Source organism: Sphaerodactylus townsendi, linkage group LG03, assembly GCF_021028975.2.
Source record: "Sphaerodactylus townsendi isolate TG3544 linkage group LG03, MPM_Stown_v2.3, whole genome shotgun sequence".
Classification (NCBI taxonomy): domain Eukaryota; kingdom Metazoa; phylum Chordata; class Lepidosauria; order Squamata; family Sphaerodactylidae; genus Sphaerodactylus; species Sphaerodactylus townsendi.
In genome coordinates, this window is record NC_059427.1 from 141,179,855 (window position 1) to 141,406,933 (window position 227,079).

General features: G+C 46.0%; 7 protein-coding genes and 1 long non-coding RNA gene across 16 annotated transcripts; 6 read left to right on the forward strand and 2 right to left on the reverse strand.

Moving 5' to 3' along the window:
* Window positions 1-15,173: 15,173 nt before the first annotated feature.
* WNT10B (Wnt family member 10B) lies at window positions 15,174-35,233 on the forward strand. Of its 3 annotated transcripts, none has more exons than XM_048490883.1 (5): window positions 15,174-15,373; window positions 16,463-16,626; window positions 18,339-18,595; window positions 29,713-30,065; window positions 34,163-35,233. In XM_048490883.1, the coding sequence occupies exons 2-5, from the start codon at window positions 16,562-16,564 to the stop codon at window positions 34,619-34,621; spliced, it is 1,134 nt and encodes a 377-aa protein (XP_048346840.1). In that variant the 5' UTR covers window positions 15,174-15,373; window positions 16,463-16,561; the 3' UTR covers window positions 34,622-35,233. The 3 variants fall into 3 exon arrangements, with proteins under 3 accessions (XP_048346840.1, XP_048346839.1, XP_048346838.1); XM_048490882.1 differs by lacking the exon at window positions 15,174-15,373 and adding an exon at window positions 15,582-15,646; XM_048490881.1 differs by lacking the exon at window positions 15,174-15,373 and adding an exon at window positions 15,762-15,942.
* Window positions 35,234-56,431: 21,198 nt separating this feature from the next.
* On the forward strand, window positions 56,432-71,666 carry ARF3 (ADP ribosylation factor 3). Of its 2 annotated transcripts, none has more exons than XM_048488473.1 (5): window positions 56,432-56,596; window positions 60,190-60,402; window positions 61,906-62,016; window positions 66,788-66,912; window positions 69,830-71,666. In XM_048488473.1, exons 2-5 carry the CDS (start codon window positions 60,255-60,257, stop codon window positions 69,989-69,991), a joined length of 546 nt encoding a protein of 181 aa, XP_048344430.1. In that variant the 5' UTR covers window positions 56,432-56,596; window positions 60,190-60,254; the 3' UTR covers window positions 69,992-71,666. The 2 variants fall into 2 exon arrangements, with proteins under 2 accessions (XP_048344430.1, XP_048344431.1); XM_048488474.1 differs by lacking the exon at window positions 56,432-56,596 and adding an exon at window positions 57,048-57,189.
* An 18,010-nt stretch (window positions 71,667-89,676) lies between these two features.
* On the forward strand, window positions 89,677-95,127 carry FKBP11 (FKBP prolyl isomerase 11). Of its 2 annotated transcripts, none has more exons than XM_048487738.1 (6): window positions 89,677-89,917; window positions 90,199-90,286; window positions 90,977-91,064; window positions 91,979-92,012; window positions 93,512-93,582; window positions 94,882-95,127. In XM_048487738.1, exons 1-6 carry the CDS (start codon window positions 89,763-89,765, stop codon window positions 95,097-95,099), a joined length of 654 nt encoding a protein of 217 aa, XP_048343695.1. In that variant the 5' UTR covers window positions 89,677-89,762; the 3' UTR covers window positions 95,100-95,127. The 2 variants fall into 2 exon arrangements, with proteins under 2 accessions (XP_048343695.1, XP_048343694.1); XM_048487737.1 differs by having other exon boundaries at window positions 89,677-89,909; window positions 90,222-90,286.
* A 2,121-nt stretch (window positions 95,128-97,248) lies between these two features.
* CCDC65 (coiled-coil domain containing 65) lies at window positions 97,249-128,202 on the reverse strand. 5 transcript variants are annotated; one of them, XM_048491486.1, is made up of 10 exons: window positions 128,184-128,202; window positions 115,746-115,834; window positions 112,237-112,373; window positions 110,926-111,093; window positions 109,142-109,311; window positions 105,848-105,986; window positions 102,128-102,325; window positions 100,370-100,588; window positions 99,292-99,444; window positions 97,249-97,699 (listed from the first exon to the last, which is right to left on the reverse strand). In XM_048491486.1, the coding sequence occupies exons 3-10, from the start codon at window positions 112,363-112,365 to the stop codon at window positions 97,385-97,387; spliced, it is 1,491 nt and encodes a 496-aa protein (XP_048347443.1). In that variant the 5' UTR covers window positions 112,366-112,373; window positions 115,746-115,834; window positions 128,184-128,202; the 3' UTR covers window positions 97,249-97,384. The 5 variants fall into 5 exon arrangements, with proteins under 5 accessions (XP_048347443.1, XP_048347444.1, XP_048347442.1 ...); XM_048491487.1 differs by lacking the exon at window positions 128,184-128,202 and adding an exon at window positions 125,616-125,634; XM_048491485.1 differs by lacking the exon at window positions 128,184-128,202 and adding an exon at window positions 116,077-116,320.
* LOC125429903 lies at window positions 116,952-117,826 on the forward strand. Its single transcript, XR_007244063.1, has 2 exons — window positions 116,952-116,998; window positions 117,577-117,826. It is a non-coding gene; the product is annotated as an uncharacterized LOC125429903 (long non-coding RNA).
* A 16,891-nt stretch (window positions 128,203-145,093) lies between the features above and the next one.
* On the forward strand, window positions 145,094-153,669 carry RND1 (Rho family GTPase 1). Its single transcript, XM_048491124.1, has 5 exons — window positions 145,094-145,342; window positions 146,021-146,108; window positions 147,956-148,065; window positions 151,543-151,677; window positions 152,660-153,669. The coding sequence occupies exons 1-5, from the start codon at window positions 145,223-145,225 to the stop codon at window positions 152,903-152,905; spliced, it is 699 nt and encodes a 232-aa protein (XP_048347081.1). The 5' UTR covers window positions 145,094-145,222; the 3' UTR covers window positions 152,906-153,669.
* An 8,456-nt stretch (window positions 153,670-162,125) lies between these two features.
* On the forward strand, window positions 162,126-181,788 carry DDX23 (DEAD-box helicase 23). Its single transcript, XM_048490183.1, has 18 exons — window positions 162,126-162,269; window positions 163,125-163,294; window positions 163,327-163,365; window positions 166,910-167,020; window positions 168,625-168,721; window positions 169,746-169,811; window positions 170,153-170,291; window positions 170,418-170,551; window positions 172,318-172,430; window positions 173,317-173,460; window positions 174,392-174,617; window positions 174,860-175,005; window positions 176,058-176,235; window positions 176,482-176,724; window positions 177,796-177,947; window positions 179,324-179,432; window positions 179,944-180,118; window positions 180,666-181,788. Exons 2-18 carry the CDS (start codon window positions 163,125-163,127, stop codon window positions 180,887-180,889), a joined length of 2,466 nt encoding a protein of 821 aa, XP_048346140.1. The 5' UTR covers window positions 162,126-162,269; the 3' UTR covers window positions 180,890-181,788.
* Window positions 181,789-184,788: 3,000 nt separating this feature from the next.
* On the reverse strand, window positions 184,789-217,197 carry CACNB3 (calcium voltage-gated channel auxiliary subunit beta 3). The gene is made up of 13 exons (XM_048487440.1): window positions 216,977-217,197; window positions 206,405-206,527; window positions 204,233-204,355; window positions 199,588-199,703; window positions 198,340-198,395; window positions 196,923-196,950; window positions 196,101-196,158; window positions 195,930-195,988; window positions 195,739-195,848; window positions 192,794-192,945; window positions 190,459-190,554; window positions 189,215-189,373; window positions 184,789-187,583 (listed from the first exon to the last, which is right to left on the reverse strand). The coding sequence occupies exons 1-13, from the start codon at window positions 217,019-217,021 to the stop codon at window positions 187,269-187,271; spliced, it is 1,440 nt and encodes a 479-aa protein (XP_048343397.1). The 5' UTR covers window positions 217,022-217,197; the 3' UTR covers window positions 184,789-187,268.
* Window positions 217,198-227,079: the final 9,882 nt, after the last annotated feature.

A 227,079-nucleotide genomic window follows, 5' to 3' on the forward strand; every position in this document is an offset into this window, starting at 1 on the left:
AATCTGATGGAAAAGAAAGGTAGAACTGGGTATCTTCCACATATTGGTGACACTGCAGCTCAAACCTGCTGATGATCTATTCCAGTGGCTTTACTATTTAATAATATTTAATAGTACGCTTAAACCCTGCTGAACCCCACAGGCCAAAGTTCACGGGGAAGACCTCCAGATAGTAGATGCAGGCTTCCCAGAATTTTAATTAATCTCCAGATAACACTGATCAGTTCTGTGGAGAAAATATGGCTTTATAGACTTTATAGCATTATACTATGCTGAGGTCCATAAATCCTGCCTTCCTCAAACCCTACCTTTCTCGGATCTCCAGAAATTTCTTAACTAAGAGTTGCACCATAATGGACAGTACCAATGGCTGCTGAGAAACCTAGGAAAACAATCAGGGTCACATATCTTCTGTCTAGTTCTCGGGAGAGGTCATTAACCAAGGCAACCAACAGAGTCTGTGTTCCAAATTCTTACCTAAAGCTAAATTAAACTGGGTCCTGAAAATCAGTCTTTTCCAAGAGCCCCGGGAGCTGAGAAGCAACCACCCAACCCACTCTGGCACCTTGTCCAAGAATAGAAGATTGGAGACTGGCTGGACGTTTTCCAAAATAGTAGGGTTCGGGGGGGGGGGGAGGGGTTAGAGGAGGTCTAATCAAGGCCCCTTGAGCATGAGTGGTACAACCTCCACTCTCAAGGAGTCATTTACCACTCCCCTTAACCACTTGGTCAGCCCCCACATTACAAAAGAGGGGGCACAAAACTCTTATATCTGGCGCTGTGCAGGATAGATGGCATGAACCTGCCCAGTACAATCATTGTTACACTGCCTATATCTTTCCAATGACAGTACCCACCTAATGAAGTAAAGAGTAGGTAGACAAGCTAGACAGGGACTCTGCAATCACCTTCTACAGGACTATCATTATTGCGAAGCTACTCCCTCTCCTTCCACCATCCTGACAATGAGTGGTTTCATTTTCAGTGGTTTTAAAGAAGGCACTAAAATAATCAATATATCAAAATATAATTATGACAGGTTCAACTAAATTCCCAGGTTCAACTAAAAATAAAAAGTAAATCTATATTCTTTTCCTTATACATACAGGAGAGAAGAGGCTAGAGATTTCTTTGTAATGGAACCTGGGAATTCAAAAAACATGCTCAACCTATCATTACAATGCTATATTGACACAAACATGTGCAAAAAAATTTTTTAAGTGCGTTTGTGTATGTTGTGATGCCACCAATGTTGATAGCACTCTCCTTTAAAAATCCTCATGATTTACGGCACTTGTGGCAAAAAACAAACTAACTCTACAATTGTGAAAAAACAGAGGGAGGGTAGACATGCAAAAAAACCATGCCCAATTCAATTCCAATGCTAGTGGATTGATTGTCAAGAAAACGAGGAGTAAATTCAGTGTTAAAAATGGTAGTACTTTAGCAGGAGAGCATCAAAAAGAGACTTCAGCAAGAAATTGCTCAGTGAGAATTTATCACTATCAGATTTGGTCTCAACGGGAATATTTGGTGGTTAGCTCACTACAGAAGGTAATTTCTCCTCCTTACAAGTTTATGTGCATTATTCATCCTGTACTGCTAATTTATCAACAGTCGTGGTCCACTCTGCATGAATCTAGATTTAGTTATAATCTCTGAAGTAATATATCACTTTTCATTCTGCAAAAATGGGCCTTCCGATCTTTTTTTTTTTAAAAAAAACCCTTTTTCTGTGTTGCCTCATTATTTATAGTTTCAGTATATTTATCTCTACTAACAAAGTACAATTCTTCACAGGCTCTACCGCAGGAAATCTGCCACAATAACTTTATATTGGTGGATATATCTCAGGAACAATGATCCTGATTTCTCCACTAATCTGAGTTCTCTGGGCCATACTCTCACTCATGAATGCCTCTTTCCCTCAACTCAAAGTCAGCCTTCGACTTTTTCAGCTTTCTGTCTTTGTCGATTATAGATGGTAAAGCTGCAGTTTGGTTCACAGTTAAGCTGCTTAATTCCTATTGATTTCAAAGGACTTAATCCCAGAGATGTAGCCATGCTGAACTGCTGCAGCCAAAACAACCAAACACTTGTGGTACAATAAAGATTAACAGATTTATTACGGCAGAAGATTTCCTGAGAATTCACCCCACTTCTGGGGCTCAGTGTAGATTTCTCAAGAATTTATATGAGGCCTGTTTATAGGCATATGGTTTTTTTCTAGGATTCTTTCTTTCTCTAACATCCCAGGGACATCTCTCTCCCCCCCCCCCCGCCCCCTCTAGTGAACTGTGGCCCAGAGAAAGGTTGGTTGACTTACATAGGCCTCTTTCGCACATGCAGAATAATGCACTATCAATCCACTTTGCAGATGGATATTACTGTGTGGAACAGCAAAATCCACTTGCAAACAACTGTGACAGTGGATTGAAATTGCATTATTCTGCATGTGCAGAAGGGAACATAGAGATCTACTGCAGAAGCAAAACATGAGCTACATGAATGGAAAACTCACCTGGGAATTAATGCATCACCCACTCTGACCTACTCATAGAAAGAATGAGGCCTTGGTGAAATGGTTTGGTTAAAAAAATTCAAGGAAATTAGATTTCCTCAGGAATACATGGGGATGCCACACATCTGGAGGCCTTAAGACAATGCCCCCCATCAAATTGTGCATCATTTTAATGAATATGCAGTTCTTCCTTTATCACAACTTTTCATAAATTATCTTGCCCTCTTTGATGCATATGTTACAGACAGCCGCAAGTACGGGATAATGGATTCGTCTTCTTCCCAAAGTCCACATTTATAACAATGTCCAGAAAATATTTTAAATTACAACAAGGGTCATCAAGGTTGTGTGACTGCAATATACTCAGCTGTCAGGATGAGGGCAGGCTATAGATTTCAGAGGGCCCCAAGCCTGAACAGAAGACTCTGGTGCCATGGACTGAACTAACTGGTTTATTTATTTATTCATTCAGATTATATGCCACTCTTCTAAATCAGCTCCACCAAGTCTCCTTTCATATGGATCACCCTCAGTACTTGTACCAAATAGCATCACTCTCTCTTCCTTCAGGTCCTTTATCAAAAGCCCTTTTTCCTACTTAAATTCTTTACTAGTACCATGCTTCTCAGAGTGGCTTAAAACTGAAGATGGGAATACCACTCTAGTCACTTTCTTCCTGGTGCTCTACACTGAAGAAGAATAAGAGTTGGATTTATATCCCCCCTTTCTCTCCTGTAGGAGACTCAAAGGGGCTGACAATCTCCTTGCCCTTCCCCCTCACAACAAACACCCTGTGAGATAGATAGGGCTGAAAGAGCTCAGAAGAACTGTGACTTGACCAAGGTCACCCAGCTGGCATGTGTTGGGAGTGCACAGGCTAATCTGAATTCCCCAGATAAGCCTCCACAGCTCAAGCGGCAAGGGGAATCAAACCCGATTCCTCCAGATTAGAGTACACCTGCTCTTAACCACTACGTCACTGCTGCTCCTACTGGCCAGCACTGTTTTACTTTCACGCCATTGAGTTCCCTGCCTCTGCCCGTGAGTACATTTAACAGCATTTTCTCACTCCTTGCTACTACAGTTAGCTGTGAATTCTTGAGAGTGATATACAAATGCTGAGTATTATTCATAAATACCCCACTCTTGAAGGAACACATTTCTCCCATTTCCTAACGATCCAATTATGGTCCTTTGGTTTCCTTCTGATCATCCCCCTGTATAAGGTTAATTAAGAGGACACCATGGCTCAGTGTTAGAGCACCTGCTTGGCATGTCGGTCCAAAGTTCAACCTCTTATGGCTTCTAGTGTGAGTACAGACTTTGATGGACCAACAGTCTGATTCAGATTCATGTGTTCATTTGGAATTAACTAGAGAACATTCCCCCTCAACTGTGGTTCCCATGTTATGGAATAGGCTTCGTTTCTGGAGGTTCTGAGGGTGCATTTCAACGCCATTTTGTTTGCTAGGATGTTTCATAAATTCCTAACTGCAGGCATTTCTTGGATTTTATTTTAGGGATTTTTTCATGGAATTATTGCATTGTTTTGATTATGAATTATGACCCACCTTCAACCACAAAGGCTGTCTGAATATTTAAATAACTACATTGCATAAATAGGATGCAGCAATAGTTCTATCTAGTGAGGATAATTCCCATTCAAAGCTAGAGACCGAGATCTATGACAGATGGCTACTGAACAATATTTGGGGGCTGAACCTGACATCTGGATCTGTAATAAGGAAGTGGCATTTGAAGCAGGGAGTGTAGTAGGGGGAAAAAAGGCTGGTGGACTTGACTGGATAAATGGTGGGCTGTTTCCACTTTCCCAAGTCAGTATAACTTGGAGTTCAGTGCCAGCTCCAGCCACCAGGGGCTGTTGCAGGATTGGTTATTACATTAGTTTCTGCTACGGCTGGGAAGGGAACTGAGCAGAGTCCACTGGCCCGGCAGATGTTCTAACTGCATGCCTGTAACAGTAGCCCAATTGCCCTGTTAAATGAGGAAAAGCTGCTCCCCCTGAGACCTTCTGGGAACAGCATTTTAAAGCATTTAGAAGCTGAAAATGAATTCTGCCACTTGCTCCACATACTTTGGTGTGCTGTGGTTTCTACCTTCCAACTGCAGTGCAGAGAGGCAACCGGAATCTCCTTTTGATGCTCCTTGAAGTGGTGCACTGAAAAATAGCTTAAGAAGTTGCTTTCACTTGGCTGGCTCATCAGGGGGCAGCTGTAGTCCACAAGGGACACCATTCACCTTTGGTTGACATGTTTTTCACACAACACAACCTAGGGTGCCATCCTAAACAGTACTATACCTTTCTGATCCATTCACTTCAATGGACTCTGCCCAGAAATGCACTGATATGCCGCCTTTCTACCCATTCATTCACTAATACTTAAAAAGTCTTCTATAAGATATTTCTATTAGAAGCTTTACAGACAAAAGAAAGACAAAAAATGGACTAATTAAAATATTTCACAAAAAGCTATGCATACAAAGTGTTAAAATACTGCTAAATCAAACAAAACACAACACTCAGCGTACAACCATAATCTATAGTGGGAAAAAAATTAAAATTAAAGACTGTTTTTTTCATGCTGAACTTTCCTAACAAACTAGATCCTTCTATAGCTATCCAATCAGCCCTTCAGTGTTCAAATCAACCCTTCCTTCTATCATAAACTGAAGAACAGAGGAACTACAGTAGTTGTGAGGGTGAAGCTTTTCAACCTGCAGATGCAGGGAAAGGATTATGAGGGGTGCTCATTTGATCAGTAAAAAAAATTACCCAGGAAAGTGTTAAACACCACTCCCTAGCAGCACTGATAAATATGTGCAGTGCACCCCGTCTTCTCCAAGAATGTATTTTCAAAACAAAAAGCCTGGGATGGTTGGGTCCCAAGATGTTCACTTATTCCTTACCCTATTTCATGCAGCACAAACAGAACAGTGAGATTTGAGTTGTTCAGGTTCCCTGAGAGAATGATATGAAGATGGAATGGGATGGACACAGCAATTCAAGAAGGATACTGACAAGCTGGAACGGGCCCAGAGGAGGGCAATCAAAATAGTAAAAGGTCTGGAATCCATGCCCTATGAGGAGAGACTTAGGGATCTAGGTATGTTTAGTTTGGTGAAGAGAAGGTTAAGAGGTGACATGATAGCCATGTGTAGATATCTGAAGGGGTGTCATGTTGGTGAGGGAGCAAGCTTGTTTTTTGTGGCTCTAGAGACAAAGACCAGGAGTAATGGCTTCAAAGTGAAGGAAAAGATATTCCATCTAAACATCAGGAAAAACTTCCTGACAGTAAGGGCTGCTTGACAGCGGAATGCACTACCTCAGAGTGTGGTAGAGTCTCCTTCTTTTGGAGGTTTTAAAGAGAGGCTGGATGGCTATCTGTCAGGAGTGTTTTGATTGTCTGTTCCTGCATTGCAGGGGGTTGGACTTGATGGCCCTTGGGGTCTCTTTCCAACTCTATGATTCTATGGGCAGGAATCCTGATGTGATGGCAGGATGATCTAAGCAATGGGGCAGAAAGTGAAATGTGCCTACAGAAATGCACTGAAGCCCCAATTAAACAGGAAGTGATTGCTTAAAAGGAGGCAGATGGGAAAGGAACAGCCAACATTTTAAAAGTTTGCCTTTGTAAATTACAAAAATGATTGCACTAACAGTTCATAAAACAGGATACTGATTCAGTAAGGAGAATGCAGGGTTGGGTGTGAAAAAGGAGCCAGGATTCCTGGAAAACCGAGTCCCTACGGCTACCATGGGAGCCATGATTGAACCAGTTTGTCAATTGCTTCATCTGTGGAGTGTAATCACTTCTGCTTGCAAATGCTCTGGAGGGAGAAAAAACTGGCAATCAAGTGTTCAATGGGATGCTGGTCCTCCTGCCTGTTTCCCAAAGCACTTAAACAGAGCAGGTCGTGCTCTGATCACCTCATCATGGTGAAGAGAGCAGGAGGCTGCTGAACGTGAACCATGCATGTCTGAGATGGATCTGATTCAAGTACATATGGCAGGGGCGATCCCCAAATTTTCAAATGTATCTCTGCACACAAAAAGGGAACAAACTTTAAAATAAAACAGACGCTGGGATTTTCAGAATTCTAGCACATTTTGTGCTGATTCCTATTTGGCATACTAGGAATGCTCGGGTAGCACAGGGATTTCCCACGCAGGAATAGGTCTAGTTTCATCACGGTCACAGATACACAGCAGTGGCAATGAAGCTTACAGTTTAAAATTTTATTCATACCTACCTAGAAACACTTTGACAACAAAAGAAAAATTACAAATATAGATAGATACATTTATCTTAGGGACCTCCAAACCTACCAGGAAAATACGGCAGATGCTACGTTCAGCAAAGGACAAGAGAGACACCCCCCCACACTTCTGCAGGAGTCTATCGCATACCATGCAGCTGTGGAAAGGTCTACATAGAAACCACAAAACGCAGCATTCAGACTCGTATTAAGGAGCACGAAAGACACTGTTGGCTTAACCATCCTGAAAAATCTGCAGTAGAACATGTTCTAAACAAAACTGGACATAACATTTTATTTGAAACACACTGACATTCTGGATAATTCGGAAGGTTATTATGTCAGACTGCACAGGGAGGCCATGGAAATTCTCAAACACCAAGACAACTTCAACAAGAAAGAAGGGATTCTGAGAATTCTTGGCTACCAATACTTAGAAACACGATCTGAAGAGAAACCAGAGTCATTTGCCCTCATTAAGGAGCGACTACTAGCAAAGGACTTCCAAAAATTACAGAGATTGGCAAACAAATCCTGCTCACCAATGAATGTGGAAATTCAATTTGTACAGGGAAAACCGGCCTACTACTTGGCAGCACTTACCAATCCCATTCATAGGCAAGCCTATATGCTGGCTAGATTCAATATTATGTCATCCCCGCTTCATAGAGGAAGACTCAAGGGCTTACCGAGAGATAAGAGGCTATGTTCCTGCAATCCGGGGCAGCTAGATTCTATTTTGCATATCCTTCTACACTGCCCATTATACCAGAAATTAAGATCCAGTTTGTTAACCCAGGTCATCGATCCTATCGAGGCCCTCCCAGAGTCAGATAAAGTAATTCTTCTTTTAAACTGTAGTGATTTTAATGGATGTCTCACAGTGGCAAAGTTCCTGTCCGAGGCCTGTAAATTGAACTCTTGATCGATGTGAAGTTACCTTTACTAATTTAACTGTATTTTAAATTAGTCTGTTTTGTATGCCAATAAAGGCTTTCAAATCAAATCGTACTTAAAAACACCAGAATCAAAGGCCAAGGGCATGCTAAATTCATGAACAATGGACTCCACCCAGACACAGGATTTGCATTCACCAATACTGCTGCTGCTGCAGGGAATGCAAATGCGACTACAAATGTAAATGGACTGATAACCCCATCCGCAATACAATGCACTCAACCACACCTTTGCATAGCAAGTTCCACCCAAACACTTACTGATTGGTGTGTCCCCCCGCCTCCGGGATATGGACAATATATATCCCACTAAATATTCCCTTCTCACTAGACACAGCGTGTAACAGACTTCTCTCTGTGATACACCTCTGAAGGTGTCAGCCACAGATGCAGGCAAAATGTTAGGAACAAGATCCACCAGATCACACAGCCCGAAAAACCCACAACAACCATTTGAGTCCGGCCGTGAAAGCCTTCGTCAGTACACTTCCAACTTCACCTGTATGAGTATTAGTTATAAATAAGTATATCTCTTGGGTCTTAGCAACATAAATGAGTTATATCTTTATAAACATTATTTATAAGTTGACAAATACCATACTTTTCTCTACTAGTTAGCAATGAAGCTTCCACATGGAAAACATGGGCGGAGTGTGTGTGCACTGAAGCACTACAATGCTACAGGGAAGTGAGAGGGGAACACCTGTTTTCCAATAGCATCTAAGATGAGGAAAATAACCTGTGTATAACTGCCCATAGTGTGAAAGGGAAAACACATCTGTGAAACAAGCAGTAAGCACATGACAAGCACCGTCTGTCAACTTCAGGTCCCTGGAGCAAGGCTGTCAAGTGTCATCAGAAGACAGAAAGTCTACACGCTGCAACAATATTCGCTGTGTAATGTGTAGAATGGGTGAAGCCTATGAATAGGAGGGGCACACGGTTTAGCAACCCCAGATTCTTGAAATTATCAACTGGTTTAGCTAGGTTCAGACTGTACAGATTTATGATAGCCCTTTGTGGGCTAGAACATACTTCTTCCAATGCACAAAGTGTGGTATCCCATTTGTACACCCACACACTGACTTGCATACATGAGCACATTTGAAAAAACCCAGCAAGTAATGGGGTGAAAGGGTCCCAGAATGCAAGAGATACAATCTGTTAACATTTCCATGCAGCTCTAATTGTGTATCAAGCTCAGTGCTTATTCATGACACCTGATAACACAGACTTCACAGCCCGCATCCAGGCAGTGTTGGATATTCCACGATCATTTGCACCTAGACTGTCTTTTATGTAACACAATCCTGTTACTAATCAGAGTGCAGTGACAGCAGAAGATCCAACAATATATGGATGAAGACCAAGACTTGCCAAACTTATGTAACACCTGTAACTTGAGAGGAAACCATTATTGCAATCGAGGCCATGTTAACTCTGTGTGTATGGCAGGAGCGGCATTTTCACATTGCTGTAATAAACTACCCAACTGAAGAGAGCCACGGTGCCTAATTACACCTTACAGTGTTCACAGGTCTGCAATGTCCTATTACATTGATGTGAGCCACGGGTTCTCTGATGAAACTTAAAATTATCCGGAATGTTGTGACTCAGTTCAAACGGAGACTTTAGCAAGTGTGGGGAGAAGGGTTGAAGCCACCACCTCTACCCCACACTGGTGTCCAGACTTGCAACGGCCCAGAGAAGCTATTTTCTCCCTTGGGTGAACTGACACGTAGCCCTGAAGTACACAGAAGTTTTTCCAAGAGGGCCAACAGGGGGTCTATTTTAGTTTAGGAAAGCGCTATGGAAAGGCTTAAGCTCCCAACTGCTCGGGGTCTCCATTTGAACCTCACACCTCCCTCTTTCGAGAATGTGAACTTCAACAAGGCAGAGGCGTAGCAAGGTGGGGTAGCGCCCGATGCACCGGTGAGTCCTTCGTCCCTGTCCCGCCCCCCGATGCATTGCGCCTCCCAAAGCTACGCCTCTGCAATAAGGGATTCCCAGCACGTTCATTCTTAACAGGACAGATCAATAAACCATACAATGTGTATCAGCTTCCACAAGCAACTTTTCCTGGTGATGAGAGGGTTCGGCATAATTCCTCCTGGTACCCTTTCTAGCCAGCAAAGAAGAACTGGCCTGGAGTGATGGTTATGTTGAGGAGCAGATCAAGCAAGGGGGGGGGGGGGGGAAAGCATATTTTAGATTGGGCCTGCAACCATAACTGGGGTCCTTTTGCGTGGGAAAGAAGTCAAGGAGTTTAGTCAACAGTTTCCTTTCGCTCAGAGGGATTCTCACAGGTGATCAACGCACAGCTTTAGCGATTCCCTGTATCAAAGCAGTTCCAATGCTTTAATCATTTTAATGGTAGCAACGGGCTTACCTGCAACATCCAAGAATTCTAATCCCATCTCAGACTGCACAGCACACCCTGAGGTGGTAAATATTCAGATTCAGTACCCGGGGGGGGGGGGGGGGGCAATCCGTTTGCCACTCCCCACCTTCCTCCATCTTCCCAACCAAGCCGACAGCTACTCTCTTTCCAAGGCGGTTAAAGATGGGAGTTCTACACTGCTATAGCATGTTGAGGCATATCTGTTCCAGCTGCTGAGCCACACAGAATTTGGGAGAACAGGGGCAGGATATTTTATCATCCAGGAGGGGGTCTGAACATAAAAAAAAACTTGCCTAGTGATTGTGGAGTTGTTATGGGCGCAGCTTGTTTATGAGGTATGGTGAGACAGTCACCTCAGGCAATGCCTTCTAGATGCTACAAAGGACTGAGCTCTGTAAAATGAACAGGTCGGAATCATGAGGCCAAAAGCACTCAGATTTTTCAGCATGAATTCCCACTGAAATGAAGGAGAGTTGCATAAATGTATTGAAGAGGAGGATGTTGCAGCTGACTGTGCACTGTAAACTTTTGAATATTATTTTTGATGTATTTATAGTCTGCTTTTCCTCCCCAATGAAGACCCATTACAAAGCTGCTTGTAAGAACATTCGCCTTCCTCCATTTCAACCTCAAAACAACCCAGTCAGAGAGGTTAAGCTGAGGCAAAGGGACTGACCGAAGGTCAACTGTTGGACTTCTAGAGTACTGGTTTCAAGTCAGGTCTCCTAGACCCTGGCCCAGAATACAGTGACGTAGGTATAATTTTTTTATGGGGTGGGTTCGGTGACTGAGGGCTTTCCAGCTGTTCCATTCCATGCATTGTTTCAAACAAGCCGGACATGTAATGGGAGGGGTTTGAACCCGAGAACCCCCCCTTACCCACGTCCCCGTACAGAAACAAAGCTATCCACTAAGCAGTACAGAGAAAATCCTTTAAAAGAACAAGATTTTCAAAAGAGGTCACTTAGAGTAGATCGTTTGCTAATTTTTTCTGGCTCTTTTAGGGGATTCACAAGCAGTTGGAGGGCCACTGATAGCTTAAAAGGTACCTGTTGGAGATATTGCTTGCCTTTTTATGTTTTGCTTTTGGCAACCCTATTTATTTATCTATTTTGGAATAGGCTTCCTAACCAAGCTATTGCAACAGCTGGGCTACTCACTCTCTTTCAGCCTAACCCTACCTCACATTAAATTATAAGATGGAAGAAAAGGAGAAGAATGTTGTTGGTACCTTTGGGTCCTCGTAGGGAAGAAAAAGTAGTGTATCTTATATGCAAATAGCAAAGTTGGTCAAAAACACTTAAATCCAGTGACTAGAGTTGTCAACATGCAAGAAGGGTCTTTCTACAAACTAGGCCTTAGGTGGTTTTTTAAAAATCTGAAATCTAAAAAAAATACATTTTAGGCGCTTTAAATACTTAAAAATGATAAAAGAAGTACCTGTAGCTTTAATCAACAGATCTCCTCAGTGGCTGTTGTTACACAAACACAATATCTCAAGCTTCAATTACTGTGAGCAAAAGACAGGGAATGGGGTCAGGGCCCTTTACAGGCCTATTTTGGCCTTTGAGGGAGGACTCACTGGGCCATGCCTATGGTTGCCAGCTCTAGGTTGGAAATTCCAGGAGATTTTGTGTGAAGACTGAGGAGGACAGAGTTTAAGGAGGCAAGAGGCCTCAGCTGGGTGTGATACCATAGAGTTCACCCTCCAAAGCAGCCATTTTCTCCAGGAAGACGGAACTCTGTTGTCTATAGTTCAGTTTTAATTCCAGATCTCCAGGTCCCACCGCCAGGAGTCTGAAACCTGCGGCTCTCCAGAGGTTCATGGACTACAATTCCCATCAGCCCCTGCCAGCACCAGGCAGACCCTGCACCAGGCAGTTGGTAACCCTAGCCTGGCAGCAGCCTCTGAGTAACACAGCCACCTGACTTGCATGACTCAGTTAGAGAGACGTGAGACCCCAATTCAAATCCCCATCTTGCTGTGGAAGGTCATTGGGTGGCTTTGGATTAGTCATATATTTTCAGACTAATCTACCTCATAGGGTTATTGTGTGGGTAAAAAGAAGACTAATATAAGCTGCTTGGCTCCTGCAGTGGAGAATGATTGTACTGTTCAAAGGCAGAGGGTATGGGGACAGAAAAAATAAGACAAAGGGGTATTATAAAAGTAGGTTGGCTGTTGGGTGTGAAGGAGATAAGGTTGCCAATTCCAGGCTGAGAAATTCCTGGAGATTTGACAGATGAAGTCTGGTGAGGGTGGGGTGTGAGGATGGGAGGGACCTCAGAGGGGTACAATGCCATAGACGTCACCCTCCAAAGCAGCCATTTCCTCCACTGGAACTAGGGTTGTCAACTCTCAGGATGGTCTGGAGATCACCCTGAATTACAGCTGATCCCAGGTTGACAGACATGAACTCCCCTGGAGAAAATGGTTCCTTTGGAGAGTGTAGTCTATGGCAGGGGTGTCCAACTCTGGCACTTCAGATGTTCATCATCTGATGGGAATTGTAGTCCATGAACATCTGAAGCGCCAGAGTTGGACACCACTGGTCTATGGCATTATGCCCTGCCGAAACTGCTTTGCTCCCCAAACCTCATCCTCCACCCCTCACAAATCACCAGGAATTTCCCAACCTGGAGTTGGCAACTCTAAGGAGGACTGAGCTCTGTAGTTGGGAGTTCAGCTCTAATTCTGGAAAAGCCACTACCACCACTGTTAATGGGGAGCAGCATGGGGGTGGGGGGGAGGTGCGCAGCAAGTAGGGTGTTGGGACAGAGATAGCGCCAGAGGTGGAGGGAAGAGAGAGTAAGAAAAAGGGTGACTTGGGGGGGGGGCGAGATGGTGGGAGGCACAGGGTGAAGTAGGGGGAAAGGGGAGGAACAAAGTTTGGAAGCAAAGTTCTTCCCCCAAGTTCCTTGCAGATCTCCACTAAATAAACAGATCTGAACGTTTCATTGTATGGCCCCTTCCGCACATGCAGAATAATGCACTTTCAATCCACTTTGCAACTGGATTTTTCCCTGTGGAATAGCAAAATCCACTTGGCAGTGGTATGGCGCCAACACCCCCTGGCAGGGCTGTGGCATGGGGGGGGGGGAGAGAGCGGGCGGTGCTGCAGCAGCAGGGCGCACAGTTCCCTCACTCCGCCCCTGCACTTGCAAACAATTGTGAAAGTGGATTCAAAGTGGATTATTCTGCATGTGCAGAAGGGGCCTAAGTCTTGCAATGGAGAAACGATTCCTATCTTTCCAGACCTGATACTGATTTCCTAACCCTCCTTTCCCTCCCTGAGATGGAAATAGAGCGGTGACGACGACGAGGCCTGGCCGGGGGACACCCACCCACGGTGCGAGGGGATAGCCCGTCCGTCACACCCTCGGCCTCACCTTCCCCTCTCTGACTCATCCGTAATCGTCCCCTACGGCCAAGATAAACGGGCGGGGAAAGCGGGGCTGTGAGGGAAGGCACCGCGGCGAGCTGCGCGCCGGAGTCGAGCTGTCTCGTGCGCCGCTGCAGCTTCCCACCCCTCCCTTGCAAAGCCTTGATGTGGGAAGGCCCCGCTCCCGGGGAATGGGCACAGGCAAAGCCCACCAAGCGCGCGGAGCAGCCGAGCCCGCCCTGGAAAGTCCCTCCCTCTCGTACCTCTCGAGACGGGCCGGGCAGCTTCCCCGCTGCATTGCCTAGCTTGAGTCGAGCCTCATCCGAGGGCCCGACCGTTGGAACAAGCATGCACATCAGCTTTGCCCTCGAGGAACACAAACCAGCTTGAGGAGCGATTTTCTCCCGCGCAACGCTGTGCAGAATCCTCACAGTCTTATTTAAGGTTGACTTGGCTCACTAGCCTAAGTCATCTCTTAGCTAAATTTGCAGCGCCCCCTCCCCTTTGAAGGTTTGGGAAGTCGTTATGTGAGAGTTGCTGGGTTTACGCTCGTACATTACCGGGGGGGGGGGGGGTAGTCGCTTTCAGATTCCAGTTTCTGATTGCAAACAACTACCAAGTATGCTTAAGAAGTGCCAAACTGGCTTCTGCCGTCCATGTAATTGCATTCTTTGTGCCGTTTATGCGCGCTTAGTGCAACCATCCCTGAGTCTTAAATGCAAACTTTCTTTGCTCCAAAATGCCCCAAAGCAGTGCTGACTGTTTTACAACGTTGCAACTTCTTGCCATTCGTGCAAGATGAACATGTTTGCTCTCCAAAAAACAACAAGGCAGCCCGATCCTGGGCAAATTTCAGCGTGTTTACTTTGAAGTCAGCGCAGTTCCGAACTCTGGAGAGAAATGAGCCGCTCATGTTCTAACTCCCAAGCAAGGCCTAGTTTGCCTTCTGCAAACTGGCTTCCAACAGCAGCATTCAATCCAATAGAAGCGGGTGCAGTGGAGCAATTTTTATCTTTAGAAAGTAATTCCAGTGCAAGTGAGTTAACCAGGAAAGTATACCTGATGTACTCCTGTAGCTGGAATACCATGGTAGAATGCTGAGGCTGTCAACTGGCCTGGGTTACACAGCTTCAGACGTCAGATGAAGGATCACATTTTGAAATGCACGCAAACTCGCAAACAGACAACCAACGGGGGGGGGGGGAGAGTAGAAACTTTATGCTTGCAAGGCTAGTTATCTGTTTGCATGGAGGGTTGTTTTTCTTAATGTGCTTAATGTGAAGCTAGGTTCCAAGTTGGAACCCATCACGTAAAATAATGCAGCGCTTTCTACCAGTCGTACGTTCTGCCACCTCATTCTCTGATATGTCTCAACCCGGAAAGGTGCAGAATTCGAATCCTATTTCCCAAACCTCCGCTACATTTGGGGGAATGTACCTGCTCCGTTCTTGGGGCCCCAGGTGGCCACGCACAGACGGGGTGGATGCGTCGCGTGGGACTTCTTTGGTGGGCGCGCCAGGTTGAACTCGACGCCCTCCCCTTCCCACTCCGGAGTTCTCCGCTATTCCTCCACCCCCAGCCCGCAGCAAAGAAAGGAGGGGAAGCCCGGATAGCCGAGGCGAGCGCGGGACTGGGACGCCCCGGGCTGGAGGAACCGAGCAAAGGCGGAGAGGAGACCTGGAGCCCGGCTGGACTGAGAAACAGAGCAGATCGTCTGGACGGAGAGAGAAAAAAGGCAGCGGATAAGCGGGGTGAGGCGCCCTTGGAGAGGAGGGGACGAAACATTAGAAAAGGCGGCTGAAGGGGAACAAGAGCCAGGCAGAGAGAGAAAGAGGTATGTCAAGCGGAGCCGCTGAAGCCAGCAGGTGTAATGGCCAGAGCCCTGCGAGAGGGCGGAGGCCCTGTTAGGAGGGGAACGGAGGAGCTGAATGCTGCCCGTGGGACCTACGGCGGGATAGTGTTCCCACCCGTGGGTGTGGGCACTGGAACCGCACCCGAGCTGCACAGCTGCTTCCCGGCTCCAGCTGCCCCCGGACGGGGAGGGAGGGGAACCTCTCGGCCCAGCGAGGCGCACAGAGAGCGAGGGATCCCGCGCCAGAAGGGGCAGGTAGACTGAGGAGGGGGCGAAGAGAGGGGGGAGGAGTGAGACCGACGACGGGGGTCTCTCGCGGCGCGCCGGTCCCCGGGCTGCAAGGAGAGCGTTTGCTTCTTGCAAACCCAGGAACAGGAAAGGGAACAAGGGAGCTGTCCCGCTGGGGCAGAAAATTGGGGAGCTGCGTTTGGGGAAGGGAAACCTAAGGGTCTGGACCGGTTTAAGCTGTGGAAAGAGACGGAGATCTCGCGTGTCTGGAGGAGGGTGAACCCGGAGGATGTTGAAGGACAGAGCTGGGACTGCTGGCTTGGGTATAGTGTTGCTGTCTCTCCCCCCCCTTCCCGCCCCCATGTCCCTCGGTTCTTTCCTTGTGCCTGAAGAGGCAGAAGTTCAACAGGCAGGTCCATAACCAGTTGCTGTCCCTATCTGGTTTCGTGGGCAGCACTTCCTAAGTTTCTGCTCAATCACCACAACGTGAAAGTGGGCCAGGAACACAGTTGACCCCTAGGTTGATGACTTGCGGTGTGTGTGTGTGTGTGTGTGTGTGTGTGTCTTCCAGCTGTGGAAAGAGTTCACATGGCTAGTGGGAAGAAAAGGTTGGTGGACTTGCTGAGGGGGGAGAACTTCGTAGTTCTCACGGACTTCTGTTTTTCTGGCTTCTCCTGTGTATGTACTGTATCAAAGACTGCAAACCCTGATGAGGAATTGCATGGTGCTGTTTGAGTGAACTGTTGGAGGAGAACTTCTGTCAGGGGGAAGAGACTTCTGCCGGGGAAGGGTTATTAACTCTTCTCCCAGCTTCCTACAGGTGCATCTTTTCTATTTTACCAGAGCCTCTGTCCCTGTGCCTTCCTGGCCGGGACATGAGGAAGTGGGTGCCACCCAACCAAACCCAGAGCAGCCTGCTACGCACCCCAGCCAGAGCTCATCATGGCTCCGAGAAGCCCCCGTGCGAACACGTGCCTCTTTGCTGCCTGCCTGTGCCTTTGGAGAGGGTAAGTGTGTGTGTGCGTGGTGGGGGGGGGTGGGTGGAATGGAAAAAGGAGAATATTACTTGCACAGGGAGCTCAAGAGGGCACAGACATTTGGAGTGACCCCTTTTGAAGGGGATGAGGAGGGACAATTCACAAAGGGTGGCTTTGTTGTCATTGTGTTGGGATATCACTGATGTTTGCTTTGATGTGGAAGGCTATCACTCAACTGATTTGGCAAGTGTACATGCCTCTCCATGACTGCATCACCACCCCCACATCACCAGCAATGCGCTCAGAACAGCTTGTACAGCTGTAGCTACAGCGAGCTCCCTCCCGTCTTTGCTTTCTCGCTGGCTGGAACATGTTTATGGGCATGAGGAAAAGTCCCGAATTCCCAGGAAGGCGTTGGGTTTCAAGGGCTACCGCTGGGGATACCAGGAAACAGGACTCAGAGGGACTCCCATGGATGAGTGGATTACCCACTTGCACACTTTGAAATTCTCTTTTCAGCCTTGCAGTCGGGGTGGCTAAAGAGTGGTCTCAATGCATATTTGTGGGTGGAGCAGGGATTGCAAATGATTATGTATCAGACCCAGGATGGCAGTTACTCCAGCCTAATTCAGAGCTAAAAGGGTGTGGGTCTTGTGTTTTGATACGCAAGAAGATGCTCGCTGTTGCTAGGGATGATACTCGTGCTGGCAAAAATGTATGTTCTAGCAGCCTTGCATTTAATAATTTAGGAGGTGGTCATGCACCCTTTTGTGCCTCTTGCCTGCCTTCTGGGCCTCTCCTTGTCCTCTCGCATCATGCCCGGCTTCTGTGTTTCTGTTCTAAGGGTGATAAAACTATCAGTGCCCCCTGTTTCGTTATGAGAAAGGGCCTGGAAACAGTTCTTGACTCCTGAAAGTCCTTGTAGGAGTTTGTTGAGAAAAAAATGTTCACATGGGATAGTGCACAAATTGTTAGCAGGAGGGGAGTGGTAACTGATAAGATGAATTGAACCCTGTGTCATTTTGGAGCCGTTGCTAATACTGAGGATATCCCATCTCCATCAGGGTGGTTGCTATGGTATCCCCTGTTCCTCAGGAAACTTGGCTGTATTTCCTTTTTCCCTCGTCAACATGCCTGTGTCTGCCACTGCCCAGGTTATTCCTGCTCCTCCTTCTGCTGTTGCAGAGACACCCTGCTTTCAATCTGGGAGGGGCCCTTCTTTTGTTAAATGAACACCCCCACCTCTCCAACCCACCCCAACGCCTCCCTCTTTGGGTGCCGAGCCGCAGGGCGTTGCTTTTGATCTTCCACCTTGCTTTCATCTGGTGCCAGTGAGGGTTGGGGGGAGGCAGGGAATTTCCCCCTAGAAACGCACCCACCCAGGTGCAGAGAACTCCCTGGAGGGAGGAGCCAGGATGAGTGGCCACAAGGCCTTTGCACAACCCTGCCACACACACCATGCAATAAATGTGCAAGCCCCAGCTCCGTGGAGCAAGTAAGGCTTTAAATGACACAGGACTCCTTTTTCCTGGGCATGCACGTGCGCATGTGCAGACACACACCCATCCAGGAGCCTCAGTGCAGGTGTCATGGGGCAGGGACTGGGTTTTCTGTGCAGGTGTCATGGGGCAGCTTTTTCTCTCTCTAGCACTGGTAAATCACTTCCTAGCTCTGCTGTTTCCCCTTTCTGTCTGTTTGTTCCCTGTACAGTCAACCTGCCGCTTTCCTCTCTCCTCGAACAGGACTTTGAGCCATAATTTCCTAGGGCCGAAGGTACTGCCGGAACCTGCTCCCAACACGGTGTGCATGGCCCTTCCTTGGCTGAGCCAGCGCCAGCTTGGACTGTGTGCCCGCAACCCTGAAGCGATGGCCTCCGCTCTGCAGGGCATCCACCTTGCCGTCCATGAGTGCCACCACCAGCTGCAAGAGAGGCGTTGGGATTGCTCCGATTTGAAAAGCGGTGACACCATGCTTCTCAACAGTGCCATTCTTAAGAGAGGTGAGGAGGTTTTTGGAGAAGATGCTGGCTCTGAGATTGTGTGTAAAGTGCCATCAAGACACAGCTGGTTTATGTCAACCCAGTAGGATTTTCAAGGCAAGAAACTACCAGAGGTGGTTTCTCATTGCCTGCCTCTGCTCAGCAACCCTGGACCCCTTCCGCACATGCAGAACAATGCACTGGATTTTACTGTGCGGAATAGCTAAACCCACTTTCAAACAATTGTGAAAGTGGATTGAATGTGCATTATTCTGCATGTGCAGAAGCGGCCCTGGAATTCCTTGAACATCTCCCATCCAGATACTAACAAGGGCCAACCCTGATTCTGAGATCTGTGGGGATCAGGGGCCACCAGGGGCTTTGAGGTCTGCACTCACCTTATTCTCCAGCAGGGGTTGTGGGCAACAAGATCAGAACTTGCGTGCATCCCCTTCTACCCTTCCATCTTTTCTTTCTTTCTTCCCTCCTCACCCTTATCAAGATAGAAAGCAGGCTCCTTAGGGCAGGAACTCTTGTTATATAAGAGTGCCAGTGTAGTGTGGTGGTTAGAGATCTGGACTAGGGTCTAGGAGAGCTAAATCCCCACTCTGACATGAAAGCTCATTGGATACCTGGGGCCTGTCACTCTCTTCCAGCCTTCCCTGTGGTTGCTGTGAGGATGAAATGGAGGAAGGGAAGAAGGGTTAAAACCAACTTTGTGTCTCCAGTGGGGGGAAAATCAGGGTAGAGATACGTAAATAACATTTGAAAGGGCATGTGAGCTCATGGCTTTGCATAAATATCTCGCAATATCCAGACAGCATCACTCAATACGTGTTAGTTGCAGACAAGCATGAATGTAGAAGAGGTTGAAACAGAGTTGAGCCTTGTTGTAAGGGGTGACTCCTCTGCTGAAGCTCACCGAGGGAAGGAGTACCATATATACTCGTGTATAAGTTGACTTTTTCGGCACATTTTTTGTGCCGAAAAAGCCCTCCTCGACTTATATGCTTAAGCAATCTTTGGAGCATTGCCCTTTTAAGAAACACCAGACAGAGCATTCGCCTGCTTTTGGGGTTTCCTTGCGAAACGCCAGAACAGCCAAGGGCTGGGGCTGCTGTGGGGATCTGGGAGGCGGCGGCAGGGGGAGCGATTTGGTGGGGAGCAGGCACCCCGGCTCTTCACTGACCCCGCCTGCTTTGGAGTTTGCTTGCTTGCTTGCTTGCTTGCTTGCTTGCTAGCTTGCTAGCTTGCTAGCTTGCTTGCTTGCTTGCTTGCTTGCTTGCTTGCTTGCTTGCTTGCTTGCTTGCTTGCTTGCTTGCTTGCTTGCTTGCTTGCTTGCTTGCTTGCTTGCTTGCTTGCTTGCTTGCTTGCTTGCTTGCTTGCTTGCTTGCTTGCTTGCTTGCTTGCTTGCTTGTTTGTTTGTAAGCAGGTGAATGCTCTGTCTGGCGTTTCCTTGCTTGCAAGCAAGGAAACGCCAGAGCAGCCAAAGGCTGGGGCTGCTGTGGGGATCTTATAAGATGCCTCAATTAATGTGATTTTATTGGTATCTATTTTTATTTTTGAAATTTACCACCCTAGACTTATACACAAGTCAATAAGTTTTCCCAGTTTTTGGTGGTAAAATTAGGTGCCTCGACTTATGTTCAGGTCGACTGATACACGAGTATATATGGGTATTTCTTTTCTAGTGCTGTTCATGTTCTTTTTTCCAAAGAGGAGGTAAAGCTGAAAGGAGTTGGCAGAAAGATCCTGAAGTCAATTCTCCTGATTCACATTTGGCTTTTTAAAAACTGACAGGATATTGTTCTAATTCAATCTTTTCCCCCCTGCAAAATTCTCAGTTACAGATGCCATCCCATGTAAAGACTGTAGGAAAACCATGATGCAAAGCATTGCAGTGGGCTGCACTTTCCAACACCATTGACAACTGTGTGTTGTGGGTTTTCCAGGCCGTGTGGCCATGGTCTGGTAGTTTTTTTCTCCTAAGACATCTTATTGTGACATTCCTCTGAAGATGCCTATAGATGCAAGTGAAACATTAGGAGCGAAAACTACCAGACCGCGGCCACACAGCCTGGAAAACCCACAACATCCAGTTGATTCCAGCCACAAAAACCTTTGACAATACCAGTGACAACATTTAAAATTTCAGAGGCTTTGTTTTCAACCTGTTAAACAAAATCAAATCCCCAAAGAAAAAAATGGAAGACAAGATATAGGAGGTCTTTTCCTCTTATATCTTTAAGACTAGATGAGATGGTTGCCTAAAGATCCAGGGAGCTACTACAGTAATTGCCCAACTCTTTGCCAGGACACATGAAGTGCCATCCCAAGCAGAATTATACCCTTCTAAGTCCACTGAAATCAGTGGGTTTAGAAGGGTGTAACTCTGTTTAGGATGGGAGAGTTAATATGCCATGAAATAACTGCTAGTGAGATGTACAGAAAACAATGATAAGATCCTTGTGAATTAAAAAATGCTGACCCACAGAGGAGGTTGCCTGCTAGATCTCTGTATGGTATACTGCCCTGGACCTCCCTCAATCATTAAGTTTCTACTGTTGGCGAGCAAGTCTGTTGGGTTTCTGTGTTTGATGCTGTTGGATTATTCCATCGCTCCTGATGCACAGATGCAGAAGAATTACCCATCCTCAGAGGAGGATCTCTCCACAAGTCACTGTTCTAGGTTACTCTCTTTAGGAGTCTCAGCAGATCAGCGACTTATGCAAAAAGCACACCTGGTGAGCCCCTCTGAGAGTGGGTGCTTTCAACCTTCAGAAGACTGTCATGGCTGAACTCATTTGTTCCTTCTGGCATTCTGTCTGCTCTTTCAGATTATGCTAATATGCTCAGGCTGAAGTGATCTTGCTGTTTTAATTTGGACAAAAAAGGGTGCCTCTGCATCCCCAAGTCTGATTCATTTTAGGAGGACTAAGTGAAACCATAATTGCTAACAAGTGACACTCACAAGTTTAAAGCCAGTACTTTTGGCTACTGTTTCCAGCGTTGGGAAGGCAATGAGGATTCTGCTAGTTTAATCCAGCTTTGTTTGACATTGGCCCCTTCCGCATGTGTAGAATAATGCACTTTCAATGCACTTTGCATCTGGATTTTACTGTGCGGAATAGCAAAATCCACTTGCAAACTATTGTAAAAGTGAATTGAAAGCACATTATTCTGCATGTGTGGAAGGGGCTGTTGTTTTTCCTTGTTTAAAAAACCCACCCTTTTCCTCAGATTTGGCATCAGGGATCCATACAAAGTTGTGCACCTGTTGAGTCTATAGTCCCCCAACTGGAGTGTCAAGACCCAGTGGGACAGATACCTGAATGCCATGTATGAAGCAGAGCACAAGAGACTCCTCTGCTGCGACCTCCAGGCTTCCTTCCCCATCAGGCCAGAGATCTCAGTGACTCTTGCTCCTTTTAGACATGCCAAAGAGTGCAAAGATGCCATACTCTGTACATTCCAGAGTAGGTGCAATTAGGAGGGGAAAAGGCAGCTGAAGTATTGAGGTGCGGGAAATACAGCCACATTTGGGAAGTGGAATGGTTGATGTAATGGAGGGGAGATGAGAGAGTAGTCATGGATAGCCCGCTGGATATTCTATGCCCAAGAGTACAGCTGGCCTTACTTTTCTCTAACCCAATTTTCAGTTAAGCCGTCTGCTGTAAATTCTTCCTTCCATGGAGATTTTGGTCCAGCCAGGTTAGGATTAACAAGAAATTAACCCTGAGATGAAAAAGAAGAGTTTGGATTTATATCCCACCTTCCTTTCTGTAAGGAGACTCAAGATGACTTACAAGCTCCTTTCCCTTCCTCTCCCCACAACAGGCTCCCTGTGAGGTAGGTGGGGCTGAGAGAGTGCCAAAGAACTGAGACTAGCCGAAGGTCACCCAGCAGGAAGGTTGGAGTGGGGAAACACATCTGGTTCACCATATAAGCCTCTGCCACTCAGGTGGAGGAGTGGAGAATCAAACGCAATTCTTCAGATTAGAATCCACCTGCTCTTAACCACTGCACCACCCTGGCTCTGAGGTTAAGAAAAGGCTGGAATGGAGGGGATGGGTCCCACGAGAGCTGTGCTGATTTACTAGACCCACTCATCCTTCTTTGCACGTGCCACCCCTTCAGCCTAGACTTTTCAGTTTCCTGAGGGAGGGGGTGTGAAACAGGAGTGAAGCCGGTCCAAGCATACACTTAGTATATTAAATTATTTCAGTATGTAATTATTTATATTTCCAAAAATTATATGCTGTCAACTATTAATCGTGGTTTTAAAAATATTTTTTAACTCATAATAGTTTGAATCTCAGTCAAAGAAAGAGGACTCTGTAAAAGGGAAGCAAAGATCTTGGGAACTCCTTTACTGAGACAACTGGAACAAATACGGTATCTCATTTATCTGTGGTGATATCCTCACTGGTTGGGGTAGTCACCCGAAATATCCAGGTTCCCTAGAGATTTCCTCACAGCCGAACCATGGAACACAGATCAGTCCCGTTTCTGGTGCTCCCCCCCCCCCTCCCCTTATCACGGGATTTTTCTGGACCTGCTTGTATATGCACCTTTTTGAAAAAAACACTCCAATGGGAGCTAATAGGAGATGGGGGCTACACATTTGAGGGTCCATAACTTTGGCCCCCATGAACCAAACTTCACCAAATCTGGGTGGTATCATCAGGAGAGTCTCTTACTAACACCACAAAGGCTTTGTGAAGTTTGGTCCAGGGGGTCCAAAGCTATGGACTCCCAAAGGCGGTGCCCCATCCCCCATTGTTTCCAATGGGAACTAATAGGAAATGGAGGCTACATATATGAGGGTCCATAACCTTGGCCCCCATGAACCAAACTTCACCAAACCTGGATGCTATCATCAGGAGGGTCTCCTGAAGATACTGTGAAATTTTGGTGCTGCTAGCTTAACAATTGCACCCCTGACAGCAGGCACACACATACATCCCCCAAGGGGCAGGCCTAGATGTCTTCACTTGAAACATGCTGCAGTGAGGATGTTGGAACCTAGATGAAAAGGTGCCGATTCTTTTGAAACTTGGTTGTATCTAGATTAAATCTTCAATGGGAATTCAGCCTATGAAAGGAAATATTTCTTCCCCCTCTCTTTTTCTCATGACCTAGGCTGAGCATATGACTGTCCCAAGGTCACACAGTGTACTTCGTGGCTAAGGGATGGTTGAACTCTGGTCTTCCTAATCTTAGACCAACACTTTTAACAACTGTACCACTCACATACCAATAATTAGTATGAATCTCCAAACGCCTCTCAAAATCCACATTCAATACTAGCATCTTAGATATCCTGACCTGAAAATATGGGAGCTATTCTTTGGTTGAAGTAGGACCAAGACCAGCAGAATCACCCCACTTTCCTTATTTGGAGAACTAGTTTTATCTCCACTCCATGCACAGATGCAGAGACAAAAAAAGAAATGGCTAGAGAGAGAAATATTCCCATCTCATCTATTTATTTTTTGCTAAAGCTTCAAGTCCCAGGATACCAAAATTACCTTAACCTTAGAGAGTAAGAAGATTTTGAGGGTATAAGATTCTGAGACTTGATGCTCCCTTCGCCAATGAAGGGAGCTTTGACTCTTGAAAATTTATATCCCCAAATCTTCTGGGTTTATAATGTGCTACTGGACTCCAATCTAGTTGTAGGTGCATCAGAGTTTATTTTGCAGTCTATGGAAATACATTCTTCAGTCCAACCACTGAGGCCTCCTGACTGCTAGATGGAGCGATCTTTCCTTCCTTCTTCCATGCTGTTTCTCTCAGTTGTTTCTTCACAGACATTATTATCCACTGAAGGTCCACTTCCACTCGTTATTTTTACAAACGAACAAAACCAGCAAACAAACATGTACCCTGTGTCTCCCAGGAAATTGCTGATACAAAGAAAAACAGGACTAAACTGAAGAGCCTGTCAGCCTGAGCAGTTTCATGATGCTGCAGGGAAAGTGTTTCCCAGCATTGTCCCTGCTGGGAAATCCCAAAGGGTCTGACAGAAAATCCCTGATGGTGGGGCTTGAGTTCAGCTGTCTCTCTCTACCCCCCCCCCCCTAGTTTATATCTCTATCCCCCCATACTTTACATCCTTGCTTCAGCTTAATGCAAGCTTCTCTGTCTAGGTATATGCAGAGTGGCCCACACCTGACCCTAGAGGCAACTTGGCAAGGTGCTCTTCTCTTTGCAGTTTGGATCTCCTTTATTGAATACAGCTTTGAAGGAGCTGGTTCGAAATGTAAACCCCACATCAAAGCAAGGCCCTTGGGCGGGCAGGCGCTGCAGCAAGCTGAAATCCCAGCACCTGGGCTGAGTTGTTGCTTGATGCATAATGGTTTTGGTGGGGCTTGTCCTAAGCTGGCATTAGATGGAATGACATGGGGGATACACTTTGATAGACAGGCTTTGGTAGACCAAGGAAGAAAGGAAACTGAAGATACATCCTAAATCTATTGGGTTTACAAGGGTCTGACTTTTCTCAGGATTGCACTTGTTGATGTGCAAGTTATAGATGGGATTATTTTTTTTTCTCAACATAAAGAAACAACAATAAACATAAACACTTTCACACCTCATCACACCAGTACAAAGCATAATAATAAAATACCGAAAAAGCAAAGCAAAAGACAAAGTAAAGAAAAGCAAGAAAATATCCAAATAACAACTTCCCACTGTCTCAGTATTGAATTCTAATTCATTCTAGGTTCGTGCATCTAATTAAAATAGAACATCTGATCAGTTACAGTCTATATCATTTCTAAAAGACTTTTTCAGTCTGCTGTTTTCTTTTAAGTCTCAAATCCTGCAATTATTTCTCTCCTAATATTTTCTCAATCGGTAGTCTGTGAAAGGTCTCCAGTTTTCTACAAATTTCTCTATGCCTGCACAGATGCATGCAAACGTGAAAACAGGAAAGTGAGTTACTTTATGGGTCTGCAACCTGCGGCTCTCCCGATGTTCATAGACTGCAATTCCCATCAGCCCCTGCCAGCATGGCCAATTGGCTGATGGGATTTATAGTCCATGAACATCTGGAGAGCCGCAGGTTGCAGACCCCTGCATGACCCGCTATACATTTGTTGTGCGGAAAGGGCCTTAGTCATCCATACTGACCATGATAGGCCTATTGCCTGATGCAGTATGTGTGAATTTGTAGCTTGTTGTGTGAGTTTGCCACTTAGATTTCAAAAAAAAAGAAAAAAAGACTTCTGCCAGTTCGAGACAGGACAATAGAACCCAGCAACAGTTCAGTCTCTTTGATGTGTTTAAATAACCAGATTCCCAGCCTAATCTCACCACTGCATGACTCACAGCTTCTTTAAACATTTTTAGGTATGCATTTTAAAATGCAAAGTGCGACTACAACAAGCACATTTTACGAACTTGTGGGTCAAAGCGATACATTTTTCAGAGTGCTGGGACCAATCATGGTTCCCTCCCAGATGTATGTTCTGACTAATTCCATGTTCGCTGCTGCGTAATGATTGAGAAGACTGGGATGGTTTGGTTCTAGGAATGTTAGCTTTTGTTTCGAGCGATTTTAAGTTTCTATCCCTTGTGATAGTAGAAATAAATCTGAAAATGACAATCGGAAACAAATATTAAACAGGGAGACAAGGTAAGTTAAGAATTTGTTGAAAGCATTGCTTTTAAAAATAATAAACTGAACCCATACATCCAGATCCCCTCTGTCCCTTTTCCCTACAAAGACTGATAGAAAAGGCGTGACTTCTAAAAAAGAATACCGTAGTAGAAAATATCACATTAAAAGTACAGGAATCCTGTACATTAGATGCTAGGTTAAACCAGCATAGCAAGGCAAAAAGAAGGGATGATCTCTTCCCCCTGTTAATAATTCCAGAATTGTAGTTCTGTTGTAGTAAAGATATACAGGAGGACTACCTCATCTTAGTGACATTTGTCTGATAAAGTAGGCTGTAGCCCACTAAAGCCTCTGCTAGAATAAAGAGCTGTTATTACTTAAGGTAAAGTACTATGTACAGTTCTGAGGGCCCCATTTCAAAAAGGATGTGCGCAGAATGGAGCAGAGAAGAGTAGTGAGGATGATCAGGGGCTTGAAGCCCTGTGAGGGAAGGCTGAGGGACTTCAGAATGTTCAGTCTAGTCATGATTGTTCTCTTTAAGTGTTTGAAAGGTTATCACTAGAGAAGGGCAGAGAGCTGTTCCTGTTGGCAGCGGAGGATAGGACTCACAATAATGGGTTTAAATTACAGGCAAAAAGATACCAGCTGAATATTAGGAAACAATTTTTTACAGTCAAGGATATTGAGCAGTGGAATCGGCTACCTAGGGCAGAGGTGTAGCAAGGGGGAAAACTTCCGGTGCACTGGTGCGTCCTCCACCTCCGTCCTGCCCTGGAACGCCCCCAGAACACCCTCGCCACATCCCCACAGGGAGGTGCACCCAGTGGGTTGCGCACCCCCACCCCCTTGGAGCTATGCCTCTGGCCTAGGGAGGTGATGAACTCCCCCTTGCTGGCAGTCTTCAACCAGCGGATGGATGAATACTTGTCAGGAATGCTTTAGGCTGTTCCTGCATTGAGCAAAGGATTGGACTAGACGGCCTTTAAGAAGACCCTTTCGAACTCTATGATTCTATGAACTTACCTTTTGTCCCGTGTGTGCTGCTTTACTGTCTTCGTGAACAATTTCAAGTGAAGAAGCATTCCAATCAGGGCTATACCACCTATGATCTAATATGGAGCAACCTACTTTCCCGTCTCATTCTCCTGGCCATGGTAACCAGACCTAAAACTGCAACTCAGCTTAATACTCTGTGGCTCACTAGGTTCTCTGCAAAGCTGTGGTAGTTTAATGTGAATTTTTCAGCCTAAAATCCACACCAGGCCTGCACGTGAGGCTCGACATCTTATGTGGCTCTTAATGGTCCACTCATAGCTCTTTCATTTTAAATTATTATGTATTTTCAACATGTGTTTCAAAGAATAGTCCTGATAATTGGTGAACGTTTATTATTAAATATGGGTGTAAATGTGACAGTTTCTAAAGAAAAATCCATGTCTCAGCCACCATAGACCCCAGCCTAATTAAAAATTCCTTATGATGTGCTAAAAATACACATAAGCTTGACTTTGGCAGCATGTCAAGGAAAGGATATTCTTCACTTGCTGGACAGATTCTCAGAAAGCTGCTCCCTATGCAGGTGGCACTCTGACTTGGCATGGAGAAGAAAAGACTAAGATGATACCAGCTGAGCTCAACCAGGCTGCATGGACTCCTGATTCACTGCACAAGCATAGGGTGGCCAAGAAGACTGGAGAAAAACAATCCTGTCCCTTTAAAAGAGGCTTAATGTGTGGAAATTATCAGTTGAAGCTTTTGGTGACACTAGGGTACATGTTATCACCGGGTAAATAACAGCCTATGAAGCCATGTTTCTCCAGGCCTCTTGGAGATCCAATACAAACACCAAATTCAGGAGTGGGTTGAGTGTTATACTTACAGGAAAATTTCCTATTAAAGAAGAAGAGTTTGATTTATATCCCCCCTTTCTCTCCTGTAAGGAGACTCAAAGGGGTTACAATCTTCTTTCCCTCCCTTTCCCCACAACACCACCCAGTGAGGTGGGTGAGGCTGCAAGAGCTCCAAAGAAACTGTGACTAGCCCAAGGCCACCCAGTTGGCATATGTTGGAGAGCCCAAACTAATATGGTTCGCCAGATAAGCCTCTGCAACTCAAGAGGCAGAGCAGGGAATCAAACCCAGTTCTCCAGATTAGAGTGCACCTGTTCTTAACCATGCTGCCTATTGGACCATAGCCCTAGGGCTGCTGGTGGCCCAGTCCCAGCAACTCTGTTGAGCTACTTGGGTGGCCTTCGCATTGGTAATCCATGTCAACTCGCTAGTTGTCTCTTCTGGCACTGGTGCCATTTTGTGGATTGAGCCCATGGGATGAATTCAGGATTGTAGGGCTTCTCAGACAGGCTTCTTCCAGGGCCGTTGTTTACTTTCCAGTCCATTATCTTACAAAACTGGATCCTGAAGATTTCAGCTTTCTGTTCTGCTTTTTGCTTTGTTTTGTTCCGAAAAGACAAGGTTCTGTCTAGCCCTTAGGAGTGTAAAAATAGCATCAGGATTGTGTAGGAAATCCCTGGTGAAAGAAGGCAGAAGAGATGTTGAACATGAATGCCCCTGGCTAAGGGAGAAGCTTCAGGTTGCAAGCCTAAGAACACTTTCCTGGGGCACTTTCCCCACTGAAAAATATAGGAATTTTGAGTAGAGCTGCCTAGGATTTTTCCAATGTTGCCAGTTGCCCAGAGAAAAAAAATGTCCTGTCCCTTTAACAAAGATTTACTATTTTGTTCGCCAGGTGATGTTATTGTCCTCCATGCCATGAAGACCCTCAGCTGTGCATTTCCACAAATGAAGCCTCTGTTAAAAGGATAGGACATTTTCCTCTTGTTGGCAGTCCTACATTGTTCTCTGTGACTTGCCCTCCTCCTTTCCATGAATCATACAAAGAGAATGAGAAATAGATACATACAAATACGTTTCATTTGCACAGTTTAGAATTTTTCTTGGCACAAAAATTGAACACTCTCAGTATAGTCGTTTAGGGTGCCGTAATGGTTATGGCATCTGAGATCCAAGATGTCTCTTATTCAAATATTTCACTTCTCCTGTGATCTTAGGCAGCTTAGTGCAGCCACCCCCACCCCCCATCTGCAATACTGGGATAATAATACTGACCTACCTTGTATTGGTCCTAACCTGAATGCCCATGGCTAGCCTGATCTCATCAGATCTTGGAAGCGTAAGCAGGATCTGTCCTGGTTAGTACTTGGATTGGAAGACCACCAAGGAAGTCCAGGGTCCTTGTAGAGGCAGGCAATGGCAAACAACTTCTGTTTGTTTCTTTGATTGGAAACCCTACAGGGTCACCATAAGTTGCTGCATTTTGATGCCACTGTCCACAGGTCACCCATCTTAAGATATAAGCTCCCCTGGATTCCTGTTGGGGAGAAAAGCTGGGGCTAAATAAATACATCGGCATTGGAACTCACACATATGCCTTTTTTATTTTTTGCATTTCCAATATTTCCAACCCTCCTTCTCTCCTGTGTCCCCCACAGGCTTCCGGGAAAGTGCCTTTGCTTTCTCCCTGCTGGCGGCTGGTGTGACACACGCGGTGGCCACAGCTTGTAGCCTTGGTGAGCTGCAGAGCTGTGGTTGCGCCAGTCCGGGTGCTGAGGACCAGAAGCTGAAGCTTAGTCAACTTCAGACACTAAGCCAGAGCAAGGGCCTCCTCCCTGCAGCAACTTCCTCATGGGGAGAACCTGGTCTCCAGGACACCTGGGAATGGGGCGGCTGCAGCGCCGACTTCGGCTATGCCCAGAGATTTGCCCGGCACTTCTTGTATCCTCTAGGGAAGCCACGAGATGCTCATGCCCGGATGCAGCTTCACAGCCACCGTGTGGGCAGGAAGGTAGGCGGTATATCTAGGACAGGGGTATATGGAATGCTAGGGACAGTCGCTGAGGTAATAAAGGACTGGATGTTGTTGAAGTGACAAGCTGACCTGCACATATATAATCTTGTGCAATGTATGTGAGGATATACTGGTAATATTAATTTGCTAAAATAAATACATTACTCTGGTATTTCCAGGCTGACCTCCAGGGTCATTAAGGTGTTTTCCTAGAATTGCTTATGTGCTGTGAGAAATCAATTCATTACATAACTGAAGACTCCTGTGAGCCCAAATTATCCACTCATAAAGGAGGCGGCCCATTCATATAATTCACTGCTGTAGCGATATCATCTTACAGCCAGCTTTTAGGGGTAGATGATTGTGTTGTGTTCTGACCTGGATAGCCTAAGAGGTATTCTGATCTCATCAGATCTCAGAAAATAAGGGCAATTCCCCACTGGCAGAGTCGACCTAGGTTCGTCCCAGCAACTCCCAGCAACTCCCCTCTGCCGCTGAGTTCGACCTGGGTTCGTTTCAGTTCTTCCCCCCTCAGAAGTGGAATTTCTGATTCCAGTTCTGAGGTACAGGTCGAACTCAGTTGGAAGCTATACAGTGGGGAATCGTCTGTGGCGACTCTCCCATTCAGCCAATCAAGAGCTATGTTTTGGGCATGTGTAGAGTCACGGTGGGAAAAGCGCGTCTTTGTAACATTTTAACTGCTATTTTCGAAGCTATGATGATGCGACGTTTTGCCGCCAATTCTACATAGCTGCAACGTATAAAAACTAAAAAAAAGACTCACGCTCATGTTTCCCGCCGTAAAACAAGAGCCAATTGGGAATGAGGAGCAAAAGAGGTACCAAAGATGATCCCGCCCTCTGAGCTCGGTTCCAGTTTAACTCAGTTGCTGTGGGGAGTGACGAGAGTCAACCCTAGGTCAGTACCAGTTAAAGGAACTGTGTTGAACCTAGGTCGACTCTGCAGTGGGGAATCGCCCTAAGAAGGATCAGTCCTGGTTAGTACTTGGATGGGAGACCACTAGAGAAATCCAGGGTTGCTATGCAGAGGCAGGTAATGGCAACCCCCCTCTATTCATCTCTTGCATAGAAAGCCCCATGAGAGGTTGCCATGAGTTGGCTATGGCTTGACAGCATTTTATGCACATACTTCTGTTCTGTCTCTGCATTGGTTGTGATTAGGTTGTTCAGCCTATTCTAGCGCAGAGATATAACGGAATGACAAAGCCCTCAGAGAAGACTGCTGTTGAATCTCTGTGTGAGTCACGGCACCCCATATTATTGTTACAGTTTTATTTATGTTTCTGTTGGTGTGTTTTATTATAGCAGTTTCATTGTAAACCACCTAGAGTCCTCTGTATAAGGGGTAAAATTTTTCATAAATAAATAAAATTGTGACAGGCAGAAATTCTTAGATTCCTCCGCGTATGGGTATTTCTGTTGTTTTTTTAAAGAGCAAATGTCTTTTTGTGTGTGAGTTTCAAACTTTAATCCAGAAAAAATATGCCTTGGCTGTTAGAAAAATGGAGAACATGACTGAACGCTTCCTAAGTCCAAAAGCATTCCATGCAGCAAATGTTACAGTAATTCAGATTTGGAAACTAGAAATTCAACTTTAACAATCAAATTTGTGATATGAGAACTTGCTTGCTGGGTTCTCCCCAAACTCCTTCCTGCTCTTGTTTTAGATGCTCTGTGGGCACAAGGGGGCAGTCATGCATGAGATCGTAACAGAGATAAACAACATTATAAAGTGGCATGCAGTCTGGATTTCTACTAAAACCCACCATTGGCCTTGATTCTATATGGATAAAGTTAGGAGTGTTCCTGTATTCCTGCATCTCTATGGTAACAGTCGTATTTTTCTGGCTTTCACAATTACAATGCAATCGTAAACAGAGTTACACCCTTCTAAGCCCATTGTCTTCAGTGAAAAGTTCAGGTAACAAATGGGATCCTTTGATATTAGTAACGTATTATTGGTGGCCTGATCAAATCATTTATTCAGTTATTTAAACATTGTACCCTGTAGGGTGCTAGCTGGAGAAAAAAAAATATCCTGTCCCCTTGAGATGTTATTCTACCAGGTGATGTTGTTTACCTCCATGTCATGAAAAACTTAAATTGCTCATTTCCACCCATTAAGCCTCTATGAAAAGAGACAGACATCTTTTTTTTTTTTGCCAGGTCAGTGGTCAAGCTTAGTGCCCTGTCTTCCCACCATCAAACAATGGCTCAGACTTACAGATACAAACATAACCGCACTATACAAATATATTAAAATATTATGTAATCAAAACCCAAAAGGACAGGAAAAATGTCCTCAAAACCATTTCTGTCACATACACTCAATAGTATGAACTTTAGTTGAATAGCTCTAGCCTCCATGACTGTGCCAAATTGGGAATCCTCCTCACTTCTCTGGGAGGCTATTCCAAAGAAACAAATGCCACAGGTGAGATAAAAAGTGCTTGAGGTATGGCAGAACTTCAGGAATGGGATACTTTTAAAGAAAATCTTGGTAGAGCTGAATTGGCACATATTATATACATACTATGTTCATTCCTTTGGAACATTTATATGTTTCCTGTCCAGAAATCTGCTAGGGATACAGACTGCCTGGATTTTTTTAAAAAAAATCCTATTCCTTTAATTGATGCAGTAGGATGTTATTTGCCTGATCATGTTATTCACTTCCATGCCATTAAAACTGTAGCTGCCACTTTCTTCACATTGAGAAGGTCATAAAGACACAGGACATATTTCTCCATATCTGTTGGAAACCCTAGACCTGCTCAAGGTAGCTTGCAAATTTTAAAAAACAATACTGTAAAATAAAAACAGCAACATAAAAATCAGTAATTAAACAAGTTGTAAAAACAAGTATAAAATAACATGAAACAGTCTTAAAGCTGACAGTCATAAAACAATCCTCATGCTAGAAGCAGATCATTAAAAACATCCAAAAAGCTAAACAAAATATTCAGTTTGTAATGCTTGTCTACAGGTAAAAAGAAATAAGATAAAATCTTTGGACAGAGACATCCCAGCTTTTTGCTTTCCTTGCTCAGAGTTGCTAGTAACATTTGGTATAAGAAACAGATGTCAAATTTGTATATAAGCCTTTGGAAAAAAATATTAAAAAATATTAAGTTACGATGAAGCTTCAAATTGTGTCTGATAACCAAGTTAGAAAAAACACAAGAATGTACAGAATAATCATGTATAGGAATTGCTGGATTTTATCTTGAAATGCAAACCCCGATCTCCCCCCACCCCCCCACTAAACTTTCCAAGTCATAATTCCAAATTCAAATTAGATATTTTTGTAGTGACCAGAGCTCTTTTTTGCAGTTTACTGTCTCCCCACTTAGCAGGTTAAGAGAGTCCTCTGTTGGTTTCTTGCCGGGAGAGGGGGGGGGGTGTAGATTCTTAATGCCAGATCTGGAACTCCCCCCCCACCCCAAGATTTTTTTCTTCGCACAGAAAGGGGAGGTATTTAAAAAGAATTTCATCTTCTCTCTCAAAAAAAGTTCACAAAACAGCACGAAACTGCTGGCAGGGATCTTGCTCTCCTCCATCCCTTTCTTTACTGGGGTTGCATGCAGGCAATATACATTTTTAACCAAAATGAAATAAATCAAGCTAAAACCTCAAGGAATTTTACTCTGCAGTGCAGGCAAGGATTCTGTACTTGAAGGAAATAATATATATTTCCCATGTAGAAGATACAAGTGCCTGGAATAATCAATAATTCAACAATAGAAGAGCAACTGAGAAAAATGTAATGTTGTCATTATGCATGCAACCACTGAATAGCATTTATTGTGATGGCTTTTTAGGTTTTTAGTGTACATCTGACTTAAGAACTGACTGATGACTTTTGTAGGTTGCTAAGAGCCTCCCTTGAAAAAGGTGAATCTGATAGAGGACCCATTTCCAAAAGATGCTTGCTTAGGTCTTTATTGTGGCTTGCTCTTTTGTCTCTCATCACAACATAAGAAGGGTGATGCAACTGTACAAAATGAATTCCCTGAAGCTGGAAGTTCCACTGTTTCCTGCAACTCATATTTCTCTCATATTTCCTGTTGATAGGTTGTGTCCGAGCTGGGTCAGCGGAGATGTAAATGTCACGGCCCCTCAGGAAGCTGTCAGTTCCGGACATGTTGGTTGGCTGCACCTGAGTTTCGGAGCGTGGCCTTTAACCTGAGGGAGCGAATGGACCATGCTATACTCCTGAGGCCACACAACAGCAACTCGGGAGCCTTCCGCCCCCATCTTCACAGGTCCCGTCTGGCCAAGCACCTCATCTTCTATGAGCCCTCACCGGATTTTTGCGAGCCCGACCCAAGCCTGGGATCTCCAGGCACCCACGGACGCCCTTGCATCAAGGGTAGCCCTCGGCCCAATGGCTGCAGCAGCTTGTGCTGTGGGCGTGGCCACAACATGCTACAGGAGATGCAACCACAGCATTGCCATTGCCGTTTCCACTGGTGCTGTCATGTGCAATGTGATGAGTGCCCTGCCATGCAGTCAATCAGCATCTGCAAATGAATTTGGCAGGGCGGACACTCTAGAGACACAGACCATATCTGCCGGACCACATCCAGCTGGACCACAAATTGTAGCCTGTTGCAAAGTCAGGTGGCATCAGAAAGCAAGGAAATTTTGGACAGCATCATACTCATAGGGACAGTACCTGCCAGAGATGATTCCTGTCAGCGATCTACACTTTCCCTGGCTCTGCCACATGGCATGCAGTGTGCACAATGACTTGGACTCTTGATGCTATAACAAGGTATCGGCTACAAAGCAGAACAGCACCTGCAAATTAGTGGCAATTGGATGATGGTGTGGAACTGTCTGTGAGGCGCTGTCACCTTATGTGGACCGCATTTTTCAAAAGGAATGACTTCCCAGCAAACTACCATTTTAAAAATGGGGGGGGGGGTGAGGAGGCAGTAAATTCTTTAGGCTGTGTAGCCTGTTGTCCTGCTCCTCAAACTCCTGCTGCAGAACAGAATCTGCAAAAATGTATTAGTGGTAAAAAGTTGTGGCTTTGGGCTGGTACCTCCAGGTCTTGTACAAGAGAGTGTGCAGACCCCAAGTTGGGCCGCTACAGGTTCCAGAACTCCAGTCCATCTAGCATAGAGGAACTTCAGACATTAAATCTTTGCCGGGGGGGTGGGGGTGGGCACAGACATATTTTGATTTCATTTGAGCAGGGGAAATATGGAGATCGGTTAGTAAATTCTGCAATGGTTTGAAATAACTGTTTTGCAGTAACTGCACCAGCAAAACAGCACTGGGGGACTTATTTAAGGGTTAATTTATTCTGCTGACCTTTTGTTTGACTTACGTGGGCAATAGGAGAGGTGTCACCTCTGCTCCCTAAGCACTATTCAGTGTAAGTAGATGGATTCGTTGGGTGGTGCCCATTTGTTTAATAGACCTACACATGCGTGTATATGACAGAGAAGATTTATACCCCACCTTTATTTCCTGTAAGGAGACTCAAGGCGGCTTACAAACTCCTTTCCCTTCCTCTCCTTCCTACCTCCTTGAGAGGTAGCTGGGACTGAGAGAGTTCTGAACAAACTGTGACTAGGCCAAGGTCACCCAGCAGGAATGTGGGAGTGCGGAAACACATCTAGTTCACCAGTGAAGAGTCTGATGCTCATGTGGAGGGTTGGGGGAATCATATCATGCTGGCTCATGTCACTCTCCATCTTGTTGTGTGTAATGAAATGAGGCATGTGGGTGATTAGGGACCACAAGGAGACTTCACCATTCCCAGCATCTTCTTCAACATTGAATTGAATTTCAAAAACCCTCAGATAAGCTCTAACTATTAGTTCTGAGGGAACTTCACTTTTCCCCATAAAAACTGAAATGTTTACATAACAGTGTTTAATGCAGTTAATAAAATAGGTTTATTCATAGGATATCAGTTCACTTGGAATTCAAAACATAGAAGAAAGTAGGACGTTTATTAAAATCTGTGTATCCTATAAGGGCAAAGGCTTTGTTAATTGCAAGACAAAGTCAAGTCAAAAGTTCCTTTTTCGAAAAGATGGGTTCTGAGGTTCAGCAAGCAAAGATTTTCCTTGAATCTAACACACATATTATCCAAAACAGGAACAGAGAAGTTTAAGTCATCATCGGTTCCAAAAAGAAAACTCAAATTGAATCTGAAATCTAGATCTAGCAAGTGCTGACATCTTATCCTTTAATAATTAAAGCCTTCAAGACTGGGGAAAAGGGTCTTCACACAATACATACAATGTGTGCGACCTAGTGAAGTGAACTAGTCAACATTGTACAAGAAGCTGCCTAAGAGACTGCATGAGGCAGAGTGTAGGAAAAGTCAGAACCCAACCACTGATGAATAAGAACATGGCCCAGAAGCAGAGATGGACACTTCTGCCTGATAATAAGGGTGATTAGCATTCCATAGCATTCCATAGGGCAGGTAGACACAAAATACTTATTGAAACACTATGGTCAAGAAAAAAGATGTGACTGGCTTTTTGCTTCATGTGACAGGCAAGAGTATTCAAAGGAAATTAAGCTTTCACATAGTCCAGGCAGGGCTGCCTGATTTGCTGGCATTCTCTGAAAACGTAGTTTTACTAGGCGAGTGTTTCCCATAGCACCCCCCCAACCTATTCCAGCAGTGGCGAACCTATGTCACGGGTGCCAGAGGTGGCACTCAGAGCCCTTTCTATGGGCACATGGGCACAGAGTTCATCATGTGGGGGGGGGATGGAAAATCACCCCCCCCCCCACACACACACACACATCTAGGCTGGCCTGGGCATAATCCTTTACCTGGAAGTAAGCTTGGTTGCCAGAAATGGGGCTTGCTTCTGAGTAAACCCTCCTAGGGTCATGATTCACCCGTTGGAAGCATTGCATGGTTGCTTCGCCATGGTTACTTCCGAGTAACACGTGCCTCGGAGCCAACTGTTTTTTCTAAACTAAAATCTCAGTATTCAGGTTAAATTGCCATGTTGGCACTTTGCGATAAATAAGTGGGTTTTGGGTTGCAATTTGGGCACTCTGTCTCGAAACGTTTCGCCGTCCCTATTCCTTAAAGTAAAATGCAACTAAGGAAGTAGAGCTACCAAATGCCTCCTATACCAAACCCTTGACCAACAGGACCTGGGATCTGGCATGAATGAACCTCACATGTTTTCCCAATTGCTCCCCCTTTCATGTGCTTCATACAAGTGAAGAAACTCTTTGGTTTCATCCAGTTATATGAGAACAAGAGAAAAGAGGCATAAATCAGAAGTTAGAGTGCTGGTCTAGGATCTGGGAGAGCTAGGTTAAATATCTATTCTGCTATGAATGCCAATGGTGAAATTGGGCCAATAGCTCCCTCTCCTCTTCATGAGGTGCTTGTTAGGATAAAATGGAGGGAGGGAGAACCATGCATACAACTCTTGACTTCCTTGAAAGATGGGCAGGATAAAAATGTACTAGATAGATATGTGTGTGTAAGGTGTCCTCAAGTCACAGCTGACTTATGGTGACCTCGTAGGGTTTTCAAGGCAAGAGTTGTTCAGCAATGGTTTGTCATTTCCTGCCTCTGCATGGACTGATAGTGTTCAGTTCAGTTTAACCTTTAATGGCATAAAAGATTGCAGATTATTTACATTTAAACATTTAAATATTGGTATTTAAAATGTTTTCCAAAAACTTAGCCACTCCCAAGGTAATCGATGGACTACAGCCACTCCGCAAAAAACTAGTGGTTTGGAATTTAGAATAATGAAGCCTTGGAAGCAGCAAAGGATAAATTAAAATCATACGCAGGCTGCTATGAAGATGACATTCCAGGAGAATATGGGATATGGTTTCAGGAGATCCACAACCACAACGGCATAGTCTCTGTTGTTTGGGGATCTGAAGGTATCTCCCAGAGGTTACCGCTGATAGGAAGCTGTTAAGATGTGCTAACATAAATGAACGACGTTGCTTAATGGATGGACTGATAGAGTTCTGAAAGAACTGTGATTGGCCCAAGGTCACCCAGGAGACTTCATGTGCGGGAGTGGGGAATTGAATCTGGATCTCCACATTGGAGTTCCACCACTATATCACATTGGTTCTCTAGATAGATAGCATGGGCAAATTTGGGGAGAACTGACCCTCCTCCAGTCCAGATCCTGTTATTCCATGGGTGGAGAGGGGATTTTCATCTTTCTTTTTAAAGATTTTCCCGGAGCCTCTGTAATACTGACACTTGACAAGATGCCTGCATTGTCTATTTGGTTGGGCCAGAAGAATCTTCATACTGGTACTACTTCTGAACACACCCAGAGCCTTGTGAACCTGAGCTCATTCCTGTTCAAGCACAGTGTGGTAACTTCCAGATTACATTTAGGGGCATTATCAGGCTCACCTGCTGTCCTTTGAATGACAGGAGCAGGACTTTCTGTTGATTATGATGAGCCTCCAAGATGAAGGTGTGTTCATCCAGGCCCAGGAGTGTGTGACTTTGTCCATTCAGGGATACAGGAAAGAGATACATGTGTGCACACAATCAAAATGGGAACATGTAGTATAAATGGAGAGTGTGAGTCACTGTGTGAAATAAGCATGTGGTAAAATATGTACACAATATGAACAAGACATGTTTTGTGTAGGGCTGAAGTGCTTGCAGTATATGCAGCATTAAGTGTGTGTATATATCAGTTAACTGTGTATGTTTTGGTGTGCTAAAGCAGGGTAGGGCAAGCTGTTACAAGTAGTACATGAAATGTGCACATCTGGGTTACGAGCTATGTGGGTAAGGCTTAATGTCAGTGTTCTAGAAGAGGATGATTCATGCCACTGTCTGTGAAATAAACATTTGGGGTCAGAATAGGTCAGTCTTGACATACCATGCCTACCCTGAACTCTGATTTACATCATTTGTTTCTCCATGTGTCCTTACCTCAAAGAAAGGATTGGATGATAAACACTCTTGCAAACACTCTCGTCCTCTTGATTTCTTCTAGTGTCTGAGATCAAAGATCTGGTGGACTCTTATTGAAACTGGTGATTATAAAACTGGGGTTCCTTGGCAGCTTGTCAGGAATTTGACAGTGATATTTCCCAGACCTGTAACTGCATCCCAATCTGAGGAAGGGGTTCCTTTCCATGCTATTTCCTTCACCAGAAGTGGCCCCTGAGACTCTTAGAGTCTCTGGGATGGGAAAAGGCACATTATGGGCATGTAAGGGGGTTCTAGTAGTGGAATAGCGGGAGGTGTGAGATAATACCCGTTTCCCCAGTGTGGTGTGGGAGAGGGTGAACAACATAACCTCTCCTGCTGATATAAGGACTAATTTGAGGTAAATGCAATCACAAATGTGGACGTTCAACAAGCAGAGCATATTTTGGTGCTACAGAGCAGCCAGTTAGCCTTAGGAATTTCAGGCATGCTCCAGTAAGCCTGGGAAATAGATGTGATTGTCTGAATAGTGTGGCAGTTGTGTGTGTGAAAGCAGTTTCTGGAGCGATTCAGTCTGTCAGTGCTAGAACATCTCTTTCCAGCCCAAACCGCATCCTCTGGAAATTCCTGTTGACTTCTGTCAGGCCCTGGCTCTGGTCTCAAGGAAAGGCGCTTGCCGCAGCCAGTTCCATAGGGTGATTTACTATGTGGCTGCTGCAGGCTTGCTGCAGCTTAGATTGGCCCAGTGATGAGGCCTCTCCAGTTGGAACTGATGCACAGAGAAGATTCTAAAAAACCTAACTTGAAAGAAGCACTCCCACCACCCCCCGCACCCGCATGCAAGATGTTTGTGGGGATGGCAGGGACTTTGTCACAACTGAAGCTACAAGTTGAAAAGGAAAAACAGTTGACAAAGGGGAATATTTAAACTCACCCCAGTTGCATCGATGCATATCTTCCCTATTGAGTCTAAGGTACTTTTCATGCATCCAATGGGTGCAATGCTGGAAAAAAAGAAGGATGGAGGCATGGGGCTGATCCAAGATGCTCGGTGCCTGTTGTGGGAAAGCCAAATGGCTCTCCTCCCACACCACAGCTGGGATGTGTGCACCAGGAAGTTCTCCTAACAGGAGTTGATGAAATTAATAGCTGGGCTCCGTCCTATTTATTTAAGGGGGCTGTGCAGGAGAACTTCCCAGTGCTCTCTGAGTCGCAGCCAAAAAGCTCCCAGGTGGTCTCCTTTTCTGGCACCCCCCCCCCAATCTGCCAATCAACTGAGGCACTTGCCTCCTGTGCTTCAAACAGTCCTCCCTGTGAGTAAGCTTGAGAATGCTTCTGAGTCATGCCTGCTTTCTGCAGTGGCGGACTTACAAAAACAATTAGTTTTTGCCCCGTGAGCTTGCAGTGCTCCCCTTGAGGAGGATTTTTGAATTACTAAGCAGAGACTTCAAACCTCAAAGGAATGATGATGCACTCTAGTGTTCTGCGCTCTCTTCCTCTTTCTGTCAGGTGAATGGTTCATGGCTGAGTTTACTTAGTGCTGAGGGAAAAGTACTTTTCCCAAGCTCAGAGGCATTTATACATTTTGTGGTGTTAACTTAAACTATAGCAATAAAAAAAGTTTCTGTGGCTGAATCCAGTTTATGCTAAACATAGCTGCCCCCCCCCCTTTCCTTTGCAATACTAGTGAGTTTCTTTGTAACCGTGTGCAATCCACTAGACTGCTGTTCTGAAAATAACTAACAAGATGAACAGGGTACCCAGATGGTAATAAAAATACAATGGAGCAAATGTGTCTTTTATAAAACTAGATAATGGAGGAGAGCTAACAATGGCATAACACTCCTGCCCTAATCAGGTCCAAACTGTGCTGCTTCTGTTCACTGTGGCTTTTTGCGTGGGGAAACAAAACAAAAAACAGGAAGCAGGAAGCAAAGAGTGATAGAATATAGCCTGCGGTGTGGACTGGACTGCCTTATGCAATTCGTCTGCAGCAACAACCAAACCAACACTGTGTTGAACACATTCTTAGACCCAGTCAGGGATATGCCTGCTCAATATAAAGTCCAGCATCTACAGTTTGACACTGCAAACATTAAAAAAAAAAGTGTTGGGATAACACAGGTTTCCAGATTCCCCACTGTGCTGGCTGAAGGCACAGAAGCAAAGAGAAAGTAGTGTAGGACAGAGGAGCCCCCCCCCCCCTTAACATACCAGTCACGTTGACCTGGAGGACTATGGGCACCCAGGAGCAAAGTGAGCCGGGTGGTCCCTGCCTCCTGTAGACTGTGCCACAGTGGCTACCAAGGTCTGGCCTAAGCAGGCCAGGGCGGCAGGACTGGCACTATCACATGGGCTCAGGCTGTTTTAACATCCTAATCTGTATGGCAACAGAATGTGCCTGCAGACACTGTTTAGGTGGAGGTTGAACCCATGACCTGTTAGTCCTCACTGATTTAATGCTGATCAGGACTTTAAATTAAAGGGCATCATGTAATGCTCCTTGCCCTGGTGCATCACATCCTGAAAAGGCCGTAGTGGCTGAGTGCCGTAAGAAACCTCTTGAGAGCTGCATACGTGATCCAAAAGCCACAATCCCCATCTCTTCATACTAGTCCCAGCCCAAGAGGGACCTCGAGCTCTGAGTCAAGCTGGACAAGGTCTCCTTGCTGAACTCAGCCTGGCCTCCACCCGCAGTGATGACTTCACCAAGCATCCCCCTCTCTGCACTTCAGCAGGGAGTGGTTCTGCCTGAACACAGCAAAAGCCCAGCCAAGTATGTGAATGAGGGTGCAGAGGGGCAGGGCCAGTTTGTTACCCTGCAGGATGGTTCTCACAACCTTCTCAATTTGTTGAGAGGAGGGGTGTCTTTCTGTGTCTGCCTGTGGCAAGGTGGCTATGAGCACCTGACATTACCCCTGCAGCAACCAGAAGGTTTTGATTTGGCATGCCAGCCACCCCAAATCACCGTATATATTTGTTAGTGGCATAGCAAAGACTATACCTCAGTGGGATCTTGATTGTACTAGTAACTAGGAGCATCTCATGACTACCTTGCTACAAAATGATACTACTGGAATTCACCTCTGGCTGGCTTGGTCCTGCAGTTACCATGGCCTCCACTGGTGGTGAAATCAAAACTTGGGCAACAGCAGCTGCTTCCGCATGGCTGTTATGCTTTGCCTTGGTTTTCTTAAAACAGCTGTTTTACAGGGCACACATATCATCTCATCCTTTTTTTTGTCCTCTTCCTTCCATGTTTTCTCATGCATTGCTGCAGTCTTTCCTAACCCTGAGTTGGAACTGGGTTTTTTCCCCAAGAAAAATCATATCCCAAGTGTCTTTGGATGTTGTGTTCATTTTTGCAGGCCCAGACTACACTGGTGACATTTTGCTTATGTCAGCTTCCACAGCTATCATTTCTTCTGCTCCCACTAGAGGGTTTTTGCAAGTTCCTCCTCTCCCCCAATTGACAATTAATAGTCAATCAGTTAACCTTTATTAGGCATACCTGTTGAGGAGAATATAAGAACAATCACTTCTCTAAAACTAACATCAAAAATTTCACAATACTTTGTAAAAGTCGAAAATCATTACAATTAAGTATTTGTACCATTCTTGACTTCATATTATAAATAGGTTCAGCTAATACCAAGCAGTTCTCCCTAAAAACATAATATTTCGAATAGTCAAATAAAATATGTTCCAAAGTTTCAACAGCTGTTTTACATACATTACAGATTCTATTAGATGTGCGTGCTGCATGTTTTCCCTTATAACCTCAGAATGAAAAAGGGGAGCTGCTTTTAAAAAAAATTAAAGCTGGAAACTGGTTTGTTACTGTAGTATTATTGTAGCTATTGTAATTATTGTATTATTGTAGTTATTGTATTGTTATTATTCTATTCTTACAATCAAGACATTCCTGTGTATGTTTTAACACCTCCAGAGCGGTAAATGAAATATAACCTGTAAGGACCGAAGATATAGAAAATGCAAATAAAACTGCTCTGTTCCCACTGCAGATTGCTATGTCTTTGCAGTGACAGCTACACAGAAAATTGTCTCTATGTAGAAGCAGCCAGTGAGGACTGCTCTAACTACTCTTCTTTTCTACCCAGGGGGGCCCCAAGACATTGTTATCTCCTCCATTTTACCTTCACAACCTCCCTGTGCAGCAGGTTGTCTGAAAATGAGTAACTAACCCAAGACCACCCAGTTTTATTTGTAGAAAGGACAACTCAGACTATTAATTAAAAGTGACTTTGATATCACCTCCCATAGCGTAAACACACATTTATTTTATGCCACTGTTGCTTCTAGTCAGTCATGTTTTGTAGGTTTCTGTGTGTGTGTGTGTATGTGTGTGCTATCAAGTCACAGCCAACATACGGTGACACCGTATGGAGTTTTCAAGGCAAGAAACTACCAGAGGCAGGTTTCTGTATTGTCTCAAAATCTGTTTTGTCGGTGGCAAACATGAAATTAGTATACACACAAATGGCAATCCATCTTTTAAATCATTTGCGAAATATCTTTCTTCAATACAACAACCTGGGAGCAGAGATTTCGTCTTTTCTTCTTTTAGAAGGCTGTGGCTTAGGAAGAGAGAGAATACTCGAAATAAACAACTAGGTAGGCACATAGTGTCATTGGGAAAAGTTTGGTTCCTTGGACCATGGCCTACACTTTTGAGATGAAGCATTTCTGTTGGGAGATAGTTTGCAACTCACGATAGTAGGAAGAGCATGTTTGGCAAGAGCCTTGAAAATCTGATAAGGAGGGCTTTAAGCTAAGTCCTGTGGGGAAGGGAGACAAAAACCCAAAAGCTAGTATCATGCCAATTACTAAAGATAAGAACACTAAAGATGTGTGGGGAGGGGCACAAGTGCAGCAAGCCATTAATATACTGTTAAGGACAGACATTAAGCACTCAGGGCACATAAATCTTGCGTTCTGATATCTGTAGGCTAATCTGTGGAGTATAGGAAACAAAGGCGAGGAACTTGAAGTCTTAATACAGGAAAAGGACCATGGCCTAATAGGCTTTACTGAAACTTGGGATGACGTGGGATGACGTAAACTGAATATTAGGATTTAGGAGTACAGCTTGTTTAGAAGGAATCGACCAGTAAGGAACAGAGAAGTAACATTGTATGTCAAATAATTTTATAATTGTGAGGAAATACACAGATCTGAGCATGGAGGGCTGGTTAAGAGTCTCTAGAAATACAAGGAACACTAAATAATAGTGATATAATGGTAGCAGTCTGTTATCGATCACTAAGCCAAGCAGAGGACTCGGATAAACCAGACTGCATAATTTTCAAAGAGATTGGACATAGCAGTCATGGGAGATTTCAATTCCCCTAATATCTGTTGGAAGTCAAATGCTACAAATGAAAGATCTAATAAGCAGACGTTATGCTGGGTAGAATTCCATGGTCAGAAAAACTCAAGGAGAAGGGAGTTGAAGAGGGACGGACGTTTCTTAAAAGCAAGATACTGAAGGCACAATCACAGTTCTAATCAGAAGGAAAAATGGGAGGTATGTAAAAAAGCTAAAGTGGCTCCATAAACAGCTTTCTAAAGATCTGAAAAATTTTAAATAACCACACATTTAGGAAATGGAAGGAGGACCATATAATCAAGGATGAATAACCGCTGCTTCTATGGAGAGTGTCAGAAAAGCTAAAGCTCAGCAAGAGCTTCGGCTAGCAAGAGATGCTAAACACAGTTTTAAAAGAGGTTATTCAGTTGTGTTTGGAGCAAGAAAAAGAACAAGGAAGTGGTAGGCCCACTGCGGGGAGAGAAAAGTAGAATTTTAATAAGTGATAGAGAGAGGGTAGAACTGCTCAATTCCTAATCTGCCTTGGTCCTCTCTTGCAAGGGAAATGGTGCTCAATCTGGAAAAAAGAGAACACATGATAAAGGAAGGGTGTTGCAGCCTAGGATAGACAAAGCAGTGATATGTTAACTTATAGCTTCCTTAAATGAAGCCAGGTGCTCAGGGCCAGGTGAACTGCACCCAAGAGTACCAAAGGAAGTTGCTAGTGTAATTCTGCAGCCTCTGTGCATCATTTTTGAGAATTCCTAGAGAATTCTGAAGGTAGGCAAATGCTGTTCCCATCTTCAAAGGGAAAAAGAAGTATTCAGGTAACTATTGTTCCTGTCAGCTTGACATCCATACCGGGTAAGACTTTAAAACAAATCATCAAACAGTCCTTGAGTGTTTAGAAAAGATGGCTGTGATCAATGATCACTAACTGTCAACACAGGTACCTCAAGAACAAATCATGTTCTTGATTTTACAGCCACAGACTAATTTACAGCCACATCCAATGGGTCGGGCACTGCACTGGCCTACCACTTCCAAGGAGGCTTCCTGTCAGCACGGGGAGCTTAAAATACAAAAAAAGCCTCCCCACTGCCAGGAAGCCCCCATTGGGCTTAATGGGCTTGCACAACCTTTTTGATGGTGGAAGTCTGAAGCCTCAGCTGCAGGCACAAGGGGGGGGGGAGGCTGGGAGGCTCCTCCCCTTGGCCACACCTCCAGACCACTCTGCTATGGCAGAGGGGATGCAGTGCTGAGGCATCCAGCACTGCATCCCACCACCAGGGAGGGCCATGGTGGTTGCCTGGTGGTGGATTCATTCCTCCGCAGGAACAAGTGTCCCAGAAGGGCAAATCTGCTGGTGCAACCTCATGCCACTCTCACCAGTGTATTCGCTCCTCCCCCTTTGGATGGGGCTGTTAATCTGCTTTTTGGAGAATTACTACTTTGCTGGATCACAGGAATGCTGTGGACATAGTTTATTTTTATTTTAGTAATGCTTTTGATAAGGTTCCACAAGATATTCTTCTTGACAAGTTGGTAAAATGTAGTTTGGATCCTACTACTGTTAGGTGGATTTGCAACTGGTTGACAGATCATACCTCAAGTGTGCTTGTTAATAGTTCTGCATCCTCTTGGAGTGGAGTGACAAGTGGAGTGCCTCAGGGATCCGTTCTGGGCCCTGTTTTGTTCAACATCATAAATGATTTGGATAAAGGAATAGAAGGGATGCTCATTAAAATTGCAAATGATACTACCGTAATTAAAGAGAGGTAGCAAATAAAGTAGAAGACAGAATCAAGATTCAGAATTGTTTTGACAGGCTGGAAAACTGGGCTCAAACTAGCAAAAATGAATTTCAACAAAGATAAATGTAAAATTCTGCATTTAGGTAGGAAAAATAAAATGCATAATTATAGTTCAGGGGAGAGTTGTATTGGCAGTATCACAACTTGTAGTGATGCACTGCTGACCCAGCAGCACCGTGGTAGAACGTTGGAACACCAACGGACCTACGGCCTTCTGGTCGCACCTCTGCACTCTTACACTCCTCAACCCTGCATTGTAGTCACGGGTCATGAACTATCTGGCTCTCAGTCACCGGGCGCCCCAGACAAAGGGACAATGATCTCTGCCCCAGGTGAGGGATTAGCTCCAGACGCTTTTACGCTTCTTCTCAAGCATCGTGAGCAGCTTGCCAGGTGGGGAGATCATGCCATCACATGATGATCTCCCCGCCTCCCCGCCTCCTCGGGCTCTCCCCGACTCTCGATCGGCCCCGCCTCTACACGCTTCCATTAGAATCATTATATAATAAAAGGTGCCAGGAACCAGCACGCTGGAGATTCAAGCTAGGAACCATCGGACTCTCCGCTAGCCGCTGCTGCTGGGCGATCTCCACTCCAGATAAAGTTATTCTCCGCTGGTTCGCCTCTCATTCTTGCGCTTGACTCGTGGACGCGGGTCCCACTACAAGTTGGTGCCGAAACCTGGAATCCTCGAACCTCCACCCTGCTCACCGTTAAACGCCTGGAAAGGGTCATGATACTGAAGTCCGCTTGATCGGCGCATCCAGGGGACCACCGCTTCGACATCGCTTCATCCTCTGGATGCGGCGATCCAGAGAATGCCACGCTGGCCCTAGGGACACTCTCTCGTCCGGAATGGAACACCGGTGAGTATGGGAGCTTGTAAAAGCAGGGCTTAAGTGACAAGCACGTTGACGTAACTGGAAAGCTGGCGTTAGCTTAAATGCGGCAGGGTCCCCTGTGAAGAGAAGGGGAGCTTTCGCGCCAAATTGGTTGAGAGGAGATTTCGAAGCTTCAGTGTCCACTTAAGTGCACCCAGAGGGGGGACATTGGAATCTTAGGGACTGGGAAAACATCGGGCGACTTCTTCGCTGGGGACAGAGCCTCAGCTGACCGATGTCACTCGCTACTGGACGTGCAGACAATGTTATGTCAGCCATCAGCCTGCAGACCTATGGCTCCTTGCTGTTGCTGTAGGTCAGCCTCGCTTTCTCGATCTTTCACCTTCAATTTCAACCCCGGAATTTTCTCTATCCGCTAAATTGGACATGCAATCTGTCCCTCTTCTGCCCTTATCCCTGCTCCCTCGCCCATTCCAAATTCTCCCGCCGCTCAGCGCTTTATCCCCTTGTTCGGGCTTCTCTATTTTCACCGAAGCTACGCAAGTACCTCCGTCGAATGGCTGGGGCCAACTCAGAATGGCGCTGGGCTCGCTTCTCTAAGCATTATTTGGCCGATCTGCAAAGAAAGAAACGAAGTGTTCCCATGACGGAACACGATGCTGATATTCCCCGCATTACAGCCCTTCGCCCATGCTTCACAGATACCGTACCGGGGAGGATGGCATAGTTCATGGCTGTCGATTAAATCGCCTCTTGAGCTATAATATCCTCACCGAGCTCCTTAAGCGCAGCGTGCAAGGGACGTAGGGAGTCACCAGCCCCTATGTGAGAAGCATGCTAGAGGCAGTCAGCGAGGAGTCACTTAATAAGTTCCGGACTGACTGGAAGACCACGCTTCGCAAGCATGCTCCTGAGCCCTGCACCAATTCTAGATCTTGGGAGAGCGAAGTTCCGGCCCAGCAATGCTTTAGCAGGGCAGTCCGCCTCCAGCGGCCGGGCTGCTTCTACACCGGGCCGCGACAGCTTTACTGCTTCGACAATTGCCTTCGAAAGTAACCCTAACGCATCAGATTTCATTGAAACCTGCTCTGAGGCCACCTCTTACGGTGCAGCCTCTGAGTAGCGCTTACAAGGCGCTTGTCAGGGTCCCCAATTTCTGGGCCAGCCCACAGAGCTTCTCCGCCATCCGGGCCAAAACCCCAAGAACCCTATGTCGAAGCCTAGGAGCAGGCTCCAGGAAGCTCTCAAAAGGCAGGTTGACAAGCACTAAGGAGGCTCAAGGGCTTAACTCCCAAGCTGCCTTTGCCAAGGAGAACGCCTCGGCTTGAGTGCCTTCAAAGCAATCACAGGTCTAGGTAGTAGGAACCCTGAACCTGGCCGAAGACATGCTTAAGGCTTCACTAGGAATATCGGTCCCTCGGCTCACTACTGCTGGACCTCCTGGTCACGCTGACCCTCTCCATTGGCATAGGGAAACAGCCCCGAGGGCAGATGTTTCCAATACCTGCCACCAGTCCAGACACACTGTCGTAGAGATTGCAGGCTGCCCAGTAGGGGGGGCCTGCAACCTCACGATCCAGGGGGGGTCTCCCCCAAGGGGAGAGGACTCCTCAGGGGGAGGCCCTCCCGTCTCCGGCCTCCTCCACCTTTAAACAAGAACTATCCCTTATTGCAGGGGCCACTGACCTCGCTGGCCCGAGTCCTCCGCCAGACACCCTGCAATGTGGGCGGGTATCCTGCAGGGAACTGCCTCCCACGAGGGCAGCCACATCAGCTCAGGCGGGGCTCCCACGCCTCCCAAGAGCATCCCGCCGCCCACTTCACACAGTTCAGGAGGCTCCAGGTAAAACCCCAGGGTGCGTGAGAGCTTCGACACGCCATCGGCGAAGTGACTGGGGCTGACCTGATCAGTGCGGCCGGGCTGGGGCACATTTGGCGCACCTGGGAAGAGAGGGAAGGGGAGCAGGCCACACCGAAGCCCCCCCCCAGAACTCGGGCGGCAACTCATATCGCCTCCCCCCATTGCCATGCTGGAGAGCCTCGCCGAGGCTTGTGCAAGCCCAGCCCCCCACTGCACCTCCCTCACATGGACCAATGGCCACGAAGACCCGAGTATGTAGGTAGAACAGTAGCCACCGCCCAGAGAAAATTGGACCGCCATGCACCAACTCGCGGAAGGAACAGCTGGCTGCAGCGGGCCACATTGAGAACCTCAACATCACCATGGAACAGCCTGTCTCTTGTAATAAAAGAAGAGTGGGTCGATGGCGATTAAGCTACAGAGATCTCAGAGCAGTAAATGCCTGCATCCAACCCATGGGCCCTCTTCAATGCGGTTTACCCAACCCTAACCTTATCCCTCGGACAGCTACCAGAGTCCTGGTTGTTGACCCATGAATTGTTTCTTTGTATTTCCCCCCTCTCCGAAGACCGAGTACATTTCCCGCTTTCACGGGTGTCGCTTAATCATCATCAGCCCACGGCCAGATACCAATGGAAAGTATTGCCCCAGGGGATGCTCAACAGCCCCACCCAGTCAGATTTTTCGTTCATCACGCTTTAGCTCCCCGCTACGCCACAGTACCGGCTTGGCCATAATCATCCTTACATGGATGATGATATCCCAGTAGCCGCATTCCACCATCCCCCCCCCGCGAGTGGATAACGCTGCTGGCCGGCACGCTAAAAGTCAGGTCAGGCCTATACATCATTCCTAAAAGGTGCAAAAGAAGCCAGCCATGCTTGTATCTGGGGCATAAACTCCTCCCCTCCTCCGCAACCCGTGTCATACCGGTGATGCAAATCTCAGACACGTCCACACTTGTCCAGCTGCAGCATCTGCTCGTAACCCTCAACTGGGTCCGGCCCCTTCTTTTGCCCCTCACCACCTCCCTTGCTCCAGCCCCTGCTCCCCGCCACTCGCCCGCCGCCAAAACCCAGGGATACGGCAGATCCAACTCACCCAAAAGCACAAGGACGCTTTTCGGGCAGTGCAGGAGGTCTCCAGCCTCACATGGGTGGGATGGCGGGTCCCCTACAAGCGATCAACCTCTCTCCCTCTTCCTCTTGAACACCCCCCCTCTCCCAACTGAGTCCTAGGGTACACACGACCGCCATGCAAACCTTTCTGGTCGAATTGAATGGCTCTACTCTACCTCACGCGTGCCGCAAAAAAATTGGCACCCCAGCCATCTCTGCGCGAAAATCTGGCATCAACCAAAATCCCGGCACTATGGTAATGGTGGGGTGGGACCCGAAAATCGTCATGCCTCTAAACAGAGCAGAGATTCCAGCATCTCTTCTTCACTCTCCAGTTGGCCTCTGGAGGGTTTCTGTGGGGAGATGCCTCTTCCCACCTCCCCCGGTGATCCTCGCCTCTACTCTCCTCCACTCTACCCCTGTCCCGCTCGCCTTTTAGCGGCCTCAGTTCCACTCCTCAGCTTCCCCACCATCTTCGCCGACGGGGCAAACGTCGGCGTATGGCCATTGCATTTCAACAAAGATGGTCAATGGCAGACCGCCTTACACGCCCCAAGCCTCCGCTCAACGGAGCGAACTTCACGCAGCCATTTCTGGCTCTTTCAAACCTTCCCCAACCTTTTTTTCAACCTTTTGGTCGTATTCCCACACGCGTAGGCGCACGCATTGACGCCACCTACCGAGCCTAATAGCGCCTAATCGACTTAAACTCTCATCGAGTCTCTTTCCTGACATACGGAGACGCACTAGCATCCAGAACCTCTCTAATACTTTCTCAGGTAGGCTATATGGGCAAGAGCCACATCGCCGCCTCCCAGGCCCCTCAGCGGGGAACCAGCGCAGACAACGCATTACCCACATCATCACCCTCTTCTCCCACCCCTTCCAGTCACATGCGCATTTCTTCCACCAGGGTAAAAGTAATCCTCACCATCCTGTAGTATATCCCCCCAACCAGGCACAACCCATCGCTAAATCTTGTGCTTCACGCTCTCACGCCTATGCCCTCACAGACCCCGGGTAAACCCGGTGGGGCCCTGGCAAATGACTTCAATGGCAAATGGACGTGAACCCTGGCCCCCTGCCCCAGCCCCCCCTGGAAGCAACTGCTTTACAACTGGATAGACCTACCTACTGATACGCCTGGGCCACCCCAATTCGTAGGCGTAAACAATCAATCCGCCATCCAGCACCTCTTTGCATGCATAACCGCCATAGACGGCCTCCGCTTCAAAACGTTACATAACGCCAAGCATATTCTTTCCGCAGCCGTATGCTCCAGTTCTGCACTAGCTGGGGAATCGCGGTTAACACACGGAATTCCCCTCTACAACAGCACCGGAGACGAAGCAATCGCTGAGAGGAGCAAATCGCGAACTTCGCAAAGAAATTCTAATGCCAAACAAATTCAAAGAGAAGGAGGTAGCCTCCATTTAGGCCACATACAAATGACGAAGTATTAAAAGTACTCTTCTACTATCAATCATTTTAAATCTGCTAAGCCCTACCATCAGGGCAACAGATCACCCCTCAGAAAGACACTTCAGGTGTTGCACTTCCCCCACGCCAAGGTTCATTACCTTGCCAGCTCTAGGATGCAACCTGGCGGGGGACTGCCCCTCATAACCTGGGGAAGGGGCATGGCTTCAGTCCTTTCTTCCCACAGGTCCTCTATGGGATTCCAGCCCGACATGTCCACCAGGGGCTCGAGGAACGATGCCAACTAAGTTGTGGCTATTATTCACGCAGATGGAGCTATCCCCCGGAGTACCCCCGCCCATTATAGCTTCAGCAGACTTACAATCAACATCGGAACGCACTAAGATCCAGAGGATCTCAAGAAGGCGCCAGAGCTACCATCAGCTCTAACCCTCAAGACTCCTGCAGTAGCCGGCCCGCCTCAAGACACCTAAGAATCCCAGAGCTGTAACCTCTGCGGTGCTATCGGCTATGGGATTTTCACAGCCATTAGCAGCTACTCAATGAACTACCCCCACCGTGACAATCGGTCACCCTCTGCAGGATCTTTCTATCTACAACCGCCATCCTCTCTTCCTTCTCCTCACCGTGACTGGAATTTGAATTTACAGCCGGGAACATCTCTGATAGGTTAACCCTTGGAACTCTCCGGCTGTTTTCAGTCAGCTTGAATATCGCTGGAACAACGCCTTCTCTCAACCTTGCTCAAGGTGGAGAATCAATTTGAACCTGCAATGCGAAGACTATCAGTAGCTCTCCCTAATGATCTGAGAAACCCATGGACTCCTAACCAATCAGCTCTGTAGTTTTAAAGTAGTCAAACAGCAAGAGCTTATGCATTGGACAATTATGCAACCACGGGTTGCCTTCTATTTCTGTATATATCATCCAGCCTAAGTATCATTTAACCGTTTTATTGTTTAAATTTGTTGCATGCCTTAATGTTGGGAAGTTATGTTAGCTGTTATTGCGCTGCTTTCTCCGCCTGTCTGTCTGCCGGGACTCTCTTGCTACCGGCCTCACCATCGCTCCTGCCTCAGGCTTCACCTCGGAAGCCCAAGACAGCCGCCGCCTCCGCCTTCCACCGACTTTCCCCTTGCCGGAGAGCGACGCCCCAGGCCAAGGGCGGAGGTCGTTTCCCGCAACTTCCCTCGCGGCGAGCCCATCTGAGCCAGGAACACCGCCATTCATTGGCCAGCTGCCCTGTAACGCCCGCTATGGCTCCATCAACTCCACCTCCATTGCCTGGGATGCCTTGCCTCCGAAAGGCAAGAACTTCAAGCTTTAATTTTTAGATAATCGTGTGTCAGCCATTGACTATTTGTTGTTATTGCATCACCGGAGGTTGCTTAAAATGTACATAATATGTGTTCGCTGTTTTAACCTCTGACAATTCCCCACTGATTCATATGAAAGTATCATGAGCGTGCTAGAAGTTGTATCTAATCTGAAAATGATGTTTTTGTTCTGATTGGTGGTCAGCCCTCTGGAGCTGGCTGCCGAGGAGGATGGTTGAGTGCTATTGTACAGCTCTTGCATTGGTTTAATTGTATGCCTTGCGTTATCGGATGCTTGTTTCCGTTTCCAGTGTGTGTCTACTATTGCCCTGTAGTATTGGCGGTGTAGAAGCCCTCAATTTCCTTACCCTAAACAGAAGTTCTAATGTTACACAAGCAGCTTTCGGCCAGCGGCTTATTGGACAGACGGCGGAGGAGACGAAGGCCCTTTAAATCACCCCTAGCATTTCTCGTCCCCTTTCTAAAATGTAAAAAAAAGGAGGAGATGTAGTGATGCACTGCTGACCCAGCAGCACTGCGGTAGAAACGTTGAACACCAAGCGGACCTACGACCTTCTTGGTCAGCATCTAATTTCGCACCTACTCCTCAACTCGCAGGAGTCACTGGGTCATGAACTATCTGGCTCAGTCACCGGGCGTCCCAGACAGTGGGACAATGATTCACCTGCCCCTAGGCAGTGATTAGGCCCAGACAGCTTACGCCTTTCTCTCCGCAGACGTGAGTAGCCAGGGTGAGATCATGTATCACATGATGATCTCTCAGCCTCCGCCTCCCCCCGCTTCTCCCGACTCCTCCTCAACTCCAGCCCTCTACACGCTCATTAGAATCATAATAAAAGGTGCCAGGAACCAGCACGCGGGAGATTCGCTAGGAACACGGACCTCCGCGCTCCCGCTGCTGGCGATCTCCACCAGATGTTATCTCCGCGTCTCGTCTCGTTCTTGCGCTGACCACGTGGGTCGACTACACAACTGAAAAGGATCTAGGGGGATTAGTAGATCATACATGGAACATGAGTCAGCAGTGTGATGCGGTAGCTAAGAAGGCTAATGAGATTTTGGGCTGTATTAAAAGAAGTATAGTGTCCAGATCACTTTACTCTCTTCTGGTCAGACCTCTCTTGGAGTACTGTGTTCAATTTTGGGTACTGCAGCTTAAGAAAAAATTGTTGTTTTCTTTTTATTAAAATTATATTAACAGAAAATATAATATAATATATAATATATATAATATTAACAGAAAAAGAAAAAAGAATCAAAGCAATTATTACAGTTATTACAATTACATCAGAACACTAAGAAAAATTGCTAATATAATATTAAACATAATAATCTGATAAATAGTAGACAATGAAAATAGCTGTTGTTGATACTAGAAAATAATATAATGGGCATGAAATAAAAATTGTCATAATCCATCAAACATCATGAAATATCTGATAAACCGTATAGAGACTGCTATAACACTTCTAATAAATGAAAATAGATACAAATATTAAGTGATTATTACTATAGGTTTTAAGAGTATTTCTCACATATTCAGCCATGAAGCTACATATTCATTGTCATCTATTCATAATATGTATTGTCAAAGATTTTCATGGCCGGATTTAACTGGTTCTGGTGGGTTTTCCGGGCTGTGTGGCTGTGGTCTGGTGGATCTTGTTCCTAACGTTTCGCCTACATCTGTGGCTGGCATCTTCAGAAGTGTATCATAGAGGGAAGTCTGTTACACACTGTGTCCAGAGAGAAGGAAATGTTTGGGGTATATATTGTCCATGTCCCAGGGTGGGGAACCAATCAGTAAGTGTTTGGGTGGAACTTGTTATGCAAAGATGTGGTTTTGCCTTCCTCTAGCCCAGGGGTCAGCAACCTTTACCACCCAAAGAGTTATTTAGACCCGTTTTTCATGGCCCCGCAGATCTACCGAGCCGGAGAGGCAGCTCCGCATGGTGCCACCTCCAGTTTGGCCCCTCCACTCACCTTTCCTGGAGGGACACGCCCATGCTACCCTCCAACCTCCAGGCCACGCGGAGCTGCAGTATAAAACTGAAAGAGCTGCATGCGGCTCCGTTGCCGTGGGTTGCAGACCCCTGCTCTAGCCATAGAGCTGGGATCACTGGGGGAGTTGGGAGGGGGGAGAGATAGCTGTGAATGTCCTGCCTTGTACAGGGTACTGGACCAGATGACCTTTGGGAATATCTTCCTGCTCTAGGTTTCTATGTTTCCAACTTCAAAATAAAATCTGTACCAAACAGATCCTCTGAATCCATAGAAGTTCCTGTCTGCTCCTATCTCCTGATTCAGTAAGAGGAAGAACTGAGATATGTACCATAATCCCTGATGAAGGAAGAAGAGGATTGTATTAAGGTCCCTCTCTAAAAGTAGATCATGTCAATTGTCCACTCAACTGTTTGATGCCTCACAAACATGTTTCTGGATTGGAGCCATCCTCTAAAAATCTGGCGGCGGCTGCTGCTTCTCCTTCTCCTTCTTCACCTCCTCTTCTTCTTCTTCTCATTAATGGGCTGATGATAAGTAATATGCCTCTCTGATAATTAATATGCTCCACTGCACCAGAGTCTCTGTATCTGCCTTACCTCACTAAGACAGGAAGCCAAATGCTGTGATTGTGCACTTCCATCTAGAGCTAATTAGTAGAGCTTGTTGTTTTAATGTCTGTAAAAAAAAAACTTAGGCAATTTTATTATACTGTTTTACTGTTATTATACTGTTTTTATTCCATTGCCTTCCGCTTTGTAATCCGCCTTGAGTTTTAGCAAGAAAAGCAGAGTATAAACGAAGTAAAAATAAATACATTGATTAAAAGTTCAAATGATATACCATGACCCATAAGCTGCCTCTGTCCTACTAGACAGAGATCTGCAAGGGAAGATTTCCTGAGGAATATCAGTTTTCCCCTTCTTATTACAAACGATATATGTGAAAATAGTTTTGGTAGTGGGATTTGTTGACTTTGGCTGGTGTCGGGATTGGAGGACAGATCTGACCTACCACCTCATATCTTCTAGTAAAATGAGGACTTTGAATATGCTATAGTGTTACCAGCTTTTTAATTGATGGTGATCCTTTGTACAAGCAGAGAGAGAGTGTGTGCGTATGAAGCTTCCCCGTTCTACTATTAGTTGCTAAATATCTTGCTTGGCACGTACAGGAGCAATGATGGTATATGGGGAGGGGAAGTTAGCAATGCACATCGTCCTCCTTCACTATCACTTTCCACCATAAGTAAATGACAACGCCAGTCCCGCTTCAATCTCCTCAATATAGCAATCTCCTAAGGACAATACATTCAATATAAAAAAACATCCACGAGAGATGACTTCTAGGAAAATTAAACAGGAATCTAGTAAAACTTTCAGAACTAATACATTTTATTCCAGCGGTCCAGTTTTGTAAGTCGGAGCTCTTTCACATCGGAATGTCTTAAGATGTATGCCAGTATCACAAAAGCTGATTCTGAAATGCAACGTATTAGTCTTGAAGGTGCTACTGAACTCTTAGTTTATGTTCTCTTAATGCAAAGTCCCCTGCAAGACTACCGGGGTACCCTTCCCCCCGCCCCCCGTTGCTGCAGTTGCTGCCATGGAGATGACAGCTGGGGTGATCTCGCGAGATTCTCGCCCCCGCCGCGGAGTTGTGAGGGGGCGACCAGTTCTCGCGAGAGCGTCGTGTCCGCGGGCCTGCCGGATTCCTGCTCGCTCTCCCTGTTTCAACTGCTGCTGCCGCTGCTGCTTCCGGCTCGAGGGGGACTCGCGGTGTAGAGTCAGCTGGGCAGGTGGCACGAGAGGGAGGCGGAGGCGGCGCGCGCGCAGGAGAGCAGGTGGGTGCCCAGGCCCGGTTCGACCCGCGGGGGTGGCGGCGGCAGCAGCAGCAGCAAATGGTCCAAAGGGGGTGGGGGAGGGCAGAGCCGCGCTGTGTTAAGTGGGGGAGGCACTGCAGCTGCAGAAGAGCAGAGCTTGGGGCGCAGCAGGGAGCGGAGCAGGTTCAGGCAGGAGGGGGAGGGCCGTCGAGGTCAATTTGAAACTAAAGAGGAGGGCTTTGCAATAATAAATATACATGTGTGCGTGTGTGTCTTTCAATAAAGACAGAGTTTGGAAACGCTTTGGATGCAGGTTCGACTGTGAGGGAGGTTGGGAGCGGCCGCGTTGGGGCGGTGCTTTTGCATGAATGTGGATTTTGGGGGTGCAGCCTCTAAGAGATCACCTCGCACTCACGGGGCGGTAGAGACTTTGTGATCCAGTCTGGCAGCTCGAGCGCGCACGCGTTGTAATGTGGGGGTGGGAGCTGGTGGTGGTGGTGATTGCACCCGTGGTGTGTCAGGGAGCAGCCAGCGCCGTAGCAAAGGGACCCGGTAGCCATTCGAGAGTTGGGGCGAAGGGTGCCGCCGAAGACGAAGCTTCGTTGCTCACCGGGGTGCGTGCACTGCAGCGGGCGTGTGGGTGGATTGCTTTCGGGTGGGAGGCGTTCGATGCGGGAGCTGGAGGAAAGGCGCAGGGAAGGAACAAGGATAATCGACGCTTTCTCGGCTTTTCTCGATTTAAAGGGTTGCCAAGGGCCTGCAGACTGAGCCGGGCCTTGGAAAGGCTGGAGGGAGTAGAGTGCAGAAAACGCATTGAGTCCTTTGGGCTGAAGGGGGCGCCAGGAGCACCCAACACAAAAGAGGATCCCTGGATTCTGGGATGTGTCAGTGGCTTCCCACACTTCCGGCATTGGGACTGGCTCAGGGGGAGGTGTGTGAGACCCAAGAAATCAGAATTTTTTTGGAAGGAGAGATCAGTTTAGCTGGTTGGGCCAAGATCCGTCGCTTTAGTTTTCTGTTCTGTCATCCAGTAAACCATAATTTATGCTCCAAAAAGCTGAGAGGCGGAATCTAGCAAGACTTCCTGGGGTTTTGTGTCAGTTTGTCGACCCTTTAGGGTTGGCTCCTGACTGAGCTCTGTGGCAGTCATAAATGCTGCCTGAGGGGCTTGCCTGGCAGAGTGAGTGTGACTGGCAGTGCCTGGCACTGCCCCCCTCGCCTCCCTCTGTTTTGCCTTTTTGTTATCATGACGCAGGAGAAAGGATCTATTATAGATCGTAGCTTGACTACGTGATGTCTGTCCCTGGCGCGCTCTCTGGATTGGTATATTGTTTCTCGTGCAGATGCAGACTGTATTTGCATTCCTTCCTTCACACGATGTTATTTACTTTCTTGGAGTTCCAATCAGTGTTTTCAAGACAAATCCTGAGCCTAGATCGAGGGACACCGCACAGCTCAAGCTGGGCTGTGTCTCTCCTGGAAATACAGTCACATCATATGATACCTGGGGTTCAGGTACTTCATTTCCCATTCTCCTGGACTTCATACCTTTGTATGCAGAAGGCATGCTGGGAACTGTAGTGTCCCCCACTAAAAGTCGCTCAGTCATAGCTATGCTGAATAAAACCAGCTACCTATTCAGCCCTGAATTCTCTTGGACCACTGATAAACTGGGATTGTGGCTTGATCTAGCCATTTTATGTCATTTAGAAGCTTTGGGACACCATGAGATGATATCTTGCTTTCCCTCATTCACAACCTTCAATTTGTGCTGGAAGCTGCATGGAGCAGGATAGCCAGTGTGTTTCTAATGGACTGTCATCCTTGACTAATTGTGAGAACTACAGAAGGGCATGACAAATGTACAACTTAGACAAAGGCAGCCTTCCTCCTTCCACAGTATTCAAATGAAAAGTGGCCTTTGAATAAGGCGTCCTTTTGCTCTCTGCCGCCACGAGACCCACTTCACTGCCTGCGAGGCAGATTTTTGGGAAGCGTGTATGCTTCCTGCAAGTGATGTCTAATGAGGTTCCTGTTGTGAATAGATTGTTGGATTCTCTTGGAACCAAACTACTAGCTGGCATTCTATGAACTAGTCCAGGGTTAGGGAACCTTTAACACTCAAAGAGCCATTTGGACCCGTTTTCCACGGGAAAAGAAAACACTTGGAGCCGCAAATAATTTTTGACATTTAAAATAAAGATAACACTACATATATTGGGGTTTTTTAACCTTTTACTCCGCTCATTCTGAGAAGCGCATGGATGCGCCCGCCCTGCTGCCTGCAGGGCGGGCAAGGATGGGGCCGGCAGCTCGGCTCGTGGAGCCACAGTGCAAGGGTAGAAGAGCCGCATGCGGCTCTCGAGCCGCAGGTTCCCTACCCCGGAACTAGTCATAATATTGGATGGAGGGGAATCCGGGGCCCTACATGCATTATTTCCTATAAATGAGGTACAGATTACAGCTTTCTGAATGTTTTGTTGTCACTTCAGTGACCTTGTCAGAAACCAGTGTTGTCCAGGGATTCTTGACATATCCTTCTTAAAGTCTCATTGCTGGGAGTACCCCAAAAATTGCCTTGAGGTGGTTTGCCAGCAATACCTTTTTTCTGCCTTCTACATTGTAAGGCTAATTAAAAGTTTCATGGACAGAAAATTCAAATAATGACAAAACTGGGGGAAAGCTAGATAAAATCACTAAACTAATATCGCTATGTCTATTTACCTGAAGTTCTAATTGAGTTGTATGATATTGGAACAATGAGATGCTGGAGAACTGAGATGTGATATAAGTGAATTTTGTTCTGCCTAACTGGTAAATCTTCAGGCTAGAATGACCAGTTGCCTGGTTGCCAATGGCAAGTAAACATTGAGTCCAAGTGACCAGGGAAGACTTGGTCAACTGGGGGAAAAAAGTAGCACATATTTTAGGTTGCTGAAACATCAAATACGAATTTAAAATGTTTGGTTGGTCGAGAAATGATACATGCTAGTAGCTTTTGTAAGTCTACTTGCAAGTTTGCCTTAAATAACAGAAAGCTGGCTTTCCCCTTTAGCAGAACCTTGCGTGTGAAGGAAACCGTCCCTTTGAAAAGACATTTCCTTGCGTGTCTTTGGGTCGACTAACACATGTATAAACATCACTTGTTAACTGCACGCTCAGTTGAAAACCTGGCAAGGGGAAACGGGACTTTATAGATAAAAGAATGCATACCGGATAGATATAAACGTTGTGTATCTGGTTGCATCACCTTGAGCACAACACCTTTTTCAATGGAATCGGTTTTTTATGCACTTGATGGCTGGCGGCTGAATGTGTAACCAAATGCTGTGCATATGTGTGGGTGAAGCAGGACTTAGTCATTAAACCATCATCCTGATGATCTTGTGCTCTTACGCTGCTAATCAAAACTGAAATGTGTTACATTGCAAGTATAGGTTGAGAATGCTTTCCTTTGGGTGTGTGGGGGGGGGGGACCTCTTAGCTCTGCAAGTACCTGACTGGCTATTCTCGAAACTGTTCAGATCCTGTTTTCTCCTGTTGCACTTAACTTCCTTGCAAGACATGCCGGGAGCTGGCATTCCTCCTGTCCATTGCCCTTTCCACATTTGTAGGACTTGCCCTTTGACGCCCACTGAACGGAGAGAAAGCAAAGTCCTGCGCTGCTGAACCTGCCGCCATGGGGAACATTTTTGGCAACCTGCTGAAGAGTCTGATTGGCAAGAAGGAGATGCGCATTCTTATGGTGGGACTGGATGCTGCTGGGAAGACCACGATTCTCTACAAGCTCAAACTGGGAGAGATTGTCACCACCATCCCAACTATTGGTACGGTCTCTGTTCTTATAAGTGCCAGACGTGCATTCTTCTTCTTTCTGGGGTAAAATTAGTCATATGATGGCTGCATGATGCGAACTATCATATGGTTATTCCACTTCAGGGGCAGCAGTTTAAGCAAACACCTCACTTCCACCAGTGAACCTTGTCTATTCAATCTTCTTCACCTGAGGTTCATCCCTATCTCTGGAGGGGGAGGAGGTTCTAGGGAGCTACAGCAATTTTCTTGTCATTAATTCTAGTCTGGTTTTCCCTCCCTGATGGGGTATGCGGTGGGCTTAATTAGGGTGACTCAGAACTGCGAGCAGCTGGATCAGAAGTGGAACAGTAAAATCACTTGGAACTCCCCCCAAAAGCCCATATCCAGTACCTTGTGTACATCTGACTTATTATTGGGGTTCTAAGACTGGCTTTGGAAGGTGGGTTCACCAAGGCAGAGGCTGTCTGTTACCTGGGATGTCCGGCTTCTGCTCACTGTTAGGAGCGGAGTAGGTTGTCAGACTGTAAACTGAGAAGGCTGTCACTCTAACTCTGTGAGCACACCTTTGCCCTGTGCAGTGCTGTGAGCACCAACTTCATCACGACCATTTAAAGAGTAAACATAAGAAGGCCTGTCACCTTGTTTCCTACAGTGGCCAGGCATATGCAGGGCATGAAGGCCCTCTGCTATTAGCAGTGTCTAGGATGAAAAGGTGTACTTCGTCTAGACATGGAGGTTTCATTTTAGCCATCACATCTAAAACTGATGGTAGCTTTGTTTTCCAGAACACAAGGTGCTTATTAGAATTCTGAAATTACCTGCTTTCAATTTTTTTTAAAAAAGCAAGCTCCTTTTTTGGTGACAGCTTTCTAGCCTGTCCTAAAGATTTAGAGGCCAGAAGAACAGAATGTTTTAAGAGCAAGTCATGTTACACCGTTGCTGTGCAACCTCTGTTCATTTTAAGGGTGGGGGTGCTTGCACCAGAATCCTCTGGAAAGGAACAGGTTGCGTTGTACCTTATGATTTTCCATTCATATGATCTTTGTCCAATTATGTTGAAGGGATGACTCATTGTTGTGAGTATTTGGTGTTAGTAATACCAGAGCTCATAGTTTCTTGAATCCACAGCTGAGGTTCTGCTTGGTTTGGAAAGGGGTGAAGTATGACAGTTCAGTCCAATACGTGCTTAAATTCAGTTTTTCCATGACAACGTGTTCACCAGTGAACACTTTTTCCTGGTGACCCTATCATGTAAATTAAGCCCCACCTGTAAATGGTGGTTGTTGACAAGAGAATTGCCACTTTAAGGCAAAGTATATCTCCCGACTGGTGTTCTGGGGCGTAGTAATGCTCATACTCTTTTTATGCAACTGTGACCCCTTGGACTTGTGGACTGGCTATCCATGGTTATGCCCCTTGAATGTACTTTGTGATACTCGGCTCTTTGGCTCGTAGGAAGGGCTAAGCTTCCTTAGGTGTAAAACTGGATTCTCACCCTTCTTCTCTTCTCTTAGGCTTCAACGTGGAAACGGTTGAGTACAAGAACATCAGCTTCACTGTGTGGGATGTGGGTGGCCAGGACAAGATACGACCCCTGTGGCGGCACTACTTCCAGAACACCCAGGGTACGGGAAAGGGGGAAATGTGGGCAGGTGGGGGGCTACAAAGCTTCTTTTATTTCTCTCTGATCTCTCTTTTTATTCCCCTGGTTTCAGACAGCAGGTGTTTTGGCCAGTAATGATTTTGAAGTTTTGCTTTGTTTTTCAAGGTTAAGTGAACTGTCTGTCTGCCAGGGGCTCTTGACTCTTGCTTATTTTTTTACTTCTGATTTTACAGTATTATTCTCCCTCCTCCATTTTAGCCTGACAACACAAACCTGTAAAGTAGGTTGGGCTGAGAGAGTATGATTGGGCTAAAGTCACCAAGCAAGCTTCCTCCACAGAATGAGGGTTTCAGGTGGCTTTCCCTGATCCAAGTCATTCAGCCATTACACTGTGCTTCCTTGGAGAAGCTTGTAGGTCAAGAGTAGCAGATAGCCATCTCTGGTGGATGGATCTCACTGTTCCACAGAGAAATGCTGTGACCTTTGAGTGACCCAAGGAAGTCAGTGAAAACATATGACTGAAATACCCTAGAAAGGCTTTTGGAGTTGTCTACCTTTGAAACCTCTGAAGAAAAGAAAATGAATTATCTTAATTTATTAATTATCTTACTTTATTAAGAAATATTCAGTAATATTTAATTATGTGGTACTTTGCCAGTAGATTATGCTAAAGGTGTTAAAGAAATTTGCAGAAGCATCTGGCTGGTCTTGTTTTTAAAGGCAGAAATGGTTTGTGTCTGGACAAGTAAGAATGGCCTTAGGAGACCAGACAGGAGGGCAATTTTGTAAAGGTTTCCCTGCTTCCTTCCACAAATGACTGACTTAGATATATGTGAGCTAGCAGGCTAACAAAAATCTTTGTCTTTTTACATTGACTTGCTTTGCAAGACTGACATACTATCTATCATTTAGTTCTAGCTGGGCCTTATACGACCCATTGAACCAAATCTTAAGATTCTTGGAATTACACAATCAATATTTCAGTTGGGGTGTTGTGTGGTTTCCGGGCTGTATGGCCGTGTTCTGGTAGCATTTTCTTCTGACGTTTTGCCTGCATCTGTGGCTAACATCTTCAAAGGATCTGATGGTAGTAAACCAAGTGGAGTATATATACCTGTGGAATGTCCCACCCAAAAGTTCCCACACAACACATGCAAATCAAGGTTGTTAATTGCACCCTTTACACTTGCTAACAGGCAAATGATTCTTTCTCCCACCCTGGACCACAGTTATATATACTCCACTTGCTTTACTGCCATCAGATCCTCTGAAGAGGCCAGCCACAGATGCAGGCGAAACGTCAGGAGAAAATGCTACTAGAACACAGCCATACAGCCCGAAAACCTCACAACACCACCAGTGATTCCAGCCGTGAAAGCCTTCGACAATATTTCAGTTTCTCCATCCTGCCTGGAAATTCTTGGTGCTTCTTAGCAAACAAACTGATCCCTGATCTTAAGTGACAAATTTTAGGTCAGGCATTGCTCTAAAATGTTCAAAAGAGGTCAGTTTAAATCTTGAAAACAAGCCAGTCCACCCATGTGCCTTCTGGGATAAGGGATGGTAGTGAAGAAAGAAGAAAAAAAATCATTGTGATCTCCCCAAAACTCTTTTTGCAAAGATTGGACAAGAGTGTTAATGAGGTTGCACAGTTGGCAAGACCTTTAGTTTGGAACAATGTGGTTTGCTCCTATCCTTTCCTGTTCTTGAAGAGAAAAGTCTGTTAATTTCCTGAGCAGAGCTTTGCCTCCCATTTCTTCGTGAAGACATGGGATTGGAATCTACTTATCCACACTCTTTTTCTTTTCAGATTGCTAAATTTTTTGAATGCCTGGTTCAGCCAGAAAGCCAGTGTTGTCTAGTGATTATACTGTCAGACTATGATCTAGGTTCAGATTCCTACTCTACCACAGAAACTCACTCTGGCCCATTATGCATGGAACACTTACCTCAAGGCTCCTCACTGCACAGTGGGTTTATAGCAGGGTCTTTTTGTGTTTTTCTGCTTACCTGCAGCACAGTTTGTCTGCTGGCTCTCAGTTCCTGGTTCTCTTAACTCCACCCATCAAATCAGCCTTAAAGGCACAGATCTCATCACACCTGGTAGCCTCAAAACTGCTGACTTTGTAAAAGCCTTTAAGTTACTATTGTGTTGATATTACTGTTTTTGCAGTTGTATCAATATTCTAGCCCATCAATATTCTTGCCCCCCATGAAAGAGGCAAAGCAATTTCTTGGATGACAAGCTGCTGAAGAAGGGGACCATGTGCTAGAGCTGTCCCCTTCCCCTCCACCTACACACATAACTCTCTCCCTGCCGCAGGAGAAGTTTTTTTAAAAATAGAGGCTTGTTTGAAATGAAGTTCTTAAAAGCCCTTCAGATCATTGGGGAGGGCAGAAGTAGAGTATGGGAGGTAGTGTGCAAAAGTCAACTCTCTGTTGTTGTTATTATATTGATATATCAATGTGAGCATTTAGAATAGAAGAAAGGAGTGGCAACATGGAAAAGGGGGCGAGGGGAATGGCGACCTGGAAAAGGGGGCGAGGGGAATGGCGTGGATGGCAGTGCAAGGGATTGGGAAGAGCGCAGCTAGATAGGCTGGCTGTAGGCAAAGGAAAGATGTCCGGGGCAAAGCTGTGCTCACTGGCAAATCTGCCTGCTCTGGCTATGAAGCAAATTAAAAGTTGCTCTACAGGTAGCATCGCTTGTTGCGGAGAGAATGGAAAGTGAAAGTGGGGCTTGAAGAAATACTTCCTCTAGGCCAGGGGTAGGGAACCTGCGGCTCTCCAGATGTTCAGGAACTACAATTCCCATCAGCCTCTGTCAGCATGGCCAATTGGCCATGCTGGTAGGGGCTGATGGGAATTGTAGTTCCTGAACATCTGGAGAGCCGCAGGTTCCCTACCCCTGCTCTAGGCGTTTCTACAGCCTCACTGGGGATCAGCTGGAAGTGTGAGATAAAGCTGAGTGTCATCTGCATATTGGTGATAGCCCAATCCATAAGTCAACCAGGGCATAGACAGGAGGACCAACCATATCCACGAAAATCACTAGAGCCACCCAAAATAGTTTAATATTACGTTTTTATATCTAAAACTCTGAACCAGTGCCTTGAGGAAGTTTTGTAGTGGATGTGGGATAATAAACTGAAGCTTCATCATGACAGGATGGAAGAACTACTGCTGGATGGAAGGTCTGAACCGGAATTTAAGGTGTGACCAATTTAGTTTGGGGTTGCACTGCCTTTGAAGGAATAACTCTAAATTGAAAATAATTATAATAGTAATACTAATAAGAATAATAGTCATTTGGATTCATCTGGCTCTAGAGTGGATTACCTTAATAGATCCCCCATTTCAGTAAAGCCTTGGTTTCCCTGTAAATATAAACTCAAACAGGTAGCAATCTGTCCATTACAAAGTAACCATCATCAGCTCCTCCATCCTCAGATCACATCCCTTCCGCCCAGAACAAAATCCCAGATCAAGAGTGTAACCTGCAAAATGTGTAGGACCAGTTAATCACCTGAAACAGGCTCATGGTTTTCATGGAGACCATGAAATCCTGAGCTGCACCTGACAAGACTGCCTTGGTGTGAATGTTCAAGTCATCCAGAACAACCAGCCTAGGTATCCTTAACACCACCCCCAGCTCAAGTTAGGAGACTGTTAGGCAGCTGTCTCTCAATCCAGGTATTAGGAACACAGCCTCAAAATCAGATAGGACATTGTGCTAGAAAGACAGAGTCCTAGAATACAGCTACATAGTCTCGCTTCCTCTGCTGATATATCAGCAAGGACCCGGGGGGCACAATTGGGAGAGATTAACCCCCTCCCCACTGCCCTAGTTAAGTCTCTGATACATGCTAGTTCAGCCCATCCTGAATGGCTGCTGATTTTTTCTGACTCACCTGGCCTTAGTAGCAGGATTTTGTTGTCTGGTGGGCTGTTTATATGGTTGTCAAGAAAAGCCAGAAGATAAAACAGCAAATGGTTTTCTTCTGTCCCTTCCCTTTTCTCCCACCACTATATTTTCCCCTGCCCCACACTCTATGATTTGTAGCACCATCTCTTACCCCATTCTATCTCCTCTAGTGCATCTCTCCACTAGCAGGCAAAGCAACAAAAAACAAAGACACACCCACCTAAGTTTTGGAAATCATCTGGCAAAAACAAATCCAGACCCAACAACAACAGCAAGCCTTTATTGGCATACAAAACAGGACAAAATTTCAAAGTAAAACAAGATTAAAAAACACAGTTAAAATTACTAATTTCCAGTATAAAATTTGCAACAGTCTCGCAGAAGAGCACATCAGAGCAGTTCAGGAGGTTGGGTATCTTGTAACACTCTTGCCACTGAGAACATTGCAAGAAAATAGAATTCATATATTTCATGCGTATCTTATATTTAGGGCATACAAACAGAATGGTCGAGTGTTTCACAAGAACAAACTCTTTTAGAACGTTCTATATTCTTAAATCTTCCCTCCAGGAGAGCTGATGGCAGCACATTACATCTTGCAGTAGCCAAAGCTCTCCTCTGGGTGGGATTAATCAGCAGACCCACTTTTCATCTGTATCTGAGTGACATACGCACACAAAATCTAGCTCTCACCTGGTTAAAAAGCCAAACGAAAACTGGCACCCAATCACCTTCTTTCCTTCCTGTCCAAGAGGCCAGAGATCCCAGTCTTCTTTTTGGGCAGCTCTCCCTGTCTTGCTACCCCTGGAAGGCATCTTTGTTTTGATCATGCAGCCTTGTATGAATAGCAACTGTCTTTCTCTGGCAGGTCTGATCTTTGTGGTGGACAGCAATGACCGGGAGCGAGTGAACGAGGCACGTGAGGAACTGATGCGGATGCTGGCGGAGGATGAGCTGCGGGATGCTGTTCTCCTTGTCTTTGCTAACAAGCAGGTGGGTCCAGGATGGTAGAAAGGGATGCTTCTGGATGCCAGCCAGGCTCTCCCTAAGGAATGTGTGGTAGGAAAAGGGGTGAGTCTAGAGGTAGTTCATCGTCCCTAGTTGCCTTCTTGTCTTTTTTGTTAGGAGCAAGAAAGGTTTCTGACTTCGAAACTTGTAGAAAACTAGTGTAACAACTTTTTAGTTTGGTGGCATCCTGGAGCTGACTCCTGGAAGCCACAAGTATAGCTGACTTGACCATCATGGGTAACTTCCTAGTCTGTTGTGTAACTGTTGGCTCTGCCTCAACACTCTGTACTCATAATTGCTGGTGAACATTTATGGACCTGAACCACAGCAGTTCTCTGGGTTCAGTTGCTTTGCTCGGTGTCGCTTGCAAGACAGTGTGCTGTACTCTGTTGCACAGTGTTCGACAGTCAAAACAATGAGTCTGCAAGGTGAAGGGGGGAAATTGTTGTATTCATGCATGCCCTGTGGCTGAAAGGTTTGTACATAAAGAGTGGCTCTGAATTCAAGTTTTGTTTTTTCAAAACATTACCATGTGGGAGGCCATTTTGAAAGAGCTGCCTCCTGAGAAGCAGAAGTAGGTTCTGCTACTGAAGGCGCAAGCTGCTCTTTGCTTTCCTCTTGAAAGGTCCTGCTTGACTCTTCCAACACAGCTAGTGCAAGAAGCATCAAGGAAACTTCCGGCTTCTCAATGTTTTTGAAGGCTGCTTTTTTTTTTGTTTGCTGTGGTCTTTCTAGGTGGTCTCAAAACTACAGTTTTTTTTTTTAATCATTGGGCCGTAAGATAGTTACAAATGTGATTTGAAGTATCAGAAGACTCTGGTTTGTTTCAAGGTCAAAAGTCACTGCTTAATACCCTGCTTTAAAACTATTTCCATGGGACATGCTGTGCCCATGAATTGTTGCTCGTTCCTTTCCCTCAGGCAAAATGAGGGTTGCAGCTAATGGATGTGAGAGAAACTGTAGCCTTCAAATGGAGCAGCATGGTGATGTTGAAAGTCCCCTTCTGTAGTAAGGGAAGAGCACTGGTTTTCTGAGTTGTTCCTTGGAATGCTTGTGGGCAGGTGCAGTTTCTAGCTGTCCCTGTGAAGCTGCAGTTTTGTGGGAATGCAGTGAAGCCATGAAATATTGGGTCCAAAACTGAACTTCCAACAAACCTCTGCTGGTTCTCTAAAGCACACTTCTAGTCTTTACGGTTATGAAGAGATACTTGAAGGTATCCAGTAGCCTGGGCATAGGTGTCAAACTCGCAGCCCTTCAGATATTGTGGACTACAGTTCCCATCATCATGATGGCAGGGGATGATGGGAACTGTAGTCCATAACATTTGGAGGGCCGCGAGTTTGACACTTGTGCAGTAGGGTGACTGAATAAGCTCCCCAATGTTTGGGGTTTGAGCATAGCTCCTTTTGTCTCCTCCTCTAAACAATAACATAGTAAGTTATGCAAAATAGCAAAAATTGCTGAAAGTTTCACAAAAATTAAGTTTAAGTAGGATGCCAATTAGGGTTCATATAGAACGTTTTTTAGTGCAAAGAATAAGCAGCCCTATGGTCAAAGGGAGAAAAATCTCGGTGTAAACAGGGGCAGTTTTTGTGGTTTTGTTGCCCTGGGCAAAAGTGCAGGGTGGGCCCCCAGAATCATTGCATTCCTTCCCACACACCCCGGGGCCAAGTATGGTGGGCAGGAGCCACTATTGCTGCTGGATGACTGCAGCCTTAGCCCCAAACAGGGCAGGGTCAGGTGATATCAGGAGCCTGCTCTTCTTTCCCCCCTTCCTTCTAGGGGGGCAGGGGTGAACTGTGGGCTTCTGCCCTCTTCAAACGTGCAGCCTGGGACAGCTGCCCCTGTTGCACTTGGCGAAGACCCTGTTGGGAGGTGAGGAGCCAGTGGGACATTTGTGTCTTGCTCTTGCCCATTAGTAGCAACATAAATTATGCAAAATAAAGATGGGCAAATTGCCTTTATGTACAGTCTGGGTTCTTACCGCACAGCACTAAACCATGTGGCAGCAGTGACCAGAGCTGGGATCTGCACGGCCAGGACATTGAAAAACTGAGGCAGGAAGGGATGGGCTAGTTTGAAGGAGTCTGGCAACTGGGGGGATCAATGATAGCCTAGGCCCGGGGTCCCCAGTGTGTAGCCTGCAGATCCTGAGGTACCTGTGGACATCTTTTTTTGCGCCTGCTGGGAAATGGGCAGGGCTGAATCAGGCTTGTTTGGATTACCCTGGCAGCCACAGCACAAGGATCTTCTGGGCTGAAGGTGAGCTGCCCTGGCCCTTACCCTTATTCCTCGCTTTTGTGAGGGGAGTTGAGGTTTACAGAGAAAAGCCCTTTTTCCGTTCTCACGCCCACTGAGGTGCTGGAGGGTGGGGTGGAGGAGAACAAAATGGCCAGCCTGTATGGGGACAGACATTCCTACTCAGATCTGCTGGCCTACTCCTGTCTCTGCACTTCTTTAGAGGGCAGGGAGTAAAAGAAGCCCGGCTGGCTTGGGGCAGGCAGTAAAGCTGTTCTCCTACCCCACCCTGCATCTACTGTTCCCGGAAGGAAGGAGACGACTTGTAGGAGGGGGTCAACAATCCTTTATTTTCCCTCTTGGCACCTTTTCTCAGGAGGCAAGGAGTTAAATAAAAGTAAGAATGTGGTTTCATGATTGGCTCCACCTCTTCTGTCAGCCATTTGTGGTTGACTCCGCCTCTGCTGGCAGCCATTTTGTGCTTGCGCCCACCTACCCCATGTCACAATCCCAAAAGTGCTCATGGGCTCAAAAAGATTGGGGGCTCATTCTAGGCTTTTGCTGGAAGCTGTTGGCACTGATAGGGATGTCTGCTTCACAGAAAGAGTTGTGGGGGTGCACACAACTTCATACTTTTTGTTTGTCTCTCTGTATTCCCTCTCAGGACCTCCCCAATGCTATGAATGCAGCAGAAATCACAGACAAGCTGGGCCTTCATTCACTGCGCCACCGCAACTGGTACATCCAGGCCACCTGCGCCACAAGTGGAGACGGCCTCTACGAGGGCTTGGATTGGCTGGCCAACCAGTTGAAGAACAAGAAATGAGTGTGTGTGGGGGGGAATGGTGGTGGGCTAAGCCCCTCCTCTCTGTTCCATTTTGGGTTGATCCCCCCCTTCCCCCAGCCCCCCTTTCTTTCTTTCCCTGTCGGGTTTGCTTTTCCCTTGCCGGCACCGGTTGCTGTGGGGTTGGGATTGGGTGGGTTGGGGTTAACTTTTGGTTTTCTCTCTCTTTCTCTTTTTTGGGTTCTGGCTCTGCCGGGATTTTTTTGCACGGTCTCTGTGTGTGCGCGTGCGTGTGTGATAAATATATATATAGAGATAATAAAATATATGGGCGTGACGGGAGGGATTGGGGTAAGTGGGGATTGGGCGCCGATTCTGTGGCCTTTTTTTTCCCCTTATTTTTTTTTTTTTACTTTCCTTTGGTCAATTTTGTATTTTCTTGGTGGTCTGTGAAATTTGGCTCTCTGGCCAGAGGTGACCAGTACTCAGTGGCAGCTGCTTTCTTACTTTCCTGTGCTGTTAGTGTGGGTGGGGTAGGGACGCAAGCTGATAAAGCCAGGAGGTGGAGGAAATGCATGTATAGCCACAATGTGTGCTGGTAAGCAGGGACTAATGGATTTTAGCATGCTGCAAGATTGGAGCCCCTCCAGAATACAGGGCTGCAGATTAGCAACTGGCTTCTTTTTTCCCTCCTGGGTTTCAGGTTTGTGAAGGGGGGGTGAACAATACCATTTCATTCCATCTCTCCCCCCCCCACACGTAAACTTTCCGTCCTCTTTATTGGGCAGCACCCCCTGCTGGCAACACTTGAGATTGCAATACTGGAAGTTCTTGCTCTACTGTGAACTTCTTTAATGATGCATGCTGTTAGCTAGTCTTTGCTGCTAAGAAACTGCAACCTTTACGTACTAGCCCTTAGACCAAATGGCACTGGAGCTGTCTATACCTCATTTCTCCCGAGCCTCATGCATTCCTGTGTCTGTTCCCCGCCCCCCTTCCCACAGACCAACATTAATGGGCATTGGTATGGGCTGGTGCAGTAGATTTGGGACCACTGCTCTCCAAAGCTGCCCATTGCACACATAGCAAAACATTTCCCTTGCCAGCATGCACCATCTATTGAATGTGTGTGCGTGTATACTCATGCACAGTGGTATCCTAGTAGCTAAATACTTCCATCATAAGCTATGTGCTGCTTCCTGTCCTGGGAAGCTTCATGAGGGTTTATTTTTTTCGGACCTACTAACTGCATAGGTATTTCATCACTTCAGATGTCACCCCATTCTCTCATTCCCCTGCCCCTTCAGCATTCTCTGACTCTAGTAAGGTTATTTTTTCCATGTTTGCGGGAGTGGAGGGGTCTTCTTGCCCCCCTTAATTATTTTGGGGGAAGGAAATGATTGTATTAGGTTCAAACCCAGGTCACTGCATGTAACTCTCTGATCTGCCTCTGGATAGTGTTGATGCTGTGTGCTCCCCTCCCCATCTTGGCAAATGTATTTACTCCTTTCTTTCTCTCCCCCTCCCCCCACCCCAGGAACAAAAAAACTCCAGCTCCCTTTGCTTGGTGTAAAGTGATTCCCCCGCCCCTTTCTGATTTTGTCCATTCTCTGGGCTTAACCCCCAGTATGTGTGTTTCTTGGCCCCCTGAACAGTTGGAGGCACCACGACCTCTGTGCACCCCCCCCCCCATTGGATATTAAACTTGTTTTATGTAGCTGCTGGCTCCAGTCTGGTGTTTGAGTTTTTTTTAATGTGCCTATCTCATGATTGGTTTATATATCCCTCCACTGGTGACACTAAGCTATTATTGCATGGACAAAGGCAAACAGGATTAGGTGCACTGGCAGGGTGGGGACAGCTACTAAGGGTCTCATCATGTCTTCTCTGCTTCCCATGAGCATGCAGTGAAGGTGTAAGAGGCTATCCCGGAGTGAAACCAAACAGGGAAGTTCTAGGCATCACCCTTTGTGATTGGTGCTAGCATGGTCAGATAAAAGCCCCCCTTTGAGCCCAGAGTAGTAGCTGTCCTCTTGGGGATGCCATTCAAAAATTACTGCATTAATATGAATAAAGGGAGCTGTTTGTAAGCTGCAGTACTGCAGTCAAAGCTCTGCTCATGACCCGAGTTCAATCCCACCGGAAGTTGATTTCAGTGGCCATCTCAAGGTTAAGTCAGCCTTCCATCCTTCTGAGGTCAGTAAAATGAGGACCCAGCTTGCTGGGAGTAAAGTATACACGACTGAGGAAGGCAATAGCTAACCACCGCATAAACAGGCTGCTAAGTAAATGTTATGATGTGATGTCACTCCATGGGTCAGTAATGACCTGGTGTTTGCACAAGGCACTGCCTTGCCTTTACCTTTGTCTAATGTGAACAAATGGTTCAGTAGTGCAAAATAATGTGTGCTGTGTATAGATCCCCACTTGTATAGATCTGCTCAGATCAGGAGTAAAAGGACTTCAAAAGATGTAAAAAAATAAAACTGCTGTTTGTGTGAGCGTGGCCTGTGAATGAACAGTAAACCTTCAGTGCAGTTGATTTAATTGGTCATAGACTAGCATAAGTCTGCATTGCACTGGGCTGCAGGTGTGTTACGTGAAGGTTTCCATGCTTCGTGAAAAGAAACAAGCCTAAGCAGACTCCGTGTTGATGGGATTCCTTAAGCCTTGCCAACGTATGCCTGATGGGCTTTTTCCTGTAGCGTCCCAATGTCTGTCCTTTTCAGTTGGGGTTGCTGTAGCCAGCTCCAGAGCAGAAATGGGTATGTCGCTACTGACTTTAATTAGAAACAGCTTAACTGAGCAGCACTTAGCTATGGCAGCTGAAGGGTGTGTGTCTTTGATCCAGAGTGACATTTAGCCCCCTCTCCTCCTGTATTGAAGGGAGATATTGGATGAGCTGCTAAATCCCATTAGCTGCTAATCCAAGGGGGAGGCCCGCCCGCCCTCAGGACATCAGATCGGGCTCTGTTCCACCTGCTGCTCCAGAAAGAGAATTGGGAATGTCACAGTTGTAACGGCGTTTCCCACAACCAAGCTTCCTTGATCCAGTTTTTAATGGGCGCAGGAGAAGCTTATTGACCATGGGGCTGGAAGGTGGAGACAGTTGGGTTTTAATCCGATGTCTGCAGATGCCTCTGTGCTTGATTGTTTTCAAACTGACGTGGCGATGTCCCAAGCGAAACGTAGCACCGGTGTTCTTGTTCCCAGCTTTTGTGGCTGCTTCATGCATCGCTGTGACATTCAAGCTTCCTATCGCTAACAAGCCCTTCCCACCTTGAGTGGAATCCTAGTATGGTGCAGGGCATATTCTAGAATGTACATGAAGTTTATAAGACCTTCTGGCTAGCTGGTCAGGCCTCACTGTTTATGTGTGTGCACCTTGGGATATGCAAAGCGCCCCGTTGAGGCTATGTGTTGCAGGTGAAGGTCAATAGTGCTAAACATGCCTTTTCTCGGGAAAGTTTTTAAAACAATTTTGTACCATTACTCATCCGCTCACTGAGAGACAGGAGAACTCAACACACAAGGTGACAGTGAGTTCACGTTACAGATTCTGTGGTTCCCTTCTTTTCATTGGATACTTATTTTTTTGGCAGCCAGGGAGAGGGCATCAGGAAAACTCAGAAACAAGATAAAAATCCCCCCATCCAATCAATCTTACCAGAGTTTTCTGAAATACTTGTTACTCTTAGTTCCACCAGCAAACACTCTGATTTTAAGTTTTAGTAATCGTGAGGGCTTTACAAGTGGCTTGGTGATTAGAGTCATTGAACTCTAATTCTGGTTCATGCGGGATTGTGTGGAAAAGAAGACGCTGGTAATAAAGATGAGCATGCCAGCCAGTGTTGTTCTTAAAGAAACATGACTGAAGAGCTGGGCTGAAGGTTTCTGATCTGCAGTACTTGAGCATTTCACGTCGAGAAGCTCCGTGCCAGAATCTAAAAGCCCACAATAATTTTTTCATTACTTTGTTGACTTCCCTGCCCTCCATTGGAGCTTGCCAGCCCTAAAAGTCTGCCGCTAGAGAAGGTTCTCTAGAGCACCTTCCTTATGAGGAGAGGCTGCAGCGTTTGGGGCTCTTTAGTTTGGAGAGGAGACGTCTGAGGGGGGATATGATTGAAGTCTATACAATTATGCATGGGGTAGAAAATGTTGACAGAGAGAAATTTTTCTCTCTTTCTCACAATACTAGAACCAGGGGGCATTCATTGAAAATGCTGCGGGGAAGAATTAGGACTAATAAAAGGAAACACTTCTTCACGCAATGTGTGATTGGTGTTTGGAATATGCTGCCACAGGAGGTGGTGATGGCCACTAACCTGGATAGCTTTAAAAGGGGCTTGGACAGATTTTTGGAGGAGAAGTCGATCTGTGGTTACCAATCTTGATCCTCCTTGATCTCAGATTGCAAATGCCTTAGCAGACCAGGTGCTCAGGAGCAGCAGCAGCAGCAGCAGCAGGCCATTGCTTTCACATCCTGCATGTGAGCTCCCAAAGGCACCTGGTGGGCCACTGCGAGTAGCAGAGTGCTGGACTAGATGGACTCTGGTCTGATCCAGCAGGTTAGTTCTTGTGTTCTTATGTTCTTATGTCCTTGAGTGTGCTATTATATAGAAAGGAGACGTGTAATTTCAAATTATTCACCTGCCAGAAAGCCCCTTTGCAAGTCCCCATAGTTATGTGGGGAGGAATATTCCACTGTTGGCATGCCTGAGAGTTAGGGCAAAACTGCACATTACAAGCAACTTGGATCTGATGCTACGAACAGCAGCCATCTGTTTTCCTTTCCATCCACTTTAGAAAACAAAAATGTGGGCTGCATTGCTGTTCCCCCACCTCACTTTATTGGCCCCGCTTGCAGTGATGGGAAGCCAAGTTCAGGGACACACAATACTGTCCTGGAGTGGCATTCTTAGTAGGGATCTCTGTTTGGCAGTGAAAAATGAGAAACATCTATTATGTTTTGATTCCCACCCTTTCTCCAAGGAGTTAGGGCAGCATACACAATTCTCCCTTTTTCCATGTTATCATCCAAACAACCCTGTAAGAGATTCTCTCAGCCTAGCTGATCCATCACCTTTTAAAAAATATTGTGGCCTCTTTAATGCTGAGAATGATACATTGGCAGACATGCAGGCTGTGTTCTATTAACCTTTCTTTCCTACAAAACCCCAGGTTTTAAAGAACGGAAACCAAGTCCCTTACTGTATTGGATTTAGGTCCCACCTTTCTTGCATCATGGTATGTATGGCAATGTGCGCATGATTCTTGAGAGGTTATTATCTGGGCACTGACCAGATCCAGGTGTGCCTAGTTTCAGAAAGACTTTCCAGCCCTTCCACTTGGGAACTACTAGTCAACAGCTAGCATATTGTACCACTTTGGCTAAAATGTGGTCTAAAATACAGAAATAAAACATGTAAAACATATAAAATATAGGGCTGTGATCTATAAGGATCTGTAAGGAGTAGATTAATGAATTCTCATTTGTCCCTGCCTGTCAACTAATAATCAGTAGGGCTGAAGGAAACATCAGGGGGTTTTTTTTGTCTAACGTGAACTGTGCAACAAATTAGGTAAGTCTTGTTCTAACCATGGCTTGGATCCACTGGAGCATTTCTGCAAATAGAAGGGATTTCCGCCTGCAGAATATGACTTCTTTGTCTCCATTCTCCGGCTGCAGCCTGCAATGATGCTGTTTGGAGGGAGAGGAGGAAGGGAGAAATTCACTTCTCATGGGCCGAAATCCTCTCATTTGCAGAAGTGTTCTGATGGATTCAGGTGCTTGAGTGGTAGTTTTTTTTTTTTTTTTAGTAAACTGAAGTTATCCCATGCTTTCTTTAATATTTCAGCCAGGTCCATTTTAGGTAGATGTTGGTAATCTGAACTATATTTAAGTTTAATTGAAGGGCGGATCATGTAAAAATTCTTTAGTTGACCTTGCTACAAGAAACTTTTTGGGGTGATTTTTGGTTGAGGGGAGGTGTGGCATGATGAAGCACTCTGTGACCCAGAGGATGAGAATGGTGTGTGGTGTTCTTTGGTACATTGCAGGTGTGAATTAAAGGGTGGTTATACTCGTGGGTAAATTTTTTCCTGTTTGTCTGAAAGTCTCCTCCCTTAAAGGATGAAAGTGGGTGAGATCACACATACCAAGCATTCACAGAATGTGTCCACAGAGCACTTTTCTCAAGACATCTCTGTGATCAAGAGATGCTGGGTGTACCATGAAGGTCTGAATGGGAGCTTAGAAATGAAACTAATCAGTACAGCAAAGATGGAACATCAACCTGTTTTGCTGTCAATCAATGCTAGTGCTCAAATCAGACTGCTTTCTTCCTGCTAGGCCCCAAGTCCATTTTTTTTGTACTAGAAGTGGGAAATTTATTTATTTATTTATTTTATAGTGACCAAAGACTGTTGCAAACTTGACAGAAAAGATACACTTTTTTTAAAAAAACAGGAATAAAAGGACAAATCTGAAAGCCACATAAATCTCACATGAGATTTTTTTTTAGCGTTTAGATTTCCTTCCCAGATAGATCTCATACATAAGGCAAAGCTCTGTCCCTTGTTCTGTGATATTCTACTTTGTTCAGAGAAGGACATTTAAAAAAATGTTTTGGGGGAGAAAGGCAATGGAGTCAGGATGAGGTGATGATATTAGGTGTCACTTAAATATGTCTATATATTTTTTTATATTGTACTCTTCTCAATTAAGATTTAAGATGGCTTACAACATTCTCCCCTCCTCCAATTTATCCTCACAATAACCCTGTGAAATTGGTTAAATTAAGAATATATGCCTGGCCCAAAGTCACCCAGCAAAGTCTGGCAGAGTCTGGCAGAGTAAGGATTTAAGAGAAAGATTAAGGCTAGGTGCAGATTTAAACCTGGATCTTCCAGAACCTAATCTAACTCCCCAATTATGTCACACCAGTGCTCTAAAAGTTAGCCATCACTGGGATTCAAATCAGCATGTTACAGTGATTTAGGGCTTAGATTAAGAGCCCTCCCCTCTACACTGAGTCACTGGTTGTCCAATATGATAAACAGAATGTAGAACAAGATTAGTCTTTGGTCTGATCTAGCGTGAATCTTCATATGACAATGTAATTGACAAAAGTTTTCATGACCGGAATCAACTGAATGTTCTGGGTTTTCCAGGCTGTGGTCTGGTGGTTCTAACTCCTAACGTTTCACTTGCATCTGTGGCTGGTATCTTCACAGGCATGTCACAGGAAGATGTGTTTCTCTCTGTGGCACATTGTTGAGAGATTTGTGTGGTGTGTTTCTGTTTTGTCTTCCTCTCAGCTGGGATGGAGTGAGATGCATTTGCAAGTGTCCAAGTGGAGTTTCATTGGCAGTTGCATTTTTATGTGTCCTTGTGATTTGAGTGGGTCTGGCTCATCTCAAAAACTGGAGTGAGGTGGTGTGCAGGAGGGAGGTATCTGGTGGATTGTTAAATGGCGTTTGGTGGATTATTCCAGGGGACTTTTCAAACATGATTGAACAATCTATCAGATACTACAAACTCCTCCTTCCCCCACTTCATGCCAGTCTCTGTGATGAGTTGCACACATTCAAATCACCACATACAACTGCAACTCCAAATGAACTCCATCTGGACACTTGCAAATGTGCCTCACCCTCTCAATCATTCCCACCTGAGAGGTGGACAACACAAATACCCACCACACTAATCACTCCACACTTATACGGAAAGAAACACATCTTACTGTGACACGCCTCTGAAGATGCCAACCATGGATGCAGGTGAAACATTAGGAACTAAGACCACCATGGCTTTAAAAACTGGAAACCCACAACCACCAGTTCTTATGATGACTTTATTATTAAAAATATTTCTGGATTCACCTGAAGAGCATTCTACCTTCCTATCACTATTATTTGGCTCTTAGAGCCAACATGCCAGTTCTGGGCACTTCTCCTTGTCTCTCTGACTTACCTTAGGTCACATGTAATTGATCACTTTTAACCCAAAGTAAGTCACCTGGCAGGTTGGAAGCAGTTTTCTCTGACCCTTGATGGCCATACCTAATTGTAATCAATTTGTGAAAAAAAACTGCTTGTAATGTCAAGTGATCAGAAAATAATGTGGAACGCAGTGTGAAAGATTCCATAGCTGCATCCCTGGTTCAGTGGGTTGGGCTAGTTTGGGAGGCAGAACTGGGTGCAGATCTCTGCCTGACATGAAACTCCCTAGCTGACCATGGGCCAGCCACATTCTCTCAGTCTAAGTTGTGCTATTATGAGGCTCAAAATGGAGGAGGGGAGAGCCATCTAATATCATGAGCACCATGAAAGAAGGGTGGGATTAAAATGTACTAAATAAATTATCTCTTTCTGTGAGATATGTTGTATAGTACTCCCAGGTGAAAGCTTTTCAGGTTTCATTATTGTTTGACTGACTCTTGGAGAAAATGACTTTCACAGAAGAGCCGTGCTGGATCAGACCAGTGGCCCATCTAGTCCTGAATTCCATCTCACACAATGCTCCAACTCCCTAATCATCATGGTTGCCCTCTTCTGTACATCTTCCAGCTCTGCAATGTCCTTTTTGAGCTACAGTGACTGACAGCCATTGTGGTGTAGTGGTTAGAAGCAGTGGACTCTAATCTGGAGAACTGAGTTTGATTCTCCACATCTCCACATGAGTGATGGAACTCTTAACTGGTGAATTGGATTTGTTTCGCCGATCCTACACATGAAGCCTGCTGCTAGGGCTAGTCACAATTCTATCAGAACTCTCTCGGCCCTACCTCACAAGGTGTCTGCTGTGGGGAGAGGACGGGAAGGAATTTGTAAGATGCTTTGAGACTCCTTACAGGAGAGAAAAGCAGGTTATAAATCCAAATTCTTTTCTTATTCTAGAACAGTATGGAGTATTTTAAATGAGATTGCACCATAAATGTATACAGGGACCTTATAACATTGGCTGTTGTATTTTCAATCCCTTTTCTACTAATCCCTGACATAACATTTGCATTTTCACTGCTTCAGCACACTGGGTTAACAGTTTAATTGTCTTATCTACTACCCCCACCCCCGATCTTCTTCCCTCTCAGTCAGCAAATTCAGATTCCATCAGCCTATATCTGAAGTTCAGATTTTCTGTCCCAGTATGCATCACTTTACACTTACCAGCCTTGAACTTTATTTATTTATTTGTTTGTTTGATTGATTTTAAACCACTCACCCCGGAGGGCTCTGGTTGGTGTACACCAGGCCAAAAACAATATTACACACACTAGGCCAATGTTACACAGAGTAGGCCAAAATTTACCAGATTGTTGCCCACTCATCCAGTTGCGGAGATTCTCCTGAAACTCTTCACAGCCAATCTTGGTTTTCATCATCCTGAATAATTTTGTGTCATCTGCCAATTTGGCCATTATGGTATTCTTCACCCTTTGTTCGAGATCATTTGCGCATGTGCAAAGTGCTATTTTTATTTTTATTTTTTTATTTTATTATCATATTTATATACCACCCCATCTCCTGAGGGCTCTGGGCAGTGAACAACTAATTAATATCACATAAGCAATAAATAATTAATATAAATAACATCATTAAAACATAAAATTACAGCGTTCTACAAAAACCACTTGTGTGGACAGTAGATCTAGATGTCACAGCTCCCAGTGTGTTAAAAAGGGAGAGGCAAAGAGTTGTATCCGACTTCTAGCGACCCCTTATGGGGGTTTTCAAGGCAACTGATTAAACAGAGGTGATTTGCTATTGCCTTCCTCTGCAGTGTCTTCTTTAGAGGTCTCTCTTCCAAATATCGCCCCCACCTCGCTTCCAAGGCCTGACTAGATCAGGCTGCACTCCCTCCAGATTATTGATGGACAAATTAAATAGTACCAGGCTTTGTTCCTCTATGTGCCGAAACATTCAACTAATTTGCCTGGGACAGATGTTGGGCTGACTGGTCTATAATTTCCCAGTTCCCTGCTGACACCTTTTTTTACAATTTGGTGTAATATTTGCTTTCTTTCAGTCTTCTGGTATAACAGCTGAATTTAGTGATAGGTTGTATATACAAGTTATTAGATCAATGATCTCACATTTGAGTTTCCTAAGAACTCTTGGGTGTATGCCATCAGGACCTGAATACTTATTTCCCAGTAGGTCTAGAACCGTGGTGGCGAACCTTTGACACTCCAGATGTTATGGACTACAATTCCCATCAGCCTCTGTCAGCATGGCCAACTGGCCATGCTGGTAGGGGCTGATGGGAATTGTAGTTCCTGAACATCTGGAGAGCCGCAGGTTCCCTACCCCTGGTCTAGAACTTCATCTCTTGTCACCTCAATGTGATCCGCTTCTTCAGACTTCCTTCCTGAAAATAGTGGGTGTGATATGAGTACTTGTCCCATACTTTTGACAGTGAACACAGAAGCAAAAAATTCATCGAGCTTCTCTGCCATCTCACCATCTTCCTTTGCAATCCCTTTATTGCTTGATAATCCAAAGGCCCAACTATTCCTTTCACTGTTTTCCTGCTCTGGACATATTTAAACAAATGTTTATTATTTGTCTTGATGTTTTAGCAACCTGCTCCCCAAATTCTTTTTGCATGCCTAATTATTGTTATTTCTCTTTTCCCAGAGCCTGTGGTCCCTTCTGTTCAACTCACTAGGGCAGACCTTCCATGTTTTAAAAGAAACCTCTTTACTTTTTATGTCTTTCTTGACTTGTGTTGTTAACCATGCAGGCATTCCTTTAGACTTGGCAGTGCCTTTCCTGTCATGGGGAATCCATTATATCTGGGCTTCAATTAGTGTGGTTTTAAATAGTTTCCAAGCATCCTCTAGAGATCTGACTCTCTTGTGTTTCCCTTTCATCTTCCTTTGAACTATTCCCCTAATTTTTGTTATGTTCCTTCTTTTGAAATTAAATGTTACCATTTCGGATTTTAGGGGCAACTTTCCACTGGTGAATGCATTGTGGTCACTATTTCCAATTGGTACAACAACCTCTGTATCTCTCTTCAGGTCTTGAGCCCAACTCTCTCTCTTTTTTTTAAATAAATTTTTAATTGATATTTTGGATTATTACAGATTTATGCTATACATCTTTATGTTTCATCCTCCATATCCTTTTACCCCCTTTCCCCCCTCCCCCTTCTTCTTTCCTTCTTTAAATGTGCAGCAGCGGGTCCACTCTTTCTAATCTTCTTTCCCAGTTTTCTTCTGTGATTCCAATTTCGTTTAACCAGTCTTTGAATTCAGTCCAGATCCACTTCATATCTTTTTGTTTTTCTTGCCATATTTGGTTTCTTGACATTATGTCAAAAATTTCTAATTGTATTTGTTCCCATATATTCCCATTTCTGTATTGTCCAGATTCTTTTGTCCTTCCACCCTAATGCTATTACTGCATGGGCCGCTCTGATCATAAATTTAAATAGCATTCTCTTTCTTTGTTCTATTATTGTATAATCCAGTATGCCTATAAATAATAGATCTATGTTTATCTTTATTTTTACATTCACATATTTTTTCCATATACATTGTAACATTTTCCCACAGGTGTTTTACCTCTGGACATTCTAACCACATATGTGTGTAAATTGCATTTTTATTCCCACAATGCCAACATTTCGGGCTGGGTCCATTTATCATATATGCCAACTGTTTCGGTGTTCTATACCATTTTAATATTAGTTTCTTCTCCAATTCTGCATATTTCTCTATTTTTGTCTTATTTATATTGTTGAGCCCAACTCTCAATTACAGCTGACTATCCCTGTCATATACAGCATCTAGCATGCTGTTAGCACTACAAAGAACTCGTATGAACTCAAGCCTGAAAGCCAGCGATTCTGTGGTTGCTCATTGAACGCATGAAGATGTCTTATACCGAATCAGAACATTTGTCTATTGAGGTCAGGATTGTCTGTTCTCACTGGCAGCAACTCTCCAGGGACCCAGAAAGAGGCTTTTTATACCACCTACTGCCTGATTCTTTGAATTGGAGTTTGTTGGGACAGCCTTCTGCATGCAGAACAGATGTACTACTGAGCCATGGCCCCTGATTGTTGGAATGTATCGGTCAAATTTTTATTTGACCCTTACTCCAAGAAACTTGCAGTGGTGTCCAAGACTCTCCTCTGCTCCATTTTGTCCTCAGCCCAGAGTTACCCAGTACCAGTTCATGATACAGCAGTGCTACTGTGGGCATTTCCATATGGCAATACCTGCTTCACTCTGCTGTATTTCCCAAAGTGCTTTTCCTCTTCAGCAGAGCAGAGGTGAAGAAGAGGAGACTGACAGCATCAGCTGAGGAGACGGCGTCCTTTCCACCGCCCCAGGCCTGGGCTGGAGCCTGCCTCTTGTTTCTCACCAGCACTGGGCTCATCCATCTTGCATTGTCTCTGGTCAGGGGAGGGGGAAGCACCCGTAATCCCATTAAAAGCCGCCAGTCTGTCTTCGTCTCATCACAGCAACCAAGGCTGGTATGTCAGGGTGAAGGGGGGCAGCCAAAGCCTTGGAACGACAACGGGGGCAGCATCCCAGCGGGGGAAATAGCTGGCATGCCTATTCTGTCACCAGGGGCACCCAGCCTGCCCTTGCAGAAACCATTTCACAGTTCTTTTACCTGTTCCTCCAAGCACAGTTGCAGCCAGACTTGCTAAGTTTAACATTATAGGGTGATACAGTGCTGGTGGGATGCAGAAAAAACAACAATAAATCTTTAGGGCACTCAGTTAGGCAGTAGGGGCTCAGATCCAACAGCTAAAGGTGAGTTGGGACTGGATTCACCACTTCTAGATTTTCCACTGTTACTGTTCTTTTGACAGGAGCTTGATGTGTAGATCCTTGTGGGTAGTCATGCTTTCCTCTGGGTTCTCAAAAGCTTTCCCACTGATTTCTACATATAAAGCAATTCAAAGCGCAACGGCCACTCTGGGGATGTCAGACTAGGATTCAGATCTCCAGTCTGCCATGGATGCTTGATTGGTGACCTTGGGCCAGTCACACACTCTCAGCCTAACCTACCTCTCAGGAATGTTGTGATGATAAAGCGGAAGAAACGGGAAAGATGCAAGCTGCTGTAGGTCCCCACTGGGGAGAAAGGCAGGATAAGGGCAGGCCAGGGACTTCAAAGTATCGATCACAACCACTTTTCTGAAGCTGAGAAAATCTAGATCTTATTTTGCCATTACCCGAGAACCCTGGTTACATGCCTTTGAGTTCTGCAGGAGGCTGGACAGAAATGTAAATTTAAAAAAATGTTATTTAAGTATGTATGAGGAAGGGCAGCCTATATATACATAAGTGTGTGTGTGTGTGTGTGTTTGTATGGATATGTATGTATTATTTCGTTCTCCATTTCATCTACACCACGACAACCCTGTAAAGTAAACTAGGCTGAGAGAGACTGGCCCAGGGTCAGCCCACAACCTCTTGTGGTAGAATTTGGATTTGAAGCTGAGTCACTCGCCCTCCCCCCCCCCTTCAGCTGGCAGCCTCAGAGGTGATTGGAAGTGGAAGAGAAGGGATCCTGAACTGGCAAGTCTAGCAGACTGAGCACATGAACACGAGGAGCTGCCTTATTCTGAATCAAACCATTGGTCCACAATGTCTCCTCAGCCTGGCAGGGGTCCTCTAAGGTCTCAGGCAGAGAGGTCTTTCACATCACCAGCAGCTGGTTCATTAGCTGAAGACTGAAGCAGGGACTTTGAGCTTGGTGAGAAGATACTTGCCACTGAGCCCTTTTGACAGAAATATCATTATAGACTCTTAACTATCCAGGAGCCCCCATCTGTAGAATAGGGAAATAATTTTGACCTGAAGCTTGGCAATCACGAGGCATAGAAGGCATCTTGATTCTGTGTTGCAATCAGGTTAATTCTTCTAACATATCCCTTTCCTATTTGTGTGTATGTGGGGTGTGTGACCAATGCTTGCACAGCATCTAGTAGAATGCAAGTTGGGTTAGTGATCCCTCCACAAGGACATTCACAAGGCCAGAAATGCTAAGGCACTGAACAATCTGCTAATGTCATGGATGGGAGCTCATAAGAGCTCTTTGGAGCTTATGTTGGATACAATCCAGTTGGAAGGCAGATGTGAATTCTAACAGAGTGTGATGGTCTGGAGAAAGGGTGGACATGTAACTTTCAGACTGCCCCGCCAAGAAACTTGGATATATTGCCCAGAAATAAAGAGTGGAAAAGAAATTAACAATGTTCTGCTGCCACACAGCGGTGAAATCACCACATTGCACTTTTTAAAAAAATCCTCACTGTTTTGGGATCATAATGAATCAGAGATCCGTTTGTACTTTACCCATGTTTGATTAAGGGAGCTTTGAATCTTACAGGCTGATATCTCAGAAACTGGTGCTCTCTAAGGTGCTACTGAATAAGTCTAGCAGAGAGTCAGCGTGATGTAGCGTACAGGTGGATTCTAATCTGGAGAGCCAGGCTTGATTCCCCACTTCTCCACCTGAGTGGCAGAGGCTTGTCTGCTGAACCAGATGTGTTTCCCCACTCCTACATTCCTGCTGGGTGACCTTGGGCTAGTCTAGCAGCAGCAGCAAGCCTTTATTGGCATAGACAACAGTACAACAATAGTAAAAAACTGATTAAAAAACATATACAGTACAGGAAATAAATGTTAAGTGAAAGGAAAACTACTGGTATTTAGTAATTTCCAGGAGAAAGTCTGCCACTATCATACAAAGAGAAGGATCAAGATTGTCCAGTAAGTAGTGTAAATAAATTGGGGAGATCGGGTAAATGTAAAGGAGTAAGATTCACATACTTGGATCTGATTTCCTTGAATCTGAAACAGTGTAGTAATTGGTGGGCCAGAGATTCAACTGAGCCATCATTACACGGGCACAATCTTTTAGCCTTTTCTTGCTTGTTAAATCTGCCATGTAACAAGGCAGAAGGCATAACATTAAACCTGGCGAGCATTATGGCTCTCCTTTGAGCAGGGTTTATTAAGCAATACAGGTAGTGTGCCAAGTGGCTCTATTCAAATGGGAGGAAAAAATACAGGAGGGAGCACGTTTTTTTGGCTGCAGTGATTAGGGTAGAGAACTCTCTATCCAATAGTTGAACTTTTAATTTTCTATAAGCTTCTGAATATGATAAAGGGCAAAGTGAATCCACTGACAGTCCAATAGAAGCCTTTTTTTCTTCAATTATGGAAAACCAGGGGTTGGAATGGGTGTCAGACAGCAGACGGTGGACCAGGGAATTACAGTCCGAGAGAAAATGAATTCACAGCCAGAATCTAAAAGCCCTCAGCCAAGCGGCTGATTCCAAGGAATTTTGACCTAACTCCAGACAAAGGGCTGCATAGGGCACGCAATTTGGGAATCCAGTTATCTTATGAAAAAAATTGGATTGAAGGGAATTCAAGGAGTGGTTAATAGCTTGAATCCAAATTGGGACTCCGTAAAGCAAAAATTTGAGGGCAGGAGAGATAAAGGAATGGCCACAGCTGTAGAAGAAACGTAGTAATGCTGGCATACTGTTAGATGTAGCTAGGGAGCGGCCTTCCTATTGGTTGCCCATGAAAGGTTATAGGAAAATGAAAGGCCGAGGTACTTATAGCACTTAACCCGTTCAATTAGGGAACTATTCATTGCCCATGTGAGCTTCTTAAAGCTCCTAGAGAAGACCAAAACCTTGGTTTTTTCATAATTAATTGTCAGTCTGTTGGATTCACAGTAATCCACACAGTGCTTCATTAAGCGTCTGAGGCTAACTCTGGATCGAGAGAGAAGGACAGCATCATCTGCATAGATCAGAATTGATACATGGGATGTACCCAGTTTTGGGGCATGGCTGTTCACTGCTGAGAGAGCAGAGGGGAGGTCACTTAAAAAAAGATTGAAAACAGTGGGGGCCAGGACGCAGCCCTGTTTGACCCCTTTGGAAATTGAAATACTGTCTGTCAAAAGGCCTTAGTGGGAACACTTGATCTGGCAGCTGGTATTTGTGTGCAGTTGCCTAATTAAAAACAGGAGTCTGGCATCAATGTTGAGGGCAGCCAGTTTTGCCCAGAGAAGTACTCTTGGCACAGAGTCAAAGGCAGCCTTTAAATCAATAAAGGCACCGTAGAGTTTGTTATCTGCATTGATTATTTACTGGCTAGGTGTAATAGCACCAAGGCGTGGTCCAGAGGAGATTTCCCCTTACAAAAGCCTATTTCTTCAGCTCCCACTGCACCAGAGTGGGAAAGCCACAGCTGAAGTTTCTTCAGTAACAATTTAGCATAAATCTTCCCTATCACTGAGAGGAGGCTGATGGGGCGGAAGTTGGCAGGCTCTGAATGACTTCCTTTTTTATGAATGGGAAACACAGTTGCAGACACCCAAGTCTTGGGGAGCATGCCTGAGCTGTTTACTCAGGTAAAAAGAGTGGCCAGGATAGGGGCCCACCAATCAGTATGAAACTTCAGAATCTCTAGGATTATAGAATCAGGGCCAGGGGCTTTCCTTCCTTTGAAGTCCTCTAACAGCTCAACTACTTCTTGAGATGAGACAGGCCAACTAGGCAAATCTAAAGGGATAGGTGAAGGAGATCCATTGCTTAAAATATCATCATTAAAAAGTTTGCTAAAATAGTCATGCCAAATATCAGGGGTAATACAGGTAGGGGGTAGGAGGCTTGCTTCGGTTAAAATTATTTAGGACACCCCAGAGTAGCTTGGAATTGCTAGAAGTTACTGCAGAGTGGAGATGTTCCCATTGAGTGATGACACATGTTCCATTTGGTTCTGCCTAATTAACTAGCAAAAGTTGTTCCTACAATTTATTAGTAGGACAAGGAGATCCTGGTCTCCTGAAGCCTTGGGCTAGTCTCAGTTCTTCTGAACTTTCTCAGCCACCAGTGGGTGAAGACTTTTTATCTCATCTGGCAAGCTCTCAGCAATCCTTCCTTCCTATCCAATGTTATTTTTATGGTCTTCGATGTGTACTTTGGATGTGATATGGTGTAGCTCAGTCTTGTCAGATCTCAGAAGTTAAGCAGGGCTGGTACTTGGATGGGGGAACACCAAAGAAGGCTCTGCCCAAGAAGGTAAAGGCAAACCACTTTGGCTTCTCACTCTCTTGCTGGGGTTGCCAGCTTGACAGCACAGATGTACATGTGTGTACTTTAGTAAAGACATGAAGTAAAGACATAAACCATCAGTAAACAAGTGAAACATTAGATAAAGTAGAAGAACAGTGTATTGTATTGTCGAGCGCTTTCACAAGCCGATGAATCATTTAAAAGTGGATTGCTGTGTGGTTTCCGGGCTGTAATGGCTCTGTTCTAGCAGCACTTGCGCAGAATGCTGCTAGAACATCGCCATACAGCCCGAAAACCACACAGCACCTAAGAACAGTGTATTGTCAAGGCTTTCACGGGCCAGATTCAACTGGTTGTGGTGGGTTTTCCGGTTGTAGGGTTGCAGTCTGGTGCAGATCTTGTTCTGATCGCAAAGCATCACCTTGATTTGTGGTCATAATCTTCAGAGGTATATCACAGTGTGTAACAGACTTTTCTCTCTGTGATTCATCTCTGAAGATGCCAGCCACAGATCCAGGCAAAACGTTAGGAACAAGATCTACCAGACCACATCCACACAGCCCAGAAAACCCAACACAACAAGTATAAGAACAGCGATAATATTAGCCAGCCAGCCAAAGGTCTTTGGGATGGGAAGATTTTAACCAGTTTCCTGATCAAACAAAGCAAGTGGGCACAAGAGGTCAGAGTGCCACAGAAAAGGCAGCCTGATTACTGGGTAGAGGTAAAAAGGTTTTCACCAATTCTGATAGACTGGAGGTTGCTTCTGCAACACTTGCACATCTGGTAAAAACGTGCATCCCTGAAAATGGAAAAAGACCATCTAGGAAATATTTCTGGCACTTGCTGAATGAAAGCAGCCCTGCCAGGCTTAAAAACAAAGGAATTAGTTCAGACTTCAGCATGTGTGAACAAGATTTTTGAATTTCTGTTTATTTACTTTATTTCGACTCCATTTTTGTCTCCAGTAGAGATCCAAAATGGCTTACAACATTCTCCGCTTATTCTCACAACAACCCGGTAGGTTGCAAACGTGTGACTGGCTTAGAGTCACCCAGCAACTTTCCATGACAAAGTGAGGATTTGAACCTAGGTGTCCCAGATCCTAAGCCAACACTCTAACCAACGGTAACATAACAAGTTAGGTCATATTTTTTTAAATATGAAAGTCCTCATGCTGAGGTCGACTGATGTTTTCTTCTTCGGTCTGTAGGGCCAGAATTCTAGCAGCTTGGTCACCTAGGTGCCTAACATGTAGTCCTTTTCTGGCATTGCATCTAACCACATGTACAAGGAGAACACACTATAGGTCAGTGGTGGCGAACCTATGGCATTCCAGATGTTCATGGACTACAAATCCCATCAGCCCCTGCCAGCATGGCCAATTGGTTCAGGCTTCAGAACCCTGACTTCCCAGCATTCTAGTACATATGTATGAACGGAAAAATGGCCCTTTCAGACAAATGGCAGTCACTCATACTGAGAGACTCTCCTGTAGTGCATTTTCTCTGTACACCCAGCCAAATGTAACACCTGAAAAGGATACCAACAAATACGCAATATATACAGAGCTGGTGATGAAGAATTTTCTCACCTTCTGCTGCCGTCAGGGGCGTAGGGGGAGAAAATGGCACGTAGGGCAAAATGGCACCTGTGCACCGCCAGCCCCTATCACTCTTTTCTGCTTGATGGAAACAGACCAGGCTGGTGGGGCCGGGGAAGGGGGTGATTTTCCGTCTCTACTGGCACCTCCCAGTGCATAGTGCACCCCCCCCCTTATAGCTATGCCTCTGGCTGCAGTCCAACATGTTCTGCAAAATACCCCAAGAAGAGCAATTGAGGGTGGACCCAAGCCACAGAGCTATTTCAGTTGTAGAAGCCAATTAAGGAATGACCCCCCATGGAAGGACACCTGTATAACTCTGGTGGCGGAAGTCTGCCAAACGCCTGGGTGGACTAACCCGTTGGTTGTTATGCCAAAGCCCCGTGATGATAATCACTGTAGAAGGCCCTCTGCTGCACATACCCTCACCTTGAAGGGGTATGGAGTTTAAACTTTCTCACATTCACATTATCCATTTTTGTTTAAGCTTTCTCATATTCCTGTTTTCCATTTGTTGTCCTTCTATGGTTGGTTTGGTCATCTCTTTATCTTTCTTCCCTTCCGTCAAGCTTGCTTGTACATGGAACTCCCATACATGGTACTGTGTATTAAGGCCCAGAGGTGATGCCCCCAAAATACCAGAGATAGGGCATTTCTGTCTGAAGGATCCAGGTTCAAATTACCACTACTGTGGGATCTCACAGTCACCTTGGGTCAGCCTCTCTCTCAGCCTAACCTACCTCAAAGGGTTGTTGTGAGGACAAACCCTTCTCCATTTGGTCCCCACTGGTGGAAAAAGCGGGATACAGAAAGTTAAATAAATCAACCAGGTTGCTTTCCTCCCTTCCCACTTGCCCAGCATCTAACTTTGTCAAATGGAAGTCATATCTAATGGTTGGAGTGCCACTTTGTGAGTGCTACACAGAGCAGAGTCGACGACAAACACATGGATTCCAACTCCACAGTTCTCCAAAGGAAAATCCTTTCCCTGGGAAAGGCCAGTTCGCCAAGACAGAGGCTCTGTCCTCTGGGGCGGGGAAGCGGGCAGGAGGAGGCGGCGCCAGGAGGCACCCCTGGGCTTAGGTACAAGCCTAGCAGCTGCCGCTGTCTCCGTGCCGCAGGGCCGCCGTTCTCTCAGGATGCTCCCTCGCCATTGCAGCAGCCTCCTCTTCAGCTTCCTCCTCCTCCTGGGCTGGGGGGCCACGAGTCGGGACCAGGAGGAGGGGGAAGAAGCGGAAGAAAGCAAAAACGAAACTGAGCTCCGAACTGTGCAGCTGGAGATCTTGGTGAGCCCGCGTGGTGGGGCTACGTGCACCACCCTCTCGCTTGATTCCCGGGCGTGGGGGAGACCTTTCTGCTGCGAAAGGCGGCAGCTGGGGGAAGGAAGCATGCCCCTCTCCGTGCATGCTCGCGACTGGAAGCGGGGCAGAATGCAAACTAGCCTGACACGCGTGTGGCCTCTAGGATGCGCTCATTCCTGTTCTGACCCCCCCCCCCCCCGCGGCGGGGCAAAGACCCTCTTGGCACGCTTATCCACAGTGTGCTTCAGGCGCAACCTGATGCAATCTCTCTAAGCCCCTTTGCTTTCTGCTTGCATGGTGGCGCCCTCGAGGACTGCACGGAGTACTCGGCGATGGGCGACACGATTCAAATCCACTACACGGTAGGTGAAGGAGGAGCCCGGCGGGGCGAGGGAAGCCGCACGAACACGTCAGCACTGGCGGCAGCAAAGGGTTCCCTCGCGAGGGGGGGGGGGGGACTCCATTGGACTCCGCCCTCCCCGTGATTGACTGGGGCGGATCTGAGAAGGGGGGGGGGGGCTCTGGGAGCCCAAGCAGAAAATCGAGCTGGGCGGGATTCCGCACTTCTGCGCATTTTCTGCAGTTAGGGATGGATGCCAGCCCACTTGGAGGGGGGGGGATGTCCCCTTTAGAGGCCAATTTACTAGGTGTGGTTATTTACCTCCATGTTTTGAAAAGCTTTAACTGTCCTTTTGAACACACTAACACTTATAATATAAGGCAGAGCATTTCTCAGGCCTCTTGGCAATCCTGCTTGTTTTGTGCAGAGCTGGGTGTGTTTTGGAGTATCTGCTTTGATATCAAGTAGACTGGTGTTTAAACATGGATTTATTTATACCACTCTTTCCTCCCCAATAAAGACCCAAAGCAGTTTACAACATCGTTCTTTTCTCCTTGCCCCTTTTATTTTCAGAACAACCTTGTGAAGTAGGTTCAGCATAATGGGGGTATTAGAGAGCTGTGATCGCACTTGCTCAAGTTGAATATCCCGGGTGTGCGTGTTGTTCCTTTGCAAGTTGAATCTCTTGGGTGTGCATGTTGTTCCTTTGCAGGGTACCCTCCAAAATGGCCGTATTGTTGATAGTTCTGTTTCCCGTGATCCTTTGCAAGTAGAGCTGGGCAAAAGACAAGTCATCCCTGGTATGTTTTGCTTTGCCTCTGGCTTTTATATTTTCATACTAGATATTGCAAGCAAAGTCTTTCTAAGTTGGCAGTTTTGTGTTTGGGCTGCACCACTTCAGATGGCAGGTAGGGTATCAGAGGACTGAATGTTTATAATATAAGCAGGACTGAAGTGTGTATCACACACACACACACTAGCAGTAAAGCCCATTGTTCATTTCTCTAGAACAGGGGTCTGCAACCTGTGGCTCTCCAGATGTTCATGGACTAAAATTCCCATCAGCCCCTGCCAGCACCAATGCTGGTGGGGACTGATGGAAATTGTAGTCCATTAACATCTGGAGAGCCGCAGGTTGCAGACCCCTGCTCTAGAAGACTGTTGGTGAGTTAATGGCACCCACTGAGGAGGCCAACTCCTCTTGCCTTTCCTCCCACCTTGCAGTGTTGTAGCGCCCACAGGGCGGGGTGGGGCGTGCCACCCCTGTAGCGCATCAAGAAAGGGAGCCGCCCACGCGGGTGGGGGCAGGTGCCAGGGGCCAGCGCACGCGCTCCCCGGACACCGTTCCACCTTGCTCTGCCCCTGCCCCCTCCACCTCGCTTTGCCCCTGCCCCCTTGGCCCCACATCACCAACTCTTTTTTCATTCTCCTCCTGTTCCTGGATGTCTGCTCCTCTTCCTGTATGTCTGTATCACTGTGCAATATTTAACAGTGCAGTTGTGGCCACCAGCAGCCATGACGCTCCCACAAGATGTTCTTCTACGTGTGTTAATTGTGCTGAGAAACATTGTCCTCTGAGCCTTTACCCAAAGATAGGTTTATCATGTCAATGAAAACTAGGCCACAGGATCTCATGCAAAGGAGCTGAGAGGGTGGAAAGCCACAGAAAAACATCTTCGTAACTTGTCTCCTATTTATTTTTTCTCCCACTTAGGCTTGGAACAGGGTCTGCTGGACATGTGTGTTGGGTAAGTAGCCTCTGGTAAGCTTGGCTTGGAACTCGGTTTCATTCTGCCACGGTAACACCCTGGCCTTGAGGCCATTATAAAGATGACCGTGTACCTCTCTGGCTACATAAACATTAAAAACTTAACACTGGTTTCATAGTCATTTCCTTTTTTCTAGGAAACTGTAGTTTTGTGAGACTGAATTCTCTTAACAAGAGAATCTTCAGCACTTTCATCAAACTATAGCTCCTAGAATGCTTATGGGTGAGCAGTGACTAATCCAGGGGTCTGCAACCTGTGGTTCTCCAGATGTTCATGGACTACAATTCCCATCAGTCTCTGCCAGCATGGCCAATTGGGATTTGTAATCCACTAGATGGACTCTGGTCTGATCCAGCAGGCTTTTGCTTGTGTTCTTATGAACATATCACTCATGTGTATAAGGTGCTGGTTTTAAAGCCCTGGGCCTAGGATCCATACACACAAAAGATCGCCTCTTTATATATGAACTCATATGACCACTTTGTTCCTCTGATCAGTTCTTGCAGATTTCATCATACCTTATGGCTGTGAGATATTTCTGGACCATTTCTGCACTTTTTCCCTGGTAGTCCGTGCCCTTGAAGAGCATTTCAGGAGAGGTCAGGATCAAGGAATATTCTTCCCTGGTTTCCTTCAGGAAACTGTGTTGGGCAGTACTGTATAGGAGTAGCATTAGGGATTGCCATGTTGGTTGTAACTTGACAGCACTTATTATCATATCGTTAACTGTGAGCCTTCCAGATGTTGACCATAGTTCATCATCCCCGCCAGCATCATCATGCCGGCAGGGGACATGGGAACCGTATCCATAACATCTGAGGGCTATTAATGAAGCTTGACACCTGTGCATTAGGAGAACAGGTTGGAAAGTTGAGTCTTTTATGATTTTACGTTATTTTCACATGGTTAGGTTTGTTCTAAGGTGTAAGATTATATTGTTCACATGCAGGCTTGAATGTATGTTTATGCAAGTCGTTATAAACCCCTCAATCTGGGGAAAAGGCAAGAAATAAATGGAAAAGGAAATAAATGGTTAAATACGCCAATTGCCTACATGGTCAAGGACAATGGAGGAATTCACTGCATTTATTTTATTTCTTTTTGGAATAAAATTCCTTTTTTAGCATACCCAAGACCCCTTCTCCAAAACTCCATGCATGTCTACAGCAGTGATGATTTATCCCCTTTCTATTAACACTCCAGTTTCTTAACTTTGGAATGTTTCAGTAGCCTTCCATTCAGTCATACAAACAAAAGCCCCTGCGCAAAAATAGAAAAAAAATCTAATACTCAGAGCAAGTCTGACATATCTGACTAGCTTTTCTATTACCACCCTCAGCTTACCTGCCCCACAAAATCAGTTGAAAAGACTTTGTGCTCAGTAATTCATGCTTTCTAGGATTCTTAACGAAACTGACAGTATTGTGTGCAAACATGTAGTCCTCACTTGCTGACAGTGCCTTTCCTCTTTGTGGCAGGGAGAAACGGAAAGTTATTATCCCCCCTCACTTGGCATATGGCAAACGAGGCTCCCCGCCTGCTGTCCCAGGTAGTATCCTGTCAATAGTATCTACTCAGTGGCCACTCAGTTCAATTCACTGATATTTCATTGACAAGATATCTTGGTACGGGATCTCAGAGGACTGTGTCCTCTGCTTTATCTGTGTCATCTGCTTTTGCTGTCTGAGATGTTCAGATGGTTCACTGTTTCTTGGCGGGGCACTGGAGGGTGGGGAAGGACAGGCAGATGAAATAGGATGGGGATTTTGAAGCGGCAAATCCACTCTGATGCTGTAGGATAGCCACATGTGAATTGTTTCTGGCTGCATGGCTTTTTGTCTGTACGGGAAAAAAGCTGGTGAAAGAAATGTCGAGCTGGCCCAATGTATTCTAGTATCATTCTGATTTGCTTAAAGACAAAAGTCCCTTTCACTGCTCTTTTGCCATTCCTGAATGAATCAAGCAGCAGAAATGTGGGCAATAGTTTAACTGTTAAAAAGAGAGGAATTGGCTCTAAAGTTTATGTGGAACCTGCAGTCTTCTAGGCCTAAATATTTTTCTGGTAACAAGAAAGCTATTCGTTATGTGCTTGGAAATATTCCAAGGCTCAACTGGGGCACTGCTCTCCTGTGAGATTTAACAATGGTGAAGATGCAGGAATTCATGAACTGTGGAGCTGGATGGGACAAATGTAGGAGACATGGGCTTGTGGGAGAAGCAGTAGTCAAAGTGTTAGTGTTGCTGAGTGCACAAGATTGTTTAGGGGAGGAAAGTTTGGCTGCTGACATAAATAGCTCCAAATGACGTTTCTTGCCATTTGGGTTAGGAAATGTAGATGCCCTGGTTGGTAGCTGGAGTGGGGCAGAGTGAGAAGACATTCAGTCTCCGAAGTGAAAGCCACCTCACAATTGCCACTGGCTATGGACCCACTTGGTGACCTCTTTGCTAGTGTGTACCAATTCATATGTGGTTGCAATATTTATCAGCTTAGTGGGTGAGGTGAGCATATGAGTTTGCTTTCTGGGAATCAGCCAGGAGGGTTGAGTATCACTGCAAGTAGACAAGCACCTGTTTGCCAACTGTGGTATCCCTCAACTATAATGACCATCAGTCAGTTGCCTGGTTGCTCACACAGCCAATCCAGTCCTCACACAGAAAAGCAGGACTAGGTTTTCTGTCTCCCTTGCCAGGAATAGGTTCTGCTCTAGCTGCTGCAGGGCTTCTCCCGATGAATTAGGTTGGTGTGCCACGCTTCCTTCAGGCAGGTGGTCTGCACCTATAATCTTGTCTTGCCTCTAGTGGTGCTATGTCGCTAGCCCTGACTCATAGTGCCTCTTCCTCTCTCCAGCTAACGCAGTCCTGCAGTTTGAGGTGGAACTGGTAGGGCTCTCCAGAGCGAGTTACTGGCAGAAGCTGCTGAATGATGTGCTGCCCCTGCTCTGCATAGGGCTTGTCCCGGCACTTCTGGGGCTTATCGGCTACCACCTCTATCAGAAGGCCAGTTCGCCCCGGCCCTCCAAGAAGAAACTGAAGGAGGAAAAGAAGAACAAGGCCAAGAAGAAATAAAAGCTTCCCTTCTCTTTTTTCAGCATTACTTTATGGCTTCTTCTGTTGCTGGGTGAGAAGAGATCTGCTCACATTTTCACAAGAGAGTGGTGAGAGCAGGAGGTGTGGCTTGGGCATGTCCCAGCAAGGTCCTAGGACAGGGGTAGGGAACCTGTGGCTCAAGAGCCGCATGCGGCTCTTCTGCCCTTGCACTGTGGCTCCAATGGCCGCAGCTGCTGGGTTTCATCCTGCCTCTGCAGCAGGGCGGTGCACCAACCGCCCGCGGGTCGGGTTAGCCGCGCTGGCTTCTCTCGGCCCACCCCGCTGGAGTGGGCAGGCGCTTCAGCCGGGCTGGCGAGGCCGAGCCAGTTGATTCTACCTTGCAGGCAGCAGGGCGGGCGATCCATGCACTTTCAGAATGAGCGGAGTAAAGGTAAAAACCCCAATATATATAGTGTTATTTTACAAATGTCGTACCATTATGTCCAAGTGTTTTCTTTTCCCGTGGAAAACAGGTCCAAATGGCTCTTTGAGTGTTAAAGGTTCCCTACCCCTGTCCTAGGAAGATTCAAAAGGGTATGACCATCTGCTAGGATCCAGTGGTTGGAACAGTCTGTAAGCAGGGAAGGGTGTCTAGGTGACATTATCATGATGGCCTGTTACATAAACACTTCAGTAAAACATGCTATATCAAAAAGAAATAAGAAGACCCTTGCTGGATCAGGCTAATCCATCCAATCCAGCATCTAGCTCAGGGGCCTGCAACCTGCGGCTCTCCAGATGTTCATGGACTACAATTCCAATTGGCCATGCTGGCAGGGGCTGATGGGAATTGTAGTCCATGAACATCTGGAGAGCCGCAGGTTGCAGGCCCCTGGAGCTGCTCTGTGAAGCTCTCAAAGAGGGCATGAAGCTGGTTTTCAGAGGAAAAGAACCTCTGAACCTCAGCTCATTAGATGGCATGGGTAACAGATATTGATAGAACTCATCTCTATTCTGAATCTGTTGCCAGTCAGCGTCATTGGATGCTCCTGAAATCTAGCATGATTCTCTCCATGCCATGCCTAATTTTATAGACGCCGTCATGCCTCTTCTTTGTCACCTTCATTCTGAACTCAGGAGCCAATTATCATTTTGACCCTCTGATAGTTTTGGTTATTATTTTATGTACCTTTTCCAGCTCTATGATACACTTTTTGGGATGGGGTGACCAGATCTGTTTTCCAAAGGTGGCTGTGCCAGAGAGGAATACAAAGTAATTCAGATACTGATCATTTAAAAACAAAAACTGCTGCCGTACACTGAGTTGGCATTTCCATAGAAGAGTCTAAGACAAGCTGAACATCCTTTTTTCTGGTCAGATCACCACCAGTTCACATCCTGGTAATGCATATGTACACATCACATTTGCTTACACTAAACCTCATATGCTCACTATTCATACTGGCAGATGGGATGACCAAGGGTTCCCCAGGAAGAGAAAATGATTTTTAAAATATTTCAAGTCTGGAGTGCAAGGATGCCCTGAGGATTGTGAAACTGTTCACACGTCCCCTGTGTTAGTATAATCCCCATACTATACGTTTTGTGATTACAATTTTAACAATCATTTCATCTTCCCAGGAAATTTTGGGAGCAGTCCAGGAATCACTTAAAAAATTCTCAGCATCCTTACAAACTACACCTCGCTCTGCGTAAGTGTGTGTGTGAGAGACAGCTATGATAGCTAAACTGGTATTAAAATTGATACAATTAACAGTCAAGTCCCACTGCTATGCATAGTAGCTCATAGGGTCATTGTGGTAGATAGGACTGCCAACAACATTTTTTTGGGTCCAGTATCACTGGTCTTTGATGCCTTGGCATAAATTATCTTATAGGATTCTTTCGAGGACAAGTGACATATAAATGAAGGATGGAGGGAAAATAACAGCTTGCATATATAGAAATAAGTCAATGCCTGAATAAGTTTCTAGCCCCCCGCCCCCCTTACTGAGAAGCAGCCACTTCACAGGATAGTAAAAACAAATGTTTACATTCATAGAGGCTGTTGCAGGATTGTTTTAGGCCCATCATAAATGGTGAGATTCTCCCATAGATTCCCTTGTATGCCCTTTGCTCTGTGGGCCTGCCAGCCAGGAAGCGAAAACTCAAGGATGCATCACTCAGCTGTGTTTGACTCTTTAATAGCCACTTGCTGTGGGAATAGCTCTCTGCAAGAGACCTCAAAACATGGCAGCTTGGCTTTTCCCCTTTCTTAGGGGCTAGTTTATTGGGGCAGGGAATGAAAGTCCCACGTGATTGGCTCAAAGGATATGCTTGACCTCAAGCGCTGCTTCCACTATGTTATAGATGGGTTTCTTGACCCGGGCATCACTAACAGGCACCATCGGAGGCACAGCAGGACCAGTGTTGTGCTGGTTAACGATCATCAGTGGGTTGATCTGGCTCAGAACCTCATCATTCACAGAGATGCCGTCCAGATATTGCTTGAGCAACTGCCGCAGTTTTTCGTTGTCTTGAGCCAATGCTGCTTTTGTCCGTTCCAGTGAGAGCTGCTCCAGCCTCACCTTATTGTACCTTTGCCAGAAGCGTTCCAGGCCCACATAATCATCCATCATCTATAAAAGACATAGAGAATGCAATAGTCTGGAGTGAATGAATTATAGAACTGATTTGTTTTGGGGACAACTAGGCAGGAATTTGCCAGGGTAGCAATAACACCTGCTTAGTGTTATTCCTAAGTTGGTGATTGCTGTGTGTGGCACCTGCTGCACCTGCCCAGATTCTACATCAGAAGATGATTATTCTGAGATGGTGGCTAAGCTTCAAACAGGATCGCTAAGGCATATTTCTGTCATGCAAATCCACGACAGAGATCACAAAGAAGAACAGCACTTTATGATGGAAGAGTTAGAGGAGGAACCAGTGGTGGGATTCAGCCACTTCGGTAGAACTGGTAGCTAATCCCCCCATTGCCCCCACCCCCCGCCCCCCATTTCAGCCGGGCAGACTGCAACAGCTGGGGGGGGGGGGCACAGCAGCCACTGGGCCCGCAGCTTGCCACTGGTGGCTGCCATCCCTGGCTCAAAATCCATTGGTGGTGGCCCTGCTCCTTGTCTTTGGAGGCAGCAGGGCCACCACTGATGGAGTTTGAGGAGGCAGCGGAAGCAGCCAGTGGCAAGCTGTGGCCCTGCCTCCCCCCTCAATCTCCATCGGTGGCGGCCAGGGCCACTGCTGATAAAGAGTTTGAGGAGGAGGCGGAAGCAGCTGTCAGCAAGCCACTGCCCCACCTCCCCCCTCAACCTCTGGGGACTTGTTTGGCTGGCAAGGGAAGGAAGGTGGCGCCAAACTTGCCAGCCAAACAAGTCCCCAGGTTGAGCGTGGGGTGTGGGTTGTGGGGAGAGTCGGCTCCGGTTGTTAAATTATTTCAATCCCACCTCTGGGAGGAAACATGGCTTGGTACACATCTGCTTTGCATGAAGAAGGTCCTCGGTTCAACCGGCAGCATCTCCAGTTAAAACTGCTGTGCAGCAGGACCTTCACCTGAGACCCTGTAGAGTCACTGTCAGCCAGAGCAGACAATACTGACCTCAACAGATCACTGGTTTATCCTCTGTTTCACATAAAGATGTTAGTTCGGTCCATTGAGGTGCAGCGGTGCAGAAGATTCTACACTTCTGCATTAGAATAGTCTCGAACAAATATGAGAATTATCATTCATATTTACAGACTGTCTTTGTCAAAACCATTATTTTCTGCATTATTGAACATGGTATTTTGATACAAGAGCATTTATACAAAATGTATTTTTGCTTTCAAATAGATGGGAGGAGTACAGTTGGATAGGCACTAGGACCCAGGTGGAGCACTCTGCAATGAAGTTGCAGAATACTTTGTTCTGTGGTGGAGGAATATACAATCTACTAACATCTTTATGTGAAACAGAGTATAAGTCAGTATAAATCAGTGTGTGTGTGTGTGTGTGTCTGTCTAGCCAGAGGAACAAGTAAAATACATTCTGTGGAAGAATTAGAAGCAAATTTCAGCCACACTAATTTTATTTGTTCCTACTGTTTCTTCTGCAAGAAGCTCCATTTGTCTTCTAGCAAAGCCCTGGAGTCACAATATAACACACATTCCAGAACGATTTATCTGGACAATAAACCAAACTAGCAATATTTGCCCACAGATGTACACCCCCGACTCTCACCTGCGCTAGTGGCTCAACTGGTTTCTCAAGGGCCACCTTGTCCACAGTCTTCTGTTCCTCCCAGTCCAGGGAACAGGCATAAAATGGCAGCACCTTCTCCTCTTCAGACTCCAATTTGCGGCACATCTCAGCCAGGCGTAGGATCAGCTCACCCTGTCATGACATGAAACAGCAATCAGATACTCCTTTCCCTATAGTTCTGGCATAGGAGCATGCTTTCCAGGACTGCGCTGGTGCAAATTCTTAATAATTTCACCTCTTTGTTGAATTCTGGGAATACTTCAGAGAGACCAGGGAGCTCTTAGAGCCTTTTCGGACTCCTTACAAAAGTTCAGTTCCCAGAAACTATAACAATAAAATTACAAAGGTTTGTAATTTAGGTAACTTCTTAGTCTCCAACAGCCATGTAAGAACCAGGCTCTGAACCACACACTTAGCCAGTTTGGATTTTTTTTAAAAAATAGCAATATTCCACGGCATCTGTATATTTGTTTGGGATTTTGAGTTTCCAACATATGGGTAGAAGAGGCTGCTCACCTTCCAAAGCCATATAATGTATAATTTGCCTATCCTAAGATATTACCACATGGAAAAAGGAGATCTACATTTGTCACATAGGAAAATGGTGCAAGCTGTCTCTTTTACCACAATTATGCAGCTGTTCTACACCGTTACTTCCACATGTATTATAACAGGCCTGTGGAATCATAAAATAGTAAACACTTGCACTGTTTTCACTTGATGATATAAATAATACATATAGGTACAGTCTTCAGAAAGGAAGATCTGGCTGGAGTTCCTCGTCTCAGGCAAAACCTTTGGTTCCTGGTGCTTCCCTGCCTTGAAAATCAGGAGCCTAAAGCCAGTTTGATTTTTAAACACAGATTTCTCCACTGGAATTCAAATTCCGTTTAGAGGTATACCTAGGACTCTTGGAGATTTGATGACATCTAGAGGTTAGATTTACACACGACTTCTTTATCCATCATCAGTTTTCCTCTTTTTGTTCCCTTTCTGAATCTGTGAGGGGAAAGGGTTTTGAACTATGACCACCTGGAAAGGGCCTACCAAACCTCACCTTTTTTACCACGTGCTGCAGCGTTTTGAGAGTAGCACCACTCTCCCTGGTGAGCTTTGCCAGATTGCTGCGGGCCTTGGCTCTTGCCCGGTTCATTTCACTCTTGAGCTTCTGCAGCTGCTTCAACACCACCTCCTTCTTATCGTGGACCAGCCGGTTTTGCTCCTCGCTCTCCCGTGCATGAGCTGCAATCTTGTTCTTCAGTGAGAGGATGAGGTCCTAATAATAATAGAGAGGGCACATTCCGGCTACAGGAAAAAGCACTGTCCTTGCCACTGAAAACTGGTATTTTGAAAGAAGCTATCCAGATCTTGTGCAAGAAGGAAGCACAGATTTAATGGTTTAAAAAAAATAATTTGTGCAGAACAGGCCCATCCATAGTGATTTGCTACTTAATGAATTCCTGCATAGCCATCCTATCTACCCAGACTCAACAGTTGGTAGCTCTGATAGTTTTTTGCACCTTTCTAACTCTCCGATTCTGTATATTGGATGACACCAAACTAAATGATATATTTGATAGCTCCCACACAATCAGTTCTGTGGCTACTGCTGGAATTAAGGCCAGGCTGGGATTTCCACTATTCATAAGGGGGGCTAGGTAAAGGTAGTCCCCTGTGCAAGCACTAGGTCATTATTGACTTCTGGGGTGATGTCATGACATTTACTAGGCAGACTATATTTATGGTTTCATAGTCAGCTACATTTTATGCCCAGCTACATAGTCAGCTACATTTTATCCCCAGCAAACTGGGTACTAATTTTACCAGCCTCAGAAAGATGGAAGGCTGAGTCAACCTTCAGCTGGCTACCTGAAACCAACTTCCCTCAGAATTGAACTCCGGTTGTGAGCAGAGCTTTGGTTGCAGTACCCTAGCTTACCACTCTTTGCCACGAGGAGGGACAACCTCATATTACTTGAAACAACTCTAACTCTCATACTGGCAGCAACCAATATGCGGATGATGTCTAGATCTGTTCACATCTGAATCAGGTGAAATAGTCAACAATTTTAACAGGTTTTGCGTGGGATGGGCTACCACTTGCTGAAATCAATGGTTGAATTTTATTATTGGTTTTTATATTGGATATTAGTATTTATTGACTGGGAGCCAGAGTGGTGGAGCAGCAGACTCTAATCTGGAGAACCAGGTTCAATTCTCCACTCCTCCACATGAAGCCTGCTGGGTGGCCATGGGTCAGTCATAGTTCTTACAGAACTCTCTCAGCCCACACAGAAGCAGACAAAGGTAAACCACCTCTAAGCCTGTCTTGCCTTGAAAACCCAAGGGGGGGGGGTCTCCATTAGCTGTGATTTGACAGCATTTTCCAACATCACCATTTATTAACTGCTTGGAGTACTTTAAAAGAATGAAAGAGGAACAGGAGGTTTTAAAATACATGGATGAAATAATAATACAGGTTTTTGAAAAATTCTACTATCACAGGACTTCGGGAGGCTGGGTACACACAGAGGCACAGGTTCATGTGATCCCAACCAAGCAGTAAACATAACAACTGCCTCAAGGGGAGACCTGTATGAACCTGATAATTGATGGGGTAGCTAAATGATGGACTGGGAGAAAATATGCTTGAGCTGGAAGACGAGAGAGGACTTGTTATGGTTTTAGAAGAACAACTTTGCTGAAGGAACCACTCAGGAAGACTATAATCTGTAGAAAGGCATACACCTGTGACTGGATTGCCCATAAATCTAATATCTTCCCTGACTCAATAAGCCTCAGAAGAACCACTCACCTGTATCTTCTGTAATTTCTTCATCTGCATCTCGATTTCCTTTGTGCTCTTCTCATCTTTTAATTTGAGGGCTTCAAAAGCAATTTTACGGTCCTCTGTTGCCTCGGTGTAGTTACGCAAGGCCTGTTGGAAGCGTTTCCACAGCTCTTCCACTTTCCCCTCTAACTGCATGCGCAGATAATGCTTCTCTTCCAAGTTCTGGGGGAAAATAAACAAGTGTCAATACTTCACCCCTCTTCTTCCCTGCCTGGTCTGGGGTTGTCTAGTCAACTGGTTCCTTTTGGCTCCAATGAGCATGGTTAGGAGTGTCCTTCTAAAGCAAACTTCAGTTTACTTATGGGGAGAATAGTTTCAGAGGGTAGCTGTGTTGGTCTTCAGTAGAACAGTCTAAGTTTTATTTATTTATTTATTTATTTATATTTTAGATTTATAGGCCGCCTCTTCCCCGAAGGGCTCGAGGCGGCTCAACAACATGGCTGTTATTAACAGCAACTCAACAACATAACGTAAACATTAAAACTCCGCAGCAATTACATATAATTAAAACAATCCAAGCCATTCAACCCGTGAGGTAAACAGTTCAAACAGGCTCGCTCCTAAGGCTAAAAACAAAGGGGAAAAGAGGAAAGAAGAAAGGAGGGAACAGGGTGGGCCCAGATGGAGTCACAGCAGGCCTAACCGAGATGAATGGCAAAGATGGAAATTCGCAGAGTTTCAGTGGGGGGCTTGAGTAGAACAGCGTGGCCAGCCTCTCAAAGAGCCCGGTGGAATAATTCTATCTTTACAGGCCCCGCAGGAACTCTCACCTGAATCCCGCAGGGAGACCCAGGACTGATGGGGGGTGGCAGACTTCCACCAGGCTGGAATTGGCCAGAGCCCGTAGCAAGAGCCCTGGCCCGGTCGTGAAGGCCAGCCGCGATCGTCATGTGTGGGCTAGAGGGTGCGCCAGCAATTCTGCCACTGCACCGGAGCGGCCTAATGGAGGACGCCAGGTTTATGGGCGGGTGATCACGGTCCGTCAGATAAGGCAGAGGGCCCCATGCCGCCAGTAAGGCCTTAAAGGTTATTACCAGCACTCTTGAGAAGACGCGATCCGGAACTCCACTGGGAGCTGTGCAGTGCAGGCGGGCGAGCACAGGGGTGATATGGTCTGGAGTAATCACCCTGCACCTGTCGGTAACTTAGCCGCCGCTGCATTCTGGACCAGCACAACTTCCGGATCAATCGCAGGGAAGGCCCGTGAAAAGCGGAAAGTTACAGTAATCTAACCCCGCTGCAGGTGGACCGTGCCGTGGATCAACGGTGGCCAGGTCAGTCTGGGAGAGATAGGGGAGCTGACACATCGCCCGTTGGCGTAGAGATGAAAACGCAACCCTGGGTAACATGGGCCCACCTGGCTGCTCCATTGACAAAGGCGGGAGAGTCCAGAAGCGGGGACTGAACCCCCAGGCCTACTGAGTTGTGGGATGCCCGAGGGCCAAAGCGACCCCCCCCCCCCTCCAATATAGGCGGCTGGAATTCCCTTGGTCTCTCCCCCCGGCCCAGCCAGAGGACCTCCGTCTTTGTTGGATTAAGTTTTAACCTACTCTGCTTCAACCAACCAGTTCAGTCTGTTATCACATTTTAGTGATCCAGTCTTGTAAATCTCTGGAATCCAAAATCCAATTAGACTCCAGAGACATGAGAAGTATGGATACATATTTGAATTAAGCTAAAACGAACAGGCACCTTCCTCCAATGCAAGAATAAGTACTGAGCGGAGACTTCTGCCTTTTATACAATTACATCTGATACATCTGTCAATCATCACTGCATCATCATTGCATCATTATCACAATAGCTGACATCATCTTTATCCAACCTTTTACAGGATAAGCTCCTTTCATACTTCTACACCTGATGTATGATCTTAAAATGGTAAGACAGCTCCTTCCCAGTGGAGATTTTAACATTTAAATTAGCCTAAGGGCATCTTCGGGACAGTCTGTCAGTCACTTGGAGAATAACAGTCTCTGGCCAAGGCCACTCTAAGGCTAGATATTCCATAAAGTGTCAAAAACAATATGGCACCTGGCAAGATTCCTCCCATTAGCTTCAGAGACACTCGGGGTCATGTGGTTTATTTACAACACCATTATAAAGGTTCAGGACAGGTTCACATTCAATGCTGTTAGTGCAAGAAAATACTGACTTTCTCATACAAATACATATTTCTAAACATGCATTCTTACTCTCAACAGCAAATTCCAGACCTTACATTCTATCATCCCCAAAATCTTCATAAATATATCTTACACAATACCATTTAAACAGTAAATATTTCTACTTCTACTTATATAAAACATATAAAGCATAAGGCATTTAATACTTTTATTTATTTTTTTATTTATTCACAGTGTGCTATCAAATCCAATAACACCTTAGAGACCAACAAGATCTTCAGGATAGAAGCTTTCAAGAGTCAAAGTTCTGACAAAGGGAGCTTTGAGTCTTGAAGGCTCACACCCTGAAAATCTGCTTGGTCTCTAAGGTGCTACATGACTTGAGTCTTGTAGGGAGCACTGACTCCTTAAACTGGAGGTTTTTGCATGCTTGGGGATCTTCAAGTAGAAAAAGCCTTGTAGCTAGAGAAGCACAGGGATGACTTGCCCATAGTCTCAGTTCTCTGGGAAGTGGCACCTCTCACAGAGGGGTACTTGGTTGCCCCTAGACCAGGGGTAGGGAACCTGCGGCTCTCCAGATGTTCAGGAACTACAATTCCCATCAGCCTCTGTCAGCATGGCCAATTGGCCATGCTGGTAGGGGCTGATGGGAATTGTAGTTCCAGAACATCTGGAGAGCCGCAGGTTCCCTACCCCTGCCCTAGACATTATACAAAACACAGTGGAGCTGCCTTTCTATCCATTTTCTGGTCACATGTAATATAATTTATACGACGTCACTTGCCTCCCCAGCCAGCCAATGATGCAGGCTACAGATGAGCCAATGTGTAGCATGGGGGACTAGCGGCCCATATTGTTCCAGTATACAGAACACAAGCAGCTCCATGTTTCTTGTACGGTTTAGTTCTGCCTTAAGAGAAACTGTGCAACAGTCCATTCACAGTTTGAGCCACACAGGCCTATACTTAGTAATTTATATGTGTAAGAACTGACAGAAAAATCTCTGTATATATAGAGCACACTTATTAGGGTATTGCCTACCCCTATCTATGGTTACAAATCTCTGAAGGAAAACTATCCAAGCAGAGGTTATAGGGCTAGTACTAGCAAACAAGAATCTGCTAGTACTAGCAAGCAAGAGCCAGTGTGGTGTAGTGCAGGTGGATTCTAATCTGGAGAACCGGGTTTGATTCCCCACTCCTCCACCTGAGTGGCAGAGGCTTATCTGGTGAACCAGATGTGTTTCCGCACTTCTACATTCCTGCTGGGTGACTTTGGGCTAGTCACAGTTCTTTGGATCTCTCACACACACACCCTACCTCACAAGGTGTCTGTTGTGGGGAAAGGAAGGGAAAGGAGCTTGGAAGCCACCTTGAGTCTCCTTGCAGGAGAGAAAAGTGGGGTATAAATCCAAACTCTTCTTCTTCTGTATACACCAACAGTTATAATGGGAGTACGTGGTGATGCGTGATAATCAAGTATATGAAATAGTGTGTTTAGAATCCTTGCCCTTCCAGAGAAATCCTTGAATTCACTATTGTTTATTCTAGCACATTACCTTGTTCTTGACATCATCCCTTGTGCTCTGGAAGTCAAGCTTGCCTTCATATTCACTCTCCCCAAAGGTCTGTTCCATAGCCAGCAGCACATCCTGAAGGTAACGGATCTCCTGTTCATGATATTCTATAATTTTCTTCCTGGAAGAAATGGGAGCTATCCAATGTATCATATTTTTGCATCTACCTGCCATTAGACATCTCAATTTCCTAGGGGAGGCATGGGGCTGAACCTGGTCCAGGCCCATACTTAGTAATCTATATTAAATTATTTTGATATGCTATTATTTATATTTCAAAAAAATAATGTGGTTTTAATTTTTAAAAAACTTATAATAGTCTGAATCACAGTCAAAGAAAAATAAGAAGAGAAGAAAAATGTAATTACCTCATTTGCTGAGACTATCTGGGTAAATATTTCATTCATGTTTGAAAGGAAGTGCTTTCTCCCCCTACCTCTTTTCCTCACAACTGTCCTGTGAAGTAGGTCAGGCTAGCCTGGGAGACTGTCCCAAGGTGAGGATCTGAATTCTGGTCTGCTCCATCTTAGACCAACACTCTTAACAACTACATCACTCATATACTGGATAGTCAGTATGGATATCCAAATGCATCTAAAAACCTACAGTAAATACTGGCTTCTCTGATAATCTGAACTAAAAGGAAAAAAGAAGAGAGACACTCTCTAAAATGCCCCCACAAAGGATATTAAGTAGCAGAGGCCACACACACAAAGAACGATTGTGCTTAGTCGTGTAAAAAAAACTATTAATCTCAATAAATATAACCATATCTTAACAAGAGTCAGCCACTTACAAAAGACTCAGTTACCATAGTCATATTTTGTGGGTTTTCTCAGATATTCTGATCTGAAAATATGGGAACATTTGTTTGGCTGAAGTAGGGTCTAGGGCAGCATAATAACCTCATGTTCCATATTTGGGTAACCAGCTTTATCTCTCCCTAAGTCCCTGTACAGATATACAGAGATTAAAAAAAATAAAATGGCTAAAGAGAGAAATATTCCCATCTCTTCCATTTCTTTTTCTTTAAAGCTGCAAGTCTCAGGATACCAAAATCACCTTAACTTCCAATACATTGTCTGTCTTGAAGATCCACAGATTGGGAGGAGGGGCGTTAGAGCCGCAGACCTTCCAAAGATCCCAAGGAAAAAATACGGTAAAGCAGTAGAGGGGTGCTCCTGTGTGGCAAGTAAATGTCCCCAAACCCCAAAGACAGAAAAATGGAGTCAGCAGCCTCTGTTCAAGCGGAGAGGATGAGACTGCACAGGTTTGGCTGACCGAGCAGCAACAGTTATAAGAGCAAGAACAAAAGAATGTCAAAGATGTAAGGTCCAGGAATTCAGAACGAGTCCAGGATGAGAATCTATGGATTTCCTGGCTCTGACTGGATTAAGGGTAGGGAGGAGCTTCCCAGAAAGCAAACTGCATCCAGGCAGGGTGGACAAAGGGGTTGTCAAGATGGAGGCTTCCCCCATGTCAGGCCTGCGCCATTCTTGGCCTGGCACGTCCACCTCAAGGTCACAGATAGCTCAGCCGTTATCATCGCCCGAGGCTAAGGAGGCCTCCCCCTGCTTGCATGTAACTAGTGAAGACAGCTTGAACGTCCACTCTTATCTGTCTTTCTCTGAGGGAGTGAGCTGTCTGTCCCAAACAATGCCTCTATTCCCACCGTCCTTTCACATGCTGATATTATGGGAATGCAAGGGTGGGGGAATGATGGGTTGAACCTTTCTGTAACTTACAGGTATGTACCGAGGCCAGAGATCCAAACTTGAGTTTCAGCTATCTGAGCCTTGGGCTGACACGGTTCCAATAAAGCTCTTGAAACCTTCTCCAGTCTCATTTGATGACCAGAGTAACAGACCCTTACAACCCATGCCTGGAGCAGGCTCATAGTCTCTAGGAGACATTCAGGGAAGTTCAGCAAAAGGTAATCAGCACACATGGCTGCTTGATAGAATTAGATTTTGCATTCAGGAAGACTTGCATTTGTTGATGAAATTACCTTGATACAGCAAGGCGGTTGACTGGCTTGGCAAGCCCCCGTCTCAATGGGTAGTCATGCAGATGTCCCATCTCTGGATCAGTCTGCTGCTGAGGGTTTTGGCCACTTATTAGCATAGCCTGAGGAAAGCCTTGATCTCGCCTTCTCCAAAGCAAGGCTTTGCTAGCTCCTAATATGGCTGCCAAGGCAAATTTAGCCAGGCTGGCATCAGGGCAAACAGCATACATCTAGGAAGGGGTTCCCCCAGCTAAAGATAACATTGAAATGGAACCATTTCTTTCTCTAAGGCAGGGCCACCAGAACACAGTAACAATATAACTATTAGTATCCCATCAGTGAAGGCAAACCATATTTCGCTATTACTTACATCAGAGATTTTCAAAGAGTAGGACAGCTCTAAGGTCGAGTCCAGTAAAACCTTAGAGACCAACAAGATTTTTGAGAATAAGATTTTGAGAGCAGATGCTTTTTTTGTCAGATACCAACAAAAAGAACTTTGACTCTTGAAAGCTTATACCTTTAAAAGCTTGTAAGTCTAAGGTGCTAGTGGGCTTGAATCCAGTGTGGTGCAGTGATTAAGAGCAGGTGGATTCTAATCTGGAGAACCATTTTTGTTCCCCACTCTTCCACCTGAGTGGCAGAGGCTTATCTGGTGAACCAGATGTGTTCCCGCACTCCTACATTCCTGCTGGGTGACCTTGGGCTAGTCACAGTTCTTCAGCACTCTCTCAGCCCCACCTACCTCACAAGGTGTCTGTTGTGGGGAGAGGAAGAGAAAGGAGCTTGGAAGCCACCCTGAGTCTCCTTATGGGAGAGAAAAGTGGGGTATAAGTCAAACTCTTCTTCTTCATCAGAGTTTGTGTTGCAGGCTTCAGGAAATACACTCTTCAATGCAACCACTGCAGCCTCCTGATTCCTAGATGGATTGATCTTTCCCTTGCCTCTTTCAAGCTCTTTCTTGTTTCTTCACAGACGATATTATTAACTGAAGGTCACCTTCTGCTCTTAGCTTTACAAAAATAAACAAAACTAGTCCTGGGCCTCCCAAGAACTTAAGTTGCTACAAAGACAAATAGGACCGACTGAACTGGAGAACCTGACAGTCTGAACACCTTCACGATACCACCAGACAATTGAGGGGTGGGGTACTAACCCTTCTGGGAAATCCTGAGGGGGGGGGGGGGCTTGAGCCCTGCCCCCCCCAAATAACTTGCCCTGCTGCCCATAGTCCTTTCCAGCCCAACACACTGCCCCTTCTTCCCTCCTACCTCTCTGTGTCAAACTCCTTCTGCAGTGCCTCTAGCTCCGTGTGGTAATCCTCCTCTAGATAGCCTAGGCGGCAGCGCTGCAGCTGCAACAGTTGATCTACACTGTGCAAGTGGCTCCGCAGGGCATGTGCATATTGTGCCTCTGCTTCGGCAAGGTCCTTGGCAAGGGACTGTAGGGATGGAAAGAGAAAAGCGATGGATGGAAAAGTAATGGCAGTCTGGTGCAAAGAAGAACTCAGTTTACTGGCAACTGCCTGCTCATTTAAGGCTTTTTTCTTCAGCTGGAAAGGTTGATACTGAGCTTTTATGACACTGTAGATCTCATGGGTCTACCCTGTTGGAAAGCAAAATTCTCTGTTCTGTGCATCATCACAAGTATAGCTTCCAAAACTGCTTGATTTTCTGACAAATTCTGGATAAAAATGAAAGATGCTCGCAATTGTGCACTCACACACAAAAGGAAAAGCTCCCATTACCTTGCATCTCAGGGATACTCAAACATATATCTTGATGAGTACAGCAGAGGACTGAAATGGAGGACTAAAGTGTGTATCCCTTTTGCACAATTTCAATAGCACCAGCACCAAGTGGCGTGTGTACAATCTGTGTTGAGTTACACATATACTGGAGAGGTGTCCCCACAGTGATAGAATTATTATATGGGCATATGTCATTCAGTTATATATTTTATTTCTGCAATTAAGCTAAGAAATAACATTTAATCAATATAAAGCCAATATCATGACAAGGTGTCAAACCAAAGTGTATGGTCCCCAAAGTCAGGATTCTATCAGAAAGCCTGGATCTTATTATTGCCCATTGTAGTGAGTTACACAAAAGAAGGAGAATGCCACATGACTATCAGAGTGGGAAAATATTATTCTTTCAAGTTCTAGTGTGGTTCCATCCCATCCCCAGCAACCCATTCATTCCTGTTGATCTGGCCTGGCATTAACTGCTTCAAAGTCAGCTCAGTCTTTTATCAGGGTGACAGGCAGATGTCAGTCTTTTAATTGAAACTGTCACATTTTTTTAAGTGCCTCTTGGCTCCCCACACTCCCTCCACCACTGGATGCCAGTTCCTTTGTTTTCCAGCCCAATATCCTTGTTCTAGGTCCCTCTGGTTAGACTTCCAGGCCTCCCATTTCTTCTGCCTCCAAAATGATTCTTATGTGGATCAGCTCTGATGCTCCACTCTGACTCAGTTGCTGGTACTCGCACCTTCAGTTATCAGCAGTGAGACTGCAAACAAAGAGCTGCTAGGTGCCATTGCACAAGAATGTACCAAGCAGGGACAGCTTTTTCCTGTTATGCAGTTGTGTCTGTTATTTGTTCATTAACCTTTCTTGTCACACTATCACACGGCAGCAACAAGCCCTTAGAAACTGCACAAAATTTTTTTGCAGTCTGCTGTTTCAAACAGATAGAGGAACATGATAAATAGGTCTCATTTCCATAAAATTTTGCCTCTGAGCCATGAAGGTGAGGGAGAGAGTTCTCGCCCTTCAACCTGTTTCTGCTGTTTGAAACTAGGCTCCTGATTTATTATTAGCACTTTAAAGGGGGGAAAAAACGCAAAAACGCAGCAGGGAGCATGGTTTCCATAGCTAAACCAAGAGGAGACAGAAAAGTGAAGCACCCTCTCTCTTCCTTGCATGGCCCTGAGGCAGATTGAGGCTATTTGAGCCAACGGTTTTCCTTTTATGGAGAAAATTTTCATCTCTGTCAGAGCTCTGAGAGAACCACGCGTTGGTTACTAGTCCCCTTTAGAGATCAGAGCTCACCTTAATGACGCTGTCCTTGCAGTCTACCACTCGCTCAAAGGTCTGGCTCAGTATCTCAATGTCCTTGCGAAGCTCCCTGGCCTTGACTTCACGGAGCACGGTGCGCCACTGTAGGGTGATCTTGTTCATGTTCAGAACACAGTTATGCTCCTCCTTGGCCAGCTTGTCCTGCATTGCAGGCCATACAGTTACACTGACAACCTGTACACACAGGCTAGGCAGTGCAAGAAAAGGAAACAGGCAGCAGTCCAGAAAACAGGGAGAATGAGCTATCAACACTGAAGACCAAAAATTGATCGCATTAATTAAATAACATATATACATGATCGCATTAATTAAATAACATATATACATGAAATAATTACAGCAGAACACTGCAGATGATGGCTTGCTCTGCCAGCAATGCACAGACTACTGGTTTTGAGGTGCCCAGTGTGTCTGGTCTATAGGCTATAGGCTGTAGCTATTTGTTGCACTGAAACAACAAATGTTATCCCCTTGTTAGAGTCAAGTGAGAATGCTTTTAGATGGGACAGCAGATGAGGGCAACCAAAATGGTAAAAGGTCTGGAATCCAAGCCCTACGAGGAGAGACTTAGGGAGCTGGGTATGTTTGGTGAAGAGAAGGTTAAGAGGTGACATGATAGTCATGTTTAGATATTTGAAGGGATGTCATATTGGTGAGGGAGCAAGCTTGTTTTCTACTGCTCGAGAGACTAGGACCAGTAGTAATGGGTTCAAGGTGAAGAGATTCCACCTAAACATCAGGAAAAACTTCCTGACAGTAAGGGCTGTTTGACAGTGAAATGCACTACCTCAGAGTGTGGTGGAGTCGCCTTCTTTGGAGGTTTTTAGTGGTGCACTCCTGACTTTATAGTGTTACTCCATGGCACTACAATTTACCCTGCTCTCTCACATTTTAAAGCAATTCTATTTAAAGAAGCCCCTGTGCAACAAGTTGAATCCAACTAGCTTTTCTGCTGATGAAAAAAAGGAGTGTTTTTCTTGATCAACAACAAAAAAAAGTTACAATGAAATCATTGGACCTTCACATACAAAAGCTATGCAAAACAGGGGATGTAATAAGGATAAAAGCTGGCAAGACAGTGAAAAGCTGGCTTGGTTCTTAATTCTGAACAAATCCATATATTTTTTTCATATTATTTCTTTCCTCCATTTTAAAATCACCAAACCATGTTTCTTGTAGCCCATTTCTTTCACTCCTCTCCCTGAAGCATAGCAAAGCATATTTATCTTCACGCTTCCCTGCCTTGAGGTATGGTCTCCTTAGGTGCAAATAAATCAATGGTACCTTTAGAAACTGGGCCAGCATGTCCTCCTTCTTTTTATTGAGTTCCTCTTCAGCCAGTTGCTTCTGCTGCATCATGAGCAGTCGCTCTTCTTCAGTCAGCGCAACTCTTTTGCGTTTCTTCTTCGGCATGGTTGCACCTAATGGAGGGCAGGAGAAGTGATATGACAAAGCCTGAGACCTATCCCAAAGATATGTTCAGTCTAAGCTACACAGAACAGAGTTGCCAAATATCAGCATCAAACACCACATATCAATATGTGTAGACCAGGGGTGTCCAACTCTGGCGCTTCAGAGGTTCATGGACTACAATTCCCATCAGCCCCTGCTGGCATGGCCAATTGGAGCTGATGGGAATTGTAGTCCATGAACATCTGAAGCGCCAGAGTTGGACACCCCTGGTGTAGATCCCATTAACTGAGCACTATAATTTATTTACTTAGGCCTCTCTTCTGCCTGCTAGAAACTCAGGGTGATATACATTTATTTATTTTTAATTCTTTCAATTTATATCCCGCCCACCCCCTACCACAGCGGGTGGCTAATAATAAATGTAAAGTACAGTAAAAAAAATCCATTCTAAAATAACATAATATAAGTCTTTTAAAAGCCAAAAGACCATCTAATAAACCCTTAACCCCTCTAATGGCACAGGTGTTACCACATTTAAAAGATCAGATGTCTCAGTGTGGGATGGCAAAAAATGGGAGAGCTTTTGGTGGTAGGACCCAGCCATGATAAAAATCAGGATGGGAGGGGGACCCCAGATGGCAACCAGTAAGCCAGAGTCTTGGAAAACAGTATATGAAGCTGGTCCATAGCGATGGTACAGCTAATACTATCCTCAATGCCATAGAGTGGCATAGGCTGGTGGAACAGCTCTGTTTTATATGTTCACTAAAACTGACTAAGGTCCTGCAGATCTCTGATCTCTTTAGACAGAATATTCTGCCAGGCAAGGGCCATGGCCAAGAATGCTCTGGCCCTGGTCAAGGACAGCTGGGACCATCTTCATACCAGGGACCACTAGAACATTTTGCATGCTGAAACTTAAAACATTCAGGGGACATATTTGAGGAGGTGGTTCCCCAGGTATGAAGTCCAGAAGTATCCTCCATCCTTGCAGCAACCCTAAAATGTAGGTTAGGCTATGAGATAATCGCTGGCAGACTGAGCTTCAAAGCTAAGAAAATATTTAAGCTTCAGCCTCTCCAATGAAATGTACTGGTTCTCTTTTGCCTATTTCCTCCCTCACCTTTAGTTTGTATTACAATCTCACAGCTGCTGGCCTTTTAACCTTCTGCCCCAGGCCACAAATTTGCATCAGCCTTCTCTCTATCTCTCTCTGTTTCTCAAGTGTAAGTCTTGATAGCTTTCCCACCAAGTCACAACAGCTCTGTGGTTTTGCAAAGGAACATATGTAATGAGCCTCTGACAGCCTAACCTGGCAGTCCTTTTGAGAGGAGACAGAGATTCTGTGTTGGTTCTGGTGGGTTTTCCGGGCTGTGTGGCCGTGGTCTGGTGGATCTTGTTCCTAACGTTTCACCTGCATCTGTGGCTGGTATCTTCAGAGGTGTATCAATACGAAGAGAGCAGAAGCTCATAGGGGCAACTTTCCTCACCATGGCATTTTCATGCCTTCATATGCTAACTTCTTCCTGTCATGAAGCTGCCTTGTCACAGAATGTGAAAAAGGACATCTCTCTGTTAAGCATGTTTCATTCTCTGTAGGAAAGATCCCTCATGATCATGTTCTCTCTCTGTCCCACATTTGGTTCTTCCCCATCACCACAAGTATGCTAGGCTTGCTAGCTGCTTATATATGAATCACCAAGCTATGTGCCATGAGATAACTGCTCATGTGGCATGAGGAACAGATTGAATAATTAAAAACTCCTATGAAACAAAATGGCCCACTGACAGAATAGGTTGCTTCCTGTCTCTGCTTACCTTCTGTTCAGTCTCCACCAGAGGCAGGTAATTTTCCTGCGTTTCTGCTTCGGGTGTGACCGGCTCATCACTCACTCACAATGCAGAAAGATTGCAAAATTATCAGTCGTCAGAAAAGGCTATCTATTGCGGCCACACTCCGATTCATGAAGAAACACGAGGGAGGGGAAATTAGATCCTCTGGGATGAACAGTTTTCATTTTAACCCGCTGTCCATCCTTTTCAGATACAGGAAGAAGAAGAAGAGTTTGAATTTATATCCCCCCTTTCTCTCCTGTAGGAGACTCAAAGGGGCTTACAATCTCCTTGCCCTTCCCCCCTCACAAGCACCCTGTGAGGTAGGCGGGGCTGAGAGAGCTCCGAAAAGCTGTGACTAGGCCAAGGTCACCCAGTTGGCGTGTGTGGGAGTGCACAGGCTAATCTGAATTCCGCAGATAAGCCTCCACAGCTCAGACAGGCAGAGCAGGAAATCGAACCCCGGTTCCTCCAGATCAGAGTGCACCTGCTCTTAGCCACTACGCCACTGCTGCTCCCTTTTGGATTTTGGATTTTAAATTTGGAATGAAATCCTGTCTATCTAAAGTTTGCAAAACACTGTGTCATCATTACTGCAGACTACAAGACCTGTGTCTTCTGAAAAATACAAATCCTTACTATTGAAATACCAACCACATAATCTCTCTGTACATTTTGAAATGCCAATGTAGCAACACCTTGAAGACGGGCAGACAGAGTGTCCCCACCCCCACCAATCATACTCAACTTTCTCCTAAGTAATAACACTAAAATGTTTCCAGCAAGGCTCTTATCTTGCCTTTGGATTGCCCATATTGCGATTTGAACTACCTCGTTCCCTCCTGCACTTCCCCTTTGCCCCAAAGCACCCTCAGTCATACCTCCCTGTTTTTGCAGGCCGAGTCGTTTCGGTCTCCTAGCAACAGCCTCTCCTGGCAAGGGAGCCACTAGGACTGAGCCACAGCGCCCTCTAGGCAGAACTACAAAGTGCAGAGTGCTGCAGAGCAGGAATGAGCAACAGGGTTTTTTTGGTGTGTGTGTGAGTGTGCAGGAATATCACACCAAAGGCATGAGGGGCAGTAGGGTCCCAACCAAAAGAGCTAATGCTGATTTACGATGTTAATATTTTCATGATTTCAATATTTTAATATTATTGTGATTTTAATATTTCACCATCAACCTTCTTGAGCTTCAGAAAGGCAGGATAGAAATGCTTTCAACGAATGAAATGGGTGCTTCAACTGCCAGCTTTTGCAACCAGACTTGCAGTATTTCTCAAACAGGGTTCAGAATCCTTTGGAAATCATCCTAGCTTCAATTGGAAGTCCATAGCTGGAGCCATGAGTCCATGGCTGGAGCTATTAGTATGTTTTAACATACCCCCCCCACCCCCACACACACACATCCTTCTCCGGTTCCTCCAGCACAACATTCATCCCAAGGACCTCCTTTGCCGCTGCTGGGATGCATCCCACAACGACTGTCCCGAGGTGTTCCCCCCCCTTGCCCGCCCCCGCCGGAGAAAAGGGCAGGACGCGTCCACTCACCTGCTCAGGCGGGCTCAGGGGTCTCCCGGAGAGCAGCAGCAGCAGCAGCAGGAGCAAGGAGCCTTCCTCCCGTTGTCCTCCTCGTGGTCCTATGGAATGAGCAAAGGGGCGGACAAGATCAGCGCCACATGCCTCCCTTTCCCGTGCCCAGAACTCCCCGCCCTCCGCCTCCCCCCACCCAGCAGCTTTACAAAACGGCACCGCCGCGGGCAGCCCCCTTCTCCCGCCCCGAAGAACAGGGCTGCTGCGTGGGGGGCTGGACTCTAGGACGACACCCCCCCCCCCTCCCGCTCTCAAGCAAGCTGCTTTTCACCCCAAACTTCCGCCTCACCTGGCCTGGCTGGGAAACCCCCCCCCCCCTCCTGATGGGCTGCAGCAGTTGAGCAGAATCAGCGCCACAGTGGTCAGGAGAGCCGAGCACATCCCCCTGAGCCGACCCCCGTTAGAACGTCCATTGCAATAACGGCCAATGCCCCTTATCATGGACACCACCATCGCTATAACGATCCTTGTAACGATCGGTATAACAGCCATCGCCCGTTTATAATGGCAATTGCCATCGTTATAGCGATCGTTATAACGGCCATTACCCTCCTTATAATGGACGTTGCCATCGGTATAACAATCGGTAGAACGGCCATTGCCCTCCTTATAATGGCCATGGTTCTCGTGTACTCCGGTGGCCAAAGTCCTAAACTACAAGCGCTTATCCCCGTGTTTCCAGAGGGGAGATGTGAATGACTCCCGTTTGGGGCTTCTCTGGGCTTCTTCCGCTCAGGACTCCACCTCCCAATTCTCCACCCACGCACCCACCCACCACACACCCCTCCAAATGTGAATGTGCTTATGTGTTTGCAGAGGGGGGGGGGGGATGTGAATGACGAGACGGCAGGTGGATGTTATGGGGGGAGGGGCTTCCGCTGACTTCCCGAGCCTCTTTGACCTGCCAGCCCGGTTGGACAATGGAGCCCAGAGCGGCCTTTCCCAGGCGCCGCCTTCGCATTGGCTCCCCGTCGCCTCCCGGCCTTTCGCCCGACAGAGCGCGCCGAACTGCCCCCACCCAGCAGCTGCCCCCTCCTCCTGCCCCCCTGCAAGACAGAGCGCGGATTGGGCCGTCGTTTTCCTCCTCCTCCTCCTCCCGCTTGATTGGCCGTCAAGGCGGAAGCGTCCAGGGGAGCCCCGTGAGCGAAGCGGCCGGAGGGGAGAAGGAGGAGGGGGCCCTTCTGCAGGGGCTGCTGCTGCTGCTGCTGGAGGTTCGTCGTCGTCGTCGTCGTCGTCGCTGGGGGGGGGGGGGCTCTGGCCGCCCTCCCTATCCCCTCCCCGCTCCCCCCCTCGCTGGGCCTGATGGACGGGGAGGGGCTGACAGTGGAGGAGCGCTCGGCTGGTTGGTCCTGCGGGGCGGTGGGTCCGTCGCTTGCAGGGGGGCAGGAGGAGGAGGAGGTGGCAGCTGCTGGGTGGGGGCAGTTCTGGTCCCGGGAAAGGGAGGCATGCATGGGGCCGATGCCTAGAGTATCCCCGTCGATTCGTGAAGAATCCACCGCCTCCCCAGGGTTGAGCACACCTCTCTGTTGGGAAGTTCTTCTTCAAATGTAGTCAAAACCTGCTCCTTTGCTGTAGTTCATACCCATTAGCCCGAATTATCCCATCCAACACAACTGGAATCATCTGCCACATTTTCCGCAGGTGTCCAAAAAGGACTATCGGGCCTTAACTCAGAGGAGTTAAAAGGGTTTTTCTGCATTTCCTTGCCAAAGTGACAGTTTTCCTTCAGCTAAATGGGTGGGATTCTGTGCAGCCATACAATGCTAACCACCCTGTCTTTTTTCATTAGAACACAGATGTTGTTGGGACTGGCCAGAATCTTTGAAGCAGCTGCTGGAGAGAACCTGAATGAGCTCAGCCCTTGCTCTGCAGACGTGGCATCCCCAGACAAGCATGTCGTCATGTTTTAACACAAGCACTGCGTCGGGAGCGCTGTCTCTTTTATTTCGAAAAATGTTATGGTGCCTCTCTGCCTAAGGCAGCTGACAATTTTTAAAAATTAAATACGTTAATTAAAATCCAGAATTACCAAAGCAAAACACAAAACTCCAGCCCAGCATAAAAGCACAGACCATGAAAACAAAACTCTGTTCCACAGACAGACGCTCAGGGTAATTTTACCACTTGGTAAAATAAGGTTTGCAAGTAAGAGCCAAAATTGGGGTGACACAGGTGACCGAGCTCTGGAAGCCTATAATACTGATGGGAACACAAAGAGTTTACTGGGGGTAGGGGGATAGGTGGTTTTTTGGAGCAATAAAGCCTGGGTCAGAGGCAGGCTCTCAGCCAGACCTGGGAGAGGGAAGCACATCATCTGCACCAGGCCCTGCCAGAAGGTGCTCCGCTTGTACAGGGCCTGACGGCTCCAGTGATGCACCGGGCCGTGTTTCTGGGCAGGTGCACAATGGTCCTGGGGAGCAGGGCCAGAGGAGGAAGCAGGCGCTGATATCTGTCAGGTGCTGGGAGTCCCCTCCTCTGACCTAATTCCCTATACTCCTGGGTGGTTAAGAGCGGTGGGCTCTCATCTGGAGAACTGGATTTGATTTCCTGGTCCACCACATGAGTGGAGAACTCTACTCTGGTGAACTAGGTTTGTTCCCTTTGTCCTTTCATGTGAAGCCTGTTGGGTGACCTCGGACCGCTTCTCTCGGAACTCTCTCAGCCCCATCTACCTCGCAGGGCGTCTGTTGTGTGGCGAGGAGGGGAAGGAGTTTCCTAGCTGCTTTGCCCGACAGAGCGCGCCGAACTGCCTCCACCCAGCAGCTGCCCCCTCCTCCTGCCCCCCTGCAAGACAGAGCGCGGATTGGGCCGTCGCCCTTCCTCCTCCTTCTCCTCCTCCCGCTTGATTGGCCGTCAAGGCGGAAGCGTCCAGGGGAGCCCCGTGAGCGAAGCGGCCGGAGGGGAGAAGGAGGAGGGGGCCCTTCTGCAGGGGCTGCTGCTGCTGCTGCTGCTGGAGGTTCGTCGTCGTCGTCATCGCTGGGGGGGGGGCCTTGGCCGCCCTCTCCCCCCCCCCCCGGCGTTATGTAACACATGCTGCCACTTGACTCAGGGTCCCCCTGGCCCCTGCTGCAAACATCCCTCCCTGGGGGAGAGGCAAAGGCATGTGGTTGCATCACTCGAGCAGCAGACAGGGAGGGGATGACGTGTTGCCAGGTGGACTGCGGAGGATATGCTCAACGCCATGTCCCTTCTGTCGGGGTCGCAGGGCCCCCTAGTGCTCGCTAGGCTGTCTTCAAATCGCCCCATAAAGCTGTGGTCGACTGCTCCATGAAACTGAAGAGCAGCCACCTGAAGTCACGTGGTTCTCATACTGGAGCCCACAGGGTAAAAGGAAGGCCATGGTAGTGCTGAGGCCCATCTTTCCCCGAGTGCTGCTCTCTTGCAGCTGCTGTATTTCTTCAGGCACCATGTGGCTGTGGTCAGATGGGGGGGGGGGGGGCTGGCTGGCAAGAGCACATTTGCAAGCAAGAGGGGAGAATCCGTGGTCCCACTAGCCCCTCGCCCAAGGAAATCCATGCGCTCTCGTGCTCCAGTGGGCAGCCACGTCAGGGAGATCTGAGTCCAGGAGCACCTTAGAAACCAGTCAGGGTTCAGGCGTCTAACACAGGAAGCTGCCTTGGACTGAATCAGAGCTCCAAAGTCAGCAGCATTATGTCCTCAGACTGGCAGCGGCTCTCCAGGGCCTCCGGCAAAGGGAGGGCTTTCGGGGCACTTCCAGCGTGGCCCCTTTTAACTGGATCTGGAACTTTCTGCGCGCCAAGCCAACGCTCAGCCCCGGAGGGGGCCCCCCCCCACGAGAGCCAACGCTCCCTTCGGCAGACACAAGTGAGCAGCCAGATCTCTGAGTCCAACGCTCTGAATTTGTGAATGAGCTCAAGTTCAGCAGTCACCTGTTGTAATCTCCCCTTGAAGCTTGAGTCCATGCACTAATTCAGGGCTGAACAGGGATGTCAGTTTCTTACCTCACTACTGACGCTAATTTGTTGCCACACAAACTTTCCCCCTTTGATTGCAATGAGCATTTGTAGCAACCTTTGCATCCTTTCCAGGCACTCTTTACAACACCCCTCCCACCTTCTGACTGTGATCTCCATCCCTATGAACCTCAGAAGAGCCCTGCTTGATCAACAAAGTCCATCTAGTCCAGCATCCTGTCTCGAACACACAGTAGCCAACCAGCTCCTTCTGGGGACCAACAGCCGGGCATAGAGGCTGAGGCCTTTCCCTGATGTTACCTCCTGGCACTGGGGTTCAAAGGTTGACTTCCCCTGAATTTGGAGGTCCCCTTTAGTCACCATGACTAATAGCCACCGATAGCCCTTTCCTCTGTGAATCTGTCTAAACCATCTATGGGACCATTATTACATCCCCTGTCAGCAAATTTCACGTTTTAATTACTCCATGTATACAGAAGTGTGTCTTTTTGGCTTTCCTGAATCTGCTGTGCTTGAGTGCCAGCATTTTGGGAAAGGGAGAAAAAGTTCTCTCTGTCGGTTCTCTCTACCCTGGACATAATTCATAAACCTCCATCACGTTCTCCCCTAGTGGTCCCTTTTCTAACCAGAAAAGTTCCAGACTCTTCAGCCTTCTCTGACGGGGCCCGAAGGGGCTCCAGCCCCCTAATCAGTTTGGTTGCCCTCTTTGGTACTTTTTGCTGACTCTGCTTATAGCCCCAAAATTTTATGACTTTATAACTTTATAATTTTATATTTTTATATCTTGAATCTTAACCTAAATTTAATCTTGGGCTTAATTTGTGAATGTATTGGGAGTTTTTACCGCTGCTTTTAAATGTTATCTAATTGCACTGTTAAATGCTGTACACCGCCCAGAGCCCCCCGGGGATGGGGCGGTATAAAAATCGAATAAAATAAATAAATAAATAAATAAAATCTTGTTGGTTTTTGAGGGGCTACTGGGTTTGAATGTAGGCCTTCCGCTGCAGGCCAGCACGACTACCCTATGAAACTGAGATAACATATTAAACAGTACTTTGAACCCTAGAAGAAAAGCCCTTAAAGAGTTTGGGATAATTCCTTAAAGCAATTTTTCAAAGTATTTTACCTTTAAACATAACATTAATTTATCGTCGAAGGCTTTCACGGCCGGAATCACTGGGGTGCTGTGTGGCCATACAGCCCGGAAACCACACAGCATAACATTAATTTGTTCAGAACAGTTCAGAACAAAGGAAAATAATTTTATATAATAAATACTGTTTCAAAACCCTTTAACGTACCAGATATTGTCAGGGCTTGGAGTGGTACATGTCACAGAATCGTATCATTCCTGTTGCTTTTTGGACGCCTGTTCTTTGGACGCCTGTTCTTTGGACAGTGTGACTCAGGACAGATAACTGGCTTTAATCAGTAGCCTCCATTTTGGGTGTGCAAATCAGGAAAACAGCACTGAACAGAGACATGTGCGCAGCCTGCAAGCACTTGGTTGCCAGATGTGCACGTGCGCACATACACACAGATATAGAAAGCAATAAGACAGATTTTAAAAATAAGAAGCTATACGCAAAAGAATAAAGGTTATTAAGGCGGTCAAAAATGTTTTGCAATTTTACATTGGAGACAAGATTCTTGGAATCTGTGATGTTGTCTTTGTACTATTATAACTGTCATTTTTTCCTTCCCCCCTTTTTCTGTATTTGTCTTGTTCTTTTTTCTTTTTACATTTTTTTAAAAAAACGAATAACTATTTTGAGAATTAAAAACTGGCTATGCTGGGTCTAAGAAACCCTTGCATCATTAGTTAAAAGCACCTTGTTCAGCAGGTGCTAGGAAAGACTGTTTCCTTCTCTGTCTGACCATGACTTCCTGACGGTACAATCTGATCTGTCACATTTCCTTGTCAGAGATCTTGAGGTTCGTGGTGCCCTCCTCTATTTGTTTGTTGCTGGTGCAACTGTTAGAAAGAAAATAAAACAGACCTTTAAAAGAAGCATCAGTATGTATGGCCACACAGGGGTGCTGCAAATAGCCAAAACTGGGCAGGGAGGCGTTTAGCAATGCCTTAAATGTTCTGAAGTGGCAAAGAGTCGTCGCTTATCTTACAGAGATTAATTGTGGCCTCAGACTGCACATTAATTCAGCAGAGATGGAGGATTTGCAAGAGGTTTTGTTTTGGGGTTGGTTTTGTGCGTTTTATCTCGCAGCCACAAAGAGAACTGCTTCTCAAGGTAGGTTCAAAATTAGCCACTATGGTAGCATGTTCCATTTGGGAATACCCAACTGCGCATACAAGAAGCACGTGCTGCCCATGATCACCACTCCTTTCCCTTCCTCTCTCCACAACAGACACCTTGTGAGGTAGGTGGGGCTGAGAGAGTTCTGAGAGAACTGTGTCTAGCCCAAGGTCACCCAGCAGGAATGGAGGAGAGCGGAAACACATCTGGTTCACCACATAAGCCTCTGCCACTCAGGTGGAGGAGTGAGGAATCAAACCCTATTCTCCAGATTAGAATCCACCTGCTCTTAACCACTACACCACGCTGGCCCTAGGTTACGCAGCAGGCTTCATGTGAAGTAGAGAAACAAACCTGGTTCACCAGATTAGAGTCCACCGCTGTTCTCCACCACACCAAGCTGACTCTCATAAAATGTTTTATACCATAGTGACTCAAAGCTAGAAGACAGACTTGTGTGTAAATTCCAAAACTGATGTGACAAAGACCTTTTGTACCTTTTCAGTTAATTATCTTGAGCCTAGGCTTACCACCAATTTCTTTCTCTCAAATAAGGGGCTAATTGCATGTTTAGGGAGGAAAGCCAGCTCAAGGAGGTGTGATGAAGGTTTACAAAATTATGGACACATGGAGGAAGTGGATAGAGAGACCTTTTCCCCGCCCCGCTCTGTCCCATAACACTAGAACATGGGCACTCAAGTTGGTTAGCAATAGGTTCAAAACAGACAAATGGGAATACCATACTTCTTTTCTCAGTGAATAATGAAATTGTGGAATTCAGTCTCCTTCCGCACATTCATTCATTCATTCATTCATTCATTCATTCATTCATTCATTCATTCATTCATTCATTCATTCATTCATTCATTCATTCATTCATTCATTACTGGGTTTTGTATACCACCCTATCCCCGAAGGGCTCTGGGCGGTGGACAACATAGATTTACACATATACAGTTAAAAACCCATTAAAATAAAACACAGCGATCGATATAATAAAACAGCGTCCGCAATAAACCCTCATTAAAACCCTCCCAAGAGGGGGAAAGAAAAAACGGATCCCATAGATGGTAAGGGACCCCAAGCACAGGAGGATAAAGGGCGGCACTATCAGCAGCTGGACACTCCAAAGGCCTGGTGGAACAACTGCGACTTACAGACCCTGTGGAACTCACCAAGATCCCGCAGGGCCCGGACAGCTGGAGGAAGAGTGTTCCACCAGGCAGGGGCCAGGGTTGTAAAGGCCCTGGCCCGAGTGGAGGCCAGCCGCATCATTGAGGGGCCGAGAACCACCAGCAGATTGGCCTCTGTTGAACGCAGAGGCCTAGTAGGGACATATGGGGTAATGCAGTCCCGAAGGCACTAGGGTCCCAGGCCACGTAAGGCCTTAAAGGTCAACACCCATACCTTGAAGATGATTCGGAACTCAACTGGGAGCCCCATGCAGAATAATACACTTTCAATCCACTTTGCAGCTGGATTTTACTATGTGAAATAGCAAAATCCACTTGCAAACAATTGTGAAAATGGATTGAAAGTGCATTATTCTGCATGTGCAGAAGGGGTTTCACTGCTAGAGGATTTAGTGATGGCTACAGGCATAGACAACTTTAGAAAGGAATTAGATTGATGGAGGATAGGTTAAACAGTGGCTACTAGCCACTATTAAATTATATGAAGAAATGTGAAACCACTATCTCACTGCTCATGATACAACAAAAATATTCCATGAGGTATCAGGTTGCCAATAGGAGTGCAGAATAAATATCCTACCTTTAAACAGAGGCTTGATGGGTAGGTTGTTGAAACATTTCATGGCATGGTGGTAAATAACATCTCCTGGGGGCAGAAGACAATCCTCAAGGTGATTTTTGCACACCTCTGCTACATATACACACTGGGTTTGTTACAACCTGATCATCTTAGGCCTGTTTGCTTGGAAGTAAGGCCAGTTCCATGGTCCTCAGAGATGAGACTTGGTGTAGACTGATAGCCTAAGTTGTATTTACACCACTGTAAATACTAGTTCCATTATTCTGGAATCCAAACATTAATCATTGGGGAAGGGAAATTACAAATGTTTTGTATCCCATGTAAAACTTGGAAACGTTGAAAGTGTCTTGCTTGCTAGAATAAATTTGGATAAGACTGCAGACCCTACTTTAATCTTTAAGAAAGGGACATGCTTTTTAGGGACATCGCTAATGTCGATGGGCCTCACAAAGGTATTTTTTAATTGACTGAAGGAGTTTCTTGCACAAGAATTTTCCCATCCGATGGATGTTGCATCAAAAACACCAGTAGGGGGCATCGTTTCACTTTTCCTCACCATGTATTATGCCTGCAACTGAATTTCATGTTTTGTTTATGGCATTAATTCTGAAGTTAAGGTTGGCCTGTGGTGAGCAGTAATAAGTTTAACCTTTGACTTCACGCAATAAGATGTAATTTTAATTTATCATTTCTTGACTCTTTTGTAAGTGTTACTACCCTCCGCTCCATTTAAGATAAATATAGGGGAGCCAACATTTTATATTGAGGTGGACTGTGCTTGCAGAAGAAATTTTCGTGTGTTTATTTAGAAGGTAGTGGAGACTGAGATCCCAGAACTAAATCACAGTATAGCTGGAAATATCAGCTATTCTTTTCTTTAACTATGTTGAATGTCACCCCTGTCTTATAGGCCTCAGACATCCAAACAGAAATGAAATAGTCTGACATCTTAAGTTGGAATTGCAGGCTGTCAAAGGTACAGGGTTGCCAGCTGACCAGGGCTTGCTATTGGTCCAGACTCCAAAAATGCATTGGTGTCACATCAGTTTCCATGTCAGTCAGAAGGTTGGAACTGATCAGAAGGTTGGGAGTCCTTCCTCTATCACAAGACCCCATTCAGAGAATGGTCTCTCCTTCACCCCAGCAAGGGTAAAAACTGCTTGACAAAGGCATTTTCTAGTAAGAATGTATCAGGAGAGGAAAACAGCCAGGTTTTCCTCTCTCCTAACACTGTTCTTCCAGTGTGGTGTAGTGGTTAAGAGCAGGTGGATTCTAATCTGGAGAACCGGGTTTGATTCCCTGAGCGGCAGAGGCTTATCTGGTGAACCAGATGTGTTCCCGCACTCCTACATTCCTGCTGGGTGACCTTGGGCTAGTCACAGTTCTTTGGAACTCTCTGAGCCCCACCGACCTCACAACGGTGTCTGCTGTGGGGAGAGGAAGGGAAAGGAGCTTGAAGTCTCCTTACAGGAGAGAAAGGTGGGGTATACATTCAAACGCTTCTTCTCCTTTTCCTTTTGCTACAACAATCCTTGCTGCTCAGTTTCTAAAATGTGGTGGTGGTAGCTTCATTGAAAAACAAGCCTGGAGAAAACATAGGGTTGGATCCAGTTTATGTCTTCCAATTCCCTCTTTCCAAAGACCCCCCCCCCCCGCGGTGTTATTCTTCATGTTCCCCCTACCACCCAGCAGCATTATGTGGCAAGCAGTGAGCTGCAGTGGAAGGGGAGGGGGAAGGCAGAAAGATTCTGTCCTGCCACTGTAAAACTTAGTCTGGATCCAACCCATAATGCATGATTGAGCCCCGAACACCTTGAGCCGGGACCTTGTGCATGCATGCAATCTCAGCTTCTGAGCCTTACATGGACGTTTCGCCCACCGATTCCCCCAACTCCTTTCTTCTTCTTCTTCTTCTTCTTCTTCTTCTTCTTCTTCTTCTTCTTCTTCTTCTTCTTCTTCTTCTTCTTCTTCTTCTTCTTCTTCTTCTTCTTCTTCTTCTTCTTCTTCTTCTTCTTCTTCTTCTTCTTCTTCTTCTTCTTCTTCTTCTTCTTCCTCTTCCTCTTCTTCTTCCTCTTCCTCTTCCTCTTCTTCTTCCTTCTTCTCCTCCTCCTCCTCCTTCTGCTTCTGCTTCTCCTCCTTCTCCTCCTCCTCCCAATATAATTTCGCTTCCCTCCCCGCGCCCGGGCAAGCAGAAACACACACCTATAATTCCTTTTAAACTCTGCCATCTCCTTTTCAGGCACTTGGAAGGCAAACTCCACAAGTTTTGGCGCAGGGAGCAGGTTGGCTTGTGTGGGATGTTTGAAGTCAGTTTAGGCTTAAGGGGCACACTTCAGAAAAGTGGCAACCTCAAAACAGGCTGGGGTGTCTCTCTCTCTTTTTTAAGGAGGTGCGGTCTTAATGAGTGAACTCTTCCGGATGGGGTGTACAAAAAGCCTTTCATGTCAGCCCAAGCTTTTGAAGTCGGGTAATAAGCCCCCCTCTTGATCAGTGCTGGGAAGAGCAGCTAAGTTCTGTTCTAAAAAGGAAAGGGAATAGGTTTTTGTGAGCTACGCTGGGGACGAATCGGAGGGAAAGAATTCAGCACTTTGGCTCATGCCAGAGCTTATCTATGCAAGGGATTTAACTGAGTCATCGTTCCACCACGGTGTGGCTATGCAAAGTTGAAAGAAGATGGAGCCTTTCCGTGGACTCAATTCATTTGGCAATAAGAGCACGTTTGGGTTTCTCGGTGCCTTTGTTTCTTGCTTTAAAGTTGCTCTCCATCCATGTCATTTGAATCAAGAGCCCTGCACACCAGGTGCTGAGTTCATGCAGGCAGGAATGAAGTATAGATAATCTAGGCCAGGAATCCCCATACCAGGATTCGGTACTAGTTATTCTGTGATGAGGACAAAATACTGAACATTTTCCAAAGCTAAACCTGGGTACTGCAAATCAAATACTGAGGCAAAGACCTGGCTGAAAATGAATCCCTGCTGCCGTATTCCTAGTCCACCACAAATAGTTGGCAAAGGTATTCATTCCCATACCTGCTTCTCTCCCTCAGAGTCTAGTAGCCACATTCTGTTTTACAGGCTCTTTGGAGATGAGGAGGCTGCTGTTGCCATGACAACAGAAGCTGTCTGGTACCCAATGCTGGATATCCAGACACTGCCTGAAGCAGCAGCAGTCTAAATATGGCTGGGGATCATCTTCCCACTGCCAGGCCAAACCTCAAACACTCTGGTCCAGAAGCCTCTCAAGCGTCAACAGAATGTACAATCCATGAAGGCTGCTGGAGGTGATTAAAATGGGAGGGTTTAGAGTTAAGATTATTGCCTGCTGACGGGCCTGTCCTTCATGAAGAGGATGCAGTTGGCCTGCACATCATCCTAGGTCAGTGAATTCCACAGGTTGATTGTGGATGAAATATACAGTTATTAGGTAAAGTCAGCCTCCTCTAGAAGAACAGAGTCGTAACTGACCAATGGGGTGATATCACATCATGACATTTACTAGGAAGAATATGTTTGGTATTTCTTTCCCCAATCATCTATATTTTACATGTACATGCACACCACCATCACCACCACCACCAAGCTGGGCATTCATCTTAGTGAATTTGGAAGGATGGAATGCTGAGTGAACATTAAATTGGCTAGCTGAAACCAACTTCTGTCAGGCTTGAACTCAGGGCATGAGCAGAGCTTTTGACTGCAGTTCTATAGCTTACCACTCTGCCCCACAGAGCTCCTGATACAGTTATATGCCCCACCCATTTTCCATTATACTATTCAATTGTTTCTGTTCTATTCCACTAAAACATTTGGTGCCATCATTACATTTAACTTCCTTTTGTGGCAAATCTACAGAAAACGGATCTCAGGGAAATAACTGATTTTGCGCGCGCGCGCGCACGCACACACACACACACACACACACACACACACACACACACCCCGTGAGCATCCAGCACCCAATTTTTAAATTCTCAGTGGGAACAGAAGGCTCAGGGATGAAACCTGTGCCTGGTTATACAACCTATCCAAGACGCTGGCTGCTAAACGCAGTTTGAGGTAAACTGATTGGGGCAAGATGGTTTACTTTTCAAAGAAACAAGAATAAAGTTTATTCAAAAGAAAAGCACAAACTAAGGTAACCCTTACACAAAATCTTAACTCCTGCTTTTGCACTACTCAAGTGTGATTGGTTGTTTTTGGGTACCACTCTCCTTGGTGCTTCTGTGGTGCCTGCATTGCCCCCATGTTGTTTTCACTGTTCTTCTGTCACCATTGTTTGTCTGCCAAAGTTACACCCCACCCCACAATTGCCTTCCTTATACTATAATGAAGCACAACTGGAAAAGTCAAAGGAACACTGAACTATTAGGAGGCACCTCAGTTGCACAGCAGTACCCTCTCCCCCTCCGCGAATTGCCACCATCTCACCTTTCCGGAGTAAGGCTCACTCAGCTGTGGGTGGGACCATGGCTCTCAAGGGCCTTCCACTGACATGGTCTGCCTTGCCTTGCCCTGGACCACCACTTCCTCCTGCAAGGCCAAGAAAATCCCTTCCTGATTCAAGCAGCAGGGGCATGGTAGCCAACCTCCCCTGCACTGAGTCTTGCTCACCACTGGAGGGTACTATGGGGCCAGTCCTGGCTGCCTGGAAGGTATAGCAGTTAAACCTAGTGGTCTGACTCAGGAAGGTCCAGCAGGGCCTTGTTCAAATTTCCTAGGCAGCAGAAGGAAAACATTACTAAACATTATTACATTTCCAAGCCTTTTCCTAAGCATTGGTCATTCAGTTATCGCTGCTGCTCGGGTAACAATAAGCGATTTCAGCTCAGCTCAGCAACGTAATGAGGCGCAGGAAGCCGGCGTTCTTCAAAGCAATGGATTTTATTTGGAAGTGATGGTCACAGCTCGGGCAGGAGAATCGCGCTCTTGCAACCCGTGCAAGAACTTTTATTCCCAAACTTCAAAGGGGGAAAGGGGCAGGTAAAAGGGGAGGGGAGGGGGCAAGTCCCTCACCAAACACCAATAAGAAAACAACAATACAAAAGCAAGATACAGTTACAACTTCTGAATGGGATTACAAAATCCCGCTGTCAAACATCTTCTCGCGGGATCTCGCAATGGTGCTGAAGGGAGAGCAGATAACAGTCCATTCAGGAAATCCTGGTGGGCTCACTACTGCACCCAGCTATCTCCTTTATCAGATGGCTGTTTCCTTTAGTAATACCCTGAGGCTCCTGCCTCACATGTTGCAACAAAGAAAAGTTCAAACTGTCCAATGGTGGTCCCTGCACGTCTTCCAATGGCTGGGGACCTCTGGGTGCTGGCAACAGATTTGATTTGCAAGTCCAAAGAGGGTTTTTGTCTTTGCTACGAAGTCGGCTGGGTGTTGGTCTAAGCTGTATTCCAGAGCCAGCTTTCTTGTCCCTTAATATCAGCCTTTACAGGCTACTGTTTTTGCTATCAGACACAAATTTCAAAAATAACATTTCTAAACTTAAACATTAGGGAAGCCTTAAGGGATAAGCACATATACTTATAGGCAAGACTTTCCTAAGTTAACAATAACAGAACTTAGTCAAACTAAAATCCTAAACAGCAGGCACATCATAAATTCAACCAAAGAGGGGCTTAATACATCTTTAAAAGGGCATAAGCAAGAGGGGAACCATATAGCATTGGCACAATCTTACATATACGTTCTCTGTGAGCCTTATGGAGGCTTCTGAACTACACAAATCTCTGCATCCGGGCATGGAACCAGTGTAGTCAGACAACTTGACTCAGGAAAATATTTTGTTTATTTTCCTGGGCGGTAACAACTCCATGCCGCCGCAAGTGAGAATCTGCCAGGAAATAACCCTGTAAGACTGTTCCTAGCATCCGTGAGGCTTTTCATGGACAAAATTCATGGTCCTATATTGCAGACAACAAAAGTCAACCATCAGAACTCCCACATCAGCTTAGACACAACACTTTTTGACTGGAACAAAGCAACCTCCTCTCACTCGTGTGAACAACAACATCGCAAAAACACCAACCCCAGCCTCCACGCACTTGTGACCACAAGGTGTCATTTCTCCCTTCGCCTGTAATGGGAGCAAGACAGCACCTCTGCACAGAATAAGTCACATTGTAGGAGAAGACTTAGGAGGAATAAAGTATTGTGAAAGTGAAGTTACCAGTAAATAGTTTTCTACTCCAAGACCACCCCACCTCTCTATACTAGCCCCCTTCCCATCCAAAGTTGCCACGTTCCTCAATCAGCCTTGGTGACTAGAAGGGAAGAGGGGAGAAAGGATCCCCCTTGATTTCCACTCCCCGAAAAGAAATCTTGCGGCTTGTGAAGCAAAAGCAATTAAAAACTCCTCAAAACTGCCTCCACATCACTGCAACTTCTCCAGCTAAGGTTGCCTTTCGCGAGGAGAATCGGCTGGAGGCAATGCAGTCTGCAGCGACCAAGCTTACTCTCTTCCTCCCCAGTCAAGCAACATGCATCCCCTTCTCCATGACGACCATGACTTCTCCATAATATTATTCCAACTGCACACAATTCAGGAGCTGCATAGCGAATGGGGAAGTTGCACGGCCGCAGAGGAAGAAAGAGACCTGGGAAAATATTTCTCTCTCTCTTTCCCCTCCACTCCACTCCCCCCCTTCTTTTTTGCATCAATAAATCTGCACACACAGGCAGGGGCTTGCAAGCCAAAACCACCACCAGAAATGCAGGAGAGGGAAGAGCCAGGCAGCAAGCAAGGGAAGAACAGCTGCACACGTACCTTTTGTCTTCCTGATGAGGAGAAGCGAGCAAAAGGAGCATTTTGAGTGCAGTGGGGAGGGGTAGCCTGTGGGCTGCGGCTCACCTGCCTGCTTTTCTCCCCCAATTGCTGGTCTGCCTGGCCCCCACTTGCCCTTGTCTGGGGGGGGGGGACGGATGATCAAATGCACCCCATGTGACCTAGGCAAGTGGTGCCTGGGTGATGAGACCCCTCACCCCCTCCTCACAAGACATGCCAGCGGTGGAAATATGCCGTTTAAATAACCTACAATTACCATAGCTGCCCTTTCAGTCCCATCAAGCTGTTTAATCTCATATAAAATCTAATACCAAAAAAGGGGCACACAGGAACAAGTCCACCAAATTTGTATCAGATCTGCGCTTCCACCTTCACAGCATCAGCTATCAGTGGTGCTGTTGGATAGGTTTTCTTTTACGCTCAAAGCATGGGATGCCAATATGATGCTAGGAAATCTGAAGCACTAGTTGGATGTAGAATGACAGGTAGACTATGATGTTAAATGATTTAGGTAACCCTGTGCAATAGCAGAACATGAAACTAGAGCAAAAGGTGTTAATTAGCAAAAGTCAATTATTGTATCAACAGTTTAGGTTGCTGAGAGGTATTTAGTACATTTCCTTTGGTTGTCAATTCAGAGGAGAAAAGGGGAGCCAGGAGTAGTGACTGTGGCAAAACAGCCTGTCTGCAAACCTCTTCACCCCCTACTCCTGTTGCAACCTGGTTCTGGTTGCTTTAAAGTATAATGCTATACACTTTCACTCTTTCAAGCCCACTGTAGTCAATGGACTTAGTGTGACTGTGTTTAGGATTACACTTTGTTATGGAAGTAGTCTAAAGAGGTAGAACACATCAACATTAAATCTGACAGTTTGCGGGGGGTGCTTATTGGAAGGGGGCAGGACTTATAGGAGCATGTATTTGGGCCATTGTAGTAACAGAGGGTGAGTTGTTCACAACACTTTCCTGTTTGACAAAGATAACCACCGCTGTCTCAAAGCACTGCCCCAACTGCGCATTCATGTTAGAAAGAGGGAACGTGTAGAAAAAGTTGTCAACTTCCCAAAAAATAGCCTCAAAGAGCCAAAACTGCCTTCAGCCTAGCAGGGGAGTCTGTAGCTGAGCACAGAACAGTCCATGGGTCATTCAAACACCAGCACCAATCAAATACACACACATTGGCACAGGTATCACCCGATCAGACACTCTCCCTTCCAAGTTCTACAAGGGCACCAACTATATGTCCCATTGACCCTGAGGCACCAGTATCCCCCCCATCAGACACGTTCTTTTATAGTTCTACAATAGTTCTACAAATATAGTTCTACAATGGCTCAAATACACGCTCCTATAAGTCCCACCCCTTCTAATAAGCCCCACCCCCAAACCTGTCAGATTTGATGTTGATGTATTGTGCATCTCTAGACTATTTGTGGAGTAACCTTTGTAGCCAATGGGCTACTTCACTAAATGCAGTTCATTGTATATCATCTGTAATATATCCGTTGCATAGGAACTGCTGAAGATTCAATGCACGAAATATCAGTTGGGTCATATAAAAACATATAGTTATGTGACGAAAGCTATAACTAATGACATGTATATAATGTGAGCCCTTCTTGCAATATATTTTAAATGAACCATTGGTTAAAATAGCAAGTATCCTTTCACTTATTCTTCCATGAAGACAGTTTCAGAGAGTAGTCATGTTGAGGTGCAGTAGAACAGCTACATTTGAGTCCAGTAGCACCTTGGAGACCAACAGGATTTTCATGATATAAGCTTTGGAGAGTCAAAGTTCCCACTTATGCATAGACTGGCAACCCCACTTTTCTTTCTCTGCAACTTTGGGATATTTTTTTTCTCAAACTGTCTGTCCATAAGATTCAAGTGGCAAGCCTCTGGTTTCATCTATATATTAGTCTTCTGAAATCTTCTGGATAACTGAATGTATTTGTATCCAAATTTTTTTAGCTTTAATATAAATCCACCATAAATGGTAAAATGACTCTTCCTGATGTTCACATTTCCAACACACATTTGGTACATTTTAATACATTTCTGCTAATTTCTCTGGTGACAAATACCAGAAATACATCGTTTTATAGAAAATATCTTTAAGATTGGAACAATGCCAATTTAAGACTTTTTAACCACACATTCTCCCAAATCACATATTCTCCCAAATCAATCAGATTTGTATATTATACCCAGTTATTGGCCCATTTTCTCATTTAATTGTTAACATGTTCTTCCTCTGAAAATTTCAACAGAGATTTATACATTTTGGCAATAACACAATCGTCATTCAAACATAGTTCTACTTCAGATTCAGTCTTAGAGTATTCAAATCTATGAGATCTTTTATCTAAATCTTTCTAATAATTGAGACAAGTATATCCTTCTGCTGCTAAATCTTCTCTTAATTTTAATTTACATCCACCCTGAGAGAAGTCTAATACATCACAATATTTTCAGTTTTCAAATCTATTTTCAAATATCAGCTGTTTACAAATATCACTTTTCGTCTGTATAGGTTTTCTGAGCTGTCCCTGCATTCAGCTCTGCACACCTCCCCCACCTTTTAAATGGTGCTAGGGCTGAAGCAGCCCAAAAGATGCTGGGGAAATCTGGCATTTTTCAGGATCTGCCTTTTGACTCCCTTAAATTGCTGCCGTTTTCCAGTTGAAAATGACCCCCCCAAAAAGCTGAAATTGCTTTTTTGGGTCTATTTTCAGTTCAGCTTTTTCTGGATGCCCAGTCCTATGAGAAACTGAAAATAAAGTCCACCAGCATCCTCTGATTCTTTCCCTTCCAAACTTTGTAACTGTGGTAGAAATTGTTGCTTAGATGAAGGCATGGAGGTGGTGGATTAGCTGGTTTTCTTAAAGATTCTATCATAGTCCACACCTTCCTTTTTCTAGTGCCTAGAGCCCTACACTCTGTCCTGCAGGAGAATCAAAAGTGGCTGGGACTTTTCCCTGCACAGGTACCAAAGCAGTCAGTTAAATTTTCAAGGGCATATTTTTGAAATGATATAATACTATTCATAAAGTTCCATTTTTCTTTGACAAATGTGCAGATAAAGCTTGGCAACAATCGTCACACAGAGCACAAAGTAGCATTCGGCACCAATTATGTAGAACCACAAGGTGGCAGCAATATGTAAGACGAAAACAGATGACATGGTTTAGTGAAGTAGGGGAGCAAAGTTCCTTGAGTTAGGTCCCTTCAGATCAGACAAGCTGTTTCTATCTTGTCCAGGTCAGGTACCTGCAGGTGGCTGTCTACTAGAAAATAAAATGACACCTCTGTTCAGAGCAATTCCCTCCGTCTCCTGTAGTCTGCTGAAATGTTCCTGGTTACTGGATCCTGTTCAATGCCATCATAAAAACACTTTCTTGGGGTTAAGACCTGAGCAGGAGTCTGTGCAGACCTGCTTAGAATTGATTTCACTACCCAATCATTCCTTGGATAGTGAACCCAAGGGGTTTTCTGCTGTTGCACATATTTCTGGAACTCATCAGAGTTTCCTTGTGTGAACTTCAAACCAGGAAAGCATTCTCAGGAAATGAAACACCAAGTATGCCTTCCCTATTGATCACAGTACTTTTCTGTTCCACCCATTCCCACCCCCAGATAGAGTAGATGAGAGATACAGATGATAATCATATTCCAAGTCTTTCTGATGGATTTTGCAGGACTCCCCACTTCAGTAACTGTTTTTGCCCCCCCCCCCCATTTATTGCATATAGAGTCCCAATGGTACAGTTGACCACAGTTAAGCAAAACAAGTGTTTTTTATTATGATTTTTGTATTTCTGAACATTTCTTAGCATTTGTATTTATATCTTTGGATATACACTGTTGAACTAGATGGTATGTTCCAATAATAGTCCATTAAGCATGGGGTAGTAGTTAAGAGCAGTGGGCTCTGATTTGGAGAACCGGGTTTGATTCCCCACCTCTCCACATGAGTGACAGACTCTTGTTTTGTGAACTGGATTTGTTCCCCAGCCTGCTGGGGATGCCTGCTGGGTGACCTTTGGGTAATCACAACTATTTGGAACTCTACTCTCTCAACCTCACCTACATCACAAGGTGTCTGTTGTGGGGAGAGGAAGGGAAAGGAGTTTGCAAGTCGCCTTGAATCTCCTTAGAGCAGGGGTAGGGAACCTGTGGCTCTCCAGATGTTCAGGAACTACAATTCCCATCAGCCCCTACCAGCATGGCCAATTGGCCATGCTGACAGAGGCTGATGGGAATTGTAGTTCCTGAACATCTGGAGAGCCGCAGGTTCCCTACCCCTGCCTTAGAGGAAGGAAAGGCAGGGTATAAATCCAAACTCTTCTTCTTCTATTTATTTATGTTTTAGGTATCTTGGATTTATATCTCAGTCTTCCCCACACTTCAGCAAGGCAATATCTCAAGTATGCATTTAAAAATAGAAACAGTTAAAATAGATTAAAACTCCATAAAACAGTACAAATAATAAAGATGGCACTGTAAAGTCCTAGTAGAGCTGGCTCCCATGACTAACACACTCTTCACAAAGTAAGCGGGGATGGGGACAGAGGGGAGCATAAAGAAAGGGGCTCTGCCCAGTGACCAATAGATATACTTTAATGTTACAAAGTTGTTTAGGAGATGCATACATGCTGAATTATCCATAGTATATGCTAAGTATATTTGTTTTATTATCATCTTTCTCATCTAGCTCCTGACCTGGATAATCCAGGCTAGCTCAGTCTTGTCAGATCTCAGAAGCTAAGGAATGTTGGTCCTGGTTAGTACTTGGATGGGAAACTGCCAAGGAAATCTAGAGTTGCGACATAGAGGCAGGCAATAGCAAACTACATCTGGTTGTCTCTGGCCTTGAAAACCACCATAAGCTGGCTGGGACATCACTTTATGGCATTTTTCACTACCACCAATCTATCCCTAGTGGAATTGCCTATTGCAGGATGAGTGAGATAAGGACACATTCTGGATTAGTCTTTAGTTTATTACTTGCAAAATTGCTTTCAAACACAATAAAAAAACATCAAAGACCTAGGTACATGAAATACTGCCTTCTCCCCTACAGTTAAGATTGTCTTCTGATACCCAGCTCTGTGTGACCCAACTGCTGGAAGTAAGATGGATCAGGGGCTTTCTGTTGCTGTATCAACATTATGACATTCCTTTCCAACCAAGATTCACCTGGTACCAAACCTGCAACCTTTTATTCAAGAGGTATTTTTTTAATGATCCCAAGCTTTTTGTTTACTTGTTCTGCCTTCCCTTTCCATTTGAGTACCATTTTTAAAATCACAGATGTATTATTTTATCTCTACTGGCTGTTACAATTATAGATCAGTTATAAATGTATAGTACTATTTTTATTATTTTTCAATAATTTAATTGCTGCTTTTCATTGCTTTGGTTGCTGCTGGGTTTTACTAGTTCTACTGATTTTACTGATGTCGTATTTTATTGTGAGGAGTGAGTAGAAATATGAATATAAGAAATGCCTTGCTGGGTCAGATATTCATTGTTTTAAAGTAAGTATCTAGGCTGTTTCAGTGTGACTTTTTTTAAAAAGTGGAAAATTGAGGATTCAAAGAACCTGATAGATTATCATGATTCTGAAATTATATGTCAATTAATTATTATTATTTTAAAAGCCTGGTAGCGGGGGGGGGGTGGTGGCGGCGGCAGCTACTAAGGAGCATACATAAACTGGTGCCAAGGTGGGCAAAATTGGAAAGATCCAAACTTTTCCCCTCATATGGGTACCACTGTAACTTTGCTGCAATTTGTCCAAAACATAACCTCAAAGTGTTTTTGGGAAAAATCACAGAAAGATGAAGAAACCCCAGGAGGTGCGTGGTAATATCATCATGAGGCTGAGAGGAAATCAAGAAAAGCACTTCCTACCAGGGTCCAAGTTGAAGCAAACATCCCTTGGACATGGGCCAAACTAGATGTTATGATGTCCACAGATCTGACCTGTGTATGCCAACACCATTTTGATCAGCGCAGCGGCAGCAGGTGATCTTGTTTCACATCCCATCCAATACCTTTTTGAGTGCTGCAACTGGGTGGCTATTTTAGCATTTGAAAAGGTGTGGGGGCGAAACAAGATTGCCTGGTCCTACCATGCTGTGAGCCCAATCAAAATCAGGCCCTAGTGGCATTTTTACATGGCTGAGTTCCACTTTAAAATGGTGTCAGCATCCATGAAACAGACTCATGGATGCCATAAAGTCTCATTTGGTCCTAAGTGACCTTTAACAAACTATTTCCCTGATGTGACCTGTTGGTGCAGCAGTGATCAAGTTTAGTGGAAATTAAGAGACAGCCCATCCTATCAATTAGGGTCTTGTTCCTCCCCACCACTATTATTTGCTGTCAAGGAGAGAAGGAAATTGCCAAAACAGATTGTAAAATGTTGCAATGGTTAAACCAAGTCAATAACCTCATCTTGATCCGTTTACTCGCATTGTTTTCGCAGAATCTGAGGTAATATCTTGAGAGGACTGCAGCAAAAGCCCATTTGTGAAATCAGGCTCTCCTGTGGCTCTATTAAGCATCTAATCAGGTATCTGTGGCTTCATTAGGTATCTAATAGTCTGACAGAGGATCCTCTGGTTTCCATTTGCTTCTATGTAACAAAAAAGTTAATGAGATCTTGCCAGTACACCTCTGATGAAGCTTAAGTTTCCATGGTTCTGATTGCAAATAATTGTTTATGGAAAGTTCTGCTTGAAGGAGGTCCCCCTTTGAAGCAAAAATATTTAAAATATAATTATTGTCACACTATTATGGAGCTGAACATATTTTGTTCATCAAACTACAAACACTGTAAGAAACATTTACAAGCAGGAAGGAAGGAGCAGGACTGTTAGGAATATTCTCTGGAAAGGCAGCTCTGTTTTAGCTAAAGTTTAACATCAACGCTGCAACATCCAGGAAAGTCTGAAGAAACCAGCAATAAATATCTTAAATGAAATGGGCCAGACTATTAGCTCGCTTGGAACTCACATCTTCCCTCCAATCAGAAACCTTCCTCTAATTCAAAACTCAATGTGTTCATGAGTAGTACCTTGAATCTTCTCAAAATCTCTTTGTTATTGATGTGCATATTCCAGTATTGAGCCTTAGTGAATAGTGTTTTTAACTTGGGCCTCCCTAGTTTACATACCAAACCACTAGGATATCTATGAATGGATCTTCCCAGCAATTTTAAAATGGAAAGAGGAGATTAATCCTTCCTGGTGCATGTGGATCTTGTTCCAGAAGGGAAAAAGTCAGAACTAATAACAGCCTCATGGATAATTTAGTGAAACTGCTTAGGGATAGTTAGGTCTTTGTGGTTTTGATTCAAACTGAAGCCTTGCACATGTGTTGTTTTGGTGTGTGTTTTTTAATGCTGGGGGAATCTTCTAGTATCCTGCCTACTCTGACTCTTAGCTGAACCTTTTAGCTGTTTTACTATATTTGCTCTCAATATTCTCCAAGCAGAATTTAAGGAATGAAACAAGAAGGCTAATTTATTTTCTTAAGAATGATATCTAACCATTTGATGGGGGAGCCGCAACCATTAATCTCAAATATGTTTAGGGTATCAATGGTGAAGAAAAGAAATCTTGCCCTGTTCAGTTACTCCACAAGTTCTAGAGCTGTGCCTTGGCATGGCTAAGAGATTCCAGGACCGAAGCTTGTCTTAACATCCCTGGAAAGTGGATTCTATTATTTTGAGATGGCATTATTATGAGAATATGAAATTATGTTCTTAACTCTGGAAATCAAATGATAACGGATTGGACACTAGATCCTTGAGATCTCTTTTGCACTCTTGAAAGGGAACAGGAGCAGTGATTTAGAGTTCGCAGCTGATTCCTGACAAGGTAGGTGAAAGGGCAGACTAAGGATACACAATTCCAGCAAACAAGGTCACCATGGAGAATACTAAAGGGGTACAGTAGCAGTGTTCTTCTATTTGGCCATCTTGTGTGTGGTTCTTCTGAATGTGAAACTTGGCAGAGAGAAACTGGATTCTCCTCTTAGTTTGAGCAATGGGTTTGACAGCTACATACTTTAAAAATGTCCTTTTACATTATGCCAGTTACATTAAAAATGCCTGTTACATTTAAAAAATTACACTTTATTGTTCTGTGCCTCAAATTGAACTGTGGGATAAATATTATTATTATCCCTCCCTTTCCCCAAGGAACTCAGGAAGGCATATGATCACTCTCTTCTTTTTATCCTAACAACATTTCAAAGAAGACTAGACTGGAACAAACTGGCTGACTAGTTTGTCTCATGGAACAAAGCCCTTTTACAGGTTCAAGTCTGTGGTTGTTCAGTGCTGAATAGTACCAAATAAACGCTTTTAGCCCCTCCCCCACCCAGAGCTGAAACAGTTTGCAAAAGTTACAACAACTTTCTGTGATGTTAATAATGGGAAAGTAGTGAGTCAGTTTGGACAATTGAAAATGGAAGCCTCTCATATAACCTTGACAGATTGTTTATTTAAGGACCGAAGCTGTTTCCAGTAGCTTTCAAAAATAGGCTGTTTTAAGGGTGGTGTTTCCCAGCATCGTTAATACGACAAGCCATTGGGAATTTCCCAGAGTACTAGCTGGCAGGACTGAACGTGTCACCTGTAACAAGACTGCCTTGCACTAGCATTTTTATACTGTTTCTTTTCTGTTTGCTCCAATGGGCTAAACAGCCATTCCTCGGGGTCATTTCAGGTCAGGAAAATGGTAGCCAGAAAGGTGCTTAAATTATCCCCTCCGCCAGGGTCCTGATCCAAACTGGAGTCCTGCAAAACATGCCAAATTAACAACAAAATATTTCCCAACTCCAGACATAGAGTTTCCACCCTTGCATCTGTTTTGGCCCCCTGCCTGCTTTGTTGAGTTCCTTCCACATTACACTGCAGTCTTTAGTAAATCATTAAAAACTTTTCTCATTCTTTTGGCTTTAGCAGCTAGGAATCACTGAATGCATTTTATTTCGTTGTTGATCCCCTCCCTCCATTTCTTAATAATTTGTAATAATTGTAATTGAATGTCTACAATGAATTTTAAATACTACTATATTTTTGTCATGTAAATTGCTTTGAATGCAAAAACACAGAGCACAGGTTAAAACTAATGGGAAATGCCATAGTCAGCATAGCCTCTTCTTTCCGATGGACTGTTCTTTGTATATTCAGAGTCGAAGATGGCAGATGAATCTTGGATCCATGTGGTGTCCCAGATGGCCTTCTGGTCTTAAATGTGTCCTTCCTCCCCAATGATCCTAAAATTACTTCCATTTAAATTCAGCTCAGCTTCAGAGCTTCACACACTCAGGTGGTAAATATGAAGTTGAAGAGGCTCTGTGCTTGGTAGTGATTATTTATGTTTTTATACCGATATATTTTACCTTGACAGCCAGTATGTTGTATTGGTTAACAGCAGTGGACTCATATCTGGAGAACCAGGTTCAATTACCCTCTCTTCCACATTAAACCTGCTGGGTGACCTTGGGGCTGTCACAACATGGGCACCTCCACCACCCCAGCTTCACCCATGGGGACTTCACTGGCTGGCTCTGTCAGCTCAGCCACGCTGTCACTAGTCTCAGAAGAGGTGGAAGCAGATTCCCCCCTCTGTCCTGGGGGGAATGTTCCAGGTCATTAGGGAGAAGTCCAGCAACTTCCTCTTTGGCCTCTGGCTCTGGTTCCTTTTAGGGAGTTGCCTGAGCCTGGAGTAAGCTCACCCTGGAACTTGGGATTGAGTCGTTCTCCTGTCTGTGTTTGTTTTGTCCCCCTTCCTATCCCTCCTCCAAGCCTCAGGTGCTGCTTTCCCTGAAACCATCTCCCAAATCCCCCTTTCATCTGTGTGAGTGCAGCTGCCTGTAGTCTGCCTGATAGCTCTGCTGATGAGGGTGGAGTCTGTCTCTGCTCTGCTTGGGATTTTGCCCCATCCTCAATTCTCCAGTCTGGCTTCTGCGGTGCTAGCTGAAGGAAGCACTCTCCTCTGGCTTCCACCCATCTCTCCCCTCTCTCCACCACCCAGCCCTGTGGCTTCCTGGTGAACTTTGGACTTGTGCACTCGGGCAAGCTTTCCCAGAGTGAGGCCAGGAGTTCCAGGACCACTCCCAACTTGGGTACACAGCTCCTTCAGAACTCTGTCAGCCCATGCTGAGGACCTATGGCAAACCACCTCCTGGCAATCTGCTTACCCTCCCCTCTGCATTCCTGACCTCATGCCGTAATGATAGGTACTTCACTAATAAATAATAAATGTCATTATGCCGGGCAGTGGACAATACTGCTAAGTCCTTGTCTCAAGGGCAGAGACACAAAACAAACTGGAAGGGAGTTGCCTGTTTCAACACAAGAAGCAATACTCTCTAATCAGATAAATGCTGACGGTCTAAGGGTTGGGTGGGTAGGTTGGTCATGATGATCAAGCTCAAACTTCAGCACTTGGCTTACTGATGCTGCATCACACATCAGAGCATCACTGACTTGCAGTCTGCTCCCAGACTCAGTTTGAGTTTGCTTCTACCTGGAGATAGAGGATTCTTGGTTGTGCTCTGTTTGGCACTCTAAATGAAGAGGCATTTCCAGAAGCAACGGGAAGGATTCTCTGTGGTATCCTCCTGTACACACCATTCCCCTCTCTCTTCACTGTAGGAGTGCTTTCTGTGAGGTTTTTTTTTTAATGGTAGAAATGATACCATAGTGATCTACCTAAAGCCATAAAAGTACCGGTAACCTTGAATTTGTGTAATAAATTACTGGACATTTTATTTCAGCTCTTCAGTCATTGCTAAGCAATATAACATGTGTCAGGCAGATGGTCCCAGTTTCTATCCCTGGCATCTCTCTTTTAAAAAAATAACTCTGGTAGAGAACCATTGCTAGTCACAAAGGTTGGCTAGTAGACCAATAATTGACTTGATATACAATAGATTCAGACACGATTCTCTAGTTATATTCCAGTACAGAAGCTGCATTTTAGGGCTAGATGTAATTATACTGCTCCAAAATATATGTTCAAATTCACCCCTGTCTTTTGAAACTAGTGACATCATCATCAGATGCCTTTGATTGCTTAATTTAGTGAGTGCTCACAGTTCAGACAATGAGCCATTTAAGCAAACATAAATCCACTTAAGCTCAGACTGTTAGATTACTTTCTGCTGGGACATGAGGGTATAAAATTGCCCTCTAGGAAAAAAAACCAAAGTTACTTAAAGAATATAATTATTTGGCCTTTCACAAACATTAAGGCAAAAAACACAGATAGCAATGATGTCAGACCCACTGACTAAAAAATAAATTGTGACAAAATGGAAGTTAAGCAGATGCGGATCCATTGTTTATTTAGCACTACCCATTCCTGACCAATCAGGTCATGGTGCCTATACTGGTGTTACCAAATGAGAGAGACAGAAAAACCTGAAATGACACATATCATTGAGCCAACTTGTTGCTTTGTAAACTTTTACATTCTTTGTCATGGTCCTTCCTGCTGTAGCGTGGCAGCACACCGGCCCTGCCCAGCCAGCACATTCTTCCTTAAGCAAAGGTGTTCACTTAGAGCAGGGGTGTCCAACTCTGGCCCTCCAGATGTTCATGGACTATGATTCCCAGAGCAGCAGTGGCGTAGGAGGTTAAGAGCTCGTGTATCTAATCTGGAGGAACCGGGTTTGATTCCCAGCTCTGCCGCCTGAGCTGTAGAGGCTTATCTGGGGAATTCAGATTAGCCTGGACACTCCCACACACGCCAGCTGGGTGACCTTGGGCTAGTCACAGCTTCTCGGAGCTCTCTCAGCCCCACCCACCTCACAGGGTGTTTGTTGTGAGGGGGGAAGGGCAAGGAGATTGTCAGCCCCCTTTGAGTCTCCCTCCCGGAGAGAAAGGGGGGGATATAAATCCAAACTCTTTCTTTCTTTCTTCTCTTTCTTCTTCTTCTTCTTCTTCTTCTTCTTCTTCTTCTTCTTCTTCTTCTTCTTCTTCTTCTTCTTCTTCTTCTTCTTCTTCTTCTTCTTCTTCTTCTTCATCATCATCACCCCCTGTCAACTGCTGGCAAGGGCTGATGGAAGTCATAGTCCATGAACATCTGGAGGGCCAAAGTTGGACACCCCTGACCTAGAGCCTTGTTTTAATTTAACCTTTAATGTTGTGTGTGGACTCTTAGCTCGAGTCTTGGAGCTCATATTCCATTTGGAGGTGTGGTTAGAGGCAAAGTATGTTAGAGAACATGGAGTCATTGGGCTTTCTTGTATGCCTGTCCATGTACTTGTAAAAAACTATACAGCTGAATAGAAACTCTGCTTTTTTAGGGTTCCTGATTCCACAGGGAGAGCCTTCTCTTGAGTATAATCGCTGTTGAGCAGATCTTCAACTATATCAGTGCATAAAACAGAAACAGCCACCATAATTCCACTACCCCATCACACAAGTGTTCATTCTGACTAACATTTTGAGAGCCAGTGTAGCACAGTGGTTAGGAAGCTGGACTAGGATCTGGAAGACCGAGGTTCCCATTCTCATTCTTCCATAGAAACTTTCTGTGTGACCTTGGGCCACTCACACACATTCTGCCTGACCTGCCTCACATGGCTTTTGTGAGGAAAGACAGAGTCACAGCCCCATCCAAAGGGTTGGGGGGGTGGGGTACAAAACAGCTTAGGGGAGTGGAACAGGGCTGCATGAGTAGTTGTGCCCTCTCTGGGTCACTTATCCCAGTGGAGGTGCAAAGATGGTGGCCCTCCAGAATGCCTGGACAGCATATGCAATGATGGGGCTCTCGCCAACATTCCTGCACTGCTGCTGCCCCATCAGTACAACAGGGACATTCTGGAGGCATTCCCAGGGGTGGAGCTGAAGTTAGTCAACTTCGGCCCCTTCCGCACGGAGGCCTCAGCAGCCCTGGGCTAGGAATGAAACTGTAAGTCACTTTGGTGCTCCATATGGGAGAATGGTGGGATATACATAAAGTAGATAATTTTTTTAATCTACAAAAGGCATATAAAAGAGCATGTTGATCTTATATTCTGAGTCTGAATTCATGCAGGCCTACACAGTTTCAAGATAGCATCCTAATCACGACACTGTGGACAGAATATTGATTAGAATATCAATATTCTAATCTCACTCTCATCTCCCTTCCACATGAGGCCTACTTTCGCATATTGGCTTCAGGAATTCAGGAATAATTAAGGGGTGCCTGGTTGCAATTTCCATTCCCTCTGATGGCCTCACCAATCTAGCAATAGCGTGCTTTCCAATAGCAAAACGTATCTGGAGAGCTACTGCCAGTCAAGATGGGTCAGTAGTCTGTCTTAAAAAACAAGTTGAGTAGGGGAAATCCACATAATTTCCCCACAAATATCTATATAACCTAACCACACCAACCAAAAGGACAAGCCTAGACTTGTTTGTACAGAGGGAGCCCAGGGTTAGTCTTCATTCTGTTTCCTGCAGAGTTTCTGTTCTCCTTGGCCTTTTTCTTATGAAGCTGACATGAACTTTTGTACACATTAGTCAAAATTTTGAAGACGAAAAAAGCTAAAAGGCAAAACAGTACCAGAACAGGTTGGGAAAATGAGAATCTTTTTTTTCAAATTTAATTTAACCTAATTACAAGTACCTACAAATCACATAAAAAACATTGTTTTTGGGGTGGGGGTGAGGAATGATACTGTTTTGAGAGTTCTCTCCCTGCCCTGCTAAGACAAAACTCTATCACCAAAATTAGACCACTGACAAAAGGAAACACCCCTATCTCAAAACAACAACAACCCTGTAGAACTTAAATTTCTAAAAATCGAAGTCAAAAGACAACTTTAAGCCTGTCAGAGGAGCAGACAGACACACACACACACCCTTTCCTGGAAGCTGAACTCGGGAATTAAACCTATAGTTCTTGGTCAAATGCTCCGTGAGCTGAGTGCCTAAGGCAGGGGTAGGGAACCTGCGGCTCTCCAGATGTTCAGGAACTACAATTCCCATCAGCCCCTGCCAGCATGGCCAATTCCCATCAGCCCCTGACTTTGGGTAATGCCTAAGGAATTGAAACAACGATGATCCTTGAATACGTTGGCCCCTTCTGGACATGCAGAATAATGCACTTTCAATTCACTTTGCAGCTGTGCGGAATAGCAAAATCCACTTGCAAACAATTGTGAAAGTGGATTGAAAGTGCGTTATTCTGCATGTGCGGAAGGGGCCTTTTTGACCTGCTCTGTGTTACGTGAAACCCCCCCCCCCCCAAGGTAGGACTCCTCAATTGAGCATCATGACAGCGCTCCTTATCTCCGCAAAAAGAAAGAAAAAAAGAAAGAGATCCTTCCCGGGCATCGGAATGTATCTTTAAAAGCGGGAAAGGGGAGGGGGGGAACCTCTGGCTCAGACAGCCGGCTCAGTCGCCGGTCAGCGAGCCAGAGTCCTACTTTTCCGATTGGTGGCACGAAGACCCGCCTCTGTTTCCCATTGGCTCCTCATATTATCTATAAGAGCCGCTTGCGCTATTTCCCCGCCCCCCTCCCTCCAAGCCCCCGGCTGGTTTTCGTCTGCGAAGGCAAAGCGTGTCTCGTGAGGACTATTTTGGGTCTTGCCGCAGCAGCAGCATCAGCAGTATCAGCATCAGTGGTGCATCCAGAGACGCCGGAGCCGCGATGAGGGAAAGGAGAGCTGCTCAGCCAGCGGTGGCCAGATGCAAGCTGGTCCTCGTCGGGGATGTGCACTGTGGGAAGACTGCCATGTTGCAAGTGTTGGCGAAGGACTGCTATCCGGAGGTGAGCGGGGTAGGATCTGAAAGGGGGTCCTCTCTGGATCGATGGCCTCCGATGCGGAAGCTAACGGGGGGTGGGGGGTGACGTCTGTTCTCCTCCCAGGCTTGAAGGGAAAATGCCTCTGAAGGCGGAACTGCTTATCAATGCTATTTTTTTTCCGTCAGAAAGCTCCAAGTGGGGCGCGGGAGGGTCTCCCAGACAAGCCCAGACTTGTTAGCTTTTAACAGCGTATCCTGTCTGTTCAGTTTATCCCGCACAGTTCTCCAGCTCCATCACTGGGTTTGGGGCAGCCCTCCATTCCTGTGGTCTCTCTGCCCTTTTCTCCAGAGATGTGCATAGAAGACTAGCAGGGGCAGTGGGTAGAGCGTACCTATATTTTTTTAAGGTTTTGCGCAAGAGTCAATATGGCTTCTCCCTCTCTGTGACATGGACCTGATACGCAGAGCTGTGCACCAAACTGCTTCTGTCAATCAATGTCTGGTGGCATCTTCAGCTTGAGTGTTGAAGGATGGGTGGCTCTAAATATTCCCCGTCCCAGGTGGTGACCCCTCATCAGAATCTTGGTGATGAGGGCGAGTAGGAAAGCAGGTCCTTGTCTTTCTTTTGATCCCTTCAATCCCACAGTAAAGTAGGTCACATGAAGTTCTGCCGAATGACCCCTGGGCTGTCTTTCCATTTCAGACCTACGTTCCCACAGTTTTTGAGAACTACACGGCATGCCTAGAGACAGAAGAACAGCGGGTGGAGCTCAGTCTCTGGGATACATCTGGTGAGATACAGTGTCTTTCTCCTTTGGGATGTGGTTGGCTAGGCCTACACCCACCAGCTGTGCTGAAGCTGCCTGGGTAGAATAACTTGTAGGACCTCCTGTATGGGAAAGAAGGGTCCATCAGTGTGGTCTACAGTTAGGTGATGAAATGCACATTTCTCAGTTGTTCTGGGTTTGTGTTGAGATGGAAGAGGGCATCTTGAGATCAGCAGCAACAATCATGGCTTGTTTTGTTCTTCCCTCTGGACCCATCTTAGCTTTGAGTATGAGAGAAGATACTGCAGGTGGGTGTGAATTAAATTCCTCTCCATCCACCTTGGCTGTCATAAGGAGCAGAAAAAGGGTTGGCTAGCCGGAATAGATGGTTTTGAGATGAGTGGGTGTGTATTTCCTTGGTCTTTCAGAAGATAGCTTGCACGATGCGGTGCAGTCCTGAGACTGGAAATTGGGACATCAAACATTGGTATGCACAGCCAATGCTTCCTTCTAAGTGGGGGGGGGGGGGAGGGTTATGCAGATGGCAGAAAGAACACAGACTTTAGAAGATAAAAGTTGGCATTCTAGCCAAATGGAATCAGTCCTGGGGGACTTCCCCTATAATGGTTCACTTTGGCTTTATAGTCAGAACATCTCTAAAGAAATGCTCCGCCGCAGATGTTCCTTTGCTGGATGCCTAGATGCTTTCTCCCAGCCTGAGTTAGAATGAATATGTGAGAGCTGAAATAATTTTTTTAAAAATCCCTGTTATAATAAACAAGCCGTCACTTATGTCCGATAAATCGTTTTTTGGGGGGATCTTGAAAGCTGAGAAAGGTGATGCTTTTCCTTGGCTCAGTTTTTGCTCTTTTCCTTGATTTCTCCTCTGGAATGTAAAGGGGAGGGGCTTGGCCATTGTGTGTGTATTGGGAAGGAACGGCGAGGGGGGCTCAATGGACTTTGCTGGAGAAATTGGGGGTGGGGGAGGGAGAAATGGGGAAATGTGCCTCTCACAATATAAGGGGCTCTTGAAGGTATTGTGTGTGTGAAGGGGGACAAAGGAGTTACCCTAGCAACTGGGATTGACTGGGGCAGGCAATGGAAGCTCCTGTTGCTGCTGCATCCCCTCTTTTGAAGGGGGCCAGAGGTGGGGGTCCCTGGCTACTTGGATCCCCTTTGTTGCCATGGTGATTGTGCTGGTGCAGGGAGGCAGGGGCTGCTTGCTATTCTACGCACGCAGTGTCTGGACTGCAGAAGCATTTTTGGATGCTGCTGTTTCTCATAGCCCCCTTCCCTGAGATCCAGTTGCCTGTTCCTTCCCCTGTACCTATGCAGCAACCCCCTTCCGGCACTGGGCAATTCCCCTAACCCATTTTGCAAGCATATCGTCCCTTGCACATCTGCAACTCCCTTTTTATCTGCTCACTGGTGAGAGAGATGTTGCTAGGCAACCCCCATTCCTCCCTGTCTGCTACGTTTCCCTTCCTATCCCTAAAAAGTGGGAGCATTGTGCTCATCCTGTTTTCAGTATTGCTTTGTGGGGAGTGAAGGGAAGAGAAGGAGATGGGCTTGATTCATATATCCCCTGGAAAAGCTGTTTCTGCTCTTCAGAGTAGACTGAATACTGAAGTGGGTGGATGGGGATGAATGAGGAGAACCTTGCAAGAAAGCAAGTGGGGTTGCTTTGGGAAACCCTTGACTGCCTTGCTTGCGTTACACTTTTGGTAGTGGATGAGAGAGTAGAGTCTAGTTCATCTTATAAAAAGCAGTGTTTTATCATACTCTACTGGCTGCTTCTTACTGTGATTCTTTTGGTCAAGGAGCAAAAGTGTTGAGCAGCTGTGTAACTTCCCGGTCCCCTTTTCCTACAGGATCTCCCTACTACGACAATGTGCGCCCTCTGTGTTACAGTGACTCAGATGCTGTCCTGCTGTGCTTCGATGTCAGCCGCCCTGAGACCATGGACAGTGCTCTGAAGAAGGTGAGCTCTGTGCATGTCTCCCAGGCCAGGTGTTGTCTGCCTATAAGACTGAACTTTGCATAGAGGCAAACCGAATGTTCAAAGGACCAGACCTCATATATAGTGGAAAACAAAGACACTCGTTAATAAGGAAGCAGTGGCCCCCTGCAAATATTCAAAGCACTGCTACTTCCTTTTGGGCCACAAAAGCATGTGAGCTCCCAGAGAAGACCATCAATGCTGAGGATGCAGAATCTCTGAGCCTCAGTGGCACGCCACTGTCTGGAAAAGACTCCAGTATTTGATCCTACTCTGTTTTTGTCAAAACAGGAGCAAAAACAGGACAGGTTTTCCGGTTCAAAACACAATTGTTTCACATTTTTGTTTTTCAAATTTTCAAGTTCAAAGAGATTTATTGCCTCAGACTTTTGTTTTTCATATTTTGATTGTCTCTGTGCTGGAAATATTTCTAAGTGAGCCAGTGTAGTGGTTAAAAGCAGACTCTGATCTGGAGAATTGGGTTTGATTCCCCACTTCTCCACATGAGCAGCAGACTCTTATCTGGAGAGCCCAATTTGTTTCCCCATTCCTACATTGCTGCTGGGTGACCTTGGGCTTGTCTTCAGAACTCTTGCAGCTCCACCTACCTCACAAGGTGTCTGTTGTGGGGAGAGAAAGGGAAAGGAGCCCATTTTGAGTATCTGTACAGGAGAGAAAGGGAGGAGGGGGTATAAATTCAAACTCTTCTTGTTGTTCTAAGTAATGATGTGTCTTAAGTGTGTGGAGATCACACCTGTGAATCACTTCTTGTCGGATGGTGCCAACTTCATTATATAGCCTAATCATTCACAGACAATTCTGCCAGAGCACCAGTGTATGCACTGTTTAGGAAAAAGAGCTGTCCCAAAAATACAAATCAACCATCCCACTCCTAAAGCAATCCTGGAAGGCCCTAAAGTCACTACCCCCCAGACACCATGCTTAAACTATATTCTCAAAACACAGGCCCCTTCCGCACATGCAGAATAATGTGCTTTCAATCCGTTTTCAATGCGCTTTGAAGCTGTGCGGAACAGCAAAATCCACTTGCAAACAGTTGTGAAAGTGGATTGAAAATGCATTATTCTGTGGGTGCGGAAGGGGCCACAAAGAAAACACTTTCTCTCCTACGTGAAGATGATTATCCAGCTCCCACTTATTCCTCATCCATAGTGATGTTCCAAAAAAAAAAAAAAAGAATTCAATCAGAAGTATGTCCTCCTAACCTTTCTCAAAGCCTGCAATGATGAAGATTCCACACAGTCTCTAAGATCTAGTTTTCAGTGTGTCTAAATCATTGGTTCTCAACCTTCCTAATGCTGCGACCCTTTAATACAGTTGCTCATGTTGTAGTGACCCCCAACCCTAACATTTATCCATTTTACAGATGGAGAACACTGATGCAGAGAGTCTTAGGCGACCCCTGTGAAAAGGTTGTTCGACCCCCAAAGGGGTCCCGGCCCCCAGGTTGAGAACCACTGGCCTAAATCATAATTGTTTTTGTTTGTTCAAATTACCACTTTGCATCTTATATATATATATTTTAATATTGGTGTTTTATAATTCTGTTGGTGTTGTGTATGCAGTTCATTCTGAATCTCTGTTGAAAATGTTTTATACACCTTGTGTACTAAAATGATAATGTGAGTTCGGGAGCAGACATCAATTAACTGTGTCCCCTGAGTCAAAATATATGGCCAGTTTATCTTTGATTCTCTGGTACTGTGTAATAAGCAGCAGTGTGCTGTAAAAGAGACTGCTAGACAAGGAACAGGGAGACTTGGTTCAAATCCCCCTGCTGCCATGATGTGTCACCTTGGCTCAGCCATTCTTCAGGCCTAGCGTACTTCACAGGATTTTCAGAGAATTTGAAGAGGGCCACATATAATGGCTCATATTTCTTTGAGAAAGTGTAGGATAAAAATGGAAGAAGAAAAAGAGTTTGAGTTTATACCTTGCCTTTCTCTCCTGTACGGAGTCTCAAAGTGGTTTACAAACTCACAACAGACATCTTGTGAGGGAAGTGGCGCTGACAGAGTTCTGAGAGAGCTGTGACTAACCCAAGGGCACCCGGCAGACTTCATGTGTGGGAGCAGGGAAAAAATCCAGTTCACCAGATAAGACTCCACTGCTAATGTGGAGGAGTGGGGAATCAAACCCGGATCTCCAGATTAGAGTCTACCTGCTCTAAACCACTACATCATGCTGGAATAGATGAAGGCATTGTGGAAAAAATAAGTTACCAAGGGGAATATATTTTTATTTATTTTTTTCCAGTTCGTAAACAGATCAAGCTCAGAGCGGTTCACATAATAAAACCACAAATAAAGCATGTTTCACAATTAAAACAATGCAAAAATCTTCTACAGTGCCATAAATACCAACCTGGGTCTGTCAGAAAAAAAGAAGAGAGAATGACTAAATAAAAAGGTGTAACCATAACTTCTAGAGAAAGGGAAGTGGGAGAGGGAGGGAGGCCAGCGAGATAATAGCCATTGCTATCCTCAGCCATATGCAGATGGTTTGCTAGTAATGGATGCTGTGAAGTAGAAAACTTGGGTGGTTCAACCCTGCAAGGCATAGTAGTTTACCAGTAACTTAGTAGCTAATGAAGTTAGCATGGTTTTTCCTAGATTAAAAATTGCATGTTAATTGGTCATAACCCTGAACCCCTGCATATAGTATTCTTGGCTGAAGAAAGGAGCAGGAACTGTGCAGCATTTAAAGAAATGTTCTAATGACAGCAAACTAACTGATGTTGTGCTTAGAATGTCTCTTCTAGTAGCAAGTAACATTGTCTTCAGATATCCTGATCTACCACTAGTCCTGATGTTTAGAGATGTAGGGATATTTCCCTGTTTTTGCAAAAAAAAGAAAACAAACTCACTCCTAATTCTCCTGCTCATGTTTAACTCGGTCCAGATTTAGAAGTGTGGAGAATGCAAGTATTCCTGATGCATAAAATCTCCTTGTGGAACTGAGAGTGATTGAGGTTTCCTTTAGAACTCTGCTTTAACAACTCTCACTGTCACTGGCCATTATCAGAGATGAGATGATACTGACCTTTCTTGTGAATTTTCTCAGTCCAGGATTCAGCTGTTAGCTGAGCCCAGAAGGACAGGGTCACTTCTGTTGTGACCAGAGGCGTATCTAGGGAAAATGCAGCCCAATGCAAAATCTGAGTTTTCCACACCCCTCCCCCCGTTTGAGCGGCTGCCCTCCCCCACCATGACCAAACAATTTTTTTGCACCAGATCTTGAAATCAGTGTATGGAACCTGGTGAAAGGATGAGTGTGTGTGTGTGGGATGATTTTCCGTTCCCCACGTGACTAAATGGCCACAGCCCGAAGACATTTGACCCTATATGTCCCCCGGGCGGTTGTGACGGTATGGCAACTTCTATACTTCTTGGAATGTCCAGGGCTCAAATCACCTCTGAGATGTTTCTTCCTTTCCAGTGGAAGACAGAAATTTTGGATTACTGCCCAACCACCCGTGTGTTGCTGATTGGTTGCAAGACAGACCTTCGTACTGACCTCAGCACCCTGATGGAACTGACCCATCAGAAGCAAGCCCCTGTCTCTTATGAACAGGTAAGCAGCTTATGGCACTGATATGGATCTGTCACTCAGACTGAAATAGTTTCTCTGTAAAGCACAGTTGTTTTCATTTTTGTATGGTCAAGTGATGCTCTGTGTTGGTATACTTGCACTTTGGTTATGGTAGCATTTTTTATTAAATTCAAAATTCCTCACATGTTTCCAATATAAGAATTCTTAGGGGAAACCACTCATTTATCTTCTTATGATATTAAATTTTTTTTATAAACTTTAAATCAACATGGTAAGTGGAACACAAAAAAGCATTTTGAACAATCCTCTTTTAACAAAAAAGAATTCTGTCTCAGGATGTCTGTTTACCATGGATATAGTTATGGCAAATCATACAGTGAGTACAGTAACACTCTACTTGCATAAAGCTGAGTTGCATATTTTTAACGTCTCTTAACATCCAGTGGACTTACATCCATTTGTAGCTTTACTTTGATTCAAGGACTTACTATGACAGAACAATTAAGGGACTCTTTTTGCCATTATTCAAAGATGATCACAGCTAAATGTAAATGCCTAGCTTCCTCCAGTCCCAATCTGTTACCCTTGAAATATGCTGTATAGAGGAGTTTCATATTAGCCCCAGTGTTCTGCTGCCTTATGGTACTGCTATAGTGTCTTTCTCAATAAATAGCCACATTCTGCATTCTGAATCCCAGTGAATATTCAAATTCCCTGGTAAAAAGCAAGAGGCTTCTTGTTTCCCAGACTTCATAGGTGTGAGGCCTTTGACTGGTTCCTGAGAGAACTTAGTATAATGAAATCCAGCCATACCAAAGATGACTTGTTATATGAAGGTACCATGCAGAAACTGCACCACGATTGCTACCAAAATGCCAGTGCCAAATGACTTGTGGCACTCAAGTGTGCTGAGAGCAATTTTCTGTGTCATGTTGCTTTTTTCATGGGTTTTGATGCCTTTAAGGCTGTTGGCTGGTTCTTATGTCCTCTGCTGTCTTTGCAGGGCTGTGCCGTGGCCAAGCAGCTTGGAGCAGAGACCTATTTGGAGTGCTCAGCGTTCACATCGGAGAAGAGCGTGCACAGCATCTTCCGGACAGCAGCGTCTATCTGCCTCAGCAAGGCTGGCCCCCAACCTCCCAAGAGCCCAGCTCGAAGCTTTCCCAAGAGACTGCTCCGCTTACCTAGCCGATCCGAGCTCATCTCTTCCACTTTCAAGAAGGAAAAAGCGAAAAGTTGCTCCGTCATGTGAAGGGCCAACCGCTTTAGGAGCCGAGGGTAGTGGTGGTGGTAGAGCAGCTGAGGACTTTGGGCCTTCTGGTTGACCCTTCTGGGGTGGGCAGGGGGGCTGCCTGGTTCCCATGGGGCAGGTCTGGAGAATCCAGAAATATCTAATTCCCCACCACCACCACCACCATTCCAACTTCAGCAGGCCTGTCCATCCTTTACACATTGCAAATGCTTCCCCACCATGCAGCTGCAGTGAGTGCTTCCAGATAGACATGAGGAGGAAATCAGAGTTTGGCTGGACAGTGAGGATGAAGACTGGCCCAAGACATGGCCTGCTGTGGAAGGCCCTTGAGGGCTGGCGGTGTACCATCTTGGACAGTAGTGGCTCCAGTGGCTGTTCCACGTTTGAGGGTTTCAAAAGTATCCTCCCCCTTCTGACACACAGTTAATAATCTCCCATTGGCCCCGGTTCCCTTCTCCATCGGCTGCTTGTCCCATTTGCCTGTCTGAAGCAGGCTTATTGCAGATACCTCTCCCTTCCCCTCCCTTTGGGTACCCTCCCCTTCATCTCCTCTAGAGTAGAGGAGTCTGTGTGTCCTCTTCTTCCTTAGGAGATGATGGGGTGGTGGTGGGAGGAGGGTGTGACTGTTTTATAGATATTGTCTCTTTGTGTGTGGAAGAAATGTGGGGGAGGGAAAGGGAGGGAAAATCTTAAATGTTCAGTGTTATTAAAAGAAAACCTTATTTATTAATGAAAAATATAATGCAGATTAACAGCCTGTTCAAGGGAGTTTCTTATTTGTCATTATCACACTTAGATTTTCCCAGGCTTGGGGAGCAAGGAAGAAGGGGGCTTAGAGATACTAGACCAAGATGAACCTTGAATTTCCCACTACGACCACCAACACTTTTAAGAAACCTGGATTATGTCCAAAAATGTTTACAGAGGCCATCATTACAGAGGTTGTGTGCAGGCTTTGCATGTACAAGTCCCCAAGTTCAACTCTCGGCTTTTCCAGTTAAATCATGGAGTGGAACTAGTAATGATATGTGTCTGAGGCTTTGCAGAATGACCACTAGTGTTATGATTCTGCACAAGGTAGCTTTGTGTGTTCATATCCAAGCCCTTTGTTACCTTCTTGATCTGAGCCTGCAGGGCAGTTTAAAATTGGCCATAGCAAGCCTGATTAGAGCTGAAAACTAGACTCCTTGAGTATATGCGTGCTGCCTCATTGTAACAAATTGTCATTTTGTCATCTTGGACTTGGTCTGCTCAGGTAGTTTGCAACCTAAGCATTTTTTTAATGCTATGTATTGGCTCTAAGACAATATGCAAGGGAGGTAGAGAATCTTGAGGCCTAGGATAGATGCTGCTATTAATAGTTGGAGCTGGTTTCTCAAGTTCTGGGGGAAAATATTTGCCCATGCCACAGCATTCTTGCCTTCCAAGGACCTTTGTGCCTTCCTGCCACATGAGAATGGGAGAAGGGTGTGGTGAAGACACAGCGTTAGTGTGTGAAAGGTGATGGCCACCTCTGACTTCCCAGGTAGCCTGACTTAGTGTGCTGATTAGCTTCATCTGTCTCCTGATATGGTGCAGGTGTATGCATTGCCAGGTCTAATCTCTCTTTTATTTGCTGTATCCTTGTTTCCTGGCTGTTGGGACAGTTTCAGTGGGTGGCGCTTTGGCTGCTTCCATTGTCTGTTTCAGCAAGACTGAAAATGTTAGGGTGCAATTCATAGGAATATGGCGTGATCAGTGGCTTTCAAGCAAGCTGTTTCTATCTTGACTTGTTTGCTGTAGAACCCCTCCTGTACTGAATTTTGGGGCACGTTTTAAAGTGAACAGTGAACTCAAGTGACCAGGTTGATTGGGCATTATTGCTACCTAGTAGTAAGGCATTCTAATGTATCCCATAATCTTCTGCCACTGAAAGATAATTAATGATGGATATGCTGTCTTCTAGTGAATCATTTCTACCACTACTAGTTTTCTAATTAGGGATCCAGAAACTATTTAACCCTATTCCCTGCTTAAAATTCCAAAAGTTTTGGACTTGGCACAGCAAAATTCATCTGGTAGGGATGCAGAGATGGGAACTGTTGCCAAGAAGATTGCAGGACATGTCTGTCAGCAACACAATTTGCCCAGCCAGAAATTAAGACTTGTTTTGGCAGCAGGCTTGAAATGGACCACTTTGCTAAGTTTTGCCTTTTGGATTTTACGAGCAGTTCCCTCATTAACAGGGCTGGCACTAGGTTGAGGAAGTGACAGCGGTCTAAGCTGCTTTTGAGTATCAGCTTCTGAAACAATTATTGTCAGCCTGTAAAGATTAATTTCATGTAACATTGACATACGATATCAATCTTCCCTTCTAGTAGCTGCTATATAAATGAACCATCACTCTGTATATAGAGACATCCTTGCCTTTTTGTTTAGTGGTGTATAGGGAACATTAAGGCAATGTCCTAGACTTCTGGCTTCTCTTGTCCACAATTTTGCTAGCAAAATAGATTAAGGATTCTAACAAAGATTGCACAGTTTTAAGTGGGGTAGAATGCTTTGGACAAAGGAGGTTCATCAAATAATGTTACTACTATATTTGGCCAAAAGAACATCTGGTTTTGCCTGGAAATACTTGCTGAAACACTAACAACTGCTGCAGTATTACTACTCACTGTGCTTGAAGGTAAGTGTGTTTTTCCTTTTATTTGCGTTGACATATCTGTTCACTATTAACTGCACAGAAGCGATTGTGTGGCAAAGTTATTTCCAACTGAAGAGTTCAGGAGCATTGCTAGCTTTCAGCATTCTAGCTTTTCTAATAAATGGTGGAAGATTCCCTGATTATGGAGATAAAATCAAGGGAAGATCTGCTACTGCAGGTTTTAGGAGGTGGGATTTCACTCTTGCAGCTGTTTCTACCACCTCAAAGACTGAGCTTGTAGATCAGGGGTCTGCAACCTGCGGCTCTCCAGATGTTCATGGACTACAATTCCCATCAGCCCTGGCACTTGGCCATGCTGGCAGAGGTTGATGGGAATTGTAGTCCATGGACATCTGGAGAGCCGCAGGTTGCAGACCCCTGTTGTAGATACTACCGTTTACCACCAGAATCTAGTTCTTCTCCTTCTGACAATGCACTGATTCTGCAATTAGGATAGTACCTACCGTAGCCAACTGTAGTTCAATAAGCTTTCACTTTCACAGATGCTCAGCAGAGTCCTGCGTAATAAATAAAAGTGGGTTTCTGTTGATAAAAATCAGCTAATACTTGACATAACATGAAATTGACATTTAATCTTGTTGATGGCTTAAGTTTTACTGAGGAATATAGTTTTGCTGTTGGTTCATGCCTAGCTTATAAGTGAAGATTCTGTAACCATTCAGAGTTTTTTAAAAATAGGCTTTTTGGAATTTGTTTTCTAGAACAGAAAGTTACATTTTTATCCCTGCTAGGGCTGGTATAGACCCACCCCTCTGAGTAAGAGAGGGTGACGTAGAAAGTGAGTTATACTTCCCACCCCTCCTCTGTTGATTTAAGAGTCTGTCTGCATTTCATTGCTATTTGATATATGCTAGAGCCAAGAAGTAGCTACTTTACTGGACTTTACCCCCTTGACCAAATAGATGCCTGTTATCATATCCGGTCTACTTATTCTTTCACTGGGTAAGGTTTCTCTTTGCATAAATTATACTGTCGGAACTGACCTCATCACAAAAAGAAGACTCTTCTGCATTGGTAGTGGCTAATGGCTTCCCAGGAAAGGTCCTGCCACAACCCAAGGTGGGTGGAGATTATCTTTGCTGACAGCTAAGTCAGTTACCCTTGGTTTAGAGAACATGGACTTTTATGAAATAGCTCCTTGCTCTGAGTTTAAACCAGTTTTTGATACTACACCTGATACAACAAATTTAAGCAAATTGCACTATTCAGAAAGGAAAATTTGGTGTGTGCGCCATGGCTCTATCTACAAAGGACAAGGTCTCAGAGATGACTCTCTAATAGCAGATTTTTAATAGCCTATTCCCAGTATGTCTCACTGTAACATGACCAAGAAATGTAAGCTATTATGACCAGTACAAGTAGGCTCAGGCTTCAGTGTCCAGTGTCTGGGCTTCGGAAACAACTTTAGTTTCCTCTTTAGTTGCAAGAAACAACTTTTGTTTCTTCTTCAATAACATACCCAATTGAACCCTTTCACTTTCCTCACCCTATAACTTTAAGGGCTGCTACACATCCTTAATAGAAGAAGTACTTGAAGATGCTGTAGAATTGCCAGGTGTCTCCTACAGTAGGGGATGGGGAGACAGGGTTGCTAGATCCAGTTGTGAAACTCCTGGACATTGAGGGTAGAGTCTGGGAAGAACAGGGACCTCGCTGAGGTATAATGCCATAGAGACCACCCTTCAAAGCATCCACTGATCTCTGCATCCTGGAGATAAGCTGCATTCCGGAGGATTCCCAGATATGACCTGGAGGCTGGCATCCCTGGGATGCTGCTATGGTTAAGGCAACCCTTAGTACTAGGTGACCCAGCTGTCTCTAAAGAAATCCTGGTATGGGAGAAATGTGTGCTAAAAGTACCCTAAATAAAAGAAAGATTTCATGTGTCTGCAGGGAATGAAATGGAGATACACGGTTTTTCTTATCCCTCTGTTTTTGCACATATAAACTCTTCCTACATGCCTCCTCAATAGAACTAACATTTTGCTAGTCCCTAAATAACCAACACTTCAACAACTTGAAGTGTAATGTAGTTCTCATGTTTCTCTTTAAAACAGTTCTTTGCACGGAGTTGCCATTTTCCCCATTTCACAAAGTCCAAGATGCTCAAGGCCTACTCCTGTGCTTTTCAGAGGGAGATCTCAGACTCTGTTTTCTTTCTTTGATTCACTAGCTTCTTTCCACCCACAAGTTTATATTATCAGAACACAGAGAGAAAGTGTATGTATAATTGGGGATTAAGTGGATAGAGGGAAAGTGGCTGAAAGAACAGTGGGTTTTGAACTCAAGGGCACTTCATCAAATTTTGCCTTAAGAAAAAGTCTCTAGCCACCTGGGACAGTAGCTCAATACTGTGGCTTTTGGGAATGAGTCTGCTAACAGAGAAGGGAGATGCCCAGAATTGAAGGCATGGAACTAAGAAAGTAAAACATCTCAGCAAATATAGGGGGTGGTGGCTGTAATTATTTATAATCTGCTTTTCAAAGCAAGTGGACAGATTCACATTGCAAGCAAAGTTACACATTAAAAGATCGAGACAAAATAAGAGAATGTTGCAAATTTAGGTCTAACAACGGGGAAATTAATACAAGCCCAATCGTTAACTTTCTTTCACACTTGCATGTTTAAAAGCTCACTTTAAGAACATTTCTAATAAACCCTCAAAATGAGCCAGTCAGTCAAGTCTGTTGACCCTCAGGTGGTAATTAAGTCTATAAATGCAGGCTATTTAATTTAATTGAGCATTCTAGACTCCCAAAGCTGCAACAGATTTGTTGCAGAGCTTTCCAGTGACTGGGAAGAACATGAAAACAGACACTCTCCTTCACAAGTCCTAAATCTGGGTCTTTAAATATCAGAACCCTTTACTGTGAAATTAAGAAAAACAATGTTCTGACACAAAGAACCTACTTTTCTTACTGTGCCCCTCTTTTAGGAGCACTTCCAAGTTTCAACCCTGAGGTCTGCTTTAAATGGGGTTGTTGCTGAGGTGAAGGCTCTTCCCCTTGGGACTCTGTATCCACACAGTTACTTGCTCTGAGAGGACTACTAGCCCTGAGAAGTAGCTACATGTGATTAGTTAGCACATAAGCACAATACCTGCCCAGGCCTCCAGCTTGTGGTTTGCTAACCAGAGGAAGAAGGGAACTGGGGACAGCAAAGTCAGCTGAACATGAGCTGGGCTGAGCATTCTCCCATTACTATTTACTTACATTTATTCCCCACCCTTTACCACAGTCTCATCCCCCGCTTTCCACAAGTAATATTAAGTCCATTTATGCTAATAGAAAGCTGTGTGGTATGTTTTTTTTTAAAGATTGGGCCTAAGTGGTGTGAGGTTGAGGCTGGAATGGAGGGAATCTTTTACTAGGGGCCTGAGGTAGTAATCCTGTTGAAAATTGCTGAAGAAACAGGGACACACTGCCCATCTCTCTCCTACAAAGTAAAACAACTCAGGCAATCTCCATTCCAAACTTAAATGGAAGCCATGATTAATCTGGTCAATCCTGACAGATCCAGCCTGTTATTTCCTCACTCATGAGACTTGAAGACCAGTGCCTCTTTTTCAAAGTAGCTAGAACAGTGTCCTCTCCCAATGAAATATTGATCATGTAGATTAGAGGGGCTAATGGTTTTCTAACTGCCCTTCAGGGTAAGTTGAACAGGCCTGATGATGGTCCTATGGAATCATATGTCTTGTTCACATCTATGTGTGCCAGAAAACTCATCCAATAAAATCAGACTGAAAATTCTGACCCCGCTGCTATTAACGATTAATGGGTGAGTCTACAGTCATTTTAACCATTTAATCTACAAAATGCACCCAGAGATAACAAAGATTCTAAATCTCCCGAAGAAGCAGGGAGTGGATGACTACAAAGTATAAGAGCTTGATGTTTGGTTAAGTAAGGTGGCGGCAGAGAGAAGTAAGGCTTTGCCGTTAAGACAGTGATCTCTTAAGTCCCATCTGCAGCTTCATCACCCCAATTAAACTACAGTAAAAGGGTGTTTAGGAGTTATTGTGTCAGCTGCTTATCTCCCTTTCTCAAGTGTTCAGTATCATCATGATAGGCCATCCCACTTGTTCTTATCTGGAAACCATTGAGCTGCATAAGAATCTGGAGATGTACTATCTTAATGTTTTACACCCCTGTGGACCCCTTTCAACTGCCCTGTCAGTACTTACCATAGCCCAGGGGTAGGGAACCTGCGGCTCGAGAGCCACATGCGGCTCTTCTGCCCTTGCACTGCGGCTCCATGAGCCGAGCCGCCGGCTTCATCCTTGCCCGCCCTGCAGGCAGCAGGACGGGCGCACCAATTGCCCGCAGCCGGCTGGGCCACGCTGCGGGCTTCCCCTCTCGCCCGACCCGTTGGAGCGGGGCGGGTGCTTTCCCAGCGGCCAGCAAGGCTGAGCCGCCGGCTTCATCCTTGCCCACCCTGCAGGCAGCAGGGTGGGGGCGTCACCACTGCCTCGCGGGCCGTCCCCTCTCACCCGCATGCTCTTTGCTTCGAGCCAGGCGGGCAGCCTCGGCTGACCCGGCAAGGGCTGAGCTGCTGGCCCCATCCTCTTGCCTCGCCTCTGCAGGCAGCAGAGGCAGGGACGATCCAAATGCGCTTCTCAGAATTGGAGGTGGAGTAAAAGGTATGAAAACCCCCCTAATGATGGGATATATATACAGTGTTATCTTTATTTTAAATGTCAAAAATTATTTGCGGCTCCAAGTGTTTTCTTTTCCCGTGGAAAACGGGTCCAAATGGCTCTTTGAGTGTTAAAGGTTCCCTACCCCTGCCATAGCCCAATTGTAATCAGTCATCCATCCATGACAATAAAATCACCCTCCTGTGAAGTGGACAAAATATATATCCTACCGCACAGTCACAAAGCACTATGCCACAGAGACACATCTCACAGTGACACGCTTCCGAAGATGCCAGCCATAGACGCAGGAGAAATGTTAGGACCAAAAACTACAAGACCATGATCCCGCAACCAGGAAGCCTCACAACAGCCAAACCAACAACAGATGGATCCCTAGATCATCCACTACCAGTTTCAGAATATTTATAGCACGCACATGCAGTGTGCCTTTCTTAGACTATACACAGGGTCGAAAAGCATTATTTTCAGTGTGATAAGCAAGTACAGTGTTAATGATGTTTTAAATCTTGGTTAGTCACAAATGTGAACTGGAAATTTAGTAAAAAATATTCCAGCTTCCATAACACTTCAATTTAAAACTGACATCTTCTTGGGGTGTTGTTACAGAGTTGCTGCACCCGCTAATGCTCAAACTGTACCAAGTGGCAACTGAAATTTGTTACTCAGCTGAATCCATAAAGTGGTAAAACTCCACATGGATCCAAAACGGCTTAGAATATTTCCCCCCCTTGCTTCGTTCAAGCATACATCATATATGGCAAAACCAAAGATTTATAAGTGGGGTTGCAAGAGTTTTATTTGGTGTAGGTTAGTGTATTTTTGAAGTCTGTGAAGGGAAGTGGGGATTTAAAATAAAGTGAAAAATAAATGCAGGGCTCCAGGATAGACCAAATAAAAAACTGACGGGCGTTTGTGGTCCCAGAGGAACATTTCCAGCATACCACATAAGCGTGAAATCGGCACTAATTGTAAATTCTGAAGGCACTAGTGTCAGAGATTGCACCTAGTTGATTGAGATACATTCCTAGCTCAATGTAATTGTTACAAAATATATGTATGGTGATCGTATCTAGTTGATTGAGAAGCATTCCTACTTCAATGTAATCACTACAAGATATAAGTAACCAGCCTGCTATATATTACCACTGCTGTAATGGAACATTCTTTTATCTATTACTTTATGGCTTCACATGCTGAGTAAATAACTAGACTCACCCCTGACACTTTCTGGTCCCATGGGAAATGGGATGTTTCTGTTGCTCTGTGGGGGCAGGAGGCCAAGTGGCTTTATCTGTCGCTGACCTTGGGGTACCAAAGGTCCGAAATAACTCTTTCTATTTGGGAAGACAGGAGGAAGGATCAGCTTTTGGATAAAGGGGATAGCAAAAGCCAGGTTTGGCAGAACTGGCTTTAACAAGCTGGGTGCTTTGATGCCTTCCAATAAACGCTGCTAATCAACAATACAGAGTTTGGTTATTGATTCAAAGTCCGAGACATAACAACTAGACCTCTGGGGGCGGAAGGCGTTTGTATCAAGAGCAGAAAACCGAGAGTCCTGTACTTTCTTGGACTAGATTTGAATACTAAGTGATTACTTGTCACCAACACTGCATCGCCCTTTGACCCTGCTATTCCCCTCACCAATAGCTTCCACTTCCTACAAGAATACCCGACCACAGTTCCTATTCGAATCCTACCCCTTGCATTTCAAGAGCTAACCTATGACGCAAAATTGATAAGACCTCTCAGCTTTTGACGCTCCCACTTCCCGTTTTTTTTTAGTGGGACTTTGTAGGTCCCTTAATCCCTGAGGCAGGGAGGTGCAGGAAGTTGCTTTCAGTGTAAACGGACTCGCTTTCCCATAATGCTGCTCGGTAAGGCGCCGTTGTGTTGTGACCGGAATGAGCGCCTCTAAGATGGCGGCGGCTGTGAGGAGAAAGTGAGCGGTGTTGACGTCCGGAAACGTTTCGGGAGCTGCGTCTCCTCCGCTTTCCTTGGTACTTTCGGGGGTTCCTGGGAGATAGGGGTGTGTAGCAGTTGGGGACAACTGATTCCGGCCAGGGACAAACGGGGGGGGGTTGCGATTGAATTCTTTCTCATCGCCCCCTCCCCTGTACATTTTGGGGGGGCTTGTTCTGGAAGCCCTTTCCCCATATATTCCAGTTAATAGAAAATGTCTCTGCAAGTGCAAAGTGCTTTTCCCTCTTGATTAGGTGTCTTAGAATCTCAAAGTATCGGGAATTATGGGGCTGGTGTTTCTGACAAGCTTAAACTAGACCTTCCCGTTGGCTCCCGGACTGGGAGGGGGGAGGTCTCTTTATGATCTAAAGATTTCAGATTTGAATGCAGGTCTCTTAAATCCCATATTGCTTCTGGAAAAAGAGTGAGGCTCTTGGGTTTTACACTCTGCTCTGCAGGGAGAGTATGGAGTTTGTTCAGAACCGCTTTGATAACTTCTGATTAGGCAGAAAAGTGGTTTATAAATCTTGTAAATAAGTTTCCCAGATCTAGTTTTGAACAATTGAGGCTGTTACTTCATTTTCTAGGGAGGAAGTGAATGAATAGCGTAGCCTTTATTGGCATAACAAAAAAACACGACTAACATAAATAATATTAAAACAGGCGATAAAACTCAGGTAAATATAAATAAATTACAAACTCTGGACTCTAGGGAGGAAGTGTGAACCTCATAGTACAGAGCATGTGCAAGAGTCCGCAATGTGTAGCAAGCCATGGCTTTTAGATTTCAATAAATTATTGAAAGATTTCCATACAAACACAGAATGTTTTCTTTATGTTTTTGTTTCTTCTTGAGAATCTTTTCCACAAATAACATTGTTCTCCTTCTTAAGATGGCCGGGGAAACCACTGAAAAGAGAGAGCGGGATTCTTCACCTGTTAAAGAAGAGCGAAGACGCTCACGCTCACCAGACCGAGAACGTGACCGAGATCGTGATAGGAAAGGCTCTCCTATTGCCAAGGACAGGAAGCGTCACCACCCTGTTCCTCAAGCTGGAGGAGGGTGAGGAGAGGAGGAAGTGGGAGGGGCTCAAGGATCACCCGGGTCCCCACAGGTCCCAAGTCAACAGAGAGGTAATGTTAGAGTGATGCTATCCAAACTTTAGGAGGTAGTTTGTCAATCTGGTTTAAACCTTTGAGTGGTAAGGTGACTGAGTGGTGGGTTTGGGCTGCGGTGATTTGGTGACTTATGGGATCAGGCAGTTTGGCACAGAAGTATAGTTGCTGAGTCCAACTAGGGTTATTTTTGTTTTGTTGTATGTTTCGAGGTGGTATCCAGCTTCTCATGGCACCCAAGTCATGTGTTTTATGACTTCACTGAGCAATTGTGGTTTGTTTCATTCCTATCAGATACTTTCAGAGCTTTAGGGATATATCGTGCGTGTTTTTGTGCATGTGCAATTACATGCCTTAAAAATTGTGCACTCACCGCACTGATTGGGACTAGTGCAATTCAAAATTCTTTTTTTTTTAAAAACCCACTCATTATTTTAGTTGCAGTACTGAAAAAGACACTGGGACTGATACACTCCCCACAATCTCACTGTATAATGGTGCAAAGTCCTTCCCCTCTTCATTTCCCTTTGGGCTCACTTTCAGTGCTGGGCTGAACAAGACCCTTATGCTGATTCAGTCCCCACACACTCATTAATCTCCCTGGCTTTGTTATCACTGTACTCCAGTAAATGCACTGTGATGTTACCTTGACACTCCCACCCAAAAAAACCCCTCAGGCAGAAGTTTACAGTCCAGAGCATAGGTGTCAAACTCATGGCCCTCCAGAAGTTATGATGCTGGCAGGGGATGATGGGAACTGTAGTCCATCATGCTGTAGCATCATGCTGGCAGGGGATGATGGGAACTGTAGTCCATAACATCTGGAGGGCCACGAGTTCGACACCTATGGTCCAGAGGAAAAGAACATTTCCTTGCACACAAGCTCAAGATGTACCTTTCTTTTTAGAAAACAAGAAAAGCATCATCATGACAGTGTCATGTTGAGAACATTTTTTAAATTTGAATCAGGGATTTATTTCTTTTCCAGGAGAAAAAAAATTCAGAGCATTAGTGTAGCAACTTGCGGAAAAGGAGTGGAAATTCGTTGGATGATGTCATGTGGAGATGAAAATAGGTGCACAGGTCAGGTGGTCAAATTAAGGGAAATCCTCCATTCGTAATCAAGCCTGTTTATTTTACATAATTTATTTGTTTGCAAGTTAGGGACAGGGTGCTTGTAAAGGAGCTATGCACGCTATTGAAACCTGACCTTAAAAATGCTGCTCTATCCTGACTGCTCTATTCTGCATCTGAAATCTGGCTTAGCATTGCCTGTCAACTTAGGTTGACCATTTTGGGAGTCTTGCCAGTCTGTGCTACGGGGAAGACTTAGGACTAATACAAGGAAACATTTCTTCACACAACACGTGATTGGTGTTTGGAATATGCTGCCACAGGAAGTAGTGATGAATAGCTTTAAAAGGGGCTTGGACAGATTTATGGAGGAGAAGTCAATCTATGGCTACCAATCTTGATCCTCCTTGATCTGAGATAGCAAATGCCTTAGCAGACCAGGTGCTCAGAAGGCCATTGTTTTCACATCCTGCATGTGAGCTCCCAAAGGTATCTGGTGGGCCACTGTGAGTAGCAGAGTGCTGGACTAGATGGACTCTGGTCTGATCCACCAGGCTCTTTCTTATGTTCTTAAGTCAGGGGTAGGGAACCTGCGGCTCTCCAGATGTTCAGGAACTACAATTCCCATCAGCCTCTGTCAGCATGGCCAATTGGCCATGCTGGTAGGGGCTGATTGGGAATTGTAGTTCCTGAACATCTGGAGAGCTGCAGGTTCCCTACCCCTGTCTTAAGTTCTTATGACTGACTAGGCACACTGGCCCAGATCTCTCATGTTCTTCGCTGTCTACTCCAACGTCACCTTTCTCCCCTCACTCTGTCACCTCCCCTATACCGAATTTAAATTTGTTACCTCGGGACCTGTTGTACTCTGTAAAATGCTGTTCACATTGATGGTGCTATGTGAACAATAACAAAATAATATCTGCTGTGCAGCAGTAATGCTCATCTCAATCTGTGAGCTCCAAATGGCTATTAATTGAACACATGACACTTTCTAATACAGTATCAAACCCTTGATCCTTCAAGGTCAGTATTGAGTAGTCAGGCTGTCAGTGGCTGTTCAAGGTTTCAGTAGAGATCTTTCATATCACCTACTATTTGATATTTTTGGCTGGAGATGCTAGGAATCAAACCTGGGACCCAGCTACCTGTAAAGCAGATGCTCTGCCAACGAGCCATTACCCCTTTGTGATGATTATGATATAACCATTATCAAGAATTTCATCTCTCTATGCAGCTGTAAATAACTACATCAATATTCTATTGTGCAAAATTACTCCCCCCTATTTTTCTAATAGAAAAAAGTGGGAGATTTAGGGAAACACTGAAAAAATACTCTTTACTGTTTTCTTCTTTAGAATGAGTGAAATGCTTTATGTTTTTCTCCCTCAAAGTATATAGCGGGAAGAAGTCTGAGAACTTTTTCTGGTGAAAAGACTGAGATATTTGAGGGAACACTGGTAAAAGCTGTCCTTTTTTCTTTTCAGAATGACTGGGACGTTTTTAAGGCAATGTTTTACTCAAAATCAGTAGTAGAAAATGTATATAGGACAATTTATAGCATTGGATACTGATCATTCTTGATAAAGAGTTCTATGTTTTCAATGTTAAAAGTTTAACTTGCTATTTAGATATAATGGTAGTTATAAATGCTGTGACTGTAAAAGTGTTTCTATCTAAATAATACTCTTTCTGGGGTTTGTTTGTTTTCTAGCCTCAGTTTTTATTTTTACTACCTTTCAGATGACAAAAGTTAAGATGCATGTTCTAAGGTAACATTGGGTGCAACAGTTTGCTGCTGTTTCTCAAGCATTAAATATACTCACAATTTTTATTCAGAAAACACAATTTTAAATTCCATATATGTATCAAATATTATGATGTTACTTCAGTAAAAGAAGTTTAGTTTTGATAGGGTAGCAAATGTTACATGTATTTCAGGTTTTCCTTCCCATTCCAAATTGTTTGTTTCTACAGCTTCAGAATTTCAAGAAATTTTATATCTCTATTCAGGGCTCAGATTGGAAACAGATCCATCTCTGTTTGTCTACAAGGGATCCTATTTCCAATAGCCCCTTTCAGAGATGAAGCAGTTTCTGGTTGGATCTTCATTTGCAAGTCAGTCTTTGCAATTTTGGTGACTAAATATTTAGTTTTTTAAAAAGCCCTGAGATTCTTAGGGACAAAAAAGTTTCAGAAACAAATTTGGCACTTTTGTTGTGCTATCTGAACAGTGTGAAAACATGTTGCCTTGCTGGACCTTTCTGCTGTATTTTTAAGCTTCAGTGGCTTTGCGCAGACTGTATATGATAATGTTGAGAGGATGGGTTTTTTGAATTTGATGGGGGGATTGGATAGCCGGCTGCATTTAGGCAGAACAAATGCGCTCTATATTTTATCCTGATCTAATGAGTGGGTGGGCTTGTTTGATTATTAAGCACTGAAATATCATGTTCTCCATATAAGACATTTCTTTGTCCATTTGTAGGGAACGACGATATAAAGAGAGGGAACGAGACAAAGAACGGGAGCGCAGCAAGAAAGACCGGGAGCGGGAGAAGGATGGACATCGAAGAGACAAGGACAGGAAACGCTCCAGGTAAAATACTTTTTTCCTGTAGGGAATGTGATGGATGAGGAAGGGAGGGAGTTGTCAGCCAAATCGCTGTGCATATGAGGGTCCTGTAAGTAGCAGAAGCACCCCCATGCTAGCATGGATAAAACACAGATATTTGGAGGTAAAATATATATTTGGGGCCTTTAACCCTGTGTGTACCAAGGTTCAGACCAACATCTGAAAGAATGAGGAGGAATAAGCTGTCTGAAACAGCAAAAAGATTTTTTAATTAACAGGAAAGAAACGAAAATAAATCAAACAGTAAAATGGAGGCATACAGAAGGGGAAAGTGCAAGGATAAATGCAAAGATACGATCCCCAAACCTTTCTCTAATAAACTGGCTTACGGAAAAAAACTGAAAGAGGGAACCAAGACATCCAGGTCTGATCGGGGTGGATGTGGGTGGGTCCCCCTGTGGTGATGAGCTGGAGCTGAAATTGACCAAGTGGGAAGAAAGAGCATTTAAATGGGTCTGTGGAGTGATATGAAGAACAGAAGGCCAACCAGGAAGGTGGGGGAACTTAATAAATCCAATAGGGCTACAAGAAAACTGGGACTGAGGAGTAATCCTTTATACCGTTTTTCGGAGAGCGAGGAGAGGAAGGGGGTTGGATTAGAATGTGAGATGGATGAAAATTCAGTCTCTCCAGAGATGACTCTGGCCGTTTCCGCACGGCCATGCTGGGGGTTGGGTCGGTGTACATGATGCTGACCCAACCCCCGGTCCCGGTAACAAACGGGAAGATGGCGCCACGGAGTGCCGTTGTCCGATTGACCTACCTTCTCTGCGACTGTCTGGCGCGTTGCCGAGGCCAGGGGACATGCCCCCCCTGCCCTGCGTGACTGCTCCAGAGTCGCAGGGCAGGGAGGGGGGACTTGTCCCCAGGCATCGGCGACGCGCTGGACGGTCGCAGAGAAAGTAGGTCGGTCGGGCACAGGGGGGAGGGATGGCGCCTTCCAGCGGGGAGCGAGGTGGGAAAATGGCGGCTTCGCGCCGCTGGGGAGGACATCTCTTGGGAGTAAGTATTACTGAATAATGTGGGACATATTTTTGAACTGACCCAGCAGGATTTCTTTCAGATTCCCTTTAACAATATTTTGCTGTGCAGGTATTTGAGAGGCCAGGGATCACATCCGATTGATCTTGTCAATCAGGATATCAGGTTAGACTTACAGAAACTGGGTTCATGGCAGGATGCCCAAGTCCCACAATAGGTTCATCACTGACCAAAAGTGACTAGGGCTGCAGATTGGTTGATTTTTTAGCAGCATCATTTCCTAAGGCTGAGCTGCTGATCAAAACATAATATTCCTCATGCAAAATTAGTCCAGCTTTTCCATTATCTATAAGGTACTATCACAATATGTTGGTCTTGTATACAGAGCTGACCAGCATCCTTCTGGCAGCTTCTGCCAATCTTGGTATGTGGTTTTAGTGAGGCACGGTCACCCTTCCGTGTTAACAAAGGCCAGGTATGTAGCTGGCAGCCTTTCTTGAGAACAATATGTTGAGAGAAAGTAGTGGGGAGAGCTGTATTGGTGGGCTGTTTGCATCACTGCTGACTCTCACGTTCCTTTTGAACAGAAGTGTCTCTCCAAATCGCAGCAAAGACTCCAAATCCAGGAAGGACAGAGATTCTCACAGGGATGAAGAGGATGATGCAGGGGGCAAAAAGGAAAAGGTGCGGCATGTACTTTCAAGGGCTACAGTCCTTACTGTCTTCCCTGACACAGGAACCAAATGAAAGAGCAGCTCTTCTCTGTTATTCAGGCTGCCTAGATGGTAGTCCATATGCACTTTCTTTCTCCCTCACCACACTGATTCCCTTAATTAAGAATCACATTGACAAAAGTAATTTCCGCACGGGACTCTTTAGTCTGGAGACTCTTTAGTTTGGAGAGGAGACGTCTGAGGGGGGATATGATTGAAGTCTATAAAATTATGCATGGGGTAGAAAATGTTGACAGAGAGAAATTTTTCTCTCTTTCTCACAATACTAGAACCAGGGGGCATTCATTGGAAAATGCTGGGGGGAAGAATTGGGACTAATAAAAGGAAACACTTGCTCAATGCTAACGCAGGATTGGTGTTTGGAATATGCTGCCACAGGAGGTGGTGATGGCCACTAACCTGGATAGCTTTAAAAAGGGCTTGGACAGATTTATGGAGGAGAAGTCAATCTATGGCTACCAATCTTGATCCTCCTTGATCTCAGATTGCAAATGCCTTAGCAGACCAGGTGCTCAGGAGCTGCAGCAGCAGCAGCAGGCCATTGCTTTCAATTCCTGCATGTGAGCTCCCAAAGGCACCTGGTGGGCCACTGCGAGTAGCAGAATGCTGGACTAGATGGACTCTGGTCTGATCCAGCAAGCTAGTTCTTATGTTCTTATATTCTTAATTGATGTATTGTGGAGGTGTTTTCCTTGGTTATCTCAGATTGGAATCTTACCTTTCAGTTGGGAAGCTTCAGCACCTCTGTGCAATAACACTCTTAGCCATATTTTTATTGGTTTTGTGCATCCAGGACATACGCCTGGTGAGATGAAAAGAGAGATGATCTCATTTATACCAGCTGCATAGAAACCGTTGCAGAGATGCTTTGTCAGTCTTACTGCTCTGAAATTCTGTGGCATTGCTTTTGTGGTGGCAGTTCTGAGTTTAGAGGACTTTTCCAGCATCCTGACTGGCATCTCTTCTATTTGCAGGCACAGCCACTGTCCCTGGAGGAGCTGCTGGCTAAGAAAAAGGCTGAGGAAGAGGCTGAAGCCAAGGTGAGAGCATGAAACAAGCCTCTTTTTTCTCTGCTTCTACTTGCCAATCAGAGGCATAGCAAGGGGGGAAAGCGCCTGGTGCACTGGTGCGTCCTCTGCCATGCCAATGTACACTCCGTCACGCCCCGGAATGCCCCTCGGAACGCCCTTTCCATTTGCGCCTGGTGCCCCCTTCGCCCCGTTGGAGCTACGCCTCTGCTGCCAGTCGCCAGTTAGCATGTGTGTCTCAGCAGTTTCAGCACAAAGCACTGCCAAATATGCCCACTCCTTCACTCAGCACTTTTCCTAAAGGAGGTGCACGTTTCCTAGTAGCCTTACTAGTTTGTCCTGCTTTCTTGCAGCCCAAGTTCCTTTCCAAAGCAGAACGGGAAGCTGAGGCCTTGAAGCGCCGGCAGCAGGAGGTAGAGGAACGACAACGGCTGTTGGAGGATGAGAGGAAAAAAAGAAAACAGTTTCAAGAGATGGGCAGGAAGATGTTGGGTAAGGCTCCCTTCCGGCTGGATGACTGGATACCCAGCTAGACTGATTTTTGTTGAATTCCTTTTCTAAGCTTGGAAGACCTGGCTTCCCCACTTCCCTGACAATTTGTTCTTTTACCGCTTGCAGAGGACCCCCAGGAGAGGGAGCGACGTGAGCGGAGGGAACGTATGGAACGGGAGACCAATGGCAATGAAGATGAGGAGGGGCGGCAGAAGATCCGTGAGGAGAAAGACAAGAGCAAGGAACTGCATGCCATCAAGGTAAAATTATGGGTCAGGGCAAAGTCCCAGGCTTCCATTTTATCTCTGTTTCTTGAAGGTGAGATCCATGGGTTAAAGCAGGAAGGAAGTCTTTTTGGATGCACATCTGATTCGGATGGGTCTCCACCTAAAATCTAGGCCAAGATGCGCTAGTTCAGGCTGAAGTCAGCACAACTTGGCTATCACTGTTTGACCCCATTTTGAAATGCCTCAGCAAACATTCAGATCACAAATTGACATGTCATGAAAAAGATTGGTTTTTGATTGTCTATCCTAATAGAGCCCCGTCGGACCATTTACAAAATCAGTCTGATGTGCATTGACAGTGTTAATCCACTGGTTTCAGACTGGAGCAAAACAGCTCTGGGAATGTAATCATAATCTGTGCAGTCTTATTGCCAACTATTTTACCCCGACCCCCCTTTTTGCAATTTAAAATTTAGCTTGTTTGCCATCGTAAGGCTGGTCTGTTAACAATGAGCTTTCTGTAGAGCTCCTGAATATTTTTGGAATGCATGACTGAAGAAGAAAGTAGCAGCCCAAATATTGAAACAGGTCAACAGGAGCTACTCCTCAGAACCAAGGCTACATACTTTAGGAGGCAGGATTTCAAAGTGGTGCTCAGCTCTGCTATGGAATAGCTGGACTGAGGCCAGGATTTGTGCAGCTTGGTTTCTCCTATTGATTTTGGGGGGTGGGGGTGACAGCCAGGTGCTTTCCTCAGTTCACCACCACCATACGTCACACCTTCCTGTAGCATCGACCTAATTGTTCTAATTATAGTGTGGGTTGTGAGTAACTAGTGTTAATAAATAGCTGAACTGGATTACATGCTGCTATTATATAGGAGGCTTGGGGAAGTAGAATAGGAATCTGAGGTAATGTCTGTTACTTTTCCTTTCTCCTGGAATGATTCACATGAACACCACCTTTTTACAACACAAAAAATATGTTTGTTTCTTCTTTAGAAGGGTTTATGCTTAGAGATTTTGTTGACAAGTCAAGGTGTGTAACAAAATATCTATTGCTTATAGTAAGGGAGAGCAGAAGCTCTGCCCTAGAAAAGTTAAAATTTCACACACATAGGCATTCTTTTACAGAAATGACAGACCAAGAGTCTCAGTGTAATATTGTTTCCTAGGAGGTTTCCCTCAGCCTTCTCACAAGTTACTAACATACTGTTTTCCTAAAGTAGCACAGAATTTATTCCTGCTATTCCATAGGCCCCGATCCCTATTTACCTAAACTAAAGATGTCCGAGATCTTTTTCTTCAACTGGCGAAGCCTAACTGGTAGCTTTCCTTTTTTCCCCTATGTTGTTTCCCCAAGCCCCAGATAGGGATCTGAGACAACACAGACTTCCCCTCCACTTAACTCTCCCCCCTCCCTCACCCAGAAGTTCTCCAACCTCTCATTGGCTGATGCCACTTAGTATCTGCCTATTCTCTCTGTAGGCAGAGATTTTCTGGGAGGCCTGGAGGACTGAACTCAGGACCCTCCATCACGGGTGGGAGCAGGCATCCTGAGTTTACAAGATCTTATGTTGGTAGGCTTGTTGAGTGCATACTTATATAACTAGAATGAAAAAGGATTTGAGGCTAGGGACAAATGTCGGGATGGAGCTGAACCTAAGAGAGGTGAAGCATGAGTCTGAGGTTTGACATTGTTAGCTGTCTTGAGTTTTAGCCTGAGGGAATACCAGGGCATAGACTGAAAGAATAAGGAATAAGCATTGTTCCACCGTTATTCCCTTCTTCATTTGCCAGGAGCGATACCTGGGTGGTGTAAAAAAACGGAGGCGCACCCGGCACCTGAATGACCGCAAGTTTGTCTTTGAGTGGGATGCTTCAGAAGACACTTCCATTGACTACAATCCCTTGTGAGTATCTCTGTGGGAAGGAGATCCAGAAAGGGACCTGTGGTTTCATGGCCTCTGCTCCATAACATGAAGAGGATATGCTCATGTTTACATCATTGTCCAGGGATGATCTAAAGGTCCAATTTCCTTATCAGGGGTGTGATGCAAAAGAACTAGGATTTGTCCTAGTTCAAGCTCCCTGAGGAAAAGTCCATGTTTTGATACTTTTAAAAATGATGTGCAGGTTTATAAAGATTACTTTTCATTAATATTTTATTTGGGTTGGATAATTTGGTTTTAGTTACTGACTTGATTTATTTTAGCTTCTTTTGATTAGGGATGGGCTAAAAAGAGAACTGTCTACCATGCTAATAGTCTAGGAATGCCAATGTTAACTGGTACACAGTCCTTCTGGCCACCTTTCTTAGTCTGTTTTGTTTTAAACTCACTTGCATAGTCTTTCAAGATTTCATTTTTTAAAATCTAAAGTTTGACAGCTTGAAACTTGTTTTTTAATAAAAAAGGGCATTCACAATTCTCAGAAGTCTATCGGACTCTTTGTAGAAGAGACCACATTGCACCCCAAGCTGTGTCATTGGTCATTGGAGAGCCAGCATGTTGTAGTGGTTAAGAGTAGGTGCATTTTAATCTGGAGAACTGGGTTGATTCCCCACTCTTGAGCTGTGGAGGCTTATCTGGTGAACTAGATTAGCTTGTGCACTCCAACACATTCCCACTGGGTGACCTTGGGCTAGTCACAGTTCTTTGGAACTCTCTCAGCCCCACCTATCTCACAGGGTGTTTGCTGTGAGGGGGAAGGGAAAAGGGTTTGTAACCCCCTTTGAGTCTCTTTACAGGATAGAAAGGGGGGATATAAGTCCAACTCTTCTTCTTCTCTGTTCCTCAGATACAAAGAGCGACACCAGGTTCAGCTGCTGGGACGTGGCTTTATTGCTGGCATTGATTTAAAGCAGCAGAAACGGGAACAGTCCCGCTTTTATGGAGACCTGATGGAGAAGCGGCGCACACTGGAGGAGAAAGAGCAAGAGGAGTAAGTTACAGAGTGGGAGGGAAAGTAAGGTTTTGATGGGATTCACAGCTTCTGGGGGTTGGAAGATTCATTTGGCATCAGTGTGGCTTTTCTACTGTCGAATGTATCTGTTTTATTGCACGAGGAGAAAAATAAATTTCACAAATTACTAATATGCACAAGCTTGATATGAATTGTTGAATGCATTAGCCTCATGTGCCTTTCAGTATCCGAAGAGGTACTCATGACTTGCCTGCTTGGGTAGGGGTATTAACATGAAGCCTTGAAAAATATTGCAGTAATTGCAGAGGATGGAAAAAACGGAGAACAATAAAACTTGGTGGACAGTAAGTTGTGACAGTCATAGCATCCTTTCTTTGCTTACAGAATATCCCAGCTGCTCCTTTTTCTAGGTTGCTGCTCAGACCAGACATATCTTCCAATAAGAGCTGACAACTTGCAGCTTGGGAAAAAAAATTGGATGTAACAAATATTTTATTTTATTTATTTATATTCGGATTTTTAGACCTCCCTCGGAGGGCTTGGGGCAGTGAAAACAAAAAAAAAATACAATAATTTAAGCATATAATATTAAAACCTATCAAAGTAAAAACATAATATTACTATAAAATGGGAACTATATAACAGCAGGTGACGACAAAACCCACCCCCCTATCATGCCCACAGCAGGCCTAGATGTAATGGGGTTTCATGTTCCGTGTTCTTGTCGCAATCATCATCATTAAATTTATTTATACAGTCCATGACCAGAGTAGTGGCAGAATCATAGTTTTGCAGTAAAGCAGATTTCCTGCATGTGTCCTTTTGTAAGTAAATAGAAAACACCTTCTCTTGGCTCACTGCCTGCTGATCCAATGGTTTTGGCCACTGGCAGTTGCTGCTACTGACTCTTCTGACTCCCTCTTGTGTGATTTTTCCTTCTGCTTCACAGGGCTCGTCTGCGCAAGTTGCGTAAAAAGGAAGCCAAGCAGCGCTGGGATGATCGGCATTGGTCTCAAAAGAAGCTGGATGAGATGACCGATAGGGACTGGCGAATTTTCCGGGAGGATTACAGCATCACAACCAAGGGAGGCAAGATCCCTAACCCCATCCGTTCCTGGAAGGACTCCTCGTTGCCCCCTCACATATTGGAGGTTATTGACAAATGTGGCTACAAGGTGAGGCTTGAATCATTAACGCCCTGTCATCCAGCCTGACTTATTTCTAGAAGCTGCATAAGTATTTGTCTTGGGGAAATTTGAGAATCAAGGGTTTTGGTGACCAAACCTGTCCTTGCAAAGACATATTGTTCAGCAGATATGGGGATGGCTCAGAGCCACAGATAACTGAGGAATGTGACTGTCACAATTCCATCTAATTCATCACCATTCTCACAGGTTTTGTCCCTTATTCTGCACAGGAACCTACTCCTATCCAGCGTCAAGCCATCCCTATTGGTCTGCAGAACCGTGATATCATTGGTGTGGCTGAGACTGGCAGTGGTAAAACTGCTGCCTTCCTTATCCCACTGCTGGTATGGATCACCACCCTGCCCAAGATTGACAGGTAAGATAGTGGCTGACACAGGTTTGTGGTGGCAGGGCATTCAGTTACCTCAAGAGGTGCCTTAGAGGTGAGAAGAAGAATAAGAGTTTGGATTTATACTTCACCTTTCTCTCCTGTAAGGAGACTCAAAGTGGCTTACAAACTCCTTTCCCTTTCTCTCTCCACAACAGACACCTGTGAGGTAGGTGGGGCTAAGAGAGTTCCGAAGAACTGTGATTAGCCCAAGGTCACCCAGCAAGAATGTAGGAGTGCGTAAACACATCTGGTTCACCAGATAAGCCTCTGCCATTTAGGTGGAGGAGTGGGGAATCAAATGCGATTCTCCAGGTTAGAATCCACCTTCTCTTAACCACTACACCGAGATGGCTGTCAGGATAGCTTCTGCCACCCCCCTCCCCCAAAGGTCTGGTCATGTGTCCTGGCAAAACTCAGAATTGCATTTGGATCTTATTCCTGTAATTCATTGCTGAATTGGGTGAGAGCCAATGTATTTGTTTATTTGTTTGTTTAAAACTTGTGAACAAGGCTTCCCATGGTAACATTAACTGAGGAGGGACCACAGCCATGGAATGATATGAACCTAAGAATAAGTGTTCTGGATCACACCCAGGTTAGTCCAACTTACTATCCAGCCATATACTGCTTGGAAGCTGGCAAGAAGAGCGTGGTGGAGAAACCCATCCATGGTGCTGTGACTTCTCTTTCTCCCAAATCGCTGCAGTGACCATACAGGGTGTGTCTTGCTTTATTTTGACCTAGGTCAGCCTTTGCCTTGTAAAGAACATGGTTCAGCTGGAACCTAATGACTTATTTGGGCCTGTATACCAGGTGGTACCTTAGTCAGAAGCCTTCACTTACACAAGCCCTTGATGTAACTGCTGTGCTGGTTAGCTAGATCCATGACACAGGTGCTCACACGCTTCTGTGCATCTGAAATCAATTTCATAAGTATTAGCTCTTTGGATGGGAACCTGTGGAGTTTCTTAGGATGCAGAAGGAGCAGTTCGACATTGTTTCTCTGAGAGTCAACATGTGAGTTTTCTTCATTACAGGATTGAGGAGTCTGATCAGGGCCCCTATGCGATCATCCTGGCCCCCACCCGTGAGTTGGCTCAACAGATTGAGGAAGAGACTATCAAATTTGGAAAGCCTCTGGGAATCCGCACAGTTGCAGTTATTGGTGGCATCTCTCGTGAGGACCAAGGCTTCCGGCTGCGCATGGGCTGTGAGGTAAAGGGGGGTAATTGACATTAAATTTTAGGGTGAATCGCTCCCTTTCCAAACATGAAGACTGACCCTGTACATTGCCTGAGCACTGTAGTAATGGTAAGTTATAGTCTTAGTTAACTTTCACTTCGTAATCAAGCTCCATTTTTTGCTTGGGTAGGGCTGCAACAAATATTTTTACCTTATGAGTGGGAAAAGAGGAGAATAATAAACTCTTCAAGCCTGCTTATTTTCTTCCTGACGCTGCAGATTGTTATTGCCACTCCTGGCCGTCTCATTGATGTGCTGGAGAACCGTTACCTGGTGCTGAGCCGCTGCACCTATGTAGTTTTGGATGAGGCTGACCGCATGATTGACATGGGCTTTGAGCCTGATGTTCAGAAGATCTTGGAACACATGCCTGTCACCAACCAGAAGCCTGACACTGATGAGGCCGAGGACCCTGAGAAGATGCTGGCCAATTTTGAATCGGGCAAACACAAATACCGACAGGTCAGTGGGGCTCAGAACTCTTGCTCTCCACCGCTTTAGCAGAGTTCCAAGATTCAAGTAGACTACACTTTCCTGTGTCTGGCACAGAAATTAGTCCCTTATTCCAAGTTGTCCAAAACTTTCTCTTCTTTATATCTGAACTGGTGATTTGATTGGGGGGGGCGGCAGGGGGAGTGTTTTTAAAACTGCATACTGTGATTTTCAGGAAGCCAAATACCATTCCAGAATTCAGAATCATATTCACTAAATAAGAAGAGGAAGCTTGGTGGAAAGGACTCTGTCCTTTGCAAAGAGGGAAAATGAGTTCCTCGGAGCAAAATTTAATTACAGAAGAGAAAAACAGAACAAAGAACAAATTAAGACTGGCCACGTTTGGGGCAGAAAAGAGAATAGCTGGAAGAGATGAAATGGTGGGATAACCAGCACATAGAGAGTAAAGATTCTGAGAGAGAGACAGAGTGGATTCTGTTTACATAAGCATATCTATCTTAACCAGATATATGTGTGGGCACCATGTCTGGTGATCAATGCAGGGAATTTTCTGAAAAAACAAAGCTGAAGTAGGAATTGTTAATATCTATACACTATCAGTAAATCTTTATTGCATTGGCAAACATAGCAATAATTCAAAATAATGTACAAATTCCACCAAGATAATTTAAAAAGAAAAATATTATAATACAAATCCATCATTAATACGTATATTATAATAATTGTAAAAGACCACACAGTCCAGGGACAAATTAGAAGTGACAAGTGACCCAGAGGGGAAGTCACAGATCAGACAGTTTGGTCCATCATCTTTTTATCCTTCATGATGACAGTAATTAATTTTTCCCCATCTGCAAGTAATATGACTAATTTCTCCTGATCTGACCTTTCTGGGAAACAGGTTATTTAAAAAACTGATAGGTTCAACCTCGTATCTTGGACACTAGAATGTACATTCCCCACAAGATCTGCTATGATCTTACATGCCACTTCGGCACATACTAGGAATACTGGGGAGCTCCCCAGTGGGAGGAGAGGTAGGGATCCATTTAATTTGTTTTCTTTTTGTATCTCTGGCAGACGGTGATGTTCACAGCCACCATGCCACCTGCTGTGGAGCGTCTGGCCCGCAGTTATCTTCGCCGGCCAGCTGTGGTGTACATTGGCTCAGCTGGGAAACCACATGAGCGGGTGGAACAGAAAGTCTTCCTCATGTCGGAATCAGAGAAGAGGTATTGATTGATGCGGCAGCTTTTAATTGGAAGGGACAGTTGGAACTTGGTTTGTCTAGTTCAGGCATGGCAGTGGAGGAGTGCTTCGGAAAATCCACTGGGGGTCCTCTGAGAGTGGTGGGGTACAATTTAGATTAGCTGGACTGCTTTATTAACAGGCCTGTACTCAAAAATGTGTTTTTGCTTGGGCACTTTAAAATCCAGTATCGCATTATAAGCTTGTCTGAATTCCTCCGTCATTTATAAATAAATAATAATAATTTGTAGTATACGCATAGCCCTGGTTACAGAATAGGGTTCCCAGTCCAACTGAGGCTTGTGCTGTAATGGGATAACCTGAACGGGAGTGAGATCAATGGAGTGTTAGGTCTTGGAACCTTAAGCCAATAAACGGACTCTAAAGTATTGATCAGTAGCGTTTATGGATTAGGCATCAAAGCATCACACTTGCAAAGCCAGTTCTGACGAAGCTGGCATTCACAGTCCCCTTTATCCCCTGTAGAGAAGCCTCCTCCCATTTTCCCAAGAGTTTGTGAAAAACAGTTCTGGAGCTAAGGTGCTCCAAGGCCTGTGGCAGATAGCAAGAGAAAGCCACCTGGCTTCCTGCCCTATGAGATAACGGATGTAATACAATTCCCATGGGACAGGAGTACCAGGGGAAGCCTTGTTGTCTACAAGAGTGTGAAGCCATAAAGTAAAGATCAAGGAAAGAATGTGCAGATGGCAGTGGATACATATAGCAGGCTGGTTACATGTATCTTCCTTTCAGCAGCAATTTGTTATTTTAAGCATAAGCATTCCAGGAATGCATCTCAATCACCTAGATAGCATCCCCCTGACATGGAGTGGGCTTCCTGTGCTTCCCTTGGAAATTCCTTATGGCTCAGAATATCAAACTGTTCCGGAATCAGGCTCATGCGGAGACGTGTTATGATTAAAATTATAATACTGATGGCTTATGCACTACGAAGAGCAACAAGAATGTTCATATGAGGGGCTAGAAGGTCAGAAGATCAGTATAGGCTTGTGTAAATGCACACCATGGCATGTGGATCAGCTATACAGATGGGCCACAGAATATGGTTCAGCATAGACCTCCCCCAATCATTTAAAGATGTTGCCATGGCAAATGGAAGTTTCAGGCAGGGTTGTGATTTCAGGTGGCAGGTTTTGTGTCTGCTTTTTTTCTGAACCGCAGAGCATAAAATTATCCCAAAGCATACTGTAAATGAGGAAAGCCTTTTGTATGGGGTGAGAGATCCTTACTTCTAGGAACAAGGGAGGAACATCTCTACTTAATGGACATATTTGTGTCGCACCAACCCTACTGCCCACATGTTGTCTTATACCTTGCCTTCCCCCCTGTTCCTGCACAGGAAGAAATTGCTGGCTATTTTGGAGCAAGGCTTTGATCCACCCATCATTATATTTGTCAACCAGAAGAAGGGCTGTGATGTACTGGCCAAATCTCTGGAGAAGATGGGGGTAAGTGGTGGTTCCTCATATTCTGGTAAAAAGCAAAGAAGTTTATGTCGGTACCAAAGACCTGTGTAGGGTTTACCTCCCCATCTTTTGAAGCATCTGAATTTGTTGAGTACAATCCTTGTTTTATGCTGAGGGAAGGAGCTACCTCTGATCCCCCCTCACAGTACACAGCCAGAATAGGAAGTACAGAGTTGAGCTCATAGCAGTTTGCAAGGCAGTTTGCTGCTGACTGTGCACAAGCCTGTCTGCAGAAGCCTGCATTTGGGAACCGTGGCTGCTGCTTGCCAGTTCTTGGTTTGGCAGTTTTCCCTTGGGCATCCTGTGAGGTAATCAACACGGTTTATCCTGTGAATTCCACTGGAGTGCTCGAGAATGGTAGACGGCTCTGCTTTGCTGTCTCTGGTTGGAATTTCTGTTTGGCTTTGCTGCTGGAAGGAACCCCAGTGCTTGCTTAACTTCATCCCAGCTGACTGTGTCCCAATTTAACCTGTCATCCTCCCTATTCCTGCAGTATAATGCCTGTACTCTTCATGGTGGCAAAGGTCAGGAGCAGCGAGAGTTTGCTCTCTCCAACTTGAAGGCTGGTGCCAAGGATATTCTGGTTGCCACAGATGTGGCTGGACGTGGTATTGACATCCAGGACGTGTCCATGGTGGTGAACTATGACATGGCTAAGAACATAGAAGGTGAGATGATAGTCCATGGAGATCTTTTAGTTTGGTAGCTCTTTGGTAGCTCTTACTGCTGAATTGATGCTTATAAGTGAGATGGGGTGCTGTAGCGCTCTGCCTGCGGCTCTCCAGATGTTCATGAACTACAATTCCCATCAGCCCGATGAACTCTCCAGATGTTCATGAACTACAATTCCCATCAGAGCTGGTGTAGAATACCAGCCATAAGTCTCAACCAAGAACTCTTTAGAAGGCCTTGGACAATCCACTCTCCCTGTCCCATTTATAACATAAGAATAATAATAATGACCTACCTTATTGGACTGTGGTAACAGTTACTGACTGTGTATGTGAAATAGTTTGAACACAGTCAAATCCTATCTGGTGAAGACTTCTGCAATAAACTATTCTATGCAACTGTTAAATGGTGTCTCGATTCTGTCCCCGAGACAGGTATGTATCTGGGACAAGTGAGTCATCGTTGTATGGCTGTTACCAGCTGCCATATTCTACAGCAAACTTGCCTCTCTTCCTCATCCTGCCTCTCCTTCCATTATTGCAGATTATATCCATCGCATTGGTCGAACAGGAAGAGCTGGCAAGAGTGGTGTGGCTATCTCGTTCGTCACCAAGGAGGACTCTGCTGTCTTCTATGACCTCAAGCAGGCCATCCTCGAGAGCCCCGTGTCCTCCTGCCCACCAGAACTGGCCAACCACCCAGATGCCCAGCACAAACCAGGGACCATCCTCACCAAGAAGCGACGAGAGGAGACGATCTTTGCCTGAGCCCTGTAGAAATGCCACAAGAGGGTCTCTAATTTTGAGCAGGGGACACCCTCCTTCATGACCTGGAGCTGAAGCAAGACTGACCGAGAGAGTGCCTCTCTCCAGATGTGGAGTAGGCCACTGGATTTAAGTCCATACGATGCACAAAATGAGCTCATTGTTCCCTTTGTGCCGTTGATCACACACCCAGCATTGAATCTGGGACCAAACAGTGGAGACTGCAGCCAGGGGGAGAAAAGGTATATTGCCTCAAAAATCCTGATCTCTTCACGTTCTTGTTTGATTCAATGTTTATATTTTCCTCCAGGCAGATTTTTCAAATCTGACTATGGCCAGCAGTCTTACCTTGCTTTGTTGACACTGAGTTCAGCCCCCTCTCTCTGTGGCTTTAGGCTGCTATGTGCTGTCTATCCCTTTCTCTCCTGCTTTTAAGATCAGGATGACACAGATTGCTGCTGATGCTCTCTGTTTTGTCGTAGGGAAGACATTACCCTTCCCTAGTTACAGACTGTTGGGTTTCAGCCCGGTAATTTTTTGGGGGAGAGAGGTCTGCAGAAAGTTTGTTTATCCAGTAGACTGCGGGGGCAGGGGATTAACATATACAAAGACTCTCTAATATTTTTAATGGTGATTTTGTGTCTATGAAACCACGTGAAATGTTGCTCAGGCCTTTTGTCACAATCAAGAATAGAGACTGGAGTTCAGGCAGTGAGGAATTGGTGCAAAGATGTGTCATTGCTGTGTCTTTTGAATGTAGCAGTGGCCCTTTCAGAAATAAAAAGCAGCACCCAAAAGAAGCAAGAAGACTTGGGTTATTGATATTCCTGGCTTTTGTGTGCAGCAAGTATTTGAAGTGTGACAAGGTGGGGAAGAATAAAAGAGAAGCTTGTGTGTCCAGATTCTCCTTCACGCCTTGAGTTTCTCATCTTCCCCAGGCCAAACCCTGGGGATTGCAGCTTGCAGTCCAGAACACTACTTCCTCCTCCTGCTCACATCCTCTTCTGCAATGGTGAAGCATGCAAGTTGCACTGGGAAAAATAATTGCTTCTCTGTGGGGCTTCATCCCACTGGATGGTTTGTAACTCTTTGACAAAAGCCCAAGGTACAAAACCTGCACATACTTCGTGTCAGTTCTGATGGGCCAGGGCTGGGTAACTGACCTTTTTCTTAGTGAAACTACATCCCAGGTAGAAAAAGATTAGGACTTCACTTCTGGCTGTTTTACCAAAAAAGTGACCATTGGAAATGCACAAACTCCCATCTATACCCAACGCAAGGCCTCCTTTGTACATTGGTAGTCTTACTGTGGTGCAGATAGTTGAGAGAGACGCAGCCCACAGATTTGCTGTAATTTTGTTGGTGGTCACTATTTCTGATTAGTGTGCTGCAGGACATGTCCCAGGTAATGGTGGCGCTCCACCTTCTGTAACCTCTGTCTTGATGTGCTTTTGCCTGGTGATCTGGTCTAACTATGGTAGAGCACTGTGGTCAGCCTTCTTGGCCTTTATCCAGGATCACCAGATTCCACCCTCCCATTTGCTACCTAGCTACTCAAACTGTAACCTGTGCATCAGAGTTGTGTATCTAGAAAAGTTCCTATGTAGTAAATGGAATAATAGTAAAATATTCCTTATGTGTGGGTTTTCCTTTAGTATTGTGTAATGGTTAAGGTGTCAGACTGGGATCTGAGGCCCCCAGGTTTGAATCCTCACTCTGATTTGGAAGTTTGCCAGGTGACCTTGGGCTACTCATATACTCTTAAGCCTAACCTACCTTACAGGGTTGTTGTGAGAATAAAATGGAGGAGAGCTCAATGGGTCCCCATTGAGGAGAAAGGTAAGTTAATAAATACCCATTTCTATTGGATAATGCAGTAAGAGACTACTTAGGATAGTCATGGGTGGTCTTAGCCGTAGGGCAACTGTCCCTTCACCTCCACCCCTCATGAGCCACTCTGGCGATCTGCAATAGGCAAGATAGGCTCACAGCGCCACCAATCCCAGCCTCACATGGCCAAACACAGGCAGTACCAATGAGCTGGATGGTGAGGAGGCCACAACTCTCCCCCACCCTCCCAGATTCTGGGGCTCCTCCTCGAGTTTCGCCCAGGGCTCCAGAATCAGTAAGACCCCTCCTGATGGCAGAGGCCGTCTTAAGCTCATGTTGTGTCTCATTGAACTCAGCAGGAAGTATTTTACAGTAACAATGGGCTTGTGTTGTGCACTGAATCTTGGCACTAAGTAACTCAAGGCTTCTCTGTTGCTAACTTATGGCAGCAAGCGGGATTCTTTCACACACTTTCCAGAAGTCAAGGAAGAAAGTGATGAATCTCTTTCCCAGTGCCTGAAGTGCAGTTATAGGGAGAACACTGATGTTAATGTTTTGCAACTTATGGCATTAGAGAAGGTCTAGAACAGCCTGTTTGAGCAGCTTTCTGCTCTTAATTCCTAGTTCGCTTCTCAGAAAACTTTTTGATCGCGTTTTGTTTGTTTGCACGTAATGTTTTATGCACATTTTTATGATACTAGTATTAATACCCACAGTGGGAATTAATTGTAGGTGAGTCTTCCTAAGTGTCATCTGTCATATGTTGCAACACAGCTGTAATAGGCTGCCTGCCCTGTGCTCCTTGTTCAAGGCATAACTCAATGTATGGCCAACAATATATTATAACCTGGAAGTCCAAAGCCTGTGCATATTCTGCGCCACATCACGTGTTCCCCACCTCCATTATTACTGCTCTTTCCTTTCCCTACTACCCACTTGGTCTTGTTTATATTAGGGGTGAGCCAAGAAATCCTGCAGCAGTTCCCATACCTTGGGAACATTTTCAAGCTTTTGTTACCATGGAATTGCTGTAGCCGAGTCCTAACTATCATGCCTGTGTTACGCACACGGATTGGCATCGTGCCACTTTTAACAGACATGGGTTCTGTTATGAGCAGCAGTGGCGTAGTGGTTAAGAGCAGGTGCACTCTAATCTGGCGAACCGGGTTTGATTCCCCACTGTGCCACTTGAGCTGTGGAGGCTTATCCGGGGAACTAGATTAGCCTGTGCACTCTAACACATGCCAGCTGGGTGACCTTGGGCTAGTCACAGCTCTTTGGAGCTCTCAGCCCCACCTACCTCACAGGGTGTTTGTCAGCCCCTTTGAGTCTCCTTGTAGGAGAAAAAGGGGGATATAAATCCAAACTCTTCTTCTTAAAGAACTGCAGGAGCTGTAATTTAGGGCGGTGCTGAAGGGACAGTCTAGGTCAGGGGTTAGGTTAGGTAGCCCTTGGCATGCATGCCCACAGCAGCACCCGAGGCCAGATCTCTGCCCAAGCAACTGAAGAACCAGCTCACTGCTGGGGCCAGCGGGGCAGAAAACAGCTTCAGGCTGGGCCTGTGTCCATCATAACATTCCCAGGATTACCCAGCCAAATCCAAGGCACATCCCCAAGATGCTGAAAATACCAGTGGGTTTGGCTCGCTTGAAGAATGCCTGGTCAACAACAACCCTCATCCCTACCCATCCATTTTCTTTGCCATCACATTTTACACTTTTTCAGGGGTGAAGGCCCTAAAGGTTGAAATCTGCGGTTCGTTAGCTGGGGGGGGCTGGAATTCTCTCTCAGGGCAATGGGAATTACTCAGAATGAGATTAAGCCTCAGTGTGTACTGAGTTCTTGGTTTGATGGCTGGTCTCACCCCCATCCCCCCCCCCCCCCCATCAACCACATTCCTCCTGGATGCTACTGGCCACACTTATGCCTCCTTTTGCATGGCACTGTGTGTGGATCATGGGAGACAAACTGTCCTAACTTCCAGCCCCTGACTTTGCCGAATCCCAGTTCCCTCCAAAACCAAACCCTCCAGCCTCCTGAATCCCAAAGAAAGGCAGACAAAAACCACACTCTACAAACAGCAAACGCTTGTTTCAAACCGCTTACAAGTTGTCAGGGAAATAAGTGCTCTCTACAAAAGAACAGTAACAAAGCCAGTGCCGCTGCCAACTTACCAGCAACGGCAGGGACAGAACCCAGGTCTCCTCTGCCTGCCCCTGAAACTGCCTAAGCCAGGAAGGGGGAGAGCCCTTTCCCTTGGCTCTGGGCAGCCCAGAGCATGTGACAGGCAATGGTGGTGGTGTGCAGTATTTACAGGCTGATTTCTGATAGGTGTACGTGCTTTTAGGGGCAAAGGGGGGCGTCATCCACTGCCCAGTGAAGTGTTCGAGGTGCTGAGGGGCGGGGGGAGCCAAGGTAGAGCAACTGGGCATTAAGGGGTTGGGGGCTTGTGCATGAGACAGAAAGCAGGAAATGGCAGAGGGGGGGTTGGCTCTAACCCTGCAACTTTTCCCTCAAGACAGAGCCCAGGCACGAGGGTGGCGTGGTCATCACTGCTGGGCTGTTGTCTGTGGCGCTTCCCCCTCTAACATGGGTTGGAAATGCAAGATCAAGGCCTCATGCAATTAGCAGAGAAGTCTGGGGGAGGGGTGGGTTTCAGAATTTAAAAAATGAAACTTCTCGCATTGTGGCTTTACAAGCTCAGTTGTTCCGCCTCACTAGTAGAGAAGCGGCTGTGTACTCGGTAGAGAGGAAGGAAGGACGTTCCAGGATCTGGGGGAAAGAAAGCTCCTGTACCGATCAGGCTCGGGGGAGGGGAGGAGGGGCGCTATGGTTTTGCCTGGCAAGCAGCAGAATGAAAAAGGGAAACGTTTTGTCTCATGCCAGGAGGCATTTTCGGCTCAAAGTAGCCCTCTTCCTTCCATGGGTCTGGTTTCCCCTGAGGAAAAGCAGCTCACAGGGTATTTTGAGTGTGGAAGAATGGCTTGGAAATGGTTGGGCATCCCCCTTCCCTGTGGTTGTTCTGCCCAAGTCTTAATTCTCCTTGACAAGAAGCAGTCATGTCTGACATGAGTAGTTTGCCCCTCCACTTCCTGAGAATCGGTAAGATGACTTCCTCTTCATGGAAGCCAAAGTGGGGAGAGCAGGGAAAGAGAGACTCGGGGCAGTTCTAGAGCAGGTCTTTGCCCACTGTTGCATTGTTTCTGTGTCTGAATTCACAGGAACAATGTAAGATGACCGGTGTTGCAGTACTGAGATATTCTGCACCCAGACCCATATTCACATCAGAAGGCTGTCTTCAGGTGACAGGAGCCCCTGTGAGGAAGTCTCTCTTGCCATGGTGAAGGTAGTGGTGCATGCTCTGACATGCTGCAGCCAGGGAGCACCGTGATGCCCACTTGGATGTGCACACAAAAACTGCCCTGGACTGCAAAACACTCCTGGACTACACTAGCCGCCTCGGCCAGATTCTGCAAAGTACAGGATAGAAATTGTTCTATGGCAGAATGGTCTTCCCATTCTTTTTACCTTTTTTGTTCTCCACCTCCACAAAACTCGACACCAAGGAGAAGACTTCAAGTGGAGCTGAGTCTTCTCCCTGCAGTGTTGGCTTCCGAAGTGCAGAGATTCTCCCCACCCCCCTCCCAACTGGGGAAGCGTTTCAGCAAGTGCTTGCTCCTACCTTCAGTAATACAGTGCAGGGACAATTTTACCACCTTATTTGTGATAACTATAGGCATTCCAGGAGGTGATGTCATAATTTCACCACTCTTGCCTGTAATTCATTTGTGAGGATCTTCCCCATCCTTCTAAAGCTTCCACAAACTGACTCAGTTATTTCTCTGAATGTCTGCAGCAGAGTCTAGGGCTGACACTGTACCACGCAATGCTGCACCTATGAATGCAGATGCGGGGGCAATACTTGTGTGTCCAGAAACCTGTATCAAACCAGCCTGGAGCAAAGTACAGACTGGTGGCTGGTCCTCGAGCAAGCAGAACCAGAAGTTCTGGTTCCTCCCATTGTAACATTGTATTAAACTCACTAAAAACTTAGTGTTCCTGACTGCTAATACTCCTCAGTCCTAGCACACAATTCTGCTCTCCTAGAAAAGAGAACTCACAGCTGCTGGGGCCCTTCTGTCACACACACAGACCACACACACTGCCTCTCTCCTGGGGTTATACACAACTCCTCTTCCTTCTCCACCTCCCAGTAAATGGAATCGGGATGCCAAGCTGCTGATGGAATTTACCCTGCAAGAACGTTATCATGGCCCTCGTAACCCAAAGCATAGGTGGGTGAGCAAATCCACCCAACCTGTGTATAGGAATCAGGCAGCTGTGGTTGTGTCTGGGGTTCCATTGATAGCACCTTTATACTGGGGCAGGACCTGTATACTGGGGGAGGGGGGCTCAGCAAGGAGGGGACAGACAGAAAGGCTTGATACCAGGCAAGATGGACCAATCAACTCAGTCCGAGAGGAGGTGGCCTGGCCCCAGATCGTTGGCTGCCTGGGCCCAGGAGTGGGGAAATGGCTGGCCCTGTGTGGTTTCAGTAGCTGTCCTTGGCCCAGGGCCGGTTGCGCTGCCAGTTCCTCTCATTGTGGTTGTGCTCAGAGTCGCGCTCCAGAAGGCGGTCTTGTGAGTCGTGGCCGTTGGTGCTGTGGAGGCCGCTGTTGTGGTTGCGATGTGGCTGGTACAGGTCAGTGTAGGCATCTGAATACTCATCCTCCAAGTGCCGGGAGCTCCGCTGCGATGACACCGTCCAAGTCTTGCGGGAGGCGTCACTTGCTGCATCGGACTGCATCAAGCTGTCACGCTCCACTGGGGAGTGCTCGGTACCGCGCTCGCCTTGTGGGGCCTGACTCTGACCGGGGAGGAAAAAAACAGACAAAATACAGAGCTGGTCTCCAAAAGCTCCAAGCCACATAGCACTTTATAGTGTTGTCGTGGTTAAGAGCAGGTGCACTCTAATCTGGAGAACTGGGTTTGACACCCCACTCTGCCACTTGAGTTATGGAGGTTTATCTGGTGAACTAGATTAGTTGGTGCACTCCAACACATGCTAGCTGGGTGACCTTGGGCTAGTCACAGTTCTTTGGAGCTCTGTCAGCCCCACCCACTTCACAGGGTGTTTGTTGTGGGGGGAAAGGGAAAAGAGATTACAGGAGAGAAAGGGGGGATATACCATAGCCAGGCAGTAATTCAGCTTTTTTTCAGCAGCGTAGCTATACAAATACATGTGAGGGAGCTTTAATCCAACTAAAATAATCAGGGGTTTTGTGGCACCGTACAAAATTAAGCTATTTTTATTCAAGCAGAAGTGTTCACGAGGCTGGAATTCCCTTCGTCAGACGCAGACTGTGACAGGCAACTACTGTCAGTTAATTCAAACAGGACTTGAGTTATTTACTTGATTGGCTATTTGCATGCTACTTTCATCCCTACTGGGGACCCAATGGCCTACAACATCATTTTCCCCTTCTACATTTTATCCTCATGACAACAGCTCTGTGCGATAGCTTAGGTTGAGAGAGTGACCATCCCAAGTCACCCAGTGAATGTCCACAGCAAAGTGGGGTGGTGAACCTGGGTCTCACAGATTCTAGTTTGACATTGTAATGACAACAGCCATGGAAGCTCACATGGAAGTCAGTCAGGCTCACTCAGCCTAGCCTACCTCACAAGGTTGCTGTGCCAATAAAACAGAGGAAAGGAGAACAGTGTCAGCTGCTTTGGGTCCCCAGATGGGAGAAGGGCACGGTATAAATGAAGTAAATGTCCTTACACAACTTAATTTAGTACAGTTAAAAAACGGGAGTTTTTAACACTGTTGGGATTTTTTTTTAAAGTGGAGAGCAGGGTGATGAAGCAAAAGGAAGGAGAAGCGTACAAGTATGGCAACATTTTCAATGAAGGCACTAAAGTACTCTCTCGTGCTCCCTGCCACACAGCTGCACATGAAAACAAAATCTTACTATAACAACATTTTCAGAGTTCAGCACATCAGCTGCCGTCATAACTGCCTTGCAGGATAGGGCAAGCATTATCTTCTGCATGATGCAGATTAGTGGGGAAGAATCATAGAGTTGGAAGAGACCACAAGGTTCATCAAATCCAACCCCCTGCCATGCAAGAGGGGCTGAAGGAGCGTATTTTGCCTCAGGCCATTCATGAATTTTTGGCAGAGATGAGATTTGAACAGAATATTCCAACTCTTTGTCAGGCTAAACCCAGATCTTTGCAGATGCCACAAAAGCAGCTGCTCAGCATGAAAAGTAAAGCAGAACTGAAGAGTTCTGAATGGGCAAAAAGAACTTTGAATATGCCAGTGAGATTTCATGGGAAGCGGACACCCAAAGTCCAGATGTGCCAAAAAGGTCTGATACTTTCTGGCCCTGCTTGTAAGCTTCCCAGAAACATCTGCTTGGTCACCGATAGATGGGACAGACATTTGCTCTAACTCAACAGGATGCTCTTTAAGGGCTTTTTTTGTACCTGTAGGCCTGGAATGGCAGTAGAAGGTGTCACGAGGTTCTGGCTGCCAGGAGTGTGCGAAGGGTGGTGGGTTGCTCGCCAGTACACCTCCAGGTACTCAGACAGGTGTTCACAGGCATCCTCCAACTGGTTTTCATCCAAGATCACATCAAAGAGTTCCTGGGAATGGGGAGGGGAAACAAGCCACTGGGTGAAAAACAGAGGACAGATCCTTGGAACAGCAACACCAAGAGAGGTCAAGCAGTGGACTGTGGACACTCCAGAACATGAGACATAGGGAGTCATCCTGATAGGGAGCAGAAATGGTCTGGCATGATATTAACCAATGCTATAGAAAAGACACTGCTATCATCCTTAAAGCTTCCCAGTTACTTTTCAGATTGTATTTGTTTTAATGTTTGTAATGTGAGGGAAGGGGAATGCTTATTTTAAGAAAAGGTACCGGAGGTCAGGGGCTCAACCTCTGCCACTCTGCCCTGGAAGGAAGTTCTACGGGGCCCTACGGAGATAGGGCGGGATATAATTTTAATTAAATAAATAAATATCTAAGGAGAGGCTGCTATTGCAGAGGGGAGAGGGAGAAAGCACTCTGCACGTAGTCAAACGCTACTATTTGTTAAGTAAAACTGCCAGGGGGGGTCTGCACATTTCAGCTGTTCTCCGCAGACAGCTATAGAACGTGCTCCTTGACACCTGGAGGGAAGGCTCTGGCTGGTAGCATCACACTGAGCTTCAGGGGCACTTCCAAGGCCCAGCATGACTGCAGGGATTGCTCCAAAGTGAGCAGGAGGAGAGAAGGGGCTCCCGCTGAGTCCGGGAAGGCTGGTTCCCAGTGCTTTTTGAAGCCTGACCTTTTCCACATTCAGTAAGAGATGCCCCTGTTTTCTCCAGACCTGGGAGAATGCTAAAAGATCTCTCCAGAATTGTTTTTAATGTGCTAGCCAGAAGCAGGCTGGCAAGCACATTTGTGGCCCTCCAAATAATGTTTCACATCAGTTTCACCGAGGGGGGACATGGTCACCGACAGCAGACCGTGGTGCCTGCCAAAGGTGGTGGTTCTTTAAACCACAGAAAGTGGCATGAACAGGGATGGTGCTGAACGGACAGAAGCCAACCATGGGGTGGTGTTGTGAAGTTAAGAGGCTGGCACAGGGGGCTACCAGAGAGCATGGCTTGAGCACCTTTGGGGAGGGAGGGCACAGGAGGGTTGGAACAGGAGGGGCGTGTCCCCTTTCAAAACTCACTGGAGGGCACTGCACGAGCTTGTCAGCAGCCATCATCTGGACATTGAGGTGTTTCACCTGCGATTTCCCTCTGGACTTGATCAGGCGCTGCAGCACCTTCCGGAGGCAAAAAGAACAACACAGTGCCAGAAAGGCCCCAACTGGCCATCTACAGCTGGCTGAGACTGAACAGTGAACCAGGAAGCCTTCTCCATCAATCTCAGAGCCACCACCCTCGGCTGCCCCACTCCTACAGTCTGTGAAGCCACAGTCCAGCTTAGCTCAAGGATAGAACAGGATTCCTAGGTGGAAGGAAAGAGTCCCCTGAGAGTCATAATTAGAGGCATGTTTGTGATTTTTGCTATAAAAGAGGCAGGGTTGGGGAACCCCCACATCTCCCTCCCAGAAGTCCAGGAGGCCGGACGAGTTAAAAACTACCTCTCGGTGGAATGATGGGCACCAGGTCACAAACCTTTACAGCTGCCCTCCCATTCCCTCTTGCTTCACAAATCCTGCCTATGCCCTGCGGAGTGACACATCTGAAGCCCTGCCCATTGCAGCAGAAAGCAGAGGAAGAAGATAGGGTTCCAACTCAGCGGTGACTGGTCTTTACTGAGTTTCAGCCTGGCAACCCTTGTGCTCTAAAAGCATATTTTTTTACATTTAAAAATATTTTTTAAATTATGTTCTTCCTTGTAATATATACCCCCCCCCCACTTGCCCTTTCAGCAAAAAAGATGAAAATCCAAGCAGAAACGAACTTGAGGATTCGGTCAGATGAGGCAAAGATCAGACTTCCATAAGATACACACTGCAGGCTTGTGCCGTATCTATTTGCTTCTGGAACTGGATGCGGAGCAAGGAATTGGTTCCCTGGCTCTGCTTGTTAACATTTTAAAGAAGACAACAGATGTTTGTTAACACTACTGATTTGATCAGTGACGTAGGTATAGATTTTTAATGGGGGGTCGGGGGGGGGGGTGTGAGGCCACGCCCCACCCATACCTGGGTGTGTGGCCACGCCTCCCCAAGCCCCGCCCCGGCCTCAGTGCTTATAAAAGCAGCTCTCAGGTCAGGAATGGCAGACTCTCCTGCCCCACCCACCCCCCCCCCACTGGCTGGACTCCCAGCCGGCAGCCCCTTCTGCCCTCCCCTCTGGGCAGAGGCATAGCTAGGGGAAATTGAGCCCAATGCAAAATCTGAGTTTTGCGCACGCGCCCCCCCCCCTCCTTGGCCGCCCACTATGATGCTGGAATCCACCCTCAAACAGCATCACTTTCAATGGTGTTTAAACTAGGGAGCCCAGATTCTCTTTTTAAATCCACCTTAAAGGGAGAACCTGGGGTCCCCAGTTAAAACAACAATGAAAATGATGCTATTTTGGGATGGATTCTCCCCCACCCTGAAACAGCATCACTTTCAATGTTTAAACTGGGGACCTCAGATTCTCCCTTTAAATCCCTGCCGAAGAGGATGGATTTAAAAAGAGAATCTGGGGAAATTGGGGGGGGGGGGGGCTGCTGTCAGGGGTGCAATTATTAAGCTAGCAGCACCAAACTTTCAGGGTATCTTCACGGGACTTGCCTTCTTATACCACCCAGGTTTGGTGAAGTTTGGTTTAGGGGGGTCCAAAGTTATGGACCCTCAAAAGGGTAGCCCCATCTACTATTAGTTCCCATTGGAACAATGGGGGATGGGGCACCCCATTTGGGAGTACATAATTTTGGACCCCCAAAACAAAACATTACCAAACCTGGATGGTATCATCAGGAGAGTCTCCCAACAAATCCCTGAAATTCTGGTGCTGCTAGCCTAAAATCTGTGCTCCCTGCAGGCCAAACACTGAAAAAATATTTTTAAAAATGCAAAAAAACCACAAGCGGGGGGCGGAGCTTTGAACATGTAATGGGGGAGTTGAACCTGAGACCTCCCCCGTTACCTATGTGCTTGAATTTGATCCTTTAAAATGTCAACATCAAAGCAGGAAGCTTAGTTTTGAATAGCAAAACAAATGAATTTAATTAACGACTTCATGGCAAAGTACAAAATGTGAAGACAATGAAATGAAGTAGAGGTTTTTGTGTGAAGATTGAAGAGTTACATATCCTTTCCCTTCCCTACATAGCCCTGAAAGGTGGCAAGAGCCGGCAAACTGCATGTTGTGGTTAGAACATCTCTTCTTACCCAGCCTCACTGTATTGAGAAGAGAACCCAACGGGAAGGAACTAATACCCAATCTACTACTAGTGGGCAGTACAACATATAAATAGGGCACAGGCATTCATACCTAATCATGAGTCAGAGGTCATGAGAGGAAAACTGCCCCTAGGCAGGCCGGCTCTTCTCCCTAACTCACCTTTGGGGAGGAGACTTTGACATAGACAATGATGGGGGCCAGTGAGGTTTTGGCCAGCTGTGCTGGGTGGTTGATGGTGTCGGCATCTAATATAACCAACTGCAATGACTTGGCCAGTTCAAAAATCCTCTCGATCTCACTCTGAACTTCAGCTGGGAAGGAAACAGAAGGGGTGTGAGCAGAGGCATATCTAGGGAAAATGTAGCCTGTTCAAAATCTGAATTTTCCACCCCCACCCCCCTGAATGCGTGGCTGCCCTCCCCCACCACAACCAAACAACTTTTTTTGCACCAGGTCTTGAAGTCAATATATGGACCCGGGGAGAAGTAGGAGGGGTGTGGGGGGCAATTTTCCGCTCCCCACATGACTGAATGGCCGCAGCCTGGGTACATTTGATCCCATATGTCCCCCTGGGCAGTACGCCCCTGCATGTGAGTGGGCTGCCCTTCTGCTTGGTCCAAAAAAAGAGCTCTCTCTGCTCCCGTTTCCTTCAAAACCACAGACCTCCCCACTCAGTTTCTCCTCAACTCACTGCTCCTCATAACTATTCAAATGGCGGACTGTTATCAGTCACATAAAGAAAGTGGAATTTCTCAGTATGACAAAAGAGATTATGGAGCAAAGGAGAGCAGAAGAGAGGGCACTCTAGAGCAGCGGTCTGCAACCTGTGGCTCTCCAAGGGCTAATGGGAATTGTAGTCCATGAACATCTGGAGAGCCACAGGTTGCAGACCCCTGATCTAGAGGGATGCAAAAGGGATAGGGAATAATTGGATGTGGACCCAAAGGGAACATTTAGGGGATCAGACTTTAAGTAGAGAGCAAGAGTAGAGGGAGAACTGTTGGCTAGGTGGTTTTAAAGTTATTTTTAATTAATGTTACTACAGACAGATAACAGAGAGTTTAACATTGATGTATAGAACTTATAACTTAGATTTCTAACAATTCACTTCTATACTGTTATATTGCACTACCTTCATATTAAATCTTAATTTTATTTTCCTCTATATTTGTTTAACAGAAAAAACATACACACACACACACACACACACACACACATAAAAGGCATTCAGTTTTTCCAGTATTGGTCTATTCCTATTATGTGCTTGTGTACACACACACACACACAAACACACACACACACACACAGTTCTAGGACATGGTCCCCTTCTTCAGCATAGTGAGGTCTAGGTAATGGGTTTACTTCTTTCATGGGTGGGGGGATTACTTTTGGAAATATTTATATAACAGCAGTATCAATATACGGCTAATAGCAATTTAAAGTGCTTTAACAAAGCCAGCAATCTTGCCATTACCGGGTGTGATGAGATGTGCTTTTAAGAATGAGTTGCTAGATGGAGTTAAGAGACCCAGGAAAAGCAGAGACCTGAGACAGTTCAGCAGGCTAGCAGCACAGCAGATTGTGGGGGGATTCCTTGCATGTAAACAGAGAAATGCAAGAATACCCCACTATAACACCACTACACAGCAAAGAGCCCGAAGGTTAGTGTTCCATTCATAATGGGCCTAAGGGTGTAGTCAGACAAATAATGGCTTTTGAGTGAAGTGAATATGGTTTGGGGCAGGGATTGCTTCCCATGGTATATATACCAGATCCTATCATTTCTGGTCAAACAGGTTTTGCAGGTTGTCTGTAGCGACTGAAAAACTTTGAAAAGGTAAAAACAATCCGCGGTGAGTGAGTCCTCATTCAAAACTCTCTCCACTTTGCAAAAACCTGTCTGCTGCACCCTAAACTGCAGGCAGTCATCTTTGTCACTGTCAAGGGTTTGAGACAACCAATTCTTCTGAGCTAGTTTAGCCTGAGCTACAAACCAGATAGTCCCTGGTCAAAATCTCATTTCTGCCATCAACTTACTAGGTGGTCTCTGGCAACCCACAATCTCTCAATCTCGCTCCCTTATTGAATACAGTGGATAATAACATAATAAGCCATCAATCTTACAAAGATCCTGAACTCTGTAGGATCAAAGGGACAAATCCCCACTGAGCCACAAACCACTGGGCCAGCCATACAACCCAACAGGTTTGGTATGGGAATAAAGTGTAGGAGTAGAGAATCATATGTGCCCCCAAATCTACCATGGGAGGGGTGGGTGGGGGGGGGAGAATAAAACTGAGATGAACAGACAGCTCCTTCAGTATGTGTGTGAGAGGTACTTCTGAAAAACACTGCAAACCCCTCCCCACCTCCCTGGGTATAAAAGGTATATAAATAAATCTCATGTGTTGGTCACTGCAGGAGGTGAAGAAACTTGAGATGATCGGTACATTCAAGGAGACTGGCAAAGCCAGGGATCCAGTTTTACTGTGTAATGTCAATGCAAGGTGACCAAAGCTCTCCGATTCTTCCAAGATTTCCTGTTCAGATCAATGTGCTCCTCACAGGGTGACCCACCTGACATTTCTCTAAGCAGAATGCATGGGAGGGTGCATTAAAATATGCCTAATCTGAAATGATACAGGCCAACAAGAGTCAAGCCATGCGAGTCTGCTGACAGGGTAGTTTGGCATTTTTGAGTCTGGGCAACTTCCAGTGGCAACTACATTCCAGTGCCCCCCTCCTGAGTATGCAGAAACCCCTCCCTTCTGTGTGGGAGACTCTGTTTCACTGCCCTGCTGTCAGAAACATCAAGGACCATCAAGTGCAGACACGGAAAACGCAGGGGCTTGATAGTGCCAAGCTCTTAGACATCTGATTAGTTTGCCCACAGACATCCTGGTTTGTCAATAACTTGCCCGGCTAAAAGGTGGCAACCTAAAGTCTAAGACACTCATCTTCGGGAATTCAGCAATGGCTGCTAAACTCACACAACCTGTGATGTGTGTGTTGTGTGTGTGTGAGGAGGGGAAAAGGCATGACTGCCGTGTCAACCTTCTTGCCTGCCAGTTTCTGTCACCAGTTCAAGACTTGTTGGGACTCACCGATGGTGGAGCGTGTGGTGGAGCGCTCAATGATGGCCCGCTTGCCTGGGTTGTTGAGCACAGAGCGCTTGGCCAGGGAGAGATCCGCTGTGACACGTGTGATTGAGATCCTGAAAGAGGATGACAGGAAATAAGCGAGTCAGAATATAGGAACAGGTAGTGGGAGATTCTTCAGATGTAGAGGGTCTTACCTCCCATCAAATCTGTGCTTGAGGAAATCAAACAGAGCTTTCTGCATCATGTCAGTAACCTGAGGAAAAAACCAAAGGCACAGGGGAATGTGGTCAGAGCAGCAGCTGACATAAATTTAGTTGGGGACAGTAGTAGGTTCAATTTCTTCCCTTTCTGCCCCCCTCCCCTACCTCATATCCTTTCTTGGTCCCACAAACACCATACAGTCTCATGGAGACGCGATGACATCTAAAAGGAGAATATTATTATCTGCCTAGAAAAGGGAGGATATAAAAAAATATATGGCTGCTCCCTCATTCTGTAGCCCAGACAGCAGAAGCAAAGGATCTGGCAGTCACAAGGCCTGCGCTAATTCTCTGCCACTACCACAAGTACACATAACTCAAACCCAATAAATACAGCCCTCTATTTCTCAGAACCCCATTCATTGCTTGTTTTTGCCACAATCACACACAATGACAGCAGGTTGCAACTCCTTTCAAAGCAAAGAAGAAAAGTTTAGATTTATACCCCATTTTTCTCAGGTGTAAGGAGTCTCAAAGCTGCTTACAAACTCCTTCCCTTCCTCTCCCCATAAAAGGCACCTTGTGAGGTAGGTGGGGCTGAGAGAGTTCTGAGAGAACTGAGATCGGTCCAAGGTCACCCAGCAGACTTCATGTGGAAGAGCAGAGAAACAAACCTGATTCACCAGATTAGAGTCAGCCAGTCATCTGGAAGAGTGGGGAATCAAACCCAGTTCTCCAGATTAGAGTCCACCGCTCTTAACCACCACACCATGCTTGCTCTCAAAGGATTCCCACACCCACATTGCATGTTTCTGTAGCCCCCAACTTTATGTTCTGCTGATCACCTGTTCCCACCTGAGGCAACTGCCTCTCAGCTGAGAGTCCTGCATCAGAAGTTTTGTTCAAATTTTATGTGACAGCACTGGTCACCCATAACACTTTTGGGGAAATGATACAAAACATTCAGCACTTAATTGAGTGACATACCCAACAGGAAATCGCAACAGCTGTTTGGCTTTGGGCAAGAAAAAGAAAACATGGAGTTGTCAACAGTAAAGAATCAACAAGTAGCGGAACAGAGGAGGAGGAGGAAGAAGGAGGAGGAGGAGGAGAAGTAGTTTGGATTTATATCCCCCCTTTCTCTCCTGTAAGGAGACTCAAGGTGGCTTACAAACGCCGTCCCTTTCCCGCCCCCGCCCCCCGAACATCCTGTGAGGTGGGTGGGGCTCAGAGAGCTCTGAAGAAGTGTGACTAGCCCAAGGTCACCCAGCTGGCATGTGTTGGAGTGAACAAGCTAATCTGTTTCACCAGATAAGCCTCCACAGCTCAAGTGACAGAGCAGGGAATCAAACCCGGTTCTCCAGATTAGAGTGCACCTGCTCTTAACCACTACACCACGCTGGCTCTTGTAAGTCCCTGCAGTATAAGATTCTGCATTCCCTCAGAACTACAGTGGACTGGATTCTCAGGACTGGATTCTTATTTCAGCCTCTTCTCTAACCTCATTCGCCTAGTGTGCATCCAGCATTAACTAGCACCTATAGGGGGGTATTTTGCATAATCTGCCATCTACTAGAATGCATCTAGGAAATAGTCCCTTACTCCTCTGTCAGGGGCTACAAATACAGTGGAGAGAAAGTTTTCTCCCTCTCCTATAACTTGAGGGCATCCAAAGAAGGGGATGGGCAATAGATTCAGGATGGACCAAAGGAAACATTTCTTTAAACAACAAATGATTTAAAATGTGGAATTTGCTGCCTTAGGATGTAGTGATACACCACATGTAAGTGTAGTGATAACATAGCTTAAAAAGGGGAATGGGATGAATGAAAGATAGATCTACCAGAAGCCATGCTGACGGAACCTCCATGTTCAGAGACAGTAAATGTCTGAACACCAGTGCCAAGAGGTAACATTGGGGAAGACATCAGCTTGTATGCCTGATGTTGGACCTTCAGAGGAATTGGTTGGCCACTATGGGAGATAGGATGCTGGGCTAGATGGATCACTGGTCTGATCTAGCAGGGCTCGCCGCTCTTCTCTCCACTAGTTAACCAGTTCCCTAGTTAACCAGTTTCCTTTCCAACCATCAGTGGTAGAGGGGAAATTGCATTATAGGCTTGTGCAGTTCAGGGCTGGCTAGATGAGTAGGAAGTTACTCATTAAGTCCTAAAGATTAGCATTCACAACAACAAAATTAATTTTGTTCCCTTTCATCTGGAAGCATTCTAAGATCCCAACAGGCACTTTAAGGAACATCATGGTTATTTAAAAGACCAGAAACTTGTTGTGTTTCAAAAACCCAAAATAATAAAAGCCCAGATTCTCTAGAAACTAAATTCTGCCCTTGTATTCTTAATCCCAAGGAATTGCAACATGCACAGAGCCTTGTTTATGCCCTTACCTAGAGATGGGGGAGGTGATCGCCGATTGCTGATGGCAGGATTGCCAGATTGCCTACTAAGGGTTGAAGAGAGAAAAATTTAGAATTATGTCTTGGGGGTGGGGGGAATACAAACATACTCAGGGCTTAGATTTGTGTTTGTCCCTGGTGGGAAAGCAAAGCTTGGAAAACTTGGCAGCCATCTGCAAAACCGCCTCTCTCAGCCTCCAGTGAGGTTACAAAATAAGGTAACCCACAACATACAGATATATAAAGTCAGTTCTTTATTTTGAATAAGGAATTGAGAATTGAAGAAGAGTCTGGATTTGTATTTTATCTCCTGTAAGGAGACTCAAGGCAGCTTACAAACTCTTTCCTCTTCCTCTTCCCACAATAGCCACCTTGTGAGGTAGGTGGGACTGAGAGAGTTTACCCAGCCCAAGATCACCCAGCAGGAAACAAAGTGGTTCACCAGATAGGACTCCACTGTTCATGTGGAGGAGTGGGGATTCAAACCCGGTTCTCCAAATTAGAAACCACCGCTCTTAAACACCACACTGGCTTAACACCACACTTTACAATCACTCATGCATTGTAAAGTCCGTGACTGTATGTGTAATGAAACCCATTAGCAAAGACAGAAGAGCCCATTCACACTTCCAAAACTGATTTTCTATTTTTCACACATCAGAAGTTTGGGCACTCACTTAGATGGCCTCAAAAGGGAACGGGCAGATTTATGCAGGAAAGGTCCATCAATAGCTATTAGCCATGATGGCTAAAATGGAGCTCCCTATTCAGAGGCTGAATACCAGTTGCTGAGGGCCAGCAAAAGGGAGGAGGCTTTGGCTTCAGTGCCTCAGTTTGTGGGCCTTTGAGGACAACTGAGTGGCCGTTGTGGGAAACAGGATGCTGGACTAGATGGATCATGATTCATCAAGCCTAATACTTTGACAGCAGTAGGAGAAGGGCTTAAAAGAGCTGTGAGTGACACATGTGGATCTGGTCCATGTGCTTGCTTGTGCAGCTGTTGCCCAAGACAAATGGTGGTTTTCCACCATCTGGAGATGCCAACCTTAAAATTAGTATCAACATCATTGGAACAATTTAATTAAACATCTGCATATTTTTCTAAAGCGGAATGAGCTGGCAAAGCAAACTCTTTAGAAGAGGCGGTGGGGGCGCAGTTTCATTCCACATTTTACAAGCAACCCAACTCCTCACACTGTACTCAAAGTGATGCTTCTCCCTACCACTGTCCCCTCTCACCTGGCTTTCTGTTCCTGCTTCAGCCGTATAGCCTCCAGCCGCTGTGGACTGGGGATGAAGGCGATGTCTCCCCCCTCCTTTACTAGCCGCCCGATCCACCACTCATTGTTGTATTTCTGAAGAGACAAAACAGGAGATGGTCACAGACTGGATCCCCTGCTAGCCTTTACATACATAACTTGTGGAGTAGAGCAGGTAAAGAATTCCCTTTTCTACCCTGCACTTGAAGAAGAAGAGTTTGGAATTATACCCCACCTTTCTCTCCAGCAAGGAGACTCAAGGTGGCTTACAAGCTCCTTTCCCTTCCCACAACAGACACCTTGTGAGAAGGTGGAGCTGAGAGAGTTCCAAAGAACCATAACTAGCACAAGGCCACCCAGCAGGAATGTAGGAGTGGGGAAACACATTTGGTTCACCAGATAAGACTCCACTACTTAGGTGAAGGGGTGGGGAATGAAACCCAGTTCTCCAAATTAGACTCCATCTTATCTTAACCACTATACCATACTTGCAGACTGATCTCTCTCTGCCTAGCAATCAAGATTGGGACTGGCATTTTATTTTCTCTGTACAGCCCACTTTGTCTAAATATTCATGGCCGGTAACATATATATGCACTGCAAAATTCTTGATTTTCTTACCCTATTCCACCCTATTCCTGTGTAATTCATACTCCTGTTTAGATCTTCAAAGAGCTGTCACAGGACTCTAATTCCCTTTTTTACTTCCCCCCACTTTACACATTTATCCCCCACTTTTCACATTCAAAACACATACAAAATGCTCAAAGGTTTGCTTTGCTTCTACGACTCCCTGATGCACCATGCCCAGAGTCTAGCATTCTTACTCTATTCTCCCAACCCCGATCCAGCAGCCCTATTCTTATGACATTTTAGAACACAGGACTTGTGGAGCACAGAATGTTGAGAAATGGCAAAAATTGGTCTGGAACAACTGGAGGAAGAGAAGACCCTAAGGAGAGACCAGAAGGAGGACAAAGAAAAAGAAAACAGCGCATCACCCGAGAAGTCTGAAAGAAGAAGGAAAGAGAACTGGTGATGCTGCCTTATACAGAGTCAGATCACTGCAGTCTACCAAGATCAGTATGATCTTTACACGACTGGCAAGTGGCTCTCAACTAGAAGCCTGAGGACTCATGAAGGAACACCAGCAGGGAGCAAGCTGGTGAAAGGAACAGCCTGTTTGCTAGGCCCATGGGAGAATAGCTGGGGAAAGCTCCAGCTTCCCCAGAAAGATTATGCATGGGGTAGAAAACTATGCATGGGGTAGAAAATGTTGACAGAGATAAATTTTTCTCTCTTTCTCACAATGCTAGAACCAGGGGGCATTCATTGAAAATGCTGGGGGGAAGAATTAGGACTAATAAAAGGAAACACTTCTTCACACAACGTGTGATTGGTGTTTGGAATATGCTGCCACAGGAGGTGGTGATGGCCACTAACCTGGATATCTTGGACAGGTTTATGGAGGAGAAGTCGATCTATGGCTACCAATCTTGATCCTCCTTGTTCTGAGGTTGCAAATGCCTTAGCAGACCAGGTGCTCAGGAGCAGCAGCAGCAGCAGAAGGCCATTGCTTTCACATCCTGCATGTGAGCTCCCAAAGGCACCTGGTGGGCCACTGCGAGTAGCAGAGTGCTGGACTAGATGGACTCTGGTCTGATCCAGCAGGCTAGTTCATATGTTCTTATGTTCTAAGAGGGGAAAGGAGCAACAAAGTGAAGCAGCAGAGCTCTGCCTCTGCCCATGATAGCCTTTTCCTTCAGAAGGAAAAGAGCTGCCCAGGACTGGTGGGGATGCTTAACTCTCCCCACCCCTCACAGAGTGCAGACAAGGGCTGCCTCATCCTCTTTCCCAGGAATCCCTTCCTTGAATGGGACTCTTTGGGAAGAGCACAAAGGCTCATAACCCAGAGAGAAGAGGTATCCCTACCCCCTTGGCTCAGAATGTCACTAAGCAGGCTAGAAGCTGAAGGCAAAAGCTTCCTAGAAGCAGAACCCTTCACCCTCCTCTCCACAGTAGCCACTTCAAATATTTCCAGAGTAAATTTGTGTCATGAGCCAACCCCTGGGTACTTTCCAGGACACAGAGGACACTGAGGCAGAATCTGAGGACACAGTGCAGCCAGAGTGGGGAAGACCACGCAGCAGAGCCAATGCCCAACCTTTCCCTGCCTGATGACATACAGGTGGAGGAGCGTGCAGATCTTCCTAGGGAACCCAGTGATAAGCCAGCTGTGCATAGGAGGCAGAAGCAGGGGCTGCTACTGCAGAAGCACAGAAGGAGTGCTTGTTTGGCAGAAAGATATGGGAGATTAGAAGTCTCTGCGTCTGATGAGGACTAACTCCTTACAGAATCCCAGCCCTCTGAATAAGTTTCTCTATATAAGCCCTACTATATAAGCCTTGCTTCTGCCTGGGTGCAACAAGTGTGTTACCTGTCGCCACTGTATGACTGGTTCTGCATCGATTCCTAGCCTGCTCCTTGGTTTTCCTTGACCTATTGGATTGTGACCTGACTACGCCTTGCCTGCCGCCTGCCTTGACCCATTGGACTGTGACCTGATCACGCTTGTGCTTGACGCCTGCTTTGCCCTGTGGGGTCAGACCCGGCCATGCCTCTGCCTGCTAGGAGCACAATTTGGGAGGAGGGACACAGTAAGACACCTCCACCTGATTACAGCAGTAGGGTTGCCAATTCTGGGTTGGGAGATTCCTAGAGATATAGGGGTTGGAGCCTGGGGAGGGTGGAATTTAGGGAGGGAGGGATCTTAGTGGAGCATAGTGCCATAAACTCCACCCTCCAATGAATCCTTTTTCTCCAGATTAGGAGGTGTCATCTGGAGATCAGCTGTAAATCTGGAAGACCTTCTGGCTCCAGCTGAAGGTTTGCAATCATATACAGCCAGCAGAAGAAGAACATGTATGCTAAGATTCAGCTAAAATGAAACTGTTTTCATTTCACAGCAAACCTATGGTGTCTTAATTCTGTATTTTCATGCAGAGGATCAAGGCCAAAGAGGAAGCAATTGCAGAAAGAGCAAGCAGAGCAGGCCCAGCCTGGGCAAGCCATATGGGGCCACTCCCCACTTACCTCTTCTAAGTGCAACGCCGCAGCGACCCTGCGTAGAAAAGCCTCTGCGGCTTTTGACCGCGGAGACATTTGTTCCCCACTCACTTACCATTCAGGAAATAATGTGGGGGAGCAAGAGGAGGAGTTCCGTGGCAATTGAGCGTTCTGATTGGCTGGCACGCATGTTCATCATGGACACGTGGAAGTGGTGGCCAGCCGAAGGCGGGCCTCCATTTTGATTGGCTGACACGAGAAGTTGTTTTTGATAGGCTCGCCCGCAAAGCCGTAAAGCTCGAGCAAAGGGAGCAATGTTGGCACGTCGCGTTGTGCACACGTCTCAATTTCCGCGAGCGTGCATTGTAAAAGAGGATGTCGCCTCGTGTCTACATCATCACGTAGCTTCATGTCGCCCACTTTCTGACGGGGACACCCTCCCTAAACAAAATGGAGGATCCTTTTTCCTGATTGGCCGGAAAGCTGTGCGTCACAGCGAATCAACCACGCATAAACAACCGAGGTTCCCCACCACCCCGCGGCAACCGCGAGGTTTTGGAAAATGTTGCTCTTTGAAGAGGACCTAATTTGAGCGCGCCAAGGAGGTGGGAGAGCGGCAAATTCTGGGCAGCTGCGCAGTGGCCGCTGGTGATGTGGGGAACGTCCAGGATCCCCATGTCTTATCAAGAGGTGACCCCACAGCTTATGGTGAGTGGGGAGCGGGCCAGTGTGGCCGCTACCAGCCAGACAAGTTGCATGGTGGCAGCTGCTGGGCCCAGCCTGGTTAAGTTGTGTGGTGGCTGCCACCAGGCAAGTTATGCTGTCATGAAGCAAGTCCTCCACTAGGGGGCATGGAGAGAGAGAGAAATGGCAGGGTTTTCTCGACCTTTCAGTTCAGTTTGCCGGCTTTCATATCACATGCTACCCCACTGTTTTAACTCGAGATGACAGGAATTGAACCTGGAACCTTCGACATGCAAAGCAAATGGCCTATCTCTGAGCCACAGCCTCTTGGCATCTGGATGGAGATCGAAAGAACTGATGTCTTTATTTATTGATTTGTTTGTTTGATATTTACAGGCCGCCTTTCCCCATACGAGCTCATGGAGTCGCACTACACATCAATTAATCAATCAAGAACATGAAAGGAACTTTTAATGAACTGTAGGATGGATTCATTTGTCTTTGTTCATTCCTTGTTAAAACTGGTAGCTTTACACAGTTAACTCTGAAGCATAAAGAAATACTGTTTGATTGCCAGTCTGTTTCTCCTCAGCTGTGCATTCAGGCCTCAAAACTTGAACTGAATATTAGAATCTGACAGCAGTTTTGGAAGAGACCCAGCCTTGGCCTTTGCCAGGGATCTGTGGGAAATGAATTCCAAAGCATACATGCCTAAAACACATTATTTTGCCCCACTGCAGTAGATATGTGTAGATACACACCTCACCGGTAGTATTCAATCCTGGAAACAGTAGTGCCAGACATGCATTTTGCTGCTTGAAACTTAGGTGTCTTCCCATACTTTCCCCCAGTCCCCAGCTTCATCCATGTCCCACCTCTTTGATGTGCAAGAAATCTTTGGCTTCAAAATTGATGGCAGATCCCTGCATGGGACACTCCTCATCCAGTGCGCCACAGTAGCTGACATTGGTACGAACAGCAAATGCGACTGGCTTGTGCTTTGGACAGGATGGGGAGAGAGAAAACAGAGACAGGTGTCAGCGCTCAGGTAAGCTGCTGGCTTTTGCACATCTCATCGCAAGAATGAATTTCAAGGCTCAATCATCAACATCATGAGTGGTTCTAAACAGTAGCAAGGTGGGATGGTTGCTGGAACCCAGGGCTCAGCATGGACCCCGCAATTTTGGAAGAAGGCACTACAGCCTCTTTGCTGTCTCTTTACACTGAACTAGGCCTGCTGTTTTAGCCAGCTGAAAGAAAGAGATGTCAATTTTGTATATTAACCATTGGGTTAACGTGTCATTTAGCAATGAGGCATAGCTTGCTTGAATGAGTCATTTAAGCAAAGGATTCTGGGATGCTGCCTGGATTTGCCCAGCCTGTCTGCCCTTCACTAGTTAAACGGAACTATTGATAATTATTTTTTCTGGAGTCTGCAGAATCCTGATGCTGGCCACGACAACATTAGCCCTCATTCTGTTTGTTCGATTTTGTTTATTAAAAGTTTTGTACTCTGCCTTTTCCCACCTCCCAAAAAAGAGAGCCGACACAGCTCACTTAATGTGACGAAGCCATAGAAAATAGAGCAATTTTACAATAACAATTAAAACCATGCAAAGTAGATATAATTATCTTACAAAGAGAGATCCCGTATAGCGTAGTCAAAGTACGATCTGGGACACCCAGATTCAAATCCTTGCTCTGCCACAGAAGCTTGCTGTGTGAGTTTCGGCTAGTCACTAATTCTCAGTCTAACCTACTTGAAAGGGCTGTTGTTTTAAAGATAATGAGGAGAGGAGAATAGTGCCAAAAGTCACTGCAGGTCGCCATTAGGGAAAAGATAAGTGTAAATATCAAAATAAATATAAATAAAGAACCATCTATCAGACTATACACCCACCCATTCATCAAAAGCTCTCTTAAATAGTCCCATCTTACATGCCCTCCTAGATGCTGTTTAGGCAGATAAACGCTTAACATCCAACAGGAAACCACCCCACAAAATTGGGACTTTGGCTGAAAAGAATGGGCCAAGACACTTTTACTTGTACTCAGAGGGACATGACAACTAGCAGATGTTGTTACAAGAAATGTAACTGGTTCCTGGGTTCATAGAAAGAGTGGTAGCCATTAGGTGTGTCTATAGATACATAGCAGTTGCTGGGGCACCCTCTTCTATCTCAGTGGTTCTCCCAATTACTCTCTCTCTCTCTCTTCCTAAACTGATGAATACCATTCCAGTGGCTTGTATAGAGAAAGGAGTCAATCAGTGATGGGATAAAATTGTCCCATCCCCAATGCCTATGGTTTCAAGAATGGGGGACCTACGTGGTACCACCCCAACATAAAAATGCTGGAATGTAAACAGACCCTTCAATCAACAGCCAAGTGAAACAAAAGAAGTTGTTATCCCCTCCTAGTAGTAAAGACTTCTCATCTATGGAGCACATGATCATTCATGGAGGTACAGATAATCTAAAATCTTTATTCTTTTTAGAATGCAGGATGATCAATTTATGGAAAGAGCCATCAAGACGCAGCCAAATTATGGTAACCCCTTAGGGTTTTCAAGGCAAGGGACAAACAGAGTTGCCACCTCCAAATTGTGAAACATCTGGGAATTTTGAGGGTAGGGTCTGCAGAAGGCAGGGTTAGGGAAAGGGATGGAGCTCAGCAAGGTAAACTACCAGGGAGTCCATCATCCAAAGCAGTCATTTTCTTTAGGAGAACTGATCTCTGCAGTTTGGATAACAATGGCAATCCTGAGAGATCTCCAGGCTCCACCTGGAGGTCGACAACCTTATGAACAGAGGTGGTTTGCCATTGCCTGCCTCTGCATAGTAACCAGGACCAGAGGCGTAGCAAGGGGGGAAAGCGGCCGGTGCACAGGTGCGTCCTCCGCCCCGCCACACCCCAGAACGCCATGCGCCCACCACACCCCCAGAACACCCTCACCCCACCCCCACAGTTATTGCTCTTTCAAAGGTCCAACTTGTCTCACAGAGTAGAGACTTCTATCTGCCCAGCCGATGCCTTCTCAACTATACCTTGGCTTTCTCGAGTTGCTGCTGAGCTTGGCTCTCCACCTCGCGCTTCACACCCTCACGTTCCTCCTCTAATGACACGTCAGAGTCCAACGATGGGCGGCTGGTATAGGAATCAGCTGAGCCCTGAGGAGATGGGGAAAAATTCAGTGAAGTACCAGTCTCCTCATGTATGTATTTATTTATAGAAAATAGGAGGATTAGAAATATCTCTCCAAGCATTTGGAGATTCAGTTGGCTTTTCTCTTGATAAAAAAAGAACAGATTCACAACTACAAAGGCAGTTTTCATCAGGAATTTAAACCATGTACATTTGGACTTCAAGTATTTCCTATGAGCATCCCCTGCAAGCCACAACCCAACCCAGCAGGATCCATTTGTAGTGCTAAACTGTACTACTTATGCCTTGCTTAAGGCCTAGTAGTTTACAGTTGCTGGGAGAAGTGGTCATTGGAACGCAGCTCTGGAAAACCATCTAGGAGAATAGTAAATCTGAGCATAAGTAATTTAAAGCATAACCTAATCTCAGAAGGCAGCTTTAATAAGTCCATATGTCCATGCTAATGCTGGAAAAAGGCATCCCAAAATCTCCCTCACCACCACAAAAGCAAAACAGGATCCAAACAGAAACAGGAATACACCTAGTATAAATCAACAAAGTAAATGAAACTGGAATGCTCATGCAATATAATATAGCCGAATGACCAAAAACATTCTCCCCTCCTCCCCCATCTGGGCCCATTGTCCTATTATATTTAACAGCAACTGGGCACCCAGAAACACAGCCAATGAGTCTTTCCTCCTCACACAACTCTAAGACAATAAAAGCTTCCAAGGTGATATTTCTGGGTGGCAGGCTGCTCGTAGAGGCACAGTAGCAGCCAGGACCAAAACAACAAAGATCTATGGCCCAAATCTCTTGGAGAACTAGAGAAGTCCCAGCAGACTGGAGGAGGGCTAATGTTGTCCCCATCTTCAAAAACGGGTAAGAAGGAGGACCCAAACAATTGCCACCCAGTCAGCCTGACATCAATACCAGGAAAGATTCTAGAGCAGATCACTAGACAATAATTTTTTTAAATAATGTTTTCTCTGAATGATGTTAGTGTTGTAATATTAAGATCCAATGTGTTAGAGCTAATGTATATAGTATATGGGTAGCTGTTATTTCGCGCCCCCTCCCTTTTTCTATGCTTTTTTTCTGTTCTTGAATTATATTAGAGAACATTAATAAAAATACTATTAAAATTAAACAGACAGACTGTAAGCACTTAGAAGGGGATACTGTGATCACTAAAAGTCAACATGAGTTTCTCAAAAACAAGTCATGCCAGACTAATCTTAACTTTTTTTGATAGAATGACAAGCTTGATAGACAAAAGGAATGCTGTGAACACAGCATACCTTGATTTTAGTAAGGCCTCCGACGAAGTACTCCATTTTATTCTTGTAAGCAAGGCAGTTGATGAATTAGATTAATTAGATGAATTTGTAATTGGCTGACTGACCAAACCTAAAGAGTGCCCACCAATGGCTCATCTTCACTCTGGAGAGAAGTGACTAGGGAGGTGCCACAGGGTTCTGTCCTGGGTCCAGAGCAATTAAATATCTATGACCTGGATGATGGAATAGAGGGCATGATAATCAAATTTGCAGATGACACCAACTTAAAAAGCTAATGTCCCAAAGGACAGGGTCAGAATTCAAAATGACCTGGACACATTAGAGAGCTGGGTCAAAACAAACAAAATGAATTTCAACAGATATAAATGTAAGATACTACACTTAGGCAGAAAAAATGAAATGCACATATACAGGATGGTGACACCTGGCTTGACAGCAGTACATGTGAAAGGGATCTAGGAGTCTGGGACCCCTTCCGCACATGCAAAATAATACACATTCAATCCACTTTCACAATTGTTTGCAAGTGGATCTGGCTATTCCGCATAGTAAAGTCCAGCTTCAAAGTGCATTGAAAGTGGACTGAAAGTTCATTATTCTGCATGTGTGGAAGGGGCTTTAGCACAGAGGCGTAGCTGGGCCAGAGTGTGCCCAGTGCGCACTCTGGCTTCCCCCCCCCCCCCCCCCGCGGCGCCCCCTTCCCCTGGGAAATGTTGTTCCCCAGTGCGCCCCCCCCCCCCCCCACTTACTTTAGAATCCAAGAAGGCTGGAGAACAGGCCTGTTCCCTTCCAGGCTTCAAAGGCCCTGGTGGGACCCAGGCCTGTTCTCCAGCCTACTCAGTTTCTAAAGTAAGTGGGGGAGTTGCAGGGGTGTGTGATTTTCATCCCCCCATGGCACTCCCCCCACCCCCATTTACTTTAGAAACCGAGCAGGCTGGAGAACAGGCCTGTTCCCTTCCAGGCTTCAAAGGCCCTGGTAGGAACTACCAGGAGACCCTGGGAAATGTAGTACCCACCAGGGCCTTTGATGCCTCCAGCCTGCTTGGTTTGTAATGTAAGTGTGGGGGGGCGCCGCAGGGGGAGCGCTGTGGGGGAAGGGGGAGGGGGTTGGGGGGAATTTTCCACCCCCCACATAACCCAAAACCATGTGCCCGGGTCCTGGTAGCTTCGCCACTGCCTTAGTAGACCACAAACTGAACATGAGTCAGCAGTGTGATACAGCAGCCAAGAAAGACAATGTGATTCTGGGCTGTATAAATAGCAGTATAGTGTCTAAATCGACAGATGTAATTGTACCTCTCTATTCTGCATTGGTCAGACCTCGGAATACTGTGTTCAGTTCTGGCATCACAATTCAAGAAGGATATTGATAAGCTGGAACGGGTCCAGTGGAGGGCAACCAAAATGGTAAAGGGGCTGGAGTCTGTGCCATATGAGGAGAGACTTATGGAGCTGGGTGTGTTTCGTCTGGAGAAGAGAAGGTTAAGAGGTGACATGACAACCATGTTTAAATATTTGAAGGGATGTCATGTTGAAGAGGGAGCAAGCTTGTTTTCTGCTGCTCCAGAGACTAGGCAAGGAGTAATGGGTTCAAGGTGCAGGAAAAGAGATTCCACCTAAACATTAGGAAGAATTTCCTGATAGTAAGGGCTGTTTGACAGTGGAATACATTGCTTTGGAGTGTGGTGGAGTCTCCTTCTTTGGAAGTTTTTAAACAGAGGCTGGATGGCCTCCTGTCAGGAGTGCTTTATATATTCCTGCATGGCAGGGGATTGGACTTGATGGCCCTTGCAGTCTCTTCCAACTTTATTATTCTATGAAATCTCACTTGAGTCATGAACTCATTAGGTGTCCTCAGCCCATGAACATGTACCCCATTCTGTAATATGGAGATAAAAACACTGACTTGCTCTACAGGACTACTGCAAGGATTATTGAAGCAACACATATGTGAAGCACTTTGAACACTGCAGCAGTGCCATAGAAATGCCAAGACTCACTTGCCCACAATCAGATACCTGAGGTAGCTAAACCCTCTGCTATTGCCCCATCCCTACTCGTCCACTTTAGTTTATCCAGTATATTGTCTATTCTATCAACAGACTTGTACAATCGCCTCTTTGTTCTTCAAACCTCACCTTTTCAGCAAGCCTCCATTGGAACACTTCAGCCTTCCGTCCCCATTGTTAATGGAAATTCAGTATACACGTGTGCAGTGGTGGGATTCAGCCTATTCACATCCGGTTCGGTAGAATCGGTAGCTAATTTTTTTCTAGTTCGGAGAACTGGTTGTAATCCCACCACTGAGTCCCACAACTGGAAGTTTGGAACTGGCTGTTAAATTATTTGAATCCCACCACTGCACGTGTGCATTTGTTCACATTCAGCCCCAACCTCTCCCTGTGTTGTCGAAGCCACAGCCTATGCTGATTTTTGAAAGATTATAAGGCACCTTGTACATGGTTGGGAAGTATAAACTACTGTTGCCAGAAGGCCTGTTCCCTTTAATAGAGGCTCAATGTGTGGAAATGGGGAGCTGAAGGTTTTTATGGCAGGGAGATAAATAACATCACCTAATAAATAACATCCCTTCAGGCTTCTAGTAAAGGGTCAGGTCGGTTGTCCTGGACTGCTGGCAATCCTACTATAAACAAGTAAACAACAAAGATATTGAGGTCTCCTGACCAGAGCCTGCTACTGAAGCAAGACAGGGAAGCAGAATAAGGTGATGAGAGGGGTTAATTAAATTAGTGACAGGGATGTGATCCAGACAGGGAAGAGTTAATAGGTAAGCAGCAGCCTCCCAATCAAAACTGCTGACAATCAGATTGCTAGTCTTGAAACCTGAGCCTAATGTTTCTTTAAAGGATGTTGCTGAGATTGACCCTGCCTGGATGCAGCAGTAATAATACTTTAAATTGATGCAGCGTTTGTCAAGGATTCAAAGTGCTTCACCTACGTTGTCTCCGTAATCCTTACAACAATCAGGTAAGGTGCAATGCAAGCAGACTGTCTCTTTTGGAAAGATACTCTGCCCTAAAGGATATTTCACTACACAAAGAATCTCTTTGGCAATTCTCAAAGGATTCTGGGAAGGAAACATTCAGGAAGGCCCAGACAAACCATTTGTAAATCCCTGCTACTGGTATATTACACAAGGTTTCTTAATACTTGCACAGAAGGGAGGGCTGTGTCAATTGCAGGAGCATCCTCTCTCTTTGGTGAAAGGCAAAATGCGTCTGCCCAAACATTGCCTTCTACAAATTAACTGAAAGGCACAGGAGCCCGTGCCTTACTTGGAATCTGGCAACCTTTGCCAGGTTCCCATAGCCCTTTAAAAAGAAACAGGATAGAGGGGTTGCTGGAGGCAGAAGACGTATTATCCTTCCGCCTTTTCAGCTTTTGTGCTTAAGATGCTTAGCCTCAGAAATGTTAACAGCCAAGGGATAATACATCCACCTCCTTTTGAGGCTGACTTCAGCTTCTAGAAGGCCACTTTAGATGTTTGTCTCCTCTTGGAAACAGAAGTGTTCGCTTGGACAACACAAAATTCATCCACCTCAAGACATGCGATTTGTAAGACTTTGCTAAAGCAGTTCAGGGACAGCGGGGAGGATGATTAAAAAAAAGTCTCCTCCCAAGAAGCCTGCTCTGCCCTCCCCCTTCCTGCACGCAACAGCTTAGCACCAAAATGTGATACTGAACCAGCGCAGGGGTTGAACACCAACCTTGGCATCCCTTCCCCCATGCTATGTGGATGGTGTCGCTCTCCAGGGAGGGAGGGGAATGGGAGATCGCACCACAGCAACGCAAACCACAGGGAGGGTAAACACACCCGCTCTTCGGCACAAAAGCAGCAAAGCCACAGGGAGGGATTGGTGCTACAAAAGGACGTGGGGAAAGAGAATTGCTGGACAGTTCAGCACTGTTACATGTAAATCCTTTCTGTGAAACAGTAGGAATTCTCTCCAGAAAGACCACACACAGCTGTGGGTCAACCCAGGAGGATGCCACCAAATGGCCCTTTGCCGCATGTACCTGCTTGAAACAGACCATGCACAAGCCACACACGAAATGAGACCCGTGCTAAGTTGGAAACCAAGTGTAGAAGAGAGATGTGCAAAATGGCACAGAGCTCTTCGCCTCTCAGAACATTTCCTCCAACCCATCTGCCAGGAGTCTAGAAATTCTTTTCTTTTTACCCACTGGTCTCCCCACAAAAGTAGGTAAAGCCATTTGAGGCTATGCACACCACATATTCCACAAGATGGAAGTCTGAAGAAACTTCTCTCTGCTTTGGAAATGTCACTGCAGGACACGCAGTTGCCTGCTAAGGTCAGGAGGGAAAGAGGACCGCACTTCCCTCCTTCACACTCCACAGAAATGTGTGAAGTGGGGAAGGGAAGCAAACCAGAGGGAGGGAAAGGGCAGTCTTCTTAAGGGTGAAGAGAAACTTTTGACTCTATCTCTTGTTAGGTTTAATTTTTAAAAAAGAAGCTGCAAAGTCTGCCTGAAACCCTTCTGACTAATCCCCAAAGTGTATGATTTGGCTAGGTTCACTCAGTAGCAAAGGAAAAACACTTTGCGCATGTTTAAATGCTCTCCAACCAAATTTTAAAATGGTCTTAATAATTTTATAAGACTCCTCTACTCCCATCAGCAGGTGAAGACTTCTTTCTTCTGTTTGGCTTTTCCCTCAGTGATCTTTCCAGCTCTGTATTTGTTGTTTTTTATGTCTTTGCATGTATTTTAGCTTGTGTTTTAATTATGTGTTTTTGTTTGGTTTTAATCCTATCTATGGAGGCAGGGATACATTATCTCTCACTTTCACTAAGCTTTCCTGTCCTTGTTATTTTAGAAAATTAGAAACAACAGTAAAAACATCATCATATAAGACAATAACAACCATAGTATTATCTGTTCACGTACCCTCCCCAACCCCAGACTGGCAGCCTCGAGAGGGGGTATCTAGAGGGTCAAAAGCCAAAGGCCCAGATGAATAGGAAGGTCTTTGCTAGACACCAAAACCCATAAAGGGTTGGAGCCTGGTGATTTTTCACGGGGAGACTGATCCATAGTCTGGGTCCTGTGTACTCCCTCCCCCTGCACCATGGCAGGGAAAGGGACCACCAGGAAATCCCCTCACTCAGCCTCACTGTTCAGGCAGGTTTACATGGGTGCAATCATTCCTTCCGATAAGTGGGACCCTAGTCATTTATGTTATGATATATGCCATGACCAAGTCCTTGTATTCTGAAACACTTCTGGAGATAAGCCTGGCTGAAGAGAAGCTTTGCTACACACACTCTCTCCATCTAGCACAGTGGTTCTCAACCTTCCTAATGCCACGACCCTTTAATACAGTTCCTCATGTTGTGGTGACCCCCAACCCTAACATTTATCCATTTTACAGATGGAGAACACTGATGCAGAGAGTCATAGGCAACCCCTGTGAAAGGGTCGTTCGACCCCCAAAGGGGTCGCGACCCACAGGTTGAGAACCGCTGATCTAGCAGATGGAAGGGACTCTTCCCTCTTAGTAGTACCTGGACATCCCTGCTTCTGTGGGAAGCAGGGGGGTGGAGTTGAAGGAGAAAGGAAAGATCACGCAACACTAGAAGGGGCTAGATGTGGGGCAGAGGCAGCACCAGCAACGGCGATGTTTAGAAAGTGAGGAGCAAGAGAGGTAGAAAGGGGAATCTCACAAATGCCAGCAGGTGGGGTCAGAAGGCAGCCTTACTGGAGTTTGATATGGTGCTGGGACAGGTTAGAAACAACAGTCACAGCAGCTCAGGGATCGAGTGCCGGAGGGGGATACAGAACATGCAGGAATACATCACCTAGGATAACAAAAGCTGGAGACAGCAGCAGCTGCAACAAATGCTAAAAATGTACCCTTTCACATTTAACAAAAGAAAGGGGAAAGCTGAAAATGATCAGGAAGCAAAAAGACGACATTATTACTACCCGCTTATCTTCCACTCTCTTTCAAACAATAGCTGCCCTGCCACTGCACATTTAGACCACAGGTTTTGGGTGAGGGGAGGGGGCTTCTCCCAGTATCGCCATCGCAAGCTAATTTCCTCCTGTCTTCCTATTTGAAGCCTTTCTTTAAGCTGGATATAGTCTGCGGTCAGCTCACGGCCACTGCAAGAGCAGTTGCAGGCATCCAGAATGTGTAGCATGCCAGCCTCTCAGGATGAGGGCACAGACTAGTTTTGTCCTGAGAGATACATGCTGTTCAGCTACAGATGTGCAGATCTGCATTTTGAAGGTTGTGTTCCGAAGCAGCAGGTGGAGGGACTGCTTGTCTTTGTTGCTCAAAATTGTTGGTGGAGAAAGGATTAAATCGCTCCTTCCCACCACTGCTCTGCAGTTCTAAAGTGCCGTTTCTCGAAGCACTCCTTTTAAAGTCAGTGTTTCTCTACCCACATTTGAGCATATCAGGTTGTTTGCCCCTCTTTGTAAACATGGAGTGCCAGAACAGCTGAATTGCAACAACTTTGATGCATTTAATTTTGACATACTGGGATGTTCGCAGCTTAGGACTTGCTTGCTTCTTTATCCCTATAATGCCTGTACATGCATACAAGCATTTATTTTGAAAAAGTCACAAGAACACATCAAGCTGCCGTATACCGAATCAGACCTTTGGCCCATCATGGTCAGTACTATCTCCTCAGACTAGCAAAAGCTCTCCAGAGTGTTAGATACAGATCTTTGTCATCCCGATTCCCTAAACTGGAGATGCCAGGGACTGAACCAGAAACCTTCTGCATACGAAGCAGATGCTCTGCTGCTGAAGCACAGACCCCCTCCCAGACAATTTTATGAATCAGGACACAATGCCAAGTGAACCCAGGGCCCCAAATCAAGTGTTTAACTGGTATGGGGAAGATATTAAGACTTCAATCTTCTGTATACTTTGCTAGGAATAAGCCCCACTGTGAGTCTTTTTGAAGCTTTCTTCCTCTAAAAGAAAAGGCAGTTCTCGCTTGTATAGGGTTTATTTTGCCTGATTTGTAAAGCCAAGCGTTGGGAGCAGGAAAGAAGGGAGATCCCCACCAGTATCTAGTATCTCAGGGTAAAGCTACTTGTTACACTGGAGATGCATAAGTGGCTTCCCAGGCATGTCATTATACAGCAGAAAGCAACTTGGGAGTGAAAGAAAGATAGAGATGAAAGTCACAGCTCTGTTAAAGGGAGGGAAGTAAATTTTTCTCCTTGCTATTCCTTCCCCAAACAGAAATGGCCCCCAGTGACCTCCTTTTAGCCCATGTTACTGGTCTTTTTCTCTACTGGGGCTTGAAGTAGACATTTCAGATAAGGGAACCAGCATTACCTTCCTGTTCTCAGTCTGTATCAATCCCCTCCTAGCTCCTTTTTGCAGATCAATCACACATCAGGAAACCTTGTTGTGGATTTCTTGTGTCACATGTACTTTTGTTCTCAGTCTAGAGATAAGATGCTGATGGTTCTTCCTCTTTTACCAGACACTTTATGTGACTGGACTTCACATAAAGTTATAAAAGGCAAGGACAAATTATCTGAAGATCAAAACTGGAGTTAGGCCCTCTTTTTCCTTCAGAACATTGGCTGGCTTTTTGCCCCCTTCAGTCCCTGAGAAGTGACACAACCAATTTCTCTAAGCTAGGAAACAAGGTTGAAAAGGGAGTGGGGGTAGTGGTAAAGAAGGTATGGAAGAATCCCTGGTTGGCCCTGAGGGACTCTGGATCTGGAATACATTTCTCAATTATTTCCTGCCCCTGCATCTACTACCCCAATTCAGGATCCTTCTCCCCTCCCACTTCACACTGAGCATATGATGCATCACCACTGAAAAAAACTATATGTTGTATTGCAACAGTCTTTAAGGGTGTTTATGACTGAGAGGAGAGGTGCTAAAATTGGAGGGGAGAGAATGGAATAACTCATACTTCTAGCAGTGGGCACACACAGTGTGTTGCTGTCTCTGCACTTCCCCCTCCCCCCCAACTCAGGCAGAAATGCCAGGCCCCCCATAGCCCAGTTCCGTCAAGTCATCTGATCATCCACCTCCTCCTGCAGGCACCCACCCACATATTTCAAAGCAGAGCAGCTGTGCCCGTGGTGAATGCCTGACCCCAGCCAAGTGGGCAGGAAGTATCAGGTCCAAGCATGATAAGAACTGTTCTGGCTTCATGCAGGGAGCCTCAGACCTGTCTTATTATTGATGGACGTCTACAGAGATTAGCGAAGAGGTTCAGTCTAAATTCTTGGCTTACAAGAGGTTTCCCTAGCCACTTTTCTCCCATGCTTCTCTTACCCCTAGCCAACCAAGCACCTCACAAACTTTCTACTCAGGGTCAAGCACCTGGATGAAACATGCCAGAACACTTCTTTTAGAAGAACACTATTTTTGAGGTCCCACGTGAAGGAATATCTGCACTCAATTCCCAAAAGATGTAGGAGGAGCTCCAGTCAGGAATTTGTTGCACAAGGGCTAGCTCAGTTGGGCTGCCCTAGCTCAGTTGGGCTGCCCTACTTATGGACTGAGCCTGCATGGTCCTCTCTGATCCTGGTTCAGAAAAGCACAAAGCACAGTCTTGGCAAGAAACAGCTACTGCATGGGAGGATGTCAGGAGTTGGACTGGTGCACAAATACCAAAGGATATCATGCACTGGAGTCTCCAGCCAGCAAGGAGAGCCGTCAAATGAACGTTCACTTTCATGGGAAGCCCACCACACAGCTACAACCAGTGCATTCCCATCTGCCCCCAAATACACCTCAGTTCCCAAAGGGGAACTCAAAGCTCCCATTTGTCTCAACCAAGAGAGAAGTCACAGAAAACACAACCCCTTTTACCATCAACACCCATAATTCTGGGATTCCCTCGACATACCTTACCACTCCCCACTCAACATACCTCATTGCTCCTCTATCAAAGATGTCCAATACGCATATAACAAGGAGTCACCTGTGATTGTGTCGTAAACAAATGCATACTCCATCATCCCCTTCAGCCCTCCAGGAGCCCCCCCAGACAATCTGCCCTAACCTTCCAACATCACTGCAATAGCCCCACAGCTCACTGCCCTGGTGAAAAAAAGGCAATGCCAGCTTCAGCTACCGCAGTGGGTGAAACCACGTGCCTAAAACCAAGCATACCACCAGCCTGTCAAAATACTTGCCACCTCGGAGTCTTCGAATCCATGGAGATAGGAGTCGTCATACATGGGGGGAGAAAAACGTTCAGCAACCAGGGGAGGGGAGGACGGAGACAGGTGTTAGCTCGTCCAACGGGATGGATGTCCCGCGCTGTGCCCCCTGCCCCAGTTGGGTTGGGGGCAGCGGATGGCATACAATCACGAAGCTTTCCGAGTCTGCTCTGTGCTGGATCCCCACCCTGGATGCTCTTGAGCTCTTAGCTCAGCAGTGAAGGGAAAAACAATAGTGCCCACCCACCAGCCCTCCCCTGGGGGCAGGCACAGAGATGGGCAAGTATGGGAGGGAGCCAGGCACTGCTAGTGGACTGTCTGGATCTACTTTTTAGGGGCAACACGAAAGGGACATGGTGGGAGAGGGCCAAGGGGCAAAGCACAAATAGCAGGAGGGTAACAAAAAGGAGGAAGAGAAGAACTGGAGGTAAATGCCTTGTTGGGGCATCCTTCTGGTAGGACATGTGAGTGTCCTCTCTGTACCCCCTAACCTTTGTCACGCACTCTGGCTCCAACTAGGCTGGAGAACATCAAGACAATCTAGTCAGACAAATACCTGAGATACCCTAAACAAAAGATGCAGGAGGGGAAATCCATTGTGCCTATCGGCCAAGTACTAATCAGGGTAGCAACAGGAATTTGGGAGGGGTGTGTGTGTGTATAATAAGAGAATCCCAGAAGACAAAAAAGAGAAGCGCAAACCAGCTGGGTTTTTCCCTTGGCACTTTTGTTCCCCAGTTCTCTCCCCACCAGCTTCCATCCTAGCTCCAAATCTCCCAAAAGACCACAGATATCTTGACTAGTTAACTTCACTATCAGGGTAGACCCTCCTCCCAGGCTGCCTGGCCATCATCAGCTGGACCTGCAGGGCAAAACCCACTCCCCTCCCGCCTTCTCTGACATCTCCAGCTCCATAGTTTTGTTTGCTCATCTAAGCTCAACTTTACTCCAACCCCAAGAAAGAGCTTCACTGGCTGGGCTACCTCCTCTGGGACAGGTGCAGCCTTCTGGTAAGGCCACTGTCCTGTATACGGGCCAGGCTGCCAGGGGACAGAAGAGGGAAATAGGAAGGAAGGGGAAGTGGCTTTGCAGGAAATAGAGCCGGATGGGGATTCCCCCCCCCCGCCCCCCTCCCCTCTGTCTCCATATGCCTGCCCTCGCTCACTGCCAGAGCAGCTGGCATGAGCAAACCCCTCCCCCTTTCCTATCGAAAGGGGGGGGGGGATGCCCAGTAATTCCACCCTTTAAAAACCCAAAATATACTAAAATATCCCACACCCCAGTCTTTTTCAAAAGGGATCTACATCGTCCTCTTGAGCATACGACCCCAGCCCAGAATACAGCAAATAGGGGTGGGGGGGAGAGGAAGATGAAAGGATGCCCAGCAGTCTGCTCCTCCTCTCCCCCTCCCCACCCGCCCCTGAATCTGCCCGGAGTTGCCATGGGGGCGGGTGGAGAATATGGGGAGGGAAAGATGCTGGAGAGATCCCGCATTCGGCCTGGGTGCTTAGGGGGAGCTGGGGGAGGGAGGGAAGTGGGGCGGGGGGAGGGAAAGGGGGCTGAGCTCGCGTGGCGGGAGGCGGCTGCGCGCTCGCCTGTCAAGTTACCTCGTTGAGCAGGAAGGTTGCGCTGGAGTCAGAAAAAGACATAGACGGGCGGGGAGGGAGCCGGCCGGCCGGCGGGGCCCGGGGTGCGGTGCCAGCTGGGAAGGAAGGAAGGAGGGGTGGGAGCGCCCCCCGCCCCCGCTGCTTTCCTTGCCGCGCCGCTGCCAAGCGCCTGCCTGGCTCTGGCTTCTCCTCCGGCTCGCCTCCGCCCGACGGTCGCTGTGCGCGCCGCCGCGCCTCCCTCGCCTCCGCCTCCTCCGCCTCCTCCCGCTGTAATGAACTCGGGGACGTGCCAGGCGCGAGATAATCACATTAGTGCGGGCTGCACCGCGCGAGGGAGCCTCCGACGGCGGCGGGCGGCCTCCTCGCTCCCACCCCCCCCCACCCCGCCCCGCACCTTTCCCCATCCCGGATCCTCCCTGAGGCTGGAGGAAGGAAAGAGAGGGGAGCGACCAAGGATGAGCCACCACCCACCCCCTTCGCCATTGAAATCTCCCACTGGCTTATCCAGCAGAAATATGGGCGGGCAGGCGGGAGACATTGCAAATCTGGGGGGACAGGAGGCCGTGGGAGCTGCTCACCTCGCCCCCTTCGCCAAGGCGTCATCTACTCCGGGGCTCGACTCCAGCTGAGCCCCGGCATGTGTTGCCAACCTAGGACAGAAGCAACAGCCCCAGAGCAGATGCAGAGTCCATGTCGGGGGAAGGGTTGCCTGCCAGGTCAGAAGGACGGGTTCAGCCTCGTTGTCACTTTGCAACTCTGTGAGATGGAGCAGCGGGTGTGGGGCAAGGACGTCGCCTTGCAGCTAGGCCCAAAGCTCTGCTTGCGGAAGGGCCTCTGACTAGTTCTGGCCCTGCAGGGGATGGGGGTGGGGGGCAGGGGTCCTAGCTGGGGTGAAAGCTTCTGACTTTGTCCTCTTGGACAGGCACTGAACAGATCTGGGGTGCTAGCTTGTCTGGAGAAAGAATGAAGTTCTTCCCCGGGGGATTCAGTAGGGACTGAGCCCCTGGGCCTTTCCACCAGCGGGGTCCTTATTTTACCCAGAAGGTAGCATTGCAGGGTTATGGAGCAGGGAGTGAAAAGGGGCTAGCAGTGGGTATGGCATAAGAGTCAGACCCATTCCAAGGCAGTTGGAAAATAGGTATATGGCAGAGCAGGGAAATTGGGTGAGCAGGAGTCCCCACTTCTTGCTCTATTCAGAGGCTCTATCCTGGGGCACTTGCCCAACTAAAAGCAACCCTGGAGCTGGAAAGTGAGACAGCCCTGGACTCAAATCTGATGACAGCAGAACTTGACCCCACAGTTCTCAGCTCTGCAACCTGGATCCTCTTTCCTAACTTACTCCTGGGCTGTCCAGCTTTTCCCCCAGCCTATCCCCCGAGAGACCCATGCAGCCAAGCAGACTGACAGCTCCCCATTACCTCATTGAGCAGGAAGACACTGGAGTTGGAGAGAGACATGCAGGGTGTCTGTCTTGCTGGAAGAGAGTGGCACTGACTGGCTCGCTGCCTACCTTCCTCATGAACCTAGCTCAGCTCACGGGGCAGACGGGAAGCCCAGCCCACAGGGACTCTCATGGGATGGGGAGCGAGCAGGCTGCAAAGTCAGGGGCATGAGCAAATTGTGAAACAGTGCACAAGCATGAGCAGTTCTCCCCACACTGAGGTCTTTTGGTACTCTGCACCAGCTCCTAGACTCCAGTGGGGCCGTGTGCCTGCCTCAGAAGGTTTGCTATGAACCACTATCTCAAAGCCCCAGGCACAAACAGGATCTTGGTTTACAGAACATTGTGAAACAGTGCAATAATGCATTTTAGCATCCAACAGGCTCATCCTAGGCACCTTCTGTTTGTAGCTCACAAATTCTTGTGGTGCCTGTTAGGATCACTCAGCAGTGGCACATAGGGCCTGCTTGTGGAAATGGGTCAGTAGTACCCACAAGAAGCTTGGTGTTTCTTTCTCCAAGGTACCTAAGACACCCCATAGCACAGTTGAGTGATCACTTTGAGGTCAAGGGCTGAAATATTTATTAAAAGTATTTATACCAGTGATGGCGAACCTTTTCGAGATTGAGTGCCCAAATTGCAACCTAGAACCCACTTATTTATCACAAAGTGCCAACACGGCAATTTAACCCGAATACTGAGGTTTTAGTTTAGAAAAAACGGTTGGCTCCAAGGCGTGCGTTACTCAGGAGTGAGCTTGGTGGTAGTCGGTGGCTTTGCTCTTCCAACGGGTGAATCACAACCCTAGGAGGGTTTACTCAGAAGCAAGCCCCATTGCCAACAACCAAGCTTACTCCCTGGTAAAGGATCGTGCTTCAGTTCTTCACATGAAAATCAGTGGGGTTTAACAGCGCTTAACAGGGTTACCTACACTGCTTCCCCAAAACTAGGTCTTAGGTTTAATGCTAATAATCGAGCCCAGCGGCCCAGGCCAGCCTAGATGTGTGTGTGTGGGGGGGGGGGAACTCTGTTTGTGCGTGCCCACAGAGAGGGCTCTGAGTGCCACCTCTGGCACCCGTGCCATAGGTTCACCACCACTAATTTATACCTTACCTTTTTATAGTCCATTTTCAAAGCAACTTGAAATCAATAGATGAATCCAGGAAAAGATATTGGTGCCTGTGTGTGGGAGGGGGGTCACTAGCTCTGCTTTATGGGACAGTCCATAGTGGTCCAGTCACCCCATCTAGCACTCACCTTGGTCCCACATGGTTTCCCTCACTAGACAGAGATGTGGCTTTATGGTCAACCAAGGGCCTTTCCCCACTTACCTTTGGCCCAGCGCTACTTGAGGAGGGGTGGCGACAGGGGTGGCGACAGCGCAGCTGCCCCGACGCTGCCGCTGTCGCGCCCCCTCAGCGCGTGGCATCCCAGGCGCTGTTCTTAACGGCGCCTTTTGATGGCCCCGCGCAGAGCGCGGGGTCGTGGGGACGGCCGGGCACGCGCCTGGGATGCTGCGCGCTGAGAGCAGCACGCGGCATAGAGGGGAACGACGAGAGTGGGGAAAGGCCCCATATTTGGCCTTGCCTCACCTTCAAGGCTATGATGGAAACTGTCTTCAATAGAAGCAGCAGCATCGCGTACAGAAGGGGCCAGGTTCAAAAGCAAGTGTTTCCAGTCCAGTGGTGAGGTAGCAGGTGATGAGAAAGCCCTCCACAAACGAGCAGATGGTACCACCAGTCAGGGTTGACAATCCTGACAGGGTAGACTGATCCTGACAGGGCAGACTGATCCTGACAGACAAATGGTTTCATTTAGAAGAAGCTAGCTTGAGGTGTTTGTTCTTCATTTTATCCTCACAAGAACGCTGTGAGTGTTTGGGGCTTACTGGCCAAGGTCACGCAGCTTTGCATGCGGAAGACCCTCGGTTCAGCCTTCAATTAAAAGGACCAGATAAGAGGTGATGCAAAAGACCTCAGCTCGAGAGCCTGGAGAGCTACTAGCACAGACGAATGGTCTGATTCAGAATAAGGCAGAGTCGTGTGTTTCAACAGGGCCAGCTCATGAGCTATATTCCACGCTAGGCAAATGCAGGTGTGAATTGAGTAGCCTGTTGAAGGATTACCAAGCAGATCGGTTCTGTGGGGAGGAGGGGAGAGGGCTGCCTTCCTTCCTCCCCCACTCTTTCTGGGACTCTCCAATCTAGCACCAAATGTCACCTGAATCATGAAGACATCCTTTTCTTCCCAACTGCTGGAAGCTCAATGGGATCAGTTATCAGAAGTTCCACATTTCCTTTTATATAACCAAGCAACCCCTCCCTCGGGGGGAGGGCAGGTTGGAACTCCAGTTGATGGCCCTCTCCCCTTACTGCACCTTCCTGTATTCTGCCTCTCACATCCCTCCTCACTAGAAACATTATCTCCCCTGCAACACTAGTCTGCTGATGGATTCCCCCGGCCTTCACTTCAAGGTCAGGCTCTCCCCCACCCCAGCCCTCGGCATCTCTTGGCACTGGCTGTCTCTCACCCTTTTCCAATATTCCCCTGTCACTATTTTCCTCCCACAATGCCCCTCAAGTTCTGCTTCCCTCTAAGTGCAGCACTTTACATCCCTTCTTAGGAATGACTGGCAACTATCCCCTTTGGCTAGAAAAAAATTAAGTGATGTACCCAGAGGAGCAGCTAGAGCTAAATCTGTTCTGGCCCCCATGACCCCAGCTTTTAAAGAACCACGCTTTCTCTCCTGTTTGTGTATCCCCAATGTGCATTTCTTCTTTGGTCACTGTTAAGGGATGTTGAGGGGCACACTGATATCTTCAAGAATAAAATTGATCACCCATAGGCAGGAGATAACATTCAAAAATCCAGAGCATTCAGGAATCCAGAATCCCCCCCCCCCCGCGCGCACGCACACACACACACACACACAGATTGCCATCCAGAGACTGGATAAGCCAAGAAAACTCCTGTATTCATGCTCCAGCTGTATACCCAATTAGCTGGAAATGTAAGAGGCATAATGGTCCCCTTTGGCTATTCATCCTGCACCAGTTCCCCTTTTCTTCGAAAACCCTCCACGACAAACCAAATATTCTGTCCCCCGCTCCCGCCAACAACTTCTGCAGCAGAATGTTATGGCTCTCGGCTTCCTGTCACCATTTGCCCCAGAGAAATTATTCTGAAAACCTGACTCCTTAGCGTTGCTGTGGTTGGTGGGAAGAGAATTTCCACAGGCAACGCATGCTGCCCTCTCCTCAGCCACAGCAGGGAGGAGGTTGCTGCCTTAACAAAAATACCACAGTTGGGGGTGCTGTGGTACAGGAATGTTGAGCTCCACCCAGCAGTGGAGAAGTGCAAAGCAAGTGCTTGCCTGTCAGACTGTTACAAACTCTTCATTTCAGTCACATTCAAAACTACTCTTCCGCACACGCACGCACACACACACACACACACACACACACATGTGTGGTACCAGTTGTGCTCAATAACCCCAGGAAGGAAATGGGGTCGAGGGGCCTCCTTGAACTTCTGCTTTATCACCCCCATTGTGAATCAGTCAGCTTGGAAGAGGCAATATCGAACAGAGTGAGTGTATGTGGGGAATCCTTCCATTTGGCTGCCTCAAAACAGCTTCATAAATAAGAAAACACAAAGCCTGGAAGGGGCGTGGGTCAGAGTGGCTGCTAATGGATGCTCTCAGATGCCAACGAGGGCCCTGGGGATGCAAGAAGTGTCTTCACTTTCCGAAAGAAGAAGAGGGGGGAGGGAATAGATGTGGAGGGAAAGTGGTGAGGGAGCTTCCTCGGCCTCTTAATATTGGGGGAAGACAGATGCTGGGTCTCAGCTCACTTTGGAACGGGGTCTGAATTATCCAAGATTCATCAGCCAGCTTTTTCTTCTCACAGGTGATGCCACCATCTGTCTCACAAAGGCTGGGGGTACATGGCAATACTCTGCCCCCTGAACCAGAAATACTCTTCCATCATGTCGGCCAGAGATTAAACACCGAGGGGGGTTTTCTGGGGACCATTGTTTTTCAGGAGCATATTGTCTTTCTGGTGATTAGAAGGTATTAAATGACAACAAAGGTTTTTCAGTGCTTTGCTTCTCAATGATGCAATCTTGAATACCTCTCAGACCATGACCTCAGGCCTTGCTGTGAACTGGGTGCCAACTGAGCAGGTTAAAAGCAGTGCCACCTGCTCTGGTGCCATTGATATGGTCTGTGCCATGCTCCTCGGAAGCGGGGTTAATTGGGACAGACATGGACATAATACCTTTGCAAAGATGCACCCTTTGGGGTTCAGCAAGGCAGGGGAGACAGGCTGCCAGACCCAGTTGTACCAGGTCGAGAGATACAGCTCAGAGAGGAAAGGTCATGTTATGAAGACAAAAAGTCCCCTATTCATGCCCCCAGAATAACGGTCTGTCAGACTTACAAGTGGGGGTTTGCAGAACCGCTGCCCATCAGAGCAGACAGCAGTCAGCTAAAAGGGACCAGTGGTTAGATTCTGGATAAAGCAACTTTAAGATGTGTGGGCAGTGGAGGAGTTGTTTTAACAGCTCACTGAACATACTAAAACAACCTGCAAGAATCTCACTGCTGGCTCAGAAGAAGACACTGTGACAAAACACTCAGCTGCAGCCATTGGTATTTTGATGGCAGCACCAAAGGTCCCACACGAGCTCCGCCCCCCTCTTTTATATCCAGCTGGGCTGAGAACAATTGCCCACCTTGTCACCCTGCCAGCTGCTCTTTCAGAAGGCTCAGCATCTCCGGAAACTGTCCTCTGACACAGCATTTGCTTGATACAAAAATAGTGTGGCAGATCCCAGGCAGCAATTGCTGGCCAGCACACTTCCTGCTGACTCTGGCAAGCCTTAACAGATGCCACAAAGTCCTGCTTATCTCCGGCGTGTGCTTAGCAAAGCCAACCCTTGGGCCTTCCTAGCTGACATTCTTTCCTTTAATTTCCCCTTCACCAGAGTCTTCAGTGTATCTTCTTGGCAAATCCAGTCAAAGACAACTGACTTCAATGGACCGGACTTCAGTGGAAGAGTGACAACAAAGTATATTGACTTCAGTGGACTTAGGAGGGTATAACTCGGTTTAGGGCTTTACTGGTAGTGGATTGAAAGAAGGCATTGAGAGTCAGAGCTCCTTGGGCCTGCTGCATGGGCTGCCCAGTGTGTCTGGAGAAAAATGTCCAGTCCCTTTAATAGATGCTGGATGGGATTTATGTTCTCTGCGTTCAGGGAAGGTGACAGGCAGAAGTTCTAGTGACTGGTTGGGAGCAGGATCTTTGAAAGAACAGGGAGCAAGGGCGTGTGACACACAACCTTTTGTCCCCAGCAGGAACTCCCAATGTTTCTCCATCTTCCTGTAGAGTGCAATGGAAAGGGAAGGGGACCAGCCAGGAGTGCTGTAACCCATCCACACACTCCCACTTGGCAAAGAAGGGGCAAGAGGGTGGGGTGGGGAGTATCTAGATAGATTAGACAGATTGTGTCAAGTAAATAGAGATGTGATCTAGAAATTGGTGTTCAAGCCCTCCTGCTACTATAGATTAATTGCATGAACTTGAGGAGTCCCTCTCTATCAGCCTACGCTTTCCTTCTGTCAACTGCAAACCCTAGTGGACTTCCACATGGCAAATGACTTTTCAAATTAAGCAGAGAGATTATCGGATGACTGATGGGTGTTGGGAGGGAGGCAACTGGGTGGTGGGGCCGCTGGTTTCTTTTCCTAAGGGCCGTTCCACACCCTGCAACAGTCTTGAGTGAAAAACACTGCCCAGTGGGGAACGGAAACTCAGTTTTCATTGTGGACCCTTGCATGTTATGGCTACACAAGTGCATTCCCTTATGTCAACAGCAACAGTGCAATTTGTTTCAGATTCTCTTCCAGGCCATACTGTACACTTGCAGTTCTCCACAACAACATGCAGGTTGCATGTTATTTCCCTTAATGCAATGCTTTAAATTTTGTAATATCTAAAGTGGGAATATGATCTAGAATATGAAAGAAGGGAATATGATCTAGAGCAGGGATGTCAAACATCTGGCCCAGGGACTGGATTCGGCCCCTTGAGAGGGTTTATCAGGCCCACGAGCCATCTGAGGTGGGCTTGCCAGTCCAGGCAGCACCCCTCACTCCCAATCAATTCAGGCAGGCACTCCGCTCCCAATCGGGCCTAGTGAGCAGCCACGCACATGCGCGTGCACAGACATACACATGGCCCCGTGCCAATCTGAGTTGATGAGCCTGCTGTGGGCCCACCAGCTGAGGCAGCCTACCCCCCCCCCCCCCCCCGCCCCCCCCCCCCCCCGGGCCTGTCCGGGCGGGTTGCCCTTTTGGGGAGTTCCCCCGCAAGGCCCCCCCCCCCCCCCCCACACACACACACACAACCCAGACCAACCAAGTCACATTTATGTCATATCCAGCCCACGTAACAAATCAGTTCGACACCCCTGCTCTACAAGGTTTCATAAGAGGGTGCCCAGCCGTGAGTCTGGCATGGCCAGCCGCCTGAATTTCCTTGCTTGATCCCAGCTGAAGAAGCTCACACTGCTCTCCACTTGACTGACTTTGTGAATTTGTGAGGCAAAGAAGGGTTAGATTTTCAGAGGGTAGAACATACCCAGCAGTGATTTTATAAAACGAAGAGCACAGGTATGTTTATAACAGTAGGGTAACCAGTTGCAAAGTAGAGCAGGACACCTGTGCCTTTTACATGCATGTGTTCCCAAGGTCCAGTATACCAAGCTGCCCTGCAGTCAAATGTTCAACTGAACCTGAGCGCATCATAACGTCCTTGGGTCAATGCACGGAACCTTGCCGCAACGGGGGACTACCTTCACTTTTTTAGAAACAGGACTACCTAGCAGTGCAGCTTTCCCCCAGCCCTGCTCAAATTCCTTTTAATGCATACCTATTAAGAGTATATCGTCTTTGTCATCTTGTCACCCCACTTTCAAGTTCCAACCCCCCCCCCCCACACACACACACACACCCCAGACCAACCA

What these genes read in the sequence shown, in the direction of transcription:
- WNT10B (XM_048490883.1), top strand. Translation starts at nt 16,562, where the DNA reads ATGGCTCCGAGAAGCCCCCGTGCGAACACGTGCCTCTTTGCTGCCTGC. An exon ending in CAGTGCCATTCTTAAGAGAG is followed by an intron (nt 18,596 to 29,712) that starts GTGAGGAGGTTT and finishes TGTCCCCCACAG; the next exon opens with GCTTCCGGGAAAGTGCCTTT. An exon ending in GCCACCGTGTGGGCAGGAAG is followed by an intron (nt 30,066 to 34,162) that starts GTAGGCGGTATA and finishes TCCTGTTGATAG; the next exon opens with GTTGTGTCCGAGCTGGGTCA.
- ARF3 (XM_048488473.1), top strand. Translation starts at nt 60,255, where the DNA reads ATGGGGAACATTTTTGGCAACCTGCTGAAGAGTCTGATTGGCAAGAAG. An exon ending in CACCACCATCCCAACTATTG is followed by an intron (nt 60,403 to 61,905) that starts GTACGGTCTCTG and finishes CTCTTCTCTTAG; the next exon opens with GCTTCAACGTGGAAACGGTT. An exon ending in CTACTTCCAGAACACCCAGG is followed by an intron (nt 62,017 to 66,787) that starts GTACGGGAAAGG and finishes TTTCTCTGGCAG; the next exon opens with GTCTGATCTTTGTGGTGGAC.
- FKBP11 (XM_048487738.1), top strand. Translation starts at nt 89,763, where the DNA reads ATGCTCCCTCGCCATTGCAGCAGCCTCCTCTTCAGCTTCCTCCTCCTC. An exon ending in CTGCTGGACATGTGTGTTGG is followed by an intron (nt 92,013 to 93,511) that starts GTAAGTAGCCTC and finishes TCTTTGTGGCAG; the next exon opens with GGAGAAACGGAAAGTTATTA. An exon ending in CTCCCCGCCTGCTGTCCCAG is followed by an intron (nt 93,583 to 94,881) that starts GTAGTATCCTGT and finishes TCCTCTCTCCAG; the next exon opens with CTAACGCAGTCCTGCAGTTT.
- CCDC65 (XM_048491486.1), bottom strand. Translation starts at nt 112,365, where the DNA reads ATGCCGAAGAAGAAACGCAAAAGAGTTGCGCTGACTGAAGAAGAGCGA. An exon ending in AAGGAGTTTGACACAGAGAG is followed by an intron (nt 105,987 to 109,141) that starts GTAGGAGGGAAG and finishes CATTTCTTCCAG; the next exon opens with GAAGAAAATTATAGAATATC. An exon ending in AGAAATTACAGAAGATACAG is followed by an intron (nt 100,589 to 102,127) that starts GTGAGTGGTTCT and finishes TATTATTATTAG; the next exon opens with GACCTCATCCTCTCACTGAA.
- RND1 (XM_048491124.1), top strand. Translation starts at nt 145,223, where the DNA reads ATGAGGGAAAGGAGAGCTGCTCAGCCAGCGGTGGCCAGATGCAAGCTG. An exon ending in CGAAGGACTGCTATCCGGAG is followed by an intron (nt 145,343 to 146,020) that starts GTGAGCGGGGTA and finishes TTTCCATTTCAG; the next exon opens with ACCTACGTTCCCACAGTTTT. An exon ending in TGGACAGTGCTCTGAAGAAG is followed by an intron (nt 148,066 to 151,542) that starts GTGAGCTCTGTG and finishes CTTCCTTTCCAG; the next exon opens with TGGAAGACAGAAATTTTGGA.
- DDX23 (XM_048490183.1), top strand. Translation starts at nt 163,125, where the DNA reads ATGGCCGGGGAAACCACTGAAAAGAGAGAGCGGGATTCTTCACCTGTT. An exon ending in ATGTCGGAATCAGAGAAGAG is followed by an intron (nt 177,948 to 179,323) that starts GTATTGATTGAT and finishes GTTCCTGCACAG; the next exon opens with GAAGAAATTGCTGGCTATTT. An exon ending in AATCTCTGGAGAAGATGGGG is followed by an intron (nt 179,433 to 179,943) that starts GTAAGTGGTGGT and finishes CTATTCCTGCAG; the next exon opens with TATAATGCCTGTACTCTTCA.
- CACNB3 (XM_048487440.1), bottom strand. Translation starts at nt 217,021, where the DNA reads ATGTATGACGACTCCTATCTCCATGGATTCGAAGACTCCGAGGTG. An exon ending in AAGCACAGATTTGATGGGAG is followed by an intron (nt 195,849 to 195,929) that starts GTAAGACCCTCT and finishes ATCCTCTTTCAG; the next exon opens with GATCTCAATCACACGTGTCA. An exon ending in TCAAAGTCTCCTCCCCAAAG is followed by an intron (nt 190,555 to 192,793) that starts GTGAGTTAGGGA and finishes TGCCTCCGGAAG; the next exon opens with GTGCTGCAGCGCCTGATCAA.